This window comes from Mauremys reevesii, linkage group 7 (genome assembly GCF_016161935.1).
Source record: "Mauremys reevesii isolate NIE-2019 linkage group 7, ASM1616193v1, whole genome shotgun sequence".
In the NCBI taxonomy this organism is placed as follows: Eukaryota; Metazoa; Chordata; order Testudines; family Geoemydidae; genus Mauremys; species Mauremys reevesii.
The window spans coordinates 74,547,762-74,815,169 of NC_052629.1; the positions used below are offsets into that span (position 1 = coordinate 74,547,762).

Genomic DNA, 267,408 nt, shown 5'->3' on the forward strand with positions numbered 1-267,408 from the left:
AGCCAATACCGCGGTATACCCAGTCCAATTCCTTACACACAGTGTGTACAACTTCCTCCTAGACATTCCTGTCTGTACTGGGAGTTTCCCTTCATTCCATAACTTATTTACAATCCCCAGCGGACTCTCAAGAGGCACGCTAGTCCCTTGACCCATGGTGTCTGACAGGAGCCCTCCAACTGGCGTTTATCCTGCTGTCCAGTACACGACCCCTCAATATTGAATTGGCTGGGAGAAATCTCCCGTGGCGCCTGCCAATTCGTATATGAGTGGTCTGACCACTGGACAGAGGCACCGCACCAGAAGGAATCCCGGACGAGCCCCCAAATTGTTAGGTAAAAAGCAAGTCCTACTCACCTCTCCAGCACCCGAGTTTGTGCGGAGTTGGTATAGGGCTCAGAGATCTGTCAGAGACCAGACAACAATTCGTTGATCAACGGGCTCACACCATCCTTAGCTTAAGAGCCAAGCTTTGGAGTAAGTGTGGCAAGTTTATTAGGGGTGAGCATCAATGTTTATACACAGAAGTAAACAAAGTGATTAACAGATCATAATGGTCATGCATAATCAATCAAGATTCTACAGGATAAAACAGGTTAAAATGTAAATTGGAGAAGACAAAAGAGGAGGTGGCTACTTATGGCTACTTATTGGGAGGGGAAGAGTCATGAGTAGTTCGCAGGTCAAAGCTTTTGATTAAAAGTTTCAGACACAGACATGTAGTCTGAGTTAAGTTTCAGTTCATAAAGAGTTCAGACTCAACATTGTCATCAGCCATGTCCAGCAGGATTTTAAACAGCCAAATGCACACTCCACAGTCATTCTGCACTTGCTCAGCCTGTTGTTGAACCACTCCTTGCTGCTGACAAGTTGCCATGTGTATGGCTTCATGAGCCACGGCATTAGGGGTAGGAGGGATCTCCCAGGATCACAATGGGCATTTTGACTTCCCTTATGGTGATCTTCTGGTCCGGGAAGAAAGTCCCTTCTTGCAGCTTCTTGAACAGGCCAGTGTTCCGAAAGATGCATGCGTCATGCACCTTTCCAGACCAGCCTGCGTTAATGTCTGTGAAACGCCCACGGTGATCCACAAGCACCTGGAGAACCATTGAGAAATATCCCTTGGGATTAATGTACTCAGTGGCTAGGTGGTCTGGTGCCAGAATTGGAATGTGCATACCATCTATCGCCCCTCTGCAGTTAGGGAAGCCCATTTGTGCAAAGTCATCCACAATCTCACACACGTGGCCCAGAGTCATGGTCTTTTGGAGCAGGATGCGATTAATGGCCCTGCACACTTCCATCAACATGACTCCAATGGTCGACTTTCCCATTCCAAATTGGGTAGTGACCGATCAGTAGCAGTCTGGAGTAGCCAGCTTCCACAGTGCAATCGCCATGTGCTTCTCCAGTGACAGGGCAGCTCTCATTCTCGTGTCCTTGTTCCACAGGGCTGGGGCGAGCTCATCACACAGTCCCATGAATGTGGCTTCCGCTTTCCTCATGTGAAAGTTCTGCAGCCACTGCTCATCATCCAGATGTGCGTCATGATGTGATCCCACCATTCAGTGCTTGTTTCCCGAGCTCAAAAGCAGCGCTCCATTGTGGTCAGCACCTCCATGAATGCCACAAGCATTCTCGTGTCATAGCTACTACATGTGGTGAGATCAATGTCGCACTCCTCTTGCCTTTGTAGTTTAAGGAATAACTTCACTGCCACTTGTGACATGTTGGTCAGTGCAAGCAGCATTCTGGTCAACAGCTCGGGATCCATTCCTGCAGCCAGAAAGAGGCAGAGCAGGGTGTGCAGTACACAAACCGTTGAAAGATGGCGCCAAATGCAGACAGAAGAACAGGGATTGCTGGGATGCGAAGCAATGCATCACAGGGCATTGGGACAGGACCCAGGATGCCTTCTGCCTTCCCACAAGTCTTAGCGGCAAAAGAGAAAGAGGTGCTCTGTGGGATAGCTGCCCAGACTGCATTGCTCTGAATAGTGCTACAAGTGTGAACACACTATTGTGCAGGCAGCTGTCAGTGTGAACATACAACAGCGGTTTTTCTTCAGCGCTCTCTGAGCAGCGCTGTAACTTTGCCAGTGTAGATGTGCCCTAAGGCACATCCCACACCACCAAGCAAAACCCCTCCCCCCCCCCCCCGGCTCTCTCTCCACTGGGATCTGCCATCCAAACCCCTAGTGTGACGGGTTGGATAACAGAAACCTCCTTGGGGCTGCCAACTGATGTGACAAGACTACTTCTGCCCCTGCTTTCCTGCCCTGGCAGCTTGGGACTTCAGTGCCCTGCCTGGTTTGAGCCAGACCCGCTAGCCTGCTGCAAACCCAGACCCAGGTCTGAACCACATCCCCTAACAGCTGTGAGCTTAATTGAAAGCAGCTTAAGAAGTGTTCCTGTCTTTAACACTCAGATGACCAACTCCCAATGGGGTCCAACCCCAAATAAATCCGTTTTACCCTGTATAAAGCTTATACAGGGTAAACTCATAAATTGTTTTCCCTCTATAACACTGATAGAGAGATATGCACAGCTATTTGCCCCCTCCTCCTGGTATTAATACATACTCTGGGTTAATTAATAAGTAAAAAGTGATTTTATTAAATACAGAAAGTAGAATTTAAGTAGTTCCAAGTAGTAACAGACAGAACAAAGTGAATTACCAAGTAAAATAAAACAAAACACGCAAGTCTAAGCGCTTGGCTACATTTGCGAGTTAGTGTGCAATAAAGGAGCCCCATGCGCACTAGCTCACTCCCCGAGCACACTGGCAAGGCACGTAGAACGCTCTGACTCCATGGCTAGAGAGCTCCTGGTACTCCACCTCGGCGAGAGGAATAACGTTTGCTGCACCCCCGCTGGAGTGCTGCGGCACTAGTGTGAACAAGATGTTGCATTACTGCGCCTGGTCGGCCTCCGGAAAGGTCCCATAATCTCCTTAAGTCAAGTGACTACTCTTGTCATTGTTTTGAATTGCTGCAGGAATGCGGAAGAGCCCTTTGAAAGCTCCATTTCTGACAGCCGGCTGCTTATCTGCTCCGAGAAAAATCACCCATTACTGTGTAATGCTGTGTGTGAGAGAGAGAGGCGGGGGGAGAGAGGGGGTCTGCTGCTGTCTGAACTTACAAGACAGCATGCTGACATGCTCTCAGCCCCCCCCAACCCAGTCTCTCTCTCCCCCCACATACACACATCATACTCCCTGTCACACTCCACCCCACCAGCCCCATTTGAAAAGCACATTGCAGTCACTTGCATGCTGGGATAGCTGCTCATAATGCACCTCTCGCAATGCCGCTGCAAGTGCCGCAAATGTGGCCACGCCACTGTGCTTGAAGCTGTCAGTGTGGACAGACTGTAGTGCTTTCCCTACTACGCTCTCCAAAGGCTGGTTTAGCTCAAAGCACTCTACATCTGCAAGTGTAGCCATGCCCTAAGCCTAATACAGTAATACAACTGAATACAGATAAAACCTCACCCTCAGAGGTGTTCCAGTAAGCTTCCTTTTACAGACTAGTCTCCTTCTAGTCTGGGTCTAGCAATCACTCACACCCCCTGTAGTTACTGTCCTTTGTTCCAGTTTCTCTCAGGTATCCTTGGGGGTGGAGAGGCTATCTCTTGAACCAGCTGAAGACAAAATGGAGGGGTCTCCGTGGCTACAGCGCTGCTGGTACTCCACCTCCCCAAGAGGAATAACAGCTGTTGCGTATTGGCTGAGATGCTGCTGCTCCAGTGTAAATGGGGAGTAACATTATTACACACTGATTGACCTCCAGAAATTCCCCATAATCCTTTTAACTGAAGCGTCCTCTCTTTTTTTGTTGTGAACTCCAGAGGAGGAAGTGCCCTTTCAAAGCTCTGTTTTGGGGGCTGCTTATCAAAAAAACAAACACAGATACTGTTTGCTTTGAATGAGTGAGAGACAGGCGGGGGGGGGGGGGCTCCGTTTGAAAACATTCAGCTAATGTTTGCTTGAAGGGTGGGGGGAATTGGGATCCGTTTCGGCAAGCGGTGCTTATCTGGTCTATGAGAAAAAAAGAAACAGGTTTCAGTGAGTGAGATGGGGTGGGGGAGGGAGGAGGGTCTGAACGTACAAGACAGCGTGCTGACACACTCTCACCACTCCAAAAACCTACTCTCTCTCCCCCCACGCTCCCTGTCACACTCCACCCCCCCATCTGAAAAGCACGTTGCAGCCACTTAATGCTGGGATAGCTGCCCATAATGCACCACTTCCAATGCAGCTGCAAATGCTGCAAATGTGGCCATGACAGTGCACTGTCAGCTGTCACTGTGGACAGACTGCATCACTTTCCCTACTCAGCTGTACAAAGGTGGGTTTAACTCACAGAGCTGTACAACTGCAAGTGTAGCCATACCCTAAGGCTACTTAGAAATCAAGGAAGTACACAGCCAATATTCATAACTTCGAACACAAAAATGATACATGAATACAAATAGGAGGAATAGATTCAGAAGATCATAACCTTCACAGAGCAGGAAAGAGTCCTGTGGCACCTTATAGGCTAACTAACCTGTTAGTCTATAAGGTGCCACAGGACTCTTTGCTGCTTTTACAGATCCAGACTAACACGGCTACCCCTCTGATACTTGACAACCTTCACAGAGATATGTTACATGGCATTAGGGAGCATAAAACATATTCCAGTTATGTCATATATACATTTATAAGCAAATTTCCATAAAGCCTTATGGGGTGCAACATCACACCTTGCTTAGTGAGTGCAGTTCAGTTAAGGGTGACCAGTGCTTAATTTGTAATGAAAGAGGTGCCAGGGCTCAAGCAAGTTTTTTACTTTCATTACTGATGCAGCAAGCCCAGAGGTGCCGGGCTATGAACTGACAAGCCTAGAGGTGCCGGGGCTCAGACCTGGCAAAAATTAAGCTTTGAGGGTGACCCTCTCAATCAGGACAGGCTAAGTATAGTTCTACTGACCTTTACTCATACAATAAGGGTGACAACATTCCATGACCCCCACATTCAATACTAAAGTGATTTTTAACCGAACAACAGCCAAAACTGATCACTTGGACAACACAAGCTCTGTCTGCTGGATACCTAGGTACAGTAGGTGAGTTAATGTAAATACAGTTTGGTCCTAAAGCCTTCCCTCCCTCCCCTGGCTCATCACTAGCTGTCAGGGAAGAGCTCATTCAGACCTTGCTTACAAATCATAATTTGAAATGATAGGTTGGCCAACATTGCTGAAACGAATCTGCAACACTGTCAGAAAAAACAACCGCTGTGTGAAGACAAGATGCTAGTCTTTGTTCATACTTTTGAAACCTATGACACTTTTCCAGGTACAAGTATTTTATCATACACTGTATATGCTTTTAAATTGTGTATTAATGTTTCAATTACAATTTCCAACCAAAGACTCAATTGGTAACACTGCATGTGACTAGTTGACAACTGGGGTGGGAGGTGTTGGGGAAATTCAGGAGGGTGTAGGGAAATCCCTGCCTGCCAAGGGCATGGGCGACAGGTTTGTATAATTTTTGGTGGTGCCCAGAACGGGTCCAGGCAGAACCGTCCCGTCCATAGGACGGACCGGGGCAACCGCCCTGGGCCCTGTGCTTTGGGGGCCCTCATGTTTCAAGGGGATGTGGGGTCCAGGGTGGCCTGGAAGGGTTAGCGGGGAGGCCTGGCGCTAGCAGCAGCAAGCGACCTGGCCCCAGCCCGTCCTGCTGGCTCCCAGCGTTACTTGGGGGAGGAGGCAGAAGCTGGAAAGAAGCGGGTCAGGGGCTTAGGGGAAGGGGTGGAATGGGGGTGGAACGGGCTGGGGCCGGGTCCCTCACTGCTGCTGTCGCCAGGCCCCCTGCTAGTCCCCCAGACTGTCCTGGACCCCACGTCCCATCTGTACTCTGGACGGGATGGCTTTGATTAAATATAAGCCCAAACGTTGGTGGAGCTAAGCCCATGTTTCTGAATATTGGTGGAGCCCGGGAAGGCTGGCTATATTTTATGCAGATAAGATAACATAATATGCAGATGAGGGACCCTGCAATCGCCTCATCCCTGGCCCCCAAATCTGACAGCGCGCCCCCCCAACGGACCTGGGCCTGCTGCAGGGCCGCTCCGCGCTGCACCGAGCGGGGCCCCTCCAGGCTCAGCATGGCACGGGAAAGCCGAGATCCCGCAACTCCCAGGCACGCTCGAGACACCCGGCGCGAAGGCTGAGCCGGCGCTCTCCCTCAGCAGGGGGCGCTGCGCCGCCCCCTCAGCCCAGCGCAGCGCTCCGCCCGCGGGGAGCCGCCGGTTCCGCCAATCAGGCTGTTCGCGCGGGGAGGCGGGGCCTGTGGCGCGGCCCCGCCTCGTCCCGGCTGCAGTGTCCCTGCTGGGGCTCCGTCCATAGCCGGGTGGTTGTTGTGACTGAGGGGCGCGGGCGGGTGAGTGTCCGCGGGCCTGGCCCGAGCGCGGCTCCCGAGCGCCCAGGGTTGTGGGCGCTGTGGCTCCTGGGCGTGCCAGGGTCTGGGACCGGCGGGGGGCTTGTCCCTGGGCGTCAGCGGACGGTTGGGGGCTGGAACTGGTGGGAACGGGCCCTGGGCGGGAGTGGATGGATCAGGGGCTGGGGGGGGGGGGGGGGGGGTAGTGGGGGTAGTCGGGGGGGAGCAGGGGCCCTGATGAAAAGTGGGTGTTCCTAGACTAAAAGCCCATGGGTTCCCTCACAATAAAAGCATTGAGACAGGTGAGTTAACTTTGCACCCAGCTGAAGCCTAGGGTAGGTCAGCAGGGAGCCTGTTCCAGCTGGGAACAGGAGAACCACGGTAGATTATTCAGGGTGATGGGGACTAAGTGCCCACTGTGCTGGGCGTATGGATGATTGCCTGGGGGCTAGGACAGATGTATCGGCAACTAGTGCAAGCAGCCTTGGAGCCCAAGTCCATCTTCTGCAGTCAGCGTTGCTGTGCTGCAGGCCCAAAGAGATGGCTCTAGTATGCATGTGGTAGTACCTCTGGGGTTCCCCCTTTCACTTCAGGCATTCATTCACTTTGTTCTGCATGAAAGGTGTGTTGTATCTTCCCTCAGTGTGCAGCAATGATCTTTAGGTAAAACATGAATTTTCTGACAAATTAACTAAATCTCAGTGTATTTGTGAAAACTAATTAAAAGTGGGCTTTTTAAGAACTTTCTCCAGCATTTGACCTGTTATTCCTCTCTTCTTGCTAACAAAGGGCTGGCTTTCTGTATAGTTGAAACTTGTTGCCAGCATTCCTCAAATGTATGCTGAGGCCTGGTCTACACCTAAAATTTACGTCAAACTAGCTACATGGCTCAGGGCTGTGAAAAATTTTGCGCTGGCACTTAGGTTGACCTAACCACTGTGGTGACAGCCAGGTCAATGGGTGAACACCTCTCCACAGGTGGATCTGCTACAGCAGTGTGTGTCAAGCTTTTTGTGCTGGTTGACCCTGCCCCCCCCAAAAAAATTGTCCCTCCCCCTTAAATATCATTAAGTAAATTATGATTAATACTTAGGGCTGGCAAGCAGGGCCCCGCAAAGCTAAGTTACATGCTTCAGCCCCAGGCGAGGCTCAGGCTTTGGCGTGGGCCCCGGGTGTGGGCCACCCAGCCCGTGGGTCAGTGTCAATGCTTCCGTGTCCAGTGCTGGCTTTGCCCCTAGAGACTGTTGCACGTGCCTTCTGTGGGGTCCCACTCTTTAGTTTCTGCTCTGGTCCCCAGCAAGTCTTACTCCGGCCCTGCTTGCGACCCCCTCTAAAACTGTCCTGTGATCCCCAGGTTGAGAGAAACTGTACTGCAGGGACAGAAAAAACCCTTTAGTCATTGTAATAAGTGTCTGCAGAGCCACAGTGGCATAGCAGCTGTGCCAGTGTAGTGCTTATAATGTAGACATATGCTTAAAATATTAGGTTGTAAGGTAATCAAAGTTTGTCTTTATGTCTTGCCCGTTATATTACAATTTTCCCTTCCTTGAAATGGCTGTCAGTTCATATAACTTAAAAAGGACAGAAATTACTTATACCCTTAGTAAAAATGACTGCAATTTAACTGGTGTTGGGGCCTTTGTTTCCAAGAGCACTGAAGCTACAGGCTGTTGTCAAGAGAAGTGGCCTCCATTTCCCTAAAGCCTCTGGCAGTTGTGGAGCTTTAGAGCCAGAGGGCTTGGCTACACTTACAAATTTGCAGCGCTGCAGCAGGGTGTGAAAACACACCCTCTCCAGAGCTGCAAATTGCGGCGCTGCAAAGCGCCAGTGTGGTCAAAGCCCCAGCGCTGGGAGCGCGGCTCCCAGCGCTGTACGTTATTCCTCACAGGGAGGTGGAGTACGGACAGCGCTGGGAGAGCTCTCTCCCAGCACTGGCGCTTTGACTACACTTAGCGCTTCAAAGCGCTGCCGCGCTTTGAAGCGCTAAGTGTAGCCACAGCCAGTGTGTGATACAAGCCACTGGAACGTAGATTAAAGTGGCTTTTCACTACAACACCTGGTTTTAAGACTATTTTCTTACTGTATGAAAAGATAAACATGTTTTAAGAGGGAACTGGAAATAAGGAATGCTGTCCTCCTGTGGCCCATAAGAAGCCCTAATAGTATTGAGCAAAACCTTAATTGCAGCCTTCCCATTCCCCATAAATACAGAATGCATAGCATGGCAACCCTGAATGTTTGCTGCTGTTGCTGAGTGTGTACTGCAGGCTTTGCTGTAACCTGTGAGGTAGGTGCAGGGGCGGCTCTAGAAATCGGGCTGCCCCAAGCAGCGCGGAGCGCTGCGCCGCCCTTCCCCGGTCCCGCGGCGGGTCCCCTCTTCCCGCGGCTCCGGCTGAGCTCCTGCCGGCATGCCTGCGGCAGGTCCACCGGAGCCCGGGACGAGCGGACCTGCCGCAGTCATGCCTGCGGGAGCTCAACCGGAGCCGCGGGAAGACGGGACCCGCCGCAGTCTTGCCTGCGGCAGGTCCGCTCGTCCCGGGCTCCGGTGGACCTGCCGCAGGCATGCCGGCGGGAGCTCCACCGGAGCCAAATGCCGCCCCCCCGGGAAACGGCCGCCCCAAGCGCCTGCTTGGCGCGCTGGTGTCTAGAGCCGCCCCTGGGTAGGTGAGTGTGTTGTGTAGCATGTTTCCTTATTTGGAGTCAGTAGGAAGTTCAGTGTGGTGCTTCTCTGGAAGTGGTGCTACATGGGTAGTTTGGTCCAGATAAGCTGTTCCATAACTTCCTTTTTAGGGTTTGCAATAGAGGGGATATTATGTGTATCAAGTCTTAGTTCCTTTTAAACACAAGATTTTGTTTATGGCTATTATAGTGGCAATAGGGGCATTGTAAAGTGGGCTGATCTCAGAACTGCCTGTTCTGATCATCTAGTTGATTAAACTGTAAAAGCAGCAAAGAGTCCTGTGGCACTTTATAGACTAATAGACGTTTTGGAGCATGAGCTTTCGTGGGTGAATACCCACTTTGTCGGATGCATGTAGTGGACATTTCCAGGGGCAGGTATATATGTGCAAGCAAGAAGCAGGCTAGAGATAACGAGGTTAGTTCAATCAGGGAGGATGACGCCCTCTTCTAGCAGCTGAGGTGTGACAACCAAGGGAGGAGAAACTGGTTTTGTAGTTGGCAAGCCATTCACAGTCTTTGTTTAATCCTGAGCTGATGGTGTCAAATTTGCAGATGAACTGAAGCTCAGCAGTTTCTCTTTGAAGTCTGGTCCTGAAGTTTTTTAACTGGTCTCATGAAGTGAGGGACAAAATAGAGGTAAGACAAGCTGATCGTTCCTCACGCGTTAGAGGTCCTCACACTAGAAGGGAGGGGTATAGTAGTGAGAGAGGCTGTGGTAAGGACACACTTGTGTGGGCATCATTATCTCGTAAAACAGCCTAAAAATTTACTGTCTTGTGAATGCTGTTGTGTACTGAACAGATGTCTCCACTAGTCATCAATTTCTTTCCTGAGTATTTACAGATTTTACAGAACTTGTTTGTTTCCTGTGTGCACTATGACCTTTTAGATGCCTTCACTGAACTTCATCTTCTCTTGTGCTGCTACTTCTGTTTGGCCTTTGTGGCACTCCTCACTGTTTTTCCTAGTATATGCTAACCAAAGTCAACATGTGCCTTTGGTAGATTGTTACAAACCACTCCGTCTCCTCTCCCAGATAGTTATCAAATATCTTACACCTCACCAGCTCTAGCACTAATCCATAAGTACTCAGTTTCTAGTCTTTCCATATTGAGAATTGGCCCTCTATCCCCGTGCTTTCCTTTCTTTTGCATTAAGCAGTTGTTAAATTAATTGCAGCGGCAGCGCTTCACCTTTCACATTGTTGCTGTCACTATTCCTTATAACACTTGTTGGGGACTCTGTCAAAATTCTTTAGAAAATCCAAAGTGCTATAAATTGGTGCCTGTTCTGTGTTTTTTTTTTTTAAGCTGTTTTAAAGTGTTCTGGCAGGTTAAAATAAATACAGTTTTGAGAAGAGTAAACTGAGTTCCTTATCATATAATACACCCCAAGGTGTTGTATTAACCTGCCCTTACCTGGTTTTCACAGCTATTTTTTCTGAAGCTAAAGTAAAGTGTCATGCTTGTTGACAGTTCCCAAGCAACTTTTAAAACTGCACATGCAGCATAGCAACTAGCTTGAACGGTAAATAATAGAACTGTAGAACTGGAAGGGATCTTGATATGTCTAGTCCAGTCCCCTGCACTGAGGCATGGCTCAATATTATCTTCTGGACCATCCCTGACAGATGTCTAACCTCTTCTTAAAAAAACCCACCGACAGATATTCCACAACCTCCCTAGGCAATTTGTTCCAGTGCTGAGCTACCCTGACAGTTAGGAAGTTTTTTCCTAATGTCCAACCTAAACCTCATTTAAGCCCATTGCTTCTTTCCCTATACTCAGTAGCTAAGGAGAACAAATTTTCACTCTCCTTTTAATGACAATCTTTTATGTACTTGAAGACTGTTATCATGTTCTCCCTCAGTCTTCTCTTCTCCAGACTAAACAAACCCAGTTTTTTCAATCTCTCTTCATAGGTCATGTTTTCTAGACCATTGATCATTATTGGTGCTTTCCTCTGGGCTTTCTCCAATTTGTCCACATCTTCCTTGAAGTGTGGCGCCCAGAACTGGACACAATACTCTAGTTGAGGCCTTATCAGCGCAGAGTGGAGTGGAAGAATTATTTGTTGTGTTTTGTTTACAACACTCCTACTAATACTGCTGTCACGGATCCACAGGACTGGTGCTACGCCCTAGCTTTGGGACACTCTGTAGGACAGGTGTGGGCAAACTATGGTCCGCCAGCCGTTTTAAGCTGGCCCTCAAGGTCTGGGGCTTTCCCCACTCGGCACTCCAGCCGAGGAGTTGGGGGGCCACTCCACGTGGCTCTGGGAAGCCGCAGCATGGCCCCCCTTCAGTGCTCCAGCCAGAGAGCACGGTCGGGGGCCACTCCACATGGCTCCCGGAAGCAGCCGCATGGCCCCACTCTGGCACTCCAGCTGGGGCGCAGGGTCGGGGATGCTCCACACGGCTTCTGGAAGCTGCAGCATGGCCCCACTCCAGTGCTCCAATGGGAGCAGCAGGGGTGGTGCTTGCGGATGGGGAAGTGTGCAGAGCTGTCTGGCCGTGTCTTCGTGTAGGAGCTGGAGAAGGGACATGCTGCTGCTTCCGGGAGCTGCTTGAGGTAAGCGCCGCCAGGAGCCTGCACCTCAGAGCCTCTCCCAATGCCCCAACCCCCTGCCCCATCCCACCCTGTGAACCCTTGATCCCAGCCTGGAGCACCCTCCTGCACCCCAAACTCCTCATTCCCAGCCCCACCCCAGAGCCCACAACTCCAGCCGGAGCCTGAACCTCTTCCTGTACCCCAGCCTCCTGCCCCAGCCCTGATCCCCCTCCTGCCCTCCGAACCCCTCTATCCCAGCCCAGAGCACCCTCCTACACCTCAAACTCCTCATCCTCAGCTCCACCCCAGAGCCCACATCCCCAGCTGGAGCTCTCCCCGCCCCCCTGCACCCCACTCCCCAGCTCAGAGCCCCCTCCCACATTCTGAAGTCCTCATTTCTGGCCCCACCCAGAGCCTGCACCCCCAACTAGAGCCCTCACCCCCTCCCACACTCCAACCCCAATTTTCTGAGCATTCATGGCCCACCATACAATTTCTATTCCCCAATGTGGCCCTTGGGCCAAAACATTTGACCACTCCTGCTTTAGGAGAAACCTCTTCAGTGTGTCGGACTCCCTAGGACCTCACTCATCCTGCATAGGTTGGACTCTTTGGATTGGACTGAACTTCTGGTGCTCCAGCACTCCTGCCTCAACCTGTGAGCTCTGTTCAGCTAGTTCACATGAAATGGACCCTGGTAGAGATTTGTAAACTCTTTAGGGATTAATGTGCCTCTCCAAACATTTGCAGTGACATTTCAACACCACTGTCAAAACAGTCAGGTTTATTAGTCAACTGGAACCCAGCTCTTTAATCCCTAAAGAGTGTACAAATCTCTACCAGGGTCCATCTCATGTGAACTAGCTGAACAGAGCTCCCAGGTTGAGGCAGGAGTGCTGGAGCACCAGCACTCCTTATAGTAGCCTTATAGTCCTTATAGTAGCCCAGAGAACTGAAAGTTAAAGCATAGCCCAAGTCCATTCTGATTAGTCAGAGCCCAGACAAGCTCTCTTTCTCTCTCTCTGTCTGATCTCCTTGGTCAATTCCCAGGTGAGAGTGAACTCCTTCCAGCAGCCAGGTCCTATTCTCTCCCCTCCCCCATCCCCCCCCACACACTTTTTTCCTACTGAGAGGTGGGGAAATCTATCTCCTTTTGGGTTGTTGGTTGCTAGATGGTGATGTCCTGGTGACTAATTTGCCATTGTTTTCTTGGCCAGGCTTTTCCCAATGACTCATTTAGTCTCAGACAGGTAGGCAACATTCATACTGTACCTGAGTCACATAGCCTGCCTTGAGAGCAAACAGTCCTTTCCCACCCACTGGGTATCACTACTATGTATAGGAGAAACTGAGGCACACAAAGATTCATAAAAATTACAGAAAATTCTCTCAGCCTCACAACATCCCAGAATGATTATAGATTTTTTTTTGCTACAATATTATAGTGTTGACTCCTGTTTAGTCTGTGATGTGCTATAACCACCCCATTCTTCTCTTCAGTACTTCTTCCTAGGCAGTCATTTACCATTTTGTATTTGCGCAGTTGATTATTCCTTCTGAAGTGGAGTATTTTACGTTTGTCCTAATTGAATTTCAATCTGTTAAATTCAGACTTTCTCCAGGTTGTCAAGATTATTGTGAATTCTGTGTGGTGTATTGCTTTCATTCTTGTCCGGCTCTCAGATGAAAGCTATTCTGGGGTTTTTTATTACATCCTAACTTTGAGTTGTTCCCATCATTTTGTTTTTCATTACACTCCAGTGGAGAGTTGAGAGAGTGCCCCACCATCACTACAGTCCAGGGCAACTGTGCAGTAGGGATTGCTCCATTGCTCTGGTGGAATTGGAAGAAATCCTGTGTTTTCTTTAGTCTCTTGTTTCTCTCTTTGCTGCCTGTTGGCCTAGCAGTCTCAATTTACCTCCCACCAATAGGCTTCCTGCAGTACTTAAATTGTTGGCTTCCATTTTTCCTCTGAGCTGCTCTAGTCTCCACCCTGCACTTTGCTTGGTGCTGTTTCCACTGGGTGCAGGCACTTGCTTTGCACTACCTGCTCCTTTTCTTCAGAGCAGGGAACACACTGAAGTTGATCAGACAGCTGTTCTCCAAAGGACTTGTGGGAGGACTGTAGTGATTTTCAGTAGGGTGCTTGCTCACAAACTGTGGATGCAGAGCACTTGTGAGCCAGAACACAGCTGGCAACTGACACGTCTGCCGTCCTTGGTAGCAGCCTTTAAACAACATGGGTGATGTCTAGAGAACCGTGCTTTCTGCCGGTGATCTGCTCAGGGTGAGAACTTGGGTACCTGGTGGTGGCTCTGAGGTAGTACTCTGTTCCCAATATTACTAGGGCCTTGGCTACACTGGTGCTTTTCAGCGCTGCAAGTTTCTCGCTCAGGGTGTGAAAAAAACACCCCCCTGAGTGCTGCAAGATACAGCACTGTAAAGCGCCAGTGTAAACAGTGCCGCAGCGCTGGGAGCGCGGCTCCCAGTGCTGCAAGCTAATCCCCCACGGGGAGGTGGAGTACGTGCAGCGCTGGTGCTGCGGCCACACTCACACTTCAAAGCGCTGCCATGGCAGCGCTCCCGCGGCAGCGCTTTGAAGTTTCGAGTGTAGCCAAGCCCTAGAACTCAATCAGAAATATTCAGGCTAATGCTAGGTTTTCACCTTGAAAACTGCTTCATCAGGAGCTCATTTGCTTCCAGCCAAATTAGTTGCTGTCCCTGTAAAAAAAAAACAAAAAAAAAACCCTGGGTGCTCAATGGCTCCTCTGCTTTGTAAGCAATGTGGTTCTGCTTTTGTCTGGTTCAGGCCTCTCTCTGCCTTCTGCCGTCACTGACCAAGGCAGTTCCCTCTTGTACAAACAGTCAAACAGAAGAATGAGGTGTCATTCTATTCCTGTCTCTGTGGGCATGTGGGGTATTGTCAGGATGAGTGTGAGGACTGCTAGGTTGGTATTTGTACCACGTGTCTGTCCCTGGGCCCCTTCTCTAATGAGGCATGTCTATGCTGGGCACTGATGTACTGCTGCTGCCCAGTTTCTGTGCAGTGGCTCTAGGTGTGGGGCAGCCTAAGCTCTTTGATGGCTGTAGAGCCCATGGGGGTCGAGGGCACTGTCTGGTGCATGCAGGCGCTGAGTCATATGCCCTGGGTCAGGTGCTGGGTATAGCTGAATTACAATGTGTTATGATTGCCTTGTCTCCCACTCCCCCAGGCCTCAGGTGAGACTGAGGGTGGGGCTGGCAGCCTACTCCAGTTAACTTCCCTGGTTGGATGGCAAGCTCTTCGGGCAGGGACCCTGTTAATTGTCTGACATCATCATGTACATGTTGAATGCCATGTTGGGCACTTCTAAAGCCAGGGAAACCTAAGTGACATTCTGTACTTGCCTCTGATTCATAATGATGGGCAAGAGCTAAGGGAGGGACCTTTCTCACCAACAAGTCTCCTTGCTCCTAATGACAGACTGGTGTGCCTTCCTGTTTCAGCTTTGGCCTCTGTGGTGGTTCACACAGCCGTGAAGAATGACGTCAAGAGGTGCTGGGACTGCCTTTTCCCGGAGGAACTACAGGCTGAGCATTGAGTCTGAGAAGCCCAAGGTCACAGGTACATGCCCTTGCATAGTGTGTAGATGTGGGGGTAGGCTGTCACACCTGTTTCCTAGGCTGAGTTCTTCGTAAGAGTCAGTTAGCAGTTTCTAGTTGACACTGAGGATTTTCCCCACTTCCACCCTTTAGTGCTGCCATACCACTGCCACCTCCCCAGTGTGACGAGTAGCTGCAATTTGCACTGGGGCATCTTACCCACTTTTGGGCAGGGACAAGTTGGGCAAAACTCCAGGGCAGACAAGACCTAAACCCTTCCTAAGAGCCCAGAAGGGTTTTGTCTCTTGGGTGGGGTGGGGGTGGGGGGAGGAAAGGGCTTTTCACTGCTCTGAGGGCTTCTCCCTCTTGTCTCTGTGCCACAGTGGTTTTCCCCTGCATGCAGCTCCTCTACCTTTGGATGAAGTAGAGTGTAAGGGTTTGTCTGTATGGCAAGTTAATGTGCGACAAGCTGGGCTGTGAATGTACCATAGCAAAGGAGGTGCAGTTGATATTTCTGGGGTGATCTTCCTGACTTCCCATTGCTTCTTTCTTTTGCTGTTCACTACAGGGATAGTGAACAGCAAGCTGCTGAATGACTATCTGCACCGCATCTTCCCCAGTGCTGATGGGATCCAGCCTGCAGCTGCTTACAGGTACTGGTTGCTTTCTAACTCTTACATGGCGAGTGAAGCTGCACCTGCCTTCCTCCGGACATGTCATGACATGTCGGACTGGGAGATCCTTTCCAGAGTCAGTCAGTAACAAAGCCTCTCTGTGATGCTTGCATTAGGGAAAAACAAGCCAGTGGAAGTGCATTGTGTTGCAGAAGTCTCTTCTTTAATGGCTTCTCACAATTAGACTTCCAGTGCCTGACTTATAGAATTGTGCACATGTAATTGCAGGCCTAACTTACTTGGAGATGTACAGTAAATATAGTGATTGTACATACTTAGGGCCAGTTATGCATCTTCCTGATCAATCATGCACACGCTTGTCCAGTTTGCTTATGCAGTGGCAAGTGCTGCAGAAATGTTGTGTAAGCGTTTGTGAAAATTGGGCAGTCAGTGCCCTGTAAACTAGACACAATGCTACTATTGTCATATGTAATACAGTGACACTTCCTATGACAGTAATATCCCTTCTGTTGTCTCAGTCTTGGGAGCACTGTATGGTGACCTCTTTATTACTAAAACAGTGAGGAGTCTGGTGGCACCTTAAAGACTAACAGACTTATTTGGGCATAAGCTTTCGTGGGTAAAAAACCCACTTCTTCAGATGCATGGAGTGAAAATTACAGATACAGACAAATATATATTGGCACATGAAGAGAAGGGAGTTACCTTATAAGTGGAGAACCAATGTTGAAGGCCAATTTAGTCAGGGTGGATGTGGTCCACTCACAATAATTGAAGAGGAGGTGTCAATACGAAGAGAGGGAAATTGCTTTTGTAGTAAGCAAGCCACGCCCAGTCCCTATTCAAGTCCAAATTGATGGTGTAAGTTTGCAAATGAATTGTCCGGTTTGGCCAATGTACATGGCAGAGGGGCATTGCTGCCACATGACGGCATATATCACATTAGTAGACGTGCAGGTGAATGAGCCTCTGATGGTGTGGTTGGTGTTGTTGTGTCCTATGATGATGTCGCTAGAGTAAATATGGGGGCAGAGAAGGCAATGGGGTTTGTTACAGGGATTTGTTCCTAGGTTAGTGTTTCTGTGATGTGGTGTGTAGTTGCTGGTGAGTATTTGCTTCAGGTGGCGGGGGCTGTCTAATCGAGGATTGGCCTGCCTCCCAAGGCCTGTGAGAGTGGGGATCGTTTTCCAGGTTAGGTTGTAGATCATTGATGATGCACTGGAGAGGTTTTAGCTGGGGGCTGTACGTGATAGCCAGTGGTGTTCTGTTGTTTTCCTTGTTGGACCTGTCCTGTAGTAGGTGACGTACATTGGCCAAACCAGACAGTCCCTACATAAAAGGATAAATGGACACAAATCAGACATCAGGAATGGTAACATACAAAAGCCAGTAGGAGAACACTTCAATCTCCCTGGACACTCAACAACAGATTTAAAAGTAGCCATTATTCAACCAAAAAAACAACTTCAAAAACAGACTTCAAAGAGAAACTGCAGCGCTACAATTCATTTGCAAACTTACACCATCAATTTGGGCTTGAATAGGGACTAGGAGTGGCTGGCTCACTACAAAATCAATTTTCCCTCTTTTCGTATTGACACATCCTCATCAGTTATTGGGAGTGGACCACATCAACCCTGACTAAATTGACCTTCAGCATTGGCTCTCCACTTGTAAGGTAACCCTCTTCTTTTCATTTGCCTGTAATTTTCACTCCATGCATCTGAAGAAGTGGGGTTTTTTTACCCAGGAAAGCTTATGCCCAAATAAGTCTGTTAGCCTTTAAGGTGCCATCAGACACTTGCATCTGAAGAAGTGGGTATTCACCCACGAAAGCTCATGCTGCAGAACGTCTGTTAGTCTATAAGGTGCCACAGGATTCTTTGTTGCTTTTATCAGACTCCTTGTTGTTTTTGTGGATACAGATTAACACGGCTACCCCTCTGATAGTTGGTATCTTTATTATTAGGTGTTATCTGAAGGAAATTGCTTGTGCAGGGCAAAAGTAAAGCTAGATATCAAGCTGTGGCATTGAAATTCTTTTTATGCTTTCAACTCTGCTTCACATTCTGTGGGTCAGAATCCTGGGGCCTCTTACTGCGTAACTCTTGTGTTCAGCTTTGCCACTGGAAAGCCTGTAAGTGGGTACAGTTGCAGTTGGAATGGTGTGGAGCCCCTCTGGTGAAATGTTCCTCTTTCTGTCTGGCTGTGTTTAAAAGGCGCTGGGGGTCACATTCCTCCCACTATGCTTAGATTCTGAGCTCATATCTGATCTGTCATAACCTCTAAAAATAACACTGGGCCCTCTTGGTTGTTGGTAAGTTGAGGTTATGGGGGGAGGAGGGAGGACTGTCTCATGTTACTTTTCCACAAACTTTCCAGCCAGCATGCCTTGGAATATTCCATTTGCACCAGTGTGTCAGTTTTCAGAACTCCAATTCTTTTGTTTGATTACTGGAGCCTTAAGGACATAGGGACTGACGACCAGGAAAGGGTGATTGGTCCAACAAACTGGCTTCTGTTTGGTTTTTTCCTCTCTGTTTCCCTGGACTTGAGCTGAGAAGTAGAAGGCTGTTGCCTGATCCCAGTACATTACTATCTCAACTCAGGTGCAGACAAACAGAGCTCTTGGCTAATGGAACTTGCCATATTGAAGCAGTCCTCTTAGGCCGCTGTGCTGTCTGGTAGTGGTCTGTACTGTGCTTGGGTGGAGCTCCCTTTAAACATTCACACAGCTATCTCATTATCCTCTTTCAAAGCCCTCCTGAAAACTCTCCTGTCCTGTGATGCCTACAAAATCTGGACAGCAGTTAGATTGCAGGTGCGCCAAGACCAATTCCTGTCGTGCTGCCCAATACTGTCTCATTGTTTCCTTGAGCACCCCCATCTGTCTGTCTACATTGTCTCTTGTTTTATATTTAGATTGTCAGCTCTCTGGGCCAGAGACTGTCCTTTTGCTCTGTTTGTACAGCACCTAACACAATGTGGTCCTGGTCCATGAATGGGGTTTAGGCACTGTGGTAATAGTAATGCAGTTGTCCAGTTTCACAGTACTCCCCATGGGATTGCTTCTGACCTCAGCTGATCAGCACCCAAGACTTGAGGGCCTTTGGTAATTTAGCTTATCTTGCTGCAAACACTATTCTTCTTCACATGTCTCAGCCTTTGATCCTAGCATGCCTGCCTGCCTCAAGTTCCTTCCCTTAATGATATGTAACACAGATAAGTGGAACTTCTTACTGTGAGCTTTACTATAAATAGCAGCAAAGGATAATGCTGGGGACAGTCAGGCAGCTCTGTTTTACAAGCCACCCAAGGTGTGAACTCATTAAACCTTGGTGACACACTGAGTTTTGAAGGTTTCAGAGTAGCAGCCGTGTTAGTCTGTATCCGCAAAAAGAACAGGAGTACTTGTGGCACCTTAGAGACTAACAAATTTATTTCAGCATGAGCTTTCATGCTGAAATAAATTTTAGTCTCTAAGGTGCCACAAGTACTCCTGTTCTTTTAGAGTTTTGAATGGTACTCTTCTTTATTCCCAGGAAGCCACTGACATTCCAGAACCTGCAGGAGCACCTTGACAAATTGCTGGCAGAGGACAGTGGTGCAGAGGACAGTCGAGGTAGGAGATACTGGGTGTCTGGTCCTCTTGGAGCTTCCTTGTGTGCCTTATTGGGAGAAGAATCAGTCTCATGGGAGACTGATTCCTAAATGAGCTTGGTTCTTGCTTCCCTATGTTCTGATTCATCATCTCTTTAACTCCTGGATTCTAAGCACTTGTGGGCTAACCCTGCAATAGATCAGTTCTTAGTTGTAACAACCATGTTTCCAGATGGATAGTGGAGTGCTTGCTCCAAAGAATGGACAAACTCATGCAGTGAACTCTTTGGGCAGATGTGTTGGAGACGTCTCCTTAGCAATGATATAGCAAGCTCTTGCTGCTGAGATTTCATACTGCAGAATAGCTGGAGTGTCCCATTCTTCAATGGAATATGCAGGCTTGTTGATAGTCTCTGTGGCTTATTCTTCTGATGCTTTCCTCTACCATTGTTGAATTTCCTCAGCCCCACGCTTTTACCTGCCATGATCTGAGGCATTTGTTCCCTCCCCCAGTCATTAAAGCACAGCCCATAAGAGGTGATGCTTTGCCTCTTCATGTATCTAGTCATGAGCTTATATCTACTGTGTGAGTGTCTTGCTACCACTAGATGGGAATGTTTTAGTCTGTTTGGCTGGGGGTTTAGCTTTGATGGCCTTCAGACTATTTTGAAGCCACTGAAACTGTTGGGGTAAATTTTCCAGGTGCTATATGAGACTGGGCATATGACTTGGGTGCTGCGTGGCTAAAACATCATGCATTGCTTTGAGAACTTCTGTTTAAATTCCACCCTGAGCCTGCTGCCCCCTGGAAGTGCTGATAATCTGATGTTATAACTCTGTTCTACTGCTCCTCCTCAGCTGCAGAATCCAGGTGTTCTTTTCTAGTCTATACCATGGCGTCCAAGAAATTCTTGTACTACAAGTGCCACAAGGCTTTCTCTGCTGCTCTGACTGGCTTTCATGCAACTCTCATTTCAGATCAGGTATTAGAGGGGCGACTTGGTCCCTCTACTGTGGTGTTGGACCACACCAGTGGTTTTGAGGGACTCCTCCTGGTTGATGATGACCTACTTGGGGTGAGTGTGACAAGGAGCCCAGTGTGTGTGGAATGGCCCTTGGGGATTTAAAGGTCTGTCTTCAGGCCTGTGTTGTCCTCTTGCAATATGTTCTTCAAAGCAAATCCCCCTGCCGCCATTTTGGTGTGTTGTTAAATGATGCTCTGAGAGGCTGTAATACTCCTGAGTGAAACAGATTCTCCAAGAGGAGGAGTTCTAGCAGTGCCTTCAAACTGCATTTCAGGCAAGCTGCTCCTGCTCTGGTATTATTGCATAGTCTTTTGTCCAGAGGTTTAAGATTCTGAGGTGGTTCTCAATTGTTTTTCGAAGTCACCTCGAGGTTACATTGCACTTAGCCAGTATTCTGTGATACCCAGGCGCTGCAGGTTAAGTCAGTGAAAGAGCAAACAAAAATCCAAGGCAGCATGCAGGGCTATTGGGTAACCAGAGGTCTCTGGTCAGCAGGGGCTAGGCAGTTCTCACATCCTTCCCTTCGCTAGCCTGTTGTCCATTCTCACTCCCTGGTTCACTTCCAACACCCATTCCCTCTATTCCTGCCATGGTGCTATGGGAGCCCCCAACATTGCACTGACTTGTTCTCTCCTCCTCCACTTGCTCTACCTCATTGGCCAAGCAGCCCTGCTTCCTGCCACCACTGAACCCGCTGCCCTGCATTGAGCCCTGCTGCCTCCACTTACTGCAGCCTTTTCTCCCCCAGCACACTCACTGAAAGAGCCAACTGTCCCAGTCTGCTGGGATCTAGCAGATTCTCCACCTGCCTTCAGCGATCCTGCCCCTCACTGCCCCCTTACGTTCCTTGCCCCAATGCTTACACCTCTATCTCAATCTCTCGTTGTTCTTCCTCAGTCCTTCTTGCTTTGCCCACCACCACCCCATCTCTATCCTCCCCTTGATCTAGAATGCGTTGTCAAACTGATGTGTGTGTAAATTGCCTGTCACTCCCTGAACCCCCTATCTCCTTGTCTGCCCTGAAATCAGGAGCACCTTAGAGCATGGGTTGTCATTTCTCAGTGTTGGGAAAGAACCTGGTGGGAACCCTAGTAAATACTCACTAGTCCTTGTCTCCAGGCTGGATATACTGAACCTGTGACTTCATCCTAGCTTCACATGGCTTATCTAGGATCCAGACATTTCTCCCGCTCCTCTTGTACTCTCAGCAGCACCTGCAGCAAGCTATATTTACTTGGCAGCTGTTGCTGGGCCCTTGTGGTGCTGCTGAGCTCCTAATGTATTTGCAAACACCATGCGTTACGGGATGTATCCAATCCAGGTAACTCCAGACTGTTTGCTGCTGAAGATCCTGGGAATTGATACGCTTCCTTTGATAGCAACTGTCTCCCAGACTTATGATGGAAAAGTCTATCCTGTGACTTGGGCTGCATGCAATGGGAAGTGCCAGTGGTGGGGTCTGGGCTGGGGGAAATCTGTGGGCCTGCCTCAGCTGTACAAATCTCCCTTGTTTGTTCCTTGGTTCAGGTGATTGGCCACAGCAACTTTGGCTCCATCAGGGCCACGACCTGCGTGTATAAAGGTAAGTGCAGTGAGTGGGTGGTGTGGCTAGAGAGCCTGCCATGGCAGAAGGGAGTCGCAGATTACCCAGCTGAAGAGACAAGGGTGTTTGTGATACACTGCAGCCTCATCAAGCCTTTAAAACCCCAATCCTTCCACTTGGTCTGTGGGGATGGAAGGGAGGGAAGCCATTGTCTGATATCAAATGGGAGGAGTTGGCAGAGGGGGTTGGGCTTGACATTAAGGTCCCTTGGACATCACATCCTCTCCTGCAGTGGCAGTGTAGCTGCCTGCTCTTTTGTTGCACTGAGTTCTTAGCCTGTGCTGTCTGGCTCTGTCATCCCTGCTCTTCTCCTCCCTCTGCCAGGCAAGTGGATCTACGAGGTGCTCATCTCCTCCCAAGGGCTCATGCAGATTGGCTGGTGCACTCTCAACTGCAGGTTTAATCAGGAGGTACTGTAACTGCACAGCTCTGCAGCCTGTTCCTGGTCTGCATGCCGAGGTGGGGGGCGTGTTCTGTTGTCTTGGTGCACTAAAGCTTCTTCCCAGCACATGTGTACGCTGTAAATGTCACATCTTCATAAAATAATAAAGACCTCATAAAAGCTGTTTCTGCTGCATTTGCAGACTAGGGTACAGTGCAGGTGTCCTCCAAATCCCTTGTGTGTTATGTGCTCATGCTGGATACACAACTAGGGACAGCAAATGCTGCATCTCAGGATACATAGGGCTCCCTGCTGCTCTCTCCTCTGGCACCGTTAGCATGATATACAGGGCTGATGGGAACAGTGGTGGCATCTGGGCCTCAACATGGTTCTTGCCAACAAATGCTACATAGCTTCTCAGGCTGGCATAAGCAAAGCCTGGTAAACTCTTGCCAGGCATTTGGGGACTGTTTGTTTCACTTGGAGTCTGGCCTGCCTGTTTTCAGTTTGTCCTGGAATGTTGATGTGTGATTGGCAAGGCGGGGGGGATGGGGAGCAGCTGGTGGTGTCTCACTGGCTAGAGTGTTTGGTGTATGGTTTGCTCCTGTTCTTTTGTTTGGGTTGAAGGTCAGTGGAGTGGTGGTCTGTAAAAAGTCATAGGAAGTGGGAGTGCAAGTGCCGCTGGGTAACAGGATCTTTGCAGATGCTGTGGGAGTGCAGAGAGCAATCTGCTGCTGCCCTGGGAGGATCACAGGTGATACTCTGTGTTAGACCACAGATCTGGGGGCTGTGTGTGTGTCAATTACTAGAATTATTGTCCAATGCTCTCCTCCTTCCCCCAGCAGTGTGTGCATGCTGCTGAGCGCCAGAAAGCCCATTTTCTCTGCCCTGTGGCTTTGCTCCCACTGTAGTGGCTGCCCCTCTGGGTGTGAGGTGCTTGGGCTGGGCTCCTTGCGCCCAGACAGCTTGACTCTACTCTTGGCCTCCTCTCTATGCAGGAGGGGGTTGGAGACACTCCGGATTCATATGCATATGATGGAAACAGGGTGCGCAAGTGGAACGTCACCACCACCAACTATGGTAAAGTAAGTGCCTGCGCTCAGTGGCTGCCAAGAGGGAGCTCCCCTTTGCTCTTGGGCCTTCCCCACAGGTAACAGGTTAGGTTGCTAGTGGAGCACTGTGATTGCAGGGGCTAGCATTCCCCAGCTGCAGTGATGAGCTCTGCAGAAGCCTTAATTGGCATCTGCAGTGACACGGAGGTGTTGAGAGGAGCAGACTCTGCAGGCTCTGTGCAGCAGTTAGCAGAGTCCCGAGAGGCAGTGCTGCTCTCAAGCCACATTGAACCCCATCACCGTCTTTGTGAATGCTGGCAGGGGAAGAGAAGAGGTAGCAGAGCCATGTTCCCTTTAAAAGGGAAGGAAGGGGCCAGCCCCAGGTGAGCTCGGGGATGCAGGCAGCCTGATAATCACTGACCTATGCTCCTGGTAGCACATTGCACCCTTACAGCACCTACGTATTCAGACCTAGCTGCTTGGCCATCTAGTTCAGTTCACTGAGCAGTTGCTGATGGGAATGAACCTCAGCTTGGCGCTGTTACTGCTCTTGGGAGGGCACCATTTGGTTTGCTCCTTGTTAAACAATGCTGCTGCCCTGTGGCTAATTCTGCTGGGTTTGTGGGTCTGACACAGCCACAGTCCTACGCATAAACCTAGTGATGGCCAACAAGGAGAGCCTCTGAGTGTTGTGTGCACAACTGTGCAGAGGTGGCTGACGATGCTGCGTAAGCTTCTGTGGGAAGGAGAAGTCCTGTGCTTTCCTCACTAGACTTGGCCAAAAAAGGGTTGTTAGAAAACAACCCAAATTGCTCTCTTTGCAAAACTGAAATCTTCCCTGTGAAAACTTCCAATTTCTGTCAGGACAGTCAGAATGAATGCTCCTGGCTGTGCCTGCCTGCAAGGCTCAGTCTTAGAAAGACAATGATTCTATGATTCTAAGGTGGGTGAGGTCATACCTCTTATTGACCAATTTCTGTTGGGAACTGAGACAGGCTTCTCAGGTCTGTGATAAATATGAGGTGGAACAGATTATTGAAGCAGTTAACACATTTCAAGGGACCATTCAAGGTGAAGTGGCCTGTTAACAGCCCTCCATTCATAGGGAGGAAAGGAAGGGCATGGGGAGCAGCTGTGGGAGGTTGGTAGTGGATTATTGTAATAAACTATAAATCCAGTATCTCTATTCAGTCCATGATTTTTAGAGCCTAGCAAAGTTATGAATTTAAGCTCTCAGGCTTGTCTTTTGAGGGAATTGTGCAGGCTTCTTTGAGGATGAGGACTGAGAGGTTGGATATAGAGTGATCACTTTGGGAAAAGTGTTCACCCACAGGTGCTTGGGTGTGTGTTGTCTTTGGAAGGCTCTTGTCAGCTTTGCTTTCTGCAAGTGAAATTTGCACAAGCTTTTCCGGGGGGCTGCTGAGACACAGTGCCTGGTCCCCCACCAGATCTGGGAGGAAGAGCCTCCCACTGTACAGACTACCCTGAGGCGAGGGACCTCAGTTTTCCATGGTGTCTGACTCTCGGGCAGCCTGGCTTTGCCAGAGCTTCCAGGGCCCCTGCTGTGGAGCGGGGACTCTAACTGGGGGTGGCTCCAGGGGCCCTGGAAGCTCCTGAGAACCTTGGATTGAGCTCAGACTTACAGGGCTTCCCAAACTGCCTGCTGAGAAACCAGGAGCATGGAAGCCCTGAGACTCTCTTGGGATCTGTGACAGCACTGCTATGTGGACTGCCCTGGGCCAGGGACCCCCAGGGCTTCCAGACTCATGGGCAGAGGGCTCCCTAAACTGACACTAGTGTTTGTTTTGGAAACATGTCAGTGTTACTGAAATGAATTTGGTGTGCGTGTGTGTGTGGGGATTTCTGGTTCATGGGACACTTACACAGATTTTGATTCATTCCTTTTTGTAATGAAACCAAATTGTAAAAACGCAAAATTTCCCATAAACCAGAAATCCCATGTTTTGGCCAGTTCTTCTCTTCCCAGTCCAAGAGTCTGGGATAGGTATCTGGTTGTGCTCTGGTTTGGAAATAGCCAATGGATAAGCCTCTAAACCTTTTTCTTCTCTTTTTTGCAGTCCTGGGCGGCAGGAGATATCGTCAGCTGTCTGATAGACCTGGATGAGGGGACCATTGCTTTCTGCCTGTAAGCATCTTTGCAGGGCTCCCTGCTGCATTGACTAGCTCTGCTTAATATAAATATTCCTCTTTCCTCTATTCTCAGCAGATGCTGCAAGGCCTTGGTTGAGCTCCTCCTGGCAACCGCCAGGAATATTGTACTCCCATGGCTGAACCCTTGGCCAAAGTAGCAGCTTGGTAGGGTACTTACCCTTTCTCCCTGGCTCCTAATAGTCATGGAACCCAAATGGTTTACTTCTGCACTTGACTTAAAGGGTCTGTCTCTGGTGCAGAACTAACACAGGTGAATGGTGCTTGGGTTAACCTAGCCCAGATGTGAGCAGCCACACTGCGAAGACCTGGTCAAGTTATTGGGTCCATACCTAAGTTCCCTATAAGCTGCGCAGTCGCACAGCAGCCTATTAAGCACGGTGCAGGCGCTCAGGGCTGTGGCAGGGAGAGATGCCTTTTCCCCAGTCCTGGGCCTGCTGTCGCTGTGGGAGAGGCGCTCCTCCCCACTGACCCTGGCCCTGGGCCTGCTGCGGCCGGGGGAGAGGTGCCCCTCCTCACTGGCCCCAACCCAGCCCAGCCCTGTGCCTGCCGCAGCTGGTGGAGAGGTGCCTATTCTTCTCAGCCCAGGTTTTGCTGTGGGGAGAGAGAGCTCGGGGAAGTCCTCTTTCCCTGCTGTAGCCCTGGGGCAGCCTGTCCTGCACCCCAAACCCCTCATTCCTAGTCCCACCCCAGAGCCTGCAACCCCAGCTGGAGCCCCCACACTCTGAACCCCTTGGCCCCACCCCCTCCGCATGAATTTTGTGACACATCACCTCCATATTGGTTCACATAACAAAATTCGTTCCGCACATGTGTGGGGGAAAAATTAGAGGGAACACTGGTCCACACTGGTGCTGCACTCCTCCAAGTGTGTTGCTAGGACTACTAGGGGCATATCTCATGGTTCTTAGCACTGCAGTAAGATGAGATCCTCTGATGGTTTTGCAGTGAGTCATGGGAGAACTTGTCTGTCCTGGGCACATGAGGAATTGTGGGAAGGTATTGGAGTACTATTGGCATGAACCTTCTTCCTTACTGCAAACTGGGTGGGTTACAAGCCCAAGTGAAAGCAGCACCTGGGCTTTAGCAAATAGCGCCAGATGAGCTAGCTGGTCTGAGTTGAAAGCTCTGTCAAATGTAGGTCAGAGGTTTGTGTGTACATGGGAGCCAGGTTAACTTTGTAGTGAAGACAGCTTAAAGCAGTCCAAGGGTTCAGGCTGTGCCCTCAGGAGTGGGGCAGTGCCGCTAGGCGTGGTGGGGAATCACTCAGGTTCTCAGGCCTCTGGGTCAGGTGTCTGTGGCATTGCATGGAGTTCTGCACCATTGCAATATTGCACTTGTGAAAACTCCCCCTACCCCATTCCATGGACTCCCCTGCAGCAGTAGCTATCTGACAGATGCAGAGCTGCTGCAGGCACGCAAAGTGGTGAGCTAATGGGAGGGGCAAGTCTGAGTCAGATCTTGGTTTTAAACTTCTAAAAGGCTGGTACAAAGCTAGAGAACTAGACATAGGGGAGTGCTGGAATTAGCTGTTAAAGGGAGCTGCAAAGCAGACTGTGAATGGGGCTTGTTCTTTGCACTATCTGGTGGCTACAGAAAGCCTGAAAGGTGTCTTCAGAAATGCTTTTTTCTGCTTGTGTTTTCCATGAGAAATTCCATTCGTGTCTAGCCTGGAAGACTCTGGGGCTGGAGAACTTGTAAAATAATAGTGCATAATAGTGCAACTTTCACTGGAGAGTGAAAGTTGAGTGAGTGAGGAAAGGGAGCTCCAGTCAGACTGTCTAATGCTGCTGTAAATTGAACAGCTGTTTATCTTCAGTGACTTTGTTAAAGAGTCTATCCCCAGCCCTCTAATTAAAGGGTGAGAGTTCCAAATATGCCACCCACACCCTCCAGCCGTCCTGTGGGGAGGGGTGGTGGTGGGGGAACCCTTGCAGGCTGCCTTTGGGTCTTTTTTGCTGCTTTCCAATGGATAATCTCATTTAAAAAAAAAAATCCCTCAAAGGTGACCTTTAAACTCAATCCCAGGCAGCTATGTGACGAAGGGTAGATGAGCTCCCCCCTTCTGGGGCACTTAGGGTGTAACAGCCTGTACTCCTGTTCCTGTTGAGTGTGAGGCACCCGCTGGCAGGTGGGCAGAGCACTCACTCCCCTTTTCTCCGGGGCCAGGGCAAGTTGGGGGTTGCTGGGCTTCGCTCTATGACAGCTGGTTGATTGGCAAAACAGGTCCATTGGAGTGTGGCAGTATTCTCTCCAGGGAATGGGAATCTCCGGTGTGGAGCAAACTGCTTCTGGGTGCCGGCTAGGGGAGGGGAGTCCAGCAAGTGGTGAGTGTTTCTGATGCATGGCAAGGACTGAATGCAGATGCTTTGTGGAGAAGATGCTCTAAGGCTGCACAATAATACAGACTGCAGGTGTGTGAACTGCAGTGTCCACCAAAGTGCTGCACTGTAGCTGTGGTGTGGATGCTGCTGGCATGAACTGCAAGGTGCCTAGTTTGCTCTGTACACACAAGACTACGTTAATGTAAAATAGAATAATGGAAGCATAGGACTGGAAGGGACTTCAAGAGGTCATCTAGTCCAGTCCCCTGAACTCATGGCAGGACTAAGTTCACGTCAGCAGTGTCCAGTGCAGTTACATTACAGAACTTCAGTGCATGCTGCAGTTTGCACCCCTGTAGTACAGCTCATGGCCCCTCCCTCCTAATTACATTGCCACCAGGGTTTGCTTCCTCCTGCCAGGAACTGGGAGCAGCACCATGGGAACACATTGCTGTTGGACCTGGTGGGCAAAGCACAGGGCATTTTCTGGCCCTGAAAAGTAAAGCCTATGGAGGGGCTGATGTTGAGAGTTCAGGGGCGCTGTGGGTGCCCAGCATCTGCAGACCAGGCCTTGCTGGAGTCCAGCTAGGCACAGGGCCCCTACTGGGGACAACGTCCTTCACCCAGGTGTGTCTGTTTTCAGTATTCCTTGCTAAACAGGTTAGCAAAGTGTTACCCTGCAATGCCTGTCCAAGGCCAGGCTCCTGTACATGTGAGCTGTCCTGTGGGCTTAGTGCTGGTGGCATGGCACAAGCACTCTGCAGCACAATGGGACTGAATTCCATAGCAGTGCTAACATGGTCTCTGTGTGACATCCCTCAAATTCCCACCCCCAGGCTACAGTCATGGCTCTGGAGAAAATCCTCTTCAACATAACTTGCTTGATTTTGATGCTGGGTTCTTGTTTTGCTTGCTGACTGCAGGGGCCTTGGCAGCACCGATTATGCCCAGGCCTGCCAATCTATGTTGGAGAGGGGGCAGCTTGTAACCAGCATCAGCAGCTCATCTGCAGCTGCCTTGCTGCTCTGGCTGTACTTCCAGCTCCCTGGCTCCAGATCTACGTCTCTGACACTCCCCCCGCCCCAATTGCCTGGCACCATAGATCTGTGCAGGGAACATACACTGGGGACCAAGAGGCAGCTGCAGGCAGGCCCCAGCCAGGCAAGGGGACAGGAAACAGCCTGATACAGCACAGGGTGAATTCTACAGCTGAAGTTGAATGTTGTGGCTGAGGAATTGGAGATCTGCGGGGCCCTGACCTATATAGATGAACAGGGCAAATCAACCCGCTGAGTGTTATCTGTGATGTATTGGATACCATTATTGCTACACATTCCGTTCATGTTTTCAGGGTTACCTCAGCACTAAAAGGGCTAGAGACACATTTTCTGAATGAGATTCTGGAGCACACGTCTGGTATGGATTCGTGGGCCCCTGGTGCTTGGCGGTGATTTCCGTATCTGCCAGTGCACATCTTCTCCCTTGCTGTGTGATCACAGTAAATAAGGTCTATTGCCTCCTCCTCCAAACATGGTTTCTGAGTTGGATGAACCACTAACCTCTTCCAGGCTAGTTAAACCCCATGGGGGCTGTCTCTTCTTTCAGGAATGGTGTGTCTCTGGGAACAGCTTTCAATAACATCACCAGGGGAGCTGGCATGGCGTACTTCCCCGCTATCAGCCTCTCCTTCAAAGAATCAGTCGCTTTTAACTTCGGCAGCCGCCCACTCCGATATCCTTTCACCGTAAGCCTAGGGGAAGAACAGCCAGCACCTAGACCATGCTGGCTGAGGGGTGCTGAGTGCACAGGCCAAACTCTGCAATCCATGATCCTGCCCTCGCTTGTCCTGCTAAGATGCGCTCTTCGCCGCCCCTAGGGTGTGAAGTTAAGCAGGGGTCGCAATATGAAGGGCCTTCTCCTGTACTGGGGGTGTTGCACTTTGCTCTGAAGTGAAGTGGGTATAATGCTGCCTCAGCTGTAGGCTGACTAGTCTTGAGTACCAAGACCCCTTCAGTGTATCTTAGTCAAAGTGTAGAAGCCCCAAAGGGGCCAGGAGTGTGGGCCCCCTTTGCTATGGGCCCTTCCCATCCTCCACTCCGGGCTGAGGGCACTCTAATATATCTCCTGGCCTGGCAAAAGTGCCTCACATGTTGGTGGGAGGGTTGGGAATGGCAGCCCATAGCTGTGTGGCTCTTGGGCCTGAGGATCCCAGAGGTGATCTCAGTCACTGAGATGCAGAAGGGTCCTAGCAGTACTTCAGTGAGCAAAGTCTGAAGTACTTGTACTTCCTGGTGGCCTCTTGGAATGTCTGTTACCTGCTTGGCACGCAGACTTGCAAGTCTCCTTGCAGAGCCAGTGGGGCAGGGCTTCTGTTGCGTTCTGGCTAGTAGACTTTTCTTAACACTCCAGCACTTATCCAGTGGAGGGATATCGCCCCCTGCAGGACCCGCCCAGCGTGGACCTGGTGAAAGCTCACAAGCTGTTGGGCTATCTGAAGAATGTTATTCACATTGGGATAGAGGTGTTGGTAAGTTGGCATCATCAGGTTAGTGAGGCTAAGATTCTAGGAAATTTGTGCTGCTGCCTTGCCGCTTTAAAAGCTCTTAAAACTCTGAGGATACTCCCTACCTTCAGGGGATGTGCTTGTGGGGGCTCCTGTGACTTGGTGACTCCTAATTGCCTATCACTCAATGGTTGCAATAGATCATCTCTAGCTTGTTAAAATATTTTTTATTTGCAATGGTGATGTAGCCATGTTGGTCCCGGGACATTAGAGAGACAAGGTGAGTGAGGTCATGTCTCTTCCACCAACAGAAGCTGGTCCAGTAAGAGAAGTTTTCGAACTGCACAGAGGAGTTCTTCAGGTCTGGGAAAGGTCCTCAAAGTTGCAGCTAAATACAAGGTGGAACAGATTAAACGTAAGGGGTTAACACACATTGCAAGAAACCACTTTAAACAAAGTGGTCAATTAATACCTCTACAGTATCAGAAGCAAGCTCTCCACAGACCAGGACTCACAAACTCAAAGGCACCAGACTCTGGCAGAACAAAGGATGCAAAACCTACAGACATAGCTCCACCGTTAAGATGATCAGTACCCCCATAACACTTTTTAGGATCCATGGGTCCTACATATGTCTATCACAACCTGTGGTATACTTCATCCCATGCATCAAATGCCCCCATAACACCAATGTGGGCAAACTTGCACAGAAAAATGATAAAAGTCCAAAACACCCTCGCACTTGTGGGGAATGCCTTTCCCAAAGCGATCTCTCCATGTCTGACCTCTCAGTCATCCTCAAAGGAGCAAAGAGTCCTGTGGCACCTTATAGACTAACAGACGTATTGGAGCATGAGCTTTTGTGGGTGAATACCCACTTCATCAGATGCATGTCAAAGGAAACCTGCACAACACCTTCAAAAAATGAGCCTGGGAACATAAATTCATAACTCTGCTGGACTCAAAGTCTAGGTCTACATGCAAAGTTGGGTCTTTTAAGCTGCCTTGTGTTGACCTAGTTGTGCGTGTGTCCTACCGATGTAAGCATCCTGTTACAGCAACACAGATTCACCACCTCCCTAGGGGGCACTGAGCCATGGTCGATGTATGGAGGTGGCTGCAGCATGAATGTAGACACTGCGTTACTTATGTCTACCCTAACAGCCCTCCAGCAGCTGTCCCACAATGCCCGACACTGACCGCTGTGGTGACAATTGTGAACTCCACTGCCTAGGGGTCACAGAGACCGGAAGGTCCCCCACTACCTCTTTAAAGCCCTGTGAATTTTTGAAATGTCTTTTCTTGATTGGCTTGACGAACACATCAAGCAGCTCTCTATTGTGTGCAACTGCCCAGCTCACCGTGCCAGCTACGTGCTCCAGACACTCTGGCTTGGAGTAGACAGGAGCTATTGGATTCCTGGACCTGTGGGGAGAAGAGGCTCTGCAGGCACAGCTACAGACCAGTAGTAGAAATCTGGACATCCATGAGCAGATTGTATGGGGGATGCAGGAGAAGGGGTACAACAGGGACTAGTACCATAGTGTGGGAAAGTGTAACAATGCAACAGGTGTATCAGAAAGCCAGGGAGGCCAACAGTCAATCCATTGCCAAGCTGCAGACCTGCCGCTTTTACAAAGAGATGCATGCCATACTCTGCGGAGACCCCATCACCAACCCACAGACCATCAGGGATACCTCCAAGGAGCCTGAGCCATAGGCCCCTGGCGTGAACAGTGAGGAGGTGGAGGAAGAAGAGGATGGGGAATGTACAACTAGGGGGTCCAGCTATGCCACGAGCCAGGACCTGTTTGAGATTCCACTGCAGTCCTAGCTTTCGAGCATGGGCGAGCCCGATGTAGGGGAAGGAACCTCAGGTAAGTGTATAATTGTATTTTCCATTACAAAGCTATACTGATGGTGCTCCCATCTTAACAGGACACAACTATCAACTTTTCATTAATTTACTTGTCCAAGAAGAGGTAGGGGTGGAACAAAGAGGTAGCATTATCATCTGCTTTTCAGTGCCCTGTAGAGTTAAGCGGCGGGGGGAGAGGGGGTGCGCACGCCAAGCAGTTTATGCACCCAGGGATGTTCCTTGAATCTTCCTGAGAGATCTTGGTGAAACTTTCATGGAGGTTCTCTGCAATCCTCTCCCAAAGGTTTCTAGGGATGACGGCCTTATTACTTCCTCCTCGGTAGGACACTTCCCACTGCATTCAGCAATAACTTCAGCAGGCACCATTGCAGTGCATAGGCAAGCAGCATACCACCACTCCCAAGAGCAGGAGATGGGTGATGGTGGTCAGGGACTCCCTCCTAAGGGGGATGGAGTCATCCATCTGCCGTCCAGACCAGGAAACTTGAAGTGTGCTGCTTGCCTGGAGCTAGAATTCAGGATGTGATGGAGTGTCTCCTGAGACTTGATCAAGCCCTCTGACCGCTACTCCTTCCTACTTCTCCATGTGGGCACCAATGGTACTGCCAAGCATGATCTTGAGTGGATCACTGCAGACTACGTGGCTCTGGGAAGAAGGATAAAGGAGTTTGAGGTGCAAGTCGTTTCTTGTCCATCCTTGCTGTTGAAGGAAAAGGCCCAGGTATGGACCATCAAATTGTGGAAGTAAATGCATGGTTAAACAGGTGGTGTCAGAGAGAAGGCTTTGGATTCTCTGACCATGGAATGTTCCAGGAAGAAGGATTGCTAGGAAGAGATGGCATACATCTAATGAAGAGAGGGAAGAGCATCTTCGCAGGCAGGCTTGCTAACCTGGTGAGGAGGGCTTTAAACTAGGTTTGCCAGGGGATGGAGACCTAAGCCCTCAGGTAAGTGGGGAGGTGGGATACCAGGAGGAAAACAAGGAGGAGGGTGCAACAGGGGAGGCCTCCTGATTCATACTGAGAAAGTAGGGCAGTCGGCTAGTTCTGTTAGGTGCCTGTACATGAACGCAAGAAGCCTGGGAAACAAACAGGAAGAACTAGAAGTCTTGGCACAGTCAAGGAACTATGACGTGATTGGAATAACAGAGACTTGGTGGGGTAACCCCCATGAGTGGAGCACTGTCATGGATGGGTATAATCTGTTCAGGAAGGACAGGCCCGGGAGACAAGGTAGAGGAGTTGCACTGTATGCAAGAGAGCAGTATGATTGCTCAGAGCTCCAGTATGAAACTGCAGAAAAGCCTGTTGAGAGGCTTTGGGTTAAGTTTAGAGGCAAGAGCAACAAGGGTGATGTCATGGTGGAGTCTGCTATAGGCCACCAGATCAGGAGGATGAGGTAGACAATGCTTTCTTTGGATAACTAACAGAAGTTTCCAAATCACAGGCCCTGGTTCTCATGGGGGACATCTGTCACCCTGACATCTGCTGAGAGAGCAATACAGCAGTGCACAGACAATCCATAGAGTTTTTGGAGAGTGTTTGGGACAACTTCCTGATGCAAGTTCTGGAGGAACCAACTAGGGGCCGTGCGCCTCTTGACCTGCTGCTCACAAACAAGGCGAAATTTGTAGGGGAAGTAGAAGTGGGTGGCAACCTGGGCAGCAGTGCCCATGAGATGGTAGAGTTCAGGATCCTGACAAAATGAAGAAAGGAGAGTAGCAGAATATGGACTCTGGACTTCAGAAAAGCAGACTGACTCCCTCAGGGAACAGGATCCCCAGGGAGGCTAATATGAGGTGGAAAGGAATTCAGGGGAGCTGGCTTTATTTTAAAGTAGCCTTATTGAGGGTGCAGGAACAAACCATTCCAATGTGCAGAAAGAATAGCAAATATGTCAGGCGACCAGCTTGACTTAACGGAGAAATCTTTGAGCTTAAACACAAAAAGGAATCTTACAAGAAATGGAAACTTGGACAGATGACTAGGGAGGAGTATAAAAATATTGCTCGAGCATGCAGGGGTGTAATCAGGAAGGCCAAAGCACAATTGGAGTTGCAGCTAGCAAGGGATGTGAAGGGTAATAAGGGTTTCTACAGGTATGTTAGCAAGAAGAAGGTGGTCAGGGAAAGTGTGGGACCGTTACCGAATGGAGGAGGCAACCTAGTGACAGATGATATGGAAAAAGCTGAAGTCTGAATGCTTTATTTGCCTCAGTCTTCACAGAACAGGTCAGCTCCCAGACTACTGCACTGGGCAGCACAGTATGGAGAGGAGGCGAGCAGCCCTCAGTGGTGAGAGAACAGGTTAAGGACTATTTAGAAAAGCTGGACATACATAAGTCCATGGGGCCAGATCTAATGCATCTGAGGGTGCTGAGGGACTAGGCTGATGTGATTGCAGAGCCATTGGCCATTATATTTGAAAATGTGGTGATCGGGGGAGGTTCTGGACGATTGGAAAAAGGCTAATGTAGTGCCCATCTTTAAAAAAGGGAAGAAGGAGAATCCGGGGAACTACAGACTGGTCAGCCTCACCTCAGTCCCTGGAAAAATCATGGAGCAGGTCCTCAAGGAATCCCTTTTGAAGCAGGTGGAGGAGAGGAAGGTGATCAGGAACAATCAGCATGGTTCCACCAAGGGCAAGTCATGCCTGACCAACCTGATTGCCTTCAGTGGTGAGATAACTGGCTCTGTGGATATGGGGAAAGCAGTAGATGTGATATACCTTGACTTTAGCAAAGCTTTTGATAGTCTCCCACAGTATTCTTGCCAGCAAGTTAAAGTATGGATTGGATGAATGGACTATAAGGTGGATAGAAAGCTGGCTAGATCATTGGGCTCAACTGGTAGTGATCAATGGCTCGATGTCTAGTTGGCAGCCGGTATCAAGCGAAGTGCCCCAGGGGTCTATCCTGGAGCTGGTTTTGTTCAGCATCTTCATGAAATGATTTGGATGATGGGATGGATTACACCAGGGGTCCTCAAACTGGGGGTTGGGACCTCTCAGGGGATTGTGAGGTGGTTATATGGAGGTCATGAGTTGTCAGCCTCCATCCCAAACCCCGCTTTGCCTCCAGCATTTATAATGGTGTTAAATACATTTTAAAGTTTTTAATTTATAAGGTGGGTTGCAGTCAGGGGCTTGCTATGTGAAAGGGGTCACGGGTACAAAAGTTTGAGAACCACTGGATTACACCCTCAGCAAGTTCGTGGATGACACTAAGCTCGGGGGAGAGGTAGATATGCTTGAGGGGAGGGATACGGTCCAGAGTGACCTAGACAAATTGAAGGATTGGGCCAAAAGAGATCTGATGAGGCTCAACAAGGACAAGAGCAGAGTCCTGCACTTAGGACAAAAGAATCCCATGCACAGCTGCCGGCTGCGGACTGACTGGCTAAGCAGCAGTTCTGCAGAAAATGATCTGGGGATTACAGTGGCCAAGAAGCTGGATGTGAGTCAACAGTGTGCCCTTGTTGCCAAGAAGGTTAACGGCATATTGGGCTTCATTAGTAGGAGCATTGCCAACAGATCAAGGGAAATGATTATTCCCCTCTACTTGGCACTGGCGAGGCCACATCTGGGATATTGTGTCCAGTTTTGGGCTCCCTACTACAGAAAGGATGTGGACAAATTGGAGAGAATCCAGCGGAGGGCAATGAAAATGATTAGGGGGCTGGGGCACATGACTTATGAGGAGAGACTGAGGGAACTGGGCTTATTTAGTCTGCAGGAGAGAAGACTGAGGGGGATTTTATAGCAGCCTTCAACTACCTGAAGTGGGGTTCCAAACTCGACTGTTCTCAATGTTGGCAGATGACAGAACAAGGAGCAATGGTCTCAAGTTGCAGTGGCAGAGATCTAGGTTGGATATTAGGAAAAATTATTTCACTAGGAGGGTGGTGAAGCACTGGAATGGCTTACTTAGGGAGGTGGTGGAATCTCCTTCCTTAGAGGTTTTTAAGGTCTGGCTTGACAAAGCTGTGGCTGGGATGTTTTTGTTTGGTTGGTCCTGCTTTGAGTAGAGGGTTGGACTAGATGACCTCCTAAGGTCTCTTCCAACCCTAATCTTCTATGATTGTATCCAGTTCTGGGTGGCTTCATGATGCCAACAGCAGCTGTGCTTTGTGCCTTTTGTTAGCTCAGGAGTGAGAGATCTGCTAAAATCACTATTGTGTCTGGAAAACTGCCAGTATTGAATGCCATTGCCCTGTACTTGGTTTCATGGTGCCAAGCAGTTCCCTCTGCATTTTGCTCACCCCTTGCGAGCCGTACTCACCATGGCTGGTGCTGAGTGGGTGGTCATGCACAAGCACTCCAAAGCAGAAGTGTCAATAAGCACAGACATGTCTTGTTTTAAAGCTTTAGGGGGGAGCAAGAGAAGGGAGTTCTGAATCTTAACGTTCATTTTCCATTGGGACTATATCAACAGTGGTACTTAGGTGTGTTATCTGCCTCTGCTGCCGTTGCGGCCTTGTGGGGTTCCCACTCCATGCCTGCAGGACACCTGAGCCAGGTGAGGGGAAAGGAGGATCCGGAATGGCATGTTCAATGAGATCCTGCAAGCCAGTGCTGCATCAGAGTGTGAGCACAGGGCCTGAAGTGTGAACACTGCAGACAGCCTGGAGAAGAAAGGAAAGGCCCAGGAGTCCCACCAGGAAAAGGAGAGGGAGATGCACCAGGATGCAGTGGGCTTCTTTTGCAGCAAATATAGGTGCTGCAGACTTTTGTAGACCTACAGGTTCAACAATCTGGGGCTCGTCGCCCTTTGCGGTCAATGGAGAACTCCACTGCAGCACCTCCTGACGTCCCCCTCAATGTTCCACATGACATCAGGGGCTGCATCCCTACCCTACGACTCCACCCTGAGAGACATTAAGGACAACCTCGGCTTCATGTGCACTGACCTGTGATAGCCACGGTTGCTGTAGGTGTAGGTAAAATGGACATGAATGTTCTTTCTCTTTAAGTTTTGTTACACTAAAAACTTAATTAATGGATTTGCTTTTAAATGGCACAGATTTCTTTGCACTGGGTTTGTGACTGAATAAAATCCGGTCTGGAAAATAATTCCTCTTCATAAGTTCACAAAATACGCTTACAGCCTGCCTAGCAGTTCTGAAAGCACCCACTTGTTACTGTACAGTGGGACACAGCTTGTCAGATCAGTGACAAAAACTGTAATAATCAAATATACAGCAAATGCTGCAAAATTAATAAGATGTGCACGAAGCAGCATACAATTCCTAACAAGCACCCAAACAGCAGGGCCAGGTAGCACCTTTCAGTGCTCTCCAGCCACTCCTTGTCATCCCAAGTCTGCATGATGATGTGATCCCATCAGTCAGTGCTCATTCCTTGGGCCCAGAAACAGCACTCCATCATCTGTAGCTCCTCTCTGAACTCCACCTACCACCTTGAATTGGCAATCCATCTTCCAAGCAATCAGCGTGTTCTCCACTGATTTGATGGTTCTTGTGGCTCTGGAAATGCCAGAGGATAGTTCATCCTGTACTTGCAATCCTTGTGACAATAGTGCAGAGCTGGGCAGGCTCCATACTGCTGTCAGATACCGGACTGCGAGGAAGGCTGCATAGGTTCATAGGATTTTTAAAACAAATGCAAAAATTATCGGATATAGATGATATTATGTGGTGGAGACAGTTGCAAGCTGTGAAGTTAACCCCTTGTTCGCGGTCATCCCTGCACGATTCTTTCCTGCCCCAGTATGCATTGCCAAAACTTCCCAAAAGACTCTGTTAGACAGTGGTGGATTGCACACTGGGATACCTGCCCATAGTGCATCACATAGTGCCTTGACACAACACTCCTGCTGAGTATGCACATGCACAAACTATACACTAATTGCCGTGGCTTTATACCAATGTAACTTGTGTAGCATAGACATGGCCTAAAAATCATGGGCTCACCAGAGAGCCTGGCTTTGTCTCATTACAAAAGTTTGTAACCTTGTAATCCTCCTTTTGTCCCATGACTGCAAGGATATTAATTGCCCTGTTCATTTTAAGTAGTTTCTTGCATTGTGTTAATCTCTTATGTTTTAACAATCTGTTCCAGTTTGTATTTAGTTGTGATACTTTGGTTACCTTTTCCAGACTTAAAGAAATGCTTTGAAGCTCAAAAGCTTGTCTCTCACCAACAAAATATTTCTTGTATCACAGCTTTCAGCGGTGAGAGTTCTCATCGATGCTATCCACTGAGGGAGACTAGAATTTAAAGCTTGTATGGTCATAACCACAGAATTTATTTATTTTTGCAACTACACCTCTGCCTCGATATAATGCTGTGCTCGGGAGCCAAAAAAATCTTACCCCGTTATAGGTGAAAACCGTGTTATATCTAACTTGATTTGATGTGCCAGTGTGCGCAGCCCCCCCACCCCCTCCTCGGAGTGCTGCTTTACCGCGTTATATCCGAATGTGTTATATCGGGTGGCGTTATAACGGGGTAGAGGTGTATGTGAAACTGTTTTGCATATTTAACTCTCACTCGATCCCATGATCCAACTCTACTCGTCCAATTTTTGATATGCCCCTCATGGCAGCAGTGTGGGCACATCTTAGAGAATCTGTATTCTCATCCCTGGCATCCAGCATCAGGCAGGAGAGGGAGATGAAAATAACCATTGCTGAGGGTAGCTAGAGACTGCTTCTCTAGCAGTGACTCTTATGAGGCTGCCTCATCATTACCCAGGCTGGAAACACTTGCTTTATCCCCCGGTGGCCTTGGTCTTCTGCTTTCCCACAGAGGGCAGGACTTGGATTTAGCCCCGGTCATGATAGGAAGCACACCACAAATCTTTCCTACCTCGCCTAGTTTAGAAACTTGCTCAGTTAGAACCTGTTGGGATAGGAAGTGCAGGCAGATTGGGGGAGTAGTAAATAACGAAGAGGACAGGTGTGTCAGATTCACAGGGTTTGGTCTGTGCCCCAGCCTGGAGTGACCCTTTAATGTTCCAAACCTCAAGGGTCCACACAGTTCAACAGGGCAGGCCTATGGCCTCCACAACTCTGAGCTTTCTGCCCCCAGCAGCAATTCCTGACTCTTTCCATGGCTCCCTGCAGCAAATCCAGCCAAGCCAGACTACTGTAGGAGGTATGTATGGTACCCCTCAAGGAGCAGTGTTCTCTGTAGGTATTTGCAGTGACACCAGACAACCTTTTAAAAAACAAGGTAACGCTTTAATAGTCATGTGGCCTACAGAATATGAAAGACCTGATGCTAGTAGAGGGGAAACCAAGGTTCAGACAGTCCATACTGCTGAAAGCCAGTCAAGCTGCCGGTAGAATGTATGTTGGCTCTTTTTTTTTTTTTCTTCTCTTTTGTTTGTCATGTCACCCACACACTCTAGGGCCCCCACATTTATCCTGTTCCTAGGGCTCAAGGCATAACCCTCTTAATTGAGGCACCCATCCATACCCCATTTCTAGAGCTCAGGGTGTAATAAGCAACACTCCTAATAAGGCAGATGAACTTTCCCTGGTGGCCAGTCAGGATCAGGTCATATGGGGACTCCAGCTTCTGCTGGCAGGATGTTGAGGTCTGGCAGCTCTGATCTTGGGCTGTATTCTGGAATTGGTTCCAAAGAACTTCCTTTTGGACCCCAGTTTATATTGTGAAATTTGAGTCCTGCTTAGCTGTACCTTAACCAATCATTTTACTAAAATATTACGAGATAATTCTTTGACCAATCCTAACATACTGTGAAATAATTCTTTAACCAATCAGACCCCACCACCTTGGTTGATTTAAATCTTGTAAAATTAATTATGCAACAGACAGAAAAAATCAAAGAACCAGACAGAAAAGGGAGGGATAGCTCAGTGGTTTGAGCATTGGCCTGCTAAACCCAGGGTTGTGAGTTCAGTCCTTGAGGGGGCCATTTAGGGAACTGGAGTAAAGATCTGTTGGGGGATTGGTCCTGCTTTGAGCAGGGGGTTGGGCTAGATGACCTCCCAAGGTCTCTTTCAACCCTGATATTCTATGATTCAGATAAACAATAGAGAAGTAGGGACCATAAAGGCCAAACAGTAGAAGTATAGATTTCATAATCACAACTATTAAACACAGTTTTCTTTAAGGATTTGAATATCTGTTTCTTTATCTGGTGATGTTGGGTGCTATTAAGACAGGATCGCCGCCTTAATAGCCTGATATTACATTGTTTTAATGTAATTTAGATGGAGTGTGAGGATGTGACTTTCTGCTTCTTGGCTCATGGCTGCTGCTCTCCTAATATGGCTGCAGAAAAAAGCCTCAGACATTGAAGTCAGTCCAGGTGAGAGCTCTTTGGAGGGACAAAGGCCAGCTCTTAACATAGCTACCTGCCACCTTTCCCCATTGTTTTCCAACTCTGCTTCCCAGCAGAGAGGTGGGTGTGGCTGGAGGAATCTTGCTTCTGGTTGGTGGTTGCTAGGTATGAATGGCCTGGCCAGTGGCATTCCCATTTGTCTTTTGGACCCTCAATTGAGATGGGTCGCTTTCATCCTGTCTTTAACGGCCAATTCATCCCACCCCAGACAGGTAATCCAAAGACTTCATGCCTTCTGCTTCGCCCCAGGCTCATTTTAACCCTTCTGCACCCACTAGCTAGCAAGCCCTAGTCAGGTAACTCCCTGGCAGGCATATCATCCATACAATGTTATGGACGATTCCCACTTTGTCACAACAGGTCACTGATACAGAGCCAACTGGGTGGCTTGGTAAACTGGGTGCAAGCAAACTGTTCTGACATAGCTAAGTGTAAATGTATACAGCTGGGAGCCAAGAATGTAGGTCAGAAGGGGGAGTTTCTTGGTGTGCTCTGGTGTGACCAGTGCTGGATACAAGTGCTGCACTCTCTGCAAAGCAGGGGAGGTCAAGCTTACAGGACGGGACTATTCAGAGAAGCAGTGATATTGCAAAAGATATGGGGGTCATGGTGGATAATCAGCTGAACATGAGTTCCCAGCACGAAGCTGCGGCTAGACGGGCTAATGTGATTATTGGATGCATACGTGGGTGAATCTCCAGTAGGAGCAGAGAGGTTATTTTATCTCTGGATTTGGCACTGGTGTGACTGCTGTGGGAATACTTTGTCCAGTTCTGGTGTCCACAATTCAAGAAGGATGTTGATTAAATTGGAGAGGAGTCAGAGAAGAGCCCTAAGAATGACTAAAGGATTGGAAAACCTGCCTTATAGTGAGAGATTCATAGCTTGGTCCATTCAGACTTGATTACAGTGTGTAAGTACCAGCTGGAAAGCAATTAGTGGATAATGGATTCCTCAATCTAGCAGAAAAAGGTCTAACATGAGCCAATTTCTCTAGCTGAAGCTAGAGAAATTCAGACTGGAAATAAGCTGTAAAGTTTAACAGCGAGGGTAACTAATAATTGGAGCAATGTACACTGACATCACTGACAATTTTACAATCTAGGCTAGATGGTTTTCTAAAAGCTCTGCTCTAGGAATTATTGTTGGGCAGGTCTCTGGCCTGGGTTACACAGGAGCTCAGACTAGATGAGCACAGTGGTCCCTTCTGGCCTTGGAATCTCTGGATCTGTGGGTGCTCTCCTCACTCTGCATCTTGGGTACCATTGGTTTCTGTAGTGACTGTGCCTTACGGTATCTAAGGCCATTCTGCCCTACACATGAGGAGAGGGAAAAGAGCACTAATCATGTTCTGAACTCTTGTCTAAACTGCTCTGTGAAATGTGCAGCTTAACCAGGGCATGTGCTGGTATGTGTTAAAGTTCCAGTTCATAGAATCATTGATTATTAGGGTGGAAGGGACCCCAAGAGATCATCTAGTCCAACCCCCTGCTCAAAGCAGGACCAATCCCCAAATCCCTAAATGGCCCCCTCAAGGATTGAACACACAACCCTGGGTTTAACAGGCACCCCTGCACACGGCGGCTTAGCCCATCCTCTCCATCCTTATTCGCCCCAGTGCGTGGTGGCTTAGCTTATCCCCCATCCATTGATGAGCTGCCAAAATATTAACAGGTTCCCTCCTCCTCACCCCACGAGGGGGTCGTGGCCGCCCCGCCCCCGGACTGCTGCCCCATCCAACCCCCCACGTTCCTTGATGCCTCCCCAGAACCCCTGCCCCATCCACCCCTCTTCCCTGTCCCCTGACTACCCCCTGGCGCCCCATTCAACCCCTCCTCTCATTCCTGATTGCCCCCCGGGACCCCTGCCCCATCCAATCACCCCTTCTCCCTGACCCCCCCTGGAACCCCTGCCCCTGACTGCCCCCCGCCACCCCATCCAACCCCTGCTCCTTCCTGACTGCCCCCCCAGGATCCTTGCCACCATTCAATCCCCCTGTTCCCTGCCCTCTGACCGCCCCACCCCCCACGACCCCCAAACTCCCCTGCCCTCTTCCAACACCCCCGCCCGGCCCCCATACCGCGCTGCCAGGAGCCACTGCGCTGGGACCAGCACTGGCGCCGCAGGCCGGGCCGCAGCTGCGGGCTGGGCACTGGCGCCGAACCGCGGGCCGGGCCCTGGCTCTGGCCGGCGCTTGCGCCGCGGGGGCCGGGACGGAGCCTCAGGGCCGAAGCTGGAGGCGCTCGGCTGGGGCTGGGACCGGGCTGGAGCTGGGGGCGCTCGGCTTGGCGGTGCCAGTCTGGAGGGAGCCACTAAGCTGGCCATACCTCCCCCCCCCCCACAACCCCCCTCCGCGGCCCAGCTTACCTGCCCGCTGCTTGTTTCATTCTTCCCGCGAACATCTGATTCGCGGGAAGCGGGGGAGGAGAAGGGGGGCGGAGCATTCAGGAGAGGAAGGGGAAGTGAGCTAGGGCCCCGGCGGAGTGCAGGAGTTTTTGTTAAATAAAGCCTTTATAGAACCGGTTGTCCTGGAACGACCGGTTCTAAAAGGACTTCTAAATGTAACAACCGGTTCCTGCGAACCGTCTCCAGCTCACCACTGCCCCCATCCCCTGCTACCCTAGTTCACTCCAAAGCATGGCAGCCTAGCCCATCTGCCCTCCCTTCTCCTGTTCCCCCTCCTGTCATCCTAAGTCACTCCAGCCTGGGGGCAGTCTAACCCATCCCCTCTGCTGTCCTAGTTCAGCCAGGCATTTGGCAGCAGGTTGGCTCTTGGGCGGTTTGGGTGTGCACCACGGCTCCTTCAGTGATTTTTCCCAAAGGCTGTTAGGGTGTGACTTCTCCCATGATTCCCCAGGAGTGCCTTTCACCATTTCCTAGTGCATGTTGCGGCAGGGAGCTTAGTCAGGTTCTGTGGGAGAGGTAGACAGAGAATCATTGCAGCTGAGCGATAGTGTGGCCAGGGGCCACACCTGAAAGTGCAATTAATACAGTTCAGCCAGGCTGATGTGGGAGCACGGACTACAGATATGCTGCTCTCTACTATAGGTAGGGCCCTACCAAATTCATGGTCCATTTTGGTAAATTTCACAGTTATAGCATTTTAAAAAGCTTGAATTTCATGATTTCAGATATTTGAATCTTAAATTTCAGTGTTGTGACAAACCATGAATATGTATTTAAAAATGGTGAAACATACATGTGGAAAGCCCTTTTGTCAGCATTTCTCAGACTGGGGGTCTTGACCCAAAAGGGGGTTGCAAGGCTATTGGGAGGGGGAGGTTTGTGGTATTGCCATCCTTCTCTGTTGCGGTCAGGGCTGTGGGGGAGGGGAGGGCGGCTCCTGGCCTGATACCCAGCTCTGAAGGCAGTGCTGCACGGCGCCAGCAGCAACACACAAGTAAGGCTGGGAATATTATGCCACCGCTTCACCGCTGCTGCTGGCATTGGTCAGAGGAATGAGACCTCTGCTTCTCCATAAGCTGCTGCTTTTTTAACCCTACTGATGACAAGCTAACTGAAAAAGAAAGAAGCACACTATCTGCAACCAAACTAGCTACTACCCAGGAAAGAAATTAATGGTCTAATGACCAAGTAACAAGATTACTAGGGAGCGACATGCTTGTTCCCACTTCCTGCCTGAGATGGTTAGAAGGAACCAAGTGATAACTGCCCTTAATGACGTGGGAATGGGCATGTGAGGCCATGCAGGGTGTGTGTACGACCCTCTTCCTCTCCCCCCCCCCCCCCACCCCCCACTGCTGGTGCAAACATTCTGAGCTCCTGTGCTGGGCACATGGACACTGTGATGGGATCCACACTTGCAGTAACTCAAAGAGCTGAGCATGTCCCATGGCATGGTGGGAAAGGCTAGTGCTCTCTAGTCACCATTCCTGTAAATTCTTGTGCCTTCTCTTGTCCTAACGCAGTGGTTCTCAAACTTTTGTACTGGTGACCCATTTCACACAGCAAGCCTATGAGTGTGAACCCTCCCCCCCTTATAAAGTAAAAACACTTTTTTTTATATTTAACACCATTCTAAATGCTGGAGGCAAAGCGGGGTTTGGGGAGGAGGCTGACAGCTTGTGACCCTGCATGTAATAACCTCACAACCCCCTGAAGGGTCATGACCCCCAGTTTGAGATCCCTTGTCCTAGCATCTGAGAGGTAATGAACTCACATACATCCCCATGCCTGCATTCCACCCACTGCCTCCTGATTGGTCCCTTCCCCAACAGCTGAGCAACAGAATGCAACAGAGGGTGCAACAAACATAATTGAGGGCCAGGTGCCCAGCTGTTCCAGGCAGCACCTGGAGATGCAGCTGCTGAGCCAGCACTGCCTGGTGGGCTCAGAGCTCTCCTGGCACCCTCACATCTGTCTGTATCTTGGAAAATTCCTTCCAGTGCTGGGAGTGGAGCCTCAGGCTTTCAGGCCTCTCTCTCACCTCCTCTGAGCATGGATGATGAGAGAGGAGGGAAAATGCACTTTTGGGGAAGGGGGATATGGAGAAAATGAACGGGGTGGGGGTTTCATATAGTGCATGTAGTAACATGCATTTCTGTTTCTAACCACGTGCACTGTCAGGCTGTTCTGGGGATGCAGGTTTATGGAAGGGGTTTTGCTTGACATCTGGTGTCGGGCCTGGCTGAGCTAAAACTCACCCCCCAAAGGCTGTTTCAGGCACTGTGGCGTTTTGGGTGCTGAGTTCTATAATGGCGTTGCTACTGAAAGCCTTTTTGTGGGGCAGGGGGGATGTGCATGCCTTTGGGCATCCATTCAGGGATGTCCCATGTGCTGCTGTCCTCTGCAGAGGCGGGGAGTGCTGCCCCCTCCTTCCAACGTGCGTGCATGCATCTGATGATGGAGCTGCAGGTGGGATTGGGGTTGCTCTGAGCGTTATGTCTCCTGGGATTGGTGTTGCAGGAGGGGAAGTTGGTGGAGAAGGACACGTCAACATGGCAGCTGCAAGGAGAACCCACGGTGCTGATCACCCTGGCACACATCTTTAATCACTTTGCCCCTCTCATGGTGAGTGCTGGCTGCTGGACTTGCATGTGTTCCCCCCTAGTGCTTGCAGGGAGGGGGACCCACAACTCCTCCTCAGTTTTCATAGCTTGCCTGCTCAGGCAGGAGAGATGACATACTCTGGTATTGGAGAATTCACAGGCCTCGAGTTATTTGTCAGGTAGTCCCAAGTCATGAATGGCCCCTCTCCCATGGGGTGGCAGCTCCCACTACAGCCTGACTGAGGGAGTGATGTTGCAGAGCGAGTGTGGAGGCTTTGTGTTGACCAGGGTGTGTGCTTGCTGTCTGGTCAATGAACTGCAGAGTGGTGGTGTTAGGGGTGAGATTGGCCCTGCATTGCAGGGGGTTAATGCATAAGCGGCAACTTTCTCCGGCGCCGGTGGGTGCCTGTGGCCCCCGCCCCGACTCCACCCCATCCCTGCCCCTGGCCCTGCCTCCATTCCAACCCCATCCCGAAAGTCCCCACCCTAACTCTGCCACTTCCTGCACCTATTGGATCCCTTCCCCAAATCCCTGCCCCGGCCCCACCTCTTCCCCAGTGTACTGCGTTCCCCCTCCTCTTCCCTCCCTGCCCCATGAATCTGCTGTTTCGTGGTGCAAGCGCTGGGAGGGAGCGGGGAGAAGCAGGATGCGGCAGCACGCTCGCGGAGGAGGTGGAGGTAAGCTGGAGCAGGGGGCAGGGCGGGGCTAAGGGGAGCTGCCAATGGGTGCTGAGCACGCACCAATTTTTTTCCTGTGAGTGCTCCAGCCCCGGAGCACCCACTGAGTTGGCACCTATGGGTTAATGGGCTGCAGGGCACACTCTTTTGGAGCCCTTTGTACCCTGAGTTTGGCAGTCGGGCTCTCCATGGGCTCTGCTTTCTTGCTTTCACATCTACTGTGGCCCACTTTTGCCTGGCACTTGTCAGAAATGGTATGGTTTCCATGTACTCCTGGAGTGGGCTGGGCTGTTCGTGGCACAGAGCCGGGCATTGCTGCCAGACGTGTCATCTTCAGCTTGCAGTAACAGGAATATCCCATGGGCGGCAGTAAGTCACCGTTCCTACCTGACTCTGTCCCAGCAAATCTACAGCTTTCCACCTGAGCCTAGACCCTCTGTCTAGTGCTGAGAACCCATTCTTTGCTTCTGTTTAGTGCTGCTGCTGGCTAGAGCTGCTGATCACAGGCTTTCTGTTTGCAGTGCAAAGTGTACCTGGTGGAAGATGTGCTCATGAACTTCCTGCTGAGCATTCTGGAGCGGGGAGGGTCTGTGGAAGCACATCCTCTCATCCAGCAGCTACTGGATCTCATGTGGCTTCTCATGGAGGTGAGTTGCTCAGGCACTTCCCCCTCTCTTTTAACTCTGCATCCCCTTGGTACTCTGTGACAACGGGCAGGTGTGAGGATCTCGGTTGGGTGCTGGACTTCCTCATTTGCCCATCTTGTCTGCACTCTGCACTGCATGGTTTAACAGCTGAGTTGGTTTCTTGCCACCATCCCCCAAAGCAGCTTTGCCTGACAGCTGCACTCCCTTAAGAATGCAGTACCAGCATCTGGTGCCCTGGTACTGCATGCCAGGCCCTGGCTACAGTGACTGCAGGGAGGGAGCTGGGAAGAACTAGATTTATAATTAGAAATTGCTGGCCATAGTGAGTTTCTCCTCCCGCCCAGTGACCAGGTCCTTTCAGTGTTAACAACTGTCCCTTGTGGAGAGGGAAAGGCCGAGCTGCTACTAGGGAACTGGGAAGAGAGGAGGAAGGAGTTTGGTATTCTTGACCTCTGAAAAGCGATTTCTGAATCGGACTTTTCTAACTTCCCTAACTGTAAATAAACTCCGATGTTAATTATTTAAATTCCTGCTTCTGTGACAGTAGAACTGTTACTCTTGATTAAAATTCTTTGAAAATAACCACTGTTTAGTAATACTTCTGTAATTATAAAGTTCCCTTCACTGGAGTGGCCGGGGCTACCTGGGAAATGTTATAGACCATGACATTGCATTGGCTGCAGTGGCAACTAGTGTCGCACCATTGCCCTCTTAGTAGGGTTAATGAAATACAACCCATCCTGTGGCCTAGGCTGAGCCAGGCCAGGAGGTTGTGCCCCTTCCTGGGAAGTGTCTGAGCTAGGCTTTGGCAGGCATCTCCTGGGAACCCCTTTCTGAGAGTACCCTGGTGGGTCTAAACCCAGAATTGGCAGAAGCAGCCTGGCTGCTGATCTAACTTCTCCAGAAGATATAGGGAAGAGACTCTTTTGGGTAGCTGGGGTCAGGCTTGCATAGGGTGTCCAGATGTCCCAATTTTATAGGGACAGGCCCGATTTTGGGGGCTTTTTCTAATATAGGCACCTATTATCCCCACCCCCTGTCCTGATTTTTTTACACTTGCTATCTGGTCACCCTAGACTTGAAGGAGTTCCAGGGTCTTGCCCACCCCTGTGGTTGCACCTGGCTAGCAGATGGCTGCTACTAGCCCTCATCACTGTTGGTCAGATGCTGCAGTGCAATCTCCTCTAGCGTGTTCTGGACGCTTGCTGGCACATAGCTCAGTGACAGATTGGCTCCTGCCTCCCCCTCCTCCTCCTCCCTCTCCCTCTCATTGCTGTTCTCCAGGAGTGGAATCAGAAGCCCTGGCAGGATGAAGTCCTGAGAGGTACCTAGAGGTATCTTTCGGTCTGGTATGGATCTGGGGAGCTGCATTGGCTTTGTGGGCTCTACACCAACAGAACCTGGGCCACATGGTGTCTAGGAGATGACTTGTCTCAGTGTTCACTCTGGTATTAGACAGCTGTTACTCTCTGCTGCTGACACTGTGTCAGAGGCAGAGTGCCAGACTGCCCATCAGGTGGGTGGGTTCAGAGTGCTTGAGTGCAGGTCAGCTTCCAGAAACTAACTCTCCTCCCTCTTCATAAAGTCTATTGTTGGACTGTCTCTAGGGAATGGGACTTGCAGCCTGGCAAGGGCTGCGGAACAGAACTTCCCAGGTGTCTGCTGGATCTACAATAGGTGATGGGGTCTGCTGGGGCCATGCAGCAGTGGTGGAGCCTTCCCAAAAGTGGTTGTGGCGGAGAGCCCCCTGCCCTGCCCATTCTGCCCCAGGCCCTGGCCAAGCCAAAGCAGGCCAGGAGCCGCGGACCCTCCACCTGCCTGGGGTGATAGGGCCAGGAGCAGCCCCCCCGGCCCCACTCTGTGGGTCCTCAGGGCAGTTTGCGGGTTCCCACAGCTGCCTGCGCAGCTCTCCCTGACGTGGCTCCATCTGGGGCCCGGGCCTTGGAGCCACAGCCAGGCAGCTGTGGGGAGCCGCAGTACGGATCCTCCACCTGCCCTGGGTGGAAGGTCTGGGAGGCGGGGACACGGGCCGGGGGCTGATCTCAGCCCTCCCACCCCACGCAGCCCAGGCTCCCTGGCCAGATTCCAGTTGCTGGCCTGGCCGAGCAGGGAGGCCTGTGGTGAAAAGTCCACTTTCAAAAAGTGGGAGGGCCATTGCCCCCTGGTCCCCCAGTTCTGGCACCATTGGGGCTATGCTGGGCCAGAGGTGGCTTTGCATTCCTTGATTCAGGGGCTGGTTTGTACCTGAGGGCTGCTGCTGGCTGGTTCCAATAGCTGCAGACTGCTTATGTGTTAGAATGCCCTGGCATGCCCTGGGGTGTAGGTGCTGCTATCCCAGCTCTTTGCCATCTCGGGGTTCCTCCTGTGCAGGGAAATCTCGGGGGGGGGGGGGGAGTGTGAATCTGAGAATTGGGCCCTCTCTCTCTAGGACTCTTTTATGTTATGACTAAGCAAAAGCCAGGAGGGAAGGTAATGCCTACATGTGCTCTGTACTGTGAGATGCCTGGTTCATATCACTAGTGTCCGGCTGCAGTATGGGGTCACATACAACCCAAGGGACTCCACTCTTTCCTGCATAGGCAAATGCCATTCCTGTGTGTTCATCCAGAGGCGATGCCTCTCTTGGTCCTGATTGGTTATTTCTTAAATAACCAGCCCTTCCAATGTCCCCCCAGATGTCGATTTCTATTGAGTGTTTCTCTTACTCTCTCTCAGGATTACGAGGTGCATGAATGCCTCAAACAGCTGCTGATGTCCCTGCTGCGGGCTTACAGGTTCTCTCCCATCATCCCAGACCTGGGTTTACAGGTGAGTGGTAACTGAGAGTGCCTGAGAACAATGACTAGCCAAGGATTCATCCTTCCCTGGCTTCAAGTGTCCCAACGCAGGGAGTCAGACAGATTTCTGCACCAGAAGGGACCACTGGAGTCAGACAGATTTCTGCACCAGAAGGGACCACTGTGCTCATCTAGTCTGACTTCCTGGATAACATGGGCCAGAGACCTGCCCCAAAATAACATCTAATGCAGGTCTTTCAGAAAAACATCTAAACCATTTCAGTGATGGTCCCTATTGTATTCCATTGAGGGTAATGCATGTGCGCCTGGAGCCAGAATTTTTTCAAAGTAGTAGTGTTTGTCAGTCCACGCATGCGCCTCTGTGTTGCCTCGTGGTTTTGCCCGAGGCAATAAAGGGCAGGGTGGACTGACTGCATCTTCAGTTTCTTCTTACCACTGCATGGTCTGAGTTGGAGTTTCTGCTGTCCTCTCATCCTTGGTGACACACTTCCTGGAAAACTGTTTTTATTCTTTAATTAGGAATTCAAATGTTTTGTGTAATAGTTTTGTTTTTCAAGGTTTCATAGGGCTAATAACTGGGGATGCTGCTCCAGTGGTTTTCAGCCAAACAGTCCTCAATGCCCCCACCCCCCAGCATCTGCATCTGAGTACTGAATGAAGTCAGGATCTTCCATGGTTTTTGGTAGTAATTTTCTTTTGGGATGCCGCTTTGACCTCTCCTACCAAACGATCCTCCCCACCCAGGTCTGGGTATTGGATTATGAGTAAGAGGCCATGATTCAAAGTCTGCGCTTCCTACCCTCGTTTGTTCTCCCTCAACGATGAGCACCAACACTGTCTGTACTGTTTGGGGGACGCCCACACCATGGCCAGCTGCAGGTTCTGTCTCTCCTTCCTGCCACACATGGGAAGGCAGAGCCCTCCGCCTTAAGAAGCACCTCATGGAGGTTGCCACAGGGCGGCAGTTGGATCCTGAGTGGGGAACAAGACCCCCAACACTCTCTCTCCCCGCGGTCATACACCAGCCTGAACAATCCATGAGTGCACTTCTTACCATGGAGCCCCAATCCAATGTCGCTGGTTCCAGTATTATGGACCCCGCAGTGGGGCCTAGCCATGAATCACAGAAGCATGCACATAAGCATGGAAGTAAGTCTCCTTCCAGATCTAAGAGAGACACTGTGCCATCCATGAATTCCGGCCAAGGGGGAGCACCACAAGACCGACAAAAGACTGCATTGTTCGCCGGATCTGCCAGTACTGGTTATGGACCCACACACCCTGGCATCGGTTCCAGTGAATTGCTGGTCCTGAGACAGGGCCTGTTACCAGCTCCAGTCCCATCCATAGACCTGGTACTGCTGACTCTGGGGAGACTTGGAGATGCTCCTGGACCTCATGAACTGTTCACCCTGGAAAGGATGACGTCTCTACATGCTCTGGTACTCTTATCTACCAAGGGAACTCTGTCCCCTGCATCTGATCTGCCACCTTCTGGCAGTGTTCATGTAACACACCCCATTCTATCGGCTCCATTGGCACTGCCATTGGTGCGAGATTCTGGTTCTTCCTCTGAGTCTGAGGATCCAGACGTTACCCATGGCCTGCTGCTCCAGTTTCAAAAGCATGACTATCAGATTGTTCCAGCGTGTAGCCTTTTATGTTGTTTAAAGTACATTTAGTGATGATGATGTATGATATCACTGTGGGTTCTGTTCTGGTGGCTAAAATCTCAAGTTCAACAGTTACCTCTGCCACTTGTTTCAGATCTAGAGCTTCTAGGAATATATGAAGATAAAGGAAAGTAACCCATACAGTCACAAGAACAATGTCCAATATCTTTTATCAATTTTATTATAGTTACCACAAAGTTATGACTATCCAAGCATATATAAATCCTAAATATATCAATGCATAAATTATAGTGACAGTCATACTTACATCCTCCTAGACAGTGTTAGGGTGTGGTAGGTTTCTCATTGATTGAGCATCAGTAGAGGGATGGTTCCTGCTGGAGTTTTCCCATAGGGAGCTCAATTTTTCCCAATCTGGGCACCCTCTTTTATAATATATATCTCATACCCTGCACATGTGCGTGAAAGTGTCAACCCTCTCTTTCCTTATTTATATTGTGTCCCCCTCATAATATTGTTGTACCCCATTTTCTATAGGTTGTGTATAGTTCATTTTATTCTCATTAATATTGATGCACAATCTGTATCCTGTGGTTAAGGGAAAAATGTGCCTCTAGAGTGTTTTGTGATCTAAAATTAAACTTACGGCTAATTTTTCGCAATATCACCCCTTGGCACATCTATTCCTGTAATCTTATGGCATTGAGTTACTCTTTTTGGTTACTTATGTCAAGCATAACTCCTAAGGCCTAAAATGGCTAAGCTAAAATCTTACAGGCCTCCGCCTGTGGGCCTTGCATTTCAGCCCTCCTTACTTAGATACCTAATACATATTTATCCCTTCTAACTACTGATCAATCTTATATTTCTATAATCCTAACATCACACAGCACATGATAAAATTATTGGCTACAGATGGCACCATAACAATTCCCTCACTTACCTCAGCCCAGGAGCCACAGGTACCTGACTCCCTGATGTTGCAGTGGTGGTACCAGGATTAACCAGGATAACTCAGGTTGGCCATATTGGGGCTTTTGGCCCCAATATTTGCCTTCGGAACTGTCCTGTTCGGCATGGAAGGATTCTCCTGTATCACTATAGAATCATAGAAGTTTAGGGTTGTAAGAGACCTCAGGAGGTCATCTAGTCCAACCTCTTGCTCAAAGCAGGACCAACACCAACTAAATCATCCCAGCCAGGGCTTTGTCAAGCCGGGCCTTAAAAACCTCTCAGGATGGAGATTCTACCACCTCCCTAGGTAACCCATTCCATCCTGTTCTTCTTTGAGTAGAAGGGAGAGAAGGGTGTTCCGCCTGCCAGGGCTGTGCTGCTCCTTTCTCTGGACGGGGGTGGTAGGATATAGATATTCAGGCCTGTCTGCAAGGCCTATACTTTAAGAATTTAGGTGTATTCTTATCACTTAGTTAGTTATAGAGGTATAAAAGAAAGAATCAAAATCACTGACTGTGTTATGGCCTTCTCTTACTGTGACAGGCTAAGGCCTTCAGCTAAGATGTAGTTAGGCAGCCATAAGCTGGGAAGTGTATGGTCACATCCTCACATTCCAAAGTAGTCACATTGAAATAAGGTGCTATTAGGAATACAATCCTGTCCTGATATTCCTGTCACCTCCATAGAAAGGGAAGAGCCTAGAAGATGTAAAAGGAAACTTAGTTTGATCGCATCCTGTCTGGCAAGAACTCACTTATCAATAGACGCAGTTGGAGAACCCTTATGTCTGTATAGATGTAGTTGTGAAATCCTCACTTCTGTATTGTTTTGTATGTTTATTTGCATGGTCTCTGTCTGGTTCTCTAGTTGTTTCTGTCTGCTGTATAATTAATTTTGTTGGGTGTAAACCAATGAAGGTGGTGGAATATAATTGGTTAAATAACCATGTTACAATATGTTAGGATTGGTTAGTTAAATTTCAGTAAAATGATTGGTTAAGGAATAGCTAAGCAAAACTCAGGTTTTGCTATAGAGTCTGCAGTCAATCAGGAAGTAAGGGGGCGGAAATGGGGACTGGGAATGGGAGAATTGGGATCATGTTTTGCTAAAGGGGGGGATGGGAACAGAAACAGGGACACAGACAAGGCTCTGTGGTGTCAGAGCTGGGAAGGGGGACACTGAGGAAGGAAACTGGAATCATGCTTGCTGGAAGTTCAGCCCAATAAACATCGAATTGTTTGCGCCTTTGGACTTCGGGTATTGTTGCTCTCTGTTCATGCGAGAAGGAACAGGGAAGTGAGAGGGTGAAGGAATAGCTTGTCCATGCTGTTGGCTGAATGTGCCTGCGGAGTGACCCAAGCATGGATATGGCCATGAGCACAGGATCATGCTAAATTCCAAGTGTGATGTTGCACTCCATATGTTTTATGGAAATAGGCTTATGAGTGTAAATATGATGTAACTGGAATATGCTTTATGCAAAAGGTCTCTTGTAAGGTATCATAACGAAGGTTATAAACTACTGAATATATTCCTCCTATTTGTATGCATGTATCATTCTTGTATCTGAAGCTAGAAATATGAAGTATAACTCTGAGGTCCTATTGTAATTATGCGAAGTGTGGGCCATTAATGGTGATTTAGAATCTTGATGGCTTCCATTGACCCAGACAGTTGGTTGTAAATTGTTTGTTTACCTGAAAACCTTCCTGTGTACTTGTGGAGCAACCCAGGAAGAATGGAGACTTACCGTGACATGTGACTGTCACATGATGCTGGAATCTATCATAATCCTTGTACTTTTCCATTGATGAGGCGGGGACAAGCACAGACAAAAGATTCCCGCCTTGTGCCAAAGCTATAAAAGGGGGTGTGAAGCAAGACAAAAGGGGCTGCCAGTCATGAGAGAACCCCTGTTTACCACCTGAGATGTCTGCTGGATCTAACAAAGACTGTACCAGGGGAAGGGATTGGGGCCATACTAGGAAGAAGTCTAGTCTGTGAAAGAAGCTTATTGGAACATCTCTGAGGGTGAGATATTACCTTCAGTTTCTTAATGTATTAGGCTTAGACTTGCGTGTGTTGTTTTATTTTGCTTTGTGACTTACTTTGTCCTGGCTGTTATTACTTGAAACCACTTAAATCTTACTTTTTGTATTTAATAAAATCACTTTTGTTTATTAGTAAACCCAGAGTAAGATATTAATACCTGGGGGAGCAAACAGCTGTGCATATCTCTCTATAAGTGTTATAGAGGGCAGACAATTTATGAGTTTACCCAGTATAAGCTTTATACAGAGTAAAACGGATTTATTTGGGGTTTGGATCCCATTGGGAGCTGGGTGTCTGGGTGCTGGTAACCTGATGAGCTGTTTTTAGTTAAAGTCTGAAGCTTTGGGGGCATGTCCTAGACCCTGAGTCTGTGTTGCAGCAGGCTAGTGTGTCTGACTCAACAAGGCAGGGTTCTGGAGTCCCAAGCTGGCAGGGAAAACGGGCTCAGAGGTAATTCAACACATCAGATGACAGTCCCAAGGGGATCTCAAGTTGCAGAGGGGGAGGTTTAGGTTGGATATTAGGAAAAACTTTTTCACTAGTAGGGTGGTGAAGAACTGGAATGGGTTACCTAGGGAGGTAGTGGAATCTCCTTCCTTAGAGGTTTTTAAGGTCAGGCTTGACAAAGCCCTGGCTGGGATGATTTAGTTGGGTTTGGTCCTGCTTTGAGCAGGGGGTTGGACTAGATGACCTCCTGAGGTCCCTTCCAACCCTGAGATTCTATGATTCTATGATCTTTGACCGAACCCATCACACCAAGCTAGTTTAGAGGAAGGCAGGTTGGTAGCTATGTCCATATTTCAGGCCATGGTTGATTCAGCAGACACATTCTCGTGCATTTTGGCAACTGGAATCGTCATGAGGAGGGAATCCTGATTCCACTCCTCTGCACTTCTCTATGGAAACCAGAACACGATCAAAGATGTCCCTTTTGACGAGTCACACCATTTCAATCAAAAGACGGATGATTCCTTGCACTCGCAGAAAGATTCTAGAGCCACCTTCTGATCATTAGTCATTTACACATCAGCATCAAAGTGAAAGCCGTTTTGCCCACTGCCACGCAACGTTACAGAACTCCCCAATTCTACCACCAACGGGCCTACAAACCTCCACAAAAATGCCCCAAGGTTCACAGACCCCGTCCATCTGCTCCGACAATGCAGACCTCCATACAACACAGTCTGTGTGTAAACAGTATTTCTGATTATGACCAGAGACCCATCAACCACACTGCACACACTGGCCTTGCCAGTCACTCCTTTCGGGGGCAGTCTCAAACTCTTTCTGCCAGCATGGAATGGGATTACAATGGACAGGTGGGTTCTGAATGTCTTTTGGTGCAGCTACACTATTAAGTTTATGATACTATGTCCCCAACCCCGCTCCTGTTCCAAGGATCATTCTCGTGACAGTTTTCTTGCCCTAGAGGTGGACTCCCTCCTGCAAAGAGGAGTGGTGGAGCCAGTCACTACACCCTCCAAGGCACAGGGTTCTACTCCAACTATTTCTTCGTACCCAAGAAGACAAGAGGATGGAGACCAATCTTGGATCTCTGATGCCTCAGCCGATACATTTGGAAACCAAAGTTCTACATGGTCATGCTTTCTGCAATCATTCCCTCACTAGAAAAAGGTATGTGGTATATGACTCTCGATTTGCAGGATGCTTGCTTCCATATCGATATACACGCAACCCACAGACAATTCCTGAGGTTCATGGTGGGTCCTCGGCACTTTCAATACAGAGGTCTCCCATTTGGACTTATTGTTTCCTCATGAGTCTTCACAAAGGTTTTCTCTGTGGTAGCAGCTTACCTCTGACCACGAGGAATCCTTGTCTTCCCTTACCTAGACAATTGGCTGCTGACAGGGTGGTCCAGAACAGAAACTAGTGTCAGCATCCCAGCTTCTTCAAGTATTGTTTTTTATTGTATTCAACTGAGGAGGATTAACAAGCAGTACGTAGGTAGGAGGAGGGTGTAAAGAAGATGATGGAATTGTGGAACGGAGGGCCACCACACCGAAAGAGGCGTCTGTGGCAGAATCATGCACTAGGGCATAGAGAGAAGAAAAGGCGGTACCAAACTCCACATGACCGCCTTACATATGTCTGTGATGAGGCACATCATGGAGCGCTGCAGCAGCTAATGCCTGCACTCTTGTGGAATGTGCCCCATCCCACCCGCTGGGGACTGTCCCGATAATTGATAGCAGAGCATAATGCACCCTGAGACCCACTTCGAGAGTCTCTGGGGGAAGATGGCCTGCTCTTTGGTTCTCTCTGCTATGGCAACAAATAGTCTGAGAGACTTCGAGAATGGCTTTGTCCTTTGCAGGTAAATGGCCAGGCCCTATGTATGTCGAGGGAGTTGAGTTGTCATTTGATGGAGAATGAGCCCCTAGGTCTTTAGAAAGAGCAGATAGTCTAATAGCATGGGGATGCCCAAGGCCTCTGGGGCAAGACCTCTATGTTGGGGGCCAGGTAACGAAATGAGCCCATTTGGCCTGGTAGGATTGCCTTGTGGACTCCTTTCTGCTATTAGAGAGAATTTCTCAGACTGCCTGCGAGCATTTGTGTGTTAGCGGAGGCATCCATCCAAATGCCATGCTTTCAGGTGGAGCGCCCTCAGTTCGGAGTGTCTGAGTCCACAGTTGTGTTGCGTGAGTAGTTGCAGGAACATTGGGAGCGGGAGTGATGGACACTTTGGCATGCGGAGAAGAGGAGGAAACCACAACTGGTGAGGCCAATATGGGGTGATCAGGATGACCATCACCCCCTCCCATCTGAGATTGTATAGAACAGGGGTCCCCAACCCCTGGGCCGCGGACCGGTACCGGTCCATGGCCTGTTAGGAACCGGGCCGCAAACCGAGCGCACAGCAGGACATGAGCGGTGAGTGCACAGCAGGACATGAGCGGCTATGACATGAGCGGTGTGAGCTAGCAAAGCTTCATCTGTGTTTAGAGCCGCTCCCCGTTGCTCGCATTACTGCCTGAGCTCTGCCTTCTGTCAGATGTTAGATTCTCATAGGAGTGCGAACCCTACTGTAAACTGCGCATGCGATGGAGGGAGTTTTGCACTCCTTATGAGAATCTAATGCCTGATGATCTGAGGTGGAGCTGAGGCCATGATGCTAGCGCTGGGGAGCGGCTGCAAAAACAGATTACATTGGCAGAGGTTTCACTGCACAGAGACCATAATAAATCAATCGCTTGCAGACTAATATCAGAACCCTATCAGTGAGTGGCAAGTGACAATTACTTCCATCCGTGCCTCTTTCCCGCACAGTTTTGGTAAGCCCACAAGCTAACCCTGGCCAAAATGAGTAAAAAACAAATGTCGCTGCAAAGCTTCTTTGAAAAGGGGGAAAGACCCAATGATGAGACAGCAGAAGACTCTAAGACGGCCAACAAAAAGAAAGCTGCATTTAAAAGAAAATACCAAGAGTCCTACTTAAATTATGGGTTCATTGCAGCAGGTGACTCACATTCTCCACATCCGCTTTGTATAATATGTGGCGACCGGCTATCCAACGAAGCCATGAAACCTTCAAAGTGCTTCGCCACATGGAGACCAAGCACCCTGCATTAAAAGACAAGCCTTTGGAGTTTTTCAAAAGAAAAAAACGTGAACACGAAGAACAGAAGCAATTACTGAAGGCCACCACTTCATCAAATGTGTCTGCACTGAAAGCATCATTCTTAGTGGCTAACCGCATTGCTAAAGCTAAGAAGCCCTTTACTATTGGTGACGAGTTGATCCTGCCTGCTGCTAAGGACATTTGTCGTGAACTTTTAGGAGAGGCTGTAGTTCAAAAGGTGGCATGTGTTCCTCTTTCGGCTAGCACCATAACTAGACGAATTGATGAAATAGCAGAGGATATTGAGGCACAATTGTTAGAGAGGGTGAATGAGTCACCGTGGTCCGCAATCCAGGTTGACGAGTCTACCGATGTTGACAACAAGGCAACAATGCTTGTTTTTGTGCGATATATTTTTCAGGAGGATGTACATGAGGATATGTTATGTGCACTTTTGTTGCCAACCAACACCACGGCTGCAGAACTATTCAAGTCTTTGAATTATTACATGTCAGGAAAACTGAATTGGTCATTTTGTGTCTCTATATGCACGGACAGAGCAGCTGCTATGACTGGACGGCTTTCTGGTTTCACTACTCGGGTCAAGGAGGTCGCTTCTGAATGTGAGTCATCCATAGAGAAATGCTAGCTAGCTGAAAAATGTCATCTGAACTTAACAAAGTTTTGCAGGATGTGATTAAAATTATCAACCACATCAAAGTACATGCCCTTAACTCACGTCTGTTCACGCAGCTCTGTGAGGAGATGGACGCAGAGCACACACGTCTTCTCTTAAACACAGAAGTGAGATGGCTTTCTAAAGGTAGACCACTGGCCAGAGTTTTTGAATTACGAGAGCCGCTCCAGAGATTTCTTTCAGAAAAACAGTCACCACGGGCAGCACATTTCAGTGACACAGAATAGGTCATAAAACTTGCTTACTTGTGTGACATATTCAACCTGCTCAACGAACTCAATCTGTCACTTCAGGGGAGAACGACAACTGTGTTCAAGTTGGCAGCTAAAGTGGCTGCATTCAAAGCCAAACTAGAATTATGGGGGCGACGAGTGAACATTGGGATTTTTTACATGTTTCAAACAGCAGAGATTTTGAAAGAGACTGAGCCAGGGCCTTCTTTTTCCCAGCTGGTGCATGATCACCTATCTCAGCTTTCAAAAGAGTTTGAGCATTACTTCCCAATCACAAAAGACCACCGAACTGGGAAGGAATGGATCCGCGACCCATTTGTGAATAAGCCAGGTGAATCGACTTTATCCGTGCTAGAAGAGGATCAACTGCTTGAGATCACAAATGACGGTGGCCTTAAAAGTATGTTTGAGACGACTTCAAATCTCCATACGTTCTGGATTAAAGTCAAGGCGGAATATCCTGAGATTTCCACAAAAGCACTGAAAAGCTTACTTCCATTTTCACCACCCTATCTTTGTGAAGCAGGGTTTTCTGCAGTGACAGCAACCAAAACGAGATTACGGAGTAGACTGGACATAAGCAACATACTTCGGGTGTCACTGTCTCCCATCACCCCCAGATGGGACCATCTAGTTGCAGGAAAACAAGCTCAGGGCTCCCACTAATTCTGCATTATGGTCAGTTGTATAATTATTTCATTATATATTACAATAATAATAGAAATAAAAGTACAAAAATAAATGTAATGCGCTTGAATCGTCCCAAAATCATCCCACAGGTCCGCGGAAATTTTTTTTTCTACAAAACCGGTCCCTGGTGCCAAAAAGGTTGGGGACCGCTGGTATAGAATGTGTGGCAGGGGCATTAATGGAAGGAAGGCATAGTTGATCTGGTCTGACCAGTTGATCATCAGGGTGTCCTCCTGTGAGTGGGTACTGAGTCCTCCCTTCGAACAGTACTGAACGCACTTGGTATTGGTGTGAGATGCAAAGAGGTCCCTGACAGGTTCCCCAGTGGCTGAAGATGTCTGCAACTATCAGTTGTGTAACTCCCATTTGTGGTCAGTCGCAAAGTTCCTGCTGGAGAGCATCGGCAAGTACATTCTGGGTTCCCGGTAGGTAGGCTGTCGACAGGAGGATATGATGTGAAATGCACCATTTCCAGTGCTGGGGACCGTGCGCCTCCTTGCTTGTTTATGTAGTAAACTGCAGTGGTGTTGTCTGACACGAGAAAAACAGACAGCTGTTAAGGACATGTGGCATGCCTTATGTACCATACAAAGTTCCAGGATGTTGATGTGCACCCTGGTTTCCTGAGCATTCCAAGTGCCTTACGTCATGTGGTATCCCATATGGGTGCCCCAGCCTTTGAGCGACACATCCGTTATAATTGTAACGCTTGGCGAGGATGGAAGAAAGGGCATTCTGGAGCAAACGTGGAATGGGTTTGTCCACCATCGGAGGGAAGAGAGGACTTCACTCTCACAGTTCCACCAGGTGTGCATGGACTGGCACATGGGGGAGTAGACTCCCTATAGCCAGAGCTGGAGACAGCGGAACCGCAGATGAGTGAAGGGCATGACATATGTGCACACTGCCATCTGACCGAGGAGGGAAAGGCAAATTCTGGCTGATATCGAAGGGCTGGAGGTCACTAAGGTGAGCAGGTTCAGTAAGCTCAGGAATCTGCCTTTTGGCAGATAAGCACATGCGGAGGCCGCATCAGTGCATGCTCCTATGAATTCTAGGGATTGTGTAGGGTGCAAAGTCGATTTTTCGATGTGGATGCTCACCTCTAAGGAGGAGAATGGGAAGTTTACTTGTAACTGGGGTTTCTTCGAGATGTATGGTCCCTGCCTGTACTCCAAACCCACCCTCCTTCCCCTCCACTGCAGATCTGTAGATCTGTAGTGGAAAAAGAACCGAAGACACGAACCCATGAGGAGCTAGGAGCGTGAAGAGACTGATGGACACTGCTACTTTGAAAGCTACAGTTCTGTGCGCATGCGCATTGCCCTCAGTGGAAAACAGACGGGGCCATCCATCTCAAAGAACCTCCTGTTACAGGTAAGTAACTTCTCCTTTTGATTGAAAAATTGCCAGAGATGGAGAATCCAGCATGACTCTTGGTAAATTGTTCCAGTGGTTAATTACCTCAGAGTTAAACATTTACTCATTTCCAGTCTGAATTTATCTAGCTTCAACTTCCAGTCACTGGATCTTACCTTTTGTGGCTAGATTGAAGAACATATTGTTAAATATTTGTTTCCCAAGTCACCCCTGAACCATCTCTCTGTTAAGCCAAATAGATTCAGAGAGCTCAGTCAGTCTCTTGAGTTGCTGACTTGAAACGTGGCAGCTCTTTGTTCCGGCTGTACTTGTATTGGTAACTGAACCCTTGTAGCTTCCCTGGGATACAGCTTTTCCTGTTGACTCTGTTCTATCTCTCTCCCCAGATCCACTACCTCCGGCTCACCATTGCAGTCCTGAAGCACGAGAAGTCCAGGAAATACCTACTCAACAATGTCCTGTATCTTTTGCACTTACTCCCATTCCGACATACCCCCTAGAAGATGCAGTCAGTTTCCTCTCCCTGGGTGCCTTGTGTTCTGAGGGGAGTCATGCTGGGGGTCTCTTTATCTGCAGGAATGGTTGGTACCATTCTCCATGGAACCTCACTTTTGAAGAAGGGAGGGGAGCTCTCCAGACTGTGCTGCATCCCGTTGGGTTCTTTCTCCTGTCCCGTGCCCTGCTTCTCTCTGTCTGTACAAACCCCACACTCCATATCCGTTGGCTGACTCCTGGAGTGAAACCACAGAGAATTCACCAAAGCAGCTTTCACAGCAATCAGCTCTCTCCCAGCACCCAGCCTGTCCGTTTCAGTGGGATCCCCCCAGTTTCTGAGCACCTCATGAAGATGGATTCAAGAGTTTGTTTGGAAAGGTGCCTAACCCTTAACCCCATCTTAGCATTGGGGTTGCTTTTCCCTCCCCTGGAGCTCTTTGTATGGCTGACCTCCTGTGCGTGCTCCCAGCTGAGCTGCTGGGCTTCTCCCTTAACTCCCGCACAGCTTCGATGTGCTCCGCTCAGTGGTGTTCTTCTACATCAAGAGCCCCCTGCGTGTGGAGGAGGCTGGCCTGCAGGAGCTCATCCCCACCACCTGGTGGCCAAACCGCTTCACCAAAGAGGTGTGCAACCACATGCCTCTTCTGGGAGTGGGAAAGATGCCTGGCCTGCCCAGTAGGGGATGGGTGGGTAGGGGTGTGTGTGTGGGTGTGCGTGCGCGCCTGTGATCATAGAATGAAGGCCTCACTGTGCTGCCAGCTGGCTAAGTAGGTGAAGCTGACTGCCTCACCTGATGTCTGGCTGAGACCTGAGGCAGGTGTGATGGTGGCAGGCCAGGGAAGGCATAGCTGCCTCCTGCTGGTGGGTGCCCCAGTACCTGGGACATGCTTGCACTTTGAGGCTGGGTTAGATAGCCAGGTAGCCATGCCGACTGGGATGGGTTTTCAGCTGTGTCTGGCCAGGAGGTTGTGGCCATTTCTTTCTTTGTGGGGACCTCTGTCCCCTCCAGACCAGACTGCTGTGGTGTGGTGTTCAAGGGTGTGGAGTCAGAACGATGGGTTGTGGTGGGGAGAGTGAGGGAGAGTCACAGCACAGCCCCTATTGAGTGGCATCCCCAGGCTTGTTCTTGCAGCACTACAGTGGGGTGGAGACGCAGAAGGTGTGGTTTTGAGGGGGTAAAGGCAGTGGCTGGCTGGGGTCTCTGTGAGGTGTGGGAGGAGCTGACAGGTGAGTGATGAAGGCTGGGGATGTTGGTGGGGTGGAGACAGGTTGACTCCCCTGTACGCTGCTGGGGAGGTGATGAGCCATGTTGGAGGCGGAGGTGAGTGGGGCGTGCAGGGCATGGAAGGGGTGAGAGGACAGAGCAGTGAGTCGGGAAGGTGACTGAGCTGCCTGCTCTGCGTGGAGCCCAGGGGAGCGAGGGGCCAGAGCCAGCCAGGAGGAGGTGGCAGCACCAAGGAGCGATACCCTGGGCGTGGCAGAGTGTGAAGAGGAAGCGTCAGGGTTTGGACATGGCCTGAGTGCTGGGTCCAGTGAGTGGCGGAGTCAGCGAGTGACCTGGTTACGGGCCCAAGTGATGGGCAGGAGGGTGGTGGCTGGGGAGGAGGTGGTTTTGGGAGGAAGGTCTAGCGCTGCCCACTAGCCCCTGCTGTCTCTGGGGCAAAGGGCAGGGAGTACCTTGCTGTGACCCTGTGCCAAGGAGCTGCACTGGCTGCTGACTGGCTTCTGTGTAAGGACTGGGAGCACTTAGCTCCCAGAGCTGCCTCTCTCTGCCTGGAATGCAGCTGCGATCGACAGAGGGGCTTGAGCAGGAGCCCCAGCAGGATGCTGGGAGGGCATTCTCTATGGAGGTTAAAATAGCTCACAGTGACTGAGCTGCTGTCTGCTGTCCTCAGCTGCTGGGGACAAGCTGGGCAGGGTGTCTGTCTCCTGGGGTGAAGTGGGGTGGGCTTGGCTGAGTCTGATATGTGGATGATGTGTCAAAAGCACCCTGAGCTGGAGAGAGAGAGATTAACTAGTGCTGTGCACGGGGCACCAGGAGGTCGAGGCCGGTGCAGTGGGACATGCCGAGGCCAGAGAGTGGAGAGATGCATTGAAAAACTCCCTGATAGCTCATTTTTTTGTTTCCAGGCGGGGCAAGGGAGCAAAGCAGCCTTCAAGCTGTAGCTCCAGTGACAGGAAGCGGGGAGGGAGAGAGCAGGAGCTGAGCCCTGGAGCCTTCAGTGGAGGGGGGCAGCTGGGGCTCCCAGGAGACGGAGCTCTCAGTAGGGTTTAGGGGCTCCCCTCCTTGCTCCCCACTGTGGTTGGTTTTAGGGGTGGGGGGTGGGGTGGCTTGAGGGACTAATTGGTTTGGGAGAAGGGAGAATTGCTTTTGGGAAGGTGTGTGTCAGGGATTGGGGTTGAACTGAGGGATCCTGTACTGTGAGGGGGCTCCTGGGGGAGGGGTTGGGTTCGGGGCTGTTCCTGGGAGTGGGTGCAGGGGGAGATGAGGCTGGAGGCTCCTGGGGAAGGAATGGTGTTCCGTGGGCACAGGCGGGCTTGGGGGAGAGACAGAGCTGGGTCACTCTGGGGGACAAGGCACTAAAATCAGGGCTCTAACAAGGCAGCTGCTGCTTCCTTCTCCCAGCCCAGTGGGACTCAGCAGCAATGAGCTGGGGGGCTGGCAGCTGCTTGTTGGCTCCTAGTTCAGTGTCTGAAGAATGTTGGAGAGGACTGCAGAGGGTGGCAGCCCTGTTCCTTTGCTGACCTGTTGACACTTTGGGGTGCAGTCCACTGGCTGGGTAGGTAGGGGAACCCCCAGGCTGTGCTCACACGAGAACTGACAGATCTGTGCTGTATCCTCTGTGCGCCAAGGGCTCCCAGCCCCTCCACCACCATCCATCATGGTCTGACCTGAGTTGCGTGCTGCTGCGGGGTGGGGGCAGGTATACCTTACAGGAGGGTAAGGGGAAGGGCTTCCCTCCCAAGTTGCTGTTGCAATTCTGCGGGATTGTCCAGTTGCTCTCCACCCCTCAGAGGTCTGGCACTGTGGCTCTGGGCAGGGTGGCTCCTTCCTGGCTCCCACATCTGCTGGGGACCTGTGACACTCCAGGGAGGGCTCCCAGCTTGGCTGCCAGCTGCCAGGCCACTCACTCTCCCTGGGGGGGAAGTGCCACTGTTCCTCTGTGGTGCTGGGCTTAGTGTGCTGGTCCTGGGTTGGGGTTAATTGTCGACCACCCTCTCACCCCAGGGCAAGGAGAGCAAGGAGGTGAAGGAGGAGAGTGCCGAGGAGAGGCTGCGCCGACGGGCATATGACAGAGGCTGCCAGCGGCTCAAAAAACGCATTGAAGGTCTGTGAGGGGGTCACTGCTGGGGGACCAGCGCCTTGTAGAGTCGTGTGGCGAAATGCACTCACACCATCACAGGACGGGCATCTGAGCTGCCTCCAAGTGCCCTTGGCAGCCAGGAGCCAGCTGTGGGCCCATGCGTGCTGAGTTGGTCAGTGTTCCCATGGCCGTGCAGTGGGAGCCAGGGGCCAGGCTGAGAGGGCCCAGCAGCCATGGATAGTGCTGTGCTGGCCTGGCCTGAGCATGCCTTCCTGACTGCTGGGGAGCAGTCTCAGGCAGTCTTTGCCCATGGCACGGGGGTGAATGGGCTCTGCGCTCTCAGGGCACTTCCTCTGATGGCTGACTTGTGTGTCTCTTTCTCAGTGGTGGAAGAACTCCAGGTTCAGATCCTGAAGCTGCTTCTGAACAACAAAGATCGAGGAGGGGTAAGTAGAATGGAAACACCTTGTGGGCCCCTCTAATGCGGGATCCATGGACTGCAAGGCTTTCAAGTCAGAGCTGCTCAGGCTTTCCTCACCTGGGGCTACCTCTGCCATACAATACCAAGCACCCTCAGTCTTGTATGTGGAGAGGCAGCCTTGGAGAGGGCAGCGCTCCGTGTTGATCTGTGCAGGCAGGCTGCATTGCTCCCTGAGCCCTGGACTCTGTGTTAAGAGGGAGGGAAGGATCTCTGAACTGCATTTTCTCATTCTGTGAATCACCTGCTTTGGCCCTTGGTGTTCAACATAGAAACTAGAGCTCTTCCCTCGCTCTGAATTTCCTTCCTCTTTGGGATTCTAGTGAAATGTTAGCCCGCAGCCCATGGGTATGTGGCCTCTAAAAGCCCCTGTGCATGTGCATTGCATACTGTGTTCACACTAACTGGCCACACTGGCAAATCCCAGCAGGGTCCTACTGACTAACCCACACTCACATCAGGAGGCACTGATGATATTGGCAGGAAGGTGGGGTGGGTACTGGCCCTGCTAAGCCTAGCTCCCAGGTTACTTAGTGGCACTTGTTAAATTGCTGTCCAAATGGCAACAGAACATAGCTGTCCATAGGTCACTGGCTCCGTTGGGAGGGACCAAGTGTTGTTCTCGGGGCATTGCTATGCATGCCAGTGGTGCGGGATGCATGTCTGCAGTGGGAATAGCTTGGTCTGCTTTGATGCAGGCCAGAAGGGAAGCTGGGAGGGAGAAGTGGAGTGCACTGGGCATGCAAACTAGCACGAGAAGACTTAAAAGGTCCCCAAAGATGAAACTGGTCCTTGTGCAGAGGGTTGTGCCAAGGCCTGTGTGGCACTCGATTCTCAAAGGGCTTCTGGATGTGAATTTTGGGCCAGGTGAGCAGAGCAGTCGCAAAGCAGAGAGGAGAGCACGGGATTCTCACAGCTGGGTAAGCACCACTCCTGTTCTTTCTTCTGTCAGGGGGAAGCCTCCAGATATATCTTCCTGAACAAATTCCGCAAGTTCCTTCAGGAAAACGCCAGCAACCGAGGGGTAAGTCGTGGTGCCAGCACTGCTGTGATGGGCCATTGTTCTTCTCTAGTGCCTCCGGACTGGGCAGCCGAGCCCTGCAGCAGTGTGAGGTGGCTGCACTGGGCCCTCTTGGCACAGGAAAGGATTGGCGCAGGCACTGTCCAGGAGATAAAACCCAAGAGACCCAGCTCTTCCCCCTGTAGCTGCCAAGCGTGCTGTCCTCCGGAATGTGGCTTGCGCACGCAGCGTGCACTGGGGAGGGATGGGTGCTGGGGTTGAGGCAGGCAGTGGGGAGGGAGAAGCCAAATGTTTTAACCCCTCTCCCAGCCAAGGTTCTCATCCCTTTAGGACCCCATCGCTAGCCCCTCACAGGGAGAATCTGACCCTACCTTCACCAAGGCACTGAGAGCATGTTGGGTCTGTTGGAGAGGTGCTGTCGGAAGTGGGGAGAGATAGCTCAGTGGTTTGAGCATTGGCCTGCCAAACCCAGGGTTGTGAGTTCAATCCTTGAGGGGCCATTTAGGGATCTGGGGTAAAAATCTGTCTGGGGATTGGTCCTGCTTTGAGCAGGGGGTTGGATTAGATGACCTCCTGAGGTCCCTTCCAACCCTGATATTCTATGAAGGCAGACAGCATGGTGATAGCTGGAGGTGCTCACAGCCCTGCTGTGATGCTGCTGCTGTCCTCACCTTCCCAGGCCCGACCCACTTGCGGGTAGTGAAGGGAATTGTGCCGCTGTCAATGATACAAAGCTGACTGGTTCCTGTAAGAGGCTGTTTGTGATACCCTCAAAGGCTCAGCACCCAGGAGGGATTGTCATCTTGGGACACAGCCTGTGTCTGCCCCAGCCTTCCCCTCCAATTTCGTGGCTGCACTGGCCCCAGTGCAGTCCCACTACAGTAGTTGTGGGGGATACTAGTGTAGGTGGAGCACTGGTGCTTAACCCTGGTCAGAGCATCTCTGGGGACAAGATGTCAGTGACTAGCCAGGATGCTAGGTTAGTGCTTTCTTGCTGCTGCTGCCGCCGGTGGTGGAGCTGCTCCACAGCTAGTGCAGTGATGGGAGATTTGGGAGAAAGCCAGGGAACCCCAGCTGGCAGCCTGCTTCACTTGCTGCTGTTGAAGGTCTCTGTGATGCTGTGGTCACAGCTAACTCTGTGCTAGGTATTTGTGCTCTTCCCCACTGCATGGTTATGTTTTTTAGCAGCTTACCTTCTCTGCCACTGAGAGTGCCCAGCTGGCGTTCAAACGTTTGTCTGCTAGCATGCCTTCAGGCCAGCGGGCTGGCCCAGCACTCGAATTTGTGATGCCACCTGGCGATGCCATGGGGAGGGGCACTGTGCCATGGGGAGGGGCACTTCTGGGGAGGTGCTGTGTGCTGGAGCTGCGCTTTGCGGCCAATGCTCCATGCGGTCTGCAAGACAGCGGAGTGTACAGAGTGGGGCTGAGAGCAGAAAGTCCAAGCAGTGCTGCTGCTGTGATTGCCAAGTGTGACTCTCCTTCACTGTCTGCTCTGCCGCCCCCTCCAGAACCTGACTGTACTGTGCCCGCCAGAATACATGGTCTGCTTCCTGCATCGACTCATCTCCACCTTGCGCTGCTACTGGGATGGGCACAAGGCCAAGGCTCCTGCAGCCCTGAGCAGTGAGGGTAAGGCCTCTCTATGCTCCAACAATCAGCAGCGGCGTGGCATTGTCATGGAGGCCCTGGTACACTGGGGGTGAGAACGGGATGGGGCCTGGCTGCTGTTTTCCAGGAGGTTGGACACTTGAGCTCCGTTCAGGAGCAGTGACCTTTCATGACCCTGCAGCCTGGGAACCTTTTACACTTGGGCAGTGGTTCAAGTAGAAATCATTTCTTGCTGGTATGCTGCACTTATGGGAGGGACACAAAAGGGGGGGGCATGTGACCTCCCCCATGACTCCTCCCTGCCCCACCCCCAGCCCAGGGGCCCCGTGCTCTCCCCGTCCTCTCCCCATGATCCACATCCATCCCACATTACTTGGGGGGGCTCTGTTCTCCTCCCGCTGCACTGGAGACTTCTGCTGTACAGACCCCAGTCAGGAGGACTCAGGAGATGCAGCTGTGTGGAAGGGCTAGGGGCAGTACAGCCACACCGGAGGAGCTGCCAGTGTTCTCCTTTCACCGCTGTGGTTCCTGAGGGATCAGGGCTTTCCGGAACCGCAGCAGCAAAAGGAGCAGAAGAGTGTGGGGCTGCTGGGCAGCCCCCCTCCGGCAGCTCCTCCAGCATGGCTGCTGTACTGCCCCCAGCCTTTCCACACAGCTGTGTCTCCTGAGTTGTCCTGCCTGGGGTCTGTACAGCAGCCCTGCCAGAGAACGGGGCTGGGAGGGGGTAGGGCTGGTGGCGGTACAGCCACATGGGAGGCGCTGCCGGCGTTCTGTTCCTTTTCCCTGCTGCGGTTCCTAGTGGGGATAGGAGCAGAATGCTGGTAGCTCCTCCGGCAGCTGTGCCGCCCCCAGCCCTGTCCTCCGGCGGGGCTGCTATACAGGAGGGGGAGACGCAGCTCTGTGGAAGGGCAGGGGGCGGGGTTGGGGGTGGTTTCCTCCTCTGTCTTTCTGGTATGCAGTGCCAGCTATAAATATCTTACTGGTACGGCATAATGAACCTTACCATTGCACTTGGGGCTTGGCAGCACCTGGGAGGTGACTGGCATCGCTAATGCGGGATAGTGCTCCAGCCAGGTAACTCCACCCTGCACACTCACTGTTTTGGAATGGTCCTTCTGAGGACATGCCTCCGAAGCTCTGCCACTCAGGTTCCTCGCACAGACCAGTCCTCTGAGGGGAGTGGATGGGCTTGTCAGAGCCCTGAAGTGCAGGATGAATAGCACTATCTGGCCAGTGGGGCCTGTGCTAGCTGCTCTTATGCCTCTATATCAGCATCATCTATTCCAGGGGTCTCAAACAGGTTATTTTCTGTGGCCCACAAGCTCCTGGCGGCCCCCCCGCCCTCCACCAGGGTTTACCTAGAGCGGCTCCGACCCGATGTGCACCGGGAAGCGGACGGAACCTGGGGGAGGAGAGGCACAGGGGTGTGTATTGATGCTGCTTCAGGCACCACCCCCAGCAGCTCCCATTGGCCGCAGTTCCCTGTTCCCGGCCAATGGGAGATGCTGGGGGCGGTGCCTGAAGCAACAGCAACACACACACCCCTGCACTTCTCCTCCCCCACGTTCCAACTGCTTCCCGGAGCGGCGCAGGGGCAGGGCCCGCCCCCCCAAACCCCTCCTGCAGTCGAACCCCCTGCCCTGAGCCCCTTGCCTCACCCTGCACCCCTCCTGCACCCCAACCCACTGCCCAGAGCCCCCTGCCACATCCCTCCTGCACCCCGATCCCCTGCCCTGACCCCTTGCTGCACCCCTCACCCCTCCTGCACCCCAACCCATTGCCCTGAGCCCCCTGCCACACCCCACCTGCACCCTGACCCCCTGCCACACCCCTCACCCCTCCTGCACCCCACACCCCTCTTGCACTCCCTGGGGGCAGGGAGAGGCAGAGTTAGGGTGGGGATTTTGGGGAAGGGGTTGGAATGGGGGCAGGGAAGGGGTGGGAAGAGGCAGGGCAGGGGTGGGGCCTCATGGAAGGGGTGGAGTGGGGGTGGGGCTGAGGGCGGCAGGGGGAGGTGTCAGTAATGTGGCCCTCGGGCCAATGTACTAGTCCTCATGTGTCCCTCCTGGTCATTTGAGTTTGAGACCCCTGATCTATTCCCTCTCAGTCCTGGCCTTCCACCCCTGCTATTCCAACCTTAGCCCCGCCTCCCAGCTCTGTCCAGCCTGGAATTGGTCAGGAGCACCCCACTGTGTGGCTCGGTGGTTGGAGTGTGTTGCTAGGAACTGGGTGGAGACCTGCCCCACTCGTGGAATGAGTAGGCTGTCGAGGACAAGGCAGCTGTAGGGGAGCAGTGTGTGGCCTGACTCTGTGCTTGTGTGGAGTGTGCTCCGCTCTGGAAACCACCTCTGCCAGAGTGAATCTGTGACACATTTGCAGGGCTGTCTGGCCCCCCAGGCTGGGGCCAGTGCGTAGTGCTCTGTCTCTTCGTGTTAGCTGGGTCACAGCCTGGGACGCTCGCCATAAATCTCTGTTCCTTTCCCACCAGAGGCATATGTTCCTCCTCAGCTCTTCTATAACGGGAAGGTGGATTACTTTGACCTGCAGCGGCTCGGTGGACTCCTGTCTCATCTCAAGAAAACTCTGAAAGGTGAGTGCTGGATTGGATTGCTTCACTTTACTGGCATGGTGTGGAGTCCTACCCTTCAGAGACCTTGGTCTAAATCGGGGGGAAGGGAAAGGAGGAGGCTGAGGGCAATGCAGTCTGTGGTAGTTTAGGGAGTAATGGGCATCTCCTTGTCCTTTAACTGCAGTGTTGGTTTCTGGGCACGTGGGGAGGGAGGGGCTGGTGTTCTGACTACAAGGAGAGGGCTCTCCGTTGCCCAGATTATCATCAATAATAATGCAGAAAAGGCAGATGTGTTCAATAAATATTTCTGATCTGTATTTGGGGAAAAAACAGATGATGCAGTCTCATCATATGGCGATGAGAACACTTTCTATTCCATTGGTATCTTGGGAGGATGTTAACTAGATCCCGGGATGCGTACACAGACATTTGTAAATCAGCAGGTCTAAATAACTTGCATCCAAGAGTTTAAAAGAGCTGGGTGAGGACCTTGCTGGACCATTAATGTTGATTTTCAGTAAGTCTTGGAGCACTGGGGAAGTTCTAGAAGAGTGAAAGAAAGCTAATGTGCCAATTTTCAAAAAGGATAAATGGAATGACCTGACTAATTGTGGGCCTGTCAATCTGACATCAATCCCTGGCAAGAGAATGGAGCAGCAGATACAGGACTCAATTAATAAAGAATTAAAGGAGGGTAATATAATTAATGCAAATCAATGTGGGTTTAAGGAACTTAAAATATCTCTCTTTGAGATTACGAGTTTGGTTGATAAATTTACTAGTGTTGATGTAATATATGTGGACTTCAGTAAGATGTTTGACTTGGTACCATAAGTCATTTTAATTAAAAAAAAAAATTAGAATGAGATAAAAATAACATGGTCCACCTTAATGGATTAAAAACTAGCTAACTGATAGGTCTCAAAATGTAACTGCATATGGGGTATCATCACTGAGCCAGTGTGTTTCCAGTGGGGTCCTACAAGGGTCTGTTCTTGGCCCTACGCTGTTTAACATTTTTATCAATGACATGGAAGAAGACATAAAATCATTACTAATACTTTTGTACATAACACACAAATTGGGGGAGTGGTAAATAATGAAGAGGACAGGTCACCAGTACAGAGCAGCCTGGATTGCTTGATAAACTGGGCTCAGGCAAACAAGATGTGTTTTAATATGGCTCAATGTAAATGTATGTGTCTGGGAACAAAGAATGTAGGCTGTGTTGTACAGGCTGGGGAGCAGTGACTCTGAAAAATCTTTGGTGGTCGTGGTGGATAATCAGGTGAATAGGAGCTCCCAGTCTGACTGTGGCCAAAAGAGCTAATGAGATTCTGGGATGCATAAATGGGAATCTCAGTAGGAATAGAGAGGTTATTTTACCTCTGGATTTGGCACTGGTGCAACACCTGCTGGAATCCTGTGTCCAGTTCTGGTGTCCACAATTCAAGAAGGATGTGGATAAATTGGAGAGGGGTCAGAGAAGAGTCACAAGAATGATGAAAGGATTGGAAAACCTGCCTTATAGTGAGAGATGCAAGGAGCTCAATCTGTTTAACTTAACAGAGAGAAGGTTAAAGGTTGACTTGACCACAGTCTATCAGTACTTACATGGAGAACAAATATTTAACAATGGGCTCTGCAGTCGCTGGAAGCTGAAGTTAGACAAATTCAGACTGGAAATCAGGCCTATGTTTTTAACAGTGAGGATAATTGACTATTGGAACAACTTACCCAGGGGCATGGTGGATGCTCCATCATCTGTAACAATTTTTAACTCTGGATTGGCTGTTTCTCTAAAAACTCTGCTGCACGAATGCTTGTGGGGCAGGTCTCTGGCCTGTGCTCTACCAGGGGTCAGACTAGGTGAGCACAATGGTCCCTAGTGGCCTGGGAATCTAGGCACCTAGGAGGAGTCTGCGGTGCCATTTGGCCCTAGCTGCCTTGCATGCTTCCCTTTCCTACTGCGTTATTTTAAATGGTGCCCTTCCTTGTAAGGGGTTAATGTGAGGATTGATTGTTAGAGAGGTTTGGGGGCAGGGAGAGGGGGGACAACGATACGATAGCCCCATGGAGGGGGCCATGCCCAGGTTGGAGGGACTGGTGGCTAACAGACTGAAGGATGGAAGGGGATGGGAGCCTTTAAGCTGCAGGAAGAACCTGAAGGAGAGGTGAGGGAGACTCTGGGGAAGGGAAGATGGAGGGGCCTGGGGGACTCAAAGGGGAGAGCAGGGGATTCCAGGATTGGGGAGGAGGAGAAGGACACTAGAGCCAGTGGAGGGAGGAAGGGCTTGCTGGGGGATGTCTGGGCTCTGGCCCCATTGCCATGATGCCTGAGCACCCCCAGCACTTACCCTGTCAGCACGAAGGAGCTTACCATGCCAAGGGACAATGGTGGGCATTGCCTTACTTTGAAACCTGGGCAGCAACGGAGGGACCTGGACCCACAGCATGGCCTACCTGCCTGCCAATCTGGCAGTACTATTGCCTTGGTTTAGCTTTCTGGCTTTCCCACGTCTGTTTGTGCACTGTGAGGCACAGGTGCCACCCGGGGAGCTAGAATGGGGGTACTGGGATCATAGAATATCAGGGTCAGATGGGACCTCAGGAGGTCATCTAGTCCAACCCCCTGCTCAAAGCAGGACCAATCCCCAGGTAGATTTTTGCCACTTATCCCTAAATGGCCCCCTCCAGGATTGAACTCATAACCCTGGGTTTAGTAGGCTAATGCTCAAACCACTGAGCTATCCGTTCCCCCCAAAATCTCACTGTGCAGGCTGCGCTGCAGTAATGGACAGGATCTTCCCCAGGTTAGATGGGGCAGAACAGTGCCATGGTGTGTGCCCCGGCTGAGGGCACTGCTCCATCTCCCAGGAGTGCCCCTTCTGCTTGCTCTGCAGCCTCGGGCCCTGGCTCATTCCTCCAGCCCGGGCACGCCTGGTCCCTGGAGCCTGCCCATGGCCTCTCATGGGGGTGCCACAGTGGGCAGAGCTGGGGCTGTCTCCAGTTCTGCAGATTTGCTATTGACATAGTGGGGTTGTGCCAGGGCTGTGTGATGGCAGCACCAGCCCTGCTTCTGGTGTAGCAAACTTGGACTGTGGTAGCCCAGCTAGGGAGTAGTGGAGAGGAGCATAGGCTCACGTGAAATGGCAGGGTTGGAGAGACCAAAGGGACCAGAAGCTGTGACTTCACTGGGACAAGCGTCAGTGTCTCCCCCCAGCACCCTCTGGGGCTGGCCATGTGCCATTTTGCGCTCCAAGGGTGCGGGTCCATAGCGAACCCTGATCCCATGGCTCCTTTCACACAGATGACCTGGCTTTGAAAGCAAATATCCTGATTGACCCTGCGGAGCTGCAGGCTGTGACCATGGACGACCTGGATGAGGATGAGGAGTCTGCAACGTCCACAGCCCAGGTGGGCCCCGTGGGCCTATGCCTCCAGCAGCGGCTAGAGAAGCCACATGATGGGGAAGAGAGGGGACTTGGCCCTACTGCTCCAGTCCCTGCCGAGTGAGCCTGGTGGCTTCCGGTGTCCAGTGTTCAAGTGCTGCTGCCATCAGAGAAGGACCTGTAAAGGCATTTCCATCTCTGCACAGCTCTGCTCCCTGTGTGGCTGGAGCAGGGTGCTGCATCCTATTGGTCCTGCACAGCCAACCCAGCTCTGGCAGGGAGGGAGGGAGCAAGCTGGAGTCTGTCACGTTAGCCATGGGAAGCCAGGGAAGCTCTGGGCTGGCACAGTTGCGACCCTTGGAGATGGAGGGCTTGGAGTTAGTGGTCAGCCTAACAAATAGAGCTGCTTACATTTCTGACCTTCTATGTCTCAGCGCCCAGTTGCAGCACTGGCCATTGGTGGTGCCCTTGCCAGGCCCAGTTGGCTCAGCTCACCCACCCTGGGCCGTGCCAACCGCTTCCTCAGTACAGCCGCCGTCAGCCTGATGAACCCGCGGCGGTCCCTGGGCACCCTGGAGAAGATGAAAGCACGCACGCTGAGTGTGGAGCAGCGGACAGAGGATGACAGTGAGTAGTTCCCACTGCATGCTTGCCAAGGTGTCAGATAGGGGTGGAGGAAGCTGGCAAAGGAAAAGGCCCAGCCAGTCACTGGGGAATGGATCAACCCTGAGTCAGCTGAGAAAGAGTGGCAGCAATTGCTCGCTGTCTGACTGAGGAGTTGTCGCTCAGCTGGTGAGCTCAGTGTGTGATGCTCAAAGCCTGGAGGTGCTGGGGGCTGGCAATATCCTGGGCATAGCCCTGCTTGCAGGAGCTGCTGGAGAGCCGGGGTGCGCCCATGCGCTGTCACGGCAGCGCTGGTCCCAGCACGGGCAGCCTGGGCTGGTGAAGTCTCTCCTGAAGCAGGTTATCAAAGCACCTGCATTTTCTTTAAAAACTATCTGGTTGCCTACCCAAAGGCGAAGAGGCAAGCTGGCTGCTGCAGTGCAGGGGCAGGCCAGGCGGTGGGGCTCAGGGCTCACATGGAGGCAGGTTAGAGCCCAGGTGGTGGGACCCAAATCTGTAGTCAGAGGCACTCAGCGCTGCGGATTAATGGCACGTAATGCAGACCTTGGGGCTGACTTCCCGGCCCTGCCAACCCTTGATGATCTTGACCTCGCTCTGATTTTGGCAGAAGCTGTTGGGTTTGGCTCATTTGCCTGGCAGTGCCTGGAATGCCCCAGTTGTGCCCAGCCCTTTCCCAGCATGCAGAGGGAAGGGTTAGAGGCTCACACCGTTCTGCTCAATGTGTGTTTGCCAGGCACTTCCCTCCTTGGCCTGGGGAGGATAAGGGCTGTGCGCGGGGCCGGACTGCAATAGCACGTCAGACAGGAGCACTGCTCGCACTCTTGAGAGCCAGCTTGGTCCCTTTGTGTGAGGCCCCCAGGCCTGTAGAGAGGGAACAAGGGCTGGGGTAAGGCATGGAGTGGGAGGGAGCTGTGCTGTGGACATGGTCCCTGAGAACACTGCACACTGGGGCGATGCATTGGCTGAGAGGAGTGCAGGCCTCGCACTGCCAGCGACGCTGCTGAGAACTCTCTTCTGTCTTGGGGCTGGGTTGCAGTAGAAGGCAGCCATGGAAATGAGGGTCTGTTACTGGGGAGACCCCCTGAGGAGCCGGAGCAGTCAATCACTGAGAACTCTCTTCTGGAGATCCTGGATGGAATAGTGATGATGTACAACCTTAGCGTCCACCAGCAGCTTGGTAAGGTGAGCAGGACCCATAGGGGAGAAGGTCACAGCCCTTGTCGTGCTGGTCCACACTCGGGCCGGCATCCGTGGGTCGTTTCAGTGAGCCAGCTCCCTTGTGCCCATCGAGCCACCAAAGAGGGAGGGCCACCTTGGCCAGTGTTCATGTCTGTCTGTCTGGCACAGCCCTGTTTCTTTTGTTGTTGCACTCATCCTGGGGTGATGGCTCTGGCATGAGGGGACCATGTGTCTCCAGTAGGGGCTGCAGATCCTGTCCCAAATTGCATTTGCTATGCTTCAGTGTCACTGGAGGTTGCAGCTGAGTCCCTGATCTCCAGCCTTCTTCTCCCCCCCATGTTAGGGGTAGGGGTGAATCCCTTTCCTGAAGAATGGGAACTGAGTAACAGCAGAGTGCTGGGGCCTAGAGCACAGGGATGCTGGGCCAGATGGCTGTTCACCTGAGCAGCCCAGGGCACGTTGGGATCTGGACGTCTGTGCTCAGCCCACCCAGTTCAATCCAGGACAGTGCAGGGCTCACTACTAGCATAGCATAGGGGGTTACAAGCTAGCATAGGTCTTGCTTTTGGTCCTTTAGCCTTTGCTATGTTTGAGCAAGTGGCTGGGTTTGGTGAGGAGGAATTGCTCCTGTATCTGCAGTGAGAGCAAATCACTGCAGCTTCAGCCTTCTGACCCCCTGGCCTGCAGAGAGCAGCCCAGCCAAGGGACCGGAGTGTCACAATGCTGACTTATGAGGAGATGCTGAAGGAACTGGGATTATTTAGTCTGCAGAAGAGAAGAATGAGGTGGGATTTGATAGCTGCTTTGAACTACCTGAAAGGGGGTTCCAAAGAGGATGGATCTAGACTGCTCTCAGTGGTATCATATGACAACAAGGAGTAATGGTCTCAAGTTACAGTGGGAGAGGTTTAGGTTGGATATTAGGAAAAACTTTTTCAGTAGGAAGGTGGTGAAGCACTGGGATGGGTTACCTAGGGAGGTGGTAGAATCTCCTTCCTTAGAGGTTTTTAAGGTCAGGCTTGACAAAGCCCTGGCTGGGATGATTTAGTTGGGAATTGGTCCTGCTTTGAGCAGGGGGTTGGACTAGATGACGTCCTGAAGTCCCTTCCAACCCTGATATTCTATGGATGGTTTGCTGCTCTCCAGGGTCAGGCTGCTGAGAGCAGCCCAGCCAGGGGACAGGAGCGCCACGATGCTGGCTGGGTTGCTGCTCTCCAGGGTTGGGCTGCTCTTGACCATTCTGGAAAAGCTCTGTGCTGGCATCACTGGTCCCCGCTTGCCTTTCAGATGGTGGGTGTGTCCGATGATGTGAACGAATACGCCCTGGCTCTGAAGGACACAGAGGAGAAGATTAGCCGATGTCCAAAGAAGGTAAGGAGTCCCTCCGGTAGCCCCCCCAACTTCCATCTTTGTAGCCTTTGCAGAGCCTTGTGGCAAAGGGCTCTGCCATCTCTGCCGGAGGATAGCTCAAGCCGGGGGCTGCAAGGAGGCTGTCAGGGAGGAAGGGCATGTGCACTGTGTGGTCCAGTTGCTGCTTCTCTAGAGTGCAGGCCCCAGCAGCAGGCCCGGAGGAACAAAAGCACAGGTTTTGCTCTTCATTTACCTCGGGGGCTTGCAGGCTGAGGGGCCTGTCTCATGGGACAGGTGTGACAGACTGGTCTGTTATGGGGTGTAGAGTTTCTGTCCCCAAGAGTATTGAATAAAATAACCCTCCAAACCCAGCCCATGGCATAGATGCCTCTCCCCCCCGGCCCCCGCCCCTTTTGGGTCTGGGTACCACCGCATGCAGCACTGGGGCTTAGTGGAAGGACACCTGGCTGGTGGTGCCACCAAGAAACCAGACAGGAAATGCCCAGAATAGTTTCTGGCTCAGGGCTCCTGTGGGTGGAGAGTAACTCCATCTGACCAGTCCTACCAAAGGCCATCAAAGGTGATTTGAAAGCACTTGGACACCTAGGGGCTAATACCTGGCCAAGGTTCCTGGTCCTGGGGTTCTTGTTGGTCAGGGCAGCGATGGATCCCATCTGGGCGTTGCTCTGCTTCTGGCTTCCACTCCCCCAGCCTTCACATGGATGCCTCTTGGCTGGGCAAGACTGGACTCTGGCCCCTCTGTCCTCCCTTGCGAACCATAGAAGGGGGGACCTCTTTTGTCCTGTCCATTCTGCTCTGCACCATGCCTGTCCGGGCAGGGAGGGGCTCCTCACACCCGCTATGCTTCTTTCAGAGGAGGGACATCTACGAGGAGCTGGTGAAAAGCCAGAAGGTTTTCTCAGAGAAACTCAACCACTTGAGTCGCCGGCTAGCCTGGATCAACGTCACCATCTACTCCAAGGTGAGAGAAGCGTGTGGTGGGAGCAGCCAGGGGGAGGGTGGGCAGCGGTTCAGCCTGACCCCTGTGAAATTCTGAGCTGTGGGTCTTGTATAGATTTTGATGGACTAGATGGGCCCAGAGAGTCCCAGGGGTAAACGTGACCCTGCTACTGTTCCTGTTTAAAACTCTTTAATGTTGATTTGGGGCGGGGTGAGCAGAGACCTTGGCCTGCTAGTACCATGGCAAATGCACCATTACAAACCAGTCAGCATTTCAGTAAAGATCTAGAAAAAGAAGGAAACCCAGTTAACTTCACATTTCCAGTATTTTAAGTGGGGCTTTCATTGTAACAATATTTCTTCTCCTACCCCCACTCCCTCCCTTTGAGCTGTAGAGCCTTTGGCAGGAACACTCCCTCACCCCCCATATCTGAGCCTTAGGTGGAAGTAAAGATGGTACTAGCTATTCTCTTTGGGGAAAAGAGAAACCGTGAGTTGGAATGGGCTGGAGCTGCCACTGCTGTTAAAGTTCAGTCCCCTTTCCTACAAAACAGAGCGAGACAAGCCCATGAAAAGGGGAAAAAAACACAAAGAGAAAATGCAGCTTCTGTCTCTGGGGCTGGCTCTGACTTGCACCCACACGGGCTCAGCATGTGGTCTGATCAGCCCCTTCCGCACTTGGCAACTTGTCCCTGTGCAGGTCTGTTCAGGGAATTGCTTTTAGCTGTGTTTTTGGTTACAGGCTTACAGCAGTGTTGCAGAGCATATGGTCCTTAGAAGGAAAAAGAGGGCTAGGAAAACGTAAAGCAGCAGGGAGGAGGGGAAGAGAGGCGTGTGATAGCAGGCACCAATATCTTCATCCCAGGGGGTGATTGGGGTTTAGCTGGAGCTGGTGGAGGCAGCGATGTGTTTTGGCTCCCTTTCTCTGACCCAGTCTGGTCAGAACATTTTTCAGAATTAGTACAGTAAAGGCCCAGTGGTGGCTCCTGGAGGCCCTGGAGATTGAGGGTGACGGCTCACTGCTTTTGGGCAGCTCGTCTCCCAGCTAGCATTTGTTGTTCAGCAGCTTTTTCATTTGTCCCCAGAAGTCTTTTTTAAGGAACCTCCAAAAAAAGTAATGAGCAAAATAGCTCCTGCCCCCCATTATTTCCTTTACCATTGGGCCTAATTCTCGACACTGGTTTTGGGTTACTAATTTATGGTCCCATTCCTCTTTTGTTTGCCAGGCATGATCCTAACCCAGTCCTTGAGTTAATCCTTTTTGCTTGAACAAACCCAGTCCTTTTGTCTCCCTTTTGGACGTTTTCCCATTAACATTTATTGTTATAGTTATTGTTTAGGCAGCTGTTGATCCACTGTGTCATGGTGTACACGTAAAGGTCTAGTCAGGTGCCTGCTGAACCCGCTTATGGCTGATCAGCCCAATTTAAGAGTGACCCAGCTTCTAGAAGTTTTAAAGATGGATCCAGGTGTTGTTTTGAGTTGGAGTTCAAGATGACAGCACTCTGCTTTCTTCTTTCACTCTTAGCTTCCATCCTCTGGTTCAAAGCCCCTTTCGGTTGAGCTGCCTCTGGCTATCCACATGGCATGGTGCTGGGGCTCTCCACTCAGTCCTCAGCCTCTTATCCTTTGGGCCCACAGCAACAGTCACTTTGGTATATTGCCTAGAACTTTTTCTGGCCTGCCTGGGGTGGAAGCTGAGTCTTTCGTGGCTGTGTTCTCCCCGGCAGGAGAAGATGCAGGACATATACTGGCTGCTGCGAGTGTGCATCCGCACCATTGAGCACGGGGACAGGACGGGCTCGCTCTTCGCCTTCATGCCGGAGTTCTACCTCAGTGTGGCCATGAACAGCTACAGCGCGCTGAAGAACTACTTCAGTCCTGTCCATTGCATGGAGGAGCTCCCCGGTGAGGAGGGGGTTCGCGCTGCCATCACTGCTGACTTATGCTGGGCTGGGCTTGGTGCTGGGCAGGACAAAGCTGCGCCTTGGCTGTGAGCTCCCAGGAGATGGCGGGGCTGCTTCCCCTGCCATGTGCTCATCTCTGCACCAAGTGCTGGCCATTTCCTTGGGGGGGGGGGGGGGCGGCACAGCTTGTTGAGTTAGACTGGGGTTCCAAAGGGGCCCGTTGGGATTTCCTGGGCTTGGTCACCTGCTTGCTCTCAGTCTGTGGCATGTGGGGACTTGCAGGCAGCCAGGAGACCAGGCCGTCTTTGGCCATTGTGTTGTCTTTATTGTATGCTGCCCCTGCTTCTGCAGTGTATTGTGGAGTTTGCCCTGTGGGTGTCTAGCTTGCCACAGAGGTGGCTGGCAGGGGGGATGGAGACTTTGGCAGATGACTTTTGGCATGGGGGGTGATGGAAGTAGGTGGGTTTGGGGCACAGAAGGGATGTCTGCCCTCTTTGCTCCCTGCCAAGGATGGGGGTGATGAGCTGGGGTGTTTCTGTTAAAACCATCAGCAGTGAAATGGCGAACAGCGAAGCTGTCATCACTGGGTTTCAGAGCCAACACCTAAGGTGTGGAATAGGCAGTTCCCGCTCCCTTTCTAGCCACCAGGCCTTTGCTATCTAAGCAATCTTCTGCTCCAGTGGAGCTGAGAGTCTGTGGCCAATTCTGCAGCTGGAGTCGCTGCGGAGCTGGGGCCCTGCATGATTTGTGGCTCCTTCCTGCCCTGCTCCCCATCCTGAGATCCCCTTCAGGTTTAGGCCCTTCCCCAGCTCTGCCCTCCCCTCTGCTTCTGCGGGGTTAGCCCCATGCCTGGCTGGCTGGCGGATTGGGCAGGGCTGGCAGTCAAGGTATAGGGAGCAGATCTGAAGGCCCAATGCAAGCCAAGACCCAAGCAGTCACTGAGAGATGGGTCAGCTCCCCCTGCGTCCCTGCCCTGTGTGATCCTCTGCAGTGTCTGGATTTCCTTGCTGGGCTACTTCTGGCTCTTTGTGTAGCCAATGGCAATGCAAGCCTCCCTGCTGAGTCCTTTGGGTCTGCGAGCTAGGCTGGCCAAGCCGGCTCCAGCGCCCGCCTGGTTCTGTGCCATGTGCTCCTGTGTCAGGGAGGAGGCCGTTTAGTGTGTTATTCTGGCGGGTTTGAGTGAAAATCTGCTTGCTCTTTGAGGAGGGAAGGAGGGCAGGCAGGTGGGTGATACACTACTTCTCTCGCAGTGAGAGGCAGCATGGGGCTGACGTGGGCATCCCCCCCAGGATGAGGGCTGTGCTGACTTGGGAGCGAGAAGGTCTGAGGGGCGACTCTGGCCTGGGCTCTGTCCGCGTGTGCAGTGCCTGGCCTGGCTGGCCCACTGCTGCCAAAATGCTACTCCAAATCGGCCATGTGTGTGCAGCTGATTGAAGGGATTTGCAGACCTGCTGGCTGCTCTTGTCCAGCCCAGCCTGGTGTGCCATGGAGCCAGAGCCCTGCTGCTGAAGGGTTCAAACCCTGCGGCAGAGAATGGCAGTGTCCAGCATCCCCAGTGGGGGCCCACCCTGGCAGTGTTTTCTAGCACTTTGTAGCACAATGTTACGTTGCTCCTAACTGTATCCCATGAGCACATGGGCCACTCAGGGCCACACTGCTGAGCCAGCTGCAGGAGCCATACCCTTTGTGTTCCCAGCTCGAAGGGGCGGTTGGGCTCAGGTGTGCTATCCTGAGCATCACAGAGCTGCTGTGCTGGGGCTTCCCTATGTCCAGCACCCATTGTCCCCATATGCGCAGCTAAGACTTGGAACTGTTGGTTATTTGCATGGCTGGCCTTTTGCTGGATTCTCCAGGCACCTGGCAGCTGCTACATCCGGGGAGGCTGACTCAAAACGGCCCCCTCAGAGCGATGATGTCAGGCTCTCTGCAGACTCCGGCAGAGACACCCATTCAGTTACTGTTCCCATGGTTATCGCTGCCCCACATGGGGGAGACCTAGTTATATTACATAGGAACCGACTCTGCCGCCCAGCTCTGCAGCAGGGGTGGTTCCCGTGGCTGCCTGAGGGCGTGGGACTGTGCCCTTCTCTACCTGCTCAATCCCTTTCCTTGCAGGCTATGAAGAGACTCTGACACGTCTTGCTGCCATCCTGGCCAAGCATTTTGCTGACTCCAGGATCGTCGGCACTGGTGAGGCTGATCTCTTGGGGTGACTGGTGACTGCTCTGCCTGTTGGGGGTGAGGGCCAGGCAATGACCAGCCCCCATCTTGCTGCCACACCCTGCCCCGGAGCAGCAAGGGGCTGCTGGAGTGCAGCAAAGGCGGCAGGCTGGCTGTGTCAGGGCTGCTGAGCACCCTGGGGTGGCTTTTCTAGCAATTGCTGAGGTTATTGCATTAGTGGGGGAAGGGAAGGGGAGCAGAGAGTCCTAGCTACTGGCATGGGATGGGTTCTCCTGCGCGTGCTCCTCTGCCGATGGCAAACCCTGGGCAGCTGCCTGGAGGGCTCAGCACCATCCCTGGAGTCTTGGCTGGGCACAGATTGGCCATTTCTCAGAAAAGTCTTGCATTTCTCAGCTGCGTGGGGTAGGGGAATTCATGACCTCCCCGTTGTACAGGTGATGGGCAGAGATGAGCAGGGACTAGGGAGTTCCCCTGTGACTGGAGAAGGCCTGAGGTGGCTCCAAGCCTGGCCCCTGGCCTGGCAGGGCCTGGGAGGCTGCAGGATGGAGCGATCCTGCAGGAGGGGACCTGTTGCCTGTGTTACTAGGGCCCTAGCTAGCCCCTGGATTGTATCATTTAAAATGCCACTTGTCCCTCCTGCCGGGGACCTGTACCTTCCTTCCCTGGCTCCCTGCACGGCTCAGTCATGGGCCTGGCCCTGCTGCGTCAGCCTAGCCCCTCTCGTCTGCCCCCAGACATCCGGGACTCACTGATGCAGGCGCTGGCCAGCTACGTCTGCTACCCACACTCGCTGCGGGCCGTGGAGAGGATCCCAGAGGAGCAGTAAGTCCCAACCCGCACCCTGAACTGCCATGGGGAGCTGGGGTAAAGGAGCTGGAAGTGGAAGAGTGGGTGTCAGGACAATGGAGCTGAGAGGTCCCTGGGTTGGAGCAGGCTGGGCTAAGGGCAGTAGCAGTGATTATGGCTGCTGGGGTAGATCAGCTGCAGACTAGCCGGGGATGGGAAGATGTAGCTTAATTTTAACCCCTCCCCCGGGTGTGCCGCAGGTGCCGGCCCTGCCCCTCCCCCGGGTGTGCCACAGGTGCTGGCCCTACAGACATTGGTGCTCTGCCATTCTCCCTTCCCTGCCCCCTAGGAGCCCCAGATGTGCCACCCTGCCCCTCCCTATGTTCCTGGCTGCCAACATATCCCTTCCATCTGGCAGGCGAATATCCATGATGAGGAACCTGCTGGCTCCTTATGAGCAGCGGCCGTGGGCGCAGACCAACTGGATCCTTGTTCGGCTGTGGCGGGTAAGGTCCCACTACCTGTCTCTGCCAGCAGCCTAGGCCCATGCCTCTGGGGCCATCACTCAGCTGCAGACTAGAGGTCTCAGCCCTCTCCCTGGCAGGCTGGGCAGCACCTGCGGTGTCCCCTTCAGCCTGCCTGGCACAGCTCAGCGCTCTGCCGTGGTGGCCTGGGAAGCCCTGCCCTAACCCTTCCCTTGTCTCCCTCCCCGCAGGGCTGTGGGTTTGGATACAGGTACACGCGGCTCCCGCACCTGCTGAAAACCAAGCCCGAGGATGCCAATCTCCCCAGCCTGCAGAGTGAGTGGGGTGGGGGCAGGGTCTGGCACTGGAGCGCTCATGACATTCGGGAGGAGGCTGGGATCTGGTGCCAGGACAATCGTGGCTGTGGAGGGGGAGTGGGGTCTGGCGCTCGGCGCTCGCGGCATTGGTGGGGGAAGGGTGGGGTCTGGTGTGAGGCGCTTGCGGCACTGGGAGCGGTGGTGGGGGCAGGGTCTGGTGCTGGGGCACTTGTGGCCTGTGGGGGGGGAGAGTGGGGTCTGGCGCCAGGGCGTTTATGATATTGAGGGCAATATTGGGGGGTGGGAGGTGGTATTGGGGCGCTCGCAGCCGGGGAGGGAGAGTGGGGTCTGGTGCCAAGACGCTTGCAGCATTGGAGGTGCTAAGGGGTGGGGCGGGGTCTGGCGCTGGGATCTAGTGGGGCCCTGCTGGTGGGGAACCAGGGATGTGTCCAGCAGGCCTAGCCGGAGGGAACAAATGTGTGCAAATGCTGAGCCAGGGGCTCTTCAGCAGGTGATGGAGGAGGCGTGAGCAGAGGCTTCTTGGGGCGCCAGGGAACATACGATGGCAGAAGCCTGAGGGGGGCCTGTTCCCTTCTCCATACCCCACTGCTCTGGTGCCCTTGTTCCATCGCACTCCTGTGCTGTTGTGGCCTGAGGCCTTGCTTGTGGACAGCAGCGGGGGCCAGGGCAGCTGGCCGCAGCCGGCTTTGCTGCAGCAGTGACTGGAGCAGTGTCCCCCTGGCTCCAGCCAACGAGGAGTTGGAAGGGCCAGTCTTGGTCTGTTCGCTGGGGCAATAGGTGATCTGGGGAGCTAGCAAGTTCTGTGAGCAGGCCATGCTGTTCCCAAGCGCCCCGGCTCCACCCAAGCTCTGGGCAAACCAGCTGCACTAGTGGCAGTGGAGGCCACAGAAAAGCAAATGAATCCAAATGTCACACTGCCACCCAGGCGCCTGGCATGCCCATGCGGGGCACCGGTTAATAGAGGAGTGATGGTGGCATCCTCCTTTCTGTGTCCTCCCTTTGTCTGTTCCCTGTGCTGCTCAGCCCCTGGAGTTCTGCTCCCTACGTGGAGCTGTGTGAGGGCCACTGGGCCTTGGGGGCATGTGTGTGTGTGTGTGTACGTGCACGCAAGCCGCTGGGTCTTGGAGTGTGTGTGTGCAGCTGGGCTCTGGTGGGGAGGGTATGCACAAAGAAGCCACTGGGCCTCGGGGGTGTGTGTGTGTGTGTGTGTGCGTGCAGCTGGGCTCTGGGGGGGAGTGTGTGCACATACAAGCTGCTGGGCCTCGGGGTGGGGGTGCGCACGTGCGTGCACAAGCTGCTGGGCCTTGCTCTTATTGGGTGGAGAGCTCTGGTGATGCCAAGCCAACAGCTGGCGCGCCGCTCTGGGCGTGGGCATAGGGCCCTACAGCCATAGGTGCTGCACTGCGCCCTGCCCCCTCTGTAATGCCGCTCTCTTGTCTCTCTCTGGGGCTCAGGAGATCTGTCTGTTGCTAGCCTCCAGCGTAAGTTTGCTGTTTGCTCGGCCCTGTCTTGTGTGGTCGTGTAGTAGCTCTTAGTTCCCTGGTGGTGCTTCCCCTCCAGGTGTGCCTCTGGCCCTCCCCCCACCCACTCCAGTCCTGGTGGAAGCCCTGGTGGGGGAGGGGCTCCTTGGCCTGCATCTCAGCTCTGTACCAGGGAGATGGGGCAGCTCATGCCAGTGTCCTGAGCCTCTGCTGCAGCTGTGCAGAGGGGGGCCACTCACCTAGGACTGCCATCACCATGGTGGTGGCTTCCTGCTCATGGAGAAGGGTGGCTGCCTCCTGCCTGAGAGATGGGAGAGTTGCTGTAACTGGGGGGTGGACAGAGCTGGCAGATCCAGGGTATGAGCTGCACCAGCCTCTGCCTTGGCCTGCAGGCTAGAGAGTGCCATGGGAACATCCCCATGTCCTGTGCTGGCAGCTGTGTGGCACACTTGCTGCACCCCCAGGGGTAGTGGTGGTGTGGCTCTGCTCCTGGGTGCCCCTGCATCTGATTGGGAAAGGTCTGAGCAAGCAGAGGAATGGGCCTGGCTCCTGGCACTGCTGGTCTGTGCAGCCCCTGAACCAATAATGAATGCTGCTCTAATTGCAAGGGAGCACGTTCTGCAGAGGTGCCCTTGGGTCCTACCCCTGCCTGGGTGGGGCAGGAGGACAAGGGGCTAATTCCAATGCAGTGCCCATTGCGTTGGCTGTGTCTCAGGGGTGGCTTGAGGGAAGTGCTGCTCCCCCGCCCCAGAGCACCAGGTCCAACTGCCAGAGGCGCCCCCAAGCAGCTTGAGTCTCCTGCTGCATTGGGAGTCCAAGCAGGCTGTCCACGCTGGCACAGCCCTTGCTCCCTTCTGGCCTGGTGGCCCTGGAAAGCAGGCCCACCTCCCTTAGACCTGGGCACTTTGGCCCTTGCTAGAGGCAGAAGGGAGTGTTCAGAGGAGCAGCGCGCTGCCAGGCCAAGCACCGCTCCCTCCCTCAGGAGGGCAGGACAGAGTGCCCTGGTCTGCAGCATGCGGGCTCCCTGCTGCAAGGGGGAGGGCAAGGGCCAGGAAGCTTCAGGCCCTGCTGCTCATTGTCTGGGCCAGTCCCAGGGCCGCTGTTGGTGCCAGTCGGTCCCTCCTGGGAGCAGGGCTCTGGCTGCTGAGACCAGGGTGGCTCCGCTCCTGAGGTCCCTTCCAACCCTGAGATTCTATGACATGCGGGGGCCCTGCACTGTAGGGGGCTGCTGCTATCTGCTTTCCCCGCCGGGGCTCCCCACATGCAGGAACGTGACAGCCCCCCTGCTCCAGCAGGCATGGCTCAGTGCTGGGCCCTGCGGCTGTGGTAGTGATTAGGAGCTGCGGTGCAGTGTCCATTGCCCTCCCTTCCCCTTCCCTGTTTGGTAGTGCCTAAGCCCAAGCCCCGTCTTTGCCAGGGAGGGACACTGGCTGAGCCGCATTGGGCCCCAGTGTGTTTGTGCTGGGGGCTGCCACCACCGAGAGGGCTGAGCCAGGAAGCAATGGTGGGAGTGCTGAGAAACGGCCTTAGGTTCTCTGCAACAGCCTGCCTGGGCCACGGGAGTGCAGCCCTGGGAGAGGGCTCCTCCCCATTTTAGGGAGGGAGCACCTTCCTCACTGGCCTTCTGAGTGCAGCCGGGCAGGCCAGGGCCTAGGTGAGGGGGCGGGTGTCTGGGAGCGGGGCAGCGACTGCGATGCTGGCATCAGGAGAGGTTACTGCTGAGCTAGTCTGTGGCTTTCTGGAGCCGAGCACGAGTCTTGGTTAGCGCTCGGCTGCAGGGCTGCTGTTCCCCTGGGAGGAAGGGAGGGAGCAAGAGCCGTGACCGTACACAGCTGTGACCCAGCGTAAGCAGGGCAGTGCTGGCAGCCCACAGACAAGCTCTGCTCAGAATAGTCTGTGGATCTAGCCTTGCAGGGCACCTGCCATCTCTACTCACTGTCCAGCAGCTGGGCACGAGGGGCTGTCTGCTTCATGCTCAGTCTTCCGCCTGGCCTTAAAGTGCTGCATGGCACCAGACCTGTGCCTATCCCAGCTGCCCGCCTCCCTGAGCTGGGCATCCCAGGCTGCCCCCTGCCCTAGTGCTGGGTCTGCTCTTGACGCTTCTGCCCTTTGGTCCTAGAGCCATGCCCCTCCACCCTTCTGCAGCAGCACATGGCCGATCTGCTGCGCAGTGACTGCGACATGGCACCTAGCTTCCTCAACAGCGTCCTCAACCAGCTCAACTGGGCCTTCTCGGAGTTCATTGGCATGATCCAGGAGGTGAGTGCTGGGGCTTGGCTGGACAGCACCTAGCGGGGACCCCAGCAGGCTATGCAGGGGTGGGGTTCTGGGAGCCAGGCCAGGGCAGCCTGCCTGAGGAGTCCAGCAGCACAGCCCTAATGGGTGCATGAGCGGGTGGAGGCCTCTGTTCCTTGCAAGGCCCTATACTAAGCTGTGCCCTGTGCCTGGGCAGATCCAGCAGGCAGCAGAGCGCCTGGAGAGGAACTTTGTGGACAGCCGCCAGCTGAAGGTGTGCGCAACATGCTTCGACTTGTCGGTGAGCCTGCTCAGGGTGCTAGAAATGACTGTCACGCTGGCCCCGGAGATTTTCCTCGACTGGAGCCGCCCCTCCTCGGAGCTGCTGCTCAGGAGACTCGCCCAGGTACATCCCCATGCTGGGAGCCGGTGGAGCAGGCGAGAGCACCCCCTGCTGGGGGCAGGATGGCATGAATAAAGAGCCCCCTTCCCGGGTGTCTCTGTTAAAACTACCAACCCAGGGGATCCTGCATCAGTTTCTCAGGCTGATGTACCTGCGGGCAGCTATTGTGGGAGAAATCTGGCTGACTCTAGGCGCTCCCAAGCCCTCCTATTTGATTAAGCTTTTCCAGCAGGCACCTCATCAGCCCCCTACCCCACAGAAACCCATCCCACGCAGAACTACCTGCAACCCCATGAGGGAAAAGAGATGCACGCTCCGGACTGCACACTGAGGAACTCCCCATGCCAGTGGCTTTCACATGGCAGCTGCTCAGATCATGCGGAAATGGCAGTTGTACAAAGCCCTGAGAGAGAGGAGATGCATTCATCTGCTTGATGTGAACTCAAGGGAAGCAGGGGAGGGGATAGCTGGCCTTACTTGGAACCTGAAATCAAGTTAGGGTGGGTATTCCAGACCTTGGCACACACTCTTGCTGTGCCAATGCCCTTCAATCCTACTCGACAGCCCTTTGCTGTTCCAGTCCCTAGCTTTCACCCCTTCTCAGCTCTGCTAGTGCCCCCAGCGACTGACCTGCAGCCCCCTGCTGTTTCTGTCCTGGGATTTCCTCCTCCCCAGTTCTGCCCTTGCTCCTTAATCATGACCCACTACTATTCCCACCCTGGCACCTCCATTGCCAACCACAGCCCTGTGGCTAAAACTAGTATAACTAAAATCAGTTTAGCAACTTCCCTTCTGCAGTCTGCATCCACATGTAGCCTTGAACTGACATAATGCTTGGTTTTACAAGTCCCCTTTGGTGTGCAGAGCAGCTACACTAGCAGCTTATTGAAATGAGGAGTAAAAGGTGACTTGACCCCAGGCCTAGTCCCTCTGCAGGGAGAATGTGGCTGTGAGCAGGGGGCTCAGACATCAGCAGCTAAAGGCAGAGCACGAACCAGATCAGGGAGCTGAATTTGGCAAAGATCAAACAAAGCATAACCCCAGCTGTCTGAGTGAAGCCCTAGTCCCTCGGAGCAGATTGCCTGGGCCTGGGGGGATTCTCCGTCCTGGGAATCTGTAAATCGAGACTGGACGTCTCTTTCCCAGAGCTCTGCTCTGGCCAGCCACCAGTCATTGGCTGGAATTGCGAGGTGATGTTCCCTGGCCTGTGCTAGGCCCAAGGCTGCACTAGGTCCTAAGGCTGTCTTCTGTGTCTCCACTCTCAGAGAGGTTGCTTTGGGCAAGGCCATGTCATCTGGCCAGGGCTCCAGGCAGGGGACGCTGTGCCAGGAGTGACTAGGTACAAGCCCTCTGGGGCCCACATTGGCCAGCTGAGCTGGCAGCACAGCTTCGAGCCTAGCCACCCGCCGGAGCGCAGTGGCATGCCCCTCGCTTTCTGTATGCTCAGGGTTGTAATGGGGGGGCTGCAGGAGGGGTGCAGTACAGGAGAGGGGAGCACCACCAGCAGCTTTCCCCGGCATGCTGTTGTGTGCCAGGCCTGTGTCCCAGGATAGACCACAAGAGGGTGTGATGGCAGGGTCAGACAGTGTGTAGCGACGGTGGGGCCTCGCTGCCTTGAGAGGGGACATGGCCAGTGAAGGGGGTTATACAGATGCAGGTAGGGCGGGGGGGGGGGGGGGAAGAGCAAGAGTGGGCTTGTCTGCTCCCATGGCTTTCCCTGCTGCAGACAGAGAGCACTGGGTGCCCAGGTGGTGCTGGCACCAGACCCGCCCTGTGCCATGGGGATCCCACTGGAGCCAGCCCTACCTACTAGGCTGCACCAGGGATTTGCTTTCAGCTGAAAGAAGAGTAGCCATGATGGCAGCAGAACAAGTGTGCTGAGTGAGCTGAGGTGGGCTGTGTGCTGGAAAGGGCATGGCCAGAGCCTCAGCTGTCCCAGTGGGGGTTCACCCTGGAGCCTAACAACATTCAGTTTCGCTGCCAGGTGAGGCAGAAGCCTGCTGCTAGTCTGGGTGGAGCTTGGTTGTATGTGATTTGCCCAGCAGCCTCCTGGGCCTGAGCTGTTTCCTTGCTGTGCTTGGGGACCAGCAGTCCTAGTCCTGTTAGATCCTGGGCTCAGCAGAGAGCTCCTCAGGCCATTGGCAGTTGTTAGCCAGCAAGTGCCTGCACCCAGCCCTGCTCACAGCTGTCACTTGGTTGTCCCACTCTGACCAGTTGTGCCATTGGCCACGATGTGGCCTGGGATGTAGCTTCTCCTTGGTGAGAGCTTCCTCCGGACTGACTGGAGCCTGGAATGCAGCCGATGTGACTGCCCATGTGTTCAGCCTCTCACTGCTGCAGACTGTGGCCCATTGCCCACCAGGGGCTACCAGCGCTGCGTGCCCTGCTGATGTGCATGTGGCCTGCTGGGAGTCAGTGTACACCCACCGGGGGAGTGTTGCACTGCTGCTGCCATCTCTTGCAGTGCAGCTGCACTGTCTACTCCTGATGGAACGCTGCATGCTGGGAGCTGCAGTTCTCCCAGGCATCGCCCCAGTAGGGATGGGAGGGCTGCAGTCTGCTCTGTTGTTGTGCTCTGTGGTGTGGACCCTTAACAATCCATGGGATGCGCTCAGCCAGATGCCTCTTGTCCGGCTGGCGGGAGGTTCAGGAGTAGCTAGTGGAAGAGGGGCTATCTCCTGCGGAGGCCCTGCATGTGGCGGGTGTGCTCTTTGAGGGCGACGCGCTGACTTGGGGCTGGGGCTGGGGCTTGCAGCTGGAACGGGGCTGCTCCGGCCTGCTCAGGTGGGCGTCCTGTCCGGGAGATAGGAACAGTCTCTCCTGACATCTCTCCTGTCCCCGCACAGCTGTTGAACCAGGTGCTGAATCGGGTGACAGCTGAACGGAACCTGTTCGACAGAGTGGTCAACCTCCGGCTGCCAGGTGAGTCACCTTTGTTGGGCCTGGCTGAATCCTTGCTTGTCAGGAACTTACTGGTGGCTGTCTGGGGGGCCTAGGGGATTGAGGTGCTCCCCCTCACCAGTGGAGTGATGTGGCAGTGTGGGTGCTTTGCAGAGATAGGCCCGGTCTCTTCTGGGGCTGTCATTGGGTGCTGGGCTATGTGGCCGGGAACCTGAGGTGCCACGGGCTGGGGATATAGCAGGGGGCATTCTTCTTCTGAGTCAGACAGAAGGGTGACCTGCCAACCCAACCATGGGCACTTGCATGACAGGCTCTAGGAGATGTAAACAGGGCTCTTGAGCATTATGCTCACTCCCGATTCCCTGCCTGTTTCCATGAGACCCTCTGTCCTACCGCAGGTGTCTCTGCTCCCTCACTTCCCCTTTGGGTTCTCGCCTCTGGGGTCTCTAGGCACCAAACTCTGAGCAGCTGTTAAACTGCTGCAATGTTCCACGCCTGCTCTGGGCAAGGTGTTGCCCTCAAATGGGCACTCTAGGGAACTGGAAAGGGGGCTGGGAGGGGAGGTGCCCGTAGAATGGAGGCTGATCTCCTGCCTGTGCCAGGAAAGGTCATGCAGGAAGTCCTTGTCTAGTTATGCATTGCTGAGTCTGTCCTTGGGCTGCGCGGCTGGATTTGGGGAAGGACAGTGCTGTGCTAGCATCCACCTGCTGTCCCTGCATCGCAGACCATCTCCCAACTTGCATTGCCAGGGGACGGCTGAAGCATAGCCAGCAGATTAACCAGCATGCTGCTGGGAAGTAACTGGAAGCACAGCCCCTGTGCCATGTGGTACTGCTGAGTCAGCCTCTCTCCCCTCAGGGAATGATGTCTCATCAATGTCCCCTCTTCCCTTGAGACACAGCTCATCTACACTCCCCGTGGGAAGGCTCTAGTCAGCCCCCTCCATATCACATCAGGGTAGGGCACCAGCCCCAGGGTAGGGGGGAGCCCCTCTTTCCTGAGGCTTTCAAGAGGTCAGTGCTGGCCATGGAGAGATGCCTGCGACCAGGGCATGTGAAAGGTGCTTATGTGGTTTGTGGGAGGAGGAGGCAGCGCCTCTGGCCCAGGGCTCCCCCGGCGTGGCCATGTGTGTAGCTGAGGTGGGCTGCTGCAAAGAGAAGGATGGCTGTCAGGCTTGGGGTACAGAGCCGGGCATGTGCTGGGGTGGGGTATAGCCTGGCCTTCCCAGCCATGGTCATTGCTCTGGCTCTGCTCTGTCCCCCAGGGCTAGAGAGCGTGGATCATTATCCAATCCTTGTGGCTGTGACGGGGATTCTGGTCCGACTCCTCATGGACACTGACTTCCAAGGGTGAGTGACTCCTCCTGCGAGAGGCAGTGTCGCCTTGGGGCTGTGCTGTAGTGTAGCTGGAGATGGACTCAGCCCTTCAGAGCCTGGGGATGGGAGTCTGCGCAGGTATGTGCGGATCGCTAGGGCCAACATATCTGCCCCACAAGGTGGGCTGGACACCACGTTCACTTCACTCCCTCTGTACTGGCCCAACTGCTGCTCTGCCTTGCCTCGGCTCTGCTGAGACTCCTTCTGTCTCCTAGGGCTGCCTACCCATGGAGGGGGCCTGTGCTTTGAGCACAGAGCTAGCCCTGCTGTTCTCCTGCCACAGCGCCCCCACTGCTCCGTATGCCCCGCTCCCTTTCAGATTGGCCTGTGTCCCCTGGCAGCATGGCAGCAGCGAGCGGACACCTGCCCAGCCTGCTGGCGCCTCACCTCCACTGTGCTGCTGTCTGGAGTGTTGCCTTTCTTCTTAACTGGTGGCAGTTTAGCCCTCAGGCAGGGCTTCATGCACGTGTACACCTCTAGCACCAGCTGTGTAAAATACTTATGTGGCCCTCATCGCCATAGTTTCTGGGGGCCACTCCAGCTCATGTCACTCCCCAGTCTCACTGGGGCAGGGCAGGACTCCTATCCCCGCTCTACAGATGACAGCTGATGGCCAGAGAGCCCGAGTGACTTGCTGAGACCAAGGAGCCAGTTGCAGGGTAGGGAATGGAACCTGGGTCTCCTGCTTCCCAGGTTAGTCCCCTACCTACTGTGCTACCTGCCTTTCTAAGCTGGCTGCTCTTAGGGTGTCCTGGTAGGAGACTCAGCCCTTTGTGCTGCTGAGCTGGAGCCTGCTTTGGCAGCCTAGGTGAGTCAGGAGAACAGCTCTGCCTTCCGGAGTCCCAAAGCCTTGATGTGCTGTTACCATAGGAAATGGCAGGGTGGTGCCATGCGACCCTCCACTTTTCCATGTGCAACCTTCTGTCTCCCTCAGTTGGCTCTGGGCTGGTGGCTTCTTAGTGCCAGGGTGGTGAGTTCTCCTTCTAGGCTCCATGTGCGCCACCTAGCACTGGGCACATACAGATTGAGCTCACCTGGGCAGGCGGAGGCCTAGCACTTGCCTTGCTTCACATCAGCCACAGGCCCTGGCATGGCCAGTTCTCTCCAGTTCCCATCCTGGCCAACACTGCTGTGTGCTGTGTTCTGGGTGGACGAGGGCTTGCTTTGGCTGTGTGTGAGGTAGGCAGGGGCTGGAGGGACACCTGGGAACTATGGAGATCCCAGATGTAGCCGGCAACAGCTCCCATAGTGTCCGGCTCCTGCCCCATGGCAGGAGGGGAAGGTGTCAAATCTTTGCTGTCCTTGTGTCCCTGTGGTGTAAGGAAGTGACACAAATGCCTGTAGTCCACTGCAGCAGCCTGTGAGCAAAGGGGCCTCTGAACTAGGTGCCCCCTGAAATCACCATACATGGAGCTTACTGTGGGGAAGGGGCTGGCAAATCCATGAGGGATTTCACTGGCCAGATGGCTGAGTGTCATGGCAGCCACAGTTGTTGCCCCCTTTCATGCTGCGCTGTGCCCAAGCACACTGCTGTGCTCAAGGCCATATCCATGAGACCAACAGCATGGACAAGCCCTGTCCAGGGAAAGGGAGCAGCGTGGTCCTGCCAAGCAGGACAGCCTCTCCTCCTCCTTGTCTCAAAACGCCCAGGGGCCGTGGTGCAGGCTGAATGCATGTCTGCAGGCTCTGGGTATGTATATGTGCTTCCTGCTGAGAGCCCAGCCCATGTCCAGGTGGGCCGCTCAGGCTAGCTAAGATCCACTTGGCTTTGTCTGTAAACGCATGTGCATTCTCCCCGAATGCCTTCTGCCTCCAGCTCTGCCTTGTTGCCTGCTGGGAGCCCCCAGTCCCCATCCTCCGCATCCCACTTTCCCTCTGTGCATGTGGAACAAGTTAGTCCCTGGCTTTGCAGAGAGCAGAGCCCCATCTGGCTGGGCCACTCAGCCCTGCAGTCAGACTCGCTCTGATCCTTCTCTCAAGGACTCAAAGATGTACACAAATACATCTAATTATATCCTATCTCCCGCGGTCCCTGCACCAGTCACACAGCCCTGAGCATGACTGTGCCAAGTGTTCAGCTCAAGGTCACTAATCAGTGGCCTTTTCTGCTTTGCAAATGCAAACAGACTTTGCTCTCCCACAGACTTCACAGAACTGCTTGTTGTTGCTGGCAGCTCTCCCTTTGGAAGGGGCTCGGCACTGTGATGGGGTGTGAGCTCCAGGGGCACCTCCCTGCCCTGGCCTCCACAGCTCCTGCCCCTACTCAGATTGCTGGACTTGTCAGCCAGAGGGAGGGACGAAGGCTTTCCTTTATGCCCACAATCAGACCCATGCAAACTTTGGGAGGGCAGCACGAAGAGCGTGGTGCTAGAGGTAAGCAGGGGCCCAGCGGAGCCTCCATAAGGGGACATGTGAGATCCCAGCTCAGTTCTCGGCAGTCGGCAAGGCTGTGGGTTGGCACTTGGTAAAACCCATCTCTGTCCTTATGTGAACCAAGCAGTTCTGACGTGGAAATCAGCAAGGCTTCCAAGCTGTGGAACCTTGGCAGGCCTCTTCTTGGGCCCCCTCTTCCTCTTCCTCGCTGGCTGTCAGAAAGAAGGGTGAGCAGCAACCCCAACCATGGACACTGCTAATGCTTGAAGGGCAGGCATCATATTCCAAGCAGTGAGGCAAGCGCTGCCTCCCCCCCCCCCCCGGCCCCCCGAATAGTGCACGTCTGAGTTAAATCTCATTATTGGAGCAGGAGTGTCCAGATGCCCTTGGGGACAGTGGCCAGCAGATCAGACAGGAGATGGCCGTGTGGCAGGGCAGTGAGCAAAACGCAGCGACTGTAATCCACCCCACCCCCACCCCCCGACATCCCTGCATGGAGGCAGCTCCCTGCCATAGGACTGACCGCATACCTGGAACGCTGTGTTCATTCTCCTTTGTGCTCCAGAAGGAGGGAGTGAATTGAGGGCAGAACAGACCAACCCGCTCCGTTAGCTATGGCACAGTGCTCCTCAGCCAGTGGGCCGGGGTTGTCTTTGCAGCGGTGGGGAGTTGGGTAGCAAGGTGCAATCAGAGAAATCCCAAGTGGTATTGGTTACAGAAGGGGCTGTTTACCAGTGGGAACCATGAGCGGGGGTGCAGTGAGGTGGCTAAACTTGGAGATGGCCCAGTTCTTTGTTAGTCAGGTCCGGAGGGACTGAAACAATCCACGGGAACAGGCAGCCCAGTGGCAAACTATACTCAGTGTGCTGAATGCTAACTAACATGTACTGGAGGGGTTACTCCCAGCAGGCCTGACTTGACTGTGAGCTCAGGGATGGGAGCTGGGTGCCATTAGAAACAGTGCTATGGAGACCTCTGCTCAATGGGCAGCTGCGGTCAGAAGAGCAAGGTATGTTCAGCTGCATAAGGAATGGGGCAGAGAACGTTCTAATTCTGGTTTGGCCTCGTCTGGACCCTGTACAGCACTGGGCACCCCATCTCTGAAAGGATATTGCAGAATTAGAGAGGCCCAGAGAAGGGCGATGGGAAAGACCCAGGGCCTGGAGAAACTCTCCTATGAAAAGCAGTTGAGAAGATGGGGATTGTTATCTTAAAGAGGAGACATGATAGTCTATCAAATACTGACTAGTCTGAGGGTCATCAAGAGCATCTCTTGTCAATGGCACCTAGTGCGTGAACAAGGGGACATTCAATTCAGTTCAATTCAATTCAAAATCTGATTAAAGGAAACAGTTGTTGACACAATGTGTAACTGACCTGTGGAACTCTCTGCCACTGGAAGTTGTTGAGGCCAAGAACTTGGGAAGATTCGGTAGAGAATTAGACATTAATACAGCTAAGCAAAATATCCAGAACTGTCATAGTGAGCGCTAATGAGAGTAGTGGAAGGGAGGTAACCCTCCTGCAACAGGGTTTAAGTAGTCTTCAGCTATTAGAGATGAGGATGAGAATATCTTTGGAGTAGATTGTGACCAGTCTGCTACTGTGGGTTCTTAACCTTCCTCTGAAGCACCTGGGGCTGGGCACTGTTGCGGACAGGAGATTGGGCGGCATGGACCTCAGCTCTGATCCCATCTGGCAATTCCTGTGTTCCTGAAAATATCAGGGAAAGTTCCTTGCACTGTGGCTTGTTTAGTCAGGAAAACATCTCCCCCAGGGCTGGGATTGGAGCCCTGTTGCTTGGGGCATTTATGGTTAGGCTAGTCCTGGCCAGGCCCAGAGGGACCTTATAGAGCTCTTCCATCGCTGCGTGATTTTGTTTGCCTGTTGTTTGATCCATAAAACCCTGCACTCGCTTGTCTGCGGGGGAGATTCCCGGGCTGGCACTCTCCTGTTTCAGAGCTCAGGCGGCTGCAGCCAGGGCTGGAATACTCAATGGGCCGCTGTTGCACTCTGGCCCATGCTTTGGCTCCTCTTGGAGTACAGGGGCCTGGAACCCACTCCCATGACTGAATTGCCCTGAGCTGGAGGGTGGTGCACTGCCAAGTAAGAGGAGAGTTCAGAAGGTGCCTGACAGGAGGGGGCCTGGAGCCAGGCAGACTGAGCTAGTGTCTGTGTGTAGCATCAGAGAGCAGTCCAGTTACCCCAGCAACACATTGCCATGGGGCAGGAGGCGACAAGGCATCTCATTACAGACTTTCTCTGGTGGGGTGAGCCCCCTGGAGCCAAGAGGGGAGCGTTTCCCAGGCAGAGCTGATGAGCGGACTTGCACTGCACATCATCCTATATCAGGGCTGGACAGAGTGGGCTCGAGAGAAGCACTGCAGTATTTAATACCTCGGGTCACGCTGGTGTTAATTGTGGTGAGTCACAGCTCTCCCTGGGTGGTTGTTACCACATGACTTCCCAATGCTTCCCGGAGGGGGAAGGCAGAAAGGGATGGATCTAACTACCAGTGTTCAAGTGTGGGGAGCTATTCTCTGCAAAGAGAACCCGAGGCTTGTTTGACCGGAGCACAAGTCCCCTCTGCTTTGGCTGGGCAGGCCACTTAGCACTTTGGAGACCTGGATTCCAGTTTGCTTGAAATCACTAGGAAAGCTGAGTTTGGCCCCATGTAATCCTTCCTGGATGTCAAGTTCAGCACCAGCATTTTGTAACGGGACAGACTCATGGTGAAGAGTAACGGGGGGCTGAGAGTTGGATTGAGGAGCACTGACAGCTGTGTTGGGGGAAGCCCAGGCTAGGATAGCAGAGACTGCAGTGCCAGGCCAGGATTTGTCAGCAGAGCTGTGGGGAGCCCTGCTCGGTGCGCCCCTGCCTTGGGCTTGGTTCTAGTTATTGTTGATCTGTTTTCACTAGCACAGAAATGTTCTAATGAGAACAATTGAGAGGCAGGGCTGGCTGCAGTAGGGCTGCCCGCAGTGGGCCAGTGGGAAGGGATTAAATGTAACCCCTCCTGGAGCAGCTTTAAGGAAGGGCCCCGCCACACCTGACTCCCCTGCCCTGCCAGTTCGGACCCTCTCCCATAGTGGGACAGCAGAGGGAATGGGCCACAGGTTGGTGCGGGGGTGCCTTGTTTCCTTTCCCTCGGTGGCAGCCTGGCAAGGGTTGGGGCTGGAGGAAGGGAGCTGGCAGCAAGGGGCAGAGATCAGGGACTCTAATGAATCCAATGAGTCTCTGAACCTGGGTCTCCAACAGCTGCCGGTGCTGGTGAGAAGCCATGCCCTGGTGTCCAGCAGGGGCCAGCACACCACCTGGGATAGACCATAAGACTTCTGTTGCCTGGCCCATAGGAGTCCCGCTCCACCAAGTTGGGGAGGTGGCTGCTCTGCATGGAGTGAGACTGTTGCAGAGATTCCCTGCTGCATTGGTTTGCAATGCTGAGTGCCAGCAGCATCTGTGCCCACCATGCAGCAGTGGCTAGCTGACCCGCACCCTCCCCTTAATTCTGAATCAAGGGCTGAGAAGCTGAGTGCCCTGGCATGTATCTGTGTCTCCAGCATGGCTTCCGATGCCAGGCCACATGCCCTTCCCCACACTAGGCAGAGCTGCTTCCAGGAACTGGAATAGGCCTGGCTGGCATGACAGCAGCTGCCATTCGCACATGTTGATATCTCCTGCTTTTTCTCCGGCTGGCGTATTGGTGCAGGGTAGCTGGGTGGTGTGCTTCAGGGCCCCCACCCTGAGCATCACCATCTCCCGCTGTTCCCACCTTGGCGTGCTGCTGGCCACCATGAGTCTGTCCCAGAGCTCGGACTCAGTGCCATGGGCAGCCTGGTCCAGAGCTGGAGTGCTGGGCAGCAATGGCATGGGGAGAGGCATGGGCAGGGGTCCCAGGGGCTAATTTGGAGCCAGGTCCTAGACACACATGGACTTGCAGTGTGGGGGCCAGGAGGCAGAACAGCCCCAAGTATTGGTCCAAGCCGCTGAGCCTGTGGCAGTCTCATGCCTGTGTGTGTCTGCTGAGTAACTGAGCTGATGTTCTACTGAGCAGCCCTTGGAGGGAGCTGAGAGGAATAGCATTGGCAGGAGGTAGAGCTTGTGTAGTGACACTGGCAAGAGCCAGCACAGCTCCAGGAGAGCCTCCTTCTCAGTGCTGTGTGGGTCACCATAAGCTGCCCAGACACCTGGTCATGGGTGCTTGCACCTCCACCCCCTCTCTCCTTCCCCCCGCAACTGGGCTGCCCAGAGGCCCTGGATCTGGGCGCTCACCCCACCTGCAGGCAGGCTGGGGTTGCTGGTTTTCTCATTCCCCTCTGACTCTGGATGGATTTCTGACACCCATGTGATAGGACACAAGTTATACCATGTTCCTTACCAAAGTTCCCTGAGAAATAGAGCCGTGCCCCTAGGGATGCCTCTGGGCATGGCAGTGCCATCTCAGCATGAAGGAGATGGGCTGGGGGCACCTGCCTGGCAGCTCTGCCATGGGAATTCTGGAAGGGGGATGAACAGGTCTCCTTGCCCCTCCCAGATGGCAGGGCTGTTGGTGGGCCCAGCACTGGCCCCAGCTGTGGGTCTCTGTGGCACAGCATTTTGGGGGGCATGGGTGGTGCAGCAGAGCACTCAGCGCCCCTGCAGGACTTAGCCAGAAATGCTGCTTGCTGGGCTGCAGCATCTCTCCTTGTCCTCCCCTCCTAGGAGATGGATTGCAGAGGCGACTCCGCAGCTGCACCCTAGCTCCTTGGCCTTTGCTTGCACCGATTGTGTTCAGGCTGTTGTGAGCTCTTCTGCATCTGTGTGTCCCCCTTTACATGCCCCACCAAGACTGTGCAGATGCTGAGGCAGCGATGCTCTCTGGGCTGCCTCCCTGCCCAGCCGCAGCCCCAGGGAGCCTGGGGAGCCCTGGAGGTGATCTGAGCTGCTTTCTGAAGGGGTGCCCTTGACAGATAAGCCCTGCTCCCAGCTGCCTAGCCTTTGCTGTGCCGGGGATGGGCTCTCCCTACCCTGCAAAGCTCCAGCACCTCTAGGAACACACAGGTGCAGCCAGGGTGGAGAGAACCGAGGTGTCCCCGGCCTGCCTGGGGTGGGTCTGTCTAACCTCCAGACAGCCCTTCCAGGCTCTCCCATCCCTTGGCAAGAAAGCTGGCATCTGCCCCTCAGGAGGGCTAACGAGTGTTGGGATACCTGGGGCAGAGCTGGCCTGGGTGCTATAGTGCCAGTCAGCACAGATGGGGAATGCGGGCGTGGTTGGGGCTTTTTAAGCACTGGCTATCCAATTGTCTTCTCAAGGGGTGCTCTGTATGTTAGCAGCCATTGCTGGCGTGTCACGAGATGCAGCCACAGGGTCTGGGTTTGATTGGGGGGCAGAGCTGCCCTCCCACTGGCAAGAACAGCTGGAGCTAGCCCTGCAAACTAGGAGCTTGCATCAGAATGAGGCAGGAGCCAGCTCCCCGGGCGTTGGTGAGGTAGCATGTGCCCAGGTGGGAGACGGGCAGGACAGGACAGTCTCTGCTCCAGGGAGTCTGAGCCAGAGTGCAAAGGGGTAGAGCTGAGGCAGCTGCATTACTTGTGTTTGTGTGAGAGAGAATTTGGCTTTCATGGCTCCACTGGTAACCTCCCTCCAGTCCAATAATTCTCCTTTCACTATGGCCCGTTGCCTTCTCTCCTTAGCCAGTTCCTTATTGGCTTTCCAATGCTTATGCTGATCCCCATCTTCTCTCATTTAATAATAATTTCCCATGTGGTACTGTGTCAACTGCTTTACTGGAGTCCAAGTATATTAGAATCAGTTATTCTTCGAGTGCTGGTCCCCATGTGTATTCCACATATGGGTATGCATGTGCTCACGTACCTCAGATCAGAGATTTGTAGCATGTAGGGCCCATTGGTCCATGCATACACAGTTGTCTCCTCGTGCTCCCAGCCGAGGGCATAAAGGCTGGCACAGACCGACGCCTCTCCAGTTCCTTCTTATTGCTATGTGACCTGAGTCAGAATTCTGTGTCCCCTACGATCTTGCTCTACTTTAATACCTGTAAATGTATATTATAAATAGATTTTAGTAAGTTTAAACTTAGTTTGTCTTTTATTGTTTCTATAGTCAGTAGAGTTAGTTCAGTTTTCCCCACTTTGGGAGCTTCTTCCCCCCGGAGAAGGACTATGCCAAGTGTCCTGGGGTTTAAGAACTGTCTCCTGCCCCTGTTCCTTCTCCGTCAGCAACAAATTCCAGCACTGCCTTGGGAGGCTCATGTCACTGCCAAGTGCAGCATCTGACGCTCCTTCCCTCCTTATGCTCATGAGGGACGAGAGCTCCATCTGTGGAAGCCCTCACAGAGCAGGCCAAACGGCTCTATTTGGATCTGGGCTGGGGAGATGCCCCATACACCAGCCTCAGACTGTGAGCAGCGCCTCTCTGAGCATAAGCTCCAGAGTAGAGGCCAAAACACATTGTCTTAAGAAACCCTCTCCCAAGAGTAGGGGACATGAATATAAGCATAAGGACAGGTCACTGTCCAGATTTGCTTCTAAGAGAAAGCATCCTTCCCCTTCATGGTCAAATTCAGGTGAGTCTTCATTTGCGGGGCCTAAGGAATTAGGCCAGCACAAACCTTCTGTCCAAGAAGGAAAGGTGTGAAGGAAGAAGGATCCAATGGTATCAGTCCTGGTTCTGTCCCACAGACCAAAAGATTGGTACCATCTGGTCTGGGAGCTCTGTGCTGGACCCCACTTTGTGTGGGATCCTCTTAGCACCAGATCACTGGACACCCTAGATCCGCTAGTCCCCTCCCTAGGGCTCTCAAAATACCATAAAGGACTGAAACCTTTATCTCCCAGGATATTTTTGCTCTGCCCTATCCAGAGTCTCCTCTTCTATGGGGTTCAGTTGTACTTAGACATTTCTACCCTCAAAAAACCCACATCAAAGAAAAGTGTCTTCCCCTTCTACGTCCACAAGCTGGAGTATCTTCCCACCGCTACCAATGGCAGCGCTGGTAGAGCAGGGACCCTACCTTTTCATTGAGCAAATCCAATGCTCCAGACGAGCTTCCCGGTGAGGGAAATGAGCCCAGACAGAACCCATAGGAGGCACAGAGGCGGCTGGGGTGTCAGTCTCCTCACCAGATGAGGTAATTGCTCCATCCTCCCCTTGCCTCTTCAACGACCACGCACAGTACCAGGAGCTGTTACAGAGGGCATCAAGTGAGCTTCAGATATATCTAGAACACACAGCATAGTCTACCGAACATCCTTCAGCCCTCTGGCCCTACTAAGGTGGTCCTCCCAGTGAATGAGAGCATTTTGGAACCCACCAGGTCTGTGTGACACATCCCTGCCTCCTGGGTCCCTACCTCGAGGAGGACTGAAAAATGATATTTCATGCCAGCTAAAGGGGCAGAGATTTTATTTACTCATCCAGCACCCAACTCCTGACTGTTGCAGGCAGCTACAGGGAGGTCCAGAGCACAGCTCCCCAAGAGCACCCCAACTGACAAGGGTGCTAAATATCTTGACCTCTTGGGAGGAAAATATTTTCATCAGTTACTCTCCAAGTCAGTATTGCTAACTGTCAGTTATTAACAAAGTACAACTTTGCAAATTATTCTAAATTTCTGGAATTCAGAGACAAACTTCCTCAGGAAGACAGGGATCAGTTCCAAGCCCTCATTGATGTAGGCAGATTGGTGGCTAAGACATCACTCCAAGAGGCAGTGGAGAGCCATCACCACAGCTGTAGTAATGAGGTATGAATTGTGGCTGCATTTTTGGAGGTTCCCCAGGAAGGTTCAGCATGTCAAAGGGAAAGTTCTGAATGATAAGTCTAACATCTTCAATGAGAGGTCAGTAGGCTCTCTTAAAGACTCAAAGACAACCCTCTGCTTCCTAGGTATTTACACCTCATCCCCGAAGAGAGACACCACAAGCAAACTTACAGGCCCAGATTTCCCCCCACAGACCTTTCAGCACTAGTGCCCTTATGAGCCACTACGCAAACAGAGTTCAGAGACCCTAATACATGGCTTCTTCCACCTCTACGGCCACTGCCCAGCCCCACCTGCTAACTAAGGGGTTCTTTGGATGGAGTACTCAAGGACCGCACACAAGTATTGATGCCATGCCCAGTGTCCTGTCTCCAACAGAGGCTAGTAACAGAGGTTAAGGGGGAGTGAGCAGAACAAGGCAATTTTTTGAGAGATCACCCGTATGTTCCCTTCCTTGCTTCTGACAGACATTTATGTTCCCCCTGAGTAAGGGGTTACATCCCTGACCACCTTGGCTAACAGCCATTAATGGACCTATCCTCCCTGAATTTATCTCGTTCTCTTTTGAACCCAGTCATACTTTTGGCCTTTACAACATTCCATAGCAATGAGTTCCACAGGTTAACTGTGCACTGTGTGAAAAAGTACTTCCTCTTGTTTGTATTAAACTTGCTGCCTATTCATTTCATTGGGTGACCCCTGGTTTTCAGTATTGTGGGAAAGGGTAAATAAATAACACTTCTCTTTTCACTTTTTCCACACCATTCTATCCTATCACCCCTTAGGGCTGGTCCACACTAAGAAGCGGGGTCGAAGTAGGGTACGCAAATTCAGCTACGTGAATAGCGTAGCTGAATTCGAAGTACCCTAGTTCGAACTACTCACCCGTCCAGACGCCGCGGAATCAAAGTCCGCGGCTCCAAGGTCGACTCCGCCACCGCCGTTTACAGTGGTGGAGTACCGGAGTCGACCGCGGCGCTTCCGGAGTTCGAACTATCGCGTCCACATTAGACGCGATAGTTCAAACTCCGAGAAGTCGAACTCACCGCATCGACCCGGCTGGTAAGTGTAGACTAGCCCTTAGTCATCTCCTTTCTAAGATGAACAGTGCTAATCTTTTTAGTCTCTCCTTGTATGGAAGCTGTTCCATTCCCTTGATTATCTTTGTTGCCCTTCTCTGAACCTTTTCCAGTTCCATTACATCCTTTTTGAGATGGGGCGAACCAGAACATCATTATTCCAGGTGTGGGTGCACCATGTATTTTTATAGTGGCTTTATGATATTTTCTGGTTTTCTATCCTTTTCCTAATAGTTTCTAGCATTCTGTTAGCCTGTTTGACTGCTGCTGCACACTGAGCTGAAGTTTTCAGAGAGCTATCCATGATGACTCCCAAGATCTTTCTTGAGTGGTAATAGCTAATTTAGAGCCCATCATTATATATGTGTAGTTGGGATTATTTTTTCCAGTGTGCATTCATTGAATTTCATCTGCCATTTTGTTGCTCAATTTTGTGAGACCCCTTTATAACTGTTCAGTCAGCTTGACTATCTTGAGTAATTTTGTATCATCTAAAAACTTTGGGACTTCACTGTTCACTCCCTTTTCCAGTTCACTAATGAATATGTTGAGCAGGACAGGTCCCAGTATGGATCCCTGGGGGACCCTGCTGTTTACCTCTGTCCATTGTGAAAACTGACCATTTATTCCTACCTTTTGTTTCCTGTGTTTTAACCAGTTACTGATCGATGAGGGAACCTTCCCTGTTATCCCGTTATTGCTTAATTTCCTTAAGCGACTTTGGTGAGGGTTTTTTGTCAAAGGCTTTCTGAAGATGCTCTATATCCACTGGATCACCCTTATTCGCATGTTTATTGACACACTCAAAGAATTCTAATCGATTGTTGAGGCATGATTTCCCTTTACAAAAGCCATGTTGACTCTTCCCGAACAAATCATGGTAATCTACGTGTCTGATCATTCTGTTTTTTCCTATCGTTTCTACCAATGTGCCGGCTACAGAAGTTAGGCTTAGTGGCCTGTAATTAAATATATAATATATAATCCTGTATATAGTGCCAGGATTGCCTCTGGAGCCTTTCTAAAAATCAGCATTACATTAGCTACCTTCCACTAATTGGTTCAAGTGATAGGTTACATACCATAGTTAGTAGTTCTGTAATTTCCTATTTGAGTTCGTTTAAAACTCTTGGGTGAATCCCATCTGGTCCTGGCGACTTCTTATTGTTTAATTTATCAATTTGTTCTAGAACCGTGTTCTAGTGACACATCAATATGGGACAGTACTTCAGATTTGTCTCCCGGAAAGAATAGTGCTGATGTGGTTATCTCCCCCACATCCTCCACAGTGACCACAAAGGCAAAGAATTCATTTAGCTTTTTTGTAATGGCCTTGTCTTCCTTGGGTGCTCCTTTAACATCTTTGTCATCTAGTGGCCCCACTGCCGTGTTTGACAGGCTTCTTGCTTTTAGATAGATTCATAGACTCCAAGGCCAGAACAGACCATTTGAGATCTAATCTGACCTCCTATACAATACAGGCCAGAGAACTGCCCCACAATAATTCCTAGAGCAGATTTTTAAAAAAAATCCAAACTTGATTTAAAAATTGCTGGTGCTGGAGAATCCACCAGGACCCTTGGTAATTGCTCTCACTGTTAAAAATGCATGCCTTATTTCCAGTCTGAATTTGTCTAGCTTCAAGTTCTTCTGATGCATTTAAAAAAATTCTTACTCTTTTTGCATCTTTAGCAAATTACTTCTCAGATTTTTTTTTCTTGGCCTGCCTTCTTACATTTAACTTGTCGGAGTTTGTGCTCCTTCCTATTCTCCTCACTAGGTTTTGTCTTCCAAATTTTAAAGGTTGCCTTTTTACCTGGCCTCCATTACTATGCTGTTCAGCCATTGTGGCATTCTTTTGGTCCTCTTAGTCTTTTAGTCTGTTCCTTTATTGTGGTGTTTTAATTAGTACCCATGCTACCTGCAGGCATTTAACACTTGTGACAACTCCTTTTAATTCCCATCCAACGAATGTCCTCATTTTTATGTGGTTCCCCTTTTTAAAGTTAAATGTTACCGTCTTTGGGTTTTTTGGTATTATCCCCTCTACTGGGATGTTAAATTTTAATTACATGTGGTCACTATTACTTGTGGGAGGGTTCTGCTATAGTTACCTCTTGGACCAGATCCTGTGTTCCATTTAGGATTAAATCAAGAATTACCTCTCCTCTTGTGGGTTCCAGGACTAGCTGCTCCAAGAAGCAGTCATTAATGGTGTCTTGAAATTTCTCTCTGCAGGTAACATTTACCCAGTCAATGTGAGGATAGTTGAACTCCCATATTGTTTCAATTTTTGCTTTTGTAGGCTTTCTTTCACATACAGTGCCACTTTCCCACCAGCACAACCTACTCTCATTCTTGTATATATTATACCTATTACCATGTCCCATTGACTATCCTCATTCCACCAAGTTTCTGTGATGGCATTACATAAGGATACTGATGTAACAGGCAAGTACTGTAGTTCACCCATCTTAGTATTTAGAGTTCTAGCATTTCTGTATAAGCACTTGTATATTTTGTCAACATTCAGTTGCTTGCCTTCATGTGTTATATTTAAATGGGACACAGTTTCATCTGGCTGTTCCTCACTAGCTCCTACCTGTACTTTACTACTTTTTTCATACACTCTTTATTAGGATATAGAATTTCCCCCTTTAATAAATTAATCACTAAGGGATGGCTCTGCCCAAACCATGTACTCCTTTACACCAGTCAGCTTTCCCCCAGCCATTAGTTTAAAAAAATCCTCTACAACCTATTTAATTGTATATGTCAGCAATTGAGTTTCTCTCACCTTCTCACCACAAACTCCCTTCCCCGCTCCTTCACAAGGACAACTCTCACAAGGACATCCTTAATCAGGAGGTGGGGTCTTCCTCTTTCAGAGTTAGGCGGTCGAGCAGGTGTCACTCCAACATCAAGGGAAGGAGTTCTACTCCCCATATTTGAGTTCCCCCAAAAATGGAGGATAGAGACCAATTCTTGATCTATGCCACAAAAGTCTTTATTCACAAATCAAAATTTTGCAAGGCAACATTGGCATCTGTAATTCCCTCCCTGCAGTTTGTGGCCCTCAACATGAAAGATCCTTACTTTCAAGTGGATTTTCACTAGTCCCACAGAAGGTTTCTCAGATTCATGATAAGGCAAGAGTGCTGCCAGTTCAGAGCACTCCCATCTGGGCTGACAACAGCACTTAGGGTCTTTGCAAGAGTCTTCTCAATGGTGGCAGCCCAGATGAGACGCAATGGCTGCACCGTTTTCCTATATGTGGACGATTAGCTACTAATGGGCAACTCAAGCCAGGTGGCCTGGTTGGCTATCCTGTACTTGCTCCACCTTCTGTGATCACTGAGGATCTGTGTAAACAAAAAAATTCTCACTTTGACTCTGAGGACTATAGTTTTCATAGGAGTGACCCTAGAGAGATCCTTAGGAGAAGCCTACCTGCCTATAGACAGAGTTCAGGCTGTGAATGGTCTGATAAACCAAGTCACCCTCTGACCTCTTGCCACAATCAGGATCTGTTTTTCCCTACTAGGCTGTGTGGAGGCATGTACATGTGTGACACGGTTTGCCAGACTCCACCTTTGTTTCCTGCAGGCCTGGCTTTGGTCTGTTTACACACACAACAAGGACAACATGAATGAAAGGGTAACAGTCCCACCAAAAGTCAGAGCCTCTCATATGGTGGATGAAACCAGATCAGCTGTGAGAAGGAGTTCCTTTTCTTCCACCCATCCGCAATGTAACTATAATTACAGATTCATCCCTTATAGGATGGAGATCCCACATGGACAATCAGTGCACAAGGCACATGTCAGAACAGGTTGTGGAGTAAATGCCCCTAAAACTAGCCTGGCCCCAGCCTGAAGCAATGTGCTGTGGGCGCCAGCCCTGCCGGGGCTCTGCAGATGGGCTAGCTGGCTGCCAGGAGCTGAGCTGCTCCCTTATCTTTGGGTGACTGCTCTAGCATCAGCCTGACTGTAGTTCCTGGTGGTGCTGAGGTTACTGACTCATGGGAGAGTGGCAAGTGCTCTCTAAATGCCCGTCAGGAGTAGTGTCCCTCTAGCAACCTGCTGGCGACCCAGCTGTCTTTGGTGGTTTGTAGCAAGAGCAGTAAGTGCTTGGTGAAGATCAGGACCCACATGGCTCAGCCAAAGGCCCTGTCGAGACAGGGAAATGAGTGGTGCCCAACACCTACTGACATTGGGAGGTGCGTTAGCCCCAGTGCCTGCGTCCCACTCTCTGCTCCTCTGTGCTGTGCTGGCATCCCACTAACCGAGTGGGTCCAGAGCCACTTGGCCAGCTGAGCTGTGCAGGGCTCAGAGGAGGTGGCTCAGGGCCTGTCTCTCCCAACCACGCACGTGCTGGGACTAGTGAGTGGCAGGAGCAGGGATCCAGGCTGTATTGGCGGTTTTCTGGCAAATGTAGGCCTGGTAGAACTTTGCATGGACTCAGGGCAAGTTTGATACCCTGCATTGCTGTACACAGCCCAGCTGTGGTGTCTGCCCAAGGACAGGCTGAATGGGGCACAGCCCTGTGCGTCATGGATCCAGCCCACACAGCAGCTCAGTGGGCCTGTGTGCTCTCCCAGAGCACAGCCAGGGGTGGCAGCTCCCAATGTACCATAGTAACCTAGCAGCTAGGACCCGAAATGCCAGCCCCCGGGAGGCTCAGCAGGCTGCTCCCAGCCACCTGATCAGGGCCCTGAGTGGGTTTGCTGAGAGAGGATGGTGCATTCCGTGGGGACAGCCCTCAGTAGGGAGGCTGGGTCCAGGGCTGTGGTGGCCTTTGCTAGTCTGATCCCTGCTAAGAGATCTGAGTGGCTTCAATGAGCATCTGTGCTCTGAGTACCCCCCTCCCCCCTGCAGGAGCTGAGGCAGTGTGGATGCTGGACCCCCTGCCACTTGGGCCTTCCACGAGGGAGGCAGCTATGCAATCACAGCAGGGCTTTCCTGTGCACAGCCAGCTTCAGAGAGCCCCCTGGAGCAGCCAGGCTGGCACTGGGCTGTTGTGGGGAAGGGATGGCTGGTCAGAGCCTAGAGAGAACGCTCCCATGGGGCAGCAGGCTGCAGCGCTCTGCCCTGCTCCCTCAGTTGTCCTGCGTGTGTCCTTGGGCTCTTCCTCAAGGCACAGCCCTGCATCGCTGCCAGGCCAGGCTCCCTGGGGCAGGAGTGGGGGAGTTTGGCTCTCACTGTAATCCTGCAGGGATGTGAGCCTGGCACCCTGCACTGTGCTGCCTCCTTATGCTGAGGGCAGCGCCTGGTCAGAGGGTTAAAGCTGATGCGCCCATCAGTAATGCAAGGGGCCTGTGATGTGGGAGGCTGGCCTGATGGGTGTGTGTGTGTGATTGAAACAATGTTGGTCTCCTTGTTTCTTCCATGGCTGGCCCGGCCCTGCTCTGCCCAGCCAGATGGGGGGGTGGGGTGGGGGACAGGCAGTGAGATCACATTACTGGAGAGAGGGAGGGATTCTTGTCTGCGTTTTTCTCACCCATTTAACTCCACTGCCTGGGAGGCAGCTGTCTCCTTGCGTAGGCTCCAGGGATTTCCACCTCAGTTCTCTGCTCCTCCAAGGAGACCTCCAGCAGCACCGGGGAGATCAGAGCACAGGGAAAGCACAAACCGGAGCAAAGCCTTGTTGGGCAGGAGGCAGGGTGAGTCCTCTCCACCCCACGGAACTGCAAAGTGCTCTCCTCCCCCCTCCCAGCAACAGAACAGTCAGGACTAAGACATGTCGCCTGTGCACTGTGCTGAGAGTAGGGAGAGGGCATCTGCTGTGGGATTCTTGCTCCCCTAGTCTGCTCTCCTGGCTGCCCTGGCAGATCCTCCCACCCCTCGTGCTGGACCTGGGTGGGCACCATGTCTGACTGACTTAGAGTAAGAGCCTTTCTGCCAGGACTTGGCCGTCAATGCTGAGCTATGCTGGGCATTGCACTGAGCATGGCAGCAGGGACTAGCATGAGCTCAGCCCCTGCCTTGGCCCCGGCGCTGGAGACAGCTCCTCCGGGACCATGCCCTGCATCCAGGCTGCCCTTGGCTCCTCCCAGTGCATTTGTCCTCTGGTTGCATGCGGTCCTGTGCCACCGTTCTCTGACTGGCCATCTCGTGCCCCAGGCGTGTCTGGGATTATTTCCAGGAGGGGATGGAGGCTGAGGCTAGCCTGTGCCCCAGTGCCGTGGGAATGATTTAGCCTCAGCCTTAGACCTTTCTGTATGATAGTGCACGGGCACACAGCTGGCTTCCCCCAAGCCAAGCTCTCAGGGTGGCTGGCCCTGCTCAGACCAGAGCTTCCCACACTTGGTCATGGCATGGTCCATCTCTTAGATGAGTGCCCGGTGTTGGGGGGAGAGGTCCATGAATAAAATAGCTCATTGTAGGGAGGTAGCTAATATTGGTACAGCTGTGAGCAAGGGGCAGCTGATCCCAGCACACATGTACCCCTGATGTTGCTATTCCCTTCCTGTAACCTGCCTCCCTGCCATGTGCTGTGCCCATCCCCTAGCTGCCCACTGCCTTCCCATGAGAAAACAGTGTCTGTCTACACCTGACTGGGACTTGGGCTGCAAAACAGTGGTGTAGACAATGCAGGCTTGGATGAGAGCCTGGTCTCTGGGACCCTGCTGGGGGAGGGTCCTGCAGCCTGGGCTCCAGCCTATAGGTGCCAACTCCCATAGGTGCCAGCCCTGGAGCACCCATGGGGAAAAATTGGTGGGTGCAGAGCACCCACTGGCAGCTCCCTGCCCTGCCTCCTTCCCCTCCACCTCCGTCTCCTCCCCTGAGCGGGCTGCCACGTCTTGCTTCTCCCCCTTCCCTCCCAGCACTTGCACCATGAAACAGCCCAAGTCTGAATGTCTACACTGCAGTTTTACAGCCCTGCAGTCTGAGTCAGCTGGCATGGGCCAGCCTTAGGTGCTGTGTCAACAGACCCAGAGCAACTATAAAATGAGTTGGTGGTCAGAGTGAGGCTGGGCTGCATCCCAGGTCTCCCTGTGTCTGCTGTGCAGGGTGGAGGTGCAGGAGCACCTGAGCCCTGCTGTGCTGTCTGGTGCATGGGCATTCTAAGTGTCGATGGGAGGTGCCAAGTTTAAAAACCAGTGGGGGAGGAATCCTAGCAGAGATTTCCCACTCCCCACTCTTTCTGGGGTCTGGTTGCTGCTGTTGGTCTGTGAGCTTCCCTGGAGCAAGCAGGATGGTTGTGGGGGGATGGCGCTAGGTTCTGTTCCTGGCTCTGCTGTGGAGTCGCTGCAGTTAACCAAGTCTCTACTTCAGTGTCTCCATCTGTCCCATTGAGTTGCTGGGGTGAGGCTGAATGGACTGTCAGGGAAGAAGCTGAGTGCTGTGCAAGATGCTGTCCGACGTCAGTAACCGGCTGATTCCCGTGCAAAGCTCCACGAAGGCTTCAGGCATGAACCCAGCCTTCCTGTCTACACCCCTCCAGGGCCCTGCAGCACCCCTGGCCAGGCACTCAGAGCAGGAGTTACGTCTGGGCACCTGAAACACACAGGGGTGGAAAGGCTTCCGGGTACTGGGGTGACTGAAAATTTCCTCCCCCGAACATGAGAGCCCCAGGGACAGTACAACCTCTTTGCACTCCCTGCCTGTGTGCAGGAGTAATGGTCTCAAGTTGCAGTGGGGGAGGTTTAGATTGGATATTAGGAAAAACTTCTTCACTAGGAGGGTGGTGAAGCACTGGAATGGGTTACCTAGGGAGGTGGTGGAATCTCCTTCCTTAGAGGTTTTTAAGGTCAGACTTGACAAAGCCCTGGCTGGGATGATTTAGTTGGGGATTGGTCCAGCTTTGAGCAGAGGTCCCTTCCAACCCTGAAATTCTATGATTCTCTGACTGCCCCTTTCCCCAGCTATGGCTGGAGTGGAGGTGAGGCCCCCTAGCTCTCCTGAGGGTCTGTGCTGCATGCCCACATTTGACCATTGCCCCTGCTGCGTGTGCTGACACTGAGAGCCGCTGACACCGTGGCTGTCTTTCATGCAGCATCCGTGTGCGCACACCTCTGGCCAGCTGTGTGTGTGGGGACGAGCCTGTCAGCCAGCAGCAGCAGAGTGCTAATGAGACCAGACAGGGCCCTTGGGTTTGGGAAGCAGGCGTTCAGGCGCATGTAGCTTGTCACGTCCTGGACACAGCTCCCAGAAGGTGTCTGGGGTCCAGAGCAGGACGGGGTGTTTTGCACCCTGCAAGAGACGAGGCTTGTTGACATGGCAGGCTGTGAATGTGAACCCCGGAGAGAGTCCCCCGGGGACACTCTTCCCCAGCATGAGGGGGCTGGGCTCCAGGTTAGCGTGCCACTTGGGAAGCAGCATAGACAGGCAGGACTTGGGGATAGGGGGTGGCCTGCCCGTGGGGGAGGGGTGGCAGCTCAGGGCACCGGTGCCAGAGCGCTCTGCAGCTGGAGAAGCTGGAGTGTAACTGGCCCTGTGGCCCACAAGCTGCTGTGGGTGGGGCATGGGGGACCCAGCACACTGGGGGGCCTGCTCGAGTGTCTCGGCCCCAAGGCTGTGCATGCATGGGTGGGTATGCAGGGGAGGGGTTATGCGTTGGGGTGGGATGGGGGCATTGGGGAGGGATGGGGTGCAGGGTGTTGGGGGAAGGGATGAGGCAGGGAGCATGGGGTGATGAGGGATGGGGTGCTGGGGATGTTGAGGAGGGATGGGTCGGGGCACAGGGTGGGGTAGGGGATGGGGCGGGGCTCAGGGTGGTGTTGAAGGGGATGGTATTGTGGGGGATGGGGTGTGGGGCACAGTGGAATTGTGGGGATGGTATTGTGGGAGGGTGGGGTGTGTTGGGGAGCGATGAGGTGGCTCAGGGTGGAATTGTAGGGGATGGGGATATTGTGGGGGATGGGGTGGAGGATGTTGGAGGAGTGATGGGGCAGGGGCTCAGGCTGTTGAGGGGAAATGGGGGGGTGTAGGTGGGGCTCAGGGTGGTGTTGAAGGGGGTTGGGGATTTTGTGGAGGGGAGGGATGGGATGGGGTGGGGGCTCGGGGTAGTGCTGTGGAGGGGTGGGGAGTGATGGGGCAGAGGGATAGCTCAGTGGTTTGAGCATTGGCCTGCTAAACCCAGGGTTGTGAGTTTAATCCTTGAGGGGGCCACTTAGGGATCGGGGCAAAAAATTGGTCCTGATAATGAAGGCAGGGGACTGGACTCGATGACCTTTCAAGGTCCCTTCCAGTTCTAGGAGATTGGTATATCTCCAATTATTATCTTATTATTTATCTTTTATCTCAGCTGGGTGCCCAGGCATGTGCCGGGCAGGCCAGCACTGGCTCCTGTGCCTGCAGCACCAGGGTGCCTGCATCCAGGCCAGGCTGAGCCACTGACAGGTGCTTGGTTCACAGCCTGTTAGCTGTGCCAGGCTGTGTCACTTCTGCATGGGCATTTAATGCAGCTCGCTGAATGCCTGGGTGTGCCATCAAAGTCCATGGAGAGACAGGCTGCTGGAGCCTGCTGTGGAAAAGGCTGTTCCTGCTCTGCATAACTCTCCATGCAACCTCCTAGGACTGGCCAGCGCAGCAGGATTCCCATTCACCTACTGCCCCTGCTCCTGCCTGCTCTGCAGAGCCATGCTCTGTTAACCTGGCCGCCTGTCTGGATTCTGCTCGTGCAGCAGGCTCCCTTTTGAACAGCTCTGGCTTTGCCCACTGACACCGCTGCCGCTTGAAGGCAAATCTAAATCTCATCTGATAGCAGCCTCAGCATCTGGCCAGGTGCTGCCATCAGGGAGCAATGGCCTGCTCCCCTGTACAGCGGCAGCAGGAATGCCAGCCCCCTCTGTTAGGACAGGATGTGGGCAGTGGTCCTGAGTGGAGAGGTTTGTCCTGCTGACAGATACCAGGGCAGAGGGGACAGGCTGAGGTGGGCTCCACTCCAGGCCCCACACAAGGGCAAAGAGACTCTTGGACCAAGTTGAGTTTAAAAAAATAGGCATTTTTTATTCCAGTGTAACTAGAGAATTTATGGTGCAAGAAAGTGAGAAATGGTTGTAGTCCCAATCCTGGATACACTATTGGGTTATTCTCTAAACAGCCTAGCAGCAGGTCTGCCCTGCTCAAGGAGATAGTGCCCAGGGAGATGATGGTGCGTGTAGGAACTGCGCCTTCTCTGTTACAGGGGGAGCATGGAACAGTGCAGGGTTGGGTCATTAGTCTCACACTATGCGCAGTCATCATCTATTACATTCCTGAACTCAACTGCTTACAGCTGCTTGTGTGTAGCAGAGGTGGGGAGTAATTGCATTGTTTGCTTCACTGAATGGCTTTGTCCAGTGAAGATCCCAGTGAAATTTGCCTCCTCACTAGGACCACACACAAGCTAGGCAGCACTTCCCTAATTCTAGGGCCAGCTGGTTGAAGGAGCTGGCAGTGGGTTAGTTGTACGTAGTAGGCAGCATTAGCCTGTGCCAGGAGTATGTTCTCCTTACCCCTGTGCTCTGGGGATGGAGCATGCTGCTCTCCTTCTCTAGGGCATATAGCCTGTAGTGGCTTGTTTGCTGCTGCTGCTACTGTCCTGAGCTAGCAGAATTCTAATGTAGCAATGCAGGTGCCCCAGTGCTATTGGAGACTATGGGCTGGAGGAGAGCTCTCACTAGGAAAGAAGCCAAGTACACTGGGCTGGCCATGTGGCTTTGTAATTAAAGCAAACAACTCACTGAGCTAGGTCAAGCAAAAGTCTAGCTGACAGTCTCCAGCACTTATGGGCTGTACATGCCCAGAGGGCGAGTGGTCAAGTTGGGCTCAGCCTTGCCCAGGAGAGTGCTAAACCCTGCAGTGCACTATTCAAGGAAGTCGGGGGCTGGTTGGAAGTGGAGGGCTCAGCCACACATGTTTCCCTGCATCCAGTGTTAGACATGTGAATGGGAGGTGGGGGGGGAGAGAGAGGTGGGAGGCAGAAGGGTTGCCCAGTCTTGTGCCACCACTAGGGCGTTCTGGAAAGACAAATCTGTAAGGATGTTAATTAGCCAATGTGCATCATCCTGAGGGTCAAAGCTGCAGTCCTAGCTAGACAGGCTGCTCAATTAGAGCCAGGAGCTACCCAATGGGCTTCTCTTGAATCAGCCACTGGACAGCACTCGGAAGAAATTGTCCCTGTTCCATTGACAAGAATCTAAAGTGAGGAGAACCTTCTGCTACACCATATTGTCTGGGTGGTGCAGAACAGGATGCAGTCATTTGTGATCCTTCAAAGAGCATTTGATCTCATAAAAGCTAGCTTTGTTTTTGGGGTGACCTGCCTGCCTTTAACCACAATGAAGAGGAGAGGCTGAGGCCATCAGACTGCAGTCATGGGGGCTATTCTTATCTTCTCTCTCCCCTGGGTTGTTTTACAATGTGGCAGTGGAGCCTGGAAGTAGCTGGAGCCTTATAAGGATGCATCATAATCCTCCCTCTAGGAGTAACAAGTACAAGAAAATGCAGCTCTTCTGCGCAGCAGATTGCATCTCAGCATGGTGCCCCTTTCTCCCTCCCAAGCGGTGGCTGCTAGCGACCCAACACACACCAATTTTGTCTCCTGGGAGACTGCCCCCCCATTTCTGCCCGCCTACCTCCTAGGACATGATGGGAGTGTCTGAGAAGATGGAACTAACGGATTCTGAGTCCGACTTTAGCTGCAGGAACTTGAGATTCTTGGTGTTCGTGACATCCTCCTTGGCAGCCAGCCTGATCTTACCATTGTGCACTTCCTTGATGGGCTCAAGGAACACCACGTGCTTGCTGGTGCTGATCTTGCGGCTGGGCCCGTCTGGGGCTGGAGGGGTGGTACTCAGGATGGAGGATTGAGCACTGCTTTCCTGGGGAGGACTAGGAGCAGCAGCTTTCTTGCAGCACTGGAAGCAGTGGCATGGAGTGAGGTACAGGTACATGAGGACTAGCATGAGGCTCACTACGCACCCGAGGAGGGTTGTGAGGCCGGTGCTGAAGGACTCCCCATCCAGCATAGGGTAGTGGATGGTCACGTTGACCTCATGCGTCTTGTTGAGCTGGTGGTGCTTGCCAATAGCCATGCACACGTATACCCCAGAGTGCCAAGGCTTGGCTGCGATGATCTTCAGGCTCCCATTGTGGTAAACTTCAAGTGTGCGATTGCCATTTCCAGGGTGCATGATGGGCTCGTGGCGGGGCGATATCCACATATAGGTGGCAGATGTGTCATGCGTGCTCGTGTTGCAGTTGATTAGCAGAGTTTCTCCTATGAGCACTGTGGCATGCACGTCTGAGGTGCCAGGGGAGCCCTGGCTCAGGGAGCAATTCTCAAAGATCTTGTTGTACTTGAGGAATCTGACTAAGGATCGTGCCATGTTGTCAAATGCCATACATGTGTGTTCCTCTAGGAAATCCTGCACTGAGCTGAGGTGCCGCTGCTGCCACTGCTTGAACATCTGGTAGAGTGAGCAATCACACCTCACTGGATTGTTGTGCAGGTACAAGCCATTTCTGATGTACACAGGCAAGGCTGTGACCTCCTCGATGGGGATTCTGCTCAGGTTATTGGTGGAGAGGTCCAGGGTCGTCAGGTTAGGGTGGCTAAGCCCCTGCATGGAGCTGAAGGGGAATTGGGTTAGGTTATTCCAACTTAGGTAGACCTTCTGCAAGCTGCTTAGCCTGAGGAAGGCTTGTTCATCTACCTGTACAATCCAGTTGTTGTAGAGCAGGAGCTCCTCTAGGCGCACCAGCGCTTCAAAGTAGTGCTTCTCGACGGCATGCAGGTAATTGGAGGACATGTCCAGGTGTCTCAGGCCTGTGGCATTGTGGAATGCCTGTGGCGAGAGGTCCATGATGCGATTGTGACTGATGCGGAGGGCCTGGAGGCGTGGTAGGGCTGCCAGCCAACGGTTGTGAAGCTGGAAGAGGGCATTGTGGCTGAGATCCAAGGTGGTAGCTGTGGGAGGAAGTGCAACTGGCACCTGCTGGAGACCTTGCTTGACACAGCTCAGAAGGTCCGAGGTGCATATGCAGACAAAGGGGCATCTGCGGGGGATGGCTGATGTGTTTAAGAAGTTGCCTTGAACAGACAGCTCTAGGATCACCAGCAGCTTTCCCAGGTATTTCCAGAGAGTGTGGGCCAATGCCTGTGCGTTCATCACGTGGCCGTAGGGTCCTGCTGAGCGCCCAGCAGCATGGAGAGGCGCTATCCTAGGGTGAGTCCGGCCTCAGCAAAGGCTCGCCAGGCACCATTAGAGTGAGCACGCTGCAGTGTCGGTTAACCTGGAAGCACTGCTCGGTAAGGAGAGCTTTGGGTGTTCTCGGCTGCTGGGCAATTCTGTAATAGTCCAGGACACACAGGCAGGAGACGAGTCCCAAGGAAAGGTCCAAGGCTTGAAAAGAGTTAAAGAAAAACAGCTCAGCTCTGTCCTGCTGCACTGGGGATTAGGGCAGCCTCTGGTGGGCCCTGGCTGGCTCTAGGGGTCCTGGCAGAGGGGCAGATGCAGGCCAGGGTCTGGCTTAGGCCTGCTGACACCTCCTGAGAACATCTGAGTCCCTGCCTCGGAGCCGGGGTCCCTGGAGCCCAAAGTTTCCATGAGTCAGTGCTCGCCTCCCGGCTGAGCCCTGTGGCACACCCCGGTCGCTTTCTAGCTGCGGAGCAGCCGAGGAGCCAGCGGGGGCTGGGTTGTGCCCCGGCAGAGCCCTTCCCGGAGTCCTGGCGGAGTCACGCCGCCCGCTGCTGCGGCCGCTATTTACCAGCAGTCGGCAAGCACGGGGGCGGTGCCTGGCGGGCAGGGGCAAGCCGATTGGTTTGCATAGGAGGGAGTGGGGGGTGGAGGAAGGAGGAAATTTCTGAATGGGACGTTGTTCCCTCATCCTATCACTAGTGGGCAGCACAGCCCTGCGAAGGCTGCTGCGAGTTGGCTCCGAAGCACTGAGCGATTGCAGCAGTTGCAGCGGGAGGTTTTATTTCCAAGGGGAAGTGGCGGTGAACAGAGCGACCAACTGCCTGGGGGAGTCTCCGCTGCTGGTCTTGGGGTCCAGGCAATGCTTGGTGCTCACCAATTCCCAGAGGCCACTGCTCTTTGCTGTGGGGTGTCCCCCCGCCATGTTAGGCATCACAAGGGCAGTGGGATGGGGAATGGGGCACTCCAAAGGGGAAGCTACTTGCCCAAGTTCACAGCAAGTCAGTAGCAGAGCAAGGGGCAGAATAGCACTGCCAGTCCAGTGCTCTGCTGTCACCCTGGGAGGGGATTCAGTGTCCCCACCAGTTCACTGATGGGAAACTGAGGCACGGGGGTGCAGCGTGACTTACCCAAGATCTCTGTCTGCGGTGGACTCGGGACTAGACCCCAGCGCTCTGCCTAGTCCTCTAGCCCTAGCTGTCTGTCATGTGGAAGCCCACATTCCAGACAAAGCTGCTGGGGAGGTTTCCAACATGGTGCATGCAATCCAGCTCCCTGTGCCTTTGTCCCCCTGGTGTGCTTTGAAACAGTCCCCACTCTGCCTCCAGCCACAGGGACTGCTGTCCTTTGGCAGACACGGCTACTGAGCATAGGCCATTCTCTGTCGCATGCTGGGATCAAGGGAGCAGCCAGGATATCCTCTGTGCTGCACCCTCCCCAGGGACAGGAACAGAGCAGGAGGCTTGGCAGCTGTTTCCCCTCATTAGCATAGAGGTGTGCTGTGTATCTGAGTGTGCCTCAGGCAGGGCTTGGGCCGGATGCAGATCCTGCAGAAGCATCTGGCAATTCCCAGCAGCCCCTGGAAGCCTTGGCCTTTGAATCAGCTTGTTGATGACTGCTCCACAAACCAGCCTCCTGCATTCTGTGTTCTTCCTGCTCTGTTCCAACAGCCCTGCCCTGGTCTGTGCCAGGGGCATGGGCCCTCTCCTAGCTCCAGCTCTGGCTTTCAGAACAGACCTCTCTCTGCTGCTTGGGGCCTGCAAACAGCAAGCCCCTGGTTCCCTCCTGAAATCCCACTTCTCATTCTCCCCATGGCGGATGGAGGGCGTATTGCTGCTGTAGGGCTGGGCCTGGACCATGGGATTCACCTTGTCCCTGGAGAGAGAATTGAAGCATGTTGGTGTGTCTGAGGTGGGGAAGGGGAGGGTCCTGTTTTGGAGGGCAGAGTGGGGAGAGAGAGAGAGAAATAGACCTGAATTTGCAGATGATAAAGTTCAGATTTTGATGAGACCAGTGTGGCTTGTGGCCTTTTAAATCACCCACCCCCTGCTCTCTTTGGTCAGTCGTGTCTCTTGCTTCCCTTGCTTGTTCCTAGATTAGGTGGTGGGAGAAGAACCTGTCCTTTCATGCTGCCCTGCCTGGCGCCCCCGATTGCCTGTCAGTCCTCTGCGCTGCAGGTGCTGTTGCAGTCAGTGCTGTGACTGTGTTGCTGGGCCTAGGAGCAGTCCCTGATCTGGAGGCAAGGGGACAGAAGGGGTCGGTGGGCTGGGAGTGCTTGTGATGGGGCTACCTCTCTCCTGCATGTGGGGGCGGGGGTGGCCAGGAGGGTGCTGTGTGTGAGTGCCTCTGCCCCTCTGCAGTGACTGGCACTGGCAGTGAGCAGAGGCTGGCTGGGGCAGGTGAAAGCAGTGCAGTGCATCAGGTGCAGGAGTGTAATGCTGACAAACTGGGCTGCTTTATTGGAGACGTGGAAATCAAGACTGGGTGACTGGTTTCCTTTAGGGCAGCAAATAGCTAATTTGGCTGCTGCTGCAGCTGCCAGGTATGAGGACTGTTAGCTCGCAGCAAGGGGCAGCCTCCCTCTGGGGTGTCAGCATGGTGGGGAGCTCTCTGCACACATGCCCTCCTGAGGTGCCCTAAAGATAGGGTGCAGGCACTTGTCCCCAGTGCCCACAGGCTCAGGCACCCTGATGTTTGCTTTGCTGCCACACAAGGGATAGCAGCAGGTTCTGCTGTTACGTTACATGGGTGCTGTCAGACCTTGAGCAGCCTGTGCATGTGCAAGGGCTGTGTCCATGCAACACCACTGCTGTGTGAGATGTGTAAGCACCTAAGATCAGCCTGGGACTTTGTCCCCTCTTCTGCTGGGTGCCAAGAGCCTGTCGTGGCCAGTTGAGGGAGGGTGATGGCATGCCTTAGAGCTTGCTCACGTCAGGGTCTGAGGGGAGAGGGACAAGGGCTGGTGAGCTGGGCTGAAAGGGCCTGGCTACGTGGCACTAGGACAGAGGACTCCAAGGCCAATGGGCAGGCTGGGTGGAGTCTCTAGGCCCTGCCCAGGCAGAGTGCTCCCAGGGCCAGGCAGGATGCTGAATGGATTGGGCCCCTCAATTGGCACCTGTCAGCCCAGGGGTCCGTGCAGAATGATCCCTGCAATGGCTGCCTTGGCAGGAGCCATGTTGGACTATTCCCTCCTCTCCATCACCTTCTCCACCCTCTGGAAGCAGAGCCGCAAAGAGTAAGAGGTTGCCACGTTGCATGGTCCTGTTGTGCCAGCCTTGACATTCTCATGTGCAGCGTTCTCATGGGAACATGCTAGGAGCCAGCCTTGGAGCCAGGGCGGAGGGTGCAGGGCTGTCTGTGAACTGAACACATGTGCTCTGGGGTTACCTGGACCCGTGAGCCAAGATCAGCTTCATAGCACCACGGAGAGTAAGAGCTGGTTTATCCCAAAGAGCTGGAGTCTGTCTGGGGCTGCTTGCCGCCCTGGGTGAATGGGCAGGGTCAGTGCTTAGCACTGCAGCAGGGTGTTGCTGCAGTTGTGCTTGTGGGCTGCCAGTGTCCACCAAGTGGAGGACGCACACACAGGCAGGGTGGTTGGTTACTTGCCCCCTTTTCATTATCTTCTGGGTCTATGGGCCAGGCAGCAGCAGCAACCTGCAGGTGCTGTGGCCATAGCACAGTCCCCGGCAGGGCTGTGCTGCGGATCTCACAAACCAAGCAGCGTGACCCTGGGCTCAAGCTCAGATCAGCTGGCCAATTGAAGAAGTCTGGGCCGGAAAGGCCAGTCCTGCCACCACTCCTGCGAAGGACTCTGTGCCCGGATACCAGGCCAGGAGGAGGTACTGGTGTCTCCTGAATGTGACCTTGAGCTGCCTGCAGAGCTGCTGTGCTGATGCTGTGCTCTGGCAGAGAGCATCGCCTTTCAGCACTCACAAGGAGGCTGCTGCAGTCATCCTGCCCAGCCCCCTCCTTCATCCCTGTCCCATTGGGAGCTCCAGGGAAGAGACGGGAAAGCATTTTCTTTGGTGGGTTGCCCCAGCACACCCGGCCTTCGAGGCTGGGGAGCAGGAACTGTCCCCCTCAGATACACCCAGGAATTGAGGAGCAGCACATGGGAACCAGCCCTGGCACTGGCTTCACTGCCATACCCATGAGCCCCCCTTTGCCTGCTGGCAGCATCCCATCCCCCAGGTGGCCCTGCTGGAGACCAGAGGCAGCTACTCAGGAATCAGGGCACCTGTTCCTGGTGCATTTGCCAAAGAGCACTGGGTGGCTGGAGCTGCTAAGGTGGGGCCTGTGGGTTGCAGGCAGTGGGGGCATTAATGCCATTCTGGTTCAGAAGGGTTTAAAAGGTTCCCCTTAATCTATGGCAGCACTTACTTGCCCATCAGGCCAGCGTGCTGCTCGCCTGGCCTTGGAGAGCTGCCCTGGTGGCAGCGTGGCATGTTTCTGTGCTGGCTGAGCAGGCCACGTCGCTTGGGGCAGCAGGCTCTGTGCAATCCACCACTCCCCATGAAACCAAGTTGAGACCAGTCTGTCCCAGCTGGTGCTCCCTGGCACACTGCCAGCTGGTGATTTGGCTTTATTACTTCTGGGGAGGGGAGTTGAACTAGGGACATTAACTGCTGTCTGCTGCAGAGCCTTTCTGCAAATCCTTCCTGGAGACCCAGCTTGACATTACCTGCCTTTGCTGTTGCCCTATTGATTCAGGCGGCTGAAAGATACAGGACCAAGGGGCTGCAGTGAACGTTTGCAGGAATGATTGATCCCTGCCGGGAAGAGCAGCATTTTTGGACAGGGAGCAGTGACCCAGTTCCAGTCCAACATTTAAATTGTTAAACAAGGTCTGAGGCTTGGGATCCAGAGACCTCACCCTGCTCAGCCCCAGGGCAGACCTCACCCAGCAAACAGCCCTGTAATCTTGTATTAACAATACAGAAAAGAGGGAAAACCAGTTGATGCATGTGAAATGGAAAGTCATTGTAACAACATCCCATGTTCCCTTTCCCTTTGGCTGGAGAGTGGTTTTAGAGGGGAAACCCCCTTGTCTGAAGTCTCTTAGGTGATACTAAAGATGGTACCAACGGGCCTTTTGGGAACAATGAGAAGTGAGTTGAGCTGGACTGATTTTTGGTTCCACATCTCTGTTCGCCAGGCATGAGCTTACTCCAGTCCTTGAGTTGTTATAGCTGTAGGATTAACTCAGTCTGTCTCCCCTTTGGACCTTTCCCCACCAGTGTTTATTGTGACAGGTGGTGTGACCCTTGAGAGACTTTCACTCACTTTTCATAGGTGAGCTCACAATTAGGGAAGATGTGCAGGGCCGCCCAGAGGATTCAGGGGGCCTGGGGCAAAGCGGGGGAGCTGCGGCGCTTGTACTCACCCGGCGGTGGTCTGGGTCTTTGGCAGCAGGGGGCCCTTCAATCGCTCCGCATCTTCGGCAGGACTGAAGGGCCCCCCGCCGGCCAAAGACCCAGACTGCCACCGGGCCAGGGCTTGCGGGGCCCCTGCGGGGCCTGGGGCAAATTGCCCCACTTGCCCCTCCTCTGGGCAGCCCTGAAGATGTGTACTTATCCCCATGGACCCTTCATTGTCTAGAAGCTTTCCTCTAAATCATCCCAGCACTGGGCTGGGGCCAGGGCAGTTACTAGCTCTTTAGAAGCTGATGGGGTATGTCAGCACCAGATCCATGGACAGTTCCCTGTGTCCAGTTTGCAGACAGTGTCTGGGGACCTCCTACCAGAAGGCACTCTGTCCCTCTGGGCATTTACTGGGGCCCTTCCTCCAGCAGAAGACCTGTGGGGTTGTAATTCTTTAGCTTCTGGTCCCAGGCTCATTCTCTAGACTGAGCAGACTCTGGAGGCCAAGGGAGCAGTGTGTAATAATGCTAGGCCCCCTGCTGCTGGCACCATGCCACAATGCACACTGCACCAGCCTTTGGGGGAGGCACTGGGGTCAGGTACAATATTCTGGTGCAACCCTTGAGCCTGGGAGTCCACACCCTGGAGATGGGGAAATTGGCAGCTTTGTATATGCTTGTAGCCATGCTTTGGGACTTGGCAGTAATTGTGTTGCTGCGGCGCTCAGCTCAGTTCCCCTGCTGTAAGCTCCATTTCAGGCTACTGGGAAGGTAGCGAGGTGGCAGCCATACACGCTACTTGTCCCATTGCTACCCACCAGCTCAGTGCCAGCACTCCCCCCTTAACGACAGGCTGCTAGGAGTAGCTGGCCTGCACTATGCAGAATGGCTCCGGGCCCCGGATGACAAGGCTCTGACCTCGCTTTCACAGGTGACGGCCAGGTGTGATTCCATGTATCTTGTCCAGGCTGCAAGTGCCACTGTAGTCTCAGCTCTTTCCAAAGCTAGAGGAGGCAGCAGGAGGCAGTAGAATTGTCTGCAGGGTCTTCCATTGGGTTAGTGAGCTGGTGGCAGAGGGGCCCTGTGCAGACAGAGGCATTGGAGGTGCTGTGTCTGTGCTTCTGGCCCCTTGCTACAGGGCATGAGGCCAAGGTCTCGATGTCTGTAAGTGGAGTGCAGCAGTTAGTGTCCCTGTCTCCTTGTTAGTCACCACACTGGGCTCTTCTTTGAGTGATGGTCCCTGTTGTATTCCACTGAAGGTAATGTGCATAAGCTGTGCACCCGGAGCTTTTCAAAGTAGCAGTGTCTATCAGTCCATGTATGCACCCTTACATTGCTTCATGGTTTCGCCTGAGGCAATAAAGGGTGGGGCAGACCGACTACATCTCCAGTTGCTTCTTACCACCACATGGTCCAAGTTGGAGCTTCTGCTGTCTTCTCCTTCTTGGTGATGCATTTTCCAAACTTTTCAGAAAAGTTTTTATTCTAGTTCATAGTTAGGATTTTGGTTTTTTGCAGTAATTTTCTAGTTCCTAGAAGCTTGATAAGATTAAGGACTTGGGTAGGGTGACCATATTTCCCTATGCTGAATATGGGGCAACTGGTAAAATTCCAGCTGCTTCCAGCTACAGTATGGGCAGGAAGGGGTGTTGTGCACCAGGGCCCAGGGAACCTGACTGCAGGGACTTCAGTGAACCAGGCCAGAGAGGGGACTCAGCAGGGAGGATGCCTAGGGGACAGAGCAGCCCTGTGCTCCCTGGGGGCAGGACACAGGATGGGGGTGCAGGTGAAGAGGGTGCTAAGCCTCTTCCCTGGGAGCTGCTATGGAGCATGCAGGGTCGGGGTGTGAACAGGCTGGAAATCTTTCTGTCCTCCCACCCCACTACTCCAGAGCTTAGCTGAGGGATGGAGAGGCTTCCCAGTGCCAGCTCTGTGGGGGGCTTTGGTACATGCAGGGCATGGCTCCTCCTGCCAACACCCTGGGCCAGATTGTCTTGGGCTTTCCCAGGGCACTGGCCCAGCCAGAGGCAGTGGGGAAAGAAAGGAGCCTGCTGGCCAGGCTGTCAGTGAGCTGAGTGCTCAGACAAGGGGCTGGTTCTCAGCACAGCGCTGGGGGTGGGATGTGCCCTGCCAGGAGGGATATGGCAGAGCAGCAGGGCTTGGGGGGCGAAGGGGCAAAACAGGGAGAGGACAGTGAGAGGGGGTGCATGTAAAGGGCTGATGGGTGGGCAGCAGAGGTGACACATAACTAGCCACCGCCTGGTGCCTTCCCGCACTTACCAGCTGCTGCAGCACACAACCAGTTCTGTCTGGAAATGGGGCAGGGGGCGGGGCCCTGCTGGCCGAGAGCTGGCATGCAGCAAGGGGCTGCACTGACTGACCAGCAGGGGGTATGGCTGGCCCTGTGTGCTGCATCTTTGCCCTACTACCCACCCCCATCGGCCACTGGATCCCCCCACTCACTGCTGGTGGGTGGGTGACTGGTGAGCAGGGATCCAGCCAGCATCAGGATCTGCTGGTACTGATTTTTTTTTGGGGGGGGGGGGGGGAGAAGAGGAGGGAAGGAGACAGAAAATACGGGACAATTTGCTCATTTTTTAAGAAAGTCAGGACACCTGCAGGAGGACTTAAATATGAGACTGTCCCTTTAAAAATGGGATGTCTGGTCATCCTAGACTTGGGACACGGCTGTGGTGGTTTCCTGCCAAACAATTCCTCCCCTCTCCCCCCCCCAGCACTCAGGTCTGGGAACTGGATTATGCCAAAGATGCTGGGATTCAGTCTGTGCTTCCTTGCCTCGCTCATTTTCAATCAGCAATGAGCACCAACACTGCCTGTACTGCATGGGGGAAGCCCAACCCACATCCAGGTGTAGTATCTGCCTCTCCTTCCCTGCCCTTATGTGGGAAGGCTGAGCCCTCCACCTCAAGAAGCACCTCATGGAGGTCTCCAGGGGGCCACAGTCAGACTCTGGCTGGCAAACTCCCCTGTACATTGGCCTGAACAATCTGAGCACTCCCTCTACTGTGGAGCCTCTGTCCAGCTCCGTTGGACCCTGCACCAGGACCTAGCCATGAGCCTCAGAAGTATGTGCATAAGCATGGCAGTAAGTCTTTCTCCAAATCCAAGGAAGACTCCGCACTGTCTACGAATTCCAGCCATGGAGGAGTGATGCGTTTCAAGGCTCATAAGACTGACAAGAGGCTGCACCATTTCCTGGATCTGCACCATCTGCTGGACCCATGTGCCCCCTCCTGCTTCAGCTCTGCCAGTGCCCCATGAACCGTCGGTTCTGAGACAGACCCCTTTACCAGTCCCAGTTCCATTCATAGACCAGGTACCATTAACTCCGTGAAGACTCGAAAGTGCTCCTGGGCCTCATGATCTGTTCGCCCTGGAAAGAGTGAGGTCTCCGTGTGTTCTGGTGCACTCACCTGCTCAGAGGGCCCCATCTCCTGCATTAGATCTATCACCTGCTGGCTGTACACATCCTGTTCTGATAGCTCTGTTGGCACCACCATTTGTACAAGAGTCCGGTTCCTCTGAGTCTCAGGATTCGGATATTCAGCATGGTCCACAACTTCCATTCCAGAGACCTGACTATTGGAGGGTGTTGGCGGCACTGTGGCAGTTCCCTCCTTTTATAGCCCAGGAGCCACTGGTACCCGCTCGTTGAGCACCAACACAATAGCAGCAGGATCAACCAGGTTGGCTATATTGGAGCTCATGGCATCAGAACCATCCCATTCAGCATGGAGGGATGCTCCTATTTCACCTCCCCACCCTTTGAATAGGCATTCGGAACCTGGGTTAGATGATGCACTGATGAGCCTGGTACCAGCTGATGCGGAGAGATTCCCTTTGCCATCCCCAGATGCCAGATGACTATAATCCATTTCAAGAGTGACTACAGAGGATAGCCAGTGCTCTTGAGATCACACTAGAAGAGGTGCAGGACAGCCAGTATCAGTTACGAGACATTCTGCATGCATTGGTACTGTGAAGGGTGGCCTTCCAGATCAGTGATGCCATTCTTTAACTGGCACACACAGTGTGGCATATCCTGGCCACATGCACCCCTACTCCAAAGGGGGCTGAGAAAAGATACTATTCCCCCCCCCCCAGGGATCTGAGTTTTTTATTTCACACCCTCCACCTAACTCCTTGGTGATCCACACCCCATCGGAGTGGGAAAAGCAGCAACACTCATGCTCCACCCTGGCAGACAGGGAGGGCAAGAGACTGGCCCTTATGGGTCGAAAGGTCGTCTTAGCTGGATCTCTGACTACTGGCACTGATGGCCAAATATGACTTCATGAACTATGGACGGAGGTAAGTTACCGCAGCAAGATCATTCCTGATTCCAAGCAGTTTTACAGGAAGGCAAGTTGGTCACCAGCTCCATACTCCAGGCTGCAGCTGATTCAGCAGACATGTCCTCACAAGTATTGGCGACTGGAATTGTCATGAGGGGGGAATTGTGGTTACATTCCTCTGGTTTCCCTAGAGAGGACCTCCCCTTTGACGAATCACACCTCTTCAACAAGAAGATGGATGATTCCTTATACTCACTGAAAAGATGCTAGAGCCACCTTACAATTCTTAAGCATATATACACTGGCACCAAAGCAAAAATGTTATTGCCTGCCACCTACACAGCACTACAGAACCTCCCACTTCTCCAACCAATGAACCTACGAACCTCCTTAGAAATGTCCTAAGGCCCACAGAATCCATCCGCCTGTTCTGACAATGCAGACCTCTGCACAACACACTGGGTCATCATGAAACTGATATTTCTGAGTGCGACTAGAGAACCATCAACCACTCTGTACACCAATGCTCTTGCCAACCACCCCTTTTGGGGGTTGTTTCCAATTCTGCCTGCAAGGAGAGTGATAACGGACTAGGGGGGCCTGGATGTCATTTGACGTGGCTCTACCATTGAGTTCATGATGATGCCTACTCCATGTTCCCCGCCTCAATCCCTTCTCAGGAATCACTCTCATGATAGCATTCTTACCCTAGAGATGGACTCCCTCCTGCAGAGAGGAGATGTGGAGCCAGTCCCTATACCCCTCCATGGCACAGGGTTCTACTCCAACTATTTCCTGGTACCCAAAAAGAATGGGGGATGGAGATCTTGGATCTCCAACACCTCAACCATTCCATTCATAAGCCAAAATTCCACATGTTCATTCTTGCAGCCATCATTCCCCCACCAGAAAAAGGCTTTCGATAAGCTAGATGGCTACTTCCATATTGACATATACATGACCCACAGACGGTTCCTGAGGTTCAAGGTGGAGCCTTGACACTTCCAATACAGGGTACTCCTTGTGGTGTACTGGGGATTTTCCCTTGCTATGTAGTATGTGAGTCTTACTGTTTTGCATGAATGCGGTGTATGCCTCAGTTTCCCTGTGTATTGCACCAATGTCTAGGTTGTGGGAATAAGGGGGGGTGACTTTTGTGGGGGCTGCTCCAGCTGCCTGCATGGATGCCATGGCCGCCCCTTCATAACCTGAGACCCAGGAGGGGGATGCGACCGAGTGAGTTTTGGCCCAGGAAGTGAGACAAAGGCCAGAGGAGGAGCAACAGGCAGGGCAGGGGCCAGGCAGCTGGAAATGAGTCAGTTTCGGCCGGCTTGGGGCACAGGGGGAGGGCCAGAACCCTGGCTCTGGGCTCCCCTCCCCCAAGGTGGACTTGGCTGAAAGTCACTGATTTCTGTGCTAACAAGTTCTGTCATATGCTATGTTCCTGTCGACTAATGAACCTTTGTTTTACCGGCTATCTGAGAGTCACGTCTGACTGCAGAGTTGGCGTGCAGGTCCCTCTGGCTTCCCAGGGAGCCTCACCCAGGTGGACTCGCTGCGGGAAGTGCACGGTGTGGAAAGGGATGCTGAATGCTCTGAGGTCAGACACAGGAAGATTGAAGCTGTGTAAGCTTCTTGCCTGGAGACAGTATGCTCAGAGAGAGGAGGTTCCCCCCAGAGTCCTGACTGGCTTCATATGGAATAGTTACAGAGCATCACCCCGATGACTCCGTGACACTTCTGTTTGGACTTACCACTGCCTCACAAGTCTTCACAAAGGTTTTCTCTGTGGTAGCAGCTCATCTGCTGCATCAAGACCGAAATCAAGGAGTCCTTGTCTGCGCCTACCTGGATGACTGACTGCTGGCAGTGCAGTACAAAGAGGAAGCTTGAAAATTGACGTCTCAGCTTCTTCTACTCCTCTCTTCTCTAGGAGTGAGCGTCAATATTGAAAAATCAACTTTGCACCCTACACGGTCCCTGGAATTCATAGGAGCATGCATCAATGTTGCCTCCACATGTGCTTATCTGCCAAGGGACAGGTTCCAGAGCCTACTGGACCAGATTGCCCTAGTGACTGACAACCCTTCAGTCTCAGCCAGGACCTGCCTTTCCCACCTAGGGCACATGGCGGCATGCACATACATCACACCTTTTGCTCGTCTGTGCCTTCGCTGTCCACAACTATGGCTGCAAAGAGTCTACTCCCCTATGCACCAAATCATGGACATCATACTCAGCTTTCCACAGGAGGTCACCTCTTCACTTTGATGGTGGACAGACCCACTACAAGTCTGCTCTGGGATGCCCTTCTTTCCATCCTCACAAGCTGGGATGCTCACATGGGAGATCACAGGACACAAGGCACCTGGACCATGCGAGAGGCCAGGATGCACATAAACATACTGGAACTTTGGGCGGTGCGCAAAGTATGCCATGTGTTCTCACCAGCTATCTGTTATCATGTCCTCATCATGTTGGACAACATCACCACAGTATACTACATAAACAAGGGGGCACGAGAGCCTCAATGCTGTGTATGTAAATGGTACACCATTTCCATAGGTGTACCATCGCACACCATATCCTTTTGTTGGCAGCCTACCTGCCTGGCACCCAGAATGTGATTGCTGATGCTCTCAGCAGGAACTTTGCAACCAGCCATGAATGGGAGTTGCATGACATGGTAATTGTGGACATCTTTGGGAGATGACAATCAGGGACCTCTTTGCATCCCACACCAACACCAAGTGCACCCAATATTGCTCAAGAAGGCGACTTGTCGCCTACTCACTGGGCGACACTCCGGTTGTTGATTGGTCAGACCAACTGAACTATGCCATTTCCCCCTTCCCACTCTTACCCTGCCTCCTCCACAAACTCCAGGGGGAGAGAGTGACGGTCATTCTGATTGCTCTGTTCTGGCCCTGCAAATTTGGTCTTCTCCACATCGAAACATCCTCCACTCCTGGTCCAGGTGTTTCTGGAACTGCTAGCACAATACAGTGGCAGACTCAGGCACCCCAATCCACAGACTTCCACCTGACAGCTTGGTTTTTGGATAGACACCTCTGTTAATACAAGAATGCTCGTTCCTAGTATAAGACTTCCTCCTCCAGAAGCCAGAAGGACTCTGTGAGAGATACTCCTTTCAGGCTAAATGGGCACATTTCACTTCCAGGGCACAAGAACAATGCCTTGCCCCCGAAGCCATGGACATCCTGATGCTCTTAGACTATTTCCTCTATTTAAAGATCTTGGGGCTCGCTCTCAATTCCAGCAGGGTGCATGCAGCAGCCATTAGCACCTTCCACCAGCCAGTGGAGGGGCATTCAATATTTACCTATCCCTTGACTGCCCGATCTGAAAGGGCCCTTTATGTAAATACCTGCCCATTCAGCCTATTGCTCCCTAGTGGGACCTCAACCTGTTAATGAACTCTCCCTTTGAACCTCTGGCCTCCTGCTCTCTGTCTCACCTCTCTATGAAGGTCACTTTCCTTGTCTTCATGACTTTAGCGAGGAGGGTGGTGAACTGGGGGCTATGGTGTCCACATTCCATAAGGACAAGGTCTCCCTGCACTTGCATCTGAAGTTCCTACCAAAGATGGTTTCCCGTTTCCACCTCAACCAACCCATACACCTGCCTGTTTTTTTCCCTAAACCGCATGCCTCCAGTGCAGAACAACAACTCCACTCCCTCGATGTACGTAGGGCCCTGACCATTTACTGGCAAATGACAAAGCCATTCCGGAAGTCTCTCAGAGTATTTATTGCCTTAGCAGAGAATTAAAGAGCAGGCCGTCTCCCCCAAGAGACTCTCAAAGTGGGTCTCGGGATGCATTACGCTCTATCAATTTTCGGGACAGTTCCTAGCAGGCAGGATAGAGGACCATTCCCTGAGAGCTGCTGCCATGCTCTATGATGATCCCCCTCACAGATACCTATAAGGCGGCCACGTGGAGTGTGGTTCCCACCTTTTCTTCTCACTATGCTCTAGTGCATGATTCTGTGACAGACGCCTCGTTCAGTGCAGCGGCCCTCCGTTCCACAGTTTTGTCTTCTTCCTCCTACCTGCATACTGCTTGTTACTCCCCCTCAGTGGAATACAGTAGGGACCAACACTCGAAGAAGGGGAGGTTACTTACCTGTAACTGGAGGTTTTTCAAGATGTATGGTCCCTACCTGTACTCCAAATCCACCCTCCTTCCCCTCCGCTGCGGATTTGTGGATCTGCAGTGGAGAAGGAACTGGAGATGTGGTTGGTTTGCCCCACTCTTCGGGCAAACCCACAGGACAACACAAGGGGCATATGCAGTCTGACGGATGGTACTGCTTTGAAAAGCTCTGGCTGTGGGTGCACAGTGCATACATGTTGCCCTCAGTGGAGTACAGACAGCAATCACCCATCTCGAAGAACTTCCAGTTACAGGTAAGTAACTGCCCCTTCCACCCGCTGAACAACACCTGCTCCCCAGGCTGTTCACTGGGCCCTGGGAGCTTAGCACCTTGCACTGCCCTGGCCTCTGCTAGAGTCAGTGTGAAGCAGGGTCTGGAGCCAGCAACAGATCTGGGGCTCAGCCACCTGTGCAATGGGGCAGGGCTGCCCCCGGTGGGTTCCAAGGGACCTGATTCCTTGTCTGCAGTTACTCTGTTTCCTCCAACCAGCACTTGATCGGGTCCTTCCAAAGAGCCCGCAGCCCTTTCTGTCTGAGCAGGGAGCCTTTATCTAGTGTGCTGGAGTGATTTGGCTAGTCCTTCAGTCTGTCCCCTCCTGCCTGGCTCCCTGACCTATGGGTTGCATGAGGCGCTGTTGGCTCCTGGAACTGAGAGCTCTGCTGCTGGCAGTGTCCTGACCAAGGTGGTCAAGTGCCTGGCAGGATCAGCCAGGCTGTCAGTTGCTCTGGGGTTCTGGAGGTGCCAGGGCAAACCAGTGCTGTCACATAGTCCTCACCCAGCAGAAGTCTGGTCCCAGTGCCCCACTGGTATTGGTGGGAGGATCAGCCCTGGCTAATGACCTGTGGTGCAGGGCTCCAGGTCAGCGCTGCTCTTCCCTGGAGTCTAAGAAGCAGCTGGCTGCTGCGATTTGATTCCCAGCGCCCTGCCCTTGCTCTCCATGGGGCATAGAGGCCTGATCTTGTGTGTTTTTGTTTGCAGGGCCAAGCGGGCGACAGCTGTGCTCCTGGCAGACCCCTGCTTCCAGCTCCGCTCCATCCAGTACCTGCTGGGCCATGCAGAGCCATCAGCACTGGCAGCCACGCCTCCCTCTGCAGACAAGAGACATTTCTCCCTGCACACCTGTAAGTGTCTACACCGCACCAGGCGAGGGCCATGGGGGTGTCCCCTTGGGGCATCTGGCTGGGCCGGCTCTGGGCACTGAAGCTCTGTCCTCCTCAGAGGCAGACTGGTGCCCTGGGCCATGCTTGGGGGTGGGGTGGGCCAGGCCCTCCCCCACCCTGGGAAGAAACACGGGGTTGGTTTTTCCATCTGGGTCTTCTCCCCATTTGTGTAAGAGACTCGACTTGGCGGGGAGAGATTCCCGCGGCAGCCTGTAGCCAGCAGGGGATGGGCCACAAAGGACACTGCTCCTCTATGGGCTCAGTGAGCGCTGTGCGTGCTGCAGGGGGCCGGAACTGTGCGCACACTTCAGGACAGGACAGTGAGCCGAGGCAGAGCTCGGTGCCATGGAGCAATGTGGGTACACCTGGGCCCTGGCACAGAGCTCCCCCCCGGATTCTGCTTTTCCCAGGCACCTTCTGGCAAGAGAGGAGAGAGAGAGTCTTTGCCAACTGCCCTGTCCTACCCCAGGATCAAGGCCCACCCCCCGCCCATGCCCAAAGCCCCTCCAGCCTTCTCTGTCATCCCTCCATTTTGCTTCATTCCCCTGGCACTGAGAGAAGTGCCAGCTCCCAGGGCACTAAAGGCATGTCTCAGCAGTGCCTGTTGGTCCTGGCAGGGTGGAGGTGTCATGGAGTCACAGGGTCTGGTCTATGCTCCGTGGCCTGTCACCAGTCTCTTGGGAGCGTCCCCTCTAGTGTGCCAGACCCCACATAGTTCCACTGGGACAGGGCCATGGCCTCCATGCCTGGGTCATCAGCACCAGCAATCTCTGGTTCTCTGGGTGTCTCCCTACAGTGAGTCCAGCCCAACCAGACCCCTGCCGGAGGCTTGAACTATCCCCTCCAGGGTGCAGTGCTCCAGAGTATCTGCAACAACACCAGCAGTCTGTTCCTTGCCAAGGGACCATTTACTAGTCACCTGGATACAGTATCAGGGAGTCTGAGGGGAGGCCCAGGGAACTGACGGCTAATGCCCAGCCCAAGTCCCGTCTGGATAGCCAGGGCCCAGCCATGATGTCATGAACCCCATGGTTCAGGCTCTGTGTCTCTGTCTGACTCCTTGATCAGTTCCCAGGCAAGCGCCCCAATTCCTTCCAGCAGCCAGCTCCTATCTCCCCACCTCACACTTCCCTGCCTTTGTGCTCAGGCTGGGGCCTGAGGAGGGGAATCCACCTCCTTCCAGGCTGCTGGTCAATAGGTGTTTGTGTCCTGGGGGATTGGCTTTGTCATTTGTCTTCTGAGATTTGCCCTTGATACGGGGTTGGCCTCAAGCCAATTTTTTTCCAGCTCAGACAGCTAGGTGCCATTCATACCATTCCTTCAGCTTGCCCCAAGAGCGAACAGTCCCCTCCCTCATCCCACACCGGGCAGACTTGCAAAATAAGAGGGAAACTGAGGCATGCATAGGCTTCATAAAAATATGACAGAAAATCCCCCCTAGTCATAGGAGGCACTGGGCAGTCATGGTGACCTCTGACTGGAGCTCCAGGTGGCCCAGCTGAGGAAGGCTCAGAGCCCAGGTGCTGTGGTGTCCATTGGGGAAGGAAAAGGCTGTGCTGTCCCCTTTGCTCCAGGCAGTAAGGCTGTGCCACAGCACTGTGCTGCAAGGGAGAAGGGGGGCGTGCCAGGAGGCAGCTGGAGTCCCCACTCTGCCAGCACAGAGCTGCTCTGAGCACCTGCCCTGCCTGGACTGCTGGTCCCTCTGGGCAGGCACGCATCTTGGGAGCAGGGAGTAGGCTGGAGCTTCCCACCACTGCTGAGACAGGAGTCCCTGCCCCGTGGGAAAGGGTCTGGCCCTGCTTCAAGTGGAGACCAGCTGGCTGGCCTGGGGTTGGCTCTGTTGGTCTTCAGGATGCCGCTGTTGCTGCTCTGTGCCTCAGCTGGCTGAGCACTGCTCTCATTACAGTTGAGAATCCACAGTGGTCTCCTAGTGCCACAGCAGGGTGGGCACTCAGCCTGTAGGTCACTGCCCAGTAAGTGGAGATGGCCTTGGATAGCTGGCCACTTGCACATTAGTGCAGCTCTCAGAGCCAGGGGCGGGGAACAGCCTCCCCTGTGCTGGTGTCTAGTAAGGCCCTGTAGGCTGCAGCTGGCGTGGATCCCCTTAGTGTGGGGGTGTTCACTGAGCTCTGCCTGGCAGTGCCAGGTATTGTCTCCTAGTGCTGCAGAGGGAAGGTGTGCTGGAGATGCAGTGGCCAGGTGGCATGTGCTCATGCATGGCCCTGGGCACCTCTCCTTATGCACAGGTATGTGCTGCTAATTAGCTTCCCAGAACGTGTCTCAGAGCATGCTGTGCTTGGCTCAGTCACTCACCACTTGGATCCCAGTACCTGTGGGCATGCCCTGCCCAAGCTCCTCTGCGTAGTGAACGCTGAGTGCTCAGGCTCTGCTCCCCTCCCTGTGGCACTGTGTTTCTAGCACAGTGACTAGGTGCTGTGGAGCGCTGTTCTGCAGCCCAGCATCTCCCCCGGCTCTGGACATCTTGGCTGCTCTCATCTCTCTGCAGCACACAGAGGTGGATCAGCATTTTGGCACCACACCCTCTGGTCACACCCCCCATGTTCCCACTTGCTGCCGCATTCTCTACCTCTGTGGCAGCAGACAGTGGCTGTTCCTTTTGCTCCTGTCCTTATTCCTTCTATTTGAACTTTTCTGCCTTGTTCTTTGGGCAGTGGGGAGCAGGGTTCTCCCTCCTGGGCATTCCTCCTACGTGGGTGGTTAACCCCTCAAGGTTTTAACCCTCCCTGAGCCTCGGCTGCAGTGTTTCCCTGCTGGCTCCTCTGTCCCTTACAGGTACGGCCAAGCAGCCAAGAGAGCACTAAGTCAAATCCAAGCAGTGCTCGATTTGTGAGGCAGCCTTCCCAGGCCTGGCAGACGATGAGTTGTGCCTAGCCTGTACCCAATTCTGTTAGGTCCAGGGGCTACGATTCGGGCAGGCAAGTGGGGACCCTACCCACCAATGCAGCTGCGAGTCCAACCGGGGAAAATGGACCAGGAACCCCAGTGCAGAACAGGGAGAGGCTCCAGAAGCGAGGAGAACCCTGACCACTTGACTAAGGGGATAAGTCCCAGGGGCCTCTTGCAGAACTAAGAGGGGAAGATTGCAGGGCCACAAGTGTCCTCCATCCCCTTGCAAGTCATAAAGTGGGTCCTGAGTGCCCTGGGGAATAAAAAGACGGTTACTCACCGTAGTAACTGTTGTTCTTCTTCGAGTGATTGCTCCAATGCATTCCAGTTAGGTGTGCGCACCGCGCGTGCACGGTATTCGGAACTTTTTTACCCTAGCAACCCCGGCGGGCCGGCTGGGTGCCCCCTGGAGTGGCGCTGCTATGGCGCTGAATATATATCCCAGCCGGCTCGTCCGCTCCTCAGTTCCTTCTTCCCGCCCGTGACGGTTAGCTGGAACTGTGGAGTGCTCTGTTAGTCCTCCACACCCCTAGCAGTTTCTCCGGTTTTCTTGTACATAGTTAGTTAGTTTAGTTCATAGTTAGTTAGTTAAGAGTAGTAAATAAGGAATTAGGGGGGGTCCCCCTCCTTTTTCCCCACCCGGTGGGGCTCATGCCCCAGACACTGGGTTTCAAGCCGTGCTCGGCTTGTCAACGGTTGATGCCCGTTGGGGACGCTCACGATTCCTGCCTCCGCTGCCTGGGGGAATCGCATCGTACAGACAAGTGTCCCATTTGTGCTGCCTTTAAACCGCGGACCAGGAAAGAGCGGGACTCCAGGCTCAAACAGATCCTGATGGAGTCAGCGCTGCGTCCACCGGCACCGCTCCCTGCGGCACCGAAATCGGGCTCGGTACGCAGCGCATCGGCGGCACCAACCCGGACCTCGGAGGCGTCCCGCCCACCGAAGCCGGCACCGATGTCACGGCGCCGCTCCCCGTCCCCGGTGCGCAAAAAGAAGGCGCCAGCGGCGGCGAAAGCCCCGACTTCGGGACCGGTTGGCCAGCCACTGCCAACTTCTGTGGCTCCGGTGGTGGTGGTGCACGCACAGTGCATGGAACCGGCAGCTCCGGCGCCAGAAGAGCCGTTGAGCCCGGCCACCCCCTGCTCCCCGGCACCGCCCGAGGTAGAGCTGGAACTCCCGAACACGCCGGAGACATACTCAAAGGCGCGGGAGCTTATTGCACTGACAGAGGCTCCGAGCCTCCAGCCCCCGGCACCGTCGGTGTGGGCTGTACCTTCTGCTGGGAAGCCAGCCATGATGAAGCGCCCAGGCGCCGAGGAACACCGCGCAAGGGTCTTCAGTCGGTCCCGCTCGCGCAGTAGATCACCTTCTCGGCGGCCTCGGTCCCGGCGCCGATCAACACCTTGGCACCGCTCCTCATCTCGGCACCGATCTCGTTCGCGATACCGCTCGGCGTCGAGGTACCGCTCTCGAAGCCCGGGTCGCCGGTACCGCCGAAGGTCGGCCTCTAGGGACAGATCACGGCACCGCGGTGACCGCAGCGGTTCTCGGCACCGCGGTGACCGCAGCGGTTCTCGGCACCGCGGTGACCGCAGCGGTTCTCGGCACCGCGGTGACCGCAGCGGTTCTCGGCACCGCGGTGACCGCAGCCGCTCCAGACGCCACGACCGCAGCGCTTCCCGATACCGAAGCCGCAGCAGGTCGCCGTCCCGGCACCGATGCGACCGTTGGTCCCGGTCGTGCTCCCGGTACCGTGAGAACAGACATGGGCCGACGGTACCGCCAGCGGACGCGCACCAGCCATCCACGGGGCACTCGATCAGTGCGTCGGCCCCCCAGTGGTCACGCCAGGCATCGGTCGTTTCCCAGGGCGGCAGCGGAGCGGGCCTCAGAGCAGATACCCCAGGTCAAGCCTATGGCCCACAGCAATGGGGTTTCTGGGTTCCTTGGGCACAGCATGAGTCGCAAGGCCCCCCCTTGCCCACTCGACCTCCGGGTTCTGAGCGCCGCGCGCCAGAAGCGACTGTTAGTAAGGCCCCGCCATCGCCCGCAGCAGGAGCTTCGCAGCCACTCCCATCGGGGCAGCCAGTCGCAGCTGTCCCTGCTCCAATGGTGGACGAACCGCCACCAGAACCTACGGGCCCGGGTCTGTCGTCGTCCTCATCACCTGACGAGGCGGTCGCAGGCTCGTCAACAGCAGACCCACCACCAATAGACTTAAAGGCGCATCAAGACCTGCTCCGTAGGGTCGCGCAGTCCATTGACCTCCCAGTTGCAGAGGTGGTGGAAAATGACGACCCCGTTACTAACGTCATCGGGTCGGAGGCCCCAGTCCGAGTGGCGCTCCCTTTTATTCGGACAATTCAGCGTAACGCCAATACCATCTGGCAAACGCCGGCGTCTATACCACCCACAGCCCGAGGAGTGGAGCGCAAATACTCGGTTCCCCCTACAGGGTACGAGTATTTGTATACTCATCCGACTCCGGACTCCCTCGTCGTCCAGTCGGTAAACGACCGGGAGCGTAACGGTCAACCAGCTGCGACCCCCAAGTCCAAGGACGCAAAACGTATGGACCTCTTGGGCCGTAAGATCTATTCGGCTGGGGGCCTGCAGCTACGCATCGCCAATCAGTCGGCGTTGCTGGCCCGATACACCTATGAGATGCTGCTTTCGCTCTCCAAATTTACCGAACTTGTCCCGGCGTCCTCGCAACAGGAGTTCAGCGCCCTCCTTGAGGACGGTAAAAAGTCCGCGCACTCCTCCATCCAAGCTGCGCTTGACTCGGCGGACTCAGGAGCCCGCACACTCGCCTCTGGGGTCACTATGCGGCGGATTTCCTGGCTGCAATCCTCCACCTTGGCCCCGGAGGTACAGTACTCTCTCCAGGACCTGCCGTTCGAAACACACGGGCTTTTCTCGGAAAAGACGGACGCCCGTATACAGACCCTTAAGGACGGTCGCGTGGCTATCCGAACACTGGGGATGCACACGCCGGCGACCCAGAGACAATCATTTCGTAGACAGCCATCCCGGCCGTTCACCCAGGCCAGATCCCGACCATATAACAGCCGCAGGAACAACCTCACGCGCCGCCGACCATCAGGCAACAGGCGCAATCAGTCTCAGACGTCCTCTAAGGCCCCTCAAGGGCCTAAGCAGGCGTTTTGATGGGACGCCCGGGGACGGCTCTTCAGTCTCTCCCATCGGATCCTTCCCCTTTGTTTTCGAACCGCCTCTCCTATTTCCTCCCGGCATGGGCCAGCTTAACATCGGACAGCTGGGTCCTACGTACGGTCCAATCCGGGTACCGCCTCCGGTTTATTTCGCCCCCTCCTTCCCACCCGCCCTCCCTGTCCCTCTTCAGGGACCCCGCTCACGAGCAGGTCCTCCGACAAGAGGTCGAGACTCTCCTGAGCTTGGGTGCCATAGAGGAGGTGCCTCCCGACCGGCGGGGCAGGGGTTTCTATTCCCGTTATTTCCTCATCCCCAAAGCCAAAGGAGGCCTCCGTCCGATCCTGGACCTCCGGAAGCTCAACCGGTACCTGATAAAGCTCAAATTCCGCATGGTATCCCTGGGGACTATTATTCCCTCCCTGGATCCGGGAGACTGGTTTGCCGCCCTCGACATGAGAGACGCATATTTCCATGTCGCGATCTACCCCCCTCATCGTCGATACCTTCGATTCATGGTGAACGACAGGCACTACCAGTTCGCGGTGCTGCCCTTCGGCCTCTCCACCGCCCCGAGGGTGTTCACCAAGTGTATGGCGGTGGTTGCCGCGGCCCTCCGTCGTCGTCGGGTGCACGTGTATCCGTACCTCGACGATTGGTTGATCCGCAGTCCATCGCGTCAGCTGGTAGCAGACCAAGTGGCCGATATCCTGTCGCTGTTTCGAGAGCTCGGTCTGCTCGTCAACTTCGAGAAGTCTACTCTAACTCCAGCTCAAAGGGTGGAGTTCATCGGAGCGGTCCTGGACTCGCAGTTGGCCAGGGCCTGTCTTCCGCTCACTCGGTACCAGACTCTGGCGGCTTGCATCACAGATCTCCAAGCCTTTCCCACGACGACAGCGCGGTCCTGTCTTCGCCTCCTAGGACACATGGCGTCGTGCACTTTTGTGACAACTTATGCCAGGTTGCACCTTCGCCCGTTCCAGACGTGGCTGGCCTCTGTGTACCATCCACATCGCGACCCCATGGACTTGATCGTGTCAGTCCCGAGGGCCACCCTCGACACCCTCAATTGGTGGCTAATCCCTCAGGTCGTCTGTGCAGGGGTACCATTCCGCCCGCCGTGTCCCTCCATTACCTTGACCACAGATGCCTCGGACATGGGTTGGGGAGCGCACCTAGGCGATGTTCACACGCAAGGCACCTGGTCCCCTCCGGAGCTCTCCCTACACATCAATGTACGGGAGCTCCGGCGGTCGATTGGCGTGTCAGGCCTTCGAAGCCCATCTCCGCGGCCGCTGTGTCACCGTGCTGACAGACAACACATCCGCGATGTTCTATGTCAACAAGCAGGGCGGAGCACGCTCCTCCCTGCTTTGCACGGAAGCGCTTCGCCTGTGGGACTTTTGCATAGCCCGCTCAATTCACCTGACAGCGTCGTTTCTTCCGGGCATTCAGAACACACTAGCCGACCGCCTCAGCAGATCCTTCCTCACACACGAGTGGTCCCTTCGCCCAGACGTGGTGTATACGATCTTCCGAAGGTGGGGATTTCCCCAACTAGACCTCTTTGCATCGGAGACCAACAGGAAGTGCACCCGGTTCTGCTCCTTCCAGGGACGCTCCCGCGGTTCCCTGTCAGACGCGTTCCTTTGCTCGTGGAAGGATCACCTCCTATACGCCTTCCCTCCGTTCCCACTCGTTCATCGGGTGCTCCTAAAGCTTCGGAGGGACAAGGCCCGTCTCATACTGATCGCTCCGGCCTGGCCGAGACAGCATTGGTACACCCTGCTGCTCGAGCTGTCCGTCCGAGAACCCATTCCTCTTCCGTTGTGGCCGGACCTTATCACACAAGACTTCGGCCGGCTCCGCCACCCGGACCTCCGCTCCCTGCATCTTACAGCCTGGTACCTGACTGGTTGACTTGCGCGGAGCAGACCTGTTCGCGGGCTGTTCAGCGGGTCCTAACTGAGAGCAGGAAGCCGTCAACGCGATCCACCTATCTAGCAAAGTGGAAGCGTTTCGCTATCTGGTGCGACCAGAAAGGCCAGAACCCCTTTCTCGTCCCTATTCCAGTTGTCCTGGACTACCTTTGGTCCCTTAAGGAGCAAGGCCTCGCGGTCTCCTCCTTAAGAGTACACCTGGCAGCTCTATCTGCGTTTCGCCCGCCGGTTGAGGGACGCTCCATATTTTCCAACCATATGGTCTCCCGCTTCCTCAAGGGGTTGGACCGGATGTTCCCACCCGTCCGACGCCGGTCTGGGACTTGAACCTGGTGTTGGCCAAGCTCATGGGTCCACCGTTTGAGCCTCTGGCGTCTTGCTCCCTGCTTCATCTCTCGTGGAAGACAGCTTTCCTCGTCGCGATAACATCGGCGAGACGGGTCTCCGAGCTCAGTGCCTTGACTGTCGGTCCCCCATATACTGTCTTCCACACGGACAAAGTCCAGCTCCGACCGCATCCGGCCTTCCTCCCGAAGGTCGTGTCGGCCTTCCATATGAACCAGGACATCTTCCTCCCGGTGTTCTACCGAGGCCGCGACGCCTCATCTCGAGCAGCGGCTTCACTCCTGGGCGTCCGCAGGGCCTCGCCTTCTATATCGAGCGCACGAAGCCTTTCCGGCGTTCGCCCCAGCTCTTCGTTGCAATGCGGAGCGTATGAGGCGAACCGGTCTCCTCACAGAGGATTTCCTCATGGGTGACGGCTTGTATTCGGCGTGTTACGATCTCGCCGAGTACCACCACCTCGACTGACGGCCCACTCTACTAGAGCACAAGCCTCTTGGCTGCCTTCCTGGCCCATATTCCAATCCAGGACATCTGCAGAGCAGCCACCTGGTCCTCCGTCCACACCTTCGCGGCACACTATGCGTTGGTGCAACAATCAAGAGACGATGCAGCCTTCGGCTCAGCGGTCTCACTCTGCCACGTCTCACTCCGACCCCACGCCTAGGTAAGGCTTGGGAATCACCTAACTGGAATGCATTGGAGCAATCACTCGAAGAAGAAAGACGGTTACTCACCTGTAGTAACTGGTGTTCTTCGAGATGTGTGCTCCAATCCATTTCCAGACCGCCTCCTTCCCCACTGTCGAGTAGCGGCAAGAAGGAACTGAGAGCGACGGGCCGGCTGGGATATATTCAGCGCCATAGCGGCGCCACTCCAGGCGCCAGCCGCCCGCCGGGGTTGCTAGGGTAAAGTTCGAATACCGCACGCAGCGCAGACACCTAACTGGAATGGATTGGAGCAACACATCTCGAAGAACACCAGTTACTACAGGTGAGTAACTGTCTTTTCTTCGAGATGTGTTGCTCCTATCCATTCCAGTTAGGTGTGCGCGCCGTGCGTGCACGGCTCTCCGGAACTTTTTTACCCTAGCAACTCCGGCGGGCCGGCTGGGCGCACCCTGGAGTGGCGCCGCTATGGCGCTGAATATATACCCCAGCCGGCCCGTCCGCTCCTCAGTTCCTTCTTGCCGGCTACTCCGACAGTGGGGAAGGAGGACGGGTCTGGAATGGATAGGAGCAACACATCTCGAAGAACAACAGTTACTATGGTGAGTAACCGTCTTTTCTTCTTCGAGTGATTGCTCCTATGCATTCCAGTTAGGTGATTCCCAAGCCTTACCTAGGCGGTGGGGTCGGAGTGAGACGTGGCGGAGTGTAATACCGCGGAGCCGAAGGCTGCGTCGTCTCGAGACTGTTGCACCAACGCGTAGTGGGAGGTGAAGGTATGGACCGAAGACCAGGTGGCTACTCGACAGATGTCCTGGATGGGAACGTGGGCCAGGAAGGCGGCCGATGAGGCGTGCGCCCTCGTCGAGTGTGCGGTGAGGCGGCATGGCGGCACGCGAGCAAGCTCGTAGCATGTCCAGATACACGCAGTGACCCAGGAGGAAATCCGCTGGGAGGATATCGGCTCGCCTTTCATGCAGTCAGCAACCGCTACGAACAGCTGGGGTGAACGCCGGAAGGGCTTAGTCCGCTCGATGTAGAAAGCGAGCGTCCTGCAGACGTCGAGGGTGTGCAGCTGTTGCTCCCGAGGCGAGGCATGCGGCTTCGGGAAGAACACCGGGAGGAAGATCTCCTGGTTGAGGTGGAAGGCTGACACCACCTTTGGGAGGAAGGCCGGATGTGGTCGAAGCTGCACCTTGTCCCCATGGAAGACGGTGTATGGCGGACTAACCGTCAGAGCGCGGAGCTCAGAGACTCGCCTCGCTGATGTAATGGCGACGAGGAAGGCCGTCTTCCAGGAGAGGTAGAGCAGGGAGCACGTGGCTAAGGGCTCGAAGGGGGGACCCATCAGCTTGGCCAGCACGAGGTTCAAATCCCAGATCGGGGCAGGACGCCGCACCGGCGGATACAAGCGGTCCAGGCCTTTAAGGAAGCGGGAAACCATCTGGTTAGAGAAGATGGACCGACCTTCCACGGATGGACGAAAGGCGGACACTGCTGCTAGGTGAACTCTTAAGGAGGAGACCGCAAGACCTTGCTCCTTAAGGTACCAGAGGTAGTCCAGGATGGTAGGGACAGGGACTATGAAGGGATTGAGGCCTCGTTGGTCACACCAGAGCGCGAACCGCTTCCATTTCGCCAGATAGGTGGAGCGAGTGGAAGGCTTTCTGCTCTCTAGCAGGACTTGCTGTACTGCCGCCGAACAGTCCCTCTCTGCATGGGTCAACCACTCAGGTACCAAGCTGTAAGATGGAGGGACTGTAGGCTCGGATGGCGGAGTCTGCCGAAGTCCTGAGTGATGAGGTCCGGCCACAACGGAAGGGGGATGGGATCCCGAACGGAGAGCTCGAGCAGCAGGGAGTACCAATGTTGTCTCGGCCAGGCCGGAGCTACGAGAATGACGGTGGCTCTGTCTCTCCGCAGCTTCTGCAACACTCGGTGGACGAGCGGGAACGGAGGGAAGGCATAGAGGAGGTGATCCTTCCAGGGATACAGGAAGGCGTCCGACAGGGAGCCCGGCGCGTGACCCCGGAACGAGCAGAACAGGTGGCACTTCCTGTTCACCTTGGAGGCGAATAGGTCTATCCGGGGAAACCCCCACCTGCGGAAGATTGTGCACGACGTCGGGACGGAGAGACCACTCGTGGGAGAAGAACGACCTGCTGAGATGGTCGGCCAGCGTGTTCTGTACTCCCGGAAGAAAGGACGCTTCTAGGTGAATGGAGTGGGTCACGCAGAAGTGCCACAGGAGCATCGCCTCCTTGCAGAGGAGGGAGGAGTGGGCTCCGCCCTGTTTGTTCACGTAGAACATAGCTGACGTATTGTCTGTGAACACTGTCACACAGCGGCCTTGCAGGTGGGTGCAGAAGGTGCAACAGGCCAGACGGATCGCTCGCAGCTCGCGGACATTGATGTGCAGAGCGAGCTCCTGGGGCGACCACAGGCCTTGGGTGTGAAGGTCGCCCAGGTGAGCTCCCCAACCGACCGCTGAGGCATCCATGGTCAGAGTGGCGGACGGCCGAGGAGGATGGAAGGGGACTCCCACACAGACAATCTCCGGGTCCAGCCACCAGTTGAGGGACTCGAGGGCTGGCCTGGAGACCGTGACCACCATATCGCTGGGATCTTGATGCAGCCGGTACACCGACGTGAGCCAAGACTGGAAGGGGGGGAGGTGAAGCCGCGCGTACGCGGTGACGTGCGTGCATGAAGCCATGTGGCCCAGGAGGCGGAGGCAGGATCGCACCGTCGTGGTTGGGAAGGAGACGAGGTCCCGGATGAGGGAGACCATCGTCTGATGTCAAGATCGCGGTAGGCAAGCCTGGGCCAACGAGGAGTTGAGGACCACTCCAATGAACTCCACCCGTTGCGACGGGATCAAGGTGGGCTTCTCGGTGTTGATGAGAAGACCGAGTCGTTGGAAGAGGGACAGTATGTCTGTCAACTGGCCCATCACCGGCTGTCGAGACTGTCCGCGAACCAGCCAGTCGTCGAGATACGGGTAGACATGTATCCGACGACGGTGGAGGACTGCGGCAACCACCGCCATGCATTTGGTAAACACCCTCGGTGCGGTGGAGAGCCCGAACGGCAACACGGCGAACTGGTAGTGGGCGCTGTTGACCACAAACCGGAGGTACCGTCGATGGGGAGGATAGATCGTGACATGGAAGTAGGCGTCCTTCATGTCGAGGGCGGCAAACCAGTCTCCCGGATCCAGAGAGGGAATGATGATCCCCAAGGTGACCATGCGAAACTTGGGCTTGAGCAGGTACTTGTTCAGCTCGCGAAGGTCCAGGATAGGACGTAGCCCCCCTTTCGCTTTGGGGATGAGAAAATAATGGGAGTAGAATCCCCTGCTCCGCCTGTCTTGCGGCACTGCTTCTATGGCACCCACGCTCAACAGAGTCTGGACCTCTTGTAAGAGGAGTTGCTCGTGAGAGGGGTCCCTGAAGAGGGACAGGGAGGGTGGGTGGGAAGGTGGGGGCGAAACAAATTGAAGGCGGTATCCCGACTGGACTGTTTGAAGCACCCAGTTGTCCGTTGTTAATTGGGACCACGCCAAAAAGAAATGGGAAAGGCGGTTGTAAAATAAAGGGGTAGGATCCGGTAGGGAGAGTGATGGGCCGTCCTCGAGCGTCCCATCAAAAGGCCTGCTTAGACCCCTGAGGGGCCTTGGAAGAGGCCTGGCCCTGGCTACGCCTATTGCCAGAGGGACGACGGCGATTTGGAGCCGGTCGCCGGCTATTATACGGGCGGAAGTGTTGTTGGTAGAAGGACCGGGGGGGTTGCTGCTGGAAGGACCTGCGCTGAGTTGCCGGCGTGTGCATCCCTAGGGTGCGGATGGCAACGCGACCGTCTTTCAGGGTCTGGATCCGGGAATCAGTCTTCTCGGAGAAGAGACCCTGCGTGTCAAACGGCAGGTCCTGCAGTGTATATTGCACCTCCGGCGGCAGGATGGAGGACTGCAGCCAGGCGATGCGCCGCATCGTCACACCGGAGGCTAAGGTCCGAGCTCCGGAGTCCGCAGCGTCGAGGGCGGCCGTGATGGAGGACCTAGATGATCTCCTTCCCTCATTCAACATCGCCGCGAACTCCTGGCGGGAGGCTGTTGGCAGGAGCTCTGTAAATTTCGCCAGGGACGCCATGATGTCGAAGACGTACCTGGCGAGGAGGACCATCTGGTTGGCGATGCGCATTTGCAGTCCGCCAGCGGAATAGACCTTGCGGCCTAACAGGTCCATACGTCGTGCGTCCTTCGACTTGGGCGCAGGGGCAGGTTGACCATGCCTCTCCCTGTCGTTGACCGACTGCACGACCAATGAGTCCGGGGTCGGGTGAGTATATAGATACTCGTCGCCCGTGGGAGGGACAGAGTACTTGCGCTCAATCCCACGGGCCGTAGGAGGGATGGACGCAGGCGTCTGCCAGAGTGTGGTGGCATTCTTTTGAATCATCCGCACGAATGGCAATGCCACGCGCACTGGAGCCTCTGCCCCAACGACATTCGTTATGGGGTCCTCGTCCTCCTGGACCTCCGCCACCGGGAGAGCCATAGCCGTCGCCACGCGGCGAAGCAGGTCCTGGTGCGCCTTCAAGTCTATCGGCGGAGGCTCCTTGGCCGACGCTCCGGCCACCGCCTCGTCAGGTGAGGACGAGGAGGATAAGCCCTGGACGACCGCCTCCGACGATGGATCTGCTGACTGCTCGTCGGGAGGGTCGGGCTGCGTGTGCCCCTGGGGTTCAGGCGGTATGGAACCCGCGCCTGGTGACGAAGGGGCCGGTTGGCTGATGGTCGCCTCTGGTACCCTGCGCTCGGACGCCGGGGCTCTCGGGGGGAATGGCACCCCCTGAGTCTCATACTGGGCCCAGGGAACCCAGAAGCCCCACGGCTGTGCCCCCTGAGGATGGCCCTGTGGGGTAAGTGGCAGGTGGCCGTAGCCGTCTGTCCCGGAAGCGACCGACGCGGGGCGGGATGGGCATGGAGGTGCCGAAACGCTGACGGAGTGCGCCGCCGAATAAGGCAGTCTGTCCCCGGACGGTAGCGAGGATCGGTGCCGGTCCGCTCGGTACCGGGATGGCAACCGGGAGCGACGTCCGTCACGGTGCCAGGAGCTCGACCGGTGCCGGGAGCTCGACCTGGATCCGGATCTGCGGTGACGGGAGCGGCTGCACGAGTCGCGGTGCCGGGAACGGTGCCGGGACGGAGACCTCCGTCGGTGGCGACGCGACGGCGATCTGGACCTGGTGCGACGCCGGCAGTGCAACCGGTACCGCGATGATGAGCGGTACCGGGACTGCGACCGACGTCGAGACGGCGATCGGTACCGCGATGGCGAGCGGTGCCGAGATCGCGAGCGACGGGACGGGGACCTGCCATGGGACCGGGAACGTGACCGGGAGCGTCGTCCGTAGCCGTCTGTCCCGGAAGCGACCGACGTGGGGCGGGATGGGCATGGAGGTGCCGAGGCGCTGACGGAGTGCGCCGCCGAATAAGGCAGTCTGTCCCCGGACGGTTGCGAGGATCGGTGCCGGTCCGCTCGGTACCGGGATGGCAACCGGGAGCGACGTCCGTCGCGGTGCCGGGAGCTCGACCGGTGCCGGGAGCTCGACCTGGATCCGGATCTGCGGTGCTGGGAGCGGCTGCGCGAGTAGCGGTGCCGGGAACGGTGCCGGGATGGAGACCTCCGTCGGTGCCGACGCGACGGCGATCTGGACCTGGTGCAACGCCGGGAGTGCGACCGGTACCGCGATGATGAGCGGTACCGGGACTGCGACCGACGTCGAGACGGCGATCGGTACCGCGATGGCGAGCGGTGCCGAGATCGCGAGCGACGGGACGGGGACCTGCCATGGGACCGGGAACGGGACCGGGAGCGTCGTCCGTGCCGTCTGTCCAGAGAGGGCGGCCGGGTCATCCTGGCTGGCTTTCCCGCCGACATGACAGCCCGCACCGGTGGTGCCGGGGGCCGGAGGCTCGGTGCCTCTATGAGCTGTATAAGCTCACGCGCCGAGGAGACTGTCTCCGGCGTAGATGGCAGCCGGGGCTCAACCACGGTCGGTACCGGGGAGCGTGGCGGCGCCGGACTCGACGGCCCTTGCGGCGCCGGAGTCAATGGCCCGGTGCACGTCTTGTGCACGGCCAGCGCGGAGGCCGCAGGTGGCGCAATCGTCTTCGCTGAGTCCTCAGCGCGGGCCTTAGCAAGTGCCTTCGCCAGCTTGTGTCTTTTTGAAGGCGAGAGCGAGCGGTGCTGGGTCTTCGAAGCCGCTGGCTGAGGCCGCGGTGCCGGAGCGGCTTGGTGCCGCCGGTGCGCTCTGCACCGATGAAGCTCTCGGTGCCGGCGCGGACGGTGCCGGGGGCTGGAGCAATGCCTCCATTAGGAGTTGCTTCAAGCGAATGTCCCGCTCCTTCCGAGTTCGCGGCTTGAAGGCGGAACAGAACGAACACTTATCTGTCCGGTGTCCTTCGCCCAGGCAACGGAGGCAGGCGTCGTGCGGGTCTTCGACTGGCATAGGCCTCTGGCACGATGCGCAGGGCTTAAAGCCTTGGGCATGAGCCCGCACCGGGGGAGGCAAGGGGGGGGGGGGAACCCCCCTTCACCTTATCTAAAACACTAACTATCTAACTAACAGAACTATGTAAACTAATCACTAAACGAACTATATACAAAAACAAGTAGCGAGAGCTAGGGTTGTGGAGGACAGAGAGCACTCCACAGTTCCAACTGGCCGTCACGGGCGGTAAGAAGGAACTGAGGAGCGGACGGGCCGGCTGGGGTATATATTCAGCGCCATAGCGGTGCCACTCCAGGGGGTGCCCAGCCGGCCCGCTGGAGTTGCTAAGGTAAAAAAGTTCCGGAGAGTCGTGCATGCGCGGCGCGCACACCTAACTGGAATGCATAGGAGCAATCACTCGAAGAAGAAGCAGGGCTTTTAATCAGCTCCCTCCCTCCCGAGCTGTCCAGGTGGATCTGATGAGTTTCCCCAGCCCCCCGCCTAGGGGGAGTGGGACCCAATGGGGGAGGTTTCAGAGCCAGACCTCTTGAGAGGGCTCCATACCCTAAGAAAGACAAGCTGTAGGTGGCCTCCCCAAAGCTGCAGCAGAGTTTCTATGCTCCCAAAGTTTGCAAAAAAATGAAAAAATCTGAAAGGGGAAAGAAAAGGCACACACAATCCAGGAGGTCTGAGTCCTCCAATTCCCCCCACCCCGCTCCCCTGCAGAAGGCGAGCTGTCTGGTGCTGACTCCAAACAGGCCGGGGGGAAAACTCAGCAAAGGCTTTTTTTCCTGGAGAAATGTCAAACCATGTGCAGCAAGGTTATCCGCACGATTCAAACACAACCTCAGCAGGCGGAGTCAATTCTTCCCTCAAAACCCTCCCCAGGTAAGGGCCAGCATGTTAACAAGAGCAATGTCAGGCTCCATAACCTTCCAGACCCAAACGGCTCAAAGGCTGACGCTGCTGTAGCGTCCCTCCCAAGGGACACGGTTAGCCCTCAGAAGGCGAGTTCTACCCTCCGGACTTCACAGATAAGAAGATGGAGGCCATTCTCAAACAAAACTTTGAAACCTCCTCTGCCACTTTCTGAGCATCCCTGGGAGCAGCTGCCTGCGTTGCAAGAGCATCTCTCCTGGCTGGGAGATCACAAAGCCCTTAAGGAGAGAGATAACCCTGACTTTGGCTCCATTTTAATGAATGTCTCTCTAGCAACAGGTTTCAGAGTGGTAGCCATGTTATTCTGTATCAGCAAAAACAACGAGGAGTCCTTGTGGCACCTGAAAGACTAACAAATGTATTTGGGCATAAGCTTTCATGGGCTAAAAACCACTTCATCAGATGCATGGAGTGGAAAATACAGTAGAATGGTATAAATACACAGCATATGAAAAGATGGGAGTTGCCTTACCAAGTCGGGGGTCAGTGCTAACGAGCCAATTCAATTAAGGTGGAAGTTCGGCCTTTTGCTACTTGTCCTCACAGAGGTACCTGCAAAGGGACAGCAGGTTCCCCAAGGGAAAACAGTAGGGTCAAAGTCCAGGGGGAAAGTCCAGAGGGACCTCAGCTCAACTTAGGACGGAAGAATCCCATGCACTGCTACTGACTAGGGACCGAATGGCTAGGCAGCAGTTCTGCAGAAAAGGACCTAGGGGTTACAGTGGATGAGAAGCTGGATATGAGTCAACAGTGTGCCTTTGTTGCCAAGAAGGCTAATGGCATTTTAGGCTGTATAAGTAGGGGTATTGCCAGCAGATCGAGGGACGTGATCATTCCCCTCTATTCGACATTGGTGAGGCCTCATCTGGGGTACTGTGTCCAGTTTTGGGCCCCACACTACAAGGAGGATGTGGAAAAATTGGAAAGAGTCCAGCGGAGGGCAACAAAAATGATGAGGGGACTGGAGCACATGACCTACGAGGAGAGGCTGAGGGAACTGGGATTGTTCATTCTGCAGAAGAGAATGAGGGGGGATTTGATAGCTGCTTTCAACTACCTGAAAGAGGATGGATCTAGACCAGTGGTCCCCAACCTTTTTGTGACCAGTAGCACATTCATGTTTTCAGAAGAGTGTGGTGGGTGCCAACAATTTTTCAAGGCTTATTTTGTATTTGTACATTAAATAATACCAAAAAACATCATATTTAATATTACATAATATATGAATCTGGAGAGAAGCCGCAAGGACAGAGAACACCGGTGCCCGCTGCCCCGGAGTACTCTGTCCCCAGCAGGCGCGGGGGCCTGGAGTCTCTCTCCTGCTGGGCACTAGGCGGGTCCCGTGCCTGCCGGGGACCAAGAACACCCGCAGCCTGCAGCCCCAGAGCTCTCTGTCTCTGGCAGACTCGGGGCTGCAGCTTCTCTCCCCTGTGGGGCGCTAGGCAGGCCCCGCACCTGCCAGGAACAGAGAACACTGTGTCTGCAGCCTGAGTTCTCTGTCCCCCGCAGGTGCAGGGCCGCAGCTTCTCTCCCCTGCTGGGCACTAGGCGGGCACACATAAATGCCCCGGTGGGCGCCATGGTGCCCGTGGGCACCACGTTGGGGACCACTGATCTAGACTGTTCTCAGTGATAGCAGATGACAGAACAAGGAGTAATGGTCTCAAGTTGCAGTGGGGGAGGTTTAGGTTGGATATTAGAAAAAACTTTTTCAGTAGGAGGGTGGTGAAGCACTGGAATGGGTTACCTAGGGAGGTAGTAGAATCTCCTTCCTTAGAAGTTTTTAAGGTCAGGCTTGACAAAGCCCTGGCTGGAATTATTTAGTTGGGGATTGGTCCTGCTTTGAGCAGGGGGTTGGACTAGATGACCTCCTGAGGTCCCTTCCAACCCTGATATTCTATGATTCTCCAAAAATCCAATTTATGACAATGATTATGTAGGCCTCCGCCCCAGAGAGAAGTGAGGGGGGCAGAATTGCCCATTTTCTAGAAGAATGGTTTTCTTTAACCACAGAGAAGTTAATCAGGGTGATAGTGAGCCAGGGACAGTCCCTCAAACTGGGGGCTCCACCCCATCCATTCTTCATCCAATCACCTAGTTTCAACAACCCTGTGAAAAACAATTTGATCCAGAACGAAATAGCTCATCTTCTGGATATTGGCATGACAGAGACTGTGTTCCCTCAGAAAAAGGTTTGCCGGGTTGCACTCCGTCATCTTCATTGTGGAGAAGCACATGGTGGGTATCAGCGCCGTTCTCAACCTCAAAAGGCTGAACAAGTGGATGAAGAAAACAATGTTTCTGATGGAGACCCTGGCCTGTACGGTGTCTTCCCTGTCCAGAGGGACTTCTTGACTTCAGTACCTCTTGCAGACGCATATCCCCATCTGATCGTGCCTCCGCAGACTTCTGAGGTTCACCTACAGCAGGAAACATTATGAGTACTGAATACTCCTGGTTGGCCTGTCTTTGGCCCCCAGGGTTTTACACAGATAGTGATAATAGCCAGACTCAGGTTGCAGAGAACTCACCTGTACCCTAATCTTGACAACATCCCAATCAGAACTCCAGCAGTTCAGAGGATCACATCTTGGATGTTGAATCTCCTCCAGGTGCATGGCTTCATCATCAGTGCCAAGAAAAGTTCTCTGGTCCTATCCAACAGAATAACCACCTGGGAGCAGAAATAGACACCTTGATAGCAAAAGTCTACCCATCATTAGAAAGGTTTCAGAAGCTCCAGAGATGCAGCAGGCCTACTATAGCACTGTGCTGTGCTAGGACTCATGGTACTGTGCATACAGATCACTCCATCGCTCATCAGATGTCTTCAAGCCTTCATACTAAAGGTGTGGGACCATTCCTTGGAACACATGAAAGATCAAGTACGGGTTCCAACAGAGGTATTTAACTCCTTACACTGGTGGTTAGCCCGTGATAAAGCCTGCCCAGGCATGTCCATCTGCCTTCCAGATCCTTTAATCCTCACAACCAAGGCCAGCCTGGAGGGCTGGGGAGCTCACTTGGTGACCCAAACAGCCTCTGGAGCTGGGAGAAAAAGGCAAAACCACATAAACCTCCTAGAGCTGAGAGCTGTCCAGCTAGCTCTGCAAAGGGTCCAGCTCACTCTAAGGGGGAACCATATCCTGGTTCAATCAGACAATATGACTACATTTGCATATTTAAACAGCCAATGGGGAACAAGGCGTCCAGCAATAAGTGTGGAAGCAATGGAAATAGTGAGGTGGATGGAACAGTTCTGCCTTTTCCTCAGGGTGATCCACATCAAAGTGGACCTGAACCACAAAAGGGCAGATGGTCTCACCAGGTGCTGGGTCAACAACTCTAAATGATGCCTGAATCAGGACTCACCATTCAGACGTTTTGCCTCCCTTCAACTGACCCATGTGTGAATCATACAAATACAAAGAAGCCAAAATACTTCACAAGTGAAGCAGACCCCAGAGCTGAAACTGGAACTCCCACTCCAGGTTCTGTGGAGACCGGACATCCTTTCAAAGGTCCTGTTCTTCAGCTAGACCCAAAACAGCTTCAACTAACAGCCTGGCTATTGACAGGCAAACACTAGAAGGTCTTGATCCATCTTCCGGATTCATTAAGACATTGCTTAGGAGAGTATCAGTAGTAAAAATATCCTGCTCTCTCTGATCCAGATTCTACAACTGGTACCAAGAACACAATGCAAATCCCAGAAATCCTGGAATTCCAGCCATTCTGGACTTTCTCCAAGAAGGCATAGACAGAGACCTTCAGCTGAGTATCATTTCATGTCAGGCATCTGCTCTTAGTATTGTGCTATTTGTAGGATCCTTGCCCTCCTTGCAGACCATCCACAGGTAGCCAGATTCCTTCTAGAAGTCTGATTAGCCAGACCAGCAGATAGGCCAGTCTTCCCAGCATGGGACCTACTGCTAGTTTTGAGGGCCCTGCCAGCCATCCCTTTGAGCTGCTAACTCCAGTGTCGGCCTTTCATTTATCCATTAAGACTTGTTCTTAGTAGCTGTCACGTCTGCCAGGAGGAAATGTCGGAGCTGGCAGCCTTATCCATATGTGAGCCTTACTGGGTGTTCCATGAGGTCAAGTTGGGGCTTGGGACACCAGCATCCTTTCTTGCTAAGGTAAATTCCTCCTTCCACACTTCCCAAGAGGCTGTGCTTCCTTTGTTCTGTCTAAAATCACAACATCCAATGGCAAAGATGTGGTAGACTGGAATGTCAGAAGAGCTTTGAAAATCTCTCAAATGTGCAGAATCCACAAGAAGATCGGGCTCCCAATTTGTGTCGTCCTACTCGAAATGCCAGAGAATCAGAGCTTCAAAGTCCTCCATTGCTAAGTGGATCAGACTATGTATTGTGGAACCCTAAATCCTCAGAGGCTCCAGTCCCAGAAGTGATCAAGGTGCACTCCATGAGATCCTTAGCAACCTCATGGGAGAAATAAGCAAGTGCTTTGGAAATTTACAAAGTGGCCACTTGGTCTAAAGCTAACACCTTCATTAAGCTCCACAGGGTGGGCCTTCTGTCTTCTGCAGAGGCTCCTGAGGCAGAATGGTGCTGCAGGCAGTGGCTCAGAAATAATACAGACTTTTGAGCAAGTTCACAAAAGGGGCTGGAGGGGGTACTTTCCTATCAGACTTTTGTTTCATAACCCTCCCTACATCTGCTCACTACTTCCCAGACAGCCAGAACTCTGGGAGACACTGGGATGCAGAATAGACATAATTTCCTTTCTGCTAGCGCCGTCTCCCACAGTTCTTCTTCGAGTGATTGCTCCTATGCATTCCAGTCAGGTGTGCGCGCCGCACGTGCACGGCTCTTCGGAACATTTTTACCCTAGCAACTCCGGCGGGCCGGCTGGTGCCCCCTGGAGTGGCACCGCTATGGCGCTGAATATATACCCCAGCCGGCCCGTCCGCTCCTCAGTTCCTTCTTACCGCCCGTGACGGCCAGTTGGAACTGTGGAGTGCTCTCTGTCCTCCACAACCCTAGCTCTCGCTACTTTTTCGTGTATATAGTTCGTTTAGTGATTAGTATAGATAGTTTCTGTTAGTTAGATAGTTAGTTTTAGGATAAGGTTAAGGGGGGTTTCCCCTCCCTTTCCTCCCCCGGTGCGGGCTCATGCCCAAGGCACCGGGCTTTAAGCCCTGTGCATCTTGCCAGCGGCCTATGCCAGTAGGGGATCCGCACGACTCCTGCCTCCGTTGCCTCGGTGAGAGTCACAGGGCAGATAAGTGCCCTATCTGTTCCGCTTTCAAACCCCGGACGCGTAAGGAGCGGGACATAAGATAAAAGCAGCTCCTCATGGAGGCTTCGCTCCAGCCCCCGGCACCATCCGCGCCGGCGCCGAAGGCTTCATCGGTACGGAGCGCACCGCCGGCCCCGGGCCGTTCCGGCACCGAGACTCCACGACCTCAGCCACCGGCACCGAAGGCCCGGCACCGCTCCCTGTCGCCATCAAGGAAGCGCAAGCCGGCGAAAGCAGGTGCCAAGTCCCACGCTGAGGGCCCAGCAGCCAAGACAATTGCGCCACCTGCGGTCCCCGCTGTGGCTGTGCACAGGACGTGCACCGGGCCGTTGACTCCGGCGCCGCAAGGGCCGTCGAGACCGGCACCGCCATGCTCCCCGGCACCGACCGCGGTTGAGCTCCGGCTGCCATCGACGCCAGAGACTTTCTCCACAGCGCGCGAGCTCATAGAGCTCACAGAGGCACCGAGCCTCCGGCCCCCGGCACCGCCGGTGCGGGCTGTCGTTTTGGCGGGAAATCCGGCAATGATGATACGGCCCCCCTCTCCGGACAGACAGCACGGATGACGCTCCCGGTCACGTTCCTGGTCCCGCCGCAGGTCACCGTCCCGTCAATCAAGATCTCGGCACCGCTCGCCATCGCGGTACCGGTCGCCGTCCCGACGCCGGTCACAGTCCCGGTACCGTTCAACATCGCGGTACCGGTTGCACTCCCGGCGTTGCTCCAGGTCCGGATCGCCTTCGCGTCGGCACCGACGGAGGTCTGCTTCCCGGCAGAGTTCCCGGCACCGCGACTCGCGTAGCCGCTCCCGGCGCCGCAGGTCCGGATCCCGGTCGAGCTCCCGGCACCGGTCGAGCTCCCGGCACCGCAGCGGACGTTGGTCTCCGTCACCATCCCGGTACCGTGCAGACCGGCACCGATCCTCGGCACCGTCCGGGGACAGACTGCCTCATTCGACGGCGCAATCCATCAGCGCCTCGGCACCTCCATGGCCATCCCGCCCTGCGTCGGTTGCTTCCGGGGCAGACAGTAACGGGCACCTGCCACCTACCCCACAAGGCCAATCTCAGGGGGCATAGCAGTGGGGCTTCTGGGTTCCCTGGGCCCAGTATGAGACTCAGGGGGTGCCGTTCCCTCCAAGAGCCCCTGCCTCCGAGCGCAGGGTACCAGAGGCGACCGTCAGCCGACCGGCCCCTTCGCCACCGGACGCGGTTTCCATACCGCCTGACCCCCAGAGGCACACGCAGCCCGGCCCAGCCGACGAGCAGTCAGCAGGTCCATCAACGGAGGCTGTCATCCAGGGCTTGTCCTCGTCGTCCTCACCTGACGAGGCAGTGGCCGGAGCATCTGCCAAGGATCCTCCGCCGATAGACCTAAGGGTGCACCAAGACCTGCTTCGCCGCGTGGCGACGGCCATGGCTCTCCCCGTGGCGGAGGTCCAGGAGGACGAGGACCCCATAACAAATGTCGTTGGAGTGGAGGTTCCAGTGCGCGTGGCATTACCGTTCGTTCGGACGATACAAAAGAACGCCACCACACTCTGGCAGACGCCTGCGTCCATCCCTCCTACGGCCCGTGGGGTTGAGCGCAAGTACTCAGTCCCCCCCACGGGCTACGAGTATCTGTATACTCACCCGACCCCGGACTCGTTGGTCGTTCAGTCGGTCAACGACAGGGAGAGGCATGGTCAACCTGCCCCTGGGCCAAAGTCAAAGGACGCGCGGCGAATGGACCTGTTAGGCCGCAAGGTCTACTCGGCTGGCGGCCTGCAACTTCGCATCGCCAACCAGATGGTCCTCCTCGCCAGGTACGTGTATGACATCATGGCGTCCCTGGCGAAATTTACAGAGCTCCTACCAACAGCCTCCCGCCAGGAGTTCTCCGCGTTGTTGTAGGAGGGGAAGAAATCGTCCAGGTCCTCCATCCAGGCCGCCCTTGACTCTGCGGACTCGGGAGCTCGGACCTTGGCCTCAGGGGTGACAATGCGGCGCATCTCCTGGCTGCAGTCCTCCACCCTGCCACCGGAGGTGCAGTATACGTTGCAGGACCTGCCCTTTGACACCCAGGGTCTTTTCTCCGAGAAAACTGATTCCCGGATCCAGACCCTGAAGGACGGTCGCATCGCCATCCGCACCTTGGGATGCACACACCGGCTCCTCAGCGCAGGTCCTTCCGGCAACAACCCTCCCGGTCTTTCCCTCAACAACGGTACCGCCCGTACAACAGTAGGCGACCAGGCCCGAATCGCCGTCGACCATCCGGCAACAGGCGCAACCAGGCCCAGGTCCCTTCCAAGGCCCCTCAGGGGTCCAAGCAGGCCTTTTGATGGGACGCCCGAGGACGGCCCATCACTCTCCCTACCGGATCCTACCCTTCTCTTCTACAACCGCCTCTCCTATTTCTTTTCGGACAACTGGGTGCTTCAAACAGTCCAGTCGGGATACCGCCTTCAATTTGTTTCGCCCCCACCTTCCCACCCACCCTCCCTGTCCCTCTTCAGGGACCTCTCTCACGAGCAGTTCCTCTTACAAGAGGTCCAGACTCTGTTGAGCGTGGGTGCCATAGAGGCAGTGCCTCAAGACAGGCGGGGCAGAGGATTCTATTCCCGTTATTTTCTCATCCCCAAAGCGAAAGGAGGGCTACGTCCTATCCTGGACCTTCGCGAGCTGAAAAAATACCTGCTCAAGCCCAAGTTTCGCATGGTCACCCTGGGGACCATCATTCCCTCTCTGGATCCGGGAGACTGGTTTGCCGCCCTCGACATGAAGGACGCCTACTTCCATGTCGCGATCTATCCTCCTCATCGACGTTACCTCCGTTTTGTGGTCAACAACGCCCACTACCAGTTCGCCGTGTTGCCGTTCGGGCTCTCCACCGCACCGAGGGTGTTTACCAAATGCATGGCGGTGGTTGCCGCAGCCCTCCGCCGTCGTCACATATACGTTTACCCGTATCTCGACGACTGGCTAGTTCGCGGAAAGTCTCGGCGGCTGGTAATGGGCCAGTTGACAGAAATCCTGTCCCTCTTTCAGCGACTCGGTCTTCTCATCAATGCCGAGAAGTTCACCTTGATTCCGTCGCAGCGGGTGGAGTTCATTGGAGTGGTCCTCGACTCCTCGTTGGCCCGCGCCTGCCTACCGCGATCTCGGCACCAGACGATGGTCTCCATCATCCGGGACCTCGTCACCTTCCCGACCACGACGGTGCGATCCTGCCTCCGCCTCCTGGGCCACATGGCGTCGTGTACGTATGTCACCGCGTATGCGCGGCTCCACCTCCGCCCATTCCAGTCTTGGCTCGCGTCGGTGTACCGGCCGCATCGAGATCCCATCGACATGGTGGTCACGATCACCAAGCCGACCCTCGAGTCCCTCCGCTGGTGGCTCGACCCGGAAGTCGTGTGTGCGGGAGTCCCGTTCCACCCGCCTCGTCCATCCGCCACTCTGACCATGGATGCCTCAGCGCTCGGTTGGGGAGCTCACCTGGGCGACCTTCACACCCAAGGCCTTCGGTCGCCCCAAGAGCTTGCTCTGCACATCAATATCCGCGAGCTGCGAGCGATCCGTTTGGCGTGTCACACCTTCCGCACCCGCCTGCAAGGCCGCTGTGTGACAGTGTTCACGGACAACACCACGGCAATGTTCTACGTGAACAAGCAGGGCGGAGCCCGCTCCTCCCTCCTCTGCAAAGAAGCGATGCTCCTGTGGGACTTCTGCATAACCCACTCGATTCAACTGAAAGCGTCCTTTCTTCCGGGAGTGCAGAACACGCTGGCCGACCATCTCAGCAGGTCGTTCCTCTCCCACGAGTGGTCTCTCCGTCCCGACGTCGCGCACACAATCTTCCGGAGGTGGGGGTTTCCCCGGATAGACTTATTCGCCTCCAAGGCGAACAGGAAGTGCCACCTGTTTTGCTCGTTCCGGGGTCACTCGCCGGGCTCCCTGTCGGACGCCTTCCTGTATTCCTGGACGGATCACCTCCTCTACGCCTTCCCTCTGTTCCCGCTCGTGCACCGAGTGCTACAGAAGCTTCAGAGGGACCGAGCCAGCGTCATACTCGTGGCTCCGGCCTGGCCGAGGCAACATTGGTACACCCTGCTGCTCGAGCTGTCAGTTCGGGATCCTATCCCCCTTCCGTTATAGCCGGACCTCATCACCCAGGACTTCGGCAGACTCCGCCATCCGAACCTGCAGTCCCTCCATCTTACAGCTTGGGTACCTGCGTGGTTGACCCACGCAGAGAGGGACTGTTCGGCGGCAGTTCAGCACGTCCTGCTAGAGAGCAGAAAGCCTTCCACCTATCTGGCGAAATGGAAGCGGTTCGCGCTCTGGTGTGACCAACGAGGCCTCAATCCCTTCGTAGTCCCTGTCCCTACCATCCTGGACTACCTCTGGTACCTTAAGGAGCAAGGTCTTGCGGTCTCCTCCTTGAGAGTTCACCTGGCAGCAGTGTCCGCCTTTCGTCCATCTGTGGAAGGTCGGTCCATCTTCTCCAACCAGATGGTTTCCCGCTTCCTTAAAGGCCTGGACCGCTTGTACCCGCCGGTGCGGCGTCCTGCCCCGACCTGGGATTTGAACCTTGTGCTGGCCAAGCTGATGGGTCCCTCCTTCGAGCCCTTGGCCACGTGCTCCCTGCTCTACCTCTCCTGGAAGACAGCCTTCTTAGTCGCCATTACATCAGCGAGACGAGTCTCTGAGCTCCGTGTTCTAACGGTGGGTCCACCATACACCGTCTTCCACGGAGACAAGGTGCAGCTTCGACCACATCCGGCCTTCCTCCCTAAGGTGGTCTCGGCCTTCCACCTCAACCAGGAGATCTTCCTCCCGGTCTTCTTCCCGAAGCCGCATGCCTTGCCTCGGGAGCAACAGCTTCACACCCTCGACGTCCGCAGGGCGCTCGCTTTTTACATCAAGCGGACGAAGCCCTTCCGGCGTTCGCCCCAGCTGTTCGTAGTGGTTGCTGACCGCATGAAAGGCGAGCCGATATCCTCCCAACGGATTTCCTCCTGGGTCACAGCATGTATCCGGACCTGCTACGAGCTTGCTCGCGTGCCACCATGCCGCCTCACCGCTCACTCCACGAGAGCACAAGCCTCGTCGGCCGCCTTCCTGGCCCATGTCCCCATCCAGGACATCTGTAGAGCGGCCACCTGGTCTTCCGTACACACCTTCGCTTCCCACTACGCGTTGGTGCAGCAGTCTCGAGACGATGCAGCCTTCGGCTCCGCGGTATTACACTCCGCCACGTCTCACTCCGACCCCACCGCCTAGGTAAGGCTTGGCAATCACCTGACTGGAATGCATAGGAGCAATCACTCGAAGAAGAAGAGACGGTTACTCACCGTAGTAACTGTTGTTCTTCGAGATGTGTTGCTCCTATCCATTCCAGACCCGCCCTCCTTCCCCACTGTCGGAGTAGCCGGCAAGAAGGAACTGAGGAGCGGATGGGCCGGCTGGGGTATATAACAGGCGCCATAGCGGCGCCACTCCAGGGGGCGCCAGCCGGCCCGCCGGAGTTGCTAGGGTAAAAATGTTCCGAAGAGCCGTGCACGCGCGGCGCGCACACCTGACTGGAATGGATAGGAGCAACACATCTCGAAGAGCAACAGTTACTACGGTGAGTAACCGTCTCTTCTCCCCACCCTGGATGGCTCAGGAGCCAGGGTTGGATACTAAGTAGAATATTTACCATAGGATTGTCTTCCTTGGTCCAATATACATAATGTCATTATCTCTGGAATATTTGTTAATGCTGTTTCAGTTTTACCACTTGGAAATATTCCTCTGGCAGCAAGCGGGAGCAGAGCGGGCATGGCCACAGCATGCTGATCCAGCTCCGAGAGCTGCAGTGAGAGGAGATGCTGCTAGCTAGCAGAAAGGAAATAATCTTTGAGGAATTTTCTCTGCCCCCTTTGGAAATGGCATGGCTGGCCCAGGTCCCCCAAACACTGTGTGCCTCCAGCCTCTCTTGTCTTGTCAGGGTTGCCCAGCCTCCCATCACACAGCTTGTGTTCCCCCTTCCTCTACCATCCCTTCATTGCCCTAGGCCTTGACACTGGAGCCTCTCCCAGGACCAGCATCTGCCCCCTCACATCCCTGCTGGCCTAGGCCTGTTGCCATCTTGGTCCTCCCTAGCTCCCCCCAGCCCAACCTACTTGCTTGTATGCCACCTTCAGGTGCTCTGACCCTCAGTACCCTCTCCAAACCCCACTCAATGCTGCTTGCCCACCAGCGGCTTCCAGGCAGGCTCTAATGCATGCACACAGCTTCTGGTAGAGAGCAGGTGCCCATCTCTCTGGCCTTGCCCTACAGGGAGGGAGTGGCATGACCAGCGCTCTGCTTGTCTCCAATGCTGTCGGGATCCTGGACACCCCCTCCGGCTCATCCTGTGCCTGCCTGTGGGGACACTGCAGCTCACACAGTTCTGTCCAGCTAACACGGCTGCAGTTTACCATTCCTGGGCAGCCCCCAGCCAGTGGGGTGTCTTGGCATGAAGTCAGCCACAGAGCTGTGCGGTGTGCCCCACAAGTACCCACTCTCCCCTTTGGGGCCAGCCCTGGTGCTCTCTTCCCTTTCACTTCAGCCCTTCTCTCCACAGACACAGACTACATCAGCCTGGAGGAGCTGGCCAAGGTGGAGCGGATGCTGAGCCACCTGAGTGAAGAGTCAAAGCAGGCAGCTGCCTCCATACTGGTGAGTCCCTGCCTGGTATGCGCCCAGCCCAGAAACCAGCAGCCTTGCAGGGGAGGGAGGCAGTGCCCTTCCTGGGGTGGAGGTGGGGGATCCAGTCATGCCAGCTCAGATGGTGATGTGGCAGGGTTCAGCCTGGGCAGCCTTGGGGCTGGCTTCGCACATGCTGCCTGGCTTGGCCACACACTGCACAGCTCAGCTGGCTGTGTACCCAGCACTCTGATGAATGCTACATGCACCCACTTCTCTGTGCCTGGCAGCTGGAACCACTGGGAACTGGCCACACACAGTCGGGGGCTGCTGCCCTACTGCACAGTGGATATGTTGAGGTGACAGCTGTCTGGGAAAACTCCCTGGGGCAGAGGCTCGCTTGGCCAAACGTGGGGTATGAGGTGCGATTGGGAGTCCCCAGGTAGTCTGAGTCTCTCCAGGATTAAATCCCTGCCACGCTGGGTGAGACTGCACAAGGCTGTGTCCCACCGCCCTGGCCCAGGGGTACTGCACAGCCACAAGCCTGAGCAACCCAGGGGCAGCTGCCAGCCTGGGCTACAAGGGACAGGAGGGCTGGGCTCAGGCTGCTTGGTGCAGCACCCCCAGTGCTGCTGTCTGGCAGGAGGCAGCCAAATGGCAACAAATTTGTGTGGGTGCCTTCAGCTGCTAATCGAGGCCGGGTGATTGTCTTTGCAGCCCACCAGTGAGGAGGATCTGTGCCCCATCTGCTACGCACACCCTATCTCAGCCATCTTCAGGCCATGCTCCCACAAGTCCTGCAAGTGAGTAACTGCAGTGGCCCTCTGCCCCTTCACTCCCTGCTGGGGGCCAGGAACAAGGGAGTCTGCTCAGCCCCACAGGCTTGGAGCCAGGGAGAGCTCTGCTTCCCTTGAGCCCCTACACTGGTAAAGACTGTGTCTGGAGCCCAAGGACCTGGTTCATGCTCCATGGAAGCTCTTGGACCTTTTGCATGTGCTGGGAGGGGCTCCCCTGGGGAGAGGGCCAGGCCCCATCCCTCACCACACTGGGGCTCCAGGCCTTGCTGCAGGGTGACAGCAGGGGTGCAGCCGTGGGCTCCACTGCTCAAGGGAAGTGCTTCGCCTGGGTGCAAGCCTGGGCATAGCTCCCTCATGGTACAAGCTTTGTCTTTTCAGAGCCTGCATCAACCAGCACCTGATGAACAACAAGGACTGCTTCTTCTGCAAGGCCACCATCACAGGCGTGGATGACTTCACCAAGCCAGCCAGCTCCTAGCAGGGGGTTGACCCTGCAGGCTCCTGAGGCTCCTTTCCCTCAGCCTCCAGTAGGGGGTGGCCCAGCTCTGGTTAGTTGTGGGCCCTTCCACAGCCCAGCCCACTTGCTCAGAAGGGTGAAGGACACCAGCAGATGGTGGAGGTGCTGCTCTTGCCCTGTCTGAGCCAAGGCTGAGCTCAGCCTGTTCAGCAGGTCTGGGGAGGCCTGAGCAGTAAGGGCTGAAGGGCAGTGCCTTTCCCTTGTGAGGCTAATGCCAGCATGTACCTATTGGAGTCTCAGCAACGGCCTGCAGGATCCTGGCTGACCCCAGGGCCTGTCCTGTTGCTGTTGCCATTTGCTATGGAGCATTTGTTCATGTGGTGAGCCTTTGTGCGCTGCGTCAGGCCACTGCCAGCTTCCCTTCACTGGGGGTGGGGCATGCTTTGGCCCAAGCTCTGGGTACCGGGCAGCCAGACTGGGGAGAGCTACTGCTTCTGTGCCAAGTTAGACCGAAAGCAGAGGTTGTTCACACCTGGCTTGGTCTAGGCCTAAGCCTGGGCCCTTGTGGCTGAGTTCTCTGCTGAGCTGTAATTGGCTGGGACCTGGCACCCTTCAGCCCCCCAGCTTTAGCCTGGTGGGGGAGAAGTATGGGGCACCTCACCCTGCAGCAGCAGCAGGAGGATGTGTAGCTGGCAATGGAGGTGGGTGTCCCTGCTGGTTGGTGCAGAATCCTTAGCCTGGGTCTCTCAGCTAGGGGAGAGGCTAATGCTTGAGCTCTGCTGCAGGTGGGGTGGGACTAGCAGTAGCATGTGATTTGTGACCAGCCCTGTGGGATGCTCTGTGCTGTGCATTGGGTGCTGTGTTACCTGCCCCAGCTGGGGTCAGTTCTCTGCACGAGAGCATTAAATTATTCTTCCTTATGGGGTGGCATCTTGTGTGTGCGACAGATGACAACGCAAGGCCTGTGGATCTAAGAGCACCTGTGCCAGGGCAGCTGCCTCAGGGGGGATAGAGACACACAGGAGTGGTATTGGGGGGGAGGGGCCCCAGGACTGGCCACAGCAAGAAGGTGACATAAGGCCATTCAGTGCTTTTAGACAGTGTAATTGTATTGGGTGGGGCCCTGTAGGCCTGGCCCTTAGTGGCACACCAGGCTCCTACTAGCACCCAGGACAGGCATGTTGCAGCTGTGGCCCCCTGCTTTCTGCTGCTCCAGCATGGAGGCCCCCCCCCAGCAGCCTCCTCAGAGCCCAGCAGCCCATGAAGGCCTAGTACTGCTCCCTGCTGTGACTCTCTCCCAGGCACCCTGGCAGAGATGCTGTGCCAGCAAAACCATTTCCTATGCTTCCCCCCCCCCCCCCCCCGCCCCAAAAATGCAGGGCTCTGCTCCAAGAAACAGTGTTAACAGTTCAGTAGCAAGGGAGCTGGCCTAGCCCAGCTGCTACATGATGATGCGAGGCTCTGGCACCGACTCTGCGATGGACTTGTGTGGCAGCACGTTGGCCCCGTTGAGATAGAGCTCATCATTGACGATGACATCCTCGCCCAGCACTGTCACGTTCTCCATCCGCACCTAACCGAGACAGGCCATCTGTCAGCCAGGCCCCACCACATGCTCCCTGCATCCAAGGCAGCATGTCTTCCACAGCCACCCAACTCTGAGCTACCTCTCCTGGCTCCTGCTTGGGCCCCTCCCCCCCCACAACAAGCTGGGGCCATAGGCTGGAGGAGCGATGGGACCCACCACCACCACTGCAGCCAGGCACAACAGCAGCCCCCTATTCTCAGGGCTAGGAGCAGCTTGGCCCCTCCCATAGCTGCTCCCAGAGGAGGGATGAACTGGGATCTGGTCTCTCTAACTCCAGCCTGCCCTAAAGCCAGATTCTCCACCCCAGAGGTGGGGGCGAGGATACAAACTCCAGCTGCCACCTCTGTTCTTGTGCAGGAAGGGACTGTGTCATGGGCCTTGTTGCCACTGTGTGCCCTGCCCCCCCCCCCCAGGCCAGCCAAGCATAGCCCCCTCCAATGCCCCCCAAAAGAAAATTGGTCACAGCCATGACTCACCAGGGAGCACCAGCAGCCATGTGTAGAGTCAACTACCCAGCAAGTGTCTGTGATAGACACACAGCCAGCCCCTTGGCTGCTAGGCCCTACTGAAGGCATGTGCCAGCCTACCAGGTAACTCACCCACTGGCCAACAGATGACAGCCAGCCAACAATGCAGGACTCTAGCCAGGCGTGGGAGCGGATACGGGAGCCTTTCAGGATGGTGCAGCGCTTGATCCGTACCCCATCCTCCACCACCACCTCAGCCCCAATGGTGACATTGGGGCCAATTGTGCAGTTCTCACCGATCTGAGCACTTGGGTCCTGGAAAGGAAGAGCGAGGTGGGTGTGGGCCCACACTACATGGGCAGCTGCCTGCCCTGGCACCAATCCCCACTGCTCCAGCCCTCATGGTGCTAGGGGTGTCTGGCCAGGGCTGGCACGTATGCTTCAGATGCATGGCTGAAGGAGCTGCCCTCTGAGAACAGAGCAGATGGCTAAGCAAGGAGAGCCATGGACCCAAGTCCTGGCTGATTCTCTATCAGCATAGGGGACCCTCACCCAGCAGCAGGGAGCTCCCTGGTTCAAGGCAGCCCTGTGCTAGGAGATACCAGCCCAAAGGAATCACACTCCCAGCCTGCTCTGCTGGAGGAGGCCCCATAGCTCTCCCATAGAGATGAGAGCCTGCCAGCACCCCCACTCCCAAATACTGCACCTGCCAGTACTTAGGCTCAGATGCCAGACCTGGTAGCCCAGCAAGGGCCTGCTCCTCAGGTCAGTTGCTGAGCTCACTGTAACCCCCACTGTTGCAGGCAGGCAAGAGAGAGAGGGGAGTCTCCACCCCAGGCTCCCCCCTTCCCAGTAGCCAATCCCAGGGTCATCCTGTCCCTACATAACCACGCCTTGGCACGGAGTCCTGCATGAGAGGGGGTAGCTACCTCTAAGGGGGGGAAGTGCTGTTACAGATGCTTTCAATAGCCTGTACCCTCAGAAGGGGCCAGCCCACCTCGCTCAGCCCATGCAAACTGTTTTGGGGGAGTTGCAGGGCTCAGCCATGCTCAGAGACCTTCTCAGGACCCCAGTGACAGCACAGCTCTTGGGCTACTCCCTATGCCCATCCCTCACCTTTCTGGGACCTGCTCAGCCAGCAAGACTGCAAGTTTTTTAGCACTCCACAGAGCTCTGCCTGACCCTTGGGATGAGTATGGCGTGTACTTGCTATGGGCCTGTTTGACTGAAGTGTATAGTGTGGGCTGGTTGGGTACCATGTGCTGAGGTTAGCTGAGAGCTTCGATCCCTAAGTCCTGAACCCTTAACCAGAGGGCAGAGCCACTCGGGTAGAAAAGCCAGCTCCAAAGAGAGTGAGCAAGAGAGCCAGATATACTTTCTATTCTCTAAAGTTAGGTCAAGAAAGACTCCCCTCTCCCACCACAGGCTCCAAGAGTACAAATACTGCAGGCAAGAGTACAAGTCCAGCAGCAGAGCGGGGGCTCTCCAGTTTACTGCACTGAGTGCAGGATGGATGATTACCTGCCTCATGGGCACATGGCTGCAAGCAGCTCCTGGCCCTCAGAGACTGGAGTGGCTGAACCAATGGAGCTAAGGGAGATAGAACAGTACAACATCAAGCCTTCTGGGACACAGCAGAGCTGACCCACCCTTAGTCTGACAGCCTCTGGGCTTCTGAGGAGGATGAAGGTCTCAGGGAAAGAGAGCATCAAGCTGGAGCGGAAGGCAATAAACCCTTACTTGGGACCCTCATCTCACACCAAGGACACTCTTCCAGGGGAAGGGACTCCACTAATTAGGAAGAGACAGGTAATAGTAATGGGGGATTCAATTATTAGAACAGCTTGGTTTGTGAGAAGCACATCGTGAATTACCTGCCAGGTGCAAAGGTTGCAGCTCTCAAGACAGATGTATGTGCAGTGCTTGGGAGGGGCTTGTGGTCATGCTACATGTAGGTACCAGTGACATAGGGCAAGGCAGATGAGATCCTGGAGGCCAAATGTAGGCTGCTAGGTAAGAGGCTAGAATCCAGGAAAAGGGAAGTGCTCTGTTACACTGAAATGTTTCCAATTCCACATGCAGGGCCAGACAGGCAGAACTGCAGGGTCTCATTGGATGAGGGGCTTAGGTTTATTAGGGAAAGAAGGAGCCAATACTCGAAGGAGGGGCTCCACCTAACCCAAACAGAACCAGATTGTGGGCATGTCAAATTAGAAAGGTTGCAAAGGAGTTTTTAATCTAAGGGCTGAGGGAAAGCTGACATGGTTTGGGCAGACACATCCCTTAGGGGAGGATCTACTAATGGGGATTCCCTATGTCCTAGTAAAGAGGCGAGGACAAAAGTTGATAAAGTGCAAGTAGGAACTGAAGAGAAACAGTCAAATGAAAGAGTCCCATTCAATTATATCACAAAGGCAGACAACCAAATATTGACCAGTTTTATATGCGCTTGTATACAAATGCAAGAAGTCTAAATACTAAGATGAGAGAACTTGAGTGCCTAGTGTTAAATTATGATAATGGGACACAGTAATACCAGGATATGTGTGTGTATATATATATATATATATATATATATATATATATATGTTGTAATGACAGCAGGTCGTGCTAGTGGGGGAGTGTAAAAGAAAACAGAGTGAAACTTGTAAAAATCTTAAATTAATCAAACAGCACCACAGAACTGCTGTGGATAGAAATTCCATGTTTGAATAATAAGAGTATAGCAGTGGGAATATACCACCTGACCAGGATAGTGACAGAGATTATGAAATGCTGATAGAGATTAGAAGTGAATATAGTTGAACCGCTTGGTGAGAGTGTCAATAATGTAATTAAATTTAACATCGGGGGGGGGGGGGGGGGGGGAAATAAAAGGAACTCATCATAGTAGCATTTAACTTCAAAAAAGGGAATTACACAAAAATGAGGAAGCTAATTAAACAGAAATTAAAACTAATCGTTTCAGTAGTAAAATGCCTGCAAACTGCATGAAAACGCTTTAAAACACCATATTAGAGGCGTAAATGTATACCACAAAAAAAAAAAATACAGTAACTCCTCACTTAAAGTCATCCTGGTTAACATTGTTTCGTTGCTGATCAATTAGGGAACATGCTCATTTAAAGTTGCACAATGGTCCCTTATAATGTTGTTTGGAAGCCGCCTGCTTTGTCCACTGCTTGCAGAAAGAGCAGCCCATTGGAGCTAGCTGGTGGGGGCTTGGAACCAGGGTGGACTAGCAGCCCCCCCCATCAGCTCCCCTAAGTTCCCTGTGCAGCAGCCGCCCAGCAGGCTACCAATTGTCAGCAGTTCAGCTGTCCCTCTCCCCACTGCCATGTGCTGCTCCTGCCCTCCCTTGGAGCTGCTCCTGGGAGCCTACTGCTTGCTGTGTGGGGGTGGGTTGAGGCTAATGTCAGCAGTGGGTTCCCCTGCTCCTGCTCCTGCCCCCTGCTTACCTCTTCTCCATATAGAGCAGGGTGGGGACAGGATGGAGAGAGCTTGCTGGCCACAGCTGCTGTCTCAACTTGCTGATATACTTAAAAAGGAAATGTACTTAGAGTGGGGTCAGCATACTTAAAGAGGCAATGCACATCTCTCTCTCCCACACACAGGGTATGTGTCTGTCTGCCATGCTGTCTCCCCTCCCTCCATCTGTGGTGCCTTGTAGAGTGTGAGGCTACATTAACAACAATGTGTTAACCCTGGAGGGCTCGGCTGAATGCTAGTTCATCATTTAGCACCAAGGCATTCCCTGGGAAATATCCCACTCTCTTCTACCCTCTGACTTCACCACCTCAACCAAGCTTCACAATCATCATTGCTGTGTACAGTATTAATTTGTTTAAAACTTATACTGTGTGTGTGTGTGTATATATATATATATATAGAGAGAGAGAGAGAGAGAGAGAGAGATGGATAGATAGTTTTTTGTCTGGTAAAAAAAATTTCCCTGGAACCTAACCCCCCTTATTTACATTAATTCTTATGACGAAATTGGATTCACTTAAAGTTGCATTTTTCAGGAACATAACTACAACATTAAGCAAGGAGTTACTGTAGTAAGGGGAACAAAAAATTACTACATGGCTAACCAACAGAGTAAAAGGCATGCTTTATAAATTAGAAGTCAAATCCTACTGAGGCAAATAGGAGCCTAAACTCTGGCAAGTGAAATGTAAAATTATAATTAACATAAGAACAGCCATACTGAATTGGACCAACGGTTCATTTAACCCAGTATCCTGTCTGCAAACAGTGGCCAATGCCGGGTGCTTAAGAAGGAATGAATGAATGAGACAGCTGAAAAAATAATTTGAAGAGTAATTAGCAAAAGAGAAAAACTGCCAGTAAAAAAATCCTTTAAGTCCATCAGAAGCAGGAAGCCTTCCAAACAATCAGTGGGGCCACTAGATCATCAAGGTGCCAAAGGAGCACTTGGACTTTCAGAAAGCCTTTGACAAGGTCCCTCACCAAAGGCTCTTAAGCAAAATAAGCTGTCATGGGATAAGAGGGAAGGCCCTCATGGATCACCAATTAGTTAACAGGAAACAGAGTAGGAATTAATGTCAGTTTTCACAGTGGGCAGAGGTAAATAGCAGGGTACCCTGAAAATCTGTACTGGGACCAGTGCTCTTCAATATATTTGTAAATGATCTGGAAAATGGGTAAATAGTGAGGAGGCAAAGTTTGTAGATGATGCAAAATAATTTAAGATAGTTAAGTACAAAGCAGACTGAGAAGCGTTACAAAGAGATCTCCTACAACTGGGTGACTGGGCAACAAAATGGCAGATGAAATTAAATGTTGATCGCCATATTTCGGTTCGGGAAGGAATTTTCCTCCAGGGCAGATTGGTAGAGGCCTTGGAGGTTTTTCGCCTTCGTCTGCAGCATGGGGCACGGGTCACTTGCTGGAGGATTCTCTGCAGCTTGAGGTCTTCAAACCACGATTTGAGGACTTCAATAACTCAAACATAGGCTAGGGGTTTGTTACAGGAGTGGGTGGGTGAGATTCTGTGGCCTGCATTGTGCAGGAGGTCAGAGTAGATGATCATAATGGTCCCTTCTGACCTTAAAGTCTATGAGTCTAAATACAAAGTAATGCACATTGGAAAACAATCCCAACTATACATACAAAATAATGGGATCTAAGTTAGCTATTCCCACTCAAGAAAGAGATATTGGAGTAACTGTGGGTAGTTCTCTGAAAACATCCACTCAATGTGCACCAGCAGTCAAGAAAGTGAACAGAATGTTGGGAATCATTAGGAAAGGGAGAGAGAATATGACAGAAATATATGCCACTATATGAAGCCATGGTACGCCCACACTTTGAACAGTGTGTGTATTCTGGTTGCCCCATCTCAAAAAAGATATATTAGAATTGGAAAAGGTTCAGAGAAGGGCAACAAAAATTATTAGGGGTATAGATCAGCTTCCATAGGAGGAAAGATTAAAAAGACTAGGACTGATCAGCTTGCAAAAGAGACCTCTAAGGGATGATATGATGGAGGTTTATAAAATCATGGCTGGTGTGGAATAGGTGAATATGGAAGTATTATTTACCTCTTCACATAACACCAGAATCAGGGGTCACCCAATGAAATGAATAGACAGCAGGTTTAAAACAAACATTCTTCACACAATGCACAGTCAACCTGGGGAACTCATTCACAACACCCCCTGGCAAGGCCAAAACTATAACTGAGTTCCAAAAAAGAATGAGATCAGTCCATCAGTGGCTATTAGCCAAGATGGTCAGTTATGCAACCCAAGCACCAGGTGTCCCTAGCCTCTGACTGCCAGAAGCTGGGACTGGACAACAGGGGATGGATCACTTGATAATGGCCCTTTTCTGCTCACCCTCTCTGAAGCACCTGGCATTGGCCATTGTCGGAAGAAAGGACAGTGGAGTAGCTGGACCTTTGGTCTGACCTAGTGTGGCCGTTCTTATGTTCTGTTCTTTTCACTGCCTCCCTGTGGGCTGGGCCCCAGGCACTGCGCAAGGCAGAGAATTAGAGCCAGCCCCTTTCTTTGGGCTGGAAAGCATGAGCCTAGATGGCCCCTTGGCCAGGACTAGCCCAGGCTGTTGTCAGAACAGCAAGACCACTGTCTCAGCTTCCTCAGACAGGGCCCAGGCAGCCCACACTCCCTGTCTGGGAGGGTCCAGGCCCAATGGGATGAGGGACCTGGCTGGGCTGGCCATAGCAGGCCTGCTGGGGTCCCACATGGGCTGCACAGGTTGGAGGCCAGTGCTAGTTAGTGTTCTGGGTCTGAATTTCCTAGCAGACAGCAGCAGAGCTCAGCAAGCCAAAGCTCATGGCCCGCTACAGAGCCCTACCATCAGGAGCCACATGAGCCGGCTCAGCAACCAGGGAACGGGGCGAGGCCAGCAGCAGGGTGACCAGAGTACTGCAAGCCCACCACGGGGTGTCACACTGGGGATGCATCTATACCCAACCATGTCAGGATGGAAGCAGCACCCCAAGCACACCGCTGGGTGGAGGAGCACAGGCACTCACCACCAGCACGTTCCCCACGAAGCCAGGGCCCGTGTGCAGCCTCTCTGGGTGCTGGACCCTCAGCGACTGCAGGAACATGCACATGCCCGTCAGAAAGTCCTTGGGCTGCCCAATGTCCATCCAGAAGCCTGTAGGGACAGAGCAGCACTCACAGCCTACAGGGAGGGAAACAGGAACATGCCAAACCCCCGCAATAAGCACAGGAGATTCCCCCCATCCTTCTGGATGGGCCCAGAGAAGGCAGCTCATATACCCACTTGATGCCACTGGCGCAAGAGGCACACAGATGTGGGCCAGGAGAGTTCCTTTGTGCTGGGGTGGGGGTGGGGGGTGGGAAAAGAGATGAATGTCTCCTTTACTCCGGGGCTGGGAAGGGGTCTCAGCGGGGTCCCTTACCCTGCAGCTCCATGGCATACAGCTCCGCATCCTGAGCCATCACCGGGAAGATCTCCTTCTCTATGGAGGTGGGCCGCAGCTACAGACAGACACACAGGGCCCAGTCAGGGGCATCTCCTCCAGCCTGGTGCTCCCGTTTACCCAGAGTACACAGCCTCCCAGTTCCCACAATGCCCTGCAAGCACGTGGCTGTTAAATCTACATGCAGCCTAGAGATTCCAGATGGTCATAAGTGCTCCTGGATGGGCCTGGTCTCTGCCTTCATCCCCCTGGGCTCCACCTGATCTGGCTCAGTGCCCCAACTGCTGGGAATCCCCCCCCTTCCACAGCCTCCTCTGTCTCCTGGAAAAACCCCAGCCCAACACAGCCTCCACCTGCCCTCTGCTACACATGCACACAAACCCGGGGAGGAAGGGGGTGCAGACCAGGAGACATGCCTGCATCCCTCCCTCCCACTCCCAGCCATCACTCTCCCTGCTGAAGGCTGTGCCCACAGCTGGCCAGCTCCCTACCTGGATCCTGTGCAGGAGGCTGGGGCTGAAGATGTACATGCCGGCATTTATCTTATTTGAGACAAACACCTGGGGTTTCTCCACGAAGCGGTGGATGCGTCCTGTCTCGGCTTCGCACACCACCACCCCGTACTTGGAGGGCTCCTCCACCTTTGTCACCTGCAAGGCAAAGTCACTGCAAGGCACCTCCCTGCGGAATGACTGAGGGAAGAGCAGGTGGGCTCTGCCAGGCACTACATTGGCCAGGAAAGGGGCCAGGGCTGTTGCCCCTTTTTACAGACAGGGAAACTGAGGAGTGGGGAAAGGACTTGGCCAGGATTGCACAGCCAGTAGTACAATTTCAACCAGCTGTACTTGCGGGGAGGGGGGGGGGGGGGAGCGGCGGGGGCAGCAGGTTTGTATAATTTTTGGTGGTGCCCAGAAAGGGGCCAAGTCCACCCCCCCTGCCCCGCCCACCTGCCTAAGGCTTTGGGAGAGGGTTTGGGATGCAGGCTCTAGGTAGAAGCTTGGGTGCGGGAGGAGTGCGGGCTCTAGGATGGAGTTTGGCTGCTGGGGGCAGGCTTTGGGCTGGGGGAGGAGGCTGGGGTGCAGAAGGGGGTGCAGGAGGAGGTTTGGGTGTTGGGTGCAGGCTCTGGGAGGGGGGTTGGGTGCTGCGTGCAGGCTCCACGCTGGGAGAGAGGGTTGGGGTGCAGGGCTGGGCCAGGGATGAGGAGTTTGGGATGCAGCAGGCAAGCTGCTCCAGGGCTAGGGCAGGGGACCAGAGAGGACTTCCCCCCAGCCCTCTCCCCGCCAGCAGCAGTGAGCTACTGGTGGAGCCAGGCCCTCCATACAACTCGCCACCCCTAGGGAAGGGTCATAAAGGCAGCGGCAGGGCTGTGCTTCATGCCCCGGGGGGCTGATAAGGTGATCAGTCCCCCGACCACGAAGCGTTGTCCTTGCCAGTAGCACCAGCCTCTTCCCAGGGGGGAACTGAGGTGGGCCTTAGCCCCTCACATTTCACCAAGAAGCCCTGCCCCCTGCTCCTCCTCTTCCTTCTGAGGCCCCACCCCCTGGCTAGGCCAGAAGCATGGCCATGGTAATAGCTGCCCAGAGAGCCTAGGCAATTGTGGGATACCCCAGACCCTCCATCTAGTCTGGGTGGCACACTTCTAGGGGCAGGAACACAGGCTGGGGGTTGCTCTTGGGCACCCTGGCCCCCCCACCCAGGGCAGGTGGAGGGTCCTGGGATCCCCACAGCAGCCTGGGCAGCTCTTATCCTGGCCCGGCTCCAGCTTCAAGCCATGCCAGGGAGTGGGGTTGGGGGGCATGGCCCTCCATTTTTACACAGGATCCAGCGCTCCTGGCTGTGCTCCTAAAAACCCAGGAACAAGTGCAGAATGGTACGCCAAGTCAGTAGGGGGTGGCAGGAGCCAGTCCTGTGCCGACCCCCTGGATCCAGCCCTGGGCACTCACCACGATGGAGCCCTCCTTGCCGTGGTGCTTGTGGAAGCGCACCATGTCTGTGAAGGGGAAGTCGCAGATCACGTCGCTATTTAGGACGAAGAAAGGCTCCGAACTCTCAGTCAGCAGCTCCCGGGCCAGCGCCAGGGGCCCCGCTGTGAAGGGAACACGGCTCAGAGAGAGCTGGCAGAGGGGCAAGGCCACCCACTGCTCCCCAAGGTGGATACAACAGCTGCCAGCAAGCTCTGGCTCTACCCTGTGCTGAGCCAGCCACTTAGCTTCAGTTTTATGCAAACGGGTAGCGTTCGAATGAGAAGCCTCACTCCGTCCCTGTAAACTGCATGAGCCATGGGTGGCAGGTTTGTAGAAATTTTGGTGGTGCCCAGAATCTGCCCCCCAAAACTCCACCCCCCACCTGCCCAAGGCTCTGGGAGGGAGTTTGGGGATGGGAGGAGGTGTGGAGGGAGGGTGTACAGGCTTGGGGAGGGAGGAGGTGCAGGGGTGGGGCTGGGGGTGAGAGGTTTGGAGTGTGGGAGCGTGCTCAGGGCTATGGCAGAGGGTTGGGGTGTGGGGTGAGGGCTGTGGGGTTCATGATGCAGGAGGGGGCTCAGGGCTATGGCAGAGGATTGGGGTGCAGGGGGATGAGGGCTGGGGATGAGGGGTTTGGGGTGTGGGAGGGGCTCAGGGAGAGGGTAGGGGTGTAGGGGGCGAGGGCTCTGGGGTGGGGCAGGGCTGGGGATGAGTTTGGGGTGCAGGCAGGCTGCTCCGGGACAGGGGTCAGAGAGGAGGACTCCCCCCAGCCCTTTCCCTGCCGGCAGCAGTGAGCTCTGGGGGAGGGGCCCCCTTTTCCTGCCCTCCTCCAGCAGCACACTCACCCCCACCACTGTCACTGCATGTGCTCCTAGGGCCCCTTTCAGGTCCAGGAATCTCCCTCGCCTCCCCCATGGTGGGTGCCGGGGGGTGCTGCGTGCGCCTCCTCCCATGCTGTTGCCCCTGATTGTAGCCTCACTGGGGGTGGGGGATGGGGATGCCACCTTGCCCAGCCTGGAGCAGGAGCAGTGATTGCGGGTGGGGGAGGGAGTGCTCTGCTGGTGGAGGGTCCCACCAGAAAAGGGAAGGGTCTGAGGGGGAAGGGAAGGCTCAGAGTCAGTCTGCCCTGGCAGTTGAGATGGGGTCACTAGGACAGGCTTGACAAAATCCTGGCTGGGATGATTTAGTTGGGAATTGGTCCTGCTTTGAGCAGGGGGTTGGACTAGATGACCTCCTGAGGTCCCGTCCAATCCTGATATTCTATGATTCTATGACCCATGCGGCAGCAGTTGCTGCAGGGAGGCAAGCTACACGGAAGAGGCAGGGACACTCTGCTCTCTCCGGGGCCCAGGGACATGCACGGGGCCAACAAGGGGGAGCTGGGGGACAGTTGGGGGAGACACGGGGGGGGCACCCAGCCCCAAACATTGGTGGAGCTGGGCCCCTGGGCTCTGAATATTGCTGGTGCCCGGGCACCACATGGGTATATAACTTGCCGCCCATGAGGTAGTTGGGCCCCTTGGCCGACCCTGCAGGGGGCCCCATTGAGCATGTGGAATGGGCACAGACTCACCTGTGCCCAGTGGCTCCTTTTCATGGGACAGGGAGATGCGAATGCCCAGCTGAGAAAGGTAACAGAATCCAAGGTCAGGAAGATGCATTGCACCAATGGCCATTCGCTGCCCCCAACGCCACGCTACTCTGCCCAACCCCCTGCCCCTCCCACATAGCCCTCCCCTCCCCACATAGCCCTCCTCCTCCCCAGCCCCGCCCCGCCCCGCCCACGCCCCGCGCTGTGACCCGGTAGCTCCCTGCGCCCCCAGCCTCACCCGCTGCTCCTGCTCCCGCATCGACCCCTCCAGCACCTCCGACATGTAGCTGACAGCCAGGATCACGTGATCGACGCCCGCCTGCCGGGGAAGGGGAAAGCGCGTCAGCGGCGGGGGCCTGGGATCCGCCGGGGCGGGGTTCGGGGCCCGGGCCCGGCCCTACCTGGCGCAGAGCCTCCAGCTGGTGCAGCAGTATGGGCTTGTTGCAGAACTCCACCAGCGGCTTCGGGGTGCTGAGCGTCAGCGGCCGCAGCCGGGTGCCGTAGCCACCCACCAGGATCAGCGCCTTCATCGCCCTTTGCGGGGAGGGAGCCGCCACGTCAGGCTGGCGCGCGAGGGGGCAGGGCCCGCTCCGCCCCCTTTCCGGGTCCCGCCCCCTGTCCGACCGTCACCCCGGCCCAGCCCGCGCTCGTTCACCGGCCTCGCCACCTGTCCGGCTCCGCCGCGCCCCTCAGGCGGGGGAAGCCCAGGCCGGGCCGCGCACCAATCCCAGCCGCAGACGTGTCTCTCTACCCTGTCGGCCAATCACGCAGCACGCAACGGCAGTGCCATAGTAACCGCAGACGTCACAGCAGCGACTCTCGCGCGCGGGGCGACGGTCTGGCGCAGGAACACTCACGTCTCAGGAGCCAGGGCAAATCCCGCCCCTCGCGTAGTGGTGCGGGCTGGTTCCGTCAGAGCGGTGTCGCGAGCTGCTCGTAGCTAGGGCACGCGGCACCCCGCCAGGCAGCTCCGGCCGGGGGCAGTGTGCCAGGGTAGGGCGGAGGAGGTGAGGTGTTTCTAGCCCAGGGTGGCTGTGCCAGGGCAGGGCTAGCGAGGAGGCTGCACACAGGCGCTATGGAAGCCTAAGTAGAGTCAGAACAGGCTGTATCCTGACATCTGGTGGTGAGCTGTGGAAAAGGACTTTAGGGGCTGATCTCATTTGTGTGTGCACAGCCACCCTGCCTAGCCTGAACGTAAGAGCGGATGGACTGGCTGAGACCAAAGGTCTATCTAACCCAGTATCCTGTCTACTGCCAGTGGCCAATGCCAGGTGCCCCAGAGGGAATGAACAGAACAGGTTATCATCAAGTGATCTCTATCCTGCCATCCATCTCCATCCTCTGACAAACAGAGGCTAAGGGACACCATTCGTTATCCATCCTGGCTAATAGCCATTCATGGACTTCACCACCATGAATTTATCCAGTTCTCTTTTAAACACTGTTATAGTCCTAGCCTTCACAACCTCCTCAGGCAAGGAGTTCCACAAGTTGACTGTGCACTGTGTGAAGAACTTCCTTTTATTTGTTTTAGACCTGCTGCCCATTCATTTCATTTGGTGGCCCCTAGTTCTTGTATTATGGGAATAAGTAAATAACTTTTCATTATCTACTTTCTGCACATCACTCATTGTATATACCTCTATCATAGAATCATAGAATCTCAGGGTTGGAAGGGACCTCAGGAGGACATCTAGTTCAACCCCCTGCTCAAAGCAGGACCAAACCCAACTAAATCATCCCAGCCAGGGCTTTGTCAAGCCTGACCTTAAAAACCTCTAAGGAAGGAGATTCCACCACCTCCCTAGGTAACCCATTCCAGTTCTTCACCACCCTACTAGTGAAAAAGTTTTTCCTAATGTCCAACCTAAACATCCCCCTCTGCAACTTGAGACCATTACTCCTTGTTCTGTCATCTTCTACCACTGAGAACAGTCTAGATCCATCCTCTTTGGAACCCACTTTCAGGTAGTTGAAAGCAGCTATCAAATCCCCCCTCATTCTTCTCTTCTGCAGGCTAAACAATCCCAGTTCCCTCAGCCTCTCCTCATAAGTCATGTGCTCCAGCCCCCTAATCATTTTTGTTGCCCTCCGCTGGACTCTCTTCAATTTATCCACGTCCTTCTTGTAGTGTGGGGCCCAAAACTGGACACAGTACTCCAAATGAGGCCTCACCAGTGCTGAATAGAGGGGAATGATCACATCCCTCGATCTGCTGGAAATGCCCCTACTTATACAACCCAAAATGCCATTAGCCTTCTTGGCAACAAGGGCACACTGTTGACTCATATTCAGCTTTTCGTCCACCGTAACCCCTAGGTCCTTTTCTGCAGAACTGCTGCCCAGCCATTCAGTCCCTAGTCTGTAGCAGTGCATGGGATTCTTCCATCCTAAGTGCAGGACTCTGCACTTGTCCTTGTTGAACCTCATCATATTTCTTTTGGCTCAATCCTCTAATTTGTCTAGGTCCCTCTGTATCCTATCCCTACCATATCCCCCCTTAGTCTCCTCTTTTCCAAGCTGAAAAGTCCTAGCCTCTTTAATCTCTCCTCATATGGGACCCTCTCCAAACCCCTAATCATTCTAGTTGCCTGATGGGACTGCTGGCCCAAATGGTCACTGACTGCTGTGAGAAGGACAGTAGAACTGTATTTGGCACTTTATGATGGAGGGACTTGCTCTCAACCAAGTAGCTGGGGACAGGTATTTGTACCTGGTAATGTAGACCCCTTCGGAGGGCCCTAAACACCACTTTGACTCCTCCTCTCTCCACTGTGTAATAACAGAGCTAATTTTGACTCCATTAGGAGTCTTGTTACATGCTGCAAGCTGAAATCACAATACCCAGGTCTAAGCATTAGACCTACTTTGAGCTAGTGGTACACTAGCACTGAGGCTCCCCTACTCCCAGCTGAAATCACTCAAGAGCTGAAATCACTAAAGAGCTAAAGTTACTAAGAGCTGAAATCACTGAGCATTGTGTTAAGTAGGGGGAGAGCCTGAAGATATATTGGTGAGTGGCTAACGGGACAGCTGGTGGAGAGAAGCAGCTCGGGGTGAAGACTGCAGCAGAACCCCACGCAGAGGCATGGCAATTGACCATCAACACGAGCAGCGGAGCACGTAAGGTGCCCCCATACCTATCCCCGTTCCGCCTATGCTGGGAGGTAGACTTGGCGGAGGAACTTCTGAACTTTGAGGGGGGCTGCATTGACTAAGGGCAGAAACTGAGGGAGGGGTGACTTTAGGTTGCTGGACTGAAGAACCACTCTGGGGCTTCACTGACCAGGGACAGAAACTGTGGAGGGGTGACATTGGGTTATTGGACTCAAGAACCAAAGGGAAGGGACACGGTCCAATCTGCTTGGGGGTGGGTCTTTGGGTTCATGGTTTGTGTTTATGAACCCTAGTTATGGTGTTTTCCCAATTTAATGTTGTGTTTAAATCTCATGTTATTAAAGATTTTTGCTACACTGAGACTCTGTGCTTGCGAGAGGGGAAGTATTGCCTCTCTGAGGCGCCCAGGGGTGTCTGTGTAATTTTCCCAGGTCACTGGGTGGGGGCTTGAGCCGGTTTTGCATTGTATTGTTGAAAGGGAACCCCTATGTGCTGAACCCGGCCCTTGCTGCTGTCAACTCGGCCTCGCAGAAGGGTTACAGAAGAAAAAGAGAGAGAAGAAAGAGAGAAAGAAAAAACCAGCTGGACCTATTAAAGAAGCAGAACCAGAACCCCCTGGCCCCAACGACTTCCATCACTCTCAAAATCCACAAATGGGAACACTTATGTCCTGCATACAGTGAGGACGATGAAATTGCTGAATATCTGACTACCTTTGAAAGACTGTAATACATGAAATCCCTTGTGGAAGCCAGTAAATAATTAACAAGGTTTTGAAGAGATCTTAATGAATGTTAGTTAGCATGAGTTAGGTTAACTGTGACCCTGGTGACGTGAGGAAGCAAGATAATGTAAGACAGAGTGAATTGTGTGAAAGTTATTACGACCTTGCAATGTGCAGTCTTGCAGTCTTGTTTTTCTAATAAGATAAGCCTTTTTGCTATGTATAAACAAAATGTAGTTGTTGCTTTTTACTGTCTGTATTATTGTTAGAAATTGTCTGTAAAAGGTATAAAGGCTTGCTGTGATTGTTTACCAGTTGAGAGACCTGTCCAGGACCCTGTGTCCTATGGCACTCTCTCCCTCCATGGTAATTACTGGAGAAATAATAAAGTATTTGATTTTGCTGCATCCAAACAAAAAGTGAGAACTGAGTTTTTCTTCAACAATTTGGGGGCTCGTCCGGGATGGCAACGCCCACGGACCCACAGACAACTACTACGGATCATTCCCCTTCGAACCCCATGGCGCCACATGAGAGGTATGAGACCTTTTGAAATCTCTATTGGGGTATCGGAGGAGGACTTTCCGTGAGGACGTCTGTCTCTCTGTTGGGCTCACGCCATCTGAACTTATTGACTGTGCAGCAGGATCAGATGCAAAGTGGTATTGGGGAGAGGCCCCAATAAGGTTAGTTTATTGCAGTACTGGGAACTGCTGAGTTGGCCAAGGAAATGCATAAGGTAATGCATAAGGTAATGCATAGGTAAATGCATTAGAATGCACCGGTGCTGAGGGGTTTTTACCGCCTCAAGAGGGGTTGTCATACCGCCTCATGGTATTGGTCCGGACCAGGTAAAGATGCATCATGGTTTAAAAAAAAAAAAAAAAAGATAAAAAGGTTGAAAAAGGGTTAAAAAAAAAGAAAGAAAAAGAAAAAGGAAGAAAAAGAGGCCTTGGTGTGTGTGTGTACACCAGTGTGAGTGGCTGTTACCGGGCTAACCCAGTAACTAGTGGATCTTTAGGAGAGCCGACCCACGGTGGGCTGACTCAGCCTGGCATAGTCCGGCGAGGAAGCTGCCTAGGTCTAGGAGTGTGTGAACCCATCTTCCCTCCCCTTTCCTTGTGAGTCTCTCCTGTGTGAGTGGAAAATGGGTAAGGGACAGTCTAAATATTCCACCTTACCCCCTAAGGGTGCCCCAGCATATTACATGTACGTACATTATGGTCCTAAAACCTGCAGGTATTTAAATGATTGGAAACTGTATACGCGTGAAAATTCATTTAAACAATGCCCATTAGAAGGTACCTTCAATCTAGATAAGATCATATATCTCAGTGGAGCTTTAATCACAAAGAAAAACCTCTGTTACAGTGTGAGCAATTTGTCTAAGGCAGGTTAATTTGAAATTCGGCTTAGCCCTGAGATAAGGGAGAAGTTGTTTTGTCTTCAAGGTCATGAATTAGTGCGGTCTATGCTAAGTGCTAAGTAAAACTGCTTCAGCCCCAGCTGGTTGTGGAAAATAAAGAGAGGCAAACAAAAAGCAGTATAAGTTACAAAACTGAGATTGCATTTGCAAAGCTTAACGGTTCAGTGAGATCCAACAGTTTTTGCAACCCTGAAGCCGGACAGGCAGCTGACCTGAACTGGAATCTCTGAAAGAGACGCCGCAGGAGATTCCAGGGTGTAAAAGAACAGCCATCCCAAGAGTGGCAGCATGTTGGAAATGCTGGACAAGCTGTATACAGGATAATCTCCCGTCCACCTATTTCCCTTCTCTGAACATTATACACAGACATGCCAGTCTGGATATGTGTAAGTATTAAAGTGGCTTAAGGCTTGGGGCATTCATATTTTTCCCGAGTGATGTGGGAGCATTCCCAACACTCTCCATTGTTGTTTTATTATTTTAATGAAGCTTTAAAATTTGATTGTATGCTCTGTCAGTTTGATCACCTGACATGAGGGATAAATTAGTAATAGGAATTTGTCACAGTTTGGTGAGCAATTGCAGAATTTACACCATCTATCTGTTTTACCCTTGTTAGTTTATGTTTGCTTTGTTTGGTACTGTTGGTGTTTTGTGTTAAGAATAGCATGATTATAGGTGAGCTCTAATAGAATAAGGAAACACTATTTGGTTTTGGTGCACTATTTAGCTTTGGCTCTGTTTTGTTTAACCGGTTACTGATGTTTTTCTGCTCTGTTCATTTGGGCGTTAGGTGTGTGAGCGGAACTGAACTTCTCGTTCATAATTCCTCAGGGTGGAAGCCATGTGTGCGATGAAGCTCTGAGGTTGTCCTGAAATTTTACAGTCCCGCCCCCCCGTAGCGGACAATATAATAGAAGTAGAAAAATTTGGCTTAGACTGTAATTTTCTTTGTTTTTTGTGTAATTTTCTTTTCTGTTTAAGTGTCAGCAGACAAATGGGTGGGTCTCTGGGTATGCCCCCAAAGGGGTTTGGATTATGTGTTAAGTGAATGGCCATGTATTTTTGCCCAGATGGCAAGCCTTACTAGGAAGGACTCAGGTAGTCTTGTGAGTAGAAATGTTTTGGGGACAAGACCAGAAGGGTGGGGGCTAGTTGAGTAGCCCACCCTCCTAGCTAAGAACTGGTTGTGGAACAAGCTAGTGTCCATGGACGGGACGATTCAGTGAGGAAAAAAGGATCGGGCCCAAGCAGGAGGGCAACAGACAGAGTGTTTGGAAAACAGGTTGGAAACTTTTGAGGGTGTAGTGGAAAGAAGGAGTAAGTGAATATAAGCATGAGGATTTCAAATACTCAGAAGGATATTTGGAATGGTGATTTGCATCGGTAAAGTGGCTGTTGGAAGGAAAAAGCAATTGATTTTTAAGGGAAAATGAAAAATTGACTCTGTGTTTGCTGGGGGGAACAGCACTTGAACTTTGTGAAAAAGCTGAAGAGAACAGTTTTTTGGTGTCTTTGATATGTTTGTGAATGAATTCAGGCAAAGAAATTATTAGATTGCACTCATTTGGCTATGAACAATTTTGTTAAATCAGTTGAAGAATGTATACAGTGCTATGTAATGACATTGTATTAGGCCCTACAGGCACTATAAGTGGTGATGTTTTCTTTCCGTGTTTAAAAGCAGGAGTTAAAAGAAATAAAAAGCAAGCCAGAGAGCATCTGTGTTAATGCAAATTAACTAACTGATAAGGTAGAGGCCGCTGAACCAGGGCTGTCTAAGAAGCACATACGAGAAAATATGGGGTAATTCCTCTGTTTTGCCTAGAATCAACAAGAGTATTTGTATATTTTAAGTATTTAACTGCCCCGAAGAGGTGGACCTCTGTTTTTTGTCTTTCAGATAATCAAAGAACATTAATGCCAGCTACACAGCATTCAACATACTATGATTTACTGGCAGTCACAATTATGTTGTGTGTTCTATGTTCTGTTTTGTGGTGTTTTGCAAAAAAATTGTTGTGTTTAATATTTTCATGAGATGGTCTGATTTGACATCAAGCGAAAATGTTGCATTGCAATGCAGATACTTGTTTTGTTCAACTTAGAGTACACAGTGTTTAGTTATATCAGAAAAATGTGATATACTAAAGTCTAATACATTTTCTTAAGTAAGAGAAAGAAACTACATTGGCCAAATCTTTTAATTGAGAATTGTTGTTAGAATTTGCATACTGACAGTCTTTGGAAGCAAGGACATGAAAAGTTAACCCACTCCCCATATTGTACGAGGGATCCTTCTGGCTACCTCAGACTTTTAGCCAGAGGGCTGGGGATGGTGGATAGCTATTGGACTAGAAGTTATATTAAGTGAACTTCTCAAAGTGGGTGTGCTTGTCCTGGCTTGTTCTTCCAAAGTTCTGTAAAAAGGTTATTTTAGTGAAAGGGTATATGTGGCATACATTGAATGATAATACTTCTGTACTGTATAACAGTACTGTTTATGTGTTCATGGTATGAAAAAGGTGTATAATTGAAGAGTAAAAGTTTCCTTTGTAGGTTAAATGAAAAAAAAGCCAAGTAGAGAATGGCTAACATGCGCTGGCCCCAGTCAAGGACACCGCTTGGCTGCCTACCAAGGGAAGGGGGGGGGGGGAAATGTTTGCTGCAGTTACACGAGATTGGTGTGCAGCGGCCAGCCCACTCTCCTCCTTGGGGACCTTTTGTAAATATTCAGATTGATTTTATTTCGATGTCTACATGTTGTGGTTATGGATATGTATTTGTTTTAGTTGATGTATTTACCAATTGGGTTAAAGCTTTTCCCTGCAGGAAAGCAGGTGTCAGGACTGTTGTGACATTTTGCTTAAAGATTTTGTGCCACGTTTTGCCATCCCTGTGGGTATCAACAGTGATCGTGGAATTCATTTTTACTGGACCGATTGTGAAGGAGTTATGTGCAACTCACTGCCCTCACCACCCACTGCTGGGACAGTGGAACGCCAGAACAGGATTTTACAGAATAAACTGGCCAGATTTGTGCTGAGACACACTTAAGGTGGCCGGATGCCCTTCTTTTGGCACTGAGGTGTATGAGAGCCATTCCCAATCGAACGACTGGACTCAGCCCTCATGAAATTTGACAGGACACCCAATGCTGACTACCAACTGCACCCCCACTGACCCCAGCTCAGATGGACATTCATTTGCTGGATAACATAATGCTTAAATATTGTCAGGCACTAATGAAATGTGTTAAGTCTTTTTATACACAGGTGATGGAAGCACTACCAAAGGATCCTGTGCAACCTTGCCACTCGTTGGAACCAGGAGCCTGGGTCTACATAAAGATCCATCAGCGAAAGACTGCCTTGGCTCCATGCTGGAAAGGCCCTTTCCCAGTCCTGCTGACTACCGACACCGCTGTGCAGTGCCACAAACTGACTGCTTGGACCCAGGATTCTCACTGCAAGAAAGACCCCTCCACATCAGAAGAATTTTCCTATTGATGATTAGCCTATTCTTTCTTCTAGTTCTACTGTGCTTCTGGACAGCAGGGAAAAAGCTCCCTTGACCACTGACAGACCAACTGTGCCTTTAGACTGTTCTAGAAAAGAGCACAGCTATTACAGGGTGATATGTGCTGGAAACCTCTCCCCTGTAGGATGCTAAACCTCGATTGTTTTGGGAAAGAAGAAGACACACTCACTCCACTGACATTGCCAAAGTCCAGGAATTCCTGACTGAAAAGGACACTGAGAACTGACCCTGGTGAAGAAACAAAGAATTACATACTGGCAGGAAGAACTTTGTGGGACCCATGCTTGGGACTGTGGTATTAATTGGATTTTGGGGTTTATTCTACAGGCTGCGCCCTGTGTTCTGGATAAATCCTTCAGTATGTATTGCCCTCCCTAATTGGATTTTACCTGACATTGCCCTTATCCAGTTTTCTACATACCCAGATTGCTCACAAGGGGCTACCATTAGATTAGCACAACAAAAAGGCCTGGGTTATTTCCTCTGGACAAAAAGGGAATTGACCAGATCCCTGTGGGCTGGGTTATTTCATCTGGCCAATAGTGTAGTAGCCATTTGGACTATTCTTCCAGGCCAAGAACATGATAAGAAATTGGGGCAACTAGAAAAGGCCACTAGTCTTATTTTTGAAGCTCAGCTATCTTCAGTACAGGCTGGAGTTGCTGAGTTACATGTAATTTCCACCCTTAGTTCTATGACCCAGAAGTTACTGACAGAGATGGTATTGAATATCACTGAGGCTGGGAAGGCATTGCAGTGGGATCTAGACTAGACTTGGCTGATAGACTGATGATAAGAGAGTTCTTACCCTGATTGCAAAATTAACTGGTAAAGCTTGAAATGTATTCAATGGAATGCCTATTGAAGATGCTTTAGACTATTGTCAACTTAAAGATACTGTTCTGCAAAGTTTTCAGATTACCCCCAATCATATAGAATTAAATTTAGGAATCTTAAAAGGGTTATTGAGATGAGTAATGGGGAATATGTAAACAAAATGAAATATTTGTTGGGAAAATGGGTGAGGGGTAAAGAGGTGGCAAGTTTTGAAGAAATGCTTGATCTTGTTGCTTAAGAGCATTTCTTAAGCATATGTAAGAAGGCTGAAGTAAAGCAGTGTCTGTGGGACAAAGATGTAAAGACTGTGGATGAGATGGTTCTTTTTAGCTGATGGCTCTGAAAAGACTCAGGCGTCTATTGAGGGCAGGCCACAGAAAGAGGGGTTTAAAACTGCTGGGAAGGGAAGATCCCATTTTGCCCCTGAGAAGAGAGAAGGGGGTTGGGAGCCTAAACATGCTCTTACCCAAAACCATCCCTCTACTGGTAACTCCTGTCCCAAATCCCCTGTAAAAGCAGAAGAGCCCAAAAGGTGCTATCAGTATAATTCCACTTATCACCTGAGGAATAAATGCCCTGTGCTAGGAGGAAGCAGGCATCCAACAGCTCATGTTAGTTCTGCTGTCCTCAGCACAGAAACCCCCCAAGCAATCGAAACCTATCATATTGGTTTTGTGCGATTAGCCTCTGCAGAACCAGATATGGAGCATGTTAAGGTCATCCAAATTAATGGCAGGGAATACTTGGGGCAGAGGGATACAGGGGCCCAGATCTCTCTGGTTAAGCAGAGTGTGGTCCCAAAGGCCAGTATGCTACCTGGCCAAATGGCAGAGATTGTGGGGTGGGTGAAAGCAGATTCCTCATGCCACTAGCTCAAATCCATGTGGTGTGGGAAGGTTTGGAAAGTTTTTTGACTGGGGGGGTAATGGAACACCTCCTAGTCGACCTGCTCCTTGGTAATGATTTTTTCCATGTAGCTCAGGTTAAAGTATTTGCCTGCAGCAGGAGGGAGTTCTATGCCGGGACCCCCGAGGGAAAGGGTAAGGTCTCAAGAACTGCTGAGAGAATGGGAGAGAGTCTCCTTGATTCTTCTGCAGCAGGGGGAAGCCAAATGCTTCCAGGTGGGAGCAGGGCCGACGCTTCCACTAGGTGACCCTAGGCTAGGCGGTCGCCTAGGGCGGCAGGATTTGGGGGGCGGTATTTTGCCACCCTTGATGGAAATTCGGCGGCAGGGGTCCTTCCGCTCCAGGTCTTCAGCGGAAATTCGGCGGCAGGACTTTCACTAGCTCCGGGGCCCACCGCCCAAGTGCCCCGAAGACGTGGAGCGGAAGGACCCCCACCGCCGAATGCTCAGAGGATGAGTGCTGCCTCCTAGGGCGGCAAAAACCGTGGCGCCACTCCTGGGTGGGAGGGTGGTTGAGCCCAACTCCTGCATTGCAGCTAGAGGCAGCACCACATCAGGGATGGGGGTGTAATGCCTGCCAGGGAGAGGACTGTCCAGGTTGTTAGCTGCCAGCAGGTCACAGCTGAACCAGAGATAAAACTGGCTCTAAGGAGCATAGAGAAACGTGGCCCAGAGAAGGGGCAGGGAACCTCAGAAACCACTGAGGTAGGTGAGGATTCCTGTGATTCTGTAACACAGAGAAGCAGTGTGCTTCCAAGTGTGGGAGGGGCTGAGACTAGCTCCTTTCAGCAGAAGGCAACATGCCCTAAGGCACAGGGGCAGGAGAGGGGTTGTCAGTGATTAAAGAAACTGTCCCAGTTAGCTGACAGAGTTTTTCAGCTGAACAAGGGAGCACAGAGAAATGCGTCTTAGGAGGAGGCCTAGAGGAGGAAACTGGGGAAGGAATAGTGGGGGTACAGGAATGAGACGATGCCCAGGACAGAGTGGCTGAGTCAGCATCTGTGCACCCAGGCACTCAGCCCATGACCCAGTGTTTGAGAGGGAACTGTGTGACCGACTTCCTGGAGAGGTGATGGAGGGTACCCCAATACAGGTCCCGCTTTTTCAGGATGCTATTTCTGATAAGTTTTTGGAAAGTAACTGCGTCTCTTTACATGAAGATGCAGCACCAATGCCAGGGATAGCAGAGCTGTTGAGACCAGGACATTGCCAGGTGGCAGTTTGTTAGAACACATCCTCTGGCAAGGATTTCCACAGGTTGACTGTGTGTTGTGTGAAGAAATACTTCCTTTTATTTGTTTTAAACTTGTTGCCTATTAATTTCATTTGGTGCCCCCTAGTTCTTGTGTTATGAGATGTAGTAAACAACACTTCCTTATCTACTTTCTCTACGCCAGTCATGATTTTATAGACCTCAATCATATCTCCCCTTAGCCGTCTCTTTTCCAAGCTGAAAAGTCCCAGTCTTATTAATCTCTCCTCATACGGAAGCTGTTCCATACCCCTAAATCTTTTTTGTTGCCCTTTTCTGAACCTATTCCAATTCCAATATATCTTTTTTGAGATGGGGCGACCACATCTGCACACAAAATTCAAGATGTGGGCATACCAGGGATTTATATAGAGGCAACATGATATTTTCTGTGCTATTATCTGACCCTTTCTTAATTCTTAAGCATTCTGTTCGCTTTTTTGACTGCTGCTGCACATTGATGTTTTTGGAGAACTATCTACAATGACTCCAAGATCTCTTTCTTGAGTGGTAACAGCTAATTTAGACCCCATCATTTTATATGTATAGTTGGGATTATACTTTCCAATGTGCTATACTTTGCATTTATCAACATTAAATTTCATTTGCCATTTTGTTGCCCAGTCACCTAGTTTTGAGAGACCCTTTTGTAGTCTGAAGACCTCTTCGCAGTCTTAACTATCTTTAGTAATTTTGTATCATCTGCAAATTTTGCCACCTCATTGTTTACCCCTTTTCCCAGATTATTTATGAATATATTAAATAGGGCTGGTCCAAGAACAGACTCCTGGGGGACACCACTATTTACCTCTCTCCATTCTGAAAACTGACCATTTATACCTGCCCTTTTCCCCCCTATCTTTTGACCAGTTACCAATCCATGAGCGCACCTTCCCTCTTATCCCATGGCAGCTTACTTTGTGTAAGAGCCTTTGGTGAGGGACCTTGTCAAAGGCTTTCTGAAAATCTAAGTACACTATATCCACTGGATTCCCTTGGTCCACATGCTTGTTGACCCCCTCAAAGAATTCTAGTAGATTGGTAAGGCATGATTTCCCTTTACTAAAATCATGTTTTCAAGTATCAGAGGGGTAGCCGTGTTAGTCTGGATCTGTGAAAAGTGACAAAAAGTCCTGTGGCACCTTATAGACTGAGGCCTTGGCTACACTTGAGAGTTACAGCGCTGGTGGTGACTTTACAGTGCTGTAATTCACTCCCCGTCTACAGTGGCAAGGCACATACGGCACTGTATCTCCCTGGCTACAGCGCTGGTTGTACTCCACCTCCACGAGAGGAATAAAGAGAATAGCGCTGCTACTGCAGCACTGAGGCGCCAATGTAAACAGGGAATAATCTTACTACACTGTAACTGACCTCCGGAAGCTTCCCATAATGCTTTTAAGTAAAGATAACTCTCTTTGTTTTGTTGTGATGCCTCTCTTTGTTTTGTTGGGAACTGCTTATCAAAAAAACAAACACAGCTACTGTTTGCTGTGAATGAGCTCCCTTTGGAACGCCCACAGCTAGTGTTTGCTTGAAGAGAGGGGAAGGAAGGGACTTGAGGAGAGAAGCGGGGTGCAGGGGGGAGGGGGGTGTCTGTTTCGGGGAGGCTGCTTATCTGGTCTGTGAGGGGAAAAAAACAAAGAGGGCTATTTGCTTTGAGTGAGTGAGAGAGGGGTGGAGGAGGGGGTCAGAACTTGCAAGGCAGCTGCTGACAGAGTGTCGGCTCCAAAAATCCACTCTCTCTCTCCCCCATGCTCCCTGTCACACTCCACCCCACCCCTCTCTTTTGAAAAGCACGTTGCAGCCACTTGAACGCTGGGCTAGCTGCCCATAATGCACTGCTCCCAATGTCACTGCAGATGCTACAAATGTGGCCATGACAGTGCGCTGGTAGCTGTCAGTGTGGCCAGATTGCAGCGCTTCCCTACTCAGCTGTACAAAGACAGGTTTAACTCCCAGCGCTGAACAGCTGCAAGTGTAGCCATACCCTAACAGACATATTGGAGCATAAGCTTTCGTGGGTGAATACTCACTTCGTCAGATGCATCAATATGTCTGTTAGTCTATAAGGTGCCACAGGACTCTTTGTCGCTAAAAAAAACCATGTTGACGCTTCCTCAACAAATTATGTTCATCCATATGTCTGACAATATTGTTTTTTATTATAGTTTCAACCAGTTTGCCCAGTACTGAAGTCAGGCTTACCGGCCTGTAATTGCCGGGATCACCTCTGGAGCCCTTTTTAAAAATTGGCGTCACATTAGCTATCCTCCAGTCATCTGGTACAGAAGCTGATTTAAATGATAGGTTATAGACTACCGTTAGTAGTTCTGCAATTTCACGTTTGAGTTCCTTCAGAACTCTTGGGTGAATATCATCTGGTCCTGATGACTTATTGCTGTTTAATTTATCAATTTGTTCCAAAACCTCCTCTAATGATACCTCAATCTGGGACAGTTCCCATGCAGCTTGCAGAGATTTCACTTTGGTGCTGTACCCTTTAATTTCTGTTTAACTAACCTCCTCATTTTTGTGTAGTTCCCCTTTCTGAAATTAAATGTTACAGTGTTGGGCCACTGTTGTGTTTTTTATGCCACAGGGATATTAAATTTAATTATATTATGGTCACTATTACCAAGCGGTCCAGCTATAGTCATATCTTGGACCAGATCCTTTGCTCCATTTAGGACTAAATCAAGAATTGCCTCTCCCCTGATGGGTTCCAGGACCAGCTGCTACAAGAAGCAGTCATTTAAGTTGTCAAGAAATTTTCTCTCTGCATCCCGTCCTGAGGTGACACGTACCCAGTCAATATGAGGATAATTGAAATCACTCATTATTATTATTGAGTTTTTAATGTTAGTCTCCCTAATCTCCCTTAGCATTTCATACTCACTATCACTGTCCTGGTCAGGTGGCCGGTAATATATCCCTACCGCTATATTCTTATTATTAGAGCATGGAATTTCTATCCATAGAGAGTCTATGGTACAGTTTGATTAATTTATTATTTTTACTTCATTTGATTCTACGTTTCCTTTCACATATAATGCCACTCCCCCACCAGCACAATCTGTTCTGTCCTTCCAATATATTTTGTACCCTGGTATTACTGTATCCCATTGATTATCCTCATTCCCTCAAGTTTTTGTGATGTCTATTATATCAATATCCTCATTTAATACGAGGCACTCTAGTTCACCCATTTTATTATTTAGACTTCTAGCATTGGTACATACCATATATACTTGTTCATTAGCCTGTTCATTTATAAGATGACCCCCCCAAGATAGTTAGGTAAAAATAGAAAAAACTGTATGACCCTTTATTTCAGGGGTTGGCAAACTTTGGCTCCTGGCCCATCAGGGTAAGCCGATGGCAGGTCGGGATGTTTTGTTTACTTGGAGCATCTGCAGGCATGGAGCCCCTCAGCTCTCTGTGGCTGCAGTTCGCCGTTCCCAGCCAATGGGAGCTGCTCACCACTTTCTGCAGCTCCCATTGGCTGGGATCGGTGAACTGCGGCCCCAGGGAGCTGAGGGTCTCCATGCTTGTAGAAGCTCCAAGTAAACAAAACGACAATGTGTTAGATAGTCAATTCAATGATTCCATAGAATTTAAAATCATCACATTTTATAAGCCAACCCCCGCTCTTTGGTGCATCACTTTTTTACCAAAAATATTTGACTTATGAATGAATATATATGGTAAGCACTTTAAAAACTTGTCTCCTTTTAGCTATGTGCTAATTGAATGTAATTGAATGGGACTCTTTTATTTGACTGTTTCTGATCAGACCCTGCCTGTATTTTATCATTTTCCATCCTCTTGTCTTCACTAGGACATAGAGATTAATAGATCCTCCCCTAAGGGATGTCCAAACCATGTGCTCCTCCGCACCTGTTGGCTTTCTCCCGGCCCTTATTTAAAAAACTGCTCTATGACCTTTTTATAAGTGCCAGCAATCTGGTTCCATTACAGAAACATGATTAGATTAAGAGCCCACACACAGGGGAACACTGGAGGGAAAGAAAAGTCAGTGACTGATTACATGAGAGAGAGTCAAAGAGGTAGTGAACAAACTAACCTCAAACTAGCATATCTGAACAGAGGGCGTGGTATTATAAAGATATTTGTGTCATAAACAGATAGTTAAGGGTTAATGTCTCTTTTACCTGTAAAGGGTTAAGAAGCTCAGTAAACCTGACGGACACCAGACCAGCGGGCCAATCAGGGGACAAGAAATTGGGACGTGCCCAGTTCATCTCCACAATAGATTTAACCAAGGGGTACTGGCAAGTACCACTAGATGAACCCGCCAAAGAAAAGTCAACCTTCATCACCCATGCAGGGGTGTATGAATTTAATGTGCTTCCCTTCGGGCTCAAAAATGTACCTGCCACCTTCCAAAGGCTGGTAGATGGTCTACTAGCAGGATTGGGAGAATATGAAGTTGCCTACCTCGATGATGTGGCCATTTTTTCTGATTCATGGCCCGAACACCTAGAACACCTGGAAACGGTCTTTGAGCGCATCAGGCAGGCAGGACTAACTATTAAGGCCAAAAAGTGTCAAATAGGCCAAAACAGAGTGACTTACCTTGGACACCAGGTGGGTCAAGAAACGATAAATCCCCTACAGGCCAAGGTGGAGGCTATCCAAAAGTGGCCTGTGCCAAAGTCAAAGAAACAGGTCCAATCCTTCTTAGGCTTGGCCGGATATTACAGGCGATTTGTACCACACTACAGCCAAATCGCTGCCCCACTAACAGACCTGACCAGAAAGACACAGCCAAATGCAGTTAAGTGGACTGATGAGTGTCAGAAGGCCTTTAACCAGCCTAAGGCAACACTCATGTCTGATCCTGTGCTAAGGGCCCCAGACTTTGACAAACCATTCCTAGTAACCACAGATGCATCTGAACGTGGTGTAGGAGCAGTTTAATGCAGGAAGGACCGGATCAAGAATTTCATCCTGTCGTGTTTCTCAGCAAGAAACTGTCTGAGAGGGAAAGCCACTGGTCAATCAGTGAAAAGGAATGCTACGCCATTGTGTATGCCCTGGAAAAGCTACACCCATACGTTTGGGGACGGCGTTTCCAGCTACAAACCGACCATGCTGCGCTAAAGTGGCTTCATACTGCCAAGGGAAACAACAAAAAGCTTCTTCGATGGAGATTAGCTCTCCAAGATTTTGATTTTGAAATTCAACACATTTCAGGAGCTTCTAACAAAGTAGCTAATGCACTCTCCCGTGAAAGTTTCCCAGAATCAACTGGTTAAAAATTGTCCCTGAAATGTGAAAAATCTTGTAGTTTTACATAATTAGTAGTATATGTAAAGGTGCATGTGTTTTATTAATCTGTTTATTCTAAAGTTCTAGGAAGAAATCACCACCAGTGTGGTTCCACACTGTCTGAGATTTGGGGGGGCGTGTCATAAACAGATAGTTAAGGGTTAATGTCTCTTTTACCTGTAAAGGGTTAAGAAGCTCAGTAAACCTGGCTGACACCTGACCAGAGGACCAATAAGGGGACAAGATACTTTCAAATCTTGGTGGAAGGAAGTCTTTTGTTTGTGCTCTTTGTTTTGGGGGTTGTTTGCTCTTGGGACTAAGAGGGACCAGACACCAATCCAGGCTCTCCAAATCTTTCTGAATCAGTCTCTCATGTTTCAAACTTGTAAGTAATAGCCAGGCAAGGCGTGTTAGTCTTATTTTTGTTTTCTCAACTTGTAAATGTTCCTTTTTGCTGAGAGGATTTTACCTCTGTTTGCTGTAACTTTGAACCTAAGGCTAGAGGGGGTCCTTCTGGGCTATATGAATCTGATTACCCTGTAAAGTATTTTCCATCCTGATTTTACAGAGATAATTTTTACCTTTCTTTCTTTAATTAAAAGCTTTTTCTTAAGAACCTGATTGATTTTTTTCCTTGTGTTAAGATCCAAGGGGATTGGATCTGGACTCACCAGGAATTGGTGCAGGAAGGGAGGGGGGATGGTTAAATTCTCCTTGTGTCAAGATCCAAGGGGTTGGATTGGTGTTCGCCAGGAACTTGGTGAAAAAGCCTCTCAAGGCTGCCCAGGGAGGGGAAGGTTTTGGGGGGACAGAAAGTGATCCAGATACTGAAATTTCTGGATGGTGGGAGTGTTACCAGATCTAAGCTAGTAATTAAGCTTAGAAGTGTCCATGCAGGTCCCCACATCTGTACTCTAAAGTTCAGAGTCGGGAAGGAACCTTGACAACTTGTAAATGCAAATCCGTGATAAAAATTTTGGTATTAATGTTAAGTTTTGGGGATAAGAATTTTGACACGGATGTTAAACCTTATGATAATGCTACTTTTCAATTAATACCTGTAAACAGACTTAAAGCTTACCACAGCAGAGAAACCATAACAAACCTAGTTTCCTGGGTGATAAGGAAACTGAGGCATGCTGCCTCATGGCATTAATGGCTGGATACCAAGAGAACTATAACAGACACTGCCTTTGAAGTAGTCACTGACTAACCCTCTTGCAGTAAACTAAGGGGGCAGGTGTGAAAGTGTTAAAATCAGCTTAGTGCATCATGCTTTTATTTCATTTGACCAAATCTGACTTGTGCTTTGACTTATAATCACTTAAAATCTATCTTTGGTAGTTTGTTTTATTCTACCTGAAGCAGTGCGTTTGGTTTGAAGTATGTCAGAGACTCCTCTTGGGATAACAAGCCTGGTGCATATCAATTTCTTTATTAAATTGACAAACTCTTATAAGCTTGCAGTGTCCAGCGGGCATAACTGGACACTACAAGATGGAGGTTCCTAGGGTTGTGTCTGGGACCAGAGATATTGGCTAGTGTCATTCAGTTGCAAGTAGCTGGGAGCAGCTTACATGCCAAAGGCTGTGCGTAAACAGCCCAGGAGTAGGGGTCCTCACAGCGAAGCAGTGTAAGGCTGGTCCCCAGAGTCAAGGATTAGAGTGACCTAAGAGGTCACTGGTCCAGATAACACCAAGGGAACGTCACAGTGGTAAGGCGAGATGTTTCTCTAGCCCAGGGTGGGGTGGTGGGTTATGCTGTGGCGGGGTGGGGGAAGGCAAGGTGTTTCTGTAGCCTGCGGGGGGGGGGGGCGCTACAAGGTGTTTCTGTAACCCAGGGGTGCCATGCCAGGGCAAGCTGGGGGCAGAGGTGAGGGGATTCTCTAGCCTGGTGGAGCCATGTGAGGGCAGAACTGAGGGGACAGGTAACGTATTTCTCTAGCCTTTGGTGGCTGTACCAGGGCAGGGCTGGGGTGTGTGTGTGGGGGGCACTAGGTGTTTAAGAACATAGGACTAGCCATACTGGGTCAGACCAAAGGTTCATCAGCCCGGTATCCTATCTAGCGACAGTGGCCAATGCCAGGTGTTCCAGAGGGAGTGAACCTAACAGGTAGCGATCAATTGATCGCTCTCCTGCCATCCGTCTCCACCCTCTGATAAACAGAGGCTGGGGACACCATTCCTTACCCATCCTGGCTAATAGCCATTAATGGACTTAACCTCCATGAATTTATCTAGTTCTCTTTTAACCCTGTTATAGTCCTAGCCTTCACAACCTCCTCAGGCTAGGAGTTCCACAGGTTGACTGTGCGTTGTGTGAACAAGAACTTCTTTTTATTTGTTTTAAACCTGCTGCCCATTAATTTCATTTGGTGCACCCTAGTTCTTATATTATGGGAACAAGTAAATAACTTTTCCTTATTCACTTTCGCCACACCACTCATGATTTTATATACCGCTATCATATCCCCCTTATTCTCCTCTTTTCCAAACTGAAAAGTCCTAGCCTCTTTAACCTCTCTTCATATGGGACCCGTTCCAAACCCCTAATCATTTTAGTTGCCCTTTTCTGAACCTTTTCTAGTGCCAGTATATCTTTTTTGAGGTGAGGAGACCACATCTGTACACAGTATTCAAGACGTGGGCATACCATAGATTTATATAAGGGCAATAAGATATTCTCCATCTTATTCTCTATCCCTTTTTTAATGATTCCTAACATTCTGTTTGCTTTTTTGACTGCCACTGCACACTGCGTGGATGTCTTCAGAGAACTATCCGTGATGATTCCAAGAGCTCTTTCCTGATTCGTTGTAGCTAAATTAGTCCCCATCATACTGTATGTATAGTTGGGATTATTTTTTCCAATGTGCATTACTTTACATTTATCCAATTTCATTTGCCATTTTGTTTCCCAATCACTTAGTTTTGTGAGATCTTTTTGAAGTTCTTCACAGTCTGCTTTGGTCTTAACTATCTTGAGCAGTTTAGTATCCTCTGCAAACTTTGCCATCTCACTTTTTACCCCTTTCTCCAGATCATTTATGAATACGTTGAATAGGATTTGTCCTAGTACTGACCTATTTACCCCTCCTCATTCTGAAAATTTACCATTTATTCCTACCCTTTGTTCCCTGTCTTTTAACTAGTTCTCAATCCATGAAAGGATCTTCCCTCTTATCCCATGATAACTTAATTTACGTAAGAGCCTTTGGTGAGGGAAGCTTTCTGAAAATCTTGTTGATTTTTGCCCAACAATTTATGTTCTTGTATGTGCCCACATATCTACACCAACGACACCATCACAGGACCTAACCAGATCAGCCACACCATCACTGGTTCATTCACCTGCATGTCCACCGATGTAATATATGCCATCATATGCCAGCAATGCCCCTCTGCTATGTACATTGGCCAAACTGGACAGTCCCTATGTAAAAGAATAAATGGACACAAATCAGATATTAGGAATGGCAATATACAAAAACCTGTAGGAGAACACTTCAATCTCCCTGGACACACAATAGCAGATTTAAAGATAGCCATCCTGCAGCAAAAAAACGTCAGGACCAGACTTCAAAGAGAAACTGCTGAGCTTCAGTTCATCTGCATATTTGACACCATCAGCTCAGGATTAAACAAAGACTGTGAATGTCTAGCCAACTACAAAAGCAGTTTCTCCTCCCTTGGTTTTCACACCTCAACTGCTAGAACAGGGCCTCATCCTCCCTGATTGAACTAACTTCGTTATCTCTAGCCTGCTTCTTGCTTGCATATATATACCTGCCCCTGGAAATTTCCACTACATGCATCCGACGAAGTGGGTATTCACCCACAAAAGCTCATGCTCCAATACATCTGTTAGTCTATAAAGTGCCACAGGATTCTTTGCTGCTTTTAAAAATTAATACTGGCCACTCCAGGCTTGTATTAAACTCACAAAGTTACAGCTTTTCTCTGACCTTGGCTGGGTAGATGCTGCCAAGTGCAGAATCCATTTGAGAGCCAAGGAAGGCACACTTGGGAATTGCTTCCTGTGGAGTACCCTCAAGCCCCTTCACCTCCCCCTTCCAGGGAAGAGCTGAGAAAGAAAGAACAAAAAAAAAGATATCAGCTATTGCCACCAGCTAATTAAACAACATATGTACAAACCTCTTAGGGACACAAAAATACAACTGTGTTCTTAAAAAAGGTTAATTTTATTAATAAAAAAAAAGAAAGAAAATGCATCTGGGAACTCAGGCTATCGCTAGATTTTAAAAGAGCAACTACAAGGATTAAGCACCAAAAATAGCTTTCTTGAGGTCCAGATTAAAGGTTACAAGCAAAACAAAAGCACCTGGGGTTAGCACAGAGGAATCCAAAAGCCATAATGAAAGAAAAGGGATAAACCTAATCGTATCTTCTTCTTCGAGTGATTGCTCCTATGCATTCCAGTTAGGTGTGCACGCCGTGCGTGCACGGCTCTTCGGAACATTTTTACCCTAGCAACTCCGGCGGGCCGGCTGGGCGCCCCCTGGAGTGGCGCCACTATGGCGCTGGATATATACCCCAGCCGGCCCGTCCGCTCCTCAGTTCCTTCTTACTGCCCGTGACGGCCAGTTGGAACAGTGGAGTGCTCCCTTTCCTCCACAGCCCTAGCGTTTCTCTACTCTTGAGTGTAAATAGTTGTTTAGTTTACTTAGTTATTAGTTTAGTTGAATAAGTTTAGTTAGTTATAGTATAGAGTATCAGAGGGGTAGCCGTGTTAGTCTGGTTCTGTAGAAGCAGCAAAGAATCCTGTGGCACCTTATAGACTAACAGATGTTTTGCAGCATGAGCTTTCGTGGGTGAATACCCACGTCTTCGGATGCAAGCAGTGGAAATTTCCAGGGGCAGGTGTGTATATATAAGCAAGCAAGAAGCAGGCTAGAGATAACGAGGTTAGATCAATCAGGGAGGATGGGGCCCTGTTCCAGCAGCTGAGGTGTGAAAACCAAGGGAGGAGAAACTGGTTCTGTAATTGGCAAGCCATTCACAGTCTTTGTTTAGTCCTAAACTGATGGTGTTAAATTTGCAAATGAATTGGAGCTCAGCAGTTTCTCTCTGGAGTCTGGTCCTAAAGTTTTTTTGCTGGAGGATGGCCACCTTAAAATCTGCTATTGTGTGGCCAGGGAGGTTGAAGTGTTCTCCTACAGGTTTTTGTATATTGCCATTCCTAATGTCTGATTTGTGTCCATTTATCCTTTTCCTTAGAGACTGTCCAGCTTGGCCTATGTACATAGCAGAGGGGCATTGCTGGCATATGATGGCATATATTACATTGGTGGACGTGCAGGTGAATGAACTGGTGATGGTGTGGCTGATCTGGTTAGGTCCTGTGATGGTGTTGCTGGTGTAGATATGTGGGCAGAGTTGGCATCGAGGTTTGTTGCATGGGTTGGTTCCTGAGCTAGAGTTACTATGGTGCGGTGTGCAGTTGCTGGTGAGAATATGCTTCAGGTTGGCAGGTTGTCTGTGGGCGAGGACTGGCCTGCCACCCAAGGCCTGTGAAAGTGTGGGATCGTTGTCCAGGATGGGTTGTAGATCCCTGATGATGCGGTGGAGGGGTTTGAGCTGGGGACTGTATGTGATGGCCAGTGGAGTCCTGTTGGTTTCTTTCTTGGGCTTGTCTTGCAGTAGGAGGCTTCTGGGTACACATCTGGCTCTGTTGATCTGTTTCCTTATTTCCTCATGTGGGTACTGTAGTCTTGAGAATGCTTGGTGGAGATTTTCTAAGTGTTGGTCTCTGTCTGCGGGGTTAGAGCAGATACGGTTGTACCTCAGTGCTTGGCTGTAGACAATGGATCTTGTGGTGTGCCCGGGATGGAAGCTGGAGGCATGAAGGTAGGCATAGCGGTCGGTAGGTTTTCGGTATAGGGTGGTGTTAATGTGACCACCACTTATTTGCACCGTGGTGTCTAGGAAGTGGACCTCCCGTGTAGATAGGTCCAGGCTGAGGTTGATGGAGGGGTGGAAGCTGTTGAAATCGTGGTGGAATTTTTCCAGAGTCTCCTTCCCATGGGTCCAGATGATGAAGATGTCATCAATGTAGCGTAGGTAGAGAAAGGGCGTGAGTGGACGGGAGCTGAGGAAGCGTTGTTCCAGGTCGGCCATAAAAATATTGGCATATTGTGGGGCCATGCGGGTGCCCATAGCGGTGCCACTGATCTGGAGATATATATTGTCATTAAATTTGAAATAGTTGTGTGTGAGGATAAAGGCACAGAGCTCAGCAACCAGTTGTGCTGTGGCATCATCAGGGATACTGTTCCTGACAGCTTGTATTCCATCAGTGTGTGGGATGTTTGTGTAGAGAGCCTCTACATCCATGGTGGCTAGGATGGTGTTCTCTGGAAGGTCACCAATGCATTGTAGTTTCCTCAGGAAATCAGTGGTGTCACGGAGATAGCTGGGAGTGCTGGTAACATAGGGTCTGAGTAGGGAGTCCACATATCCAGACAGTCCTTCAGTGAGAGTTCCAATGCCAGAGATGATGGGGCGTCCAGGATTACCAGGTTTGTGGATCTTAGGTAGTAGATAGAATAACCCTGGTCGAGGTTCTAAGGGTATGTTGATTTGTTCCGGTGTTAGTGTAGGGAGTGTCCTGAGTAGATGGTGCAGTTTCTTAGTGTATTCCTCAGTGGGATCTGAGGGAAGTAGCTTGTAAAATTTGGTATTGGAGAGTTGTCTGATGGCCTCCTTTTGGTAGTCAGACCTGTTCATGATGACAACAGCACCTCCTTTATCAGCCTCTTTGATTATAATGTCAGGATGGTTTCTGAGGCTGTGGATGGCATTGCGTTCTGCACGACTTAGGTTGTGAGGCAAGCGATGTTGTTTTTCCACAATTTCTGCTTGTGCACGTCGGCGGAAGCATTCAATGTATAGGTCCAAACTGTCATTTCGACCCTCAGGAGGAGTCCATGTGGAGTTCTTCTTCTTGTGCTGTTGGTGGGAGGGTAACTGTGTATCAGTGCGCTGTTCAGTGTTGTCCTGGAAGTATTCTTTGAGTCGGAGACGGCGAAAGTAGGCTTCCAGATCGCCGCAGAACTGTATCATGTTGGTGGGGGTGGCAGGGCAGAAAGAGAGTCCCCGAGATAGGACAGACTGTTCTTCTGGGCTGAGTGTGTGGCTGGATAGATTGACGATATTGCTGGGTTGGTTAGGGGTATCACGGTTGTGGCCCCATGTGGCAGGTAGGAGTTTAGACAGCTTACAGTCCTTTTTCCTTTTTAGAGAGGTGAAGTGGGTAATGTAGATCTCCTGTCTTATTTTAGTGAAGTCCGTTTGTATGGAAGTTTGGTTATTGATGAGAGTCTCTAGGTTGGAGAGCTCTTTTTTGATGTTTTCCTGTTTGCTGTATAGTATGCTGATCAGGTGATTCCTCAGTTTCTTAGATAGAGTATGGCATAATCTCTCACTGTGGTCTGTGTAGTATGTAGATATATATATATATATATATATATATATATATATATATATAGTATAGAATATATATATATACTATATATATAAGCGAATAAGGGGGGTTTACCCCTCTTCTTCCGCAACCGGTGCGGGCTCATGCCCAAGGCACCAGGCTTTAAGCCCTGTGCGAATTGCCAGCGGCACATGCCTGTCAGGGACCCGCACGACTCCTGCCTGCGCTGCCCGCACGACTCCTGCCTGCGCTGCCTCCGCACGACTCCTGCCTGCGCTGCCCTGCTCCTTCCTGCTGCCACCCCCAGACCCCCCATTCCGGCCCCTCCTCCAGCCTTTGTCCAGTTTCCTGGGCAGAAGGTGTCACCTGGCCCCAAGCCCCTCCTGAGCTCAGGTTCCAAAGGACAGCCACCACTGTTTACATGCTGGCCGGGAAGTATCATCCCTCAGTGAAGTCAGACCATTATTTCCCATCACCCGCTAGTATTGGTGCAGTACCTCAGGGAAACGGAGGCATGCCCCGTGTTAGCAGAAGACAGTAAACTAGTAAAACCCCCATGCAACATTACCAGGTTAATACTCCCTACTCCCCTACTCAGTCACAGATGGTCAGAGGAAGAGGTCAGAGGGTGGGCCCAATGGGGGGTCAGAGGAAAGTGGTCATAGGGCAGGTACCATGGGTGGGGGGATGTGTCAGAGGGCAGGTCTCATTGTGGGAGTCAGAGGATAGGTCCCATGGGGGTCAGAGGAAAGGGGTTAGAGGGTGGGCCTAATCGGGGGTGGGTGTCAGCAGAAAGGGGTCAGAGGCCAGGTCCCATGGGGGGGTCAGAGGGCAGGGGTCTCATTGAGGGAGTCAGAGGACTGGTCCCATGGGGGGGGGGGGGTCAGAGCGAAGGCGTCAGAAGGTGTGTCCCATGGGTGGGCTAGAGGGAGGGTGTCAGAGGGCAGGTCCCATGGGAGGTCAGAGGATGGGCCCCATAGAGATCAGAGGGCAGATCTCATGGGGGAGTCAGAGGCAGGTCCCGTTGTGGGGGGGGGGTCAGAGGGAAGTGGTCAGAGGCCAGGTCCCATGGGGGGTCAGAAGGAAGGGGTCAGAGACCAGGTCCCACTGGGAGGGTGTCACAGAATGTGGAGTAGTCAGGGCCCTGCACCCCCCCCCCGCCCACTTCCTGCAGTTCACCATGACTCTCAGCCAGACAGTAAAACCAGGGCTGTATTAACTTTTTGTAGGCCCAGCATCAAACATATTTTTGGGCCCTCCTGTGGAATAAAGGGGCCAGGGGCAAGAGCACAGCGGGCAGGGCAGATTTGATTTAAATCATTATTTAAATCACTAGTCAGGAAGACTCAATTTAATCATGGTTTTCTACGTAAAAGTGCATTCTTGGTGGCGGTTATAACTGTAATACGTATTCTTCGCAACTCAGAGACAGATGTAGGTTTCATTTTTAGAAGGTACACACTATACATTTTTAAACTGATTTATTTTGAAAACTTTTCAGATGAGTTTTACTGACATATCAGAAAATGAATGAATGATTGGTTGTTTCATTTACCAAAGGTAATTGAAGCAGATAGTTCACTCCCAATGACTTCATAAATATCTCCAATTCAACAGGTTAATCATTAATATTTGGAGGATTTTCTTGCCATGCTGAGAACATGGAACATGTTGCCATGCTGAGAACATTAGTTTAGGAGAACATCCTAAACTAAAACAACAACATTATGTATTCTGGATTTTTTTCTTCAACCGCAAACGTACTATTTTAACAGAAAAGCATATGTCCCTCGCTTTTCACATTTATCTCCAGACTTCTTCTTCTCGTCCAGATGTATTCCGCCCCAACAATCTTCTATTCATTGAACTTTTTGAAACTTTTGAGAGGGGTAAGGGATTGACTCTGTGTACACAAATTTGCAGAGGGACAATAGAGTTGAGGTCTGTTATTTCTCACCTCTATATATTTATTTATTTTAAAACATTTTTGCTGTTAACAAGCATGTTACCTCTGGAGACACAAATCCCCAGTTTGAGAACTGCAAAACTAAGCATCTCCTTCTAGACTGAGCACTGACTCCAATTGGGTAGCTAGAAAGATTAACCTAAATAATCTATACAGAACCCCCTACGATTAGGTCCCTAATCTAAAAAAAGATGGTTACTCACCATTGTAACTGTTGTTCTTCGAGATGTGTTGCTCCTATCCATTCCAATTAGGTGTGCGCGCGCCGTGTGCACGTTCGTCGGAAGACTTTTTATCCTAGCAGCACTCGGTGGGTCGGCTGGGCGCCCCCTGGAGTGGCGCCGCTATAGCGCCGAATATATACCCAAGCCGACCCGTCCGCTGCTCAGTTCCTTCTTGCCGGCTACTCCGACAGTGGGGAAGGAGGGCGGGTTTGGAATGGATAGGAGCAACACATCTCGAAGAACAACAGTTACAACGGTGAGTAACCATCTTTTCTTCTTCGAGTGATTGCTCCTATGCACTCCAATTAGGTGATTCCCAAGCCTTACCTAGGCGGTGGGGTCAGAGTGAGACGTCACAGAGTGTAAGACCGCTGAGCCAAAGGCAGCATCGTCTCTAGATTGTTGAACCAAGGCGTAATGCGCTGCAAAGGTATGGATGGAAGACCAGGTAGCGGCCCTACAGATTTCTTGAATGGGCACATGATCCAGAAAGACAGCCAAGGAGGCTTGAGCCCGAGTGGAATGGGCAGTCAGATGTCCAGCGGGAACCTGCGCCAAGTCATAGCATGCCCGGATACAAGACGTCACCCAAGAAACAATTCGTTGGGAGGAGACGGGCATACCCTTCATGCGGTCAGCGACAGCCACGAAGAGCTGAGGAGACCATCGGAAGGGCTTAGTTCTCTCGATATAAAATGCGAGAGCCCTGCGGACGTCCAAGGTGTGCAGTTGCTGCTCCCGACACGACAAGTGTGGTTTCGAGAAGAAAACAGGGAGGAAAACGTCCTGATTGATGTGGAATGCAGACACCACTTTCGGGAGAAAGGCTGGGTGCGGTCGGAGCCGTACCTTGTCCTTATGGAAGACTGTAAGGAGGATCTGCAGTGAATGCGTGAAGCTCTGAAACTCTTCTGGCCGATGTAACGGCGACGAGGAAGGCCATCTTCCAGGAGAGGTACAGCAATGAGCATGTGGCCAAAGGCTCAAAGGGATGACGCGTAAGCCGAGCTAGCACCAGGTTCAAGTCCCAAGTAGGGGCAGGTCTCCTGACCTGAGGATACAGACGTTCCAAGCCCCTACAAAATCTGGACACCATATGGTGAGAGAAGACCGTAAAGCCTGCTTCTCCGGGATGGAAGGCGGAAATGGCAGCAATATGCCCTTTAATGGACGAGACCGACAGGTTCTGCTCCTTAAGGGACCATAAGTAGTCCAGGATAATGGGAATGGGCACCTGATCTGGGAGGAAATCCCGCTGAGCGCACCAACAAGAGAAGCGCTTCCACTTGGCGAGGAATGTTGTTCGCGTAGAAGGCTTTCTACTCCCCAATAGGACCTGCTGTACAGCGTCTGAACAGCGCAACTCTGACTCGTTTAGCCAGAGAGCAACCATGCTGTCAGATGGAGGGACTGTAGGTCCGGGTGGTGAAGTCTGCCGAAGTCCTGGGATATGAGGTCTGGATAGAGCGGCAAGGGTATCGGATCTGCCACTGAGAGGTCTAGCAACTGCGTGTACCAATGTTGCCTTGGCCACGCTGGAGCAATTAGGATCAAACGAGCCCTGTCTCTGCGGAGCTTGAGGAGGACTCGGTGGACGAGTGGGAATGGAGGGAAGGCATAAAAGGAGGCGATCGTTCCACGGAAGCAGGAACGCATCCGAGAGGGAGCCCAGGGAGCGACCTGCAGGGAGCAGAACTGCTGGCACTTTCGGTTCTGACGGGAGGCGAAAAGGTCTATGAGGGGAAACCCCCTCTTTTGGAAGACCGAATAGAGGACGTCCGGGCGGATGGACCACTCGTGAGTGAGGAAGGATCTGCTCAATTGGTCCGCCAAGGTGTTCCGGACTCCAGAGAGAAAGGATGCTACCGGGTCTATTGAGTGGGCTATGCAAAAGTCCCAAAGCAGAATCACCTCCCGACAGAGAGGGGAGGATCGAGTTCCCCCTTGCTTGTTGATATAATACATGGCCGTTGTGTTGTCTGTGAAGACCGAGACACAACGACCCTGTAGCTGAGCCTGGAACGCCTGACACACCACACTGACACTCCCGAACGTTTATGTGCAGGGCCAACTCCTGGGGAGACCAAAGGGCTTGAGATGGGCGCCGCAACCCAGGGACGACGCATCCGTTGTTAAGGACACCAAGGTTTGCGGTGGATGGAATGGGAGGGCCGAGCACACGAGGGAGGTGAGGACACTCGGTGGAATGGTGAGTATCATGTCTATGGCGTCTCTGCCCAGACAGTACGTCGAGACAAGCCAGGTTTGATGAGGCCTCATGCGCAGCCTGGCGTGCTTTGTCACGAACGTGCATGCTGCCAGGTGGCCGAGGAGGCAGAGGCAAGAGCGCGCTGAGGTTGTTGGAAAGTCCTGGAGCGTCTGAATGACAGAGACAATCGAGTGAAAGCGAGACAAGGGCAGACTGGCTGTCGCGAGAGTGGAGTCTAGCAATGCCCCGATGAACTCTATTCTCTGCGTAGGTAGTAGGGTGGATTTCCCTACGTTGAGCAAGAGGCCTAGACGGGCGGAACATGTCTTTGATGATGTCTACTGCCGTGGTCACTTGCACGGCTGAGGTTCCTTGAATTAGCCAATCGTCGAGGTATGGGAAGACATGAATTCAGAGGACGGCTGCGATTACCGCCATGCACTCTGTAAACACCCGCGGGGCCGTGGAGAGGCCGAAGGGGAGGACTGTAAACTGAAAGTGCTGGCAGCCCACCAGAAACCACAAATACCGTCTGTGCGGTGGGTATATAGAAATATGGAAATATGCGTCTTTCATGTCGAGAGCCGCGTACCAATCTCCGGGATCCAGGGAAGGGATGATGGTCCCCAGGGATACCATGCGAAACTTGAACTTTTTCAGGTACTTGTTCAGGCCTCGCAGGTCCAGGATAGGTCGGAGACCCCCCTTTTGCCTTGGGGATTAGAAAGTAACGGGAATAAAACCCCTTGCCCCTTGAGCCCTCTGGTACCTCCTCTATAGCTCCGATGGTGTGGAGCTGGCGTGCCTCCTACAAGAGGAGCAGCTCGTTAGAGGGGTCCCTGAAGAGGGACAGGGAAGGGGGGGGTGGGAGGGGGAGGGTTGAAAAAAACTGAAGGTGGTATCCCAGTTCCACCGTGCGAAGGACCCAACGATCAGAAGTGATGCGGGACCACGCAGGGAGGAAAAAGGAAAGACGGTTGGAAAACAAAAATGGGTCCTCGGAGGTCATCGGTACGCTGCTCTCGGGCGCACCCTCAAAAGTTTGGTTTCGGGCCCGTGGGTGGTTTAGCGGAGCTGGAATTGTTGTTGCCCCTTGAGGCCCGGACTGTGGTCTGCGCGTGTAGCGACTTCGACGCCTCGCAAAGTCCTGCCTCGGTCTTGGTGGGGGGGGTAAGGACGCTGAGGCTGAGGGCGGAAGGGCCGCCTTTGAATCTGCGGGGTATGCATCCCGAGGGAACACATAATCACCCGATTGTCTTTCAGACTTTGAAGCCTGGAATCCGTCTTTTCAGAGAAGAGAAAGTTACTCACCTTGCAGTAACTGAGGTTCTTCGAGATGTGTGTCCCTGTGGGTGCTCCACTCTAGGTGACGGTGCGTCCCGGCGCTGTCGATCGGAGATTTTTGATAGCAGTGCCTGGTTGGGGCGCATGCACCCAGATGGTATCTCCCGTTTAGTTGGAATCTTCCTGAGTGCATGCGCCCCACACCCTCCTCAGTTCCTTCTCTACCGTGGAGCGTGATCTTAGTACTCCAAAGTAGAGGGGAGGAGGGCGGGGAGTGGAGCACCCACAGGGACACACATCTCGAAGAACCTCAGTTACTGCAAGGTGAGTAACTTTCTCTTCTTCTTCGAGTGCTGTCCCTGTGGGTGCTCCACTCTAGGTGAATGTGTAGCAGTACCCACTACGGTTGGTGGGACTTTGGAGATACGGCAGGGAGTACTGAAGATAGTACTGTATGACCTACTATTGTGTCTGCCGTGGTGTTTTGCGTTAGAGCATGGTGTTTTGCAAACATTTGTTTAGATGACCATGTAGCCGCTTTGTAGATATCAGGAATGGGAACATTGTGTATGAAGGCAATGGATGCCGACATGGCTCTAGTGGAATGAGTTCTAACGCCTTCAGGCGGTTGAAGATTCTTCACATGGTAACAGGATCTGATGCAGTCAGAGATCCACTTGGGCAGACGTTTAGAGATAGCCATACCATTTGATTTTTTCGGTAATGGAAACAAAGAGTCGCGGATACTTGCGAAATGGTTTAGTCCTGTCTAAATAAAAGGCAATTGCTTACCTGACATCGAGAGTATGCAGGGTTGCCTCTTGTGGAGTCTTGTGAGGTTCGGGATAGAAAGTAGGTAAGTATATAGGTTGGTTGAGGTGGAAGGTTGATACCACTTTAGGAAGAAATTTAGGATGTGGTCTCAAAGTGACTTTGTCTTTGGAGAAGATTGTGTAGGGAGAGTGGGCCATCAGGGCACTCATTTCACCTACTCTCCTTGCCGATGTTATGGCAACTAAGAAAGCCACCTTCATGGATATATGGAGATGAGAGGAGGTAGCCAAGGGCTCGAATGGAGGCTTCATGAGAGCATATAGAACGAGGTTAAGATTCCATGAAGCAGCTATTGGGTGAATTTCAGGGTAGAGGTTTTGCAGGGCTGTGAGAAATCGTTTTATGGTTGGGTGAGTAAAGAGTGAATAACCTGCTAAGAGGTCACGGAAGGTGATAAGTGCCATCAGGTGCACTTTGGTGGAGCTGAGCGAATGTCCGTCTTGTTTTAGTTCCAAGAGGTAGTCTAGAATGATAGGGAGGGTTACCATATTGGGCGCTAAGTGATTACGTAAGCACCAGAGGGCGAAATTCTTCCACTTCTGCGGGTAGGTTTTATGAGTGGAGTCTTTCCTACTGTGCAGGAAGACATATCGGACTTGCTCAGAACAGGCTAGTTCATGGGTTTGGAACCATGAAGGAACCACGCTGTGAGGTGGAGCTTGAGGAGCTCAGGGTAAAGAGCCAGTCTATTGTTCTGGAAAAGGAGATCTGGCCTGTTGGGGAGAGCCCGTGGGTGACGGGAGGACATGCAGAGTAGGTAGGGATACCACGTCTGTCTCAGCCACGCCGGGGCAATAAGTATGACCCGGTCCTTATGGTCCACAATCTTCCGAAGAACCCCGTGTAGCAGAGGGATTGGTGGAAGGTGTACAGGAGAGAGGTGTTCCGCGGGATGAGGAATGCGTCTCCTGGGGATGCAGTTCTGAATCTCACTCTGGAGCAAAACTGGGGACATTTTCGGTTCTGAGTTGTGGCAGAGAGGTCTACTGATGGGGTGCCCCAGAGGGAGAAGAGCTGTTGAAGTATTGTGGGGTGCAGTTCCTATTCGTGTTCCGTCGAGAAGTGCCTGCCGAGTGCGTTGGCAGTAGTGTTGTGGCAATCTGGCAGGTAGGAAGCGGTGGTCTGTATTTGACGTTATATACACCAATTCCATAGATGGATGGCTTCCATGCAAAGAGAATGTGAGCGTGCTCCCCCTTGTCTGTTGATGTAGTACATACATGCTATGTTGTATGTTAAGACTCGCAGGTATTTGTTCTTTATGAGGGGAAGAAAATGAAGGCACGCTCATCTCACAGCTCTGAGCAATAAGAGATTTATGTGTAGGTGCGACTCTGATGCCGACCACTAGCCTTGTGCCCTGTGTCCCTCTCAATGCGCTCCGCAACCAATTAGGGAACCATCCATGGTGAGCACAAGTGCTGGGGATCAGTTCTGGAAGGAAACCTTAGTGTAGAGGTTCTCTGGTCTTGTCCACCGCTGTAGGGAAGCTAGAAAGTTGGGAGGCGGAGTTAACAACATCCCTAAGGTGTGTCTGTTGCGTTTGAAATTGGAATTGAGCCAGCCCTGAAGACATCTCATGTGCAGCCTGGCGTACTGGAGTATGAAGGTAGTGGCTGCCATATGACCAAGGAGCTGAATGCAGAGTCTTGCCTGTGTCCTTGGATGAATAGAGAGCGTGCGTTTGAGCTGCGTGATAGCGAGGAATCTGTGATATGGGAGCAAGGCTCTGCTATGGATTGAGTTGAGATGAGCTCCGAGGAACTCAATCTGTTGTGTACGTGTCAGGGTGGATTTTTGGGCGTTTATTTGGAGGCCTAGGCTGTGAAAGAGGGTGATAGTGAAAGAGTAGCTTGGAGTGTCTCGCCATAGGAGTTGCCCTTGATGAGGCAATCGTCCAGGTAGGGGAACTGCGTGACCCCATGTTTGTGGAGGTGAGCCACGAGTACAGCTAGAATTTAGGAAAAAAACTCCCGGCGCTGTGGAGAGGCCAAAAGGAAGAACTCCGTATTGGAGATGGTCGTGACCGATTGTGAAGCTTAGAAAGCGTCTGAGAGCTGGATGAGTTGATATATGAAAAGAGACGTACTGTGGGTCGAGGGCTGAAAACCAGTCCCCTTAATCTAGTGCAGGAATTAATGTGGCCAGTGTGACCATTTTGAATTGTTGTATCATCGCGAATTTGTTCAGTTGGTGTAAGTCTAGTATAGGCCTCCAGCCCCCAGTCCTTTTCTGGGTCAGGAAGTAATGGGAGTAGAAATCTTTCCCTGGATGTAGCATTGGCACAGGCTCCACTGTGCCTAGCTGTAGAAGATAAGCAACTTCTGCGCGAAGCAGGTGCCCATGAGAGGGGTCCCTGAAGAGGGACGGGGAAAGGGAGGAGGATAGGATATGAATGGGCTAGAGTAACCGGACTAAACTATCTTGAGGACTCAGCGGTCCTGTGTAATTTGCTGACAGGCATGTTGGAAACTCTGGAGGCGGTGGCGAAATGGGCAAATAGGCTGTGGAATCAAGGAGTGGTCGCACAGCCCCTGAATCAACCTTTTAAAATTGTTGTTTATTCCCAGATGGATGGGAAGTGGTTGCTTGAGCTTGATTTTGTCTGCGCTTAGGGGGTCTAGCGTGATTCCTATTTATGTGGTAAGGTTTGGGTTGATATCGTTGACCCCTGGGAAGAGATGGGTGAATGCCCAGGGTGCGCAGTGTCGCTCTAGAATCTTTCATTGTATGAAGTAGTTCATCAGGTGGTTTTTTTTTTGTTTTTTTTTTTTGTTTGTTTGTTTGTTTTAAAGAAAACAGTTTATGTTTATCAAAGGGGAGGTCCTCCACTTTGTTGTGCAGGTCTTTAGGGATGCCAGATGCAGAAAGCCATGAAGATCTGCGCATAACCACAGCCGGTGCAGTTGTACGGGCTGCTGTGTCTGTCGTGTCTAAAGAGGCTTGTAGGGCTGTTCTGGAAATCAATTGGCACTCGCTCAGAATTGATTTAAAGCCCGCTGTCCTGTCCTCTGGAATGTAAGAGGCGAATTCAAAAGTTTATTGTAGTTATCAAAGTCATGCCTGGCAAGGAGTGCAAGGTAGTTTGCGATCCAGAATTGTAGAGTGGAGGATGTGTGAACCTTGCAACACAAGACGTCAAGGCGTTTAAGGTTCATGTCTTGCGGGGTGGAATGATATTGTGGCTGTTTCGTTCTTTGTGCGACTGCATTGATAATGAAAGAGTTCAGTTGTGAAAAAAAAATAGGAAGTCAGTTGGTTCCAAGAGTGCCTCATTTATAGGGAGCGAAGTAGGGAAACTGAGGCTGGAGGCTGCGGACCTTAGCCTGAGGTGGAAAAAGGCTCCAGTGGGGAAGGAGAAGGAGGTGCGAAGAACTCTGCTTGCCGTTGTGGATCAGGTTCGCGCTCAGTGAAGGTAGCCAGTTCAGGTGGTGGGACTGCGCTGTGTCATGTTAAGAAGCGAAAGTGAAAGTGTGAGCGGTGCAGTGGGTCAGTTGGAGGTGCCCTGCAGGGGGTCTGCTGTTGGTGCAGGGGCGGAAGGCAGGCTCGGTGCCGACGTCCTTCCTGGCACCGGGGCAGAGCACGCGGTCGGAGCCGCGGTTTTTTTTTTTTTATTTTATTTTTTTTTCGCCCTGAGGCTTGCGGTGCCGATGGCTTTGTCGGCACTGGGGCAGAGCGCATAGCCGGCTCCGAGGCTATTTTTAGCGCTGAGGCTTGCGGTGCCGACGTCCTTGTCGGCACCGGGGCAGAGCGCGCAGCCGGCTCCGCGGTTTTTTTTTTTTTTTCTTTTTTTCCCTCGCCCTGAGGCTTGCGGTGCCGACGGCTTTGTCGGCACCAAGGCAGAGCGCATAGCCGGCTCCGCGGCTATTTTTAGCGCTGAGGCTTGCGGTGCCGACTGCTTTGTCGGCACCGGGGCAGAGCCCATAGCCGGCTCCGCGGCTATTTTTAGCGCTGAGGCTTGCGGTGCCGACTGCTTTGTCGGCACCGGGGCAGAGCGCATAGCCGGCTCCGCGGCTATTTTTAGCGCTGAGGCTTGCGGTGCCGACGGCTTTGTCGGCACCGGGACAGAGCCATAGCCGACTCCGCGGCTATTTTTAGCGCTGAGGCTTGCGGTGCCGACTGCTTTGTCGGCACCGGGGCAGAGCCCATAGCCGGCTCCGCGGCTATTTTTAGCGCTGAGGCTTGCGGTGCCGACGGCTTTGTCGGCACCGGGGCAGAGCGCATAGCCGGCTCCGCGGCTATTTTTAGCGCTGAGGCTTGCGGTGCCGACTGCTTTGTCGGCACCGGGGCAGAGCCCATAGCCGGCTCCGCGGCTATTTTTAGCGCTGAGGCTTGCGGTGCCGACGTCCTTGTCGGCACCGGGGCAGAGCGCGCAACCGGCTCCGTGGTTGTTTTTAGCCCTGAGGCTTGCGGTGCCGACATCCTTGTCCTCACCGGGACAGAGCGCGCAGTCGGCTTCGCGGCTGTTTTTAGCGCTGAGGCGCTTGGTGCCGCGGAATCCTTCTGTGTTCGGGAGGTTGAATTTCCGCCTCTACGGTCTGTGGGAGCCGTTGTTGAGGCGTGATCCAGGGCTGAGGCGCCTAGCTTTGGCGCTGTCAGCACAGAGGGTAGGGATCTCGCAGGAGACCCCTTACCCTTGTTAGAGTCTCTCCTATGAGACTGCTCTGCTTCTTGCCTCTGCTCCAGGGAGGGTGAAGCAACGCTCCCCACCGGTTTCGATCTGGCTGGGGAGGATGTGGGAGTGGGTTTAACTTTCCCCATCTCCGAAAGCGGCTGCGGGGATTTCTCCATGAGAAGCATTTTAAGCCGCAGGTCTCTGTCGTGGCGAGCCCTCAACTCGAGGCTCATACAGTGGAGGCACTTTGCGGGGATGTAGGCTTACGCGAGGCACTTCACACAATGGGAGTGCCCATCCAACCTTGGTATGGAGTCGTGCCAGAAAAATACACCTCTTGAATCCTGAAGCCCCTGGCATTGTAAATTAGAAATGGCAGGGGAGAGTGTCTCAGTGAGAGACAAGTCTGAAGTGATTTTTTTTTTTAAACTAAGTAACTAACTATGTAACTATACTAAAGGAAGGGAAACAACTGGGAAGTAATTAATAATTATTTCTATGTTCTTTGTTACTGTTTCCTATAGATACCAGAGAAGAGAAGGCAGCACTGCTCCGAGTCCCGTCTTCAGCCGAGGACGGTTGAGAAGGAACTGAGGAGGGTGTGGGGCTCATGCACTCAGGAAGATTCCAACTAGACGGGAGATACCATCTGGGTGCATGCGCCCCCAACCAGGCACTGCTACCGAAAATCTCCGATCGACAGCGCCGGGACGCACCGTCACCTAGAGTGGAGCACCCACAGGGACAGCACTCGAAGAAGAATAGGCCCTTGCCATCGAATGGTAGGTCCTGAAGCGTATACTGGAGCTCAGGCGGCAGGCCCGACGCCTGAAGCCAGGAAATACGTCGCATCGCTATACCGGATGCGACCGTACGAGCAGCTGAGTCTGCAGCGTCCACCGAGGCCTGGTGCGAGGTACAGGCCACCTTTTTGCCTTCCTCCGACAATGCTGAAAACTTGTCTGGAGTCCTGAGGCAGGAGCTCGGAGAACCTGCTCACTGACTGCCAGGTGTTAGAATTGTACCTGCTTAGCAGGGCCTGCTGGTTTGCTACTCGCAGTTGGAGGCCCCCTGCAGAATAGACCTTGCATCCCAAGAAGTCCATATGTCTGGCCTCCCTAGATTTCGGTGCGGGGGCCTGCTGACCATGTCGCTCCCTGTCATTGACCGATTGCACGACCAGTGAGGAGGGAGGGGGGTTCACATACAAGTACTCGTAGCCCTGGGAGGGCACCATGTATTTGCGCTCAACTCCTCTGGCAGTCGGTTGGATAGACGCCGGGGATTGCCAGATGGTGTCTGCTCTGGCCTGGATTGTGCGAATAAAGGGGAGTGCCACACGAGTGCGGGTCTCCGCTGTCAAAATATCAACGACTGGGTCCTCCGCCTCTGGGACTTCCTCGGCAGGCAAGTTGATAATATGTGCAACAGGCCGGAGGAGATCCTGAAGCGAACGAAGGTCAATCGGAGGTTGACCAGATGCGGATGTGCCAGCCACTGCCTCATCCGGGGAAAAGGAAGAGGAAAGGCCCGGAACAAGTGGCTCCTGAAGCGGCTCCTGGTCCTGGACAACATCTGGAGTCAGAGAGGCTTGGGCCTCCGGAACCGGCGCCGAAACGTCTGCAGTATCGGTCACTGGAGGCCTGCTAATCGTCGCCTCTGGCATGTGATGCTCTGCAGCCACCGGGTGAGGTGGTACTGTGGGCTCGCCTTGGGCCTGATGGTACGCCCAAGGCGTCCAGAAGAGCCACTGCTGTGGTGCATGGTCCGAGGCGTGGTGTCTCTGGGAACCCCTGCTATTATTGTCTGAGTCCCCATAATAGGCAGAGCCAGCGTGCGAGGAGGCCGAGGCATGCCTGGACGGCCATGGCGGAGCCATGCTTGAGTAGGGCGGGTCCGCATAGGCAGAGCGTCCCTGCACTGTACGTCGCAGCGGAGAGCGGTGCCGGGAGTCATAGCGGTACCGCGACAGAGATCGGGACCTACTACCAGCGCGGTGCCGGGAGGTCGACCGATGCCTAGAGTCCCTGCGTCTCGACCTGCTATGGGAGACACGGTGCCGGGATCGGTGCCGGGATCGAGAGCGGTGCTGGGAGTACCGGGATGGCGAGGGGGACCATGATCGGTGCCGTGAATAGGACCGGTGCCTTGATGGTTAGCAGTACTGGGAACGGTGCCGTGACCGTGATCGGCGGCCAGATCTCGATCGTCCACGGGAGCGCGAACCGGAGCGTCAGTGCTCGACGGTGCCCTGCGAGGGGAGCCTCATCATGGCTGGCTTGCTTAGAGACCGAGGGGCCCGCACCGGCGGTGCCGGGGGCTGAGGCGGTCCTGGGTCCGTGAGGGCAATCAGGTCTCTCGCCGTTGCAAAAGTCTCCGGCGTAGAGGGCACAATAAGCTCTACCACGGCGGGTGCCGGGGAGTCAACGGGCACCGGACTCTACGGCCCCTGTGAGGCCGGAATCGACGGTGCAGTCGCGGGCGGTGCCGCGGCAGATGAAGGTGCCGGGCAAGCCGCTCTCGGTGAGCGCTCAGACTGCGCCCCAGATGCGGGTGCCGCAGGAGTCTTGCGCTTCTTCCCCCGCGGGGAGAGTGACTGGTGCCATGGATGAGACCAAAAAACAACAGTTGCAAAGGTAAGTAACCGTTTTTTCTTCTTCGAGTGATTGCTCATATCCATTCCAGTTAGGTGATTCCCAAGCCTTACCTAGGTGGTGGGGTCGGAGTGAGACGTGGCGGTATGCAGGACCGCAGAGACAAAGGCTGCGTCATCTCTCGACTCTTGGACCAGGGCATAGTGCGAGGCGAAAGTATGGACAGACGACCAGGTCGCCGCTCGGCATATCTCTTGTATTGGTACTTGCGCCAGAAAGGCAGCGGAGGACGCCTGGGCCCTGGTAGAGTGGGCGGTGAGATGGCCCAAGGGGACATTAGCCAAGTTATAGCAGGTGCATATGCACTCTGTGAACCACGAGGAGATTCGCTGCGACGAGACAGGAAGACCTCGCATCCGGTCAGCGATCGCCACAAACAGTTGCAGGGATTTGCGGAACGGTCTTGTCCGATCAACATAGAAAGCCAACGCCCTGCGAACATCGAGGGAGTGAAGTCGTTGCTCTCGTGGGGATGCATGAGGGTTTGGAAAGAAAACTGGAAGGAAGATGTCCTGGTTATTGTGGAACACGGACACTACCTTCGGGAGAAATGCCGGATGTGGTCGGAGCTGCACCTTGTCCTTATGAAAAACGGTGTACAGTGAGTCCACCATGAGCGCCTTGAGCTCAGAGACACGTCTGGCTGATGTGATAGCCACTAGAAAAACCGTTTTCCAAGACAGGTACAGCAAGGAGCAGGTGGCCAGTGGCGCAAATGGTGGGGACATGAGCCTGCTGAGGACGAGATTAAGGTCCCAGGTGGGAATCGGGTGGCGCACCTGGGGGTAGAGACGATCAAGGCCCATCCTGAAACGAGAAGTCTGCGGGTGAGAGAACAGCGTATACCCTCCCTCACCGGGGTGGAAAGCGGAGATAGCCGCTAAGTGAACCTTGATAGAGGACAGTGCAAGGCCTTGCTGTTTCAGCAACCAGAGATAGTCAAGGACCATTGGAAGCAGGAGCTCCGAAGGAATAGCGTCGCGCGCTTGAGCCCAGCAAGCGAAGCGCTTCCACTTGGCCACGTAGGTAGATCAAGTGGAAGGCTTTCTACTGCTCAATAAAACGTGCTGCACGGGAGCAGAGCAGCGCAATTCCGACTGGTCTAGCCACTCAGGAGCCACGCCGTGAGGTGGAGGGCCGGCAGGTCTGGGTGACGGAGAGTGCCGTGATCTTGTGTTATAAGATCTGGGTGAAGCGGCAGAGGAATTGGGCTGGCTACTGACAGACGGAGCAGCGTGGTGAACCAGTGTTGCCTGGGCCACGCTGGCGCAATTAAGATGAGACGTGCCTTGTCCCGTCGGAGCTTCAGCAAGACCTTGTGTATGAGGGGAAATGGAGGAAAGGCGTAGAACAGGTGACGAGTCCATGGAAGGAGAAACGTGTCCGACAGAGAGCCAGGCCTTGAAAGGAGCAAAACTCCTGGCATTTGCGGTTCAATCGGGATGCAAACAGGTCTACCTGGGGAAATCCCCACAGTTGGAAAATGGCATGAGCGATGTCTGCTCTCAACGACCACTCATGGCAGAGAAAGGACCTGCTCAGGCGATCGGCGATGGTGTTCTTGACGCCAGGGAGGAACGACGCCACTAGATGTATCGAGTGAGCTATGCAGAATTCCCACAGTAACATCGCCTCGTCGCAGGGGGGGGGGAAGAACGGGTCCCGCCTTCTTGTTGATATAGTACATTGCCGTTGTGTTGTCTGTAAAGACCGAGACACAACGGCCGTGGAGGCGAGTTTGGAACGCCTGGCATGCCAGGCGCACTGCCCGGAGCTCCCTGACGTTGATGTGCATGCTCAATTCCTGCAGTGACCAAAGGCCTTGAGTATGAAGAGCGCCGAGATGGGGTCCCCATCTGAGGGACGAAGCATCCGTCGTCAGGGAAAGGGACAGTTGAGGAGCATGAAATGGGACCCCCACACATAGGTGGGAAGGGGTCAACCACCAATCCAGGGATTGAAGGACACCAGCTGGAATGGTAAGCAGGGTATCCAGAGGGTCCCTGTGTGGACGGTATCGCGAGTTGAGCCAGAGCTGGAGAGGGCGGAGGCGGAGCCTGGCGAACGAAGTTATGTGCGTGCAAGCTGCCATGTGACCGAGGAGGCAGAGACAAGCGCGGGCCGAGGTCATACGAGAGGCCTGAAGGGCGCGGATTAGTCGTTGAAGGCCCTGGAACCGTAGCTGAGGAAGATAGGCTCTGGCTAGAGATGAGTCCAGGGTCGCGCCAATAAAGTCCAACCTCTGAGTTGGTACTAGGGTGGACTTCTCTATGTTGAGAACTAGGCCCAGGCGCGTGAATAAGTCTTTGATGACTGTGACTTGTTGCTGGACCGAGGCCTGCAATTCCCGCCTGATGAGCCAGTCGTCCAGGTAGGGAAAAACGCAGATGCCGCGCCGACGGAGGTAGGCGGCGACAACGGCCATGCACTTCGTGAACACCCTTGGGGCCGTGGATAGGCCGAAGGGGAGGACCGCAAACTGGAAGTGAAGGTGAGCGATCATGAAGCAGAGGAAGCGTCTGTGCGGTGGAAAGATGGCGATATGAAAATAAGCGTCCTTCATATCGAGGGCGGCATACCAGTCTCCCTGTTCCAGAGTGGGGATAATGGTCCCGAGGGACACCATGCGGAACTTCAACTTCAGCATGTATGAGTTGAGGTCTCGCAGGTCGAGGATGGGACGGAGGCCCCCTTTGGACTTGGGGATCAAAAAATAACGGGAATAAAACCCCTTGCCCCTCTCCCTCTCCGGAACGTTCTCGACCGCTCCGATGGCTAGGAGCGAATGCACCTCTTGTAAGAGGAGTTGCTCATGAGAGGGGTCCCTGAAGAGGGACCAGGAAGGCGGGTGGGAAGGAGGGGGTGAAACGAACTGCAGTTGGTAACCACGTTCCACGGTGCGTAGGACCCAGGCATTGGTAGTCAGCTGGGCCCACACTGGGAGGAAATAGGAAAGGCGGTTGGAAAAGGGCAGGGAGGGAGCTGAAGAGAGCTCTGGTATGCTGTCCCTGGGCGCATCTTAAAAAAGATGGTTTAGGCCCCAGTGGTTTCCAGGGGGTTCGCCCTTGGGACGGTTGGTTGCCAGGCTGTTGTCTACATCCCCAGCAACCCCGTTGCCGACCAGAGTCTTGCCTGTAGCGAGGCATATAGTAAGGGCGGTTAAACTGGGGGTGGAACGGACGCCTCTGGGTATCTGGGGTATGCATCCCCAAAGTACTGATGATTCCCCCGTTGTCCTTTAGATTTTGAAGTCTGGAGTCCTTCTTTTTCGAGAAGAGCGCCTTTGAATCAAAAGGAAGGTCCTGAATGGTGTATTGACCCTCAGGAGAGAGCGTCAAACTCTGGAGCCAAGAGATCCGGCGCATGGTAACGCCCGAGGCTACAGTACGTGCCGCTGAGTCAGCTGCGTCTAAGGAGGCCTGTAACGAGGTGCGCGCTAGCTTTTTACCTTCCTCTATGAAGGCTGCGAACTCCTGTCGGGAATCCTGAGGCAGGAGCTCTTTGTATTTCTCTACCTCAGCCCAAGTGTCATGCCCGTACCGGATCAGCAAGGCCTGCTGGTTAGCCACCCAGATCTGCACGGCACCGGCAGAGTAGACCTTGCGACCAAGCAAGTCCATTCGCCTGGCTTTCTTCGATTTAGGAGCCGGGCCTTGCTGGCAGTGTCGCTCTTTGTCGTTGACAGACTGCACCACCAACGATGAGGGGACAGGGTGGACATACAAATGCTCATATCCCTTGGAAGGGACCATGTACTTGCATTCCACCCCTCGGGCTGTGGGCGCAATAGAGGACGGAGTCTGCCATATGGTATCAGCATTAGCCTGGATAGTCTTTATGAAGGGGAGAGCTATGCGGGTTGGAGCGTCCGCGGACAAAATGGTCACTATCGGATCGTTTACTTCCGATACCTCCTCAGCCTGGAGATCCATGCGCAGTGCCACCCTGCGAAGGAGCTCTTGGTGCACCCGTAAGTCAATTGGCGGGGGACCTGTCGATGACGACCCCGGCACTGCCTCATCGGGGGAAGGGGAGGAAGAACAAATTCCGGGCATGATGGTGTCCTGGTCAGCATCTGGAACCTGCAATGCTTCCTGCTCCAGAGGTTCCTGAACAGGCTGAATACCTTCCTCTGCGCCCAATGGTGCCTAAGTGTCAACTGGGGGCGGCTTACAGTAGCCTCCGGGATGCGTGACTAGTGTGGCACGGTACACGTGGTGGGTAGAGGAGCACCCTGGGCTTGATGGTAGGCCCAAGGAGTCCAATAACCCCACTAATGAGGGTCCTGGTCCACGTAATGGGACTGATGTAAAGCTCCCGAAGGGACCTGAGGGTCATGGTCGTCGACGTAGTAGCTATCGGCGTGTGAAGAGGCTGAGACGTGTCGAGAGGGCCAGGGTGGAGCAGATAACCCTTGCGCCGAAGTGCCCACGGAGCGCATTTCCCGCCTCTGTGGTGACCGGTGCCGGGAGGCATCCCGATATCGAGAGCAGGAGCGAGAATGGGACCTGCGACCGCTACGGTGCTGGGAGGTCGACCGGGATCTCCATGACCGGTGCCGGGAGCGACTCCGTGAGTAGCGGCGGCCATATCGGTACCGAGAGCTTGAGCGGTGCCGGGAATGACGAGTAGGGGAGCGGGAGAAAGACCGGTGCCGCGAGTCTGACCGGTGCCGCGTAGTGGAGCGGTGCCGGGACTGCGAGCGGCGTTGCGATTGGCGCCCAGATTGAGATCAGCGTCGAGAGCGTGAGCGGTGGCAGGAACGGGAACGGTGCCGGTCAGAGTCGGTGCCGGCAGGTGGCTTGAACATTGATGGCTTGCCCATGGAGGGGGGCGCCCACACCGCCGGCGCCGGGGGCGGTGGCATAGCCGGGTCTGTCAAGGCGATAAGGTCCCGTGCCACCACGAAGGTCTCCGGAGTTGATGGCAGTGGAATCTCTACCGCGGCCGGAGCCGGGGAGGTCACAGGTGCCGGGCTCGACGGCCTTTGAGGGGCCAGAGTCGCCGGTGCCAGCAGAAGCGTCTGCAGCGGAGGAACCAGTGCCGTGGCAGGTTTCGGTGCCGGGTGGTCCGGATGGGGTGCACACTGGGGCTTTGCAGCTGGCGGTGCCGTAGAGGCAGCGGCCTTTCCCTTCTTCGCCTTCGGCGAGAGAGAGCGTCTTTGGGCCGGTTTCGGTGCCGCTGGCGCTTTCGGTGGCAGAGCAGAGTGGCTCGGCGCCGTGGCAGCGCTGCAAGAGTCCAGAGGGACAGCGGGCGGTGCCGCGGCCGGAGGGGTTAAGGCTGTCTCCATTAGGAGCTGTTTAAGCCTAATGTGTCTTTCCCTCTTTGCACGAGGCTTGAAAGCCTTGCAAATTGGGCACTTAGTAGATAAGTGCGACTCTCCTAAACACTTCAAACAGGAGCTATGAGGATCTCCTGTAGGCATAGGCCTGCGGCAGGCCGAGCACGGCTTGAAACCCGGGGAGCCGGGCATACGCTCCAGTCCCGGTTGCGGGTGGGACTAACCCCCGAACCCGCTAACTATCTAACACTAAACTGATTTAAACTATCAAAACAATAAAACCTAAGCTAAGATATTAACTATGTACAAATTTTACAGAGAAAAACTATGAGGAAGCTAGGGAAGCGGAGGTCAGACAAGCTGCACTCCACTGTTCCAACGACCGACATGGGCGGTAAGAAGGAACTGAGAGTCGGGTGGGTCGGCTGAGGTATATATGCGGTACCGTTATGGCGCCACTCCAGGGGGCGCTCAGCCGACCCACTGGGGTTGCTAGGGTAAAAGTCTTCCGACGAACGTGCACGCGGCGCGCACACACCTAACTGGAATGAATATGAGCAATCACTCGAAGAAGAACAGCTGGTGCGGGGTCTTTGCAGTGCCGGAGGTTCCCGGTGCGGAGGCAGAACTTGTTCCCGGTGCCGGCTGCGGAGTCGGTGCAGGAGGAGTGAGCGCCGCTTCCATTAGGAGCTGCCTAAGGCGAATATCCCGCTCCTTCTTTGTTTGGGGCTTAAAAGCCTTGTAAATGCGGCACTTGTCCGCCAAATGGGATTCCCCGAGGCACCTAAGACAGGAGCTGTGCGAGTCTCCTGTGGGCATTGGCCTACGGCAGGTCAAGCACTGTTTGAACCCCGGCGAGCCGGGCTTGGGCCCGGCACCAGGGGAGGGAGAAAAGGGCTAAGCCCCAACCCCTCTCACTATTTACACTAACTATTCTTCTTCGAGTGATTGCTCCAATGCATTCCAGTTAGGTGTGCGCGCCGCGCGTGCACGGCTTCTCCGGAACTTTTTCCCTAGCAACCCCGGCGGGCCGGCTGGGCGCCCCCTGGAGTGGCGCCGCTATGGCGCTAAATATATACCCCAGCCGGCCCGTCCGCTCCTCAGTTCCTTCTTACCGCCCGTGACGGCCGGTCGGAACTGTGGAGTGCTCTCTGCCCTCCACCACCCTAGCCTTCACTCTTCGTTTTTGTATATATATAGTTAGTTGTATAGTTAGTGTTTTAGTTGTTATAGTTATCTTAGTGTAGTTGTTCTAGGTAGTAGTTGGTTAAGGGGGGTTTCCCCCCCCTTTTCCCTCCCCGGTGCGGGCTCATGCCCAGGGCACCGGGCTTCAAGCCCTGCGCTGTGTGCCAAAAGCCTATGCCCGTTGGCGATCCACACGACGCTTGCCTCCGTTGCCTCGGAGAAGGACATCGCACCGACAAGTGCGTTATCTGTTCTGCTTTTAAGCCACGGACACGCAAAGAACGGGACCACAGGCTTAAGCAGATACTTATGGAAGCGTCGCTCCAACCGGCGGCACCAGCGACGCTGGCACCGAGAACCTTCTCAGTTCAGAGCGCACCAGCGGCACCGGGCCGCCCCGGTACCGAGGTCCCGCAGGCCCCACCCCCGGCGCCGAAGACCCGGCACCGCTCGCTCTCGCCGGCGAGGAAGCGTAGACTCGCCAAAGCCGTAGCTAAGTCCCGTGCTGAGGACTCAGCTAAAGTGCTTGTGCCGCCGGCGCCCCCAGTGGTGACTGCGCGCAAGGCAGACACTGTGCCGTTGACTCCGCCAGGTCCGTCGAGTCCGGCACCGCCGCGCTCCCCGGTGCCGTCCGGAGTTGAGCCAAGGCTGCCGACGACGCCGGAGACGTACTCCGCCGCGCGAGAGCTAATTCAGCTCGTAGAGGCACCGAGCCTCCGGCCCCCGGCACCGCCGGTGCGGGCTGTTCCGTCGGCTGGAAAACCGGCGAGGATGGTCCGACCACCATCTGTGGACCACCGGCACGGTCGGCACTCTCGGTCCCGCTCGCGCTCCAGGACCCGTCGCCGCTCACCGTCCAGCCGATCGAGATCTCGGCACCGCTCCCCATCGCGGTACCGCTCGCCATCTCGCCGCCGGTCGCAGTCCCGGTACCGATCGTCATCCCGGTACCGCTCGCACTCCCGGCACCGGTCAAGGTCCCGATCACCGTCGCGTCGGCGCAGCCGGAGGTCCCCGTCCCGGCACCGTTCCCGACACCGGAACTCCCGCAGCCGCTCCCGGCACCGCAGGTCCGGCTCCCGGTCGAGCTCCCGGAACCGGTCGAGCTCCCGGCACCGCGGTGGCCGTTGGTCGAGGTCTCCCTCCCGGTACCGGACGGACGGACACCGGGCCTCCAGACCATCTGGCAGTATCCCGCAAGCCTCGGTTTCGGGCTCCGCCCCACCCTGGCCGTCTCGTCCGGCATCGGTCGCCTCTGGCGCGGACGGCACCGGCTCATTGCCGCCAACCCCACACGACCACCCTCAAGGGGCTCAGCAGTGGGGATTCTGGGTGCCCTGGGGTCATCACGAAGCGCAAGGCATTCCGCTTCCCCCACGAGACATCGCCGCGGAGCGCAGGGTGCCCGAAGCGTCGATCAGTCGCCCTCCGGGGTCACCTCCCCGCGAGCCCTCGATGCCGCGGGACCACCAGGCCCCCGTCCAGCCTGACCTGGCTGAGGCGCCTCTAACGGCCCCTCCCGTGGAGGCCATCGGACAAGCAATGTCCTCGTCATCGTCCCCGGACGAAGCGGTGGCTGGGACTTCTGCTAAAGACCCGCCCCCCATTGACCTTAAAGCCCACCAGGAACTACTCCGTCGGGTGGCGACGGCCATGGGCCTTCCGGTGGCAGAGGTCCAGGAGGATGAGGACCCCATTACTAATGTGGTCGGTTCGGACACTCCAGTGCGCGTGGCACTGCCTTTTGTGAAGACCATACAAAAGAACGCGGCCACGCTCTGGCAAACACCGCGTCCATCCCTCCCACTGCGCTGGGTAGAGCGGAAGTACTCAGCCCCCACGGGCTATGAGTACTTATACCGCACTCCAACCCCGGACTCGCTTGTCGTGCAGTCTGTGAATGGCCGTGAACGGAACGGTCAACCGCCCCGCGCCCAAATCCAAGGACGCCGGAGGATGGACCTGCTAGGCCGTAAAGTCTACGCCGCGGCGGCCTGCAGATGCGCATAGCCAACCAAATGGTCCTCCTGGCCAGGTATGTGTTTGACATCATGACATCCCTGGCAAAATACACGAACTTCTGCCGACAACTTCCGCCAGGAGTTCTCGGCGATGCTCGAGGAAGGAAAGACGCCCTCACGCTCGCCCATTACGCGCCCTCGACGCGCGGACTCGGGTGCGGACAATAGCGACAGGGGTGACGATGCGTCGCATCTCATGGCTGCAATCCTCACGCTCCCACAAGAGGTGCAGTACACGCTGCAGGACCTGCCGTTTGACACGAATGGCCTATTCTCCGAAAAGACCGATTCGCGGATACAGACCTTGAAAGATGGGCGTATTGCCATCCGACCTCGTGGCATGCCCACGCCGGCTCCGCAACGCAGGTCTTTCCGGCAGCAGGCCCTCGGTCCTTCCCGCAGCAGCGTTACCGTCCGACACGCCTAGACCTCAGGGACAGAATCACCGGCGGCCTTCGGGTAACCGCCGCAACCAGTCCCAGGCCTCTTCCAAGGGCCCGCAAGGGTCCAAGCAGGCCTTTGATGGGACGCCGAGGACGGCCCATCACTCTCCACCTCGGATCCTCCCGCTTGTTTTCCAACCGCCTCTCCTATTTTCGTCCTGCGTGGTCCCGAATAACATCGGACAGCTGGGTTCTTCAGACTGTCCAGTCGGGATACCGTCTACAGTTTGTTTCGCCTCCTTCCCACCTACCCTCCCTGTCCCTCTTCAGGGACCCATCTCACGAGCAAGTCCTCCTGCAAGAGGTCCAGACTCTACTGAGCGTGGGTGCCATAGAGGTAGTGCCTCCAGACAGGCGGGGCAGGGGATTCTATTCCTGTTATTTCCTCATCCCCAAGGCGAAAGGAGGGTTACGTCCTATTCTGGACCTTCGCGAGCTGAACAAATACCTGCTCAAGCCCAAGTTTCGCATGGTCACCTTGGGGACCATCATTCCCTCTCTGGATCCGGGAGATTGGTTTGCCGCCCTCGACATGAAGGACGCTTACTTCCATGTCGCAATTTACCCCCCTCACAGGCGCTTCCTTCGGTTTCTAGTCAACAAAGACCACTACCAGTTCGCCGTGTTACCTTTCGGACTTGCCACGGCACCGAGGGTGTTTACAAAGTGCATGGCAGTGGTAGCAGCAGCCCTCCGCAGGCGCCAGATCCACGTCTACCCCTATCTGGACGACTGGTTGATTCGGGGGCAGTCGCAGGGGCTAGTACAGCGACAGGTGGCGGAAATCCTGTCCCTCTTTCAACACCTCGGACTGCTTGTCAATGCCGAGAAGTCTACCTTGCTCCCAGCACAGCGGGTGGAGTTCATCGGCGCGATCCTCGACTCCTCGGTGGGCCGCGCCTGCCTGCCGCGGTCGCGGCACCTGACAATGGTCTCCCTCATCCGGGAGCTGGTCAACTTTCCAACCACGACGGTGCGGTCATGCCTCCGCCTCCTCGGTCACATGGCATCGTGTACATATGTCACCGCGTACGCGCGACTCCACCTCCGTCCGTTCCAGTCGTGGCTGGCGTCGGTGTACCGCCCGCACCGCGACCACATCGACATGGTGGTCACGGTCACGAGACCGACCCTCGAGTCCCTCCGCTGGTGGCTCGACCCAGAGATCGTCTGCGCTGGAGTGCCGTTCCACCCTCCTCGTCCGTCCGCGACGCTGACCACGGACGCCTCGGCACTCGGTTGGGGGGCCCATCTGGGAGGCCTTCACACTCAAGGCCTCTGGTCGCCCCAGGAGCTCGCTCTCCACATCAATGTCCGCGAGCTCCGGGCGATCCGTTTTGCATGTCACGCCTTTCGGACCAACCTGCAAGGCCGCTGGGTGACAGTATTCACGGACAACACAACAGCACTAGCCTACGTGAACAAGCAGGGCGGAGCTCGCTTGTCCCCCCTCTGCAAGGAGGCGATCCTCCTCTGGGACTTCTGCGTGACCCACTCCATTCACCTGGAAGCGTCCTTTCTTCCGGGAGTGCAGAACACGCTAGCCGACCGCCTCAGCAGGTCGTTTCTCTCCCACGAGTGGTCCCTCCGTCCCGACGTTGTACACACGATTTTCCAGAGGTGGGGGTTTCCCCGGGTCGACCTCTTCGCCTCCAGGGCGAACAGGAAGTGTCTCCAGTTCTGCTCGTTCCGAGGGCACTCGCCGGGATCTCTGTCCGACGCCTTCCTCTATCCGTGGCAGACTCACCTCCTCTATGCCTTCCCTCCATTTCCGCTAGTGCACAGAGTGCTCCAGAAGCTTCGGAGGGATCGAGCCACCATGATACTCGTGGCTCCGGCCTGGCCGCGGCAGCATTGGTACACCCTGCTGCTCGAGCTCTCCGTTCGGGAGCCCATCACCCTCCCATTGTGGCCGGACCTCATCACACAGGACTTCGGCAGACTCCTCCACCCCAATCTGCAATCTCTCCATCTTACAGCCTGGTTCCTGCGTGGTTGACCCACGCAGAGAGGGGCTCTTCGGCAGCCGTACAGCAGGTCCTGCTTGAAAGTAGAAAGCCTTCCACCCGTACTACATACATGGCGAAATGGAAGAGGTTCGCGCTCTGGTGTGACCAGCAGGGGCTCAACCCATTCGTGGTACCTATCACTACCATCCTGGACTACCTATGGTACCTTAAGGAGCAGGGTCTGGCGGTTTCCTCTTTGAGAGTCCACCTCGCCGCGGTGTCCGCCTTTCGTCCGTCGGCGGAGGGTCGGACCATCTTTGCCAATCCGATGGTCTCCCGCTTCCTGAAGGGCCTCGACCGCTTATACCCGCCGGTGCGTCGCCCCGCCCCGACCTGGGACCTGAACCTCGTCCTGGCCAGACTCACGGGTCCTCCATTCGAGCCTATGGCCACGTGTTCTCTCCTCTACCTCTCCTATAAGACGGCCTTCCTGGTTGCCATAACATCGGCAAGGAGAGTCTCGGAGCTACGAGCATTGACGGTGGGCCCTCCCTATACCGTCTTCCACGCGGATAAGGTGCAGCTTCGCCCTCACCCGGCCTTCCTACCAAAGGTGGTCTCGGCCTTCCACCTTAATCAGGACATCTTCCTCCCGGTCTTCTTCCCGAAGCCCCACGCTTCGCCCCGGGAGCAACAGCTCCACACCCTCGACGTCCGTAGGGCGCTGGCGTTTTACATCGACCGGACAAGGCCTTTTCGGCGTTCCACCCAGCTCTTCATCGCAGTCGCTGATCGCATGAAAGGCGAGCCAGTCTCTACCCAACGCATCGCCTCCTGGGTGACCCAATGCATCCGGTCATGCTACGAGCTAGCTCACGTGACTCCATGCCGACTCACCGCTCACTCTACGAGAGCGCAAGCCTCGTCCGCCGCCTTCCTGAGCCATGTCCCCATCCAGGACATCTGCAGAGCGGCTACCTGGTCTTCGGTCCACACCTTCGCCTCCCACTACGCGTTGGTGCAGCAATCTAGAGACGACGCAGCCTTCGGCTCTGCGGTTCTACACTCCGCCACGTCTCACTCCGACCCCACCGCCTAAGGTAAGGCTTGGGATTCACCTAACTGGAATGCATTGGAGCAATCACTCGAAGAAGAAAAGACGGTTACTCACCTGTAGTAACTGGTGTTCTTCGAGATGTGTTGCTCCAATCCATTCCAGACCCGCCCTCCTTCCCCACTGTCGGAGTAGCCGGCAAGAAGGAACTGAGGAGCGGACGGGCCGGCTGGGGTATATATTTAGCGCCATAGCGGCGCCACTCCAGGGGGCGCCCAGCCGGCCCGCCGGGGTTGCTAGGGGAAAAAGTTCCGGAGAAGCCGTGCACGCGCGGCGCGCACACCTAACTGGAATGGATTGGAGCAACACATCTCGAAGAACACCAGTTACTACAGGTGAGTAACCGTCTTTTACTAAATAAACAATAAAAGTTAACTATAACACGAAGGCTGAACTATATACACTATAACTATAGGAAAAACGGGTGAAAAGCTAGGGAAGTGGAGGACAGTTAAGCTGTGCTCCACAGTTCCAACGACCGACACGGGCGGTAAGAAGGAACTGAGGAGCGGACGGGTCGGCTGGGGTATATATTAGGCGCTATAGTGGCGCCACTCCGGGGGCGCCCAACCGACCCACCTAGTGCTGCTAGGGTAAAAAGTCTTCCGACGAACGTGCACGCGGCGCGTGCACACCTAATTGGAATGCATAGGAGCAATCACTCGAAGAAGAACTATTGGAACTCATTTCCAAAACTTTTCTTAAACATTACATGAATATATTGTCTCATACTATAGAATTAGAATTTATAATCCCTATTCCATGAGACATCTCTGAGCTATAATGTCTCTTAATTAAAACTATCTTTAGATAATGCTTTTTGAAGAAAAAACTATCAAAAATCTGATTTAAATAAAAAAAATCAAATTATTTATTAAAAAATTCATTGAATTTTATTCACCCTGACAGCGGGGCATGGTTGAGGGCGGGGAAGGATTGGTTCCCAGCTGGAGCGAGGCTGGTGCCAGGGGCAAGATGAACACAATGGGGCGTGGGGGTGGGGGAGGATTAGACCCTGCGGCCTGGAGCAAGGCAGGGGCTGGGGGCAAAAGCACAGCGAAATGGGAGATAGGGTGGGTCCCTGGAGTAGGGGAGGGCCTGGGGGTAAACTGCAAGCACAGCAGGTCTGGGGAGGGGGTAAACAGGATCCCCCACCCCTGCCCACATAGAGCAGGTACCTACCTTCTCCCTGGTTCTAGCCCATTCTTTTAGTTTCTGCACTGAGCTGCCCCTCCTCTAGTGTGACAAAGTGGGAATGTTAATGTTTTCTCTGACTACTGTGTGGGTGCCTGTTTCCCCTAAGCATTTCTTAAGTATCTAGGTGATGGGATAAGGGTGTGTGATAGTTGCAGAGCCCTAGGCAGGTGTGATTCTGTTTGCACAGAGAATGGCTGACACTCTGTCTCCTGTCAACTGATGCCTGGGCCCCTCCTCTGCAATGTTCCAACTGAAGGTGTTGGAGAACAAAGAGATCAGGTGGCCTCCTGGCCCAGGAAAGAGACAAAGGCCAGAGGAGAGGCTGGAGGGGGTTGCAGTTTGGAGCTGGCTGGGAAAATGGAAGGAGGCCCAGCACCAGGGTCTGGGCTCCCTATCCCCCAAGATGGATCTGACTGTGGGGTCCTGTTTTCTGTACCTAGAAGCTCTGTTTTAGACTGTGTTCCTGTCATCTAATAAACCTTCTGTTTTACTGGCTGGCTGAGAGTCACAGTGAACTGCAGGAAGTGGAGGGTGCAGGGCCCTGACTCCCCCCCCACTCTGTGACATTAAGCAGCAGCAGGACAGGTTCTCTTCCAGCCCTCTGGGGTGGGTGATGGGAGTTGGAGGAGCGGAGGCTAATGTAGTTACTTCTAAAAACCAGACTTTTTGTTTCCAGTCAGCACTGCTAACCAGACACTCAGGTCTCATTTTCTACTGGAGTTTCCAGTCTAAATCTGGATACCTGGCAACAGGGCTGCGAGAAAAGCCGGGGGGAGGAAGCAAGCAATCATTTTTAAAAGTAAGAGGGCTAAGCCCTCAAGTGGTGGGTGGGCTAGGGAGTGGAGAGGAGCTAGTGGGCAGGGCCATGTCAGCTGTACTGCCCAGGTAGGTTGGAGACTGTCGGGATCAGCTGACACAGTATCCCCAGCCGAGGTGATGTGACAGCCAGTGGTGGATTTAGTGTTAGTGGGGCCCCCCAGCCCTGTGCTCGGCTTTATATTTGGGGCCCCTCCTTGGGACCCAGCCAAGAAAAAGAACATTCTCTCTTATCTCCCCCCGCCCCCATTTTTCATTCTTTTTTCTTTCTCCTCCTCCTATAAGTAAAAGCAAGTAAATTAAAATAAAGTGAGGTATCCTGATTGTTTTTTTTTTAACTCTACCTTATTTTTCCACAGACCACTTGAAAATCGCTGAGGGTCTCAGTGGGCCACTTTATGATCTTTCCAAATACTGTTTGTACTGTTAGCTAACTAGTGTAAAAATGCTCTGGATAAGAGCGCTTTATTAAAAAATTTTAAAAAAACAATGGCGTCTGGCCAGGACTTAGGGTGCAGAAGGGGGCTAAGGGCTGGGCGTGCAGGGGCTGCGCGGGAATTAGGATGCAGGAGCAGTAGAGTGCTACTCCACCACCTTTGCCTTTATGTCTGTCTTTCCTAAACAGCACATAGCCTTCAATACTTGTACTCCAGTCATGACTACTATTCCACCATGTTTCTATTATCCCTATAATATCCAGTTTCACTTCTTGTACCAGTAGCTCTAGTTTCATCCATTTTGTTACCTAGGCTCCTTGCATTAAGAACAAACATCTTAATTTTTGTCGTTTGGCTTCACTGTCATTCTCTACCCGATTAGGCACAGGCATTCTACCACCAGTATCACCTATTAGAATGGTATCTACACTACCCTTCCTCCTTATGTCCATTCTCATATCCACGGCTGTATCCTTTCTTACTTTTTCTTCCCTCTCAATGTTAAATTCCGGCGTGGAGATTACCTAGACATCTCCCAACCATCTCCCCCCAAATTCCTAGTTTAAAGCTCTCTTAATTAGTTGTGCCAGCCTCCATCCTAGAAGTCTATTTCTCTCCTTACTCAGGTGAAGTCCACCCCGAGAGAACAGTCCTCTGTCCATGAATGCTTCCCAGTGGCCATACATCCCAAAGCCCTCCTTAAAATGCCACTGCCTGAGCCTTCTGTTGCTCGCCATAATCTTGTCACACCTTGGTTGCCCTTCTCTAGGAACAGGCAGAATCCCACTGAAGATCACCTGAGCCTCGATTTCCTTAAGCGTCTTCCCCAGTCTGGCATAGTCTCCCTTGATACAGTCCAGTGAGAATCTAGCCATATCATTCATTCCCACATGAAGTACACTCAGTCGATTCTTTCCCACTCCTGTTAGGATCCTTTTCAGCCTCAGGTCCACATCCCGTATCTTAGCACCCGGCAGACAGCACACCCTTCTGTTCTTTGGATCAGCTCTAGTTACAGGCCTGTCTATCCTTCTCAGTAAGGACAGAACCCGTTTGACAAACCTCTTCACTTCCTTGTTCTTTCCTGACTTCTTTATTCATTTCCTTTTCCTTATTTCCCAGCAGATTGACTAGACACCAGATTTGGGTGCTAGCAGGGGCACCTGACGGGCTCCTTATTTTCTGATTTCTTTCGGCAGCATTGAACTTGCCAGGGCACGGTCAGATTCTGGATGCTTATGTAGACGTAACACTTAATGCTCAGCTTTAGTTCAGTCTCTTAGCTCTTTTGGGAAATCGATCTTTGGTCTGACATGTAGGATCCCTGCATTAGGAGATGGCTAATTAATGGGACCATAAACCTTGGAAATCAAATGAAACCTGAAGTCCATAGAAGACCCCGAAAGTCCCTTGGGGAGCGGAGTACGTTGAGGAAGAGTTCCCTGCACAGCTTACCTCTCAGTTCTCATTTTCCTGTACTGAGCACAAAAGTTGTGAATCAGCTCAGAGTAGGGAGGGATACCATATGTGTGCCGTGGTTAGACAGGAAACACCGAGGAACTGGACTGGTATTGAGTGAAACTGTAAGTATCTTATGTATGCCTGGACTTTTAGAGGATATGTAATTGAAAGGCAGCAGAAAGTGGAATCCCAGATTTTTAAACAATCCTCCACTAACACACAAAAAAGCTCATGTCTAGTTACTCATTCAAAATTAGAATAAAATTACAGCACGATTTCATCATAAATGAAGTAAAAGCCTAAAGATTTCAGAACACAACTGCTATAGGAAGACACAAGGGAAGCAATACAAAGTCAACCTTGTCACAGAGAAACGCAGTTAAACTATTTCTCTTTTTTAAACCAGCATAGTCTCCCCAAACAGAAGGGCACTGTTACTGGAGAAGGGTCCTGCAGAGGGTTTCTCTTGTTGGCGTACGCCATCTACCTCCCCGAAAGGCAGAAGCGAGGTCGATGGAAGAATTCTTCCGTCCACGGCCCGCACTGATGTAGCTGTGCCGACGAATGTTCCCTGTGCAGACCAGGCCTGAGGGTTGGTGCGTGCTTAACAGTTAAGTCAAAAGAGCTACATCCGTCAGGGGTGTGCAAAAGGGAAACCCAATATTGGGCAACACGGCCATGCTGACCTAACTGCCAGCGTAGCTAAGGACATTCGGGGAGGCGGTGGGCCTACAGCGACAGAAAGACCTCCTCCGCCATGGGGTTGTGCCAGCCTAGTCTCCGTAACAAGAGAGAGGACAGCAAAAGCCAAAGCAGCCCCAGGGTGGGGGACGAGCCTGCATGTTGGACAAGGGGACCAGGTGGGACAGGCATTTTTGACAGGCCAGAGGAGGAAGAGCCCAAGAAGGAGGGACGGGGGCAAAAAGCTGCAAGCAGGGAAAGAGGCAGAGCAACCAGGCAGCTTCCCTTAAGGCAAAAGAAGGCCCCGGGCCAAGCCCCCCAAAGGCAGACTAGAGAGCAGGCCAGATGCAAAAGCCCAGGGACGGACAGGAAAGCCATAAAGCATCCAGCAGCCTCACTGCAAATTTACAGAGAGGAAGAAAGCACAGAGTGTCATAAGCCAAAGTTTCCAAGCTTTGCTTTCCTTTGTTGGACCGATCACCAGAATCACGAATGCGCCAAAAGAACATGGGCTAAGCCTTCCTCGAGCACCCTGAAGAACAGGGCAGTCACAAATACAGGAAAAATGGCCCAGTAAGAGGTAAGGACCCAGCTCCAGCGTGGTCGAAGGAATGGATATAAACTGACCATCAGGAAGTTTAGACTTGAAATTAGACAAAGGTTTCTAACCATCAGAGGAGTGAAGTTCTTCCAAGGGGCGTAGTGGGGGCAAAAGACATATTTGGTTTCAAGACTAAGCTTGATAAGTTTATGGGAGGGGATGGTATAATGGGATAGCCTAATTTTGGCAATTAATTGGTCTTTGACTACTAGCGGTAAATATGCCCAATGGCTTGTGATGGGATGTTAGATGGGGTGGGATCTGAGTTACTACAGAGAATTCTTTCCTGGGTGTCTGGCTGGTGAGCCTTGCCCACATGCTCAGGGTTTAGCTGCTCACCATATTTGGGGTCGGGAAGGACTTTTCCTCCAGGGCAGAATGGCAGAAGCCCTGGGGGGTTTTCGCCTTCCTCTGCAGCATGGGGCACGGGTCACTTGCTAGAGGATTCTCTGCAGCTTGAGGTCTTCAAACCACGATTTGAGGACTTCAATAACTCAGACATAGGTTAGGGGTTTGTTACAGGAGTGAGGGGTGAGATTCGGTGGCCTGTGTCGTGCAAGAGGTCAGACTAGATTATCATAATGGTCTCTTCTGACCTTAAAGTCTATGAGTCTATGAAGGAGTCCCCAATCACATCGACCTGCCTTTTCCTGGTGATGGTGTGATTCTCCGGTCTGCAAATCCTCTCGATTTCTATTGTCCCTTGCAATCCTCTGCAACCCATCCCGTATCCTCCTGGGGCTCATATTTGGTGTTGTTTTCTCTATTTCTCCTGCTCTGCCCCTTCTTCATTTTCCAACTTTGCAAACCTGTTCCTGAGCTCTATTTCTCCTTCACTGGCCTGTCTTTTCCTCCGCCTGGTTCCTGTAGCAGTCTGTGCTCATGCTGCCTTTCCTGAACCTCAACCATATGACAGAGCATATCAGTTGTTCCTCCAGTAGCCTCAGCATTTCCTCTTCCCTTCTGTCACCAAGCTGATGCTACCTTCAGCCCACCACTTATTATCTTCAGCCCGCCGCCTGTCCTCACATTCATATTGTGCTTTCCTGGACTCTGACATTGTCTGCCTTCACATATTCTGCTGGGCTCTTTCAGTGTGGGAGGACTGCATGAGCTTAGAACACCATTTAGTCACGAGTGCGTTTTTTCGCCTACTAATCTTCGCTAACTTCTGGGACGGAGAAGATAGTGTGAGCACTGAAATATTTGCAGCTGGTGGAGGAAAAAAAAGAGAGTGTGGTAATTAAAAATACACATTTTAGAGAAGCATTTATTTAAAATGGGTTGGCAATTTCAAAGGAGGGCCTGCGGTTTTCGGGTTAACGTGCAGCACAAACCCAACTAATCCGCCCCGCCCAATTCTCTGGGATGAGCACTTCACTCCTCCCGCACCACGTGGCTAACAGTGGGGAACAGTTCTGTTCAGCCACAGGCAAATAGCCCAGCAGTAATGGGCAGCTCTGAATGTCCCCTTAATAAAATCACCCTATTTCAACCAGGTGCCCATGAATTATATCACTTTCCTGAGGATAAAACAGAGAGCTAAAGAACAGATGTTGTTTGAATGCCAACAAACACCGGGACCATACGCTGTGTTATGCAATGATTCCAGACTATGTGCTACTGGCCTGGCATGGTAAAGTGTCCTACCGTGGAGAACGGAATAAGGCTGCCCTTCCCAGAAACCTTTTGCAAAGGCTTTGTGAGTACATCCAGGAGAGCTTTATGGATATGTGCCTGGAGGATTTCCGCTCCATCGCCAGATATGTTAACAGACTTTTTCAGTAGCTGTACTGGCCACGAATGCTAGGGCAAATTAATCATTAAACCATGTATAAGATTTACAAAGGTAGACTCACCAGACGTCCCTTCTCCATTTGGCAGGTCCGGGAGACAGCCTTGGATGGTTTTGGGGAGTACTGTTAAGGGTAGTTAGCATGAGCAACTCCATTTTGTAAGTTCCCCTATTTTGTATCCATCATTAACTAAAAGCGAGCACATCACATACACGGATCCCAAGGGCAGCATTAAAGAAAGATAAAGTCAGAAACAGGAAAGAGGATAGGAACACAGCTGCAACAACGTAATTAAGGAAAAATTTTAGTATGCAAGGTAACAGCTGGACTGTGCACTAGCCAGCACGAGGACAGTGATTAAATGTAATAGGCTAAAGATAAGAAAATGTCTTGTTTATTGGTTAAGGTTGGTTAAGGTTATTCCGATTCATGAGGGTAGCATGCACTCCTAAAAGGTATATAATTTCTATGTAATCTGCAGCCTGGGTCTCTCCCTGACTAGCAGGGGACACCACGTGCGAACATTGTTTGAACCTTGCGCAATAAAACTTTGTTGTTTGGACACTCTGTAAATCTTTGGGTTTTGTGCCTCAGCCTAGAAACGAATGGTGCGTGGCCTACAGGTATAATTCGCAACAGTTCTGATTCCAGGTCCAGGCTGAGAAACAGTGCCTGGCTGTCGGGGAAAACGGTTTCTCCACTTGCTTGCTGTGAGCTATCTTCAACCTCCTCATCATCATCTTTCTCGTCCCCAAAACCTGCATCCCTGTTCCATGCTACTGCATTGTGGGAGTAAAGGCACAGGGTTGGGTAGTGGTGGCTGTACGCCCTAGAATGGCATGCAGCTCATCATAGAAGTGGCATGTCTGGGACTCTGACCCAGAGCAGCTGTTTGGCTCTCTGGTTCTTTGGTAGGCTTGCCTCACCTCCTTAAGTTTCACGTGGCACTGCTGCGGGTCCCTGTTATAGCCTCTGTCCTTCATGCCCTTGGACATTTTTTGAAATGTTTGGGCATTTTGTCTTTTGGAACGGAGTTCTGATAGCACACATTTGTCTCCCCATACAGCAATCAGATCCCGTACCTCCTGTCCGGGCCATGCTGGGGCTCTTTTGCAATTCTGGGACTCCATCATTGTCATCTTTGCTGATGAGATCTGCACTCACCTGCAGATTGCCACATGGGCCAAACAGGAAATGAGATTCAAAAGGTTGCAGGCCTTTTCCTGTCTACCTGGCCAGTGCATCTGAGTTGAGAGCGCTGTCCAGACTGGTCACAATGGAGCACTCTGGAATAGCTCCTGGAGGCCAATACTGACGAATTGCAACCACACTACCCCAAATTTGACCTGGCAAGGTCGATTTCAGCGCTAATCCCCTCATTGAGGGGAGGAGTACAGAATTCTATTTTAAGAGTCCTTTAAGGTGAAAAAAATGGCTTTGTCATGTGGATGGGTGCAGGGTTAAATTGGTGTAATGCTGCTAAATTTGACCTAAACTCATAGTGTAGACCATGGCTGAGAGTCACGTCTGACTGTGCAGTTGGAGTGAGGGTCCTCTGGCTTCCCCAGGAGACTCACCTGTGCGGACTTACTGCGGGATTTGCACAGTGTGGAAGGGGATGCTGAATGGTCAGACCCAGGAAGGTTGAAGCTGTGTAAGCTTCTTAACCTGGAGACTATGCTCAGAGAGAGAGGAGACTCCCCCAGAGTCCTAACTGGCTTCGTATGGAGTAGTTCCAGAGCATTGACCCGGTGACTCCGTGACATCTTGTGGCAAAGGTGGGATCAAACTGCACCCCGTGGACAGAGCATCCTGCAGTAAGTGCCTGGGGAACAGTAGAACGAAGTGGGATTAGCGGGCAGGGGATTAGCAGGCATGCTGAAGGCTCAGAGAGATGCGGTTCCAGGAGGTGGAGAAGCCTATGGCTTAACGCTGAGAGAGAGTGGACTCCCGAGAAGGTCTGTTGCACTGCAGGGGTTCCTCCCAGGGACCATGCTGAGAGAGCAAAGGCCTTTGAGTCCGTGACCACGTGGGAACAGCGTGGAGATGGCCTATAACCATCTTCTTAAGAAGGACATTGTAGAGCTGTGCAGAGGGAGAGGGCTGAGCATTGGAAGAGTCACCAAGGCACAGCTGATTGCTCGGTTGGAAGAGCATGATCACTCTAAGGAGCCGGTTCCTGACCCAGCTGGGGCCGTGAGAGAGGCAGGGAGCAGCCAGGCAGCCCCAGGGGTCATCCCAGCCACCGACGCAACCGGGGATGCGGGAGTGACTGAAAGCAGCCAGGCAATCCCAGGACCTACCTTCCAGACCAGCAGGGGATCTTCATGGCCAAGTTCCCCGTCAGTAGAGCTGAGATGGTTGGAGCTGGAAATGGAACAGAAACTGAAAGAGCTGGAGGTCCATGAGACTCAACAGCAGGACTGAAGAAGGAACAGGAGGACCATGAGAGGCAGAGGCAGCATGAACTGGTGATGAAGGAGCTGAGAAACAGAGGGACCCCTGCTGGGGGTACTGGGGATGGGTCCAGGGTGGCTAAGCCTCAGTTTAAGAAAGTGGATGATCTAGATACCTTCCTCACTGTCTTTGAGAAGGTCTGCAATGTGCACCAAGTTGACCTTGCAGACAGGCTTCGGCATCTCACCCCGATACTGGGTCCCAAAAACCATTGAGATGTTCCGTCAGAGGGATGGGGTGGAAGCAGGGGACTATGAACTGTTCAAACAAGCCCAGCTGTGCAAGTTTGAACTACCCCTCCAAGCTGTACCGGAAAAGGATCCGGAGCATGCGGAAGACTCAGGGGATGATCTATCTGGAATTGGCCACCCTGTTGAGGGAATACATGCTCAAGTGGGTGAATGGGACCAGGGTCCAGACCAAGGAGAATGTGATTGAACTGGTGGGGCTGGAGCGACTATATGAACTCTGTCCCCCCGACCTGAGGATGTGGCTGGTGGAGAAGAGGCCAAAGAACATGCGCCAGGCCAGGCTGCTGGCTGATGAGTTTGTAGACAGCAGGTTGGAAAGGAATCGCAGGGGGACAGGCCCACATCACTGCAGGAATCGGGGGCGGGGGGCGGGTCAGCCAGTGGCTTCCCTGTACAGAGTCTCAGATAAATCCCTTCCAAGAGGCACAGCCAATACCCGAGGTGACCGACTGGTCCCAGGGGACCAACGGGACCTGAGATGTAGGGGGCCACAGATAGGCCCAGTGCCAAAAGCTTAGGGACAGGATGAGCAAACCGAGCTCTCAAAGGGTTAAACGGGTGGGAGCCCAGCTGGAGGAGGGACTGGTTCCCCAGGCAGGAGGGGCTGGCAGTTTAACAATGGCCCAAGAGAGAGGAGTCTCCCAGGCCAGCTCCTCAGGGAGGCTTGATGCGCTGGATTCAAAGTTCTGACTACAGGGTGGGTGTGGGGTGGCCCCTGAGAAGTGAGTGCCTCATTCCCCTGGAGGTGGATGGGAAGCAGGTCACAGGTACTGGGACATGGATGCTGAGATGACACTGGCCCAGCCCAAGGTTGGGGCCTCAGACCGGGTGGTGCCCAACACCTACCTGATCCTGACGGGCATACGTGGGCCCCCGCTTAAGGTACTCATGGCAAGGGTATATCTGAAATGGGGGGGGGGGCAAGGAGGGGCCCAAAGATGTGCGGGTGCACCATCAGTTGCTGACCGAGGTGCTGATGGGGGGGGTGACTTGACGGATTGGCCGGGTGGCCCCCAGAGCACCCTAGTCATTACCGCTAGCCAGAGCCAGCGAAGGGTACTCTGCCCTGACACTGGGAGCAGTGTCCTATCCCAGCGGGAAAGAAGCCACTGGGGACAGGACTTGGCGGGGCAACGGCCTCTGACCCAGTCACCCAGGACACAAGTCCCCACCCCTTCCCCAGTTGCTGAATGCCAGGCTGAGCTGTGGAAGGAAAAGCTGAGGGAACTTGCTGGCCACAACATAGTGAAACCCCTGGGGGGAGGCTGCCGAGAAAGATTGCTGTGGGAGAAGGGATTCCTGTGGGAATGGGCTCCCCAAGGGGAGGTGGAATTGTGGGGGATCAGGAGAGAGCTAGTGGTCCCCCAGAAGTACTGCTGAGGTCTACTGTACCTGACCCCATGATGTTCCTCTCTCAGGACACCAGGGAATCCAGCACACCAGGCAGAGGCTGCTACGTAACTTTTACTGGCCCGGGGTCTTTGATGCCATCCAGCAGTAACGCAGGTCCTGCAATGCCTGTCAGAGGGTGGGGAAGGCCTGGGACAAGGGTAAAGCAGATTTGAGGCCCCTGCCCATCATAGAGTAGCCTTTCCAGAAGGTGGCCTTGAGCATAGTGGGACCCCCCCTCAGCAAGGCAACTCAGACAGGGAAAAAATACATTCTGGTGGTGGTAGATTTTGCTACTCACTATCCCGAGGCAGTGGCCTTGACCTCTATTGAGGTAGACACTGTGGCAGATGCACTGCTGACCATTTTCAGCAGAGTGGAGTTCCCCAAGGAGGTCCTTCAAGAACAGGGCTCCAATTTCATGTCAACGCTGCTCTAGTGCTTATGGGAGAAGTGTGGGGTCTGACACACCTGGGCCTCAGTGTATCACCCTCAATCTAACAGGCTGGTGGAGAGGTTCAATGGGACCCTAAAGATGATGCTGAAAACCTTTATGAACAAGAACCTGCCGGAATGGGACAAGTATTTATTCTACCTGCTGTTTGTGTACTGGGAAGTGCCCGAAGAATCAACAAGGCTCTCTCCTTTCAAGTTGCTGTATGGGAGGAGAGTTAGGGGACCCCTGGACTTGATGAGGGATGAATGGGAGGGCATGGTCTCCCCCAGTGGAGAATCAGTGGTGGAGTATGTACTGACTTTCTGGGACAAGCTCGCTGAGCTCATGGAATTGGCTGGGGAGAATCTAGCCAGGGCCCAAGGGCAGCAGAAGGTCTGGTATGACTGCTCAGGGCGTGCCCACTCGTATGCCACTGGGACCAGGAGATGGTTCTCATTCCCATGAGAAAGAACAAACTACAAGCTGCCTAGGATGGTCATCAAGCAGCTGAATGAGGTGAACTATGTAGTTGAACTGTGGGAGGAGCAGGGAGATGATCCCTTAGTGGATCTATTCCCTGATACAGGGGCTGGCCCCTTGCTGGAATCAATTCCCCTCTCTGACCAGCTAACCCCTGCCCAGCAGGCAGAGATCTGAGAGGTTCCTACCAGCAGCTGTTCTCCAACAGGCCTGGGCTGACTAACTTGGATGTCCACCAAGTGGACACAGGAGCCCACCCTCCTGTAAGATGGTCCCCGTTCCAGGTCACTGGGAAAACAGCCCAGAACCTGAAGAGAGAGAGTTCAAGTACATGCCGACTTTAGGGTTGATCCAGTCATCCTCCAGCCCTTGGATCTCTCCCATGGTATCGTCCCAAGAAGGACAAGTCAATCCAGTTTTGGGTGACTTACTGGAGGCTTAATGCAATCACCAATTTCGATGCCTACCCCATGCCTAGACCTGATGAGCTTCTAGACAAGCTAAGGGGGCGGGGCTCGTTATCTCACTACTACAGATCTCACCAAGGGCTACTGGCAAGTACCTTTGGATGCCCAGATGAAATCTGCTTTTATCACCCCTCTGGGGTTATACGAGTTCTTGGGCCTACCTTTCGGCCTAAAGGGTGTTCACCGATGCCTCAGACACAGGGCTGGGTTTGGTGCTAATGCAGGTTGCTGGAGAGCAGGAGAGACACCCCATCATGTACCTGAGCAGGAAGCTGCTGCCTCAGGAGCAGAACTATGCAGCCATAAAAAAGAAATGTCTGGTGGGGCCTTAAAAAGCTGCAGCCATATCTATCTGGGCGGCGCTTCACCATTGTGGAAGAAACAAACTCCACTGTCAGGTTGGAGGCAACAAAATCAGAGACAGCTTTATTCAGAACATGCAATTGCAAGGGAAGAACACAGCTGACAGAGAGCTTCTCTGGCTCAGTTTCTTCAAAGTACAAGCAATCTCACAAAAGCATTTATACATTTTAGTGGCATGCATTAATTAACTACATCTGCAGTTTATGTTATGTCCTGCCCATTCCTGTATTTTCTCAATTCTGTTCTCAGAACATCGCTATCTCAAGGCTGGGTCACGCTGACTCTACTCTGCTGTCTTCCCACCCACTTCTGATGTGAGCCCTGCTTCTACAGGTCCCGCAATATTAGGCTAAGGCCTAGCATGACAGTTGCTCTGTTTCTTACACCTGAGAGGCCTATATTTAAATCGTTTAACCCTGTTTCCACACCGTGTACACCGACCATTTGCCCCTGACGTGGATGCAGCAGATGAAAGGGGCCAATGCCAAAGTCCTGAGGTGGAGTCTCCACCTTCAGGATTATGGGTGGCCCTGCTCAGTTCGGTCTCAAAGTGGGGGAGAGATGTGACGAAGTGGGGTTTTATTCACCTTGTTATGTTGCGTGAGTCTTACTGTCCTATACTACTACTGTGTGTACCTTAGTTTCCCTGTGTACTGTAGCAATACTTATGTGGTGGGAATTGGGTGTGTTCTCAGTGGTATCAGATGACAGAACAAGGAGCAATGGTCTCAAGTTGCAGTGGGGGAGGTTTAGGTTGGATATTAGGAAAAACTTTCTCACTAGGAGGGTGGTGAAGCAGTGGAATGGGTTACCTAGGGAGGTGGTGGAATCTCCTTCCTTAGAGGTTTTTTAAGGTCAGGCTTGACAATGCCCTGGCTGGGATGATTTAGTTGGGTTTGGTCCTGCTTTGAGCAGGGGGTTGGACTAGATGACCTCCTGAGGTCCCTTCCAACCCTGATATTCTATGATTCTATGATGATTGGCTCCTGCAACTGTGTTTAACCTCCCTTGTGGAAACAGGGGCAACATTATGTCTGCGTGGCCAATCAGGGTTAAATCGTTTTTTGGGGATAGCATCAGGGGGTATCTTTATTTTCCCAGGGTGCTCCAAATCACAATCCTCTCTTAACCTTACAGCTGCTACTACCCCCATATGGGCACTATGTTGGGCGCACAATTTACTAATCTTTGCCTCACATTCCTGATGGTCTGCTGCTGCCTATGCTTCTCTGTTCTGTTCTGCCAAGAAGGGAGTTGCAGCTCTTGCTTCTTCTAACAGCACTTTTGTGTGTGTTAACTCTTCCCTATACTGTTCTGCATTCCTGCTTGCCTTGTCTCTCTCCTCTTGTATATCCCTAAGTACAGTCACCATTCTGAGCTTTTCTGCTCTCAGTTCACACCTGTCTGTCACATTTATTCTAATGCTGTTGTAACTGCTTTTTCTCAAGCTCTAGTTCCTGCCCTCTCTTTACCATTTCAACCATGTGCAGATATGCATAAAATAATGCCCATGCAAGCAGCTGCATCCTTTGCTCTACCATGTGGCTTAAAGGTTGTGTAATATTGTTCAAAGCTCAGACTAGATTCAGTCAGGGGTTTCTCACCTTTAAAACACCTCCTTTCCCAAGGGCATTTCCCCTTCTTCATTACCCATCTCTCTAACCTGTTGGTTTTCCCCTGTCTCAAGCGAGCAGCAAAAAGGTCTTTTTTGGCCATCTCTCTTTCCTTATGTGTCAGTTCTACAGGTATTCTAAGCAAGATTCTTAACAGAAGGTTACCAAATAGTGTATGAGAGAGAGACCCTGCTAAAGGACCTTGGTCTGAAAAAGGAAAAGAAAGAAATCTTATTCAGGACTCTGCCTCAGATCCCCTACGCCACAGCAACTACTCACCAGTTACCATGGGATTAGGCTCATGTGTTGCCCGCGTTTCTCCAACAATTTGTTACCAGATTTTTCCCATTACTTTGGGGTATGTTCATTTATTCAGGTTACTCTTTGGGGGGAGGGGGGTGTCTGTAATTTAATCAATGTTTTGCTTCTGTCATGGGTGTTTTCATATGGAGCTCTGCTTCTCCCTTATGCAAGTCCCCGCCCAATGGGGCTGTTCTGCAGGACCTACGTTCCCTAGGGCTGGGTTTCTCCAGTCCCAGACACCCCCACCCACCCACCCACCCACACACGCGCTCTTTCAAGCTGACCCCCAGGGCTCAATGGACTGGGTCAAGCAGCACTTCCAAGCTGCCACTATTGTGTGTCACAGATTCAGCACGTCCCTTGTACTGGCAGTAACCTACCCGATGAGCAAAACCCACATTATCTTGGCCGCTGCAGGGATTTTTAGCTTAGGTAAAAGAAGTGTTGCTGTAAATGAGGGAAGCTAAAAACACAAAACAGTGAAGTTCAGAGAAAGAAAAAGAGAGCAGCAACCAGCTTAACCATAAAAGTTATTTATTGAATAATAGTGATAACTACACAAGAAGGGCTAAACCAACATAACATATATTATTAAAGGTTAATACCTAAGGTAGAAAGGAAAACAGAGAGAGAAAAAGAAGAGGCTCTCACAGTTCCCTGAAGCTTGAATTGTTTGGGGTTGCCAGATGATGGTGGTAGCTCAGAGTCCTGAGTGCTGGAGACAGGCAGAGCCCCCAACATGATCAGTCAGGAGATGGAGTCCCAATGGAACTGATGCAGAGTTTGGGTCTATGAATCAGAACACTTGGGCCATGGCTACACTTGCAGATGTAGAGTGCTTTGGGTTAAACCAGCCTTTGGAGAGTGCACCAGGGAAAGCACTCCACATTCGCGGCACTTGAAGCGGCATTTGGAGCAGTGCATTATGGGCAGCTATCCCACAGACCACCTCTTCCCATTCTGGCGCTGTGGCTTGTGGGAAGGGGACATGGGGTGCGGGGCATTCTGCATCCTGTCCGAACGCCCCGTGATGCATCGCTTCACACCCCAGCAATTCCTGTGTTTCCATCCACATTTGGCGCCATCTTTCAACGGTTGTCTTCCCTTTCAGTCTGTGGGAATGGAGCCCGAACTGCTGCAGAACATGTGAGTTACTGCTTAAGATCCAAAGTGACAGTGAAGTGTCCGATGATGATCTCGAGTCACGTAATGCATACAACACAAAATTGCTTGTTTCATTCACGGACATGCTCTCCACCGTGGAACCCCGCTTTTGGGCTCGGGAAACAAGCACTGAGTGGTGGGAATCACATCATCCTGCAAGTCTGGGATGATGAGCAGTGGCTGCAGAACTTTCGGATGAGAAAAGCCACTTTCATGGGACTGTGTGCTGAGCTCGCCCCCACCCTGCGATGCAAGAAAATGAGATTGATAGCTGCCCTGCTGGTGGAGAAGTGGGTGGCTATTGCAATCTGGAAGCTGGCAACTCCAGACAGTTACTGATCAGTCGCTAACCAGTTTGGATGTGGAAAGTCGATGGTTGCAATTGTGTTGATGCAAGTTTTCAGGGCCATTAATCGCATCCTGCTCAGAAGAACCGTGACTCCGGGTAACGTGCATGACATTGTGGCTGGCTTTGAACAAATGGGTTTGCCTAAGTGCAGAGGAGCGATAGATGGGTCGTATATTCCTATTCTGGCACCAGCCCACCTAGCCTCTGAGTACGTTAACCAAAAAGGGTATTTCTCCATCGTTCTCCAGGTGCTTGTGGATCACCGTGGTCATTTAATTGACATTAACGCAGGCTGGCCCAGAAGGGTGCATGACACACACATCTTTTGGAACACTGGCCTGTTCAAGAAGCTGCAAGCAGGGACTTTTCCCCCAGACCAGAGGATCACTGTAGGGGAAGTCGAATTGCCCATTGTGATCCTTGGAGACCCCGCTTACCCTTTAATGCTGTGGCTCATGAAACCCTACACAGGGAGCCTGGACAGCAGCCAGGAAAGGTTCAACTACAGGCTGAGCCAGTGCCGAATGATTGTGGCGTGTGCTTTTGGCTGTTTGAAGGGCCGCTGGTGCTCTCTTTATGGGAAGCTGGACTTGGCCGAAGACAGCATCCCTGCGGTTATATCCGCGTGCTGTACCCTCCATAATATTTGTGAAGGGAAGGGTGAAAGCTTCACTCAGTCATGACCCTCAGCGGTTCAACACCTGGAGGCTGAATAGGCACCGCCAGAGAGCAGGGCTATTAAAGGGGCTCAGTTTGGGGCTGCAAGCATTAGGGATGCCTTGAGGGAGCAATTTGAGGCTGAAAGCCACCTGTAATATCTGGTACTCTGCACGGGAGTTAAGTCCAGTGGCTGTGTTTGGAACACTGACTTGCAGTACTTGTTGCTTTATGCACTAATAAAGTATGTTTTCAAAGTAAAAAACACCATTTATTGAAAATTCATTTATTGAAAAAAAACAAAGTAACACAGAAATACCAAAAGGGCAAGGTGGGGACCGGTTCTCTCATAGGCTTGAGTATGTCCTGATTTCATACTCTCAAATCCTGTCTGGAGTGCTGTGCACTGAGTGCTCTGCACTGACTGCTGCACTTCAGGATGGCTATAAGGCATGTTGAGGGGGGTTGAGTGCAGTGGATAAGGATCGCAGTTTTCGTGGGTGGGTGGTGAAGCTACAGGTGTAGAAGGCAGCTGGGGGTGGTAAGAACCCGGATGTTGGGGAAAGTGGGTTGGAGGGGACATGGAGGCACACGGGGAAGAGTTTTGGCACAAGGGCTGCGGGGGGAGCAAGGGGGTAGTGTTCCACCTGCATGGCGACGAGCGCCTGAATAGAGTCTGCTTGGCGCTCCATTATGCTAATGAGCCATTCCATGCTTTGCCGCCGGTGTGTCGCTTTTTCCTGGCGGATCCTCTCATTTACAGACTGCTGCATGACTTTATGCAGCATGTCTTCTTTGCCTTTACGTGGGCTCTTCCTGAGTCTTCTCAGTCTGTTGGCCGGTGAGAAGAATGATGGCTGAGATCTCAAGGTTGCAACTATACAGGCAAAATGCAACACTTAACAGAGGCAACATTGTACACACCAGACAGAGCAATGATTCCCCCACACTTAAGAAGGGCAATCACAAAAAACATACTTTGCCTGTCCCAATGCAAGCGCACATAACCCACAGGAGCCCCAGAAATGGTGAGTAAGCACAGGGTCCATGGGGACTGATTGTTTCATGGCTGTATTGGCGCTGCAAGCCTGGGAGGCGGGAGAAGTGAAGCAGCTCACCCCTGCCCCGCCTCCTCCCCGAGCACACCGTGGCCGCTTCACTTCTCCTGCCAATCAGCTTAGGCGCCACAAGCCTGGGAGGCGGGAGAAGTGAAGCAGTCACGGTGTGCTCGGAGAGGAGGCGGAGCAGGGGTGAGCTGGGGCGGGGAGTTCCCCTGCGTGCTGTCCCCCTCCCCCAACTTGCTGCAGGTGGCCTTCCCTGCACCCCCCTGCCCCAGCTCCCTCCGCCTAAATGCCGGTGGTTGCTGCCGAAGAAAATGGCACCCCCCCAAATCCTAGCACCCTAGGCGACCACCTAAGTCACCTAAATGGTTGCACCGGCCCTGGTCTTCTCCTACAATGCGGCTTCTGCCCCAGCCCATACGCAGCTTGCCTGTGTGCAGCAATGGTCCCCACTCCTTGCCCAAAGAGCCTGTACCTAAAAACTTCCTTCCCAAAAATAAAGCCATCTAACAGGAACCTCCTTTGTTGTTTGTCCTTCCTCAAGCACCGGATGTCGCAACTGATTGCCTTCCTCCGGGCTCGAGAAGAGCTACTGGCTGCATGCATCTAGGGATCTGGGGTGTCTTCCCCCTGCCTCAGCACCATTGTACATACTTTTCTCCTCCGCCTCCCTCCTCCCCCCCCACGCTTGCTGTGCTGGGCTCAGAAGTGTCCATGGTGGTCGTTGCAGTGGAGGTGGGATCACCCCCCCCCCAAGTATCGCGTCCAGCTCTTTGTAGAATTTTCAGGTCGCGGGGTCAGCACTGGAGCGGCCATTTGCCTCGTGGGCTCTGCAGTAGGCATTCCGCAGCTCCTTTACTTTAACATGACACTGCACTGCATCCTGGTTATGGCCCCTGTCCATCATGGCCCTTGATTTGTGACTGAATTCCTACAGCTGGAGCGCAGCTGGGACTGCACAGCTTCCTCCCCCCAAACACTGATGAAGTCCAGCACCTTGCCATTGCTCCATACTGGGGATCACCTGGCGCGTGGAGGCATGGTCACCTGGAAAGATGTGCTGAGAGCACTCCACGCCCAGCTGAGCAAAGAGGAAGGGGATTTTCAAAATTCCCAAGGAATTTAAAGGGCGGGTCTGACACTTGGTCACCTGAGAACAGAGCAGCAGAGTTCAAAAGTGATGACCAGAGTGGCTAGAGCAGGCATTGTGGGAAACTTCCGGAAGCCAATCAGAGCCAATCAAAGCACATTAGGTGTCCACACTGGTGCCACGGCGCTCCAGCGAGAGCGCAACAAGCGTTATTCCTCTGGGGGAGGTGGAGTACCAGGAGCGCTCCAGCTGCAGAGTCAGCGCGCTCTAGGTGCCTTGCCAGTATGGACGGGGAGTGAGGTAGAGTGCTCTTGGAGGCTTTATTGCACTATAACGCGCAAGTGTAGCCAAGGCCTTAGGTGGGCATAGGTAGGGAGTTTTGTAGAGAAAATACAATAGTTCAAGGGAGAACACTAGATTTGTTTATGGGTAAATTGATGACTCCAGGGTTTTCTTTAGGCTATGGGTGGTGTTTTCTTCCAGGGAGCTCACAATGCAATTAGGCTGCTTCCATATTTTGGATATCAGTCAAGGATTCATTACTAGAATTAGTCTGATAACTGGGTGTGTGCAGACATAGGTTCATTAATATCTGGAGCAGAGATCCCCATGATGCAGTGCTTCCCTGCTTTTCTGGTCCCAGAGTTCAGTGCAGGTCTCTGTTTTCCATTCCGTATGCGAATGAGATGAATCCCTGGCCCATCTTTCATGCAGATGAGGCAAGGGGAGTTGTCTCTGTTCTCCATTTTGTATGCAAATGGAGATGTCTTAATGTTGTGACCCTTGTCAAGAGGGGATCTAGGTGTGTCTCCCAACGCCCTTCACTGATCTCTGCAAGCCTTTTCTCTGATCCGTTTTGGTTCAAGCAGAGACGAGTGTGTGGGTGTGTGGGTGAGTGGGTGTCTTTCATGAGTCAGACAGGATAGATACTGCACCCTGGCTCCCCAAGAACACAGAGCTGACTGGTATCAGAGCAACAGGGAGTGTCTGAGGTCGGGTCGCTGGAAGCTGGAAGTCTGCATGGGGGGACTGAAAGAGGGGGAATCCAGAGCGTTTGGCCCAGGATTCTCAAAATGGACTTGGCTGAAAGTCACTGATTTCTGTGCTAGCAAGCTCTGATCTATGCTGTGTTCCTGTTGACTAATAAACCTTCTGTTTTACTGGCTGGCTGAGACTCACGTGTGACGATGCTGCCCACGGGAGCCAGCTGAGGTCACTCAATTAGGGTGAACTGCAAACAGAACGGGGCAGACAAACCCCAAACGCTGGTAAATAGATTTACGAAGCCAGCACAAAACAGCTTCTATAGTACCTCACTGGTTACTCTGAAGTCCAAATAATGCAGTTTCCTTAACATGCCCAGCCTCAGGCCTCCATCCAGAACCACATGTCAGATATGATGATGATTAATGAAAAAAATCTCATCTAACCATATAAAAGAAAAGGTTCTTCCAACCCCGAAGGATGAGCCACACACCTAGGTTCAATTATAACTTAGATCTTACCCAAAAAACATGCTTATAGCCAATTTTTATTAACTAAACTAAAATTTATTAAAAAAGAAAAGAGAGTGAGTGTTGGTTAAAAGATCAATATACAGATACATAGCAGAGATGAGTTTGTATTTGCCAACAGTCCTTTTAGAAATAGTCCATAGGTTATAGTCCAATGTCCATATTCAGGGTGACTCCATTCAGTGACTGGGGACCTCAATCCTTAAGGCTCACGATCTTCTTGAGATGAAGAAGGATCATGTCCCAGGGTTTTTATACATATATACTTTTGGCCTGAGAAAACAATAGGCTTAAAGTCCCTTCTCCCAAACATCATGGCAATTAGCACAGGCTAATTTATCCATTAAACAGTTCAGATACAGATGACCACAACTTTTAAAGAGACATATAGACAATAATACTATTTCACTCAAGTGTCTTCCTAAATATTAATCCTCCTTTTTTGATCTTTGAATCAAAGCCACAGCAATAGATTAGAATGGTTTGCTTACATCACAAGACCTGAGGAAACATACCCGTCTACCTCTAACAATTCAGGCTTGCATTTCAAAGCTCTATTCATTTACATATCTTCCTAAGCAGTCTCTAAAGTTGGGCCATGGGTCAGGTCAGTCTGTGAGTTAATTAACTCTTTCTGGCCCTGTCACCTTTCAATGAGATATTATATTACACTCATAACATCACATCATGTCTGACTGCAGAGTTGGGGTGCAGGGCCCTCTGGCTTCCTCAGGAACCCTGCCCAAGCAAACTCGCTGCAGGAAGCCACAGTGTGAAAGGGGATGCTTAATACTCCGAGGTAAGACCCAGGAATGTCAAAGCTGTGTAAGCTTCTTGCCCTGGAGACAGTATGCTCAGAGAGCGGAGGCATGCTCCTCCAGAGTCCTGACTGGCTTTGTATGGAGTAGTTTCAGAGCATCACCCCGGTGATGCCATGACACTGTGCCAGGGCAGCCTTGGGAGGAGGAGGCAAGGTTTTTCTATGGCTCTGGGGGACCATGCCAGGGCAGGGCGGGGGGAAGGCGAGATGGTTCAGAAGGTCATCTAGTCCAACCCCCTACTCAAAGCAGGACCAACACCAACTAAATCATCCCAGCCAAGGCTTTGTCAAGCCGGGGCCTTAAAAACCTCTAAGGAAGGAGATTCCACCATCTCCCTAGGTGACCCATTCCAGTGCTTCACCACTCTCCTAGTGAAATAGTGTTTCCTAATATCCAACCTAGACCTCCCACACTGCAACTTGAGACCATTGCTCCTTGTTCTGGCATCTACCACCACTGAGAACAGCTGAGCTCCATCCTCTTGGAACCCCCCTTCAGGTTGTTGAAGGCTGCTATCAAATCCCCCCTCACTCTTCTCTTCTGCAGACTAACAAGCCCAGTTCCCTCAGCCTCTCCTTGTAAGTCATGTGCCCCAGCTCCCTGATCATTTTTGTTGTCCTCCGCTGGACTCTCTCCAATTTGTCCACATCCTTTCTGTAGTGTGGGAACCAAAACTGGACACAGTACTCCAGATGTGGCCTCACCCATGCTGAATAGAGGGGAATAATCACCTCCCTCGATCTGCTGGCAATGCTCCTACTAATGCAGCCCAGTATGTCATTAGCCTTCTTGGCAACAAGGGCACACGGCTGGTGCCAGCTCTAGGCACCAGCATTCCAAGCTGGTGCTTGGGGAGGCAATTTTCAATGGGCAGCAGTTCCTTTTGTTTTGCTCCCAGCAGCGCGCCGAATTGCCACCGCGGACGGCGGGGGCAGTCCGTGTGCCCTTAGGGCAGCACGCGCGTTTCCGCGGTGGCAGCAATTCGGCAGCAGCTTCTATGTTTAGCTGTCCGCGCCGGCTTCAGCTAAACATGGAAGCTGCTGCCGAATTGCCGCTGCCGCGGAAACGCACCTGCCGCCCTATGGGCACTCGGACTGCCCCCGCCGCCCGCGGTGGCAATTCGGCGCGCTGCTTGTGGCGGCGAAAACTGTAGAGCCGGTCCTGCTGCTGACTCATATCCAGCTTCTTATCCACTGTAATCCCCAGGTCCTTCTCTGCAGCACTGCTGCTTAGCCAGTTGGTTCCCAGCTTGTAGTGGTGCCTGGGATTTTTCGATCCTAAGTGCAGGACTCTGCACATACTCTTGTTGAACCTCATCAGATTTCTTTTGGCCCAATCCTCCAATTTGTCTAGGTCACTCTGGACCCTATCGCTAACCTCCAGTGTATCTACCTTCCCCCCCAGCTTAGTGTCATCTGCAAACTTGCTGAGGATGCAATATATCCCATCATCCAGATCATTAGTAAAGATATTGAACAAAACCGGCCCCAGGACTGACCCCTGGGGCACTCCACTTGATATTGGCTGCCTACTAGACATCGAGCCATTGCTCACTACCTGTTGAGCCCGACGATCTCTCCAGCTTTCTATCCACCTTATAGTCCATTCAGCCAATTCATACTTTTTTAACTTGGTGGCAAGAATACTGTGGGAGACTGTATCAAAAGCTTTGCTAACGTCAAGATATATCACATTAACTGCTTTCCCCATATCCACAGAACCAGTTAACTCATCATAGAAGGCAATCAGGTTGGTAAGGCATAACTTGACCTTAGTGCATCCATGTTGACTGTTCCTGATCACCTTCCTCTCCTTCAAGTGCTTCAAAATGGGTTCCTTGCTGCTCCATGATTTTTCCAGGGTCTGAGGTGAGGCTGTAGCTCCGCCAGTTCTTTAGCCTGGGGCTGGGGGGGCGGGCTGTGCCACAGCAGGCCTGGGGTGGGGGGAGGTGAAGCGTTTCTCTAGCCAGGGAGGGCCATGACCAGGCAGGCTTTGGAGGGAGTGGGAGGAGGCGAGGTGTTGCTCTATTTTGGGGGCTGTGCCTGGGCAGGCTGCCAGGGGGGCGGAGGTGTTTCTCTAGTTTGGGGGGGCCGTGCCAGGGTAGGCTGGGAAAGGAGGGGTGAGGGGTTTCTCTGGCCCAGGGCAAGCATGCTAGAGCTGGGCGGGGGAGGTGAGATGTTTCTCTAGCCTGAGGTGGCCATGCCAGGGTAGGGTGGGGGTTGGGGGAGGTGAGGTGTTTCTGTAGCTCAGGGGGCCATGCCAGGGCAGGCTGAGTGGGATGTGTTGTGACAGAGTAGGCCGTAAGGAGTAGGGAGTATTTAACCTGGCAATGTTGCATGGGAGTTTTACCAGTTTACTGTCTTCTGCTAATAAAGGGCATGCACCAATATTAGATGGTGATGGGAAATAAGTGTCTGACTTCACTGAGGGATGATACTTGATGGCCAGCACACAAACAATGGTGGCTTCTCTTCGGAACCTGAGCCCAGGAGGGGGTTGGTCCAGGTGACATCTTCTGCCTGGGAAACTGGACAAAGATCGGAGGAGGGGCTGGGGCTGCGGCAGGTTGAGGCTGCAGGAAGAGGTTTCATTTTGGAGCTGGCTGGGGATATGGGGGGAGACCCAGAACCTCGGTCTGGGTTCCCCACCCCCAAAGAGGGACCTGACTGAGGGGTCCTGTTTTCTGTACCTACAAGCTCTATTTTAGACTGTGTTCCTGTCCTCTAATAAACCTTCTGTTTTACTGGCTGGCTGACAGTCACAGTTAATTGCAGGAATTGGTGGGTGTAGGGCCCTGACTCCCCCACACTCCGTGACAACTGGTGGCAGTGGGGTGGGATGTACTGCACTCCGTGGATGGCACTTCCTGCAGTAAATGACTGGGGAGCAGTAAAATGCAGGGGGATTAATGAGACGCAGGATTGATGAATGCTCAGAGAGGAGGTTTCAGGAGATGGAGGAGCTACACTTAACCCCTGGGAGTGTGTGACCAGCGAGAAGGATTGTTGCAGTAATGAGGTCCCCCTGGGGACTGCACTGAGCGGTTTCAGGGGCGGAGGAGTCTGTGACTTGACCCTGGGAGAGAGTTGGTGACCTGGAGAAGGGCTGGCACAGAAGCAGTTCTTCCTGGAAATGGTGGGGCCCTGAGAGCATGCAGGCCAGAGAGTCCACAACAACTTGGGAAAAGCAGGGAGATGTATAACCATCTCCTTAAGAGGGACCTTGTAGAGCTATGCAAGGAGAGGGGGCTTCGCAGAGGGAAGGCCACCAAAGCACAGCTGATTGCCCAGCTGGAGGAAGAGGATCGCTCAGAGGAGCTGATCCCTGTCCCCGAGGGAAGCAGCCCGGCAGATGAAGCGCTGGCACTGGTGTCTGTCCTGTCTGGGAGTGCTGCCGAGGTTATGCCTAGGCCCCTCCTACCTCATAGGTTATGGCTACAGGAGGGGCTAGAAGCCACCAGGCGAACCCCAGGGACACCATGACCCCCATGGCCAGCAGGGGATCCTCATGACCAAGTTCCCTGCTGCGGTGAGTGAGGGGGGGACCCAGGACTACATGGAACTTTGATAAATGTATCCTGTCCCAACTTAAGGAAGGGGAGGACATAGATGAATTCCCGATGGCCTCTGAGAAGGCCTACGAGCTGCACAGAGTTGGTCCTGCAGACAGGCTCGGGTTTCTCACCCCCTTACTGGACCCCAAAGCCATAGGGATGTACAGCTGAATGTGGAGGCAGGGGACTATGAACTGTTCAAAAAGGCCCTGTTACGCAAGTTTGGGCTGACTCCCAAGGCGTACCGGAAAAAGTTCCAGAGTCAGCGTAAAACCCCTAAGGACACATACCTGGAACTGATCCTCTGAATTGAGGGATATGTCCACAAGTGGGCAGATGGGGCCAAGACTAAGGAGAACATGGTTAAACTGGTTGTATTGGAGCACCAGTATGAACACTGCCTATCTGACCTGAGGATACGGTTGATGGACAAAAACCCAGAGGACCTGCAGAGTGCAGGGAAGCTGGATGATGAGTTTGTGGACAGCTGGTCGGGGGTGGAATGGAGGCGTCCAAAAAGAATAAGACCACCTCAGTGCAGAGAGACAGTCACCCTGGGACCCCCCCCCCCAAGGTGGAATATGGAGACCCCCTTCTCCAGGGGAACAACCAGCACCAGGACCGACTGGCTCGAAGGGACCAATGGAACGTGAATTGTTATTATTATGGGCAGAGAGTGCCCAAAGCAAATTGAACCCTCACAGTGTTAACTGGGTAGGGACCCAGCCAGAGGAGGGGCAGCGTTCCCAGGCAGGAGGGGCTGGCAGCTTACCAACTGCTCAGGAGGGAGGAGTTTCCCAGCTCCTCTGGGAGACTTGATGCTCTGGACTCAAGGTTCTCAGTTTACAGGGTGGGTGCGGGGCTGTCCCTGAGGAGTGAGTGCCTTATTCCCCTGGAGGTGGCTGGGAGGAAGGTCAATGGATGCTGAGGTGATGCTGGCCTGGCCCGAGGTGGTGGCCCCAGATCGGGTGGTGCCTGATATCTACCTGACTCTGACGGGCATGAGCGGAACCCCATTCAAGGTGCCCCTGGTGAGGGTACATCTGAAATAGGGGTCAAGGAGGGCCCCAAGGATGTGGGGGGTGCACCATCATTTGCCCACTGAGGTATTGATGGGGGGGTGACATAGAGGATTGGCCAAGCAACCCCCAGAACGCCCTAGTTGTGATCCATAGCCAGAGCCGGTGAGGCGCACTACACCAGGGAGGGTATCTCACCAGAGGCGCAGGACTCTACCCTGTTGGGGAGGGAGTGCCCAGGGACAAGGCTCAGAGGGGCTGCAGCTTCATATCCAACCAGCCTAGACTCACTAATCTGACTAAAACAACAAGGAGTCCTTATGGCACCTTAGAGACTAACAAATTTATTTGGGCATAAGCTTTAGTGGGCTAAAACCCACTTAATCAGATGCCTCAATCTGACTGTCCACCAGGTGGAGACAAGATCGCAGGATGCTCCCCCTTCCAAATCACAGGGAAAACTGCTCAGGACCTGGAAAGAGAGGGCAGTGACATGCTGGCTTTGGGGGTGATCCAGCCATCTTCCAGCCCTTGGGCTTCTCCTGTGGTGTTGGGCCCCCAAAAAGATGGGTCGATTCACTTCTGTGTGGACTATCGGAAGCTTAATGCCCATCACCAAGGGCAAGCCATACCTGACTAACCTAATTGCCTTCTATGAGGCAATAGAAGGGGGGAAGGATAGCTCAGTGGTTTGAGCATTGGCCTGCTAAACCCAGGGTTGTGAGTTCAATCCTTGAGGGGGCCATTTGGGGATTGGTCCTGCTTTGAGCAGAGGTTTGGACTAGATGATCTCTTGAGGTCCCTTCCAACCCTAATAATCTATGATTCTAATCAGGGGGATGGAGAGTTTTGCCATGGCATACTTTGATGACATCTGTGTCTTCAGCCAGACCTGGGATGACCATGTGTCCTAGGTTAAACAAATGCTGAACCTACTCCAGGAGGCTAGATTAACCATAAAAGATGGAGGACCCTGCACCACAACTCCACAGTCAGATGTTACTCTCAGCCCACCGGTAAAACAGGTTTGTTAGTCAACAGGAACATACTGTATAACAGAACTTGTTAGTACAGAAATCAGTGACTTTAAGCCAAGTCCATCTTGGGGGGAGGGGAGTCCAGAGCCCTTGTGCCCCAAGCCAGCCGAGACTGACTTGCTTCCAGCTGCCTGGCCCCTGCCCTGCCTGTTGCTCCTCCTCCAGCCTTTGTCTCGCTTCCCGGGCCAAGAGTCACCTGATCGCATCCCCCTCCTGGGTCTCAGATTACGAAGGGCCAGCCATAGTATCCATATAGGCAGCTGGATCAGTCAAGGACCCAGTGCACACCCCCTTATTTCCACCAACTAGACAGGTGCAATACACAGGGAAAGTGAGGCACACACAGCATCCATGAAAAACAGTAAGACTCACATAGGTTCACATACAACATAACAAGGGAAAATCCCCACTTCATCACATCTCTGCCCCCTTCAAGTCCGAACTGAGCTGGGTCATTTTGCCAGTGACCTGGGGAAGTCCCAGCCCCCCTCTCTGGACAAAGCATCAGCTATAAAATTTGCACTCCCCTTACCGTGGACAACCTCCATCTCATAATCCTGGAAGGACAGACTCTACCTGAGGAGCTCGGCATTGGCCCCTCTCATCTGGTGCAGCCACACGTACACAGTGAAGTGCTTCTCAAATAGATCTGGCTGCAGCATTTTAAAAGCCTGCTCCATGGCCAGGCATTTCTTCTCTATGGCTGCATAGATCTACTCCTGGGGCAGCAGCTTCCTGCTCAGGTACATGATGGGGTGTTTCTCCCCCTTTTCATTGGCCTGCCTCGGCACCGCGCCCAGGCCTGTGTCTGGGGCATCGGTGAACATCATAAAGGGCTTGTCAAAGTCTGGGTTTCCCAGCACCGGGCCCTTGACCAGATCCTCCTTCAGTGTGCAGAGAGCCCTCTGGCACTGCCCAGTCCAGACCAGCATGTCTGGCTCACTCTTCTTGAATAGCTCAGTGATGGGAGCTGACACAGAGCTAAACTGGGGCACAAACCTCCGATAGCGCCTCACCATCCCAATAAAGGCCTAGGCCAGTTTCTTAGTTTGGGGACCAGGCCAGTCTCTGATCGCCCCCACCTTGGTCGACTCTGGCTTTATGCAGCCACTCCCCAACTTGTAGCCCAGGTACAACACCTCTGCCACCCCCACATTGAACGTTCCAGCTTTTACAGTCAGCCCTTCATCCTGGAGGCGACTCAGCCCCCTCTTCACCTGGGACACATGGTCCTCCCAGGTCTGGCTAATGGCACAAATATCATCTCCATCCCCCTGAGTAACTGATCCACCGGTGCCTCCTTGAGGCTGAAAGGTAGGACCAAGGACTTGTACAGCCCCAAAGGGGTGAAAAAAACAGGTTTCAACCTGGCATCTGGATTGAAAGGCACCAGTAGCCTTTGGTGAAATCCCTGGTCATGGGGTACCGAGTCCCCCCGCAACTTGTCTAGGATCTCATCAGGCCTAGGCATGGGCAGGCACCAGACATAGTGATGGAATTGAGCTTCCGATAGGCCACACAGAATCGGATTGACCCATCTTTCCTGGGGACAAGCACCATGGGAGAGGCCCCCCGGGGCTGGTGAATGGCTGGATCACCTCTAAAGCCAATATGTCTCTTACCTCTCCCTCCAGGGCCTGCACTGTGTTCCCAGTTACTCTGAATGGGCAACACCTGATGGAGGGCTGGCTCCTGTCTCCACTCAGTGAACAGCTTGGTTAGTAAGCCCAGACTGGTTGGAAAACAGCTGTTGATATGATTGCAGCACCTCGCTAATCTCTGCCTGTGGGGCAGGGCTTAGCTGGTCAGAGAGGGGAATTGATTCCAGCAATGGGCCGGGACCTGTCTCAGGGAAGAGACCCACCAGAGGCTCTTCCCCCTTCTCCCACTGGCCACACGTGGCCAGTACCAGCCTCTCTCTCTCACAATATAGCTCCTTCATGTTGACCTGGTCCCCTCGGTGGCTGACAGCCTGGTTGGGCAGTTCCACCACATCGTTCTCCTCATTCAGCTGCTTGATGATCTTGAAGGGCCCATCCTAGGCAGCTTCTTCTTCTTCATCAGGATAAGAACCCTCACCTGGTCCCTGGTGCCACAGACTGAGTGGTCATATGAGATCTTCTGACTCCCTTGGGCCCTGGCCAGTTTCTCCCTGTCTGGACCCATGAACTCAGCGAGCTTTTCCCAGAAAGGCAGTACATACTCCACCACTGATTCTCCATTGGGGGAGGCCTTCCCCTCCCATTTGTCCCTCACCAGTTTTCCATTGAGAAGAAGGGGGTGGGAACCCAGAGAGGGACAAGGGATTCCCGCCTTATGCAAAAGATATATAAGTAGGTGGAACAGAACAAATTAGGGAGCCATCATGAGAAATCCCCTAGCTACCACCAGAGCTGGAACAAGGTCTGTACCAGGGGAAAGGATTGTGTCCAGACTAGGAAGGCATCCAGTCTGTGAAAGAAACTTACTGAAACATCTCTGAGGGCGAGATTTTATCTCTATTCAGTTTTATTACTATACTAGGCTTAGACTTGAGTGTTTTATTTTATTTTGCTTGTTCTGCCTGTTATTACTTGGAACCACTTAAATCCTACTTTCTGCATTTAATAAAATCACTTTTTACGTATTAATTAACCCAGAGTATGTATTAATACTCGGGGGGGGGGGAGAGAGAAAACAGCTGTGCATATCTCTCTATCAGTATTATAGAGGGCAAACAATTTATGAGTTTACCCCGTATAAGCTTTATACAGGGTAAAACAGATTTATTTGGGGATTGGACCCCCATTGGGAGTTGGGCATCTGAGTGTTAAAGACAGGAACACTTCTGTAAATTGCTTTCAGTTAAGTTTGCAGTTTTGGGGCATGTGGTTCAGACCCTGGGTCTGCGTTGAAGTGGATTGGTGGGTCTAGCTTAACAAGACAGGGTGCTAGAGTCCCAAGCTGGCAGGGAAAGCAGGGGCAGAAGTAGTCTTGGCACCTCAGTTGGCAGCCCCAAGGGGGTTTTCCTGATCCAACCCGTCACACTGATATCTTGGAGAACCCCAACTACCAGCCAGCCCAACCCCTCCTGTGTATGCACAGGGATCTAGACCAAAGGCAGGGTGAGAGGCTTCATTACTGGGACCTTCACTGAATTCACACAGCCCCTCAGCATCTGGTGAGGCTGCACCACCCAGTTCTTTCTGTCCCAGGATCTCGCCACCCCAAGAATGTCTCCCCATTGACCACTACCTTCTGCTCCCACTGGGGGTCCAAGGGGCCTGAGCCCAGGAGAGTACACACAGACATATGCTGGGGCCAGGAATGGAGCCTGTCTGCCATCCCGCCCATCTGGCTGAACAGCTCCATGGCCTTGGGACCCAGGAAGGGGGCTAGACACCAGAGCCTTTCCTCAGGGCAAGCCTGGTTCCGATTGGCAGACTTCCCAAAGGTCGTGAGACAGGCATCTATATCTTCCCCCTCCTTAACCTGGGGCAGCAATTTAATGTCGAGGTTCCCTGCGGAATTGGGACCCTGGGGTCCATCCCCACTCATCCCTGGATGGGTCCTTCTGCCTCTCAGCTCAACCATCGCCCGTTCATGCTGCCGCTGTCTCACCTGCTGTTCTGCTTCATGCCTTCCTTGTCTCTTATGGTCCTCTGACTCCTTCGATCTCAGCTCCAATTCCATCTGTCTCAGATCCACTGATGGGGAACCCAGTGGAGACCCCTGGCTGTTCGGGGACATGGGTCTCTGGGACACCCAGCTGCTCCCAGCCTCTCTTGCAGCCCCAGCTGGATCAGGAACTGTCTCCTTAGAGTGATCCTCCTTTTCCAACTGAGCAGTCAGCTGTGTCTTAGTGAGCGTTCCAATGCGCAGCCCTCTTTCTCTGCATAGCAATGTCCTTCTTAAGGAGGTGGTTATAGGCCATCTCCACGCTGTTCCCAAGTGGTCATGGACTCACAGGCCTGTGCTCTCTCAGCTCCCCATGATCCCTGGGAGGAACCCCTTCAGTGTGACAGCCCTTCTCGGGGGTCCACTCTCTCTCGGGGTTAAGCTGTAGGCTCCTCCGCCTCCTGGAACCTCACCTCTTGGAGCCTTCAGCATGCCTGTCTCTTGCTAATCCCTCTTTGTTTTAGTGCTCTCCAGTCACTTACTGCAGGATGGTCTGTCCTCGGGGTGCAGTTTATCCCACCGCTGCCAGCAGTTGTCACAGAGTCACCAAGGCGATGCTCTGGAACTATTCCATATGAAGCCAGTCAGGACTCTGGAGGAGCATGCCTCCACTCTCTGAGCATACTGTCTCCAAGGCAAGAAGCTTACACAGCTTCGACCTTCCCGGGTCTGACCTCGGAGCATTCAGCATCCTCTTCCACACCATGCCTTCCTGAAGCGAGTCTGCTTGGGCAGGGTTCCTGAGGAAGCCAGAGGGCCCTGCACCCCAACTCTGCAGTCAGACGTGACTCTCAGCAAGCTGGTAAAACACGTTTATTAGTCAACAGGAACACAGTGTAGAACAGAACTTATTAGCATGGAAATCAGTGACTTTCAGACAAGGCCATCTTGCAGGGAGGGGAGCCCAGAGCCAGAGCTCTGGTCCTCCCTCTGCGCCCCACAGCAGTCAAGACCGACTCGCTTCCAGCTGCCTGGCCCCTGCCCTGCCTGTTGCTCCTCCTCCGGCCTTTCTCTCACTTCCTGGGCCAAAGGTCACCTGGTTGAAGCCCCCTCCTGGGTATCAGGTTATGAAGGGGCAGCCATAGCATCCGTGCAGGCAGCTGGATCAGCCACACACAAAAGTCACACACTGTTATTCCCACCACCTAGACATTGGTGCAATACACAGGGAAAATGAGGCACACACAGCATTCATGCAAAACAGTAAGGCTCACATACAACATACCAAGGGAAAATCCCCACTTAATCACACCAGCACCCATAGGACTGGGACAAGTATTTACCCCACCTGTTGTTCACATACCGGGAAGTGCCCCAGGAATCAACCAGATTCTCTCCTTTCGATCTGCTGTATGGGAGGAGAGTGAGGGGACCCCTGGACATGATGAGGGATCAAATGGGAGGGGAAGGCCTCCCCCAGTGGAGAATCAGTAGTGGAGTATGTACTGACTTTCCGGCAAAAGCTCACTGAGCACATTGACTTGGCCAGGGAGAATCTAGCCAGGGCCCAAGGGCAGCAGAAGGTCTGGTACGATCGCTCACCATGTGTTTCTCATTCCCATGAGAAAGAACGAACTACAAGCTGCCTGGAACAGGCCTTTTAAGGTCATCAAGCAGCTGAATGAGGTGAACTATGTAGTGGAACTGTCTAATCAGGCTCACAGCCACCGAGTGTACCATGTCAACATGATGAAGCCGTACTTTGACAGGGAGAATTTGGTACTGACCGTGTGTGGCCAGTGGGAGGAGCAGGGAGATGATCCCTTGGTGGATCTAGTCCCTGAGACAGGGGCTTGGCCCTTTGCTGGAATCAATTCCCCTCCCGGACCAGCTAACCCCTGCCCAGCAGGCAGAGATCGGAGAGGTACTGAGTTCCTACCAGCAGCTGTTCTCCAACCGGCCTGGGCTCACTAACCCGGCTGTCCTCCAGGTGGAGACAGGAGCCCACCCTCCTGTAAGATGCTCTCCTTTCTGGGTCACTGGAAAAACAGCTCAGGACTGGGGGAAGGGATAGCTCAGTGGTTTGAGCATTGGTCTGCTAAACCCAGAGTTGTGAGTTCAATCCTTGAGGGGGACATTTAGGGATCTGGGGCAAAAATCTGTCTGGAGATTGGTCCTGCTTTGAGCAGGGGGTTGGACTAGATGATCTCCTGAGGTCCCTGATATTCTATGACCTGGAGAGAGGTCAAGTACGTGCTGGCTTTAGGGGTGATCCAGCTATCCTCCAGCCCTTGGGCCTCTTCCTTGGTGTTGGTCCTCAAGAAGGACAGGTCAATCCAGTTTTGTGGGGATTACCAGAGGTTAATGCCATCACCAAATTTGATGCCTACCCCATGCCTAGGCCTGATGAGCTCCTAGACAAGCTAGGAGGGCCTCGTTATCTCACTACTACAGATCTCACCAAGGGCTACTGGCAAGTACCTTTGGCTCAGGATGCCTGGCTGAAATCTGCTTTTATCACCCCTCCAGGGTTATACAAGTTCCTGGTCCTACCTTTTGCCCTAAAGGGGGCACCTGCCACCTTCCAGCACCTGATGGACCAAGGGGTTGGAGAATTTTGTCCTAGGGTATATTGATATCTGTGTTTTTAGCCAGACCTGGGAATACCATATGGTGGACCAGCTCCAGGATACAGGTCTGACTATAAAAGCTGGCAAGTGCAAGGTGGGGATGTCAGAGGTGTCATACCTGGGACATAAGGTGGGGAACAGCTGCCTAAATCCAGAGCCAGCCAAGGTGGAGGTGATCAGAGATTGGACCGCTCCCCAGACTAAGAAGCAGGTCCAGGCTTTCAGTGGGATGGCAGGCTACTACCAGAGGTTTGTGCCCTATTTTAGCACCATACCCACACCCCTCCTGCACTCATCAGTGCGGCAAGGTGTTTCTCTAGGCCAGGGTGGCCTTGCCAGGGACGGCAGGAGGTGGCGAGATGTTTCTCTAGGGGTGTGTGTGTGTTGGGGGGGGCAGGGCTTGGGGGGAGGTGGGGTATTTCTCTAGCCTGTGGGGCTGTGCCAGAGCAGGTTGGGGATGTGGGGTGAGGGTTTTGTCCAGCCTGGTGGGGCCATGCCAGCACAGGGCAGGCAGAGGATGGGGAGTGTTTGTTTAGCCCAGGGTGGCTGTGCCAGGGCAGGCTTGTGGGAGGGGGAGAACATGAGGGGTTTCTCTAGCCTGGGCCAGATGTGGCAGGGGTGAGGGTAGGCAAGGTGTTTCTCACCCTTATGGCTTTGGAGCTCTTTTAGAAGTAAACTTAACGGAAGTTTGTGGGTTTTTGATGTCTTGTGGGCAAAGGCAAGCCACCCTGGCTCCGCTCACGGTTACAGGCCCTGCTGCCTGCTGAGGCCGAACCCCCATTCAACAGGCCTTGTGTCTAAGAATTGACTTTTCACGTTCTTCAGCTGTGGAAGGTATAATAGAGTCTATCTTCCTCTTTGCTCCTAGCTGTGTGAGACAAGATCTCCCCACCCATCCCCGTGCGGGTGGGACACTCCTGCCCCTTGTCCCTCGGAGGAGGGCTGCTGCGCACTTTCTGCTCTCTCGCTCCCTGCAGGGGGACTGGTGACATTAGGCTGCTCCTCCATGCAGGATGCTGAACTGGATCCAGGGTCAGCTCCAGGCTCCAGCACAGCAAGCAGATGCTTGGGGCAGCCAATGGGAAGGGGCAGCACATCTGGGTCTTTGGCAGCGGGTCCCTCAGTCCCTCTCGGAGCGCCGAATTGTCACTGAGGAATGAAGCGGCATGGTTGAGCTGCTGCCAAAGTGCCGCTGATTGCAGCTTCCCCCCCCCCCCTTGCCGCTTGGGGCAGCAAAAAAGCCTGAGCCGGCCCTGACTGGATCCCCCCACATGCGCCCTCTCTGGGGGAGAAGACTGCATTGAAGTAGTCCAGCAGTACCTGGGCACCCCACTGAGAGAAGGCTGAGAGTGGAAGGAGGGCAGGGCCTAGAGCAGGGGTGGGCAAACTACGGCCCACGGGCTGGACCGGCCCACCAGCCATTTTAAGCCAGCCCTCGAGCTCCTGCTGGGGAGTGGGGCTTGCCCTGCTCCAGCACTCCAGCTGGGAAGCAGGGTCAGGGGCCTCTCCACGTGGCTTGTGGAAGCCGCAGAATGGTCCCCCTTCGGCTCCTACATGCTCCAATGGCCCCCTCCTGTGCTCCAATGGATGGGGCAGCATGCAGAGTCTCCACCTAGGAGCTGGAGAAGGAACAATGCTAGTGCTTCTAGGAGCCGCTTGAGGTAAACGCTGCCTGAAGCCTGCACCCGTGCCTTCCTCCATGCCCCAACCCTCTGAACCCCTTGATTCAAGCCCAGAGCACCCTCCTGTACCTCAAGCCTCTCATTCCCAGCCCCACCCCAGAGCCCACACCCCCAGAGCCTGCACCCGTTCCTGCACCTGAACCCCCTGCCCCAGCTCTGATCCCCCTCCCACCCTCTGAACCCCCCAGTCCCAGCCCAGAGCACCCTCCTATACCACAGAGCCCTCACCCCACCCCCACACCCCACTCCCCTAGCCCAGCCACTCCAGAGCCCGCACCCCCAACCAGAGCCCTCACCCCTTCAGGATCCCACCCCCATACAATTTCTATTTCGATGATGTCATGCTGATCCCCAGGGTACAGAACAAACCACCTCAGCAGGTCCTTTCAGGGCCATGAGTGGTCCTTTCACCCAGACATCATGAATTCAATCTTCCAGAGGTGGGGATTTCCCCAAATAGACCTATTCACCACACGATGCAACAGGAAGTGCCAGCAGTTCTGCTCCTTCCAAAATCACAGCCTGGGCTCCAGCATGGATGGTTTCCTCCTCCCATGGGGAAGTTGTCTCCTATACGCCTTTCCGCCCATACCGCTCATTCACAAGGTACTCCTCAAGATCCAGAGGGAACGAGCTTAGGTTTTATTGATAGCTCTAGCCTGGCCCCACCAGCTCTAGTACACATTTCTCCTAGACATGTCAGTGGAAGCTCCAGTCACCCTGCCACTCTTCCCAGATCTTCTGACACAAGATCACGGTTGTCTCCAACATCCGAACCTCGAGGCGCTGCACCTCACAGCGTGGAATCTCCGTGGTTTAACCCGGTGGAACTTTCCTGTTCAGACCGGGTTAGATGAGTCCTATTTAGCACCAGGAAACCCTCTACAAGAACTGCCTACCTTGCCAAGTGGAAGAGATTTTCAATCTGATTGGCACAGTGCCATTCACTCCCAACGCTAGCACCAGTGCCGCTTATCCTGGACTACCTCCTCCATCTGAAGCAGTGGGGGCTTTCAATGTTGTCAGTAAGGGTTCACTTGGCCACCTGATGGAGCAGGAAGCGGGACGGATTTGACCTGGGAATGTTGCAGGAAAGTTACATTGGGCATGGGGGACTTCCCTTGAAGGAAGCTACCTGAGCTGTAACCTGAGCCAGGACAGGGGTTGGGAGAAGTGACACCTTCTGCCTGGGAGAGTAAACAAAGGAGAGGATGCCCTGCGGAGAGGGTAAAGAAAGTGGCTGGAGGAGGTTTTGTTTTCAGTCTTGGGCTGGGTGGTGCAATGCAGGGAACCCCAAGCTGGGGTCTAAGTTCCCTGAACCCCACAGAAGGACTTGATTGAGGGGTTATAGTTGTACCTACACACTCCGTTTGGGACTGTGTTCCTGTCATCTAATAAACCTTCTGTTTTACTGGCTGGCTGACAGTCACGGTAAATCTCAGGAAGAGGGGTGCAGGGCCCTGACTTCCCCACACTCCGTGACAACAGTAGCAGTGGGATCTACTGCACGCCGTGGACGGCGCTTCCTGCAGTAAGTGACTGGGAAGCAGTAAAATGAAGGGGGATTGACGGGGACCAGGCATGCTGAAGAGTCAACGAGGGGTGGTTTCAGGGGACAATTAACCCCTGGGAGTGTGAGACCAGTGAGAAGGACTTTGGCAGTAACAGGGTCCCCCGGGTGATCACAGCAAGCGGCCTCAGGGGTGGAGGAGTCTGCAGCTCAACCCTGGCAGAGAGGTGGTGACTTCGAGAAGGGCTGGCACATTAGGGGTCTCCCTGCAAACTGTGGGGAGCAGCAAGCACCCAGGCCTGTGAGTGGCCAGCAGGAAGATGTATGCTAAGTGCCTTAAGAGCGACCTGATGGAGCTGTGCAAGCAGAAGGGCTACGCAGAGGGAGGCTCACCAAAGACCAGCTCATTGCCCAGCTGGAGGAGGGAGATCGCTCGAATGAACTGATCCCTGTCTCTGAGGGAAGCAGCCTCGCAGATGCAGCACAGGCACCAGTGTCTGTCCCAGCTGGGAGTGGTCAGCCAGCTGCTGAGGGCTTCCTGAGACCCCTCCTTCCTATCCCTAGGGGAAGGGCGGGGAGGAGCCCAGCGAATACCGAGGGCACCATGACCTCCCCGGCCAGCAGGGGATCCTCCCGGTGAAGCTCGCCAGCCAGCAGGGGATCCTCCCAGTGACGCTCAGCACCTGTGAAGGGGAAGCAGTTGGAATGGGAGAAAGAGCTAAAACTAAGAAAGCTGGCAGATCATAAAAAACAGAGGCAACATGAACGGGAGAAGAAAGAGAGACAGAGGGAGCATGAAGAGAGAGAGAAAGAATAAAAAAAGACAGAGGCAGCATAAAGAAAAACAGAGGCAGCATGAAGAGAGACAGCGTCAGCATGAACTGGAGCTGGCAAGGCTGAGGGGCAGCGAGCCCCCAGCTGCGGTGAGTGATGGGGGACCCAGGACTGCACAGAGCTTTGATAAATGAATCCTGGCCCAGTGTAAGAAGGCGAAGGACATGGATGACTTCCTGGATGCCTTTAAGATGGCCTGCGAGCTGCACCAGGTTCATCCTGCGGACAAATTCCGGGTTCTCACCCCCTTACTAGACGCCATAGCCGTGGCATTGTACCGCCAACTGGAAGGGGCAGAAAAAGGGAACTACGAACTATTCAAACAGGCCCTGCTACGTGAGTTTGGGCTGACTCCTGAGATGTACTGTAAAAGGTTCTGGAGTCAGGATAAAACCCCTGAGGTCTCATATCTGCAACTAGCCGTCCGCATGGAGGGATACGCCAGCAAGTGAGCAAATGGGGCCCAAACAAAGGGGGACCTGGTTAAACTGCTGGTACTGGAGCAACTGTATGAGCGGTGCCCATCCGACCTGAGGCTGTGGTTGAGGGACCAAAAGCCAGAGAACCCGCAACATGCAGGGCGTCTGGCCGATGAGTTTGTGAAGAGCCGGTCAGGGGATGGCAGGGAGGAGTCCCAAAGGAACAGGCCCGCCGTGATGCAGAAAAAAGTCATCCTGGGACCTCCCAAAGGGATAATAGGGAGAAACCCCTCCCAAGGGGAATGCCCAGCGTCAGGGACAACCAACCGGTTCTAGGGGACCAACGGAACATGAGCTGCTATTACTGTGGCCAAAGAGGCCACATACGGTCCCATTGCCCAAGGCTCAAGGACAGACTGAGCAGACCAACCCCACACCAGGTTAACTTGGTAGAGGCCCAGATGGACGAGGGTCAGGCTCCCAGGCAAGGGGGGCTGGCATCTTATCAACTGCTCAGAAGAGAGGAGGGCCCCAGGCCAGCTCCTCTGGGGGGTTGGATGCTCCTGACTCAAGGTTCTCAGTTTACAGGGTGGGCCCAGGGCTGTCCCTGCGAAGCGAGTGCCTTGATCTCCTGGAGGTGGAGGGGAGGAAAGTCTATGGATATTGGGACACGGCCTCTGAGGTGATGCTGGCCCAGCCCAAGGTGGTGGCCCCAGATCAGGTAATTCCCAACACCTTACTGACCTTGAGGGGGGTGGGCGGGACCCAATTCAAGGTGCCCGTGGCAAGGGTGCATCTAAAATGGGGGGACAAGGAGGGCCCCAAGGAAGTGGGGGTGCACCATTTGCCCACTAAGGTGTTAATGTGGGGGAGCCTAAAGGACTGGCCAAGCAAGCCCCAGAATGCCTTAGTCGTGACCCGCAGCCAGAGCTGGCGAGGGGCACTACACCCTGACCTTGGAAAGGTTGTCACGCCGGAGGCACAAAACCCTACCCTGGTGGGGAGGGAACACTCAAGGGCAAGACTCAGGGGGGCTGTGGCTCCTGACCCAGCCGACAAAAGGGAGCAGGTCCCCATCCCTTCCCCAGCCGCTGAGTTCCAGGCCGAGATGCAGAAAGATCCCTCCTTGCGGAAGCCAAGTGACCTGGCTGACCTCAGTGCAGTACAGACCATAAGGAGAGGTTGCAAGAAGAGGTTCCTGTGGGAGAAGGAATTCCTACACCGAGAATGGGCTCCTCCCAGGGAAATGGAGTCCTGGGGGATCAGGAGGCAGCTGGTGGTCCCCCAGAAGTATCGCCACAAGCTACTACTGTACCTGGCCCATGACATCCCTCTCACAGGGCACCAAGGGATCAGGCGCACCAGGCAGAGGCTGCTACAAAACTTTTACAGGCCTGGGGTCTTTATCAATGTCCAACAGTACTGCCAATCCTGTGACCCCTGCTAGAGGGTGGGAAAGGCCCGGGACAAGGGAAAAGCAGCTTTGAGACCTTTGCCCATCATAGAGGAGCCTTTCCAGAAGGTGGCTATGGACATAGTGGGACCTCTCAGCAAGACAACCCAGTCAGGAAAGAATTACATTCTGGTGGTGGTGGATTTCGCCACCCGCTACCCTGAGGCAGTGCCCTTAGCATCCATCAAAGCTGACACCGTGGCGGATGCGCTGCTAACCATTTTCAGCCAAGTAGGGTTCCCCAAGGAAGCCTTAACTGACCAAGAGTCCAACTTCATGTCGGCCCTGCTCCAGTGCTTGTGGGAGAAATGTGGGGTCCGGCACACCTGGGCCTCAGCATACCATTCCCAGTCGTACGGGCTGGTTAAGAGGTTCAATGGAATGCTAAAAATGATGCTGAAAACCTTTATAAACCAGCACCCGCAGGACTGGGACAAGTACTTACCTCACCTGCTGTTCGTGTACAGGAAAGTGCCCCAGGAGTGTACCGGGTTTTCGTCTTCAAACTGTTATATGAAAGATGGGTAAGGGGGCCCCTAAACCTAATAAGAGAGAAATGGGAGGGAAAGGCTACTCCCAATGGAGAGTCGGTGGTGAAGTATGTCCTGACCTTCTGGAAAAGACTGGCTGAGCTCATGGGCCTGGCCAGGGAAAATCTGGCCAGAGCCCAGAGGAAGCAGGTGGTCTGGTATGACAGCATGGCGTGGGTCCACGCCTTCGCCACCGGGGATCAGGTAATGGTCCTCATCCCCATGAGAAAAAACAAACTCCAGGCTGCCTGGGAAGGGCCCTTCAAGGTGGTCAAGCAACTAAATAAGGTAAACTATGTGATGAAGCTCTTGAACCGGGCACATCACCACAAGGTGTACCATGTAAATATGATGAAGCCATATTATGACGGGAAATGTGGTATTGGCCGTGTGTGAACATTGGAAGGAGAAGGGAGATAACCCTTTAGTAAATCTATTCCCTGGGACAAGAGCTGGTTTCCCCCTGGAAGCAATTCCCCTCTCTGATCAGCTGACCCCAGCCCAGCAAACTAAAATCAGAGGGGTGCTGCATCTGTACTGACAGCTGTTTTCCAGCCAGCCTGGACGGACTAATTAACTGCCCAACAGGTGCAGACAGAATCGCACCCGCCTATAAAATGCTCCCCCTTCCAAGTCACAGGAAAAACTGCTCAGGACCTGGAAAAAGAGGTCAGGAACATGCTGGCTTTGGGGGTGATCCAGCCATCTTCCAGCCCTTGGGCCTCGCCGGTGGTGCTGGTCCCCAAAAAGGACGGGTCAATCCAGTTCTGTGTGGACTATCGAAAACTTAATGCCATCACTGTATCCAATGCCTACCCCAGGCCTGATGAGCTCCTAGACAAGCTGGGAGGTGCTCGGTACCTTACCACCATGAATCTTACCAATGGCTACTGGCAAGTGCCTCTGGATGCAAATACCAGGCTAAAATCGGCCTTTATCACCCCTCTGGGGCTCTATGAGTTCCTGACCCTGCCTTTCGGCCTCAAGGGAGCACCGGCCACCTTCCAGCGCCTGGTGGATCAGCTACTGAGGGGAATGAAAAGTTTTGCCGTGGCGTATATTGATAACATCTGTGTCTTTAGCCAGACCTGGGAGGACCAACTCCAGAGGCTGAGCTAACTGTAAAAGCTAAGAAGTGCAGGGTGGGGATGGCTAAAGTATCTTACCTGGGTCATCAGGTGGGGAGTGGCTGCCTAAAGCCAGAACCAGCCAAAGTGAAGGTAATCAAAAACTGGCCCACTCCCCAAACCAAAAAGCAGGTCCAAGCCATTATTAAAATGGCAGGGTACTATCAAAGGTTCGTACCCCACTTTAGCGCCAAAGCCGTCACTGAGCTGTGCAAAAAGGGGAAGCCAAACAAGGTGGTCTGGACCGAGAAGTGCCAGGAGGCTCTTTGGGCACTGAAGGAGGGTCTGGTCAGTGGCTCAGTTCTGGCAAACCCAAACTTTGACAAGCCCTTTATGGTGTTCACCAATGCCTCAGACATGGAACTGGGGGCGGTGTTAATACAGGAGGAGAAAAAGGGGAAGAAACACCCCATCGTGTACCTGAGCAAAAAGTTGCTACCCCGGAAGCAAAACTATGCAAAACTAAGCAAAAAAAAAAAAATGCCTGGCCATGGTGTGGGCCCTTAAAAAACTAGTCATATCTGTTTGGGCAACACTTCACTGTGTACATCAACCACTCTCCCCTAATCTGGCTACACCAGATAAAAGGAGCCAATGCCAAGCTCCTAAGCTGAAGCCTGCTCCTGCAAAATTATGACATTGACATGGTCCATGTGAAGGAAAGTGCCAACCTAATAGCGGATGCATTGTCCTGGAAAGGGGGCCCTGAACTTCCCCAGGTCACTGGTCAAAGTAACCCCACTCACTTCAGTCTCAAAGGGGGGAGAGATGTGACGGAGCAGGAAGCAGGGCGCATTTGACCTGGGAATGTTGCAGGAAAGTTACATTGGGGATGGGGGACTTCCCTTGAAGGAAGCTACCTGAGATGTAACCTGAGCCAGGAGGAAGGTTGGGAGAAGTGACACCCTCTGCCTGGGAGAGTAAACAAAGGAGAGGAGGTGCTGGGGGGAGAGCTGGAGAAAGCGGCTGGAGGAGGTTTTGTTTTCAGACTTGGATTGGGTGGTGCAATGCAGGGAACCCCAAGCTTGGGTCTAAGCTCCCTGAAACCCCCAGAAGGACTTGATTGAGGGGTTATGGTTGTACCTACATGCTCCGCTTGGGACTGTGTTCCTGTCATCTAATAAACCTTCTGTTTTACTGGCTGGCTGATAGTCACGGTAAATCTCAGGAAGAGGGGTGCAGGGCCCTGACTTCCCCACACTCCGTAACACCGCCATCTCAGCATTCTACCCGGATGTGGAGGGCTGTTCTGTCTTTGCTTACCCGATGGTCAGCCAATTTCTAAAAGGTCTCGACAAGCTATACCCTCACGTCCAGCAGCCTGTCCCGGCTTGGGACCTCAACCTGGTCCTTTCTAGACTCATGGCACCACCCTTTGAGCTCTTGGCGGTGTGCTCCCTACTCTACCTCTCTTACAAGGTCCCGTTCCTGATAGCTATAACCTCAGTCAGGAGGGTGTCTGAGCTTAAGGACAAGGTTCAGCTCAGACCTCACCCTGCTTTCCTACCAAAGGTTGTATCACAGTTTCACATCAATCAGGACATCTTTCTCCTGGTATTCTACCCTAAGCCTAATTCCAGTGGCAGGGAGCAGAGACTTCACTCTCTAGATGTTCACAGGGCGCTAGCATTCTAGATTGAGAGAATGAAGCCATTCAGAAAATTGGTCCAGTTATTCACGGCAGTGGCGGACAGAATGAAAGGTCTGCCTGTGTCATCACAATGCATCTCGTCCTGGATAGCATCCTATATTCATGAGTGCTACATCCTGGCAGGTGTCCCTGCATCTCCAATCACTGCACACTCCACCAAGGTGCAGGCTTCATCAACACCATTCCTGGCTCAGGTTCCCACTCAGGAAATCTGCAGAGCGGCAACGTAGTCCTCCATCCACACTTCCACCACACGCTACGCAATTACCCAGCAGGCCAGAGACGATGCAGCACTACAATCAGCGGACAACTCTGACCCCACCTCCTGAACTTGGACTTGTGAGTCACCTGATTGGAATTGACAGGAACAAACACTCAAAGAAGAAAAAACAGTTACTCACCTTCTCGTAACTGTTCGAGATGTGTTGTTCATGTCTTCCAATACCCACCCTCCTTCCCTTCTGTGGGAGTAGCCGGCAAGAAGGAACTGAGGGGGTGGCAGGTTGACAGGGCCCTTAATTGGACGCCATGAATGCACCACTCCAGAGGGTGCCAAGGCCAACCACAAGGATGCTGCTAGGGGAAAAAATCTTCTGGCTACTGTGCATGTACACACACCTGATTGGAATGGACATGAACACCGAAGAAGATCTCGAAGAACAGTTACGAGAAATTTCAACTTTGCCAGTGCACTAGTTTGCAGGCATGTGAATGGTAAAAACCAGCTGCTTGTTAGCTACAGAAGTGAAAGCTGACAAGGGGAACGGTTAATTGTGCCCATTTTTACTGAATTGTAACTCAAATATTGACAATGTTAGTGCAGAACTTATAGAGGGTACACTATATTCTTCCTCCGTAAGAAGCTGAATCCCTACATTGCAAAACTCAACCTTAACTATGAAACCACTATCGGTGCCTCTGTAACCATGGCCATGCTGATGTCCAATG

At 53.0% G+C, this 267,408-nt stretch overlaps 3 protein-coding genes and 2 long non-coding RNA genes across 9 annotated transcripts; 2 read left to right on the plus strand and 3 right to left on the minus strand.

Annotated features, from left to right (window-relative positions):
• Positions 1-6,349: 6,349 nt before the first annotated feature.
• Positions 6,350-162,070, plus strand: RNF123 (ring finger protein 123). 4 transcript variants are annotated; one of them, XM_039547076.1, is made up of 39 exons: positions 6,350-6,428; positions 15,143-15,260; positions 15,807-15,891; positions 19,416-19,495; positions 20,452-20,549; positions 22,026-22,080; positions 22,426-22,511; positions 23,482-23,568; positions 25,614-25,681; positions 29,634-29,759; positions 30,441-30,555; positions 45,668-45,772; positions 46,950-47,075; positions 49,791-49,883; positions 61,483-61,556; positions 62,097-62,214; positions 64,821-64,920; positions 65,281-65,342; positions 66,327-66,398; positions 67,906-68,026; positions 70,494-70,595; positions 73,885-73,991; positions 74,401-74,593; positions 75,627-75,772; positions 77,057-77,140; positions 77,994-78,101; positions 79,810-79,987; positions 82,102-82,176; positions 82,902-82,989; positions 83,372-83,459; positions 83,669-83,753; positions 87,356-87,495; positions 87,689-87,877; positions 90,721-90,796; positions 92,040-92,124; positions 131,324-131,466; positions 159,835-159,929; positions 160,614-160,699; positions 161,072-162,070. In XM_039547076.1, exons 2-39 carry the CDS (start codon positions 15,179-15,181, stop codon positions 161,169-161,171), a joined length of 3,921 nt encoding a protein of 1,306 aa, XP_039403010.1. In that variant the 5' UTR covers positions 6,350-6,428; positions 15,143-15,178; the 3' UTR covers positions 161,172-162,070. The 4 variants fall into 4 exon arrangements, with proteins under 4 accessions (XP_039403010.1, XP_039403013.1, XP_039403011.1 ...); XM_039547079.1 differs by having other exon boundaries at positions 75,630-75,772; XM_039547077.1 differs by lacking the exon at positions 6,350-6,428 and adding an exon at positions 7,070-7,088.
• Positions 113,186-117,014, minus strand: AMIGO3 (adhesion molecule with Ig like domain 3). The gene has a single exon (XM_039547081.1). The coding sequence runs from the start codon at positions 116,463-116,465 to the stop codon at positions 114,933-114,935; it is 1,533 nt and encodes a 510-aa protein (XP_039403015.1). The 5' UTR covers positions 116,466-117,014; the 3' UTR covers positions 113,186-114,932.
• On the minus strand, positions 150,116-150,745 carry LOC120409298. The gene is made up of 2 exons (XR_005601241.1): positions 150,504-150,745; positions 150,116-150,392 (listed from the first exon to the last, which is right to left on the minus strand). It is a non-coding gene; the product is annotated as an uncharacterized LOC120409298 (long non-coding RNA).
• A 168-nt stretch (positions 162,071-162,238) lies between the features above and the next one.
• GMPPB (GDP-mannose pyrophosphorylase B) lies at positions 162,239-174,426 on the minus strand. 2 transcript variants are annotated; one of them, XM_039547083.1, is made up of 9 exons: positions 174,099-174,426; positions 173,936-174,016; positions 173,680-173,728; positions 172,089-172,231; positions 170,637-170,795; positions 170,125-170,203; positions 169,729-169,856; positions 163,338-163,520; positions 162,239-162,723 (listed from the first exon to the last, which is right to left on the minus strand). In XM_039547083.1, exons 1-9 carry the CDS (start codon positions 174,225-174,227, stop codon positions 162,592-162,594), a joined length of 1,083 nt encoding a protein of 360 aa, XP_039403017.1. In that variant the 5' UTR covers positions 174,228-174,426; the 3' UTR covers positions 162,239-162,591. The 2 variants fall into 2 exon arrangements, with proteins under 2 accessions (XP_039403017.1, XP_039403016.1); XM_039547082.1 differs by having other exon boundaries at positions 169,729-169,883.
• Positions 174,427-174,555: 129 nt separating this feature from the next.
• LOC120409297 lies at positions 174,556-177,587 on the plus strand. Its single transcript, XR_005601240.1, has 3 exons — positions 174,556-174,820; positions 176,688-176,820; positions 177,293-177,587. It is a non-coding gene; the product is annotated as an uncharacterized LOC120409297 (long non-coding RNA).
• The last annotated feature ends 89,821 nt before the right edge of the window (positions 177,588-267,408 follow it).

Coding starts and splice junctions, on each gene's coding strand:
- RNF123 (XM_039547076.1), top strand. CDS start 15,179: ATGACGTCAAGAGGTGCTGGGACTGCCTTTTCCCGGAGGAACTACAGG. Junction 15,892..19,415: donor CAGCCTGCAGCTGCTTACAG/GTACTGGTTGCT, acceptor CTTTATTCCCAG/GAAGCCACTGACATTCCAGA. Junction 87,878..90,720: donor TGCTCAGGAGACTCGCCCAG/GTACATCCCCAT, acceptor GTCCCCGCACAG/CTGTTGAACCAGGTGCTGAA.
- GMPPB (XM_039547082.1), bottom strand. CDS start 174,227: ATGAAGGCGCTGATCCTGGTGGGTGGCTACGGCACCCGGCTGCGGCCG. Junction 174,017..174,098: donor AGCTGGAGGCTCTGCGCCAG/GTAGGGCCGGGC, acceptor CTTCCCCGGCAG/GCGGGCGTCGATCACGTGAT. Junction 173,729..173,935: donor TGCGGGAGCAGGAGCAGCGG/GTGAGGCTGGGG, acceptor TACCTTTCTCAG/CTGGGCATTCGCATCTCCCT.
- AMIGO3 (XM_039547081.1), bottom strand. CDS start 116,465: ATGAACGCACAGGCATTGGCCCACACTCTCTGGAAATACCTGGGAAAG.